The sequence below is a fragment of the Hypanus sabinus genome, chromosome 14, assembly GCF_030144855.1.
Source record: "Hypanus sabinus isolate sHypSab1 chromosome 14, sHypSab1.hap1, whole genome shotgun sequence".
In the NCBI taxonomy this organism is placed as follows: domain Eukaryota; kingdom Metazoa; phylum Chordata; class Chondrichthyes; order Myliobatiformes; family Dasyatidae; genus Hypanus; species Hypanus sabinus.
Window position 1 is genome coordinate 47605781 of NC_082719.1, and position 288358 is coordinate 47894138.

The 288358-nt window shown below is 40.3% G+C and overlaps 2 protein-coding genes across 2 annotated transcripts; both read right to left on the minus strand.

Moving 5' to 3' along the window:
- Nucleotides 1-21683: 21683 nt before the first annotated feature.
- LOC132404720 (BTB/POZ domain-containing protein KCTD8-like) lies at nt 21684-214257 on the minus strand. The gene is made up of 2 exons (XM_059989119.1): nt 212982-214257; nt 21684-23627 (listed from the first exon to the last, which is right to left on the minus strand). Exons 1-2 carry the CDS (start codon nt 213799-213801, stop codon nt 23170-23172), a joined length of 1278 nt encoding a protein of 425 aa, XP_059845102.1. The 5' UTR covers nt 213802-214257; the 3' UTR covers nt 21684-23169.
- A 35801-nt stretch (nt 214258-250058) lies between these two features.
- Nucleotides 250059-278769, minus strand: LOC132404403 (protein YIPF5-like). The gene is made up of 5 exons (XM_059988536.1): nt 278657-278769; nt 270203-270372; nt 264617-264762; nt 259947-260128; nt 250059-250221 (listed from the first exon to the last, which is right to left on the minus strand). The coding sequence occupies exons 1-5, from the start codon at nt 278767-278769 to the stop codon at nt 250059-250061; spliced, it is 774 nt and encodes a 257-aa protein (XP_059844519.1).
- Nucleotides 278770-288358: the final 9589 nt, after the last annotated feature.

Here is a 288358-nt window from a genome sequence, read left to right on the forward strand (position 1 = left end):
AGCTCGTATATTTCAAAACCATTCCAATGTCTGTAAAGCACTTTACAATCTCCAGGACTTGTGAAAGATGCCAGGCAACTTCAAGATGTCTATTCCTTTGTAAAGAAATTACAATGATTTTTAGGCTGCCAAGCTAGAAAAATATCAAGCTAAAAATAACCCATTTGATAATATTATATTGAGTTGTCCTTTCCTTGAGAGGCAGATCCTCCCTCTGCGATGTGAAGTGGCTGTTAAGTTCCTTACAGTTCCTTACAGTTCTTCATGGGCTGTGGACAGGCTAAATCAAAACTTGTTTGCTTCTGTTTAGTTCTGGCTGGAGTATTACATTTACATTTTTATCTACTGTACATCCAAAATATTAAATCTGTATTTAAAGTGATGCCCAAGATCTAAAAATATTTACATATTCTGGCACAAAATGCTGGAGGAACCCAGTGGGCCAGGCAGCATATATGGAAAAGAGTAAACAATTGACGTTTCAGGCCAAAACCCTTCAATAGTCCTGATGCTGCCTGGCCTGCTGAGCTCCTCCAACATTTTGTGTGTGTAGCTTGGATTTCCAGCATCGGTAGATTTTCTCGTGTTTGTGTTTACATATTCAGGTGCTGTTTCACTTTAAGAAGAACTGTTCCATTCAAAAGTAAATAATCTGGAATGTTAAAGAAGAATTAGTGAAGTAAATTGAACTCCTTTTAGCCTCCAAAAAAATATATGATGTTTCACTCAAATATCACTAAATAATTACAGTGCATCAACTGCAGCAAAAATAGTCCTGTTATTGTTACGGAGAATTTATTGGCACATCGTTTACTGTTGGGAAGTATGCTTGAAAATGATGAATAGATTGACAAGTTAAATTTATTAAATGCACTTTGACAACTCAATGTGTTCTGAGACTGGAAAAACAGGAAACACTTTGCACCGATCAATGCTCATCTTCCCTGTGGAGTCTGCAATGTTTCACTTCAGAGGGCACAAATCCTGATCTATACCAGACAGTGGCAGTGGCATTATGATATTAAGTAATTTTATATAATTATGAGATCAAAGTGAAATACTTAGATTTCAACATTGATTTTTACAAAGTTCTAATTTGTCTGCTCCCCAAATCCTTAATTTAATATCCATGTGAGCAAAACTATTTATGCCGGGTTACTTAATGAAACATTCTAGCAAGTACACAAGTCATGTTATGTCACCTTGATTCAAACTGAATTTAGTGCCTTTATGCAAATTAATTTAAAACTGGTTGAATATCTAATCTATTGGGTATTTTATAAAGGCACTGATAAACTTATTTTATTAAATGAACTTTCTAATTGCTCAAGCTTCCCATTTTACTGTGGCAAGTGATGGCAATGTTCATTTACTCAATTTCTAAGTGTCCCCTTAGTTTGGGATGAGAACATCCTAGATACACATTAGAGTATTTTCCTTGGAGATTTAGTTAAAGAACATTTTGTTTCTTTTCTCTTTGAAAAAGAAGTGAATTCAGCAGACAGATTATAATGTTGAGATTTCTGTTTGTTCTCTGATCCAACCTCCTTCATGAGGATCATTCAGGCCACGTAGAGAAATCACTGATTAGACTTAAGGTATGCCATATAAGGCTTAGAGACTGCTACAGATATTGAAACTTTGCAACTTTGCTAGTCTAATAACACTGCTAATTCAGCTCTCTCTCTTCATTACCATAGTTAAAATTAGTTTTAACTTCCAAGTTTGAAGTTCAGCAGATAGGGAGGTAGTTTGCTCCGCAAAGAAATGTGAAAAATACATAATTATTACAATGGCATATATATGACATTAAATTCTACATCACAGTCCATAATGAGCTAAAGGAAAAGTAAGAGAAATATTAAAGGAAAATAACTAAAATTAACTGTTGTACTGAATAACTCTTGATGGTGTCAAGTGATTTTTGCAATAGCTTGTATCCCTGTGACTTGGCAAGTTAAAATTTGGGAATTAAAGGTTACTTCCCCTCTATCTTTAGGAGTATTAACTTTTTGAAGAGCACTGTATGAAAAATCAAAGATCACGATTCTTAGTCAAAAATGTATTATATTAGACAATTACTTCAGTTGTATTAATTTATGATTTTTGAGAGAATAAGTGAAGAAAGAATCAAATTATATTGAATAGTACAATGTGAGTTTTAGAATAGCTATCATGAGTAATTTTGAAGACAATAGCAAATGGTTTGAATGTAATATTATTACAAGCTAAAATATGTTTAGCAAGTGAAGAAAATACCATTTTGCATGATAGGAATGAAAAACAGAATCTTAGAGCAGCATAAGAAATTTCGTGTTGCTTAAGTGTTTGAGTAAAATCTATTTTTCCCCTGTCTGGAACATCCCCACACAACTCATTTATTATTGCAATTTGTTAACTTGAAATAGCTCAGAAGATTTTGATTTGAGACAAAGTATTTTTACAATTAACACTGATGTTTCTTTTGTCATTATTCTTTTTGCATTCTTATGAACTTCTTTATGCCCATGTTACTTAAACATTTCACAATTATTCTTAACGGTATCTCTTCCATTTATCAAAACCTTTTCAAAGAAGAATAATTGTTATTGTTTCCTAATCAACTTTATGGGCCCTTATTGCAAATAGATCTGAGTGCAAGATTAATGAATGTTATGTTTGTTCTTGAGAAAAGACAAACTTTGCGTGGATTTAAATGCTAACACATTTATTAACAAGAACCTCCAGTGATGGGCTTCCAGCTCCACAATTTAGCATGTGTTCTCAACTCACCCATGTTCACTGCTGGTACCCGGTGAACCACCCACATTGCACACTGGGAACTGAAGTTCTTTATGTAAGTGCGCTTACAATATATATCACTTCAATGAGACCGCGTGTGGAATATTGTGACTATATCTTAACTGCTATTTAAGGAAAACAATATAGAAAAGGTTCAACAGCTTGTTTCCTGGGTTAAGAGGTTTTTCATTAGATATATTGTTGGCAGAGGTCAATAGAGGTTTAGATATTAAGGAGTCAAGGCATATGAGAAAATACTGCGAAGATAAATGTTCAGTTATGATTTATGGAACAGCATAAGACAATTAATGTCCTACTCCTACTCCGATTTCTTTTTTAATTTCTCTGGACAATTAGACATATGGAATTTAACTCTTCTTCTTACTTTATCCATTTTGCTCTTTTGTCTCACTTCCTTTTTCTTCCCTTTGTGTTGCTTCTCTTTCTGCTCTTGTTGTGACATTCAAGCCCACACTTCCACCCACACATCATTCTCCTTTATAGTCCAATCTTTTTTCAATTCTTCAGTCTTATTATTAAGGAGATACATTTATGATCTTCAAATAACAGGTGTGTTATTGCAAAATTTTCAACCACTGTCATCATCTTAGAAGTTTATATTTTTGAGTTATTCAAGAAGAAGACTAATCAGTAGGTAATCTGTAAAATGCCCTGCCGAGCATATCCTATCCTGTGTGATTACTCTGGTCGTAAGGTCAGGCATATGAACATACAAACTAGGAACTGAAGTTGGCCATTCAGCCTCTCTAACCTGCTCCATCGTTTAATAAGACCATAGCAGATCTGATTGTAGCCCTGACTCTGTATTCTTGACCAGAATCATCAGCCTTTAACTTCCTTGCACATCAAGATTTTTACCTATCTATCCATCTACCTACCTCATTCTTGAACATATTCAAAGATTCTGGTCCCACTGCCTTTGACAATGAATTTGACTTGAGTCATGACTCTCTACAGTGACCTTGAAACACTAGAAGACTCAACACACTCAGCCACTATTACACCACTATCAAAATCATCTTCCGTTCCATCCCCTGCCTGCATGTCGGTAAAGCCGACAGCCAGGCGATGCTTCTTCTGCCTGCGTGGACAAAAGCACGGGTGAAGAGTACTATGAAAAAAAGTATGGCAGAGACAGATGAACAAATTTGGAATTGGTTTGTGTTAGTGGTCAGGGTCGTATTCAACAATACATTAGCAGTCCTAAATGAACATATTACAATCATCACAGACTTCATAAGGCATGCATGGATGACTATGTACTCACAAAAACATTCCGAGCCCTCCCCAACCAGAACCACTGGATGACTCAGAAGATTCATAATCCATTGCAGGGTGGACTTGTGACACTTAGTGCTGGTGATCCAGAATCATATAAGAAGTCCCGATACAGTTTCCAGAAAGTCCTGGCAAGTAGAGAGGTAGTTCTGCACTAAATTTAAATAACAGACTGATGCTTGACAGCTGTGGCAGGGCTTGCACAGTATAACTTCCTACAATGTGAGTTTGAGTAGCATAATGGAAAATGCCTATCACTCTTGGATGAGCTCAATGCCTTTTATACATGCTTTGACTGGGAGACCAATGATACACCCTGAAGATCCTCCACATTTCCAAACCGCCCTCAACTTTCTGAGTCACTGAGGCTAACATCCAGGCTTCCTTTAAGAGGGTGAATCCATGAAAAGCTTCCAGTTGGGACAATGTATGTGTCCATGTAGAAAAGATCAATTCAGAACAATTGGCTGATGTGTTTACAGGCATACTTAAACTCTTGAACGTGGCCGCCATGTCTACAATACATCAACACTTACATCAACCATAATGAAAAGTACTTCAAGTGATTGGTTATGGCACAAATTAACTCCTGCCTCAGAGACTGGTTATGTCATGAATTAGTTCCTTGCTCCCTGGATCTACTCCCAATTTTTATTGCCACAACAGGTCAACAGCAGATTCAATTCCTCTGATTCATCATTATGTGCCTGTCATGTGCTGTAAGCAGGTTTTTCATTGCCCCTGTGCCTACCTGTACATATGCATATGACAATAAACTTAACTTTGAAAAGCTTTAACATCTTTTCTGTTATAAATGGAAGGCTCCTTAACTTTAATCAGTGACCATCTACTTCTAGATTCTCCTACAAGCATCCTCTCTGTATCCACATTGCCTAAATCCACAGACTCTTGGGCACTTAAGTACCTGTGCAAAGCCTATTGCTTTTAACTGATGTCTTAAATATGTATGTAATTTATTTATTATTTTATTTTAATGTTTACACTATATCCCACTGTAAGCACTTGGAATGACATTGTTGGCCCAAATAAATTGAAAAGCCAGAATGTCAGTTTGGTAACTTCTACTTTACAAAAAGACCACTCGACAACTTGATGGCCAAAAGAGCATTTTTATCTGGGACAGCAAATGATATTTACAATACAGAGGCTTCCATGTACCTCGTGCGGCATGGGTGGAGGAACTATATACAATGCATACTGGGAGTAAAAGAGTGTAAGTAAAGACCCCGCCAACCCCAAATCCCGCCTCTTGCTACCAACAGCTCCCCGATTCATATTAGGTTACTTTTAATAATACTCACATTACAACAGTCAGGATTGGAGTAGAAAATTGAGCTGATCCTTCTCGCCCTTCTGTGATGTTTACTCCTCTCTCTGTGGTGCTGAGGCTGTGAAACTGCTGCAGTTGCTCCAGGTTTTGTATCTCCAAACTTTGCAGCAACTTGCCCCGCGGTTAATGAGTTGAGACTGGGGCAATGGGCCTGCTTTGTCTGCTCCAGCTCCGGGCCTGTGGATTTAATTTCAGTCTAAATGCTGTTGCTTGCTTTTACTGTTTGCATGATTTGTGTTTTTTTTTCCTCTCTCTGCACATAAGGTGTTGGCCTATTATTATAAATTTGGCCCTTTCGGGTTTCTTGTTTTGTGGCTGCCTGTAAGCAGATGAATCTCAAGATTGTATAATTTATACATAAAAATGTAATGTGAGCTTTGAACTTTGTATGGAAAGTTCTTTCTAAATGTTATTATTATTATTAAATGCATCAATCAAATTTCCTCTCAGTTTTGAATTTCAGCTCATGTGTGGGGAGTAGGATGTTAAGAAGCTAGAAAGGGATGTTGTCAAGCGGAGTGAATAGGCAAGTACATGGCAGATGGAGTAAACTGTGGACCATGCAAAGTACTTCAATCTGGTGTACAAAACAGTAAAGCAGAGTATTTTTTATAGGGTATACATTGGGTAATGTTGATGTTAAGCGGGACCTGGGATACCTGATGCATTTCAGCTTTCTCTGCTGAGTGACACTATATTTTGTAACTGTAAATTGTATATTTACTGTATTTTTGGAATAAATAGTTAGCATGATTTTACCTTAGTTCAATATGAAATATTAAAAGCATAAACCTTATTCTTTTATCATAATTGAAATAGTCAATAATGTAGGGGCTACGGTTACACCAATATTTCAGGTTCAGATTGCTTTCATCAGTTACAGAAGGTGATTAGGATAGAAACAGGAATTTTCAGGCCTATACTGTATATAGTTGAGGAACTTTTCCTCAATGTTCTCTCTTGAAAACCTTTTCATTTGCTGGAGGGAATAGAACTTTGTTATTTGGGGGCTGAGAGTATGGTTGGTGCCAGTTTTTGGCAAACTACAGTTTTTTAAAGATAAATACAGGCAGTCAGCTGGCTGCTTTACCATAAGGTGCGTAAGTATTAAGAATACTACTCTGATTCCGGCACAAACTCATTCTCAACAAAGGACCCTTTGACTTTCCCTGCTATAGTATCCCAACACAATTCAGATCTGCACAGTCAAGGAAATGATCCTTTTTCTTCCAGGTCCAATTTAATTATAACCTTATAATCACTAACACATATATGGGGATGATTTGTGCATGTGTTTCCTTGTGCAACATGGGTGTTTACTAGAGAAAAATAAGATCTCCCAGACTGTTAGATCACCTCTCACCTTGTTTTCAGTTGATGTGGTAAATAGTAACCAACAAGCAGCTGCATTAATGCCCATTCAGTCAGACAATGTAACCGTGGGTGTCACTATCGCATTCAGCTCCCTGTTAGCAATGGTGAATTTTAAATAATCTTCCCCACAATGAGCTCACTGTCAAAACTTCATCCAAATTTCTCTGCACAAAGAAAGGACAAACTGAAGAATAGTAAATAAAAATGATTATTACATTTAAAAAATCTTGATTTAACAATCTCTAAAAAGTTGATTAAACTGATCACTTCTCCCAATGCAAAAATGGAAAAGGATTATTCTGCAACCTTGAAAAAAAAATATTTTTTTAAGTTTTATAATTTCTTATGACTAATTTTCAGTCCATGATTCTTTTGTGTCACCACACAGTACACTGAAAATCTAGCGGAGCATTACAGTCAGCATCCCGAGTTTATCTGTCGCTGAAGGAGAAGAAGAAATACATTCCTTCTGTGCCAAAACTTTGAACAAAGTGCTGCTGTGTGAAGCAGATAGCAGAAATTCTTCACTGGCCCTTCAACAGAGGGGTTAAAAGAATACAGAGCTAATCTGCACACCTGAATTTTAAGAGAAAATAGAAACTAGTGAATGATATTTGTAGAATGAATGGGAAGCTAACTGAAATTAATGTTATTTAAAATATAATCTTGGTTAATGGAACTGTAATCAAATAAACCCAAGGACCCGATGGCCTACATTGAAATCATGGCTGACAAGGGAGATTACGGACTGCATAAAAGTCAAGGAAAGGGCATATAAGGTAGTAAAAGCGAGTGGGAAGTGGATTGGTATGCTTTTAAATTCAAAAAACAGGCAACTAAAAAAGCTATAAGAAGGAAAACAATGCTAGCCAATAATATAAAACATGAAGCCAAAAGTTTTTTTTCAGTTCTCTAAAGAGTAAATGGAAGATGAGAGTTGACATTGGACCATTGGAAAATGATGTTGGTGAGGGAGTAATAGGGGACAATGGCAAAGCAAATGAACTTAATGAGTACTTTGCATCTGTCTTCACTGTGGAAGACACTAGCTGTGTGCCAGAGGTCCGTTAAGTGTCTGGGGGTAGGAGTGTGTGCCATTGCTGTTACAAAGGAAAAATTACTAGGCAGACTCAAAGGTCTTAAGGTGGATAAGTCACCTGGACCAGATGGATTTCATCCCAGAGTCCTGAGAGAGGGTGCTGAAGAGATAACTGAGATATTGCAGCCCAGTTTTTTTTTTATTTTCTGTTTAGTTTAGGGGATTTTTGTTTATTTTTTGTTTTTTTTTTCCTTCGGAACAAATCTTTTGAACTTTTTCCTGTTTCCGTTATGAAGAGATTGGGTGGACATGTCTGGATATGATATTTGGAACTTATATTTATGTGTTGTAGCTCTTATTGTAATCCTGTTCTCTTGATATTGTTATTATTGATATGTTCATTTAACTGATTATAATGCAATTAAAAGATTTGAAAAGATAAAAGAATACAGTGTTGAGAAATATATGATAATGCACTTTGGTAAAAGGAACAATAGTTTGGGCTATTATTTAAATGGGGAGAAGGTTCGAACATCAGAGGTGCAGAGGCACAATGGAGTCCTCATGCAAGACTCCCAGAAGACTAATTTACAGGTTAAGTCAGTTGTAAAGAAGGCAAATGCAGTATTGGCATTTATTTCAAAGGGAATATAATATAAAAGCAAGGAGATAATGCTGAGTCTTTATAAGACAATAGTCAGGCTGCACTTGGGGTATTGTCAACAGTTTGGGCCCTCCATCTCAGAAAAGATGTGTTGTCATTGGAGAGATTCCAGAGGAGGTTCATGAGGATGGTTCCAGGATTGAAGGGGTTAACATATGAGGAGCATTTGGCAGGTTTTAGCCTGTACTCATTGGAATTTAGAAGAATGCGTAGGAATCTCATTGAAACCTGCTGAATGTTGAAAGGACTAGATAGGGTAGATGTGAAATGACGTTTCCTATGGTGGGGGTATGCAGAAGTACAGGGCAGAGCCTCAAAATTGAGGGGTTCCCTTTTAGAACAGAGGTAGGGAGAAATTTTTCTACCAGAGAGTAGTAACCTGTGGAATGCTGCGCCACAAACTACAGTGGAGGCTAGGTTTGTGGGTATACTTAAGACAAAAGTGGATTATTTCCTGATTGGTCAGGACATCGAAGGATATGGTGAAAGGCAACTTATGGGTTTGAGTGGGATCTGGGATCAGCCATGATGGAATGGCAGAGTAGACACGATGGGCTAAATCGCCTAATTATGCTCTTGTGTCTTATGGTCTTATGTTCTTATGTTCTTATTTTCTTAAAAGAGGTGGCTGTGAAGATAGTCGATGTATGGATCAACTACCAATCTTCTCCCATCCTTCAACTTTTTTGGTTCTTGAACTAACTGGCACAGTCCTGATCTTTACAGTTTAGCAACATTATAACCAATTAGCACTCAGACTTTGTTTTTCTTTGTGTTCTAGTTGAGTTCTTCTTTGTAAAAACTGAGAAGAATTTATGGTTAATTTATGTCCTTCTTGTGAATGCTGCATATATGATGCTATGTATGCTGCCAAAAGTAACTCTTCCATTGCTCCTGTACATACATGTACATAGGTGTCTGACAATAAACTCAAATTTGACCTAATTTTGACTTTGAGAGGTCCTTCTGATTTATCCCTGGGTCCAGGAAATTCATTTTCAGACTATGTGATACATCAGTCCTTTTTACTTGTTCAATGGAACATGCAATGATGTAGCATGTTTAGTACTCTCGAGCTGGGGTGAGTTTCTTGGTAATGGTCTCCTCTGACTGAGAAATTGCAGATGGTTTCTGTATGACTTGTCCTATCCCATTGTTACTGATTAATTCTTGTATGAATGGTGAAATCCAGCCAGCTATGCATGCTTTGATCTTCTAGGGGTTGCCCGTGGAATTGAAATCTGCAATTGTCAGTCGTCAATACTTCTGGCCTTATGATGGAAAGGTGGTCACTGGAGAAAGAAACAGGTCTAATAACATTGGTATCCAGCAACCAACTCCACCTTTCTTCATGTGAGACACTGTATGACACCAATCATTGGTGTGTTTTCCCTTTGATGTCCATTGTGACACAAAGATCAAAAACACATTTTATTTCCTAAGCAGATCACCACAAATAAAACAGTAAAAACATGTAAAAGGATATTTTGAAGGAAAGGATCGGATTCTTGGAGTTATTTTTGTTACCTGATTGTCGTGGATGTTTTGGTATTTGGGACACGGTGCTCTGAGATCTCCATAACAATGACAACACAAGCTTGTTATCTTTGCTTGAAAATTAAGACTGGATGGGATGAAAAGATTTTGGAAAATTTGTGGAGTACACAATTTTATGAAATCCTTTAATGTTCTGGAATGAATTCTGCTTTATTTGTAGGAATCATTGAACAGATGAGACCAATGTACTTTGTATGCTGTTTTCATTAGCTTTTGATATCTTATACTTTTTAAAAGTTAGTTTAAATTTATTTAAGTCTAAAAAATACAATTAAACCTTAAGTAAAAAATAAGAAATAATCAAAGCCATGAGATAATGATATGAACAAATAACCAAAGTATAACAAAATTATTAAAAACATACAAGCCTAGAATTTGATGAACCCATCACTTTTAGGAACAAAATTGATACCAAATTTGTCAATATGGGAGATGGGAGCAAACAGAAGTTGAGGGTTGAGTTACACAATCAGCTATGCTGCCTCAATTTGCTCAAAGGATATTGGATTTAGACACCCAAGCCCATTTTCAAATGTGGCTGCTTTTGGAGGTAGACAAATTAGGAGGCCACTTGATCTGAAAGTTGTTGGTTGGTTCAAGGACTCATTATTTTCACATAGACACCAGTTTTTAAAATTCCTTTTCAAGTATGCATTCAATTCTGAAAGCTCTGAATGAACCTGCTTCACCATCCTTGCAGGCTGTGTGTTGCACACAATCATTTAAAGTTATCCAGAGCGTAAATCTACAGAAAATGTTAAAGGGTCCCCTGCATCTTCAGCACCTAAAGGGAACAAAATAACAGTCTGCGTGATAGCAGCTTCAAACTTAAAGGTCCAGTTTGCACATCTGTCATGTGTTCAGAAATGTTTCAGCTTGTTTGCAGTTCCTCTTTAAAAGTTGCTCACTGTCTGCAAGTGGTGTCAGATGTGCCCATTTTCAGGCCCTCGAAACAAGGTATTGTATAAATTTTATCATGTACAAGTCTGAACTGTTGTGACAACACCCTACTACAGATTCAACGTGCTACCTAGAACAATGTGAACAGGAAATTGTAATTCTCCATACACATCTGCTTTCAAGTGTATTAACTTTCTCAATCAAAATGCATGACATTCTGTGGGTGAAGTGAAAAAAAAGGAAACCAAGCAAGAAATATAATTGTCTAAAGGTTTATATTTCATTTTGTTCTCATTCCATAGCCATCCACACAATTCTCTGTTCCTCATTGCAGAATACCGTTCTTTGGGGATGGTTTTGAAATTCTGCTGGACTCACACTTATAATGATTAAGCCTCATCAGTACTGAAATAGCAGGTCACCTTCTGGCTCAATCAATAAAGCTCCTAGCCCCTGCAATACCATGTCTATTTCTACAGCCTTCTGATTTGCCCACTGCTTCCAAGACTTGTTCTGTTCTCCCTGTGTATGAAGTAGGAAGTACACAATTCAGCAGTAAACAAAACTCCACTTACTTGACCATGGTAGTCAGGACATAGCATCTAAGCTCCAGGTACTTTATTTGTGCAGGACACATACATATAACTGAGTAAGAATAAAAAGTCAATGATTTATGGTGCACAACCAAAGGACAGACAATGCAAAATTGTGTAATTTTGCTTCTGTCTGACTGAAAACCCCCACCAAACAAAATAGCTGCACTCCTCACATGCTCCAACTAGAATTTCAAGTCTAAAGGTGGCAGTGCCATTAGAATGAAAGTCGGCAGAGCAATCAGAATAAAATTCGTGAGGACTACATTTCATAATAAAAACCTGAATAAGTCTTATCCTTTTCTACATCACTGAGCCCCTACATTGTCTCCATGTTTTTTTCTCTTGTTTCTTTTAATTTACTGCTGAGGTGTCTTTTGGGATTGGAAACAACCTCATTAATTGGCATTTCCAAGGTGTTCCCTAAATTGCTTGATATAGGTACTACGTTGCTCTCAGCTGTCCACATGCATACAGATCAGTGGCAAAGACAAATTGTAGCAGTTCACCCCTCAGTTAACAAAAAAAAAAAAATCAGAGAAATTGTGTGGCAATTCATTGCAGACAATTAATTGATAGTTTGCTCTACCAGGATAGTTAGTAATATGGAGAAAGCACTTTAAGTTTGAATAATTATTGGGAAGGCTGGAAGTAAAAACTAAGTTTTTGATGTTGGCCAGGCTTGGTGTTTTAAATTCTGGTTTTATAAGCATGAAGCAACTGAGGAAGGAAACAAATGATAACTCACTGACAAAACAAATCGCAGCATTGGTGATGTACTTTGTTCAAGCTTAAGTCAATTATAATTATAGGTTTGTTATAATTCCACTCATGCATGGAATCATTCAATTAACGAGCATGGGTGAAATGCTCTTCTCTTTTCACAAGGCTGAAGGAAAGTTAACTTGTATAGTGCCTTCTGGAAATCACAGGATATACCATATAGCTTTACATCTAATCAAGTAGTTTAGTCGTGTGGTTACGCGTTTGGAAGGAAGAAAGCACACCAGTCAACTTGAGCCCAACAAGGTCTTGCAAATATTGAGGTAATGAACAAATAACCAGATTTTAAACGATGTTGAATATAGAACAAATTGTTGTGGAGCACAAGGAATGACTGACCATCTTTTCTTCAGTCCAATGTCATTGGATCTTTAATGCAAGAGCGTCCAATATTTTTGTCTCCTGAATAAAATGCTGGCATATTCAATACAAGCATTTCATAAATATACCTTTGTTGTGCTACTGATGGAGAGGCTCATACCTCAGCAAACTATGCAACGGTGCAGCTTATTCCACAGACAGTTCAAATGGGCTAGAAGTTTTATTGGCCCTTCAGGTAACAATTTATCTGATGGTTTGTTACAGTATCATGTTTATTTTCTATGTATGCTTGATATAGTTAGTTCAATGAAAATTAGTTGGGATCTACAACTAACATGTGATCTACTTTGCCAGGTTATCAGCTTAGTCATGCAGGCACAAATTTTATCCTAAAACTCAAAAAGCTCACCATCTAAGGTGTCACAGTTATCTGTATTTAGTGGTAATTTTTTAAATAAAATGTTCTTATTAACAATGAATTCAAGTCTTCACTGGACTGTAAAGGAATAAATTTGAGCAACAAGTTGAATGGCTGTGAGTTCCTCCTATCAACATGTCCAACTTTAATCTGTCAATGAAAATATTCAACTGAAACTGGATATTACCCTGAGAATGACATAAAATAATCACCATATTGCCATAAAACTCAGCAAAATACTTGCATTAAGTTCTAAAAGACAATTCTATTTGTTGATTAGAAAATCAGTTGGAATCTTACAGGCATCAAATGAAAAAAAAATGGTGTTCAAAAGGTATGAAACAGATTGAAGATGTGTTTTAATATAGTTGGCTCATCTGGTATATTTTTGAGAACATTTTTAAATCAACGCAGACAGTGCCAGATGGTAGGATTGAACCCAGGTAACCAAATCTGTACAATAGCAGCATTGATTGCTACACCACTGTGTCACCCATTTAGGGCCATTAAAAAGAAATTGCTATCAAAATCATTTCAGATAAGTTTAATGAATTCTATCCCACAACTTGCCTGACGAGCTAAATCATTAGTTCTGTTTTATTCAAATGCTCATGATGCTGAAGGAATTATATGTTTTTTGAAGGAGCTGTTAAACTTGACCTTTAAGAAGATTGCATTTCAAAGTGCTTTCAGACATAAGAACTGGACTTTGATGTTCCATATATTTATGATTTTATCTAACATCAACAGATCACACAAATATGAAATCCTATGGGTAAAACTTCTCTATAACCAGGAGTTATTGGATAGTTTCTCCTTTTATGGCAGGCTTTTCTTCATTGTTGCTTATGACTGTAGGAAATCTCTTCAACCGAACATAATTTGGCTATTTCATTATCAGAGCTATTATGCTATTTGAAGAGATTTCAGCAAACTGAATTATTATTGAATAATACACCTCCCACACTTTACTGACTCCTCCAATTCAACTAAAAGATGCTATAATTAACATTTATTTTTGTTTTGGAAGTTCAAAGATTAAAAAAACAAAAAAAAACATAAATGGTTTAAATACATTTTTAACTTCTAAAACTATATAATTCCATCTTAAGCAGAACACATCCAACTTCCTTTAAAATAAAATAACCATTTTCAAACTGTTGAGGTTAAAAATAGCATCAAACAGAGCCAAACATTAGGAACATTACAGACAACAAACACAGCAACAGAGATAATGGCTATATATTTTGCATCTTGACTGGTAAATTTGTCTTTATTGTAAATTACAATATTCTTATATTTTCACAAAAATCCATTGGAGACCAATCCTATTCTTTCTTGTAAAGTGACGGAGTCATAAATTGTGGCCCAGAATTTGACGACACTGATAGCCAGATTAAAATCATGTTTCATGTTTAGCTTTTCCAATTCATACTCAAAAATAATTCCCAGCTTGCCTCCAGAGTTCCTGCCAACTTCTGGATAAGTTCCATTTTCTATCTTGCATAATACTGAAGCATGAAATATCCTAGTGAATCACACCTGACTTCACACTGCTACTGTACAGTAAATAAACTATGTAATTGTAAATAATATCACTATCTGAGAATCATTAAGCTTGATTTAAAGATGATAATAATCTGTACAAGGAAGAAAGATTGGCATTTATGAACCTCTTTCATTATCTTAGGACATTCTAAAGAACTTTTCAGCCAATAAATGATTGAGTGTACTAACTGTTGCGGGAAAAGTCAGAGCCAGTAAAACACAGCAAACGTCCAAAAACAGCAATGTAAAAAAACTCAGTTGCTATGTTTTTTAGTGATGTTGGTTATTACACAGAGCCATAGGAATATTTGTTAACGATGCTAATTTTTGCCTATAAAGATTAAACTTGTAGCCATGTTTTTTCTGAAGCCAGTTTCCAAAAAGAACATCGGGGGCCAGAGTTTCCATGAGTGAACTCCAAATGTGAAAATGTAGCTTTAAAAGATGATAGATAATAGCACTGCCTAACTTGCTCGTTCCTGAAAGTTCTTGCTGAATTTCCACCAGGGCTGTAATGGGGGGGAGAATTAGAAAGCCTAGAAATTCTAACTGCATATTTTTCCACTATCAGTTTAACTATTATACACATAAATACAATTGCAGCTTGGAACAAGAAATAGGACATCAGCAGCATGCACCTGGATTCCAACCTGTATCTTTGTGCCATTGTTTTCCAAAGCTCTTTTTATGAGGGTAGAGGTCAAGAAGATATTATATCATTTTCCTTTAAATGACCTCAGGGAAACTGCAACACACAAAATGCTGGAGGAACTCAGCAGGCCAGGCAGTATCCATGGAGAAGAGTAAACAGTTGACGTTTCAGACTGAGACCTTTCGTCAGGACTGGAAAGGAATGGGGGGAAGTCAGAGTAAGAAGGTGCAGGGAGGGGAAGAAGAAGTACAGGGTAGCAGGTGATAGGTGAAACTGGGAGGGGGGTGAGGTAAAGAGCTAGGATATTGAGTGATGAAAGAGGTAAAGGGCTGGCAGAGGGGGTATCTGATAGAAGAGGATAGAAGACCATTAAAGAAAGAGAAGGTGGCAGAGCACCAGAAGGAGGTGATGAGCAGGTATGTACATAAGGTGAGAGAGGGAAACAGGAATGGGGAATGGTAAGGGGAGGGGTGCAATTACCAGAAGTTCGAGAAATCGATGTTCATGCCACCAGGTTGGAAGGTACCCAGATTGAATATAAGGTGTTGCTCCTTCAACCTGAGTGTGGCCTCATTGTAGCAGTAGAGGGGTGACTGTGGAGGAGTGGCAGTAGATGGACTGAGATGTCAGAATGGGAATGGGAAGTGGAATTGAAATGAGTGGTTACGGGGAGATCCCACGTTTTCTGGTGGACAAAACATAGTTGCTCAGCAAAACAGACTCCCAATCTATGTCAGGCCTCACCAATGCACAGGAGGCCTCACCGGGAGCATTGTAGGTAACCCCAACAGATTAAGCAAGTAAAGTATCACCTCACCAGGAAGAACTGTTTTGAGGCCCTGAATGGTAGAAGGTGTAGGTGCAGGTATGGTTCTTATTCTTCTTGCAGGGATAAGTATCAGGAGGAGATCAGTGAGGAGGGATGAGTGGACAAAGCGATCCCTGTAGAAAGTGGAAAGTGGGGGGAGGGAAAGGTGTGCTTTCCCTGTTGGAGATGGTGGAAGTAACAGAGAGTTATGTGCTTGGCATGGAGGCTGGTGGGGTGGTAGGTGAGGACAAGAGAAACCCTATCTCTGGTGTGGCAGCGGGAGGAAGTGGTGAGGGCAGGTGTGTATGAAATGGAAGAGTTGTGGGTGAGGACAGTGTTGATGGTGGAGGAAGGGAAGCCCTTTCTTTAAAGAAGGAGGACATCTCGTTAGTACTAGAATGAAAAGCCTCATCCTGAAAGCCGATGTGGTGGAGACAGAGGAACTGGGAGAAACGGATGGCATTTTTACAAGTGATAGTGTGGGAAGAGGTATAGTCCAGGTCGCTGTGAGAATCAGTGGGTTCATAAGAGATATCAATAGATGATATCCAGAGATGGAGACAGACTGATTGAGAAAGGGGAGGGAAGTGTCAGAAATGAACCAAGTAAATTTGGGGGTCGGGTGGAAGTTGGAAGCAAACCTCTCACTGCCTGAGAGCCAACAGGAGCAGCTATTTCTGATAAGCCTGAGCAAGCTGATACCAAGCAGGCTGCCACCAATCCCTTAGAGATCCCAGTCTTGCAACTTTAAAAGGGGCTCATAACCCTGGGCTTTGTACTGTCCTGTTTCCGTTGACAGTTCAGACTGTGATTTTAGCAAAAATATAATCTTAGAGCTTTGATTGTGCTGTGCCTTAATAGTACGAAAAAGTGAAGGGGCAGCTTTTTGAACTTGGGAAAAGAAAATATTAGCAATGGTTTTGCAGTTAAAAAAATGATTATGTTTCACATTTTTTTTGCTTTTGCTACATTCCTGAGGAAAGCAGACAGCTCATTGCCATCAGTGCAGTCCTGCATTGTCAATGGAAATATCACCTCTGTTTTTCTTCCCACAGATGCCGCCTGCCTGGCCTCTAGGAGATTATTTCCCAATTGAAACAAATTTGTCAACTCCTCATGAAGAACATAAAAGGAAATTACAAAAGTCAATGCTGGAAATACTCATCAGGTCAGGCAATATCTGTGGTGAAGGATACTGATGTAACATGTCAAGTTGATGGATGTAGAGTCTGCGTATTTCTTGATAATGTGCAAGCAAAGGCAGTTAGGCAGAGCTTTAAACAGAACAATCTTTATTGAATGTGGTAAGTCTCATCTAACAGCAGTGTCATGTACACTCAGTCCTTACACATATTCACAACACAGGTCTGCTTCCATGCCGTATGACTCTGATGCTATAATAAAGATCGCCATTTTTAAAAATCCATATAAACCATCAGTTTTTACACACATTAGGTTGTACAATAGGTTAAATATTTACACATGCACACAGTTATAGTTTCAACAATTATCTTCTTTTATATCTCTGGGATTACCTTAGCTGCAAAGACATGTATTATGGATGAGATGTATACACCAGGTGACTATAATTCAGGTGAGTTACTTCTATCGGTAAGCCATGTGTAATTCACTTTGCTCTCAGTCTTCTGTACCTCCTGACACATGCCCTGTCCAATGATGGCTGCCTCCTACAAACTAGCCAAGAATCCACACACACACACACACACACACACACACACACACACACACACACACACACACACACACACACACACACACACACACACACACACACACACACACACACACACACACACACACACACACACACATCTCCAAGAACATTTTGTTGTCCCTTTTCACTTCATGCCTCCTGGTATTTTCTACTGACACCTCCACCTCAAAATTCCTACATGGTCTGATGGTTGGTGCACATTTACGGTCTCTTCCATTTGAATCTCCCTCATAATGTTTGCTAACCCCACCTTCTCCTTTTTCTTTCCTCCACCTGTCCTTCCAATCAGACAACAATGAGCTCAGTTGGGTCCACAACCAGCAGTTCGGCTGGGGCTGACCTGTGGTGGAATCAGGAATAATCATGGAGATAAGAAACTACAATGACAGTCAATGACTGTAGGAACTCTTGTCCAGCAAGTTTTTTTCATTGTTTCCCCCACAACCTACTGACAAATTGTTAGCTTCCCCTAACCTAAAGCAAACCCCATTGAAGTAAAGAATTTACTAAACTGCATTGATACGAACTACGTACAATAGTCGAAAACACATGTAGATCCACATTAGGCCTGCATTATGGAGGAACTAACCACAGAGCTCTGAAGTGTGCTCTTTAGAGATGCATATCTCAATAGCAACACTTATCGTCAGTCGGGGGGGGGGGGTGGGTGGTGGTTTGAAATGTTCCATCCCCTAGTGAAACAAGTTGGTGTGCATTGAAGCCGCTTTATCAACCTGCATGTAGTTTTCTCATTCAGACTGAGAATCTGGGTCGCATAAGGAAACTGCAGTTCACCATCTGATTCCATCAGCAGCATACACAAAATACTGGAGGAATTCAGCAACCGGCAGTGACCATGGATGCTGTCCCTTTATCACTGAAATGAGGAGGAGTTTCTTTAGCCCAAGGGCGGTGAATCTATAGAATGTATTTCTATACCTATTGTGGCCAGGTAATTGGGTATATTTAAAACAGGTGCTGATAGGCTCTTGATTAGTAAAGGCATCAAAGGTTACAGGGAGAAGGCAAGAGAATAGACATCAAACACACTTCATTCATTAACCCTTTCCTTCCTGGGATCAACCATGATCCAATGGTCAAGCAGACTTGAAGGACCTAATTCTGCTCCAATGTCTCATGGTCTTATGGACTGCAGAATCTATTGTGTCTCCTAATTCCATTATGTGGCAAATAATGTCAGCGGCCACACACCAGGAGTGATCAGAAACAACCACCATGGCAGCAGCCAATTATCTTAACCAGGGCTCCAATGTGTGCAGTAAGGACAATCAGTGTCATAGCCAACTCCAGTAGAAATTTTTTGAGTCATACTGAAGTATTTGAGAAGCTTGGGAAGGTACATGGATGAGAGGGGCATGGAGGGCTGTGGTCCAGGTGCAGGTAGATGGAACTAGGCAGATGACCAGGTCAGCACAGACTAGATGGGCTGAAGGGTCTGTTTCTATGCTACAACTTTATGTCTCTACCCCAAGGAAGCTTAGCAACATTAGTCAGCTCCCTTTGAACTCAACATGACCACTATTTGCAAAAAGATATCTGCCTGTACTTGATAATTATGAACCTAGGTAGATGATTTTTTGATTATGTAAGTGCATTCCATCTGAACAGGACAATTGACCTTCTTGAGCACATTCAGGTCCTTGTAGTGTGGAGGATACCTTGCAACATTTTCTCTGTCACTAACTGTAATATTCCTGTGGTTGACATACAGTCACTTGTAAGCATAAAATCCTTGTGCACTTTAATCGTCAAGTAGCCCTGACACCCTGAGTCAATACCTAACTATGCTAAGGCATAATATTGATCGAGCTTGCCCAGGTATTGAGGGTGCAAAAAATACTGTGAATAAAACTAAAACTTGTGACCTGGCCATTGGACACTCCATCATCAAAGAGTTCTGCTTAATATTCCTTGCAGTCCCCATGTAAACTTTTCATTTTTGTCAGTTTGGGTGAATATCGCTGAAGCATTGCACCTTCCCTAATATCCAATTATTTTCTGACTCTAACAGTTCCTCCTCCAGCTGCAACATAAGGACAAAATGAATCAGTCATGGTAAAAAATTATTGGATCTCTCTTCCAGATAAATGTGAATGTGAACACTGCAGCTATACAAGCCTGTTTATACTGAGCTAATAACTTGTACAGACCCTTAGGTGCCATAGTGACACTATGAATTGTGACATTGGTGAAGTCCAGTGCCCTTTGCCATCCTTCTCCATTAGTATCAGTCATCTTGTACTAACATGATCATGATCACTGGCAGCTCTATCCAAGCCTTTGAACTTGACCACACATGACAGCTCCCTAGGAATCTGCAAGATTCTCTGAGATACGCCTATGTAACAGCTCAGCAGTTCTGTGATCCAGCTGAACTGAATTTTGCTCACATCTTCATGACCCATTAACAATGATCCACACAGCCGTAACAATTGCCTTCTTCAGTGACAAGCAGTAACCACCATGATACTTTAATCTCCAAATTGCTGTTAGCTCACAACCATGGCGTTGAATATATTCTTAATTCTTGGGGCCTTCTGGTGCTCTGATATTATTTGAACCCAAGGAACACCCCTCTACGATCGTTTTACACCATCTTGCCCACCAGTTCCTTGTGACACAGGAATTTCCGGTCAGTCATTTTTCAGACTATAAGACCATAAGGCATAGGAGTAGAATTAACCCATTCAGCCCATCGAATCTACTCCACCATTCAGTCATGGCTGATTTATTATCACTCTCAACCCCATTCTCCTGCCTGCTCCTCATAACCTTTGATACCCTTTTAAACGTGAACCTATCAAATCTGTGCTTTTAATATACCCAATGACTTGGCCTTACAACTATCTGTGTCAATGAATTCCACAGATTTACTACCCTCTGGCTGAAAATATCCCAGCTCACCTCTGTTCTAAAGGATTGTCCTTCTACTATTCTGAGGCTGTGGTCTCTGATCCTAGACTCTGCCACTAAAGGAAACATCCTCTCAATATCCACTCCACCTAGGCCTTTCAATATTTAATAGTTTTCAATGAGATCCCCAGTGAGTACAGGCCCAGAGCCATCCACACTCCTTACATGTTAACCCTTTCATTCTGAGGATCATCCTCATGAACCTCCACTGGACCCATTCCAATGCCAACATGTACTTTCTTAGATAATCGCTCACAATACTCCAGGTCTGGTGTGAGCAATACCTTATAAACCCTCAGCATTACATCCTTATTTTTTAGACTCCAGTCCTCTTGAAATGAACGTTAACATTGCATTTATCTTTTTTACCACTGACTCAACCTACAAGTTAACTTTTAGAGAATTAGAGACTCTCAAGTCCCCAATGCACCTCTGATTTCTCAATTTGCCCCCTGTTTAGAAAATAGTCTGTGCCTTTATTTCTTCTACCAGAGTGCATGACCATACTCTTCCCTACACTATATTCCACCTGCCACTTATTTTCCCATTCTCGTATGTGGTAAACCAGGAAGGGTAGTTGATAACACTGTCCTTTCTCTCTGAAGTAAATTGTATGTCTTATCACTCCTTTCTTCATCAGTAACCCTCTCCTCTGGGCCCCTACTGCATTTGTCAAATTTGTCACTTTTGACTGTGCTGGATTGAAATGTCCCTTAAAGGCTTTCGCCAGACCTTTGTGAGAGATCTCATTAGCAGATTATGGTACTACTGGACTCAAGACCATTTCTTGTGTCTCTGGCCTTGCCTTCCTCTTCTGACATTTCACCGTGTCTCCCTACGTCATCCTAGCATTTGAATAGTGGTGTTCACGCTCAGGAACATTGCATTCAATTCTTACATGACTGAATGGAAAATCTGTTTGTACCACTTGAGTTCCCTGATGTATCCACCAATCCAAATGCTGCTAATAACACTGTTCTATTTTAACCACACTGCTCTCCATTTTCCACACACTCAATCACTGTTCTGTTGCACTCTCATTCAAACATATCACAAAGTGCAGAGGTAGTGTCTGTGGACTGTGATATTTTTGTAGACATTAGTAATTAAGCGGTGGTGGAGTTACAAACAACATCCTTTATTAAAGACAGCACTAAACAGCAGCATCTGGCATGACAATGTATTAAAAGGTCATTCCACATGGTACAGTCAGTTCTCAAAGGCATACTTACACATACACAGTACAATGAATCTCCATCAGAACTGGGAAAAGTTTGAGATAAACAAGTTTCAAAATCCAGAGATAAGGGAGAGGGCAGGAATGAACAACAGGGATGGGATGTGTAACAATAGAAGGCAGGGAAGGTTAAAAGACATCAACATTAAACATTAACTGTTTCTATCTCCACATACACATCCAAGCCTGCTGAATATTAGGAGAATTTTCTTGCTTTAAACACGAGTTTCCATTATCTGCAGTACTTTGCTTTTGTAGGAATACAAGGAACCAGGGCTTGCACAGGTTGGAATGCATTTGTAAACAAACTTTCTGGATTGGGCTGCAATACACAGGAAGGCTCATGGGCTTTGTCGCAGATGATTTTGAAAATGACGATAATTTTTTTATATTTGAAGGGAATCCACTGCATGTGGAATCAGATTTGGTAATTTTTTTCCCCTAACATATCGGTGCTTACAACCAAGGCACCCAAATTCCAAAGTAAGCAATTTTTGAAATGTGTTACTTTTCACCGTGAACAACTAAGGAATTAAGTGTAGTTAAAAAGAACCACAAATATTAATTATTTTAACCTTGTTACTGCTAAAACTTAAAATAAATCTTGTGATTTCTTCAAATGTATTTTAAATCTAAAAGTTGGCATTTTGTCTATTGTTCTTCAAACTGCACAATCGATTACTAAAGTATTATTATTCAAAAAATTATGCAGCAAGTTGCGGATTTCAGCTTTAAAAAGGATTGGCAGCTCTAATTACTTGTTTTTTATGGGAAGTAGTTGACTGGCACTGGCTCATCTGATCCTAGAGGTGACACGGAACATAACCTTTGAGTTTCTCCAGAAATGAATCACATCCAATCATTAAGCCCATGAATAACCATTTCTGACACATCAATACACTAGTGGAGAATCCATTAGTTTTGCAACTGTTATTTATCAGACACTATTGTGCCGCAGAAAATTTATAAGTTAATCCATGTATTATTTTTATGCATAACCAGGTGTTATAAACTGTAATTCCTTACGATAAGCTCTTCCCAACATTTTCTTTGCAATCTTATTGCAGTTTATCGCAGTAAGACAGAAATTATTAGACAGATAGCAGATGAATAAAAATCACAAATCCTTAATTTCAAACATAACTCAAAGCTGCAGCAAGTCCTTCTTCTAAATTTTAAAGTCCATACTTCTGTAAAAGTTCAGACTGCCATGGGCGCTTGCGCTCGGGAAACTGCACGGGAATTTTGATATTCCTAAAATCTTGGATGCATTTCTTCATTTCATCCTCAACGCTCAACTTCTCATTAATTTTCTTTTTGCAGAGGCTCGATTCACGGGAATTGTTCATCAGTGTTTGAAAAAGTTCACTGTTTCTGCGTTTGTCAGGCTGTTGTAACCACTGAACGGGGGTTTTCTTGGAAGGCCGATCCAGCGTCAAGGTATTAGGCTGAGATGGTGTGGGCTGCGATGCAGCAGCACCATTCTCCTGTGGAGTGCTGGCTTCTGACTGGCTTTCACAACTGGAGGTGGAGAGCTCGTTGCAAGAAGTCCCACTTTCCATTCCTTTCTCGGCCTTGTCAGGTTTTCTGCTCTCACACTCAGACTTCGGCGAGGCTGGCCTTTGAAATCCTCCTGTCAAATTCAGAACAGGGCTGGTAAAACAAAATATTATTCACAGACATCCCCATTACTTTTGTTTCACTGCATCATGCACAGGTACAAGACAACATAACTATACCTTCCTTTTGGAGTCACTAAGGCAAGATGTGGAAGATCTGTGGCACGACACCCTAATAAATAGTTCACAACCACCTGAGAAAAAATGTGCATGAATTACAATCACTTTCAAAGCCTAACACCCAGTTACACAAGAAATTCTCAGACCTGGGTTTAGGAAAATGATGAGGAACTATTCAATCATGGCATGGCATTAAGTGCAGAAGTTCTCTCAGTGAAGAAATAGGACCTGAACTCTGTTCCTATCATCACCTGTAAAGTTGCTAATATATTAAATAAACTTTTGCACAACAATCCAGAGCCACTCCAAGTTACTTCGGGGTATCTTTAATGTAGTGTCTTTCTTTAAAACTACAATTACATGTTTATTTTCATGGTCTCTTTTGTTTAACATTGAAGTCATATCTTCTTTTGCTACAATTGTATCTTTCATAACACTAGAGTCATAGAGCCTTGCACTTACAGGGTCATAGAGTACTACAGCAAATAGGCCCTTTGGCCCATCCAGTCCAAGCTGACCCAATCTTCAGTCTAGTCCCAACTACATGTTCCCTGACCATATCCCTCCAAACCACTCTCATCCATGTACCTATCCAAACTTCTCTTGAATATTACAATTGAACCCGTACGTACCGCTTCTGCTGGCTGCTTATACCTTGAGTATTTCACCTTTCACTCTAAACTATGACCTGTAGTTCTAATCTCACCCAACCTGAGGAGAAGAAGTTTACATGCACTCAAACAACCTATACTTTTCATAATTTTGTATATCTCTATAAGATCTCCCATCAGGAAATAAGATCTTTCTAATACCAAGTTTGCCTCATTAAGACGAAAGGAAAGTGAAGAGAATATTGTGCCGAACCTCTGGGGTCAAATTGTTAGTGAGGCCAGCTTCTTGGCCTTACTTCCAGCATGGCTACATCTACATGAACACCTCTGAGACATTCTAATGTCAAGATCTCTAATTGAGTGAAACACTCACCGAAAACACTCAATAATTATAATCCTTTGAGGTCCTACATCTAGTTATTGAAGAATTTCTCAGGCCTGGGTTACGGAAAAGGGTGAGCAACTGATCAGCCATCCCTTGAGATATGATGCAGCCTGTCTCTTAACAAAGGAGGAAGACAAGGACCTTATCGTTTGTTCACACCAGCCCTGGAAAAATTGCTTGAAGATTTTTTTTTTAAATCCTGTGCGTAACCCCAATAAATCTGACATCATAGTATCAGTCCTGTCAATTTACCCCTCGAGTGATAATAACTATGAGTACGAATGGCCTTTGCTGTGTTGATGAAGGTCTGCTCAATAACATGGGGGTGGAAGATAATCTTTTATTAAATCTCTAATCCTTTCTGGATGAGAAAATGATAACTACCTAGCCTCATCTGTAATCGGACCATAAAATTCAAAGGTAAATTTTGTAAGTGGTCAAAGTCTGCGGACACACTGCAGTGTAAGTAAATTGTAAACTATTTGGTCAAGAGGCTTGTAACTAACAAGCTCCTGTCTAATGAGCAAACCACAGGCTATCAAACCAAAAGGAATACGTTCAAACATAATTGACACACAAAATGCTGGAGTAACTCAGCAGGTTAGACAGCATCTATGGAGGTGAATAAGCAGTTGATGTTTTGGGTCAAGACCCTTCATCAGGATTCATCACACTTCATCAGGGCCTGATGAAGGGTTTCAGCCCAAAGTGTTGATGTTTATTCCTTTAGCCTGACCTGCTGTGTTTCTCCAGAATTCTGTGTATGTTACTCTGGATTTCCAGCATCTGCGGAATCTCTTGAGTCAACCACAATTGGAACTGTTAAATCCAGGGCTTTAGAATTAGCAGCAACTATAAGCGAGTCAACAAGGGATAGATCAGTTGAAGAACTGCATGAGACACACCTGTCAGTCTAAGTGAATGCCAGGACAACGGCATTCCTTTGTATAGATGATAGGAGGGACTGCCTGCATGAAGTTCTGATTATTATCCTTTCAAGATGTGTGGTGTGTTTGACAATGTTTGCACCATTTTAAGGCAATGTCAAATAATTTATATTAAGTGTTCAACTATTATCTAAAACATAACACTGACCCTGTGACTTCAACAATAATTTCATTCTGTTTTTTGTATAATTATTACACACTTGAGTTTTGCTGTCACCCATGTTTTGTTTTTTTTTAGTACAGGAGTCTCTTAACACATTTTCTCTGCATCTCTAGTACCTCTTTAAACTCTTCTTGTGTGTGTAATGCTCTGTCCATTGTAACATCTTGCACTCCAGATATATTGGATCTATTTTACCTTTCGTTCTCATATTGAAGGCCAGCTCAGGGCCCAGCTCTCTGACATCCACCAGTTCTTGAAGTGTATCAATCCAGCAATGGCCAATTACAAATCACCCGCAGAAAAGCTGCACAACTTCAATTCAGCAAAGATCACACCAGCCAGCATCTAAGTCTATATTTCCTTGAGATGATATTCAACATCCACTGTTCAAACAATTTTTGTATCAAAAAGCTCAGAGATGGATTTGAACTGATTTTTATACATCATGTTCTCGGTAAGTTTGCAAGAAAAAAACTCTGCTTGTGCCACTTGCCAGCTTCATTGCAAGGAGGTGAGCATGATTGTGGGGAACAATGGATGTCAGACTGGTAGATCAAATCCTCAGGCAGTACTCAGTGTCTGAATCTTAGAATGAAGCGTGCAATGGATGATGGTGGATTGATGCTGGGGAAGAGCAAGGCAGAAGGGAAAAGACAGGGAGATGGAGTGGACCCACGAGAGAGCAGCTGGCTTTCAGCAGAGCTATGTAGCATTAATATAAAATGTTAATTTACAGATAATGGGTTTCAGAATCCTCAGAATAAACTGCACAAGATCAGAGAAGCATATTTCCTAATGGTGCTTCAAGATATTCTCCTTTCACAATAATGTCAGAAAATAGAAAAAAGTACAGAAAGAGTTCAGGAAGGGTAAGACAAAGGAACACATACCAATTCTCATAGAGGGATCAGAAGTGGAGAGAGTGAGCAGCTTCAAGTTCCTGGGTGTCAAGATCTTTGAGGATCTAACCTGGTCCCAACATATCGATATACCGGTAGTTATAAAGAAGGCAAGACAGTGGCTACACTTTATTAGGAGTTTGAAGATATTTGGAATGTCAACAAATACACTCAAAAACTTCTATAGTTGTACTGTGGAGAGCATTCTGACAGACTGAATCACTGTTTGGAATGGAGGGGCTACTGCACAGGACCGAAAGAAGCTGCAGAAGGTTGTAAATCTAGTCAGCTCCATCTTGGGCACTAGCCTACAATGTACCCAGGATATCCTTAGGGAGCGGTGTTTCAGAAAGGCAGTATCCATTATTAAAGACCTCCAGCATCCAGGGCATGCCCTTTTCTCACTGTTACCATCAGGTAGGAGGTACAAAAGCCTGAAGGCACACACTCAGTGATTCAGGAACAGTTTCTTCCCCTCTGCCATCCGATTCCTAAATTGACATCGAATCTTTGGATACAATGTCACTTCTTTTTTCATATACTTTAATTCTGTTTTTATATGTCTTTTAATCTATTCAATATACGTAATTGATTTACTTGTTTATTGATTATTATTATTACTTTTTTTCTCTGCTAGATTATGTATTGCATTGAACTGCTGCTGCTTAGTTAACAAATCTCACCTCACATGCTGGTGATAATAAACCTGATTCTCCCACAGATATTAACATTGTCAGGTACTGACTCATCAAATGCAATTGGCTCAATGTCCTTTCAGGTTTACAAGAAAGAACCAGGTCACAGAAGGAAGAGGTACTTCCTACAAGTAGCCATCTCCAGACTCGTAAACCACTCTGTGAGGAGCTATCAAAAGAAACACAATGTCAAAACACCTGCTGTATGTGTTAAATTCCCGAATGATGCTATTGTTGGGGAGTGGTAATAAGTTGCTCGGTAAAGGGTTGGGTGACGAGGAAGGCAGGTCAGAGAAGTGGATTGTGGTTATAGGAAAGGTAAGGGAGATTTCAGATGCTGGAACTTCAGGGCAATGTGCTGGAAGTCTACAGCAGGTCATGCAGCAACTTGGGTTGAACCCGAAAATGAATGGAGAGCAGCTGTGGTGCAAAGAGACTCTTGCCACAGTTCCCTTGAGACATTTGATTGCATATCAGCGGAAAGATGTCAAAAGAAGCAAGTGGGCAGTCAGAACATTCTTGAGGAATGTCAATCCAATGGTAATCCAGATTCCCTTGAAGATATTGGATCGCGCAAAGAATGAGTGGGAAAGCTAGCAAGATAGCGCGGTGAAACAGAGAGGCACATTGTGGGCAGCTTACAAAACTTCTAAATATACTTCTGAACAACTCTCACTGCAATCTGCAGCCTGTATTTTCACTTGAAGTGACCTACTTTTGAACCATCTTAATGAACTAGCAATTTCACAATATTCTGAAGGACTCCGCAGACTTAACGCTCAAGCATGCAGGTATAGCACCCTGTAAGTAGATAAAGCTACATCTTCATGGCCAAAAGAGAAGGAAGGGTGGACTCCAAGCCAGACAAAAATGAAGGGCTATGAAACTTCTTCTATCCAGTATTTTGTTAGCAAATGCACCATCAGTAGAGAAGAGGATTGATGAAATAAATGCAAGACTGCTGTATCAGAGGGAAATGAGGAATTGTTGTGTTTTATGCTTCACAGAAACGTGGCTCACTCTGGAAATGTCAGATACATCACTGAGACCAGAGGGTTTCTTATTGTGGTGCAATGGTCTTGTCATACTCTTGTTCCCTTCACCTGAAACATCTAATGATTAAGTCCAACCATTCTACTTACCAACAGAGTTCTCCTCCATGATCCTGACCACAGTTTACATACCAGCAAAGGCCATGTTAAGCAGGTACTCGAGGTACTGAGTGCTGCCATCAGCAAACAAGAAACAGCCCAGCACAATGCCTTTCAAATCATTGTCAGGGACTTCAATTGGGATCATTTGAAAAAAAATCACTGTGCAATTATCATCAACGTATAACCTGCAGAACCAAGGACCCCAACACACTCAACCACTGTCACATTACAATTAAGAATGCTTACTATGCCATGCCTAGAATGCATTTCAGGAAATCAAACTAAATGGCTGTCCTCCTCCCTGCATACAGGCAGGAAGCAGCATCCATCATCAAGGACCTCCACCATCCTGGCCACGCTCTCTTCTCAGTGGTGCCATCAGAAAGAAGGTACAGGAGCCTCAGGGTCCACAGCACCAAATACAGGAATAGTTACTACCCCTCAAACATTCAGTGGGAATAACTTCACTTACCCCAACATTGAAATATTCTCATAAATTCTGGATTCACTTTCAAAGACTTTTCATCTCATGTTCTCAATATTTATTACTTAGTTATTTATTATTATTATTATTATTATTATTTATTTTTTTCTTTCTTTTTGTATTTGCACAGTTTGTTGTCTTTTGCACTTTGACTTGTTTGTCTATCCTGTTAGGTGTGGTCTTTCACTGATTCTATTGTGTTTCTTGTATTTACTGTGAATGTCCACAAGAAACTGAATCTCAGGGTTGAATATGGTGACACATATTTACTTTGAGCTTTGAAACTTCGGATAGAAAGTTCAAAGGAAGCGAGGTGGGGGCAGTTGGGGTATTCTTCATGCCACGGTTCCTTTGGAGATGTTAGATTGTGCATAGTTAGGCACTTGACAAGAGCCAATAAAAGGAAGTAACAAAGGCAGGAAGACCGCCAGTATCCTTGATGACTACACCTACAGGAAGCGCATTTAAGTACAGCTTCTTTCAGACTGTGTTAAGGTACCGGAGCTGGAGCTGAACGAACTCCGAGTCATTCAACAGGCAATACGGTGAGCTAGTTAAACTCAAGGTGCAGGCCACAGGAAACTAGGTGATGGTTAGGAGGGGGAAAGGAGATAGGCAGCCAATGTAGAGTACCCCAGTGGCTATCCCCCACCCCCATTAGCACTTTGGATAGTGTCTGGGGGAGGACCTAGCAGAGCAAGCCACAGTGATCAAGTGACCTCTGGCATGGAGTCGAGCTGTCTGACTCAGAAGGGCAAGGGCTGGAATAAAAGGTTAGCTGTAGTGATAGGAAATTCATTGGTTAGGGGAACAGACAGGGAATTCTGTGGATGAGAGCAAGAATCCTGGGTGGTATGTGATCTGCTGGGTGCCAGGGCATCACGATTGATTAGCAGTCAGTGCAGTACAATTACAGCGCAATCCATTCCAGAGTTTGTAATTGAATCCCAGGGCCAATCTGTAACGAGTCTCTGGACCATTCTGTAAGGAGTCCCCGAGGAATGCATGGGTTTCCTTTGGGTCTTCCAGTTTCCTCCTACAATCCAACTATGTACTGGGCAGCTTAATATGGCATTGTAGATTGTCCTGTGATGAGGTTGGAGTTAATTGGGTTTGTCAGGGGTTGCTGGGGTAATGTGTCTCGAACGGCCGAAAAGGCCTATTCTACACTGTATCTCTAAATAAAAATAATTCTTTTTTAAATGAATATATCTCTGGGTGAGTCCACAGCATTCTTAAATGGGAGGGTGAGCAGCCAGAGATGATGCTCCATGCCGGTACCAGTGACACGGGTAAGAAAGGTAATGAGGTCCTACAAAGTGAGTTCAGTGGGTTAGGAACTAAGTTAAATGGCAGAACCTTCATGATTGTAATCTCTGCGCCATGTGCTAGTGAGGCCAAAATTGGGAAGACCATACAGTTTAGTACATGACTAAGCAGTTGGTGCAGAAGGGAGGGCTCTCTTCCAGGAAAGGTGGGACCTGTACAGAAGAGACAGCTTGCATTGGAACCTGATGGGGACTAATATACTTATGGGAAGTTTTGCCAAAACTGCACAGGGAAAAGGGGGTTGTTAAACTAGAGTTGCAGGGGAATGGGTACCAGAGTGCCAGAACAGGTAGTGGAGTTGTTGTGGGGAAAGACAGTGTTAAGCCTACATACCATGTCAGGAATAGAAAGATTGAACATGGTGAGACTGAAGTTCTAGGTTGTGTATATTTCAATGCAAGGAGTATTATAAGAAAGGCAGATGAGTTCAGGGCAGGGATCAGCACATGGAATTATGACATTGTAGCTATTGGTGAGACTTGGTTGCAGGAAGGGCAGGAATAGTAACTGTTGTTTTAGTTGTGATGGAGAGGATGGATTAAAAGAGGAGGTGCCGCATTACTAGTCAGCAAAAATGTCACGGTAGAGCTGAGACAAGACAGAGTGGAGATCTCACCTACTGAGGCCATATGGGATGGAACTGAGGAATAAGAAAGAAATGGCCATGTTAACAAGATCATCCAAGAGTTCATAGCATTTAGAGGAGCAAACTTGTAGAGAGTTCGCAGACTGTTGCAAGAAGCATAAGGTTATGATAACAGGTGCTCTTAATTTCCACATGTGAATGCAATTCCCATAATGTAAGAGTGCTGGATAGGATATAGTTTGTCAAATGTGTTCAAGAAAGTTACTTTAGTCAGTACATTAAGATACCAACTGGCAAGAGTGCGATACTAGACCTCTTATTAGGGAATGAGTTAGGGCAGGTGACAGAAGTTTGTGTAGGGGGACACTGCATCCAGTGATCATAATGTCATTATTTTCAATGTAGCTATGGAAAAGGATAGGTCTAGTTCTCTGGTTGAGATTCTAAAGTGGAGAAAGGCTGATTTTAATGGTATTTGATAGGAGCTAGTAATTGTGGATTGGGACAGGTTGTTTTCCAGCAAAGGTGTACTTGGTAAGTGTGAGGCCTTCAAAAGTGAAATTTCAGATTACGGAGCTTGTATGGTCCTGTCAGAATAAAAGGCAAGGATGACAGGTTCAGGGAACCTCGATTTTTGAGGGATATTGATGCCCTGGTTAAGAAAAAGAAGGAGGTACATACCATGTAGAGGCAGGAAGGAGCAAATAAGGTATTGAGGAGTCTAAAAAAATGCAAGAGGACATTTAAGAAGGAAATCAGGAGGGCTGAAAGAGACACAAATTTGCTCTAGCAGTCAAGGTGAAGGAGAATTCCAAGGCCTTCTACAAATATATTAAGAGCGAAAGGACAGTAAGGGACAAAACTGGTCCTCTGGTAGATCAGAGTGGCCTTCTCTGCATGGAGACAAAAGAAATGGGGGAGATCTGAAATGGAGTTTTTGCATCTGTATTTGCTCAGGAGATGGGTAGAGAGTCTACAGCATTCAGGCAAAACAGCAATGAGGTCATGGACCATACACAGATTACAGAGGAGGAGCTGTTTGCTGTTTTGAGGCAAATAAGGTGGACAAATCCCTAGGGCCTACTGAGGTGTTCCCTCAGACCCAGTGGGAGGCTAGTACAGAAATTGTAGGGGCCTTATCATAGATATTTAAAATGTCCATAGCCATGGGTGGGGTGCCGGAGGATTAGCAGATTGCTAATGTTGTTCCATTGTTTTGGAAGTGCCTTAAAATAAGCCAGGAAATTATAGGCTGGTGAGCCTGACATCAGTTGTGGAAAAGTCATTGGAATGTATTCTAAGCGTCTGGATATATAAGTATTAGATAGATAGCGACTATTAGGGATAATCACCAAGGTAGATCATGTCTAATCAAACTTATAGAGGTTTTAGAGGAAGTTACCAGGAAAGTTAATAAAAGTATGGCAGTAGATCTTATCTACATGGACCTTAGCAAGGTGTTTGACAAGGTCCCACAAGAAAGGTTGGTCAAGAAGGTTCAGTCACTTGGTATTCAAGATGAGGTAATAAATTTGATTAGACTTTGGCTTCATGGGCGAGGCCAGATAGTAGTAGTAAGTGATTGTCTCTCTGACTGGAGGCCTATGATCAGTAGTATGCCATAGTGATCAGTTGTTTGTCATCTATATCAACAATCTGGATGATAATGTGGTAAACTGCTTCAACATCTGCAAATGACACTGAGATTTGGGGTGTAGTAGACAGTGAGAAAGACGATCAAAGCTTGAAGCATAATCTGGACCAGATGGAAAAATGGGCTGAAAAATGGTATATGGAATTTAATGCAGACAAGGATGAGGTGTTGCACTTTGGGAGGACAAACCAGAGTAAGACTTACATGGTGAGGGAAAGGGCACTGAGGAGTGTGGTAAAACAGAGGGATCTGGGAATACAGATCAATAATTCATTGCAAGTGCCGCCACAGGTAGAGAGGGTCATAAAGAAAGATTTTAGCACATTGGCCGTAATGAATCAAAGCATTGAGTACAGGGATTGGGATGTTATGTTGAAGTTGTATAAGATGTTGGTGAAGCCTAATTTTGTGTATTGTGTACAGTTCTTCCCTCTACTACAGGAAAATATCAATAAGATTGAAAGAGTACAGAGAAAATTTACAAGGATTTTGCTAGGACTTAAGGACCTGAGTTACAAGGGATGGTTGAACAGATTAAGACTTTTTTCACTGGACTGTGGAAGACTGAGGGGAGATTTGATAGAGGTATAAAAAATTATGAGGGATAAAGATAGGGTAGGTGTAAGCAGACTTTTTTCACTGAGGTTGGGTGAGACTAGAACTAGGGGTCACAGGTTAAGGGAGAAAGTTGAAATGTTTAAGAGGAATATGAGGGGGAACATCTTCACTCAGAGGGTGGTGAGAGTGTGGAACGAGCGGCGAACAGAAGTGATGGATGTGTGTTCGCTTTCGACATTTATGAGAAATTTGTATTTGCAAGTGGATGAAAGGTGTATGGATGGCTATGGTCCAGGTGCAGGTCGATGGGATTAGGCAGATTAATAGTTTAACATGGACAAGATGGGTCGAAGGGCCTGTTTCTGGTCTGTCGTGTTCGATAACTCTATTACTCTAAGAGGCAGCCATAGCAATGTAGTAATACAAGTGTGACAAGGAATTGAAGGCTGTGAACAATAAGCAGGACTCACTGACAAAAGTAGATGTGTTGTGCTTCAGGACTAGTTTATCAGATTGAATCTGTGTACTGTAAATACGACAGGAAGCTCAGGGCACAATCAAAGATGCTGGAGATGGAGCGCTCTAGAAATATGTTCACACAAGTTGAAAATGATAGACACATGATCAAAAATGTAGTGCAGTGACTTCTCTGTTATTTTCATATATAGTACACTAAAATAATATAGCAATATTTATAAATGTAAAATTGAACTGGTTCGCTCTTCTTTGAACTGCTTCAAACTTTGAAATAGAACTGGTGGTGCCTGTGTTGATTCTGAACTTGCAGAGTGTGTTATTGCCGCAAACATTTTGGGGTTTCTGAGCTCTCTTTGGTGAAGTTCTAAGTCAACTGCTCTTTGATAATTCCAGAAAACATTCCTGCAAGCTAAACAATTTCTGTAGAATGGCTCAAATGGAAAATCTACATGTCCGTTGTACTTGGTGAAGTCAAATGGCTTTTTTTTCAAATCTCTGTGGCCAGGCAAGCAATACTGGAAATATATGAACCATTTTAAAAGATCATGAAATTTGGTCAGAATATCTTCAATGTATTTCACTCCAGTATCTGTTTGCAACTCTGATATATTGCATTTCAATTCAACAGTAGATTCAAAGCTCATTTAAAAAGCAGAAAACACAGTAAAAATGCTTGAGCAGTATATTGTTCCACCTATGTTCTATTAGTGTGAATCACAGAGGTGGCAAATAAACCGCCGGAAATACAAAGATAGATGGCCCTGGGAAAAAGAAGACCAGTTTTGTGCATAAAATATACTGAAAAATAGCCAATGGATTTAATACAGACAATAACGAGATGTTGCACTTTGGGAGGCCAAATCAGGGTATGATTTACACAGTATTGCACTGGGGAACATTGTAGAATAAAGGGATCAGAGAATACAGATCCATAATTCCTTCAAAGTGGTTCCCAGGTAGATAGGGTTGTAAAGAGAGCTTATGACACACTGGCCTTCATAAGTTGGAGTATCAAGCATAGAATTTGGGATGTTATGTTGGCATTGTATAAAACTTTGATGAGGCCAGATTTAGAGTATTGTGTGCAGTTCTGGTCACCTATCTACTAGAAAGATATCAATAAGATTAAAGGAGTTAGTACAGAGAAAATTTACAAGGATGTTGCTGGGCCTTGAGAACCTGAGTTACAGGGAATGCTTTAGTGGGTGAGGTTTTTTTATCCCTGGACTGCAGGAGAATGAGGTCATAGGCTAAGGGTGAAAGGTGAGATGGTTAAAGGGAAATTGAGGGGGACCTTCATTGTTTAGAGGGATGGGTGAGAGTGGAACGGGCTGTCAGCGGAACTGATGGATATGGGTTTGATTACAATATTTAAGAGAAGTTTAGTTAAGTATATGGATGGGTGATGTATAGAGGGGTTTGGTCTGGGGGTGGGTTGATGGAAGTATGGAGTTCATCTAGTCCAGTTTATCATGGACTAGATGCACCAAGGGGCCTGTTTCTGTGCTGCAGTGCTCCGTGACCGTATGATTCTATGGTTGGTTCACCTGAAAGGGGTAGGACCTGCTTTAAACTCAGATTTAGGTTTCAATTTCAATAGTTGCAATCAGTGAATGATATAATACTGCTTGTTGAGCAGTGTGTCCTCTTGATCCACCGAAGGTTGGAGTGCCAATCCTGCCTCCTGTTGGCTTCAGATAAAGATCATTGGAGCAGAAAATCACCTGTCCTTTAGATGGTCTACCAAGTCCCCCTGATGGATATCTGATCAAGAGCAGTTTTGTCAAATATGTCAGGGCAATCCCAAAACAGGCATTAACCTAATTTAGATGTGGTATCCAGGAACAAAGAACATCCTTTAACTCCCTTCACTAACTCATCACAGACTGAGGATGATGCTACAAACTTCTTGATTAGGGTCCATCCAATCAATAAAAGTCATAAAAGTTGAGTGGACAATTTGCATCAATTCAATCCATTACATTGATTTTTATTTCCTCAGTAAATTGGACAGAAATGAACTGAAACAATCCTTGCTGAGCACTGCAGTATCTGGAATGAAGAATTAAAAGTTCTAACTTGCGTTGGGAGACAAGATAGTCTCACCTCCTAGTCCTATTGATGGCTGATAACTTCACTTTCCAGCCTGACTTCCTTGAGTGGACACTGGTTTAAAACTCTACTGATACTGTATCTTTCTCATCAGTACAAGATGTGTGTATAATATGCCAGGTTTTATGCAGATGCACCATACATTTCACAATATAATAATAATTATACTGGTACAGACATGCAGGGATCAAGTCTGATAAATGCGTTTGGCCCTTGGTGTGAGCCTAGAATAGTTCTCAGTTGAAGGATTTCACTAATGAGCTTGCAGAGTCCAGGAACTTCCCTGCTAATTTAGCTTAGGTTTGCAGACTCACTGACCAATAGTTATCTTCAATATTGTTCTACAACCTTCACATATGCATTACAACCTTTAATACTTTCCTTGATGTGTTCCTGTATACAGTACTTGTTTCTTTTCAGTTCTGTTAGTGGGGACTTGAAATAAAGCTGTTTGGGATAAAGTACTGCATTATAAATAATTTATTACAAGCACTAATTTATTTATCGAGGTTAAATACTGCAGTTCTCTTGCTGCTTTGAAAATATTGCCATGCACAGACAAGCCATGCTTATTTTACTGCATAGATTATGCTTTTGGTTAACTGTGTGAGAATGGTGCAAGATTTGATCTATCACAAGTAGTTAATGGCCAAATTTCTTAACATGGAGTCAGTTAAGTCCAATGAACAATGTGTAAAATGGGCAGATGGTAAAAGAAATCAGTGAGCAATGATTGTCCAACTGTTGTCTAACATTAACAAAATGGAAACTTATAGCAATTTTTTGAAGTGGCATTAACCAAAAACTTAGTTAAACTTGTATGATCAATGTAAAGGTCACATATATCCAAAAAAAAAACTTCCCCAAGTATTGATTGTGAAGTGTGAATCTGAGAAAGTATTTGATAAATAGGCACTGTACATAATTAAATTGATAAATGGACTGTGCATCATAACAATTATCTGGTGAGCTCGAGGTTCCACTGCAACCAACATTGTAATTTCTTGTTTCATTTCATCTAAAACATCCTTAAGTGAATCTTCTCGGAAGTTGGGCAGACAGATAATAGGTAGAAGTTAATATAGGCAAAAAAATTGTCAACTAAAAGGAAGGAATGATGGGATCCTGAGAGACTCAGCAGTCATATCAGTGAACAAGAAGAATCAAATATTGAGACATATTAAATATTAAGCTGATAGATTAAAGTAATTGTAATTGTTTGAAACCTCATATTCTACTTAGCTGAGCTTCTGTTTCGTCCACATATCCTCTGCATAAAATACAACTACTCTTCTGTTTATATGGTATCCATCTCCGCCATTCTTAATGCCAGCCTCAGCTAATCCATTCCCACCTCCTCCAGTCTTCATCTTTTAACCTTGATGTACGTAATTTCTCTGTCACTCAATATCCTTTTACTTGCTCTCCTACATTAACATGCCGAAGCATCAGATATAGAGTAGGATTATCATTTTTGTGTTAAATATCTTCAAGGCATTGCCTCTGCACTTGTGAAAAATCTTGGGAAGTTCTGCTATATTTAAAGTTTTTGCTACTGTATATGAAAGCAAGTTGTTTGCTCACTATACATTCGGGGGAGAGACCAAGAGGGATTCTGAACATAATTTATGTGATTATTATTTGGAAGCATTTCAAAAATAGGACAATGCACAGCATGTTGTATTCACTCACAGCTAATAGATTCTGACTTCCACGGTAATTATTAGGGCCAATAGCGAGGCGGCAACATCCTCTCTGCAGCACTTCAGGACAGTTTTTGAACATTTTGTACCATGTTAGATTTAACTTAAATGGGAAGGGAATTAGAATGACAAGAAAAATTGTTGTTCAGTCATCACTGATGTAAGGATAATAGAGGTTGCTGATGAAAATGTAATTTAAGATTATACTGCTTGCCATTTTACTTCAGTGACAATGATGTCCAAATTTATGATTTTGAATTATGCAACTGGACAACATTGAAGGAACCTAATTCTGCCCATCAAGTCTATAGATTCTTAGAATTATACAGAATGGGAACAGGTCTTCTTGCTCAATGTATTCATGCTAACCAAGAAACCTGTCTAAGCTAATCCTATTTGTCTACCTTCATCCCTCTAAATGTTTCCTATCCATGCATCTGATATTTTCTAAACATTTTATACATACTTACCACTACTACCTCTTATGTCAGCTCACTCCATACACCCACCATCCTCTGCAGGAAAATCTTGTCCTTCTCATCCCCTTTAAATCTACTTCCTCTCACCTTAAACCTGTGTCTTCTGCTTTCTGACTCCCCGTCTCTGGGAAAAATTTGCAACTATCCACTCCTGTTATAGATATTCACTGTCCAGGGCTTGGGGTACCTTTTTCGCAGTGCTCCACTTTCTAACACGACAGCTGACACTTCCAGAGATCAAAGGGTTGTTTTTGAGTGAGTTAAATTCGTAATCAATATTCCTTGCTCAGCTTTCTTTGGGAAGCATGAGCCCGTCTTCAGTTCCTAATGTAAATAGCAAGCAATAACCAGCTTGAAGTTAAAAGGACAGCTTTGCAAACAAACAGCATGGGGCTGACTGGTCAAGAGATGCAGTTCTAAAACAATAGGGTGATTTTAATTTGACTTGCATCAAACCAGACAACACTGGCTAGGTTATTTAGTTCAAGGAAGCTTATGGACTAGACTGATACTATCACTTAGCACATCAAATAGCTGATCTGTTGGGAGGTTTGTGTACTCAGAGAGTCGGCCCTCATGCATCAGTTTTGGGTGTCTGGGATCTCTGCCCCCCAAGAACCTTTTAGACCATATGTGTAAATTCCTCAATAAAGGTATCTAGAAAAAAACTATCATGATTACAAAGTCACCAAGCAGTGAAAAATAAACAGTATAAATGTAAAAGAGCAGTCAAGCTTGTTAGGAATAGATGAGGAATGATGAGAGGAATAATAGAAAGACTAGAATCTAGAGAGATTAGAATCCATCCAACTGCCTTTGATTTCTGTGATGTTGATTTGTTTCTCTGAAACCAGTTGATATGACTATTTAGCTTACAGGAATTGTACCTGTGTTTTGGAAATCCTTAGTGTTTTAGAAATAGTTTGTAATTTGGAAATCCTCTGTGAGCTTTAAATGTGTTTTAGAACATAGAACATAGAATAGTCCAGCTCATTACAGACCCTTCGGCCCACAATGTTGTGCCGACCCTCAAACCCTGCCTCCCATATAACCCCCCCACCTTAAATTCCTCCATATACCTGTCTAGTAGTGTCCTAAACTTCACTAGTGTATCTGCCTCCATCATTGACTCAGGCAGTGTATTCCATACACCAACCACTCTGTGAGTAAAAAATCTTCCTCTAATATCCCCCTTGAACTTCCCACCCCTTACCTTAAAGTCATGTCCTCTTGTACTGAGCAGTGGTGCCCTGGGGAAGAGGTGCTGGCTGTCTACTCTGTCTATTCCTCTTAATATCTTGTACACCTCTATCATGTCTCATCTCATCCTCCTTCTCTCCAAAGAGTAAAGCCCTAGCTCCCTTAATCTCTGATCATAATCCATACTCTCTAAACCAGGCAGCATCCTAGTAAATCTCCTCTGTACCCTCTCCAATGCTTCCACATCCTTCCTATAGTGAGGCGACCAGAACTGGACACAGTACTCCAAGTGTGGCCTAACTAAAGTTTTATAGAGTGGCACAATTACAACACATCTCTTAAACTCTATCCCTCGACTTATGAAAGCTAACACCCCATAAGCTTTCTTAACTACCCTATCTACCTGTGAGGCAACTTTCATGTTTTATCTGAATTGAAATGTGTATCACTAAAAATAAATGAACTTTTAAACTACATTGCTTGCTGTAAATATCTCCTCCTTGGTAGGAAGTGGAAGGATAAACAGAAAAGTGATCTAGCCTTTGAAGAGTACGTGGCTACACTATAATCTCCTTTTAGTGAGGGTATCTAAAGCTATCTGTATCAAATAGGGCTTAAAATCTTTGAGTTCAAATCATTATGGATAGCAAATCGAATACCATCACATTATATTTATGCTTTCTAAACCTCTATAAGGTCACTTTCAACCTTCTTCACTCCTGAAAAAAACGGTCCCCGCTTATCCAATCTCGTTTAGCTCAAGCCCTCCAGTGCAGGCAACATGCTGATGAATCTTTTCTGTACACATTCTTCTTATAGCAAGGTGACCAGAAGTGCATACAATAGCAGTTGATCTTGCATGCAATTTATTTGCAATGTATTTTTTCCTTCATTTATTTATCTGATTCCATTTTAATTCAACTTGTTTCATCACTTCCTATGGCAGTCTATTCCAAATTCAAATCACAGTGCATAAAAGTAAGCACTTTCTAGTATTTTTACTCCCTGAGCTGGTCAGCTTCAAATTTGTGCCCCCTGCTTATTAACACTTCAAGTACTGTAAGAGTTTTCTCTTTGTCTTTTTATCTAACAGCTTACAATTTTAAATACTTATCAATTTTAATTTTAGCCTACCCTGCTTCATTTCTCCAGTGTATCAACATACCTATAATTTCAATTTATTGATTGGTATTATTCAACATCTACTGTATTTCCCCCAAGAAAATACTGCAATGCGATGGACAGAAATGGATACAAATATCCCAACATCTGATGCTCTTACTACTACTGAATGCAGTGTTACTCAGGATCCCTTGATTCCTTTCACCTTCTGTACATGATATTTTCATTAGACTAGGAACAAACTAAAGTCTTATACAGATATAGCATAAAGTTCTGTCTTTATCCTCTTTTGCTTCTAGTCATAAAGCCCAGGATACCAAATCACTATTAATTACTTTGTTAGCTATTTCTATCACCTTAAAAAATTATAGAAACATCCTCAAATTTTCTTGCACCTTGTTCAAAATTAGACTGTCCGACTTCTTTTACCCATTTTCAATTCCTTTCCATTGAAGTCAACCACCTCACATCCATCTGCATTGAATTTTGTTTGCCATAAATGTATGTATTTTGCCGGTTATTGTCTCCTTCGTGCATCATTACATTTCCCATCATTTATTAATTTGTGTCACATATAGCATGAAGAAATCACACCCCATTCTCATTACTACACATGGTCAAAAACAACCAGTCACCATAAACCTATTGTATCAACACTGTGATTCCTAGGGATTCATTTCCACTAAGTGGTCTATTATATGACACTTTATCAAATTCCTTTTGAAAATCAGTATTTATAATAATATCACTGCCCACTCCCTGACTGCTTTTAAAGATCTTAGTCAAAAATAACTTTCCTCAAGTAACACCAACATTTTAATGTAGTCTTGTTAAAGAGGTTGTCAATTTTCTTCTGAGTTAGTCTGTAAAGCTTTGTGCCACCTTCCAACTCACTGAACATTCTCGATGTTAATCTGGCAGGAATATAATTGCCCTTCTTTTAAGCAATGTATAACAGTTGAGTCTTTAGGCCCCAATTCAAGTTCAATTATTATTCAATCATACATGAATATGGCCAAACAAAACAGCGGTCCTCAAGCCAAGGTGCAAAACACTTTACCAACAGCATGCAACACATAGCACAAATAGCACACATGGTTATAACCATATCAGCATATAACAATTACAGCACGGAAACAGGCCATCTCAGCCCTTCTAGTCCGTGCCAATTGCTTACTGTCACCTAGTCCCACTGACCCGCACTCAGCCCATTCCTTTCCTGTCCATATACCTATCCAATTTTACTTCAAATGAGAAGACTGAACCTACCTCTACCACTTCTGCTGGAAGCTCGTTCCACACAGCTACCACTCTCTGAGTAAAGCAATTCCCCCTCATGTTACCCTTAAACTTTTGCCCCCTAACTCTCAACTCATGTCCTCTTGTTTGAATCTCAAAGGAAAAAGCCTATCAGTGTCAACTCTATCTATCCCCCTCGTAATTTTAAATACCCCTATCAAGTCCCCCCTCAACCTTTTATGCTCCAATGAATAAAGACCTAACTTGTTCAACCTTTCCCTGTAACTTAGGTGCTGAAACCCAGGTAATATTCTCGTAAATCTTCTCTGTACTCTCTCTATTTTGTTGACATCTTTCCTGTAATTTGGTGACCAGAACTGTACACAATATTCCAAATTCAGCCTTACCAATGCCTTGTACAATTTTAACATTACATCCCAACTACTATACTCAATGCTCTGATTTATAAAGGCCAGCATACCAAAAGCTTTCTTCACCACCCTATCCACATGAGATTCTACCTTCAGGGAACTATGCACCATTATTCCTAGATCACTCTGTTCTACTGCATTCTTCAATGCCCTACCAGTTACCATGTATGTCCTATTTGGATTATTCCTACCAAAATGTAGCACCTCACACATATTAGCATTAAACTCCATCTGCCATCATTCAGCCCACTCTTCAAACTGGCCTAAATCTCTCTGCAAAATTTGAAAACCTACTTCATTATCCACAACTCCACCTACCTTAGTATCATCTGCATACTTACTTATGATAACAGAAAAGCATACAATCACAAAGACTGTGCAATATAGCCCTAGTCCCTGAGTGACATGGCCAGGAGATTGATGGTCAGTTTTCCTGGTCCAGCTTGTTCTTCCATCAGTCTCTCCAATAAACCAGTGAAATAGACTTGCAGTATTCTTCATTACTGATGTCCATTTGGGTCTTGCCATCACAATAAAAATGTCCAAGGCAGTTAATCGCACTGTACACTGCCTCAGCACAACAGTGATACCCAACAATTCCAGACATCACAATAGTGGTATGCAATAAGTCCAGCTCCATCACCATAACTTGCTGATGGGATAATCCTGCAGTCCCTGGTGTTTTTATTATCCGGCAGTGCCTTGTGATCATTAAGGAGAAATAAAGGGAGATCAGTTACACCCTTGATTGGACCCAGAGTGGTTGTTACATCCAAGTGTACTGCCACCTTAATGGAAGCACCGTATCTGAGGCCACTGCGTCTGAGCACAATGTCATCTTACCAGAATATCCAAGGAGCCTCATATCCAAGAAGGTCTGTAATATTAGCACAGATCTTTTATTTAAAAAATGGCAGTTCTGCCAATTCCATGGTTGGACATATTATGAAATCTAATGGTGAAAGCACAAATGTCCAGACTTTTTTCTCAGCACTTAAAGCTGGGAGAATTTCCCACTGGATTTTTGCTAACTGAATTTGGCAGTAGTCCAGCACACACATTGATTTTAATGGAGAAATTCAGCGAGACAGAGAAAGCTAAGTGCAAGCTATTCAAAAAAAGTGTTGATTTAAATGTGTTTCTTTTTGTTTTAATTGCCTTCCAGAATTTCTATTTTTTAACTTAAATATTACTAATTTTCAACATTTTTTGCACATTTTTGAATGTTTGTGATTGATTTAATAACAATGGATGAACCCAAAAGTAACTCTTCTTTAAAGGCTGTATTTTGTTTTATTCCAGGTCTGTCTACTGATCTTTAATGCTGATTTACTGAAAACATTTTGCTCTTCAGTCCACCAAAATCTGCTTCTTCTCCTGCTAGGTAGTATTCTTTTAAACAGCTCTGTTACTTTATCACAATGGTTTGAGGCCAATGAATTATGTAACAACTTGGCACTTGTATCCTTGGCGGCTGTCTAGATAGAGTATGGTTTTGTAAGTTTTCAGTGCATTATGGATAGAGCCCAGTGTTAGGGAATATTCTGGAGCTATGTGAATAAAGCAGATAGTAATTCAAATGAGAACCGGTCTTTAGTTCTTGATGTAAATTGCAAATTACAAGCAATAATTTGAAGTTAAAAGCACTTTGTTGCAAATAAGCAACACAGTCAGTAGAGACAGGTGGCCCTCAGCATGAGGCTCAAGAGCTACAATGTAAGACAATGGGGTTGTGTTAATTGGCTTACATCAAACCAGGCAACACGGCTAAGTTATCTACACCATTGTAAACAAGTTCAAAGAAGCTTGCAGACAAGACTGATACTATCACTTAGCACATCAAATAGCTGAAATATCAATAGTTCTGGGTGTCTGAGATCTCTGTCCCCAGAAGTTTTTAGTCTATATGTGCGAATTACTTTGTTACAACAAAGGTCTTTGAACATTCAAAGGTATCTCCCATGGTATATATGTAAGTCAAAGGAAAGCATATGCAACCCACAGTACTGAAGTCAACGATGTCTTTGTAACTATTGAAATTGTATTGGATTATTCCATTGTTAAGGACCTCCAGCACCCAAGGCATGCAGTTTTCTCACTGTTACCATCAGGTGCAGAAGCCTGAAGGCAGAACTCAGTGATTCAGGACCAGCTTCTTCCCTTCTGCCATCTGATTTCTAAGTGGACATTGAACCCATGAACACTACCTCAGTCTTTTTTTACATATATTCTGTTTTATTTGCACAATTTTTAACCTATTCAATACATGTATACTGTAATTGATTGATTTATTTATTATTATTTTACATATTTTTCCTTCTTCTTCTAGATTATGTATTGTATTGAACTGCTGCTGCTAAATTAACAAATTTCACGGCACATGTTGGCGTTGATAATAAACCTGATTCTGAATTACCTACTATTACCTTTGATCTTAAGGGTATAAAAATGTGATGTACTTTGAGTTTGTGGGACTCTGTCTAGAGGTTCTCTAGAAGAATGCATCCTTATCATGATGAATAAAAACTTATATATCACCAGCTTCAGTGTTTCTCAGATTACTTTGATCACAGTCACAACAATCACCAATGTTGATCAGAAAGTAAATTCATTGTATGAGCCTTTGGCAATCATTTGAAAGGTAACTACTAGCAGAAGTTGAAGGTTTGAATGTTCCCAAGTCAGAGGGAGATCAGGGCTCCTCAACAATTTGAAATCTCATTTTACTCATCAATATAGAATGCTTCCCACACAGAGCCAGAGATTTATCCACTGTAATGCTGCCAGTTCTGATATATTCATTGTTTCCTAAACACCTTTTTTGATATAATCACTTTGATAATATGTCCTTCATTGGCAAACTCTGTTACAATTCACACCTAATAACTGTTGTGTTTTCTGCATCTACCAATATTTCTCCTTGGCATTAATCAGCTCCTTACCTGACAACGCTGTTGCTGTCAATATATTTGAAATGGACCTCAAATTCCATTTCAGGTTTGCTACCTTATTTGTTCTCAGTTTTCAGTCTTTGCCCCTCTCCTCTCTATGCTTTATTACTAACCTAGCTCTTGTTTCATTTTCTATGGTACATCTGTTATGCATAATAAAAAGAAACAGGTGTAAGAGTAGGCCACCTAGTCCCTCCAGCCTGCTCCATTGTTCATTTAAATCATGGTTGATTACTTCAATGCACTTTCCTGCCAAATCCCCAAATCCCTTGATTTCCTTGGAGTGCACAAATCCATCAGTCTCAACCTTGATTATGACAATTCACCCACAGACCTGTCGAGGTATTATTCTAAATGTCACTACCTTTAGAGACAAAATGCTTTCTCATCTCAATTGTAAGCAACTGAAAATGTTTCTTGAAACTATGCTTGAGCCTCTAACCAGGAATGTCACTGAGCATCTACTTTGTCAAGTCCTCTGAGAGGCATAAGTTTCAATAATATCTCCTCTTATTCACCTTTTACAAAGTCATCATGTTCCATTTGTGCCCCATGAGTCAATACTCTAATTCCTGTTATGAATCAACATCAAACCCATTATAGTTCCCTTTTAAAATCCATCTGCTCCAACATTCATTTCTAACATAATGCATGAGGCTCTGTTCTACAGATGCTGCCTGACACGTAGAGTTCCTCCAGCTGTTCCTCCAACTGCTTGATTTTTGCTTCTGACTCTAGCATCTGCAGTCACTTAAGTTTCCAAGTTTTGATCTCTTTTCTGGACAGGTGCTATGAATGAATATAAACTCATCCTTTAAGACCATTCATTGCTCTGTAATTTCTCTGCCTGTTCATATATAAATCAACTCCCCTCAGCCTTCAATCATCTCTAATGATAGCCCCTCGGCCTTCCCTAAAGGAAGCAGTCCTACCTGCCTAATTAATCTTGTAACTGTAGACCCCTTCTCCTAGGATTCATTCTCCTAAATCTCTTCTGCACCTCCTCTAATGCCTTGACATCCTTCTTATAACAGGGTGTCAAGAATTAAGTGCAATTCTCCTTTTAAGGATGGGCCAGAGTTTTATAAAGATTTGTTCTGAGGCACGAAGAATAACGTGTTATAGTCCATACCTCTATTGATAAAACCCAGAGTTTTGTACACCTTTTTACTATTTTCTCAACCTGTGCTGCTATTTTCAATCTGTGCACACCTGCACAAATCCCTCTGTTCCTGCACCCCTTTTAGAACAGTATTCTTTGTTCTGTATAGTCTTTCTTCTTCTTCTTGCCAAAGCTCATCACCTCAAATTTCTCTGCATTAAACTTCACCTGGCGTACGTCTGTCTGTTGCAGCAACCTTCCACCACTGCTACTCTGCTTTTGTCATTATTAAAACAAATCTGTACTGGCATTCCTTAATTAATCTGGGTTCCTCCATTTGACCACTAATTGTGTTTCTAAAGGCTGTCCCACCATCGCTTAGCTGATTACCCAGTAGCTAGTGAACATAACCTACAGCCTTTATGAACACAGAAGTAATATTCATTACTCTTCAGTCCCTCTAACTTCCTTACAAATTTCCTGCAACATCCTGGATATATGTCACCTAGCCTGGTTGACTGTTAAGTTCAGCCAACTTTTCTGACATCTCCATGCTGTGAAAAGTCAACATATCTAGTTTCTATTACTTTGTACGTATCTTCCTCCCTGAAGAAGAGAGATGCAAAGTACATTTAGCAACTTAAAAGAGGCCCTAGCATCCATGTGCAAGTTTCCCATTTTTATTCTTAAAGTGCCCCAGTCTTCAATGTACTGATCATTGACGATTTACATGCCCATGGATTCACATTTATGTGGGCATCAGATCTCTTCTTACATATTTGCTTTATCTTTCCTGATTATTTGCAATTACCCTCTGGTTCTTTCATGATTAGCATGGTTCTCACTGGTACTCATAATCTGATATATTGTCTATAGACTTTTCTTTTACTTTATCTTTCTCAATACCTCTTTTGCCATTCAAATGGTTCTGCAATTGCTTGTCTTTCCTTTGTCCATACTGAGATGATGCCTCATTGGTGCCTGAACAATCTCCTTGTTGAAGAAAATTGGTCTCTTGCAGCTATGCCTGCTAACTTTCACTTACACAATACTGTGCCTGACCAAAGGCTATCCCAGTTAATTATTTTACTGGAGACAGCTTCATTTTCTTTTCTGTATTTAAGCAACATTTTATGACATCATGATCTCCATACTACTGAAATTTGGTGCATTGGACCCACATGGTAGCATTGCACTGGCTTCATTAAATACAAGCAGCAAACATTCAGATCCTGCAAATCAGACCTTGTTGGCAGTTTAGACAAGAACATTTTGCAAAACTGCTTGGCTTATAGGCTGTAAATGCTATTTTACAGAATTGGTTTCATTTGACTTGAGAAAGTTGAAGAGTAATTTTCGGACTATAATGCCCATTCTTATGTACTGCTCCAAAAACTGCCATTCCCAAAGTAGCAAACACATTCCACTTGACATAAGATGAACAAGAAGCCTATGTAATTCTAACTGATGCAGCAGACAAATTGGAAATTGAGCTTGGAGGAATTGCATCCAGTAAACCCATAAAAAAGACTTGCTGGATGCAGTTCCTTCCAGTACCACAACATGCTTAAAACTGTTTTACAGCTAATAAAATAAATAGTTTAGCTTGCAAATTTTAAAGAAATTTTCTTTATCCAACATCCCAACTATCCCAAACTGCAGAAGGGCTCATATAATAGCTGTAACTTCAGGCTGCCAGTTTTGTTACATTAATATTTGAAAAGGTAAGACCACAAAGCAAACTTCTAACAAAACCCATACCGATCATGAAAGTTTCATTAATCAGAGAGTCGCCAAGACAGACATCCAAATCTCACAGTTTGTGTGATTCAACTTTGAAAGTCTCTTGCAAATGAAAAGCATTACACTGAGAATTATTAAAGATTTTTCCATCATTACAGGGAAACTAAGGTCATCTTGTAGATCAAGGGTAGTATAATGACTTTCTCTTGCCTGCTCTCTTCGTGCTGTCAGTCACATTTATCAATTCTTACACAGCACCAATTTGTCCACTCTTACACAAATAAAACAGATCAAACTGGTGGCTTGCAGCCAACATCCAATATTCTGCCTTTGTAGGAATTCACCAAGCATATTGTCAACTGTGCTCAAGAAGGATGTTCTACATTTCAACGGCTCATTTCCATGGATGCTGCCCGATCTGCTGAGTTCCTCCAGCTTGTTGTATGTGTTTCTATATTTCAACACCCCTTCATTGCAAAAATGAGGAAAACCTAGACAGATTGAGAGGATTGCACAAGTTAACGTACAGAGCAGGAAGCAAGTAGTTGCTGTCAAAGTTTCCTGTCTGTGGAAACAACAGGACTGCTGGACAAATCTAGAAATTGATTGTCTTCTCATGAAAGCTCTAGAATTTCTAACTGGACAGTGCTCTCAAATGTTGCATAATAGACCCAGTGTATGGATGCAAAAGCAATAGTGAAGTTATAACGTATATGGGTCAAGTTCATATATTTCTCCCAAGATTAATACACCTCCCCATCATTTTACCTCAACTAACTCATATACTGCATTCCAGCATATTTTAACACTGAAAATAATCCGATTCATATTTGAATTAATCAAACAGTCTACTTCCAAAGGTCCCAAAGGTTTGCATTTCCAAAGAGATCTGCTTCCACGGATCATCTTAATACATTCTCCTGATCACCACCACACAATTAAAATCAGTCACCTGAACCTCAACAGTCTTCATTTAAAAGGACTAGTGGTCCAATTTAATCATTAATGAACACACTTCTGACACTTTCAAGGTGAGAGAAGGGAAATCTAATGGATGTTTTCAGGACAAGTTCTTTTTTACCCCATATAGAGAGTGGGAAGTGTCTGGAACATGCGGTAATGGGAGGCTGTGCAAGGTATGTTTATGAAGCACTATGACGTGTAGTCAGACATGCAGTTCAGATTGGCATCATGGTCAGTGCACATATCATGGGATGAAGCCCCTTTGCCTGTGTTATATGGCCCTATGCAACAAACCAAACACAACAAAAGAGGAAATTGTACAAAAGTTTCCATGCTCTCATAATTTGCTAGTGGCTTTGGGGAGCAATCTCTAGAGTGCCTCTGTCTAGATGTATCCATCGACAAGTTGAAAAAACTTAGTTGAGGAAAATTTGTGGATGCTAAACATTTAAAAAGGATTTATGGTGGAGTCAGAACAGATGCCTTATCAGTGTCGATTAAATTTGATGGAAAAAAGGTTGCTAGATAGGATTAATTTAGATTATAAGAGTTAACTGGATTGATTCTGTGTGCTGTCCCCTCTAAAAAGTTTGGTCATGTAGCAGCTGTGTGTAAGGGTAAAAAGTGGTGTAGTAGAGAAAATGATTATGGCAATTGTGGAGAAGGCATTAGGCTAAACTGTAGCAACTGTGAAAGAGTACATAGTTCTGTTTATGTAGGGAGTCCTACATATAAGAAAGTATATCATATCCAGTGGCTCTGCAAAAAGTACAGAAGACAGTGTCAATGAGATCTATTAATTTTCTGAATACAGATAGTTTAAAGACTGTGTGAAGTACATAATTGGATGACAAAGGATTCTCTAATTGTTGATAAACTAAAGTTAAATGGCAGATGTGGAAAATTGTGCAACACAAACTAAATGTAGGACATAAAAAATTAAAATTATTTTAAAAGCTGTATAAAAACATCTAGAGATAGAAGGCTTGCAGTAAATCTAGAAGTTATTAATGTTGCCTGACAAGGAGGTGTAAATGTTCAGACTTCAAAGGAGAGTTGCTAATGATTTTTCTAAACTTACAATGGGATAATGCAAGCCTGTTAGCTGATGGTCAAGACTTCATTTATTAAGGATTTAACAAATAAACCTTATCTTATGTGTACAAGAAATCTGGTTGAAATCTTGCCTAAGTTTTAAGATACAAGGTTATGTTGATATAAGAGAGGACCATAAAGAGTGGCTACTTTATGGGATAGCAGACAGTTTGGGAGATTGCATTGAAACTTGGGAAAGGAATAGTAAAATACAGATAATAATTTTTTATGATCCTTGTGAAAGATTAACACCTGATATATTGGAAAATGTGGGTGAAACTAAGAAAAATTAGGTCATATGGTGTGGGAATTTTAACGCTCATAGTATTATACGGGGTTAATGACACAAATATGATGTTGTAGTGACACAAATGAGAATGTGATTGTAGTGAAAGACTTCCTCTAAGTTTAATGGGCTTGAATGATGGTAGGAATACAAGGATAAATCAACTTAACAACACTATTTGTGCTATAGACATTGTGCTAGTATCTGAAGATATAGCAAAAGTGTGTAACTAGGAAGTGTATAATGATACAACAGTGGGGATTGTCTGTGCAATGGGAATAGATGTCTTTCAGAGGAAAGGATCTCATTATCTCCAGTTGGAATTTTAAAAAGGCAAATTGGGATGTATTTGATGATTTATGTGTGAAGGTAGATTTCCTGATTATTTGGTTTTAGAGGATATTGAGCTGTGTAATAATAGCTTGCGCTCTGTACTCAACTCAATAGCTAAGGAATCAATTTCCAGATTGTTGGGAGATGATAAAAGGAAATCCGTTCCCTGGTGAATGCATGAATGGAAAAGAGCTGTGAAGTAGCAGAATAAAACTGTTCAGACAATTTAAGTGAAGAGGGGTCCTGTAGAGAAACAGTTTTGGCAAGCTACCTCAGATTGCTGAGAAAATAGAATGTTCCATTGCCTGCTTGGATGAAAAACTTACATTGCCTGAACTTAAAAGGTCTATTAATGGCACTGGTCAGACATCACCTGAGATAAATAATTGTTATAATATGCTTACACAGTTATTGGATTTGAAACGTGTTGGTTTTGAAATTCTTTAATAAAAGATGGGTTGAAGGACAACTTCATGCTTCCTGAAAATTAGCGGTTGTTATCCCTATTCTTAAACCTGGTAAGAATCTATCTGATCCTTCCAGTTATAGACCTGTCTGCAAGCTTTACATGTATGTAAGATATTGGAATGAATGGTTATAAGAAGGCACACTTATTTCATGGAAAGTAGTGGAAATAAACTGTATACCAATCTATACCTCGTAAAGAGAGAAGGACCAGGGACTTGGGGTTAAATTAAATTTGGAATCTGATATTCCTAAAGGCCAAGTTAATAAAGAAACAATAGCCACAGTTCTTCTTGAAGTGGAGAAAGCTGATGTTATGTCCACAAGGATTGCTGCTTAAACTGGAAAAGATGGGAATAGGCGATAGAATGTTCAACAGGATTCAAGATTTTTTATGTGAAAAGAAGATACAAATTGGGGTGGGAATAACATTGAGGTGGAGAATGAGACTCCACAGGGGGGATTATGAGTAGCCTACTCCTTTTTAATATGATTTATGAAATTTTCTTAAATGCTGGCTCACACAAGTCCAAATTGTAATTTGCTGATGCTGGGTAGCATGGAAGAGAGCAAAAATATAAGTTATGTAGTTCGGAAAATGCAGGCAGCTATTAATGAAGTAGAAAATAGGGATGTCAGTGGGGTTTTAAATATTTTGTGGCAAAGACATAAGTTGTTTGATTTTATTGAAGTTAAAGAACATTACCCCCACAATTGATCTTAAGTTGTATCATAAATCTCTGAACCAAGGTGCAGTGGTAGAGTTTCTAGGTATTTAGATGTACACAAGGCTAATAAAGAAGGTGCATGTGAATAAAATTCTAGAGAAGTGTAAAAAAGCACTTAATGTGCTCAAGTGCGTAGTTCGGTGTGATTGGCTGTGAGTAGGAGGTCACTTAAACAAATATATATTGCTTTAATCCAATCTGTTTGATCTGTCTTTGATAATGGATGTTATGAGTCAGTATCACTAGCATTCTTAAAGCCCCACGAAAAAGTTCAAGCTCAGGTGTTGAGATGATGTTGTGGTCCTATTAATACATCCTAAATTTTGGCATTACTGGTAGAAATGAGTGAAATACCTTTACATCTACGAATGTTATAATTAGTTTTGGCTTCTTGGATAATGTAAGCGGACATAAGGTTGGTCATTCAATATTGACAACATTAGTATAGTGTTGGGAGCACTGTATTCATAAGGTCTACAGATCTAAATGGATGGGAAATGACTGAGCACCAGATCTTGGGGTTGCTTAATGTGGATTATGGGGCCAGTCTACCCCATCTCACTCCTCCATGGTTTTTCCTTTACCCTGTAGTTGATTTGGCCTTCAGGAAAAGATCAAGGTGAGTGATTGTTTATGAATAGCACAGGAAGTTCAGCAATAAATGCAAGGCAGATATGGATTCTAGCATATCTACATAGATGGTTCAAAAGATCCAGCGACAGGTTGCCTAGTTGATTGTTCTAGAGTTTCAGGTGATTATTCGGAAATCATCATTGGAAAAGTATCACTTTTCATATCTGAAATGGTTGCTATTGTTTTGGCCTTGGAATAGGTCGAAGAAGTATTCCTTAGTTATGTGCTCGGACTCATTCTGTTTTGATGTCTATGAAAACATATTTTCCAAATTGTAGGCCTCACATTCTTCTTGGGATTGGATAACATCTGTTGAGGTTTCAGGGTCTAGGCTTGTGCATCCACTTCTTATAGGTCCCTGCCATAATGGGCTTGAAGGAATTGAGGTGGCAGTGTTACGCCTGCAGCCCCCTCCTTTGTGAGAATCGCAAGATCACTATTGATTTGGGTCAGGAGACCCAGGAAATGAGAGAGAGATGTGCGGAATGTTTCATTCCCCCAGCGATATAAAGCTACGGGACACGGCCATTGTCTCTTGAAGACGAACTTCTGTATTGCAACGCTGTGCTATGTGGAAGCCCTCAGGCAAAGTGGGCTGGTTGAGGGAGGGATTGCATCACCCCAACCTGATTGACATCTGAGACCCTGTGAATCAGGATAAAAGAGGGTCTGTGGGAACAGCCCCTCAGACGCACCAGAAGAAACACTAGCGATCCCGTGATAGCGGAAGCCGGTGGGAGGCCACGTGCGTTCGGTTCCATTTTGCCCTGGAAACCGGTGCCCTTACCACGGAAAAGCGGCTTTTAGCTAACAACGGGGAAACCAACTCCCAAAAGACTTGAAGGATTGACATCAAGCAAGAACTGGGCAAGTTTAACCCGTCTCCCTCTCAAACCCAAAAATGCTGCAGCCTGAACGAACTAACAGTGACTTTTATATTTCCATTGGACAATACATTATTCCCTAGACACCGATAGAGCTATTTCTTATTGATTATTATTATACCCGTGCTTTTAGATTTAATATTGATGACGTATATTATCTGTATGTTTGCAATGAGCTTATTTTGTGCCCCTTTATCAATAAATACTGTTAAAAATAGTACCATCAGACTTCAACGGACCTCTCTATCTTTGCTGGTAAGTGACTCGGTTACGGGGTTTGTAACAAAATTGGTGTTCTTGTCTCGAGATTTGACACCAAATTGGGAGGCCAGTGAATCGGGCTTGTAAGTCCAAAACTTGGATCTGGTTACGCGGGTAGCCAGACGGGAAACCGGCAAAGATGGACGTGGGTGAATTTATAGAAAACCCGACTCTGGAGGCACTAGAGGCGGCCACCAAATCAGACTTGATAAATTTGGCGAAGGGGTTAAACCTCACAGAGGTGAAGTTGTCAATGAAAAAGGGGGAGGTGCGAAGGGCAATAACTCAGTATTATATGGGGGAGAATGTGTTTGCAGCTGAGGTATTGGAAAACATCCCTGAAAAGCTACCAGCTAGTGGGACGGCTCAGTTAGAGTTGGAGAGATTAAAGTTGGAACATGCAATTATGTTAAAGCAGCTGGAGGCAGCTGAGAAGGAGAATGAAAGAGCCGAGAGAGAGAGGGAGAATGAAAGAGCCGAGAGAGGGAGCATGCACTCCAGCTAAAGGAGTTGGAGGTGAAACGGGAGCAGGAAAGAGCTGAGAAACAAAGAGAGCATGAACTTTTGTTAAAACAGCTGGAAGCAGCTGAGAAAGAGAAAGAGAGAGCTGAGAAGGAGAGGGAGGCAGAGAAACAGAGGAAACATGACTTGGAGATGGAGAAGTTACGGCAAGAGCCACGCGTTCAGGGGTCAGACCGAGAGGAGCGGTTTAATGTTAGTCGGGAGTTGAGGTTAGTACCTCCGTTCGAGGAGACGGATGTTGATAGTTATTTCTTGCTTTTTGAAAAGGTGGCAGTGAATCAGAAGTGGCCCAGAGATCAGTGGGTGGCATTGTTACAAAGTGTGTTAAAAGGGAAGGCACAGCGGGCATATATGGCATTGGCCATGGAGGAGGAATAGGAGGAGAGTTATGACAAAGTAAAGGCGGCCATTCTCCGGAGTTATGAGCTAGTACCTGAAGCGTATAGACAAAAATTCAGAACTTTAAAGAAAGGGTGGAATCAGACATATACCGAGTTTGCCTATGAGAAGGGTGTGTTCTTGGACCATTGGTGCACAGCAGAGATAGTGGGGGAGGATTATTGGCGTCTCAGGGAGTTAATTCTGATTGAGGAATTTAAAGGTTGTGTTTCGGAGGATATTCGGATGTATTTGAATGAGAAGCTGAATAAGTCGATCTCAGAATTTGTTAGGTTTGCAGATGAATATGCCCTAACCCACAAGACAAAGTTTTCCTTGAATAAAAGTTCCCAGAGAGACCGTGGGAACGATAGTGAAAGCCTGCCGGCTGAGGCAGAGGTCCCGACGGGAGCTAGTGGTAAGGTTGAGGGGGAAAGGCCAGACGGCCAGAGATTTCCAGGCTTGACCTGTTTTAATTGTGGAAGGGGGGGGGCATATTGCATCTAGGTGCTTTGCTCCGAGGAAAGAGACAGGAAAAGGGAAAGCAGCAGTCCTTATCGGATGTGCCGTGGTAATCAGTAAATCGACAAGAGAGCCCCGGGTAGACAGAGTACGAGAAGGGTCTGAGACTTGTCTGTCAAACAGAACCATGTCTGTGAGGGAGGGAGACACACCAGTTCCAGTACGGATCTGGAGAGACACGGGGGCTGAGCTGTTGTTGATCAGCAGTAAGGTACTCGAGTTTGGTCACAAGACGGGAATGGTAGCTGTGAAAGGAATAAGCAAAGGGACAGAAATGGTGCCCTTACATAAGGTCATTATGGATTGTGAGCTGGTGTCTTGACCAGTTGAAATAGGGGTGAGATCAGACTTCCCGAGAACTGATGTGGACGTCCTTCTCGGTAACGATTTAGCAGGTGGTAAGGTTTGGGCAGCAATGCCGATGACAAGCCGGCTGGTGAGTGTTGCGGCCCCGCCCCTAGATTCCAAGATCTATCCCACATGCGCAATCACTCGCAGCATGTCGAGAGAGGCAGCTGAGACAGAGAGCAGTTTAAATCCGGCCAGTTTCGATTTGGCCGAGACGTTTTTACCGACCTTGTACCATGAGGGTTTAGAGGGTGGTAAAATGAAGAGTAGTAAAGTGAAAGAGGGTAAGGGAGAGGAGATAGACCTGCCCTTAGCAAGGAGAAAAGTTTTAGAGGCAGAAGATAAAGATGAGAAACAGCTAGAGCTGTTAAAAGGTCCAGGGTTGGACCTGGATGATCTGTTTGGGTTGGCAGAACTGTTTGAAGAAGTTGAAAATACTAGAGGTGTTCCCGATAATGAAATGAGGGCAATCTTAGATGAAAAGGGTGCCCTTACCTCGAAGAAGTCTGCTGGGTTGTCAGATGAGGTTGTTTCAGCCTGCGGGGTTGAGTTTACTCCGGAAGGGAGTTGCCCAGAGAGTAGCTGGGAGAATCAGGGGAATTTAGAATTTGAACCGGATATGGGTATTGAAAGCCTGAAAGAGGCCAATGTCCCATTTGAGTGTGTCCAAGATGGGGATGCACATGGTACTGAACCTAGTAACGGAGCTCAGAAAAAGTCTGAGGTATTTGATTCAGTTGAACGGGACCCCTGTCCTTGTGGGTCAGATAGACTTGGTTCAGTGAAGAAAGGGTAATAGTGGGAAGTGAGAGTTCCCAGGTGTTTGTGCTCGATGGTGTGTTAAAAATTAATGCGGAAATCAAAAGTGGGAAGATAAATATTATTATTGAAGGAAACGGGAAATATGTAGTTCCCAAATTGAATGAAGAAAATTTAAACCTGCAGGTCGCTTACAGATTAAGTTGGAAGATGACGGGTGGGGGGGGGGGGCAATGCTATTGTTATTCCAGAGTGTGGTGTGAAAAGGCAGAATTTGAAATGCTGCTTGAACAAAGAGTTCGAACTGAAAGCTAATAGCCTGAAGGGTGCTGAAGAGAAAACTAGCAACCTGTGTAAAATTAAAGAATTGGGTGGAAATTCAGAAGATGGTCTAAGTTTGGGACATGGTGTTGGTAAAATAACTCCTATGAAAGAAGCGGGCGAGAGCTTATTTCGCCAGGGTACCCAAGCTCCCCACGTGGGAATTAACCGGAAAAGAGGCGACGGTTAGTGGAGACGCCATTTTTAAATAGCAAAAGCCGGTTGTACGGGATTTTGACAAAGCATGTGAATAATAAAGACAACCCCATGGAAGCCTGCCTGTTAAGTTTGAAAACAACAGAAAGATTAGTATTTGCATGAACTTTTGTAGATACACGTAAGCTAAGATCACAACTCCTTAGTTTTGTTTGCTGAAGGAAAGAAATAATAATAGGTGGTTATTAAATTGAAGTCTGATGCTACAAGACTTTAGTAAGGTACAAGATGTTAAGATATTAAAGGAAGTGACACTGTAATCGTTAACTGTTTAGATGCTGAATTGAATGTATAACTGTATTACTCTGTAGTGAAAAGGAAAAGCTTTTGTATTGTGTTAGATTCTACAATCCTGTAAGACTCTGTACTACTTCGTTTTAATCGCTGGTGAAAATGCGTTGAAGAAAGGGGGTGTTATGCCTGCAGCCCCCTCCTTTGTGAGTATCACAAGATCACTATTGATTTGGGTCAGGAGACCCAGGAAATGAGAGAGAGATGTGCAGAATGTCTCGTTCTCCCGGCGATATAAAGCTACGGGACACGGCCATTGTCTCTTGAAGACGAACTTGTGTATTACAACGCTGTGCTATGTGTAAGCCCTCAGGCAAAGTGGGCTGGTTGGTGGAGGGATTGCATCACCCCAACCTGATTGACATCTGCGACCCTGTGAGTCAGGATAAAAGAGGGTCTGTGGGAACAGCCCCTCAGACGCACCAGAAGAAACACTAGCGATCCCGTGATAGCGGAAGCCGGTGGGGAGGCCACGTGCGTTCGGTTCCATTTTGCCCTGGAAACCGGTGCCCTTATCATGGAAAAACGGCTTTTAGCTAACAACGGGGAAACCAACTCCCAAAAGACTTGAAGGATTGACATCATCCAAGAACTGGGCAAGTTTAACCCGTCTCCCTCTCAAACCCAAAAACGCTGCAGCCTGAACGAACTAACAGTGACTTTTATATTTCCATTGGACAATACATTATTCCCTAGACACCGATAGAGCTATTTCTTATTGATTATTATTATACCCGCGCTTTTAGATTTAATATTGACGATGTATATTATCTGTATGTTTGCATTGATCTTATTTTGTGCCCCTTTATCAATAAATACTGTTAAAAATAGTACCATCAGACTTCAACTGACCTCTCTATCTTTGCTGGTAAATGACCCAGTTATGGGGTTCGTAACAGCAGATATTCAGAATCAGGTTTATTATCACCAGCATGTGTCGTGAAATTTGTTAACGTAGCAGCAGCAGTTCAATGCAATACGTAATATAAAAGAAGGGAAAAAATGTAATAATAATAATAAATAAATAAATCAATCAATCAATTACGGTATACATATATTGAATAGATTAAAATCATGCAAAACAACAATAATATATATTTTAAAAATGTGGTAGTGTTCAAGGGTTCAATGTCCAAACCGATGGCAGAGGGGAAGAAGCTCTTCCTGAATCACTGAGTGTGTGCCTTCAGGCTTCTGTACCTCCTAACTGATGGTAACAGTGAGAAAAGGGCATGGCCTGGGTGATGGAGGTCCTTAATAATGGATGCTGCATTTCTGAGACATTGCTCCCTGTTGTGGTAATAGGCAAATTGCAGTGGGCCCAGGTCCTTGCTGAGACAGGAGTTCAGCCTAGTCATGACCAACGTCTCGAAGCATTTCATCACTGTAGATGTGAGTGCTAGTCATTAAGGCTAGTCATTAAGGCAGCCCACATTATTCTTCTTAGGCACTGGTTTAATTGTTGCCTTTTTGCAGAAAGTGGGAAATTCTGCCCATAGCAGTGAGAGGGTGAAACTGTCCATGAATACACCTGCCAGTTGGTTGGCACAGGTTTTCAGAGCCTTACCAGGTAGTCCATCAGGACTTTCCACCTTGCGAAGGTTCACTCTCTTTAAAGACAGACTAACATCAGCCTCTGAGACAGAGATCACAGAGTCATCGGGTGCAGCAGAGATCTTCACAGCTGTAGTTGTGTTCTCCCTTTCAAAGCGTGCATAGAAGGCGTTGAGTTCATCTGGTGGTGAAGCATCACCTCCATTCACGCTATTGGGTTTCGCTTTGTAGAATGTAATGTCTTACTAACCCAATCAGAGTTGTCATGCATCCGATGTTGCCTCCAACCTCATTCAAAACTGTCTCTTTGCCTTTGAAATAGCCCTCCGCAATCATACCCTGTTTTCTGGGTTGCCAGACTTGAATGCCACAGATCTAGCCTTCAGCAGATGATAAACCTCCTGGTTCATACATGGCTTTTGGTTTGGGAACGTCTTTGTGGGCACACACTGATCCATGCAGGTTTTAATGAAGTCAGTAACAACTGCAGTTTACTCATTCAAGTTTGATGGTGAGTCCCTGAATACAGTCCAGTCCACCGATACAAAGCAGCCCTGTAGGTGCTCCTGTGCTTCCCTTGTCCAAACCTTCTTGGTCCTCACTACTGTTGCTGCAGTCTTCAGTCTCTGCCTATACTCAGGGAGTAGAAGTACAGCCAGGTGATCAGACTTCCCAAAGTGAGGGCACGGTAGGCATTCTTGATGGTGATGTAGCAACGGTCCAGTGTGTCGTTTCTTCTGGTATTGCAAGTGATCTGTTGATGGTAATTGCTCAGTGATATTTTCAGACTGGCCTTGTTAAAATCTCCCAAAACAATGGCGAAGACATTAGTGTGTGCTGTTTCTTGCATGTTGATCCCATGCTCAGATCACCTAAAGCCCGATTGACATTTGTCTGAGGTGGAATGTATACCACTACCAAAACGATCCCAGAAATCTCCCGCAGTGGGTAAAAAGAACACCACTTAACTGCTAGATATTCCAGATCTGGTGAGCAGAATTGGGACAGCACTGATATAGTTGTACACAAGAAGAGTTGATCATGAGGTGGACTCCTCCACCTCTGCTTCTGAGGGACTCCATAGATCTATGCTGACATGTGTATAGTAAACCTGTCGATTTGAGTTGCTGCATCCAGTACGGAAGGGGTTAACCAGGATTCTGGGAAACAAAGGACATATGCAGTCCTAATATCCCCCTAATTCAACAACCTGGTTCTGAGATTGTTGATTTTATTCACCAGAGACTACCTGTTTGGTAGCAAGATAGTCAGTATTGGGAGCTTAAAACCCCATTTCCTTAAATGCACTTGTATCCCTGACCTGCAGCCACATTTCCTGCATGGAATCCTACGAGGACAAATCTGTGCCAAATCAGCATTGTTTCCGTCAGTTTTAAGCAATGATAGTTCATTTAAATGCATTAAGACATCTTTGTTGAATGTACTGACCTTGGAAGCAGTTGTAGTTTTTAGCCGTATCAGGCTGAAATGAAAATATTTAATCATATCTGTTGAAAGTTCTGCTGCTACACGAGTCTCCCCGAGGTGCTTTTTGCCAAGAAATCACAACATTAAGGATATAAATGTAGTGGTGCCTTTGCATAAGGAGAAGGTGAAAGCCATTAATAAAACATCTATTCCATCACTGTGGCAACAAATTTGGGATAAGGAAAGGATGGAGTTTATATAAAATTCAGAGAGAGGTGGGAGCTCAGCTGGGAGATGAGTGTAAAGAGAAAAGTGTTAAACTTGCATATTTATATATTGGACATTCTAGGTTGAGTAATTTCCTGTTCAGAATTAATTGGCATGATACTGGCAGTGCTAGGGAGCACACATGTCAAGAACTGGTGTTTAAATGCAGTTCCTATGAGGTGCAAAGAAAACATCTAATTGCTACAATGGGATCTTTGGGACAGACAGTTTAACATGGAAAGTTTATTAGGATATCACAGCCATTGTAATATATAAGTGTGTAGTTGACTTTCTGTAAAGCATTAGACATATTGAAATTATTTGAGGCTTTATCGGGAGAGAGAATTTAGTGGGTGACATTCCTGTCTCTTGGCTCCACATTTCAAATCAGTAGATGGTGGTAATGCATCTGATGATGGTCTGCCAACTGCTGATAAAAGTTACAAGAAGATGATATGAGGTGGTTGTTGTTCAGACCAAATGTCAAATGGGGTAAAAATGTGATCTAAGTGACTGACTGTGGAAGGATTTTTGGTGTCACATAGTGTGGTTTAAGTATCTCAGAGACTCCTGGTCTCCTCAGATTTTTAACCATAGAAGCCTCTAGAGTTTACAGAGAATGGTGCAAAATACAAAAACAAAAATTCCAATGAGCTGCACTTCTATGCGTGAAAACACCTTGTTAATGATAGAGGTCGGACAAGAATAGCCGTATTGGTCCTAGCTGACAGGAAGGCAACTTTTAACTCAAATAACCACGTGTTTCAACAGTGGTGTGCAGAAGAACACCACACCTTGAACCTTGATGTGGATGAGTTACAGCAGCAGCAGACCACACTGGGTCCCAAGGTGTACCAATAAAGTGCCACTGAGCGCACATTAATGCAACTACAATCTATCTCTGTTGTGTGATGCTCAATCATGGCTGGGATGATTTTGGATACAACTATAAACACTCAGCAGCTCAGGCAATATATTGATTCACACGTGGCAACAGTGAATGCATATGGCTGCAGAGTTATTTCAGCTTGTTATACAAATAATGGTTAAAAATGAAATAAAAACAGCAATATGCACCTACTCATGATGTGCCTATTTATTTATTTATTACCGCTACAGTCTCTAGACCTTCAGGGTCATTGCCCTGAGCTCAGTGCTTGTCCTCTTCTCATCTTCTCAGCTGTGGGCTCGTACATCTGCTATCTGACTATTGACTGGCAAAGGCAAAGTCAGGACTTAACCCGGCAAGAACTTCTTTACACAGTCTGATCAGTATATAAATGATATAGTGCTAGAAGCCAAAATTCTGTAAGAAAATTTGATCACAGCGTTCTATACAAACATTGAGCAGGACAGACAGAATAACTTCTTTTTTGAGTGTAATATGCAGAATGCAGGAAAGATAGATGAATGTACAGAGAAGCATACAAAGAAAAGCTTGTATGAAGACTTATTATTGAAGACTAACCTCCAGTTACAAAAATATGTAGGAGAAAAAAATAAGAGGAATAAAAGAAAATGAAGGCAGGATAAGCAGAGAGAAGTGTGCAAAAAGAATTGATGTAGAAGCATAGAACTTATTGTGCAAGAAAACTTCCCCTTTATTTTAGGACAGCAACACTGTGGGATATTAACAAGTATTTTATAAAAATTTATTCAATATTTCAAGGTATAGAATAATAAAATCAGCATATTCAGAGCCATTAATTATTACTCATATGTATGACTCAATAGACAAATAAAGGATGCAATGTAAACAATAATTAATTCACAATATAAAAAGTGAGAGGGCGAATGGAAGAGGTGAGAAATTCAATGAAGAACCTTGTTAAACAGGATACACAGATGAAGGAATGGCTGCAAACTGGTTGGATGACTAGAACTCAAACATAATGTAACATATATTCTGATATGACTGTATGAAAAGGAGATGACTTACGTACTGCACTGTGTTCAGAATTCATTTCTCTGCATACTCTCAACCTTTGAAGCTGTCTTATGAATAACTTTGGTAGAAGTCATCAGAGGGAAAAGAACTTTAAAAGAGGTGAAAGAGGAGAATGGATTGGTGAGTCATTCTTTATTACTGGCTGGGCATTTGCAACGCTGGTAGAAGATGTCTGACACTTGAATTCCACTTTCTCTCCCTTCTTGTGCTATGGGGAAAATGCTTAAGTAAGACCTTCTGTGTCTGTCGACCCAGCAAACCAAGGATCTGTTCATGGGAAAGAGATCGCTAGCTCTGAGGATACAGTCATATAAGGATTCTCACATCTTCATCTAGCTTCCCAAAACAATTACAGAACCTACTTCATTGACAGGTCTCTGGAGTCATGAAGCAAAATAGAATGGATTAGGCTCTTTGGCCTAAAGAGTCCATATATTCAGAATGCAAAGCAATTTCTTATCTAGCACTGAGTATATTGGAAAACATCAAAAGTTGGAAAATTAGTTGTATGCTGGGAAGATGACATTCAACTTAGAAAGCTGCACACAAAACAACTGGTGCACAGATGCCCTGAGGAATTTTCCACAGCTAATTGTATAGTGTTGGTAATAAGTTGGGATAGATTTTGATAGGACAGGAAGGGGAGGAATAAAATGATTAATCATATCCCTGAAGCCTATTTAAATGTGATGGGTAAGCCTCTGACAGGCCTTACATGAAATGGTAACTTTTTTGACAGAGAATGCAGGTACATATTTTCTTGAGAATTTTAAGAAGAGTTTTTGTTACATATAGCTGATGTTTAAAGCATTTGATGGCTCTGGGCCTGTATTCACTGGAATTCAGAAGAATGAGGGGTGAGCTCATACAAACCTATTGAATGCTGAAAGGCCTTGATAGTGGATGTGGAGAGGATGTTTTCCATGTTGAGAGGGTCTAAGACCGGAGGACAAATCCTCAGAATAGAGGGGTATCCTTTTTGAATGGAAATGAGGAAGAATTTCTTTTGCCAGAGAGTGGTGAAACTGTGGAATTCTTTGCCACAGGCAGCTGTGGAGGCCAAGGCCTTATGTATATTTAAGTCAGAGGTTGATAGAGTCTTGAATGGTCAGGGCATGAAGGGATATGGAGAGAAGGCAGGAGATCAGAGCTGAGAGGAAAATTGGATCAGCCATGAAGAAAAAGCAGAGCAGTCTCGTTGGGCCAAATGCCCTAATTCTGCTCCAATTATCTTATGGTCTTGTGGTCTAATCCAAGGTTCTTTTAGAAGTCATGAGCAAGGCATAAAACTTGTTGCTTCACAATCATTTTATAAAGAGCTAATAGAACAAGGGAAATTGAAGCAAACAATCAAAGTGTTTTACTACTTGGGGAAGAGAGAGAAACTGAAGAAGATTAAGATGGCACTGCTTTCTGCCTAGAAATTTCATAACGATAGAAATAAGGAAAATTCTATTCAAATCTATGGATAAAAATAAACTAATTAGAAAGCATTTACTCAGTACTATAGTACCACGTTAACCAATGAGAAAATGCTTATACATTGAATGCAAAACAAAGAAACTTCCAGAGCTTTCCAGAATTAAATTTTGTATAGCTGCTACAGCCATATTAAACTGTTATGTGCATAATACAGCCACTAGGAATCATAATAAGTATTAACCTATATAGGTAATTATATAAAATACAAGCAGATATCTAATCATTAAACAGTAAAGAAAATAAGAATTAAATGGCTTAAGATTAGAATTGAACAATCATATCCAACAAAATGCTAAGTTCATCATAAAACAGCGAGAACAAGCTGGGCATTATAGAATAGGACATCACTTTTCATCATCAGTAATCTTTATTGTCATTAAACCAATAGTTGACATTTCCTTGTAGTACCGCTTAATGGAAATGGAGAGGAATTTAGAAGAATGGTAATGATATTCTGCTAACTTTTAAAATTTGCCTAAGGTTAAGAGTTTAAATATTTGACAAAGAAAGGGATAACTGGGCATCCAAATGTTAAAGTATTTGTGTTTCCTTCAAGTTATTGTATAAAAATCCAGAATGAAAAGCAATGAATTATATCAAAAGGATTAATTTCAGAGATTTACCTAAAGCTGAAGTGTCATATTCCTTCTATGTTACTGGATCAGCTGTGAACTTGATTAAAATTCACAGTAAAATATAAACAGCTGATCATGGCTGTGTGGAAATCAATGAAGCTCGATTTCTGAAGACAGGACCAACATTTATAAAAGGCCCAAAGGTAGGGGTAGGGGAGAGGACACAGAAAAGGTACATATTGTTTTTATGATAATCACCTCATGAAAGTAAACTCAAGACATGTTTCAGTTCAATCTACGTCTCCTAATTTTGCACATGGGAATTTCAGGTAATTTTTAACAAGCATAAGTTAGGAATCAGCAGAATGTGGCTGTGATCTTGGCAAAAGTCATGGAAAGTGGCTGAGCTAAAGACCGATATTTATTTACTTTGGTTGTTAATTAGATATTCCCAACTCTGGCAGAGGACATCCTGCTCTCCAGTTCCACTTTCTGTCCTTCTGTGTAGCAACCTTCCTCCCCTTCTGTCAGATTCATTATCACTTAATATGATCACAAACCTTATGACATAAGATTTTTTGTTTTGCAAAGGCATAAAATTATCATACATTACAAAAATTAATAAATAGTTCAAAGAAAAAGGAATACCAGTAATGAGATAGTGTACATGAAGTTATGGACTATTCAGAAATCTGATGGCAGAGGGGAAGAAGCTATTCTTGAATCATTGAGTATGCGTCTTCAGGTTCTAATCATAATATGAGATTATGATTTAACAGTAAAATTTCAGAGGTAATTTATCTTTCCTTGAGAGAGAGAAAGGCTGTTGTTAAGGCTCACTAACTTTACACTGAGACTTCTATGAATTTCTCCAATTCTTTCAAACAGCAGAAGAGAATTGATCTCTTGGATTTATATCATAAACTGGTCAAAATATTTATTCAGATAAGATTGTGGAAATGCTGGACAATGTAAATGAATCTCCACATCTTTAGTGGTCAAATTCAGGTTTATTATCACTGACCTGCTGTTAACTTTGTTGTTTTGTGGCAGTAGTACATTACAATACATAAAAATATTGTAAGTTATAATAATTAATATAAAAAATAAGCACAATATGTAGTGCAAAGAGAGAACATGATTGTGAGGTAATGTTCATAGATTCATGGACTGTTCAGAAATCTGATGGCAGAGGGGAAGAAACTATTCCTAAAACTCTGAGTCGTGTGCCTTCAGTCTTCGGTACTTCCTCCTTTTGACGATGAATTTGATGGTGGTTAATGCCCATGATGGAGCTGGCTGAGTTTGCAGTCCTCTGCAGTTGGGTCAGTAATAGGTATTCAAGATGGAAAGAAGAAGAAAACGCCATTGTGACAGCATTTTTTTTTAGCAGGCTTTCTTGCTTTTACGAGGCTGAGTTTCTAGCTCAATGCTCAACCCAGCATGGATGGAAAGTGTGCAAGGGAGCTAGCTGGATTTGAACTCAGGAGCCTTTGCTCCAAAGTCCAGCGCTGATGCTACTACACCACCAGCTGGCTGTATTCAAGATGAGTGAGATGTTATCATTAGATTGGTAGCCCATATAAGTTTGGAAACATTAAAAATACAGTAGCTGCTCTATTTAAGTGAATCAACCACATTGCAGAAGAAATGAGATCTCATTTGGGGATTACACATTCACTCGTTTATTCTGTCTAATGTAGAACTTACACAATCTTGAGATACATTTGAAAATTCTGTCATTCTTACATTATTGACACACAATTAAAAACTGACTACGCAGAACAATTTTGCAGCTTGCGATGACAACACAACATTTCTGGAATTCCATTAGTCCACCATAAAATGATACATTATTTCAAAACATTTCTTACTTTAGAGTAATTTACATTAATAATATTTTTGCATTTATATTCTCTTTGTACCAATCTCTCAGATATTTTATCTTCCTTTTAGGGGTAAGATCTAGTCGCATATGCTGGAACAGATAAAAAAATTCGTAAGTTTAGCTATGGTCTAGAGCAGGGCTCTAGACAACTGAGCCCAACACAACTTTCACTTTTATCATACTCCAACCGTTGGAAATGCACAGAACTAAAGCACTGGCACATCTGAACAAGCGACAAAGACAACATAGATGAGGATGTACAATCCAAAGGCCTTCCTTCTATTCATTCATCCAAGCTGCTCCAGCAGGAAGAGACTCTAATGTCCGCCACAAAATCTGGTCAGCTAAAAGCATCTGAAGAAAGAATTTGGTATTGCATTGTGCAAAGCCACAATGTTGTCATCTGCAAAGGAAAACACTAGGGGAAGAGCTACCAACAGAATGTTCCGTATTGATGTAGTAAACTCCCAACTAATGGCGGTGTGAAGTGTAAGAGTATATCAAGAGTCAGACCACATGGTGCATTCAGTCTCAAAAGAGACTTGTCGGCACTATGTGCGTGTATATCATGCAGGTGACCGTTGTCTTTCCATGACCACGATTGTTCTTGGCAATTTTTTTCTACGGAACTGATTTGCCCTTGCCCTCTTCTGGGCAGTGTACATACAGGTGACCCCAGTCATTATCAATGCTCTTCAGAGATTATCTGCTGGGCGTCAATGGTCGCATAACCAGGACTGGTGATATGCACCACCTGCTCCCATGGCTTCACAGGACCCTGACCAGAGGTACTGCACCTTGCCCAAGGTGGAGCGAAGGAGTGCCTTACAGAGACATGTCTCCACCGCTCCACTAAAGAAACTATTTGGATAAATATTTTCCATTCGCTAGTGAAACTTCAGAGTCAGAATCAGGTTTAATATCACCGGCACAGGTTGTGAAATGTGTTAACTGTATGGCAGCAGTGCAATGAAATACATGATAAATAAATACATAGAGAAAAGATGAGTTATATTAAGCTCATATATGTCTATTAATTAGTTTAGTTAAAATAAGTAGTGCAAAGAAAGACAGAAATAAAAAGGTAGTGAGGAAGTGTTCATGAGTTCAAATCCATTTACAAATCAGATGGCAGAGAGGAAGAAGCTGTTCCTAAATCTCTGAGTATGTGCCTTTAGGCTACAGTCCCACCTTCCTGATGGTAACAATGAGAAGAGGGCATGTCCTGGGTGGTTTGGGGATCCTTAATGATGGATGCCACCCTCCTAAGCCATTGCTCCTTGAAGGCATCTTGGATACTATGGAGGCTGGTACCCATGATAGAGCTGACTAATTTTACAAATTTCTGCTGCTTACTTTGATCTTGTGCAGTAATCCGCAATACCAGACAGTGACATGGCCAGTCAGAAATGCTCTCCACAATACATTTTAAGAAGTTTTCAAGAGCTTTAGTTGACAAACCAAATCCCCTCAAACTCCCAATGAAATACAGCAGCTGTCTTGTCTTCTTTATAGCTGCATCAATATGTTGTGTCCAGGTTAGGTCCTCAGAGTTAATGACACCCAGAAACTTGAAATTGTTCACTCTTTCCACTTCTGATCTCTCTAAAAGGATTGGTTTCTGTTACCTTGTCTTACCCTTTCTGAAGTCCACAATCAACTCTGGTCTTGCTGATGTTGAGTGCAATTTTGTTGCTGCAACACCAGTCAACTAACTGATATAACTCACTCCCAAACACTCCTTGGCCACCATCTGACATTCTGCCAACAACAGATGCATCTATACTAATCCTACTATCTTCTGAGCATTACTCCTCAATCTAATCAATTTTCATCTCATTCATCATCACTTTTGCTTTTCGCAACCTAAACTTTTCTGTCTCCTGAGTATTATTCCCAAATTTGTTCTGGTTTTCCTGCAACCAGAGCAAAAGCACAAAAAGAGAAATGCCAGCAAATAATCTATAAAAGGACAAGCTGATCTCCTATACCCAATGTGAAAAGAAACTTTGGAAACCTGGAATAAAATTCATCTGAATGGATATTTCCCCCCTGAGGGAAGTGCCCGATTGTCATGAACAGCTCTTGTCATTTCCTAGTGTTTTATATTCTTAATATCCCTAATATTTGCTACAAAGTATAGAATACATAGAAACAGATAAGGGTACACAAAAAGTAAGGAAAAGAAATGTAAAATATACAAATCTTTGAGCTGATCTTATAAACCAAACTGAAATTAAAAAACAAATAACTGAAGCCTGTTTCAGTACATGTATGTATTTGTCTGGTGATCAATTTACAGGAATAGTCATAAAGCAAACATGGATTACCGATTTTCCACAATTTTGTACTTGATATGTAAAAAATCAGATCTTTAAAAAAACTATATGAATAAACTGCATCAGAACTGATGTTCCCAAAGATGTCAACTAAATATCAAAGTAATGGAATTTTTGAACTGCCAATATAACATGTTAAAATCTAAGATCTAACTTCTGGTTCTCTTCCCTTCATTGTTGGGTTTTGCTTCAGGTAAAACAAATGTCAGTAAATACCTGGATGAGAAAATCTGCAAATGCTAGAAATCCAAGCAACACACTGTTTACTCTTTTCCACAGTTGCTGCTTGTCCAGCTGAGTTCCTCCGGCATTTTGTACGTGTTAGTTGATACCTGGCTAGTTTGATAACAATATGGAATACTGACAATATTAATGAGTTTTGTCAATAACAATTGCAGCTTTTTACATGATAATATCCCATTCTTTACAAGGGTGTTGGACGTAATATTGATTTTACAGGTGTTGTAACTAAAGTCATGATATTAAAGTTTTGTACTGTTAAGTGAAAGTCAGAAGACAGAAAGGCAAAGCTAACATCTAATGAGAGGGATAAGTGAAGGCTGTGGTAAAGGACTGTCCTTTGTTCTTCACTGCCTTTTTTCGATAAATCACTTTTTGCTCTGAAATGAGCAAGGTAGACAAGCAACACTGAAGGTGATCTTCATTTAATACTGTAATGGAGTGGGTATAAAATAGGCTATTAATTTCCTGCCACTTTTTTCCCTCTGCCAAGACCAATTCCACCCACATTGTGTATGTTGCACATGGATACATGAAGAACAATTGGAATGCAATTGGATTAAAGTTGCTTTCTCAAGCAGTGTCTGAATGATAATTCTTTTGTCTGATTTCATATGTCAAAATATTATTTGCAATCTTGTTTTCAAAATCAAGGAATGACCAAGCTGAAACATCGGAAAAGAATCAGAATCGAGTTCATTATCACTGATGTATGTCATTAAGTTTATTATCTTGTGACAGCAGAACATTGCAATACATGAAATATACTATAAATTATATGAGAAATATATACTGTAAATATAAAAATAAATTAAATAAGCAGTGTAAAAAGAGCAAAATAATGTGGCAGTGGTCAATATTACACTTCATAGACTCCATCTTACATAAATAAAGCAGTTACCAGTTTGCATTTGCTCAGAATGATTTTTCTGGAAAGGAACAGAAAGACACTGTATGAGTGGCCAGAAGTTTTGGGGTAAGAAGTTGATTTCTAGAGTCCAGTGATGTATGAAAGGTTGGGAATCCTGCATAAATTGCAGAAACTTGCCAGCTCTATCATGGGTACCAGCCTCCATTGTATCCAAGACATCTTTAAAGAGTGGTGCTTTAGGAAGATGGTGTCCATTATTAAGGATACCCACTACCCAGGACATGACCTCTTCACACTGTTACCGTCGGGAAGGAGGTACAGAAGCCTGGAGGCACACACGCAATGATTCTGGAACAGCTTCTTCCCCTCTGCCATCAGATTTCTCAATTGACTGATGAACACTTCCCAACTACATTATTATTTATTTATTATCTATTTCATTGCACTGCTGACGTAAAGTTAACAAATTTCACGATTCATGCCGGTGATATTAAATCTTATTCTGATAGTCAAATGCAATGATGCACTGAAAATTTTATTTTATAAATCTTCACAACTTGTTTTTAACTACAATTAACCATTACAAACAAATAAAATGTGTGTTGGTTTTAAAACAGGAGCCCCAGTGTAATGTTAGACAGGGGGAGGTGGGGAGGCAGTCAGAAATAGCACCCGTGGCTTTGGTTATATCCGGTGGTGACAGAGAAAATGAGGTTCATCAAAGAAGATCGGAATTGTACTTGTGGGCGCATGTAGAGCAGTGGTGCTACATACACTGTCTCACAAGTCACCCGCTTTGTTAATGGGACCATGGAATAAAATCACTAAGGGGTCCTTGGAATTCTCTGCTATCGCTTGCAGAAGACTAAGTGCCATCCTCTCTATTTGGAGGTACTCACTGAAAAAGAGGCACCAGTAAATATCGTGCCTTCTGTCTTTGTCCTTCCTCTGTGTCTCGAAGCTCTGCACTCACTTATGGCATTTTTTCCCTGTAATTATAAAGAGCTTTTGAAAAGACCTTCAGGAGTCATTGCAGTGTTTTACAGATTAAATCATCCATCACCTCAAGGGGCCACCAAAAACAAAGCTTTTACGAATTTCTGTCTGTTTATAGTGGCAGAGGGAGTGAATCTTGAAAATGCAATATACTACATGTCAATCAGGATTCACTTTTGTTTTATTTGTCCCTGGGATGTAGGTGGCACAAGCTATGCTCCCTCTAAGCTGTGCGCGTGTGCACATGCACACACGTTTTTCAACCAGCGCACAAAGGAAATTAGTGTGCACACAAAAGGTTAGTTACCTAAAATAATGTAGTAATTAATAATTATACTTTTGTTAGTCTAGATAGAGTTTACAAAGAATGGGTAACTGCCAAAGACAGGAGAGAGAAAAAATAATTAGGTGACTTAATATGTATATTATTTTGTTGTTATTCTGTGCAGTTTTGTCAAATATTTTGTAAACCTACATAAACTGTGCCATGTGTGCATTCAGTGCGCACATACTTTTGTCACAGGAAAAAAATTTGCACAACGTAAGATTTTTGCGCACACTGACTACTAAAAATGAGAGGGAACATTGGCCACAAGCTATGCCAGTATGCGTTGGACTTCCCAAAATCTCTCTGGAAAGGACACTTCAGAGGTCAATTAAGAATCAAACACATTAGTGGGTCTGAAGTCACAAACAGATTTGATTAGGTGAGGACGGAGGGCCATCTTCCCCGAAGGTCAGAGTGAGTGAACCAGATGTCTTTTTATGACAATCCAGTAGCTTCACGTTACAACTACTCAGACTGGCTATTTGTTCCAGATTTGTTTAATTAAGCTAATTTAAATTCACCAGCTGGCTTGGTAGGACTCAGACTCGTGACTTGGACCATTAGTCCGAGCCTCTGGACACAAGTTCAGTAAGTTAACCACTGTGCTACAATGTAAGTTGCATATTGACTAGTTTTACTGCAAGCAGTAGTCAATGTCCTTGTGTTCAATTTCTGTCGATTGTATTAATGATTTGCAGATCTTTTGCACCATGTTTGAATTTATAATCTGCAGGAAGTGAGAACAGTTACCATTCCATTCCCATGTGCATTGAAAAAACCAATACAGTAGAATAAATTTTTAAAAATCCTGTGTGCTGACAATAGAGCAGTTCTAACATCTGATCCCTTTTTCAGATTTACAACTATTCTTTTTAAAGGTACAGAGGGAATGAGGGAGAGAGAGAGAGAGAAAGAAAATGAGAATGTGTATGAGTGAGCAGTCTATTATCCCCAAGAGTTTGATTTGGAATGAGGCACAATAAATCAGGTAGTCTATCTGGAATTCGTACAGCAGCTCTTCGTCTGAGAATGATCCTACCCTTGACTCCAAGACAAATAGCTTAATTATTTTAGTGTGAAACAGTTAAATTCAGGAATTCATGTGCCAGCTGGGAGAGTAGCATCATAAAATCTACCCTGCTATTTATTCATCCATGTAGGGCAAAATAACTAACCAATCTTAACAATTAACTATTGTTTCACTTCCTGCCAACACTCATTAGTCTTGTTAACAGAAAATTACAATAGGTTTCCATTAACACCTTGATTGCCAGTAAGTAAGGGCATCACAGTAGTGTAGCAGTTAGTGCAATGTGATTATAGATTGGGGTGTCCAAGTTTGGAGTACAATTCTGATGTCATCTGCTGGAGTCTGTACGTCCTCCTCATGGAATGTGTGGACTTCCTCCAGTTTCCACGCACAGTACAAACACATACCGGTTCGATGGTTAATCGGTTATTACAAATTGTTTCATGATTAGGCCTGGGGGTTTCAGATTGCAGCAGCTCGAAGGATGCTATTTCTCTAAATAAAAGTCTAAAGAAAAGATATCTCACTGAATTTGCAATTCTCTGTAGCATACTCTTTGGGTGAAACTCAAGCAGCATTACCATTATAATTTAGCTAACAAGAACAGCTGTAATAAAGCAACATTAACCCTGCTAGCAATATTTACCCCCCCCCCCCCCACAACTTTCTTGAATAACGTAACAACATTAGCTATCCTCCAGTCCTTTTGGTGCTTCAGCCATGGAAGAGGAATGGCTGGTTTCTTATTAATTACCTTTGCCCTCCTAAGCCTGAGTTTAAACTAACTTTGAGACCCAAGTTCTATTTTATACATTATACTTGAAACAACGCTGGAGGCCATTGAGCATGTCAACTTTATGCTAACTCTCCAGGGATAGTTATTTGCATTCCTCAACAGAGTTGACATTCCAGTTTGATGGCTTTTGATCAGTTTAAGGGTCATTGACCTGAAGTTCTATTGTAAGTTTGACTTGTAACACTCACTGTGTTTCTCTCTCCAAAGATGCCATCTGACCTGCTGCAATTTCCATGCTTATTTTAAATGTCCTGTATCTAACTTTTTTTGTTTTTAACCCCTTCATTTGTCCTTGGTCTCATCTTTCACATCTGTTTTGCTTTCACATCTCCTTCCTAACCCTTCCTGACTCTGAACTTGCATGATTTATTTAGCCAACGTCATCATGGAAGTTGTGTTTTTGGTCACAGAAACTTTATTCACAAAAACTATTTCCTAAAAGCCCTTGAACAAGAGTTTAACGGAAGCCGCCAAAACAAATCCCTTAATTTCAATAACTTTGCCTTGGTAGATGGTTTTCCAGTAAGTTCAAGACAAGTTCTAGCTGCTTTTCTCAGAATTTCTCAAATTGGAACCTTTTTTGGAAATGGTCTCTCATTTTAAACACCTCATTTTAAACATTTTAAACATAGTGGGAGTGGAGCTACAGACTAAAATAGAACAATTTTTATGTTACTATTCCTTAGCGTTATTTTGTAGCCCAAGCTTGTGGATAAACAAGTTAATAAAGACAGTAAACACGAGGAGATCTGCAGATGCTAGAAATTCAAACAACACACACAAAATGCTGGTGGAACACAGCAGGCCAGGCAGCATCTATAAGGAGAAGCACTGTCGATGTTTCAGGCTGAAACCCCTCATCAGGACTAACTGAAAGGAAAGATTCTAAGAGATTTGAAAGTAGTGGGAGGGAGGGGGAAATGCGAAATGATAGGAGAAGACCGGAGGGGGTGGGATGAAGGTAAGAGCTGGAAAGGTGATTGGCGAAAGTGATACAGAGCTGGAGATGGAAAGGATCATGGGACGGGAGGCCTCGGGAGAAAGAAGGGGGGAGGGGAGCACCAGAGGGAGATGGAGAACAGGCAGAGTGAAGGGCAGAGAGAGAGAAAAACACCAAACAACTAAATATGTCAGGGATGGGGTAAGAAGGGGAGGAGGGGCATGAACGGAAGTTAGAGAAGTCAATGTTCATGCCATCAGGTTGGAGGCTACGCAGCCGGTATATAAGGTGTTGTTCCTCCAACCTGAGTGTGGTTTCATCTTGACAGTAGAGGAGGCCATGGATAGACATGTCAGAATGGGAATGGGATGTGGAATTAAAATATGTGGCCACTGGGAGATCCTGCTTTCTCTGGCAGACAGAGCGTAGGTGTTCAGCGAAACAGTCTCCCAGTCTGCGTCGGGTCTCACTAATATATAAAAGGCCACACCGGGAGCACCGGACACAGTATACCATACCAGCTGACTCACAGGTGAAATGTCGCCTCACCTGGAAGGACTGTCTGGGGCCCTGAATGGTGGTGAGGGAGAAAGTGTAAGGGAAGGTGTAGCACTTGTTCCGCTTACAAGGATAAGTGCCAGGAGGGAGATCGGTGGGAAGGGATGGGGGGGATGAGTGGACAAGGGAGTCGCATAGGGAGCGATCCCGGCAGAAAGCAGAAGGGGGGGGAGGGAACAGTATAATATTTTATAGAACAAACATATTAGTTCATTCATGGAGACAGTAAAATTTAATGAAGTTTCTTTAAACAAATACCATTACAGGTACCTACCTAGTGTTTCCCAAAGCAGAACACATAACTGACTTTCATCAGCACAAAACTATCTTGAAGTCAATGGAAAGGCTAATTGAAGATAGAGTAAGTCAAACTAGCTTCATTCCAAACAACGTTAGTTTATTTATATCTTTAATACAAATTATTAATACTCAGGACCAATAACTGTTGCTTTAAGAAGATTAAAGCAAGCAGTTTCAAAGTTTTATATGATTTTGGCTTTCAAGTCTCTCGATAAATTGACCAGCAAGCTCTAATCATAAAATACGATTTTACAATAATGTAGCATACATTTCATTACTTCAAAAGGATCAAAAGTCCATCTGCCTCATGATTATTATAATAGGTGTAACAAAAATCATTCCATATTTGAGAAAACAGCAAAATGAGCTATATTATCTGGAGTTATAATTGTAGTGACTGCATGATCCTTAGTTTATTAATTATTGTGCTTTTGATCAAACTTTTTATTTCCCTAGGGCAGGAAGCATTGAGGCCAATGCTTTCCCATTGTTGAGCAAGGTCAGACTGACAAAGTCCAGATAATTCAGATAGTAAAACACTGTCATGGCCTGAGTAACTCAGCAGCAATTATTTGCATTGTCTAATAAGCCATGTGTTTATATACATTATGGCTGGAAATCTGTTTTAGAAATATTTCCAATGGATATTTTAGCCAAAGAGTTAATTTGATATCACAGTAAATCAGTTATTATTACTGCTTTTATTTTAAATTTAAAAAGGAAAATTGTAATAAAGCAGTTAAAACATCTATAAATGACTTCCCAGATTGGATGTTTAAATATTGCCAATCATGTTCAAACTCATATTGCTATTATTCACATGAAAAATATCTTATTACTGAATTGAAACCATGTTTCAGTCTAAAGTGAATATTCTATATTTGTGTCTTTCAGAATGTTACTATTTAATGAGCTCTGATAGTTTTGAAGCTGATTACCATAAGGATATCAAGCAATATATCTTGATGAAGTTCGCCTTAGTTAGCCTGCTGTCATAACCTGCATGTGATTATCTGATGTCACTAATAATGAGCACAGAATGAAAATGAGAGTTAAACACCTGATCCTCACTGGGCTGTGCTGTAGCATTTTCCACTTCAATCCTTCATTCTTCCATTGGCCACTGACCAGTTGCATATTGTGCACCATGTCTCTCTGCCAGCTCTTAAACCATCTGGCACTATACATCCTCTTTGAGATTCTTTCATTTTTTTTTACCATCTGCTAGCACCACCAATACCTGACACCAGAAATGCATATCGAGTAACTAAAATGATTTCCTTCCTGGTAATCTATTCATTAAAGCTGTTACATGACTGAAGGTTTTAAGTATGTTCATATCCCCATGTAATGATGATGGAAGGGTTTGAAAAATTGTAACAAGGAATGCTGCTGGTTGGTAAAACTCCTTTAAAATAATAGGTTACTATCAAGTAAACAAAGTGGTGTGAATACCTATGAACAGTTCACTCAATTTACTTTCCATAAATATTTTTTGTCCTTTTTAAAAGCAGCTGGAGTTAATTTTTGAGCATAACTGTGAATACAATTATAGATAAAGATTGTGAAAATCTGTTCTTATTCTATGTTATATTTTCACTGCCAAATTGGTATGTAAATAATTCAATTAGTGAGGACTATTGGTTACACAGTCCTTTGTGGATGTATACAATGGAGAGCGTAATTGATAAAGCTGCTAGTTATGCTTTGGTGGCAATGTTCTCAACCCTGCATCAAAATGTCATCATTCCACAGGCCCAACACAAGTTCTAGGTCAAAATATCAGGACACCTGAAAATGTATCAAGGAAGGTATTGATCTAGAAAGTGAACCGTGCCCAAAAATATGTTCTAATGTGCATTTATTGGGATAGATGTCAGTTTGGTGCAATGCACAGAACTTTTTGAGGGATAGTAAGGCCTTGCTTAAGCAAAAGGAGGTGCATCGCAGTTAAGGGCAGCAAGGAACAAATGATAAACACAAGAAAATCTGCAGATGCTAGAAATTGAAAGCAACACACATAAAATGCTGGTGGATTTCAGCAGGTCAGGCAGCCTCCATGGAGATGATAAACAGACAATGTTTTGGGCTGAGACCCTTCTTCAGCATTAGAAAGGAAGGGGAAGGATGCCAGAACCACGTTGAAACTAACAGAGGAGGAGGTGGCAAATTAGGATGGCTAAGTCCCCAGGGTCTGGTAAGTTGTCCCCTCAGACCTCATGGGAGGCTTGTGCAGAAGTTTCAGGGGGCTTGGCAAGGGTGTTTAAAATGTCCTTAACCATGGTTGAGATGCTGGAGGACTGAAGAGTAGCTAATGTTATTCCATTGGTCAGAAAAGGCTCTTAGGATAAGCCAGGAAATTATAGGCCTGTGATCCTGATGTCAGCAGTGGGTAAACTACTGGATGGCATTCTAGGGACAGGAATATAAGTATCTGGATAGACTGGGATGGATTTGGTATAGTCAGCATGGTTTTGTATGGAATAGATCACGTCTAAAGTATCTTACAGAGTTTGTTGAGGAGGTTTCCAGGGAAGATGATGAAGGAAAGGAAGTGGCCATTGCCTACAAGGAGTTTAGAAAGACTTTTGACAAAGTCACTGATGGGAGGCTGGTCCAAAAGGATGAGGTAGTGAAATGGATTCAACATTGGTATAGTAGGAGAAGGCATTCAGTGGTAGTAGATAAAAGCCTCTCTGACTGGAAGTCTCTGACTAGCAGTGCTGGGATCACGCTGGGTTCATTGTTGTTCGTCATCTATATCAGGTTGATAATGTGGTGATATAGATCAGCAAATTTGCATATGACACCAAGATCTGGGGTGTAGTGGATAGTGAGGAAGAATATTTAAGGATCTGGATCAGCTGGAAAAAGTATGCTGGAAAATGACAGATGGAATTTAATGCCGACAAGTGTAAGGTGATGCTCTGGAAAGAGAATCTGTGTAGGACTCGCATGGTGAGAGATTGGGTACCGAGGACTGTGGAGGAACAGAGGGATCTGAGAATACAGATCCATAATTCCTTGAAAGTGGCATCACAGGTAGAAATCTTTTGGCACATTGGCCTTCATGAGTCGAAGTATTGAGTACAGGAGATGGGATGTTACATTAAAGTTGTATAAGATATTCGTGAGGCCTAATTTGAAGTATTGTGTGCACTTTTGGTCACCTACCTACAAGAATGATGTCAATAAGATTGAAAAAGTGCAGAGAAAATTTACAAGGATGTAATTTGAGGACCTGAGTTATTGGGAAAGGTTTAATAAGTTAAGACTTTATTTCATGGAGCGTAGGAGAATAAGGGGAGATTTGATAGAGATATACAAAAGTATGACGATATAACTAGAGTAACTGCTGGCAAGTTTTTCCCCTGAAGTTGGTTGAGACTACAAGTGGAGGTCTCATAGCTTAAAGGTGACAGATGAAATACTTAAGGGTAGTCTGAGTGGGGACTTCCTCACTCAGAGGGTGATGCAACTGCAGAACAAGCTGCCAGCGGAAGTGGTGGATATTTATTCACCTGAAGCATTTAATAGAAGCTTGGATAGATCCATAGATGGGAGGAGTATGGCAGGCTATGGCCTAGCTGCAGATTGATGTAATTTGGCAGAATAATAGTACTGCTTGGACTAAAAGGCCTGTTTCTGTGCTATAATGTTCTATGACTCTGTGTCCTGCCAGTATAATTCCATCCTGCAGGAGGGCCAAGACTGTAAGCCTAAAGGCAAGTATTTACCTTTTACCTCAAGCTTCATCAATTTCAAAATCAGTTGGAGAGCAGATTGGGAGCTGACAAGAAGTGGGAAGACAGACAGATAGACAGACAAGGGAGAGCCAGTGGATGTAGTGTACCTGGACTTCCAGAAAGCTTTTGATCAAGTCCCACATAGGAGATTTGTGGGCAAAATTAGGGCACATGGTATTGGAGCAGAGTACTGACATGGATTGAAAATTGGCTGGCTGACAGGAAACAAAGAGTAACGATTAACGGGTTCCTTTCGGAATGGCAGGCTGTGACTAGTGGGGTACCGCAAGTTTCAGTGCTGGGACCGCAGCTGTTTACGATATACATTAATGATTTAGATGAAGGGATTAAAAGTAACATTAACAAATTTGCTGATGACACAAAGCTGGGTGGCAGTGTGAAATGTCAGGAGGATGTTATGAGAATGCAGGGTGACTTGGACAGGTTGGGTGAATGGGCAAATGTATGGCAGATGCAGTTTAATGTGGATTAATGTGAGGTTATCCACTGGTGGCAAGAACAGGAAGGCAGATTACTATCTAAATGGAGTCAAGTTAGGAAAAGGGGAAGTACAATGAGATCTAGGTGTTCTTGTACATCAGTCAATGAAAGCAAGCATGCAGGTACAGCAGGCAGTGAAGAAAGCTAATGACACGCTGGCTTTTATAACAAGAGGAATTGAGTATAGGAGTAAAGAGGTCCTTTTGCAGCTGTACAGGGCCTTGGTGAGACACCACCTGGAGTATTGTGTGCAGTTTTGGTCTCCAAATTTGAGGAAGGACATTCTTGCTATTGAGGGTGCAGCGTAGGTTCACAAGGTTAATTCTTGGAATGGCGGGACTGTCATATGCTGAAAGATTGGAGCGACTGGGCTTGTATACACTGGAATTTAGAAGGATGAGAGGGGATCTGATTGAAACATATAAGATTATTAAGGAATTGGACACACTGGAGACAGGAAGCATGTTCCCGCTGATGGGTGAGTCCAGAACTAGAGGGCACAGTTTAAGAATAAGGGGTAAGCCATTTAAAACAGAAATGCGGAAAAACTTTTTCACCCAGAGAGTGGTGGATATGTGGAATGCTCTGTCCCAGAAGGCAGTGGAGGCCAAGTCTCTGGATGCATTCAAGAGAGAGTTAGATAGAGCTCTTATAGATAGCGGGGTCAAGGGATATGGGGAGAGGGCAGGAACGGGGTACTGATTGTGTATGATCAGCCATGATCACAGTGAATGGTGGTGCTGGCTAGAAGGGCCAAATGGCCTACTCCTGCACCTACTGTCTATTGTCTATTGTCAGACGTAGTTTATTGATCCTGAGGGAAATTGAGTTTTGTTACAGTCGCATCAACCAAGAATAGTGTAGAAATATAGCAATATAAAACCATAAATAATTAAATAATAATAAGTAAATTATTCCAAGTGGAAATAAGTCCAGGACCAGCCTATTGGCTCAGGGTGCCTGACACTCCGAGGGAGGAGTTGTAAAGTTTGTTGGCCACAGGCAGGAATGACTTCCTATGATGCTCAGTGTTGCATCTCGGTGGAATGAGTCTCTGGCTGAATGTACTCCTGTGCCTAACCAGTACATTATGGAGTGGATAGGAGACATTGTCCAAGATGGCATGCAACACCACCGTCAGAGAGTCCAGTTCCACCCCCACAATATCACTGGCCTTACAAATGAGTTTGTTGATTCTGTTTGTTTCTGCTAACCTCAGCCTGCTGCCCCAGCATACAACAGCAAATATGATAGCACTGGCCACCACAGACTCGTAGAACATCCTCAGCATCGTCCGGCAGATGGTAAAGGACCTCAGTCTCCTCAGGAAGTAGAGACGGCTCTGACCCTTCTTGTAGACAGCCTCAGTGTTCTTTGACCAGTCCAGTTTATTGTCAATTCGTATCCCCAGGTACTTGTAATCCTCCACCATGTCCACACTGACCCCTTGGATGGAAACAGGGGTCACCAGTGCCTTAGCCCTCCTCAGGTCCACCACCAGCTCCTTAGTCTTTTTCACATTAAGCTGCAGATGATTCTGCTCACACCATGTGACAAAGTTTCTTACCGTAGCCCTGTACTCAGCCTCATCTCCCTTGCTGATGCATCCAACTATGGCAGAGTCATCAGAAAACTTCTGAAGATGGCAAGACTCTGTGCAGTAGTTGAAGCTGAGGTAGAAATTAGAGGATGTGGGAGATTATGGAGAGGACTGATGGAGCATACAGCATTTACTTGGTTGATGAGATTAGTTGATCACTTTAAATTGCCTCCTAGTGTATAAGTGAATCACAGAATCTTTCAGAAGTTGATGGGAGTGTGCAGAGAATATATGACAGAAATCATTTCAAGTCTATTTCCTTGTCAGGTTACTTGATCACTTCTTAACGGAACCTAGTGTGCAGGTGAGTGATACAATCTGGGGTAGTTAATAAGCACATAGGGAATTGAGCATAAAACATGGAATTATAGTAGGGATAGTTTAAATGGGTAGTTGATGGCTGATTTGGACTTAATTGACCCAAGGAGCCCATTTCTGTCTGTCTGTCTCTCTTTTACCAAGTTCTAACTCAGAAGTGTGCTAGGAAACTCAATGTAAATGTTAACACCCCATCTTGACAGGCTATAATCTTCACAAAAGGTTGTTCTTTGATGAGGCTGTGTGAGGTTTAAAAAGAGATCAGGGTGTTTCAGAACTATTTGGTGTGCTACAATCATAATGATCTTTCGGGCACTCGGCAGGGGTCAATAAAAAAGAAGGGCAATTGGTTTTCAAGCTGATGTATTGTGTGAGACTGTCAGGAAGGACAGGCAGACAGTGAGATGTCTCACTGTGAAGTGTAATATGGGGGCAAATTCAAAATGGGTGATGAATATAGGAGTGAAGGTATTATATTTGAATGCAAGCAGTATACAGAATAAGGTAGATGATCTTGTAGTGCAATTAAAAACTGGCAGGTATGACATTATGTTCTTCACTGAGTCATGGCTGAATGAAGATCATGATTGGGAGTTAACACTTAGTATCAAAAGGATAGGCAAATAGGTAGATGAGGTGGGTGGCTCTGTTGTTAAAAACTGAAAGCAAATCCTTAGACATATGATTGGAAGATGTAGAATCCTTGTGGGTAGAGTTATGAAACCGCATAAGTAAAAAGACCAACACACACACAGAGTACAAAGACCCTGATGGGAGTTATATACAGACTCCCAAACAGTAGCTAGAATGTAGGATATAAATTACAATGGGGGATAAAAACGGAATGTAATAAGGGCAATGTTACGATAGTCATGGGGGATTTCAATATGCAAGTAGATTGGAACAATCAGGCGATTGGAGGATCACAAAACAGTAGAATTTGCAGAACGCCTACAAGATGTTTTTTTAGAGCAGCTTGTGGTTGAGATCACCAGGAGAAAGGCAATTTTGGGTTGTAATGAATTAATTTGATTTGGGAGCTTAAGGTGAAAGAATCCTTATGAGGTAGTGATTGAATAATATAATTGAATTCACACTGCAGCTTGATACAGAGAAAATAAAGTTACATGTATCAGTGTTACAGTGTAGTAAAGGGAATTACAGATGCCTGAGAGAGGAACTGGCCAAAATTGATTGGGAGGGGACACACAGCAGGGATGACGGCAGAATAGCAAAGGCTGGAGTTTCAGAGGGCAATTTGGACGGCACAGGATAAATACATTCTAAAGATGAAGTAATTTAAAAGGAGGAATAGGCAACCATGGCCGACAAGGGAAGTCAAACACGGCATAAAAACAAGAGAGACTGCATATAACTTAGTAAGAGTTAATGGGAAGTCAGAGGATTGAAAAAAACCATCAGAAGGCAACTGACGAATCCATAAGGAGAGACAAGATGAAATATAAAGGTAAGCTAGCCAATAACATAAAAGATGATACCAAATGTTTTATTTCAGTAAATAAGTAGCAAGAGTGGATATTGGATCACTGGAGAATGACACTGGACAGGAAGTAATGGGGGATAAAGAAATGGCAGATAATCTTAATAAGTATTTTGTGTCAGTTTTCACTGTGGAAGACGCTAGCAGTGTGTCAGAATTTGAGTGTTTCAGGGGACCGAAGTGAGTATGGTTGCTATTACTAAGGATAAGGTGCTTGGGAAACTGAAAGGTCTGAAGGTAGATAAATCACCTCGACCAGATGGACTACACACAACTGGAAGAGGTAGCTAAAGAGATTATGGCGGCATTAGTAATTATTTTTCAAGAATCAATAGATTTTGGAATGGTTCCAGCGGACTAGAAAAGTGCAAATGTCACTCCACCCTTTAAGAAGGGAAGGAGGCAAAAGACAGTAAATTATAGCCCATTTAACTTGACTTCAGTGGTTGGAACAATGTTAGAGTCCATTATTAAGGATGAGAGTTTAGGGTACTTGGAGGCACATGATAAAGTAGGCCAAAGTCAGCATGGTTTCCTTAATGGGAAATCTTGCCCGACAAATCTGTTAGAATTCTTTGAGGAAATAACAGGAAGGATAGACAAAGGAGAATCAGTGGATGTTGGTTACTTGGATTTTCAGAAGGCTTTTGACAAGGTGCCACTCATGAAGCTGCTTAACAAGAGCCTGTGGTATCACACATCATACATCAATGATTTGGAATTGATGGCTTTATGGCCAAGTTTGAAGAAGATGCAAAGATACGTGGACAAACAGCTTGTATTGAGGATGCAGGGTGTCTTCGGAGGGCTTAGATAGATTGGGAGAAGGGGCAACGAATTGGCAGATGGAATATAGTGTAGGGAAGTGTACGGTAGAAGGAATAAATTGACAATTTTCTAAATGGGGAGATAATTCAAAAATCAGAGGTGCAAGGGGATTTGGAAGACCATGTGCAGGACGCCCTAAAGGATAACTTGCAGGTTGAGTTGTTGGTAAGAAAGGCAAATACAGTGTTAGAATTTATTTCAATGGGACTTGAGTATCCAAGCAATTAATGTTGAGGTTTTATAAGGCACTGGTGAGGCCTCACTTGAAGTATAGTGAGCAGTTTTGGGCACCTCGTCTATGAAAAGATGTGCTGGCATTGGAGAGGGTCCAGAGGAAGTTCACAAGAGTGATCCCAGGAATGAAAGGGTTTGTGTATGAGGAACATTTGGTGGCTCTGAGGCTGTACTCGCTGGCATTTAGAAGAATCAGAGGGAGGGGCTCTCATTGAAACCATAACACCATAAGACCATAGGACATAGGAGCAGAAAAAGGCCATTCAGCCCATTGAATCTGCTTCACAATTTCATTATGGCTGATCCCAGATCCCATTCAACTCCATACAACTGCCCTTTCAGCATATCCTTTGATGCCCCAACCAATCAGAAATCTATCAACTTCTGCTTTAAATATACTCACGGTCTTGACCTCAACCGCTGTCTGAGATGAGTACTCCACAGATTCACCACTCAATGGCTTAAAAAATTTCCTCCTTACTTCTGTTCTAAAAGGTCGTCTTTCAATTTTGAGGCTGTGCCCTCTAGTTCTGGATACCCCCACGAGATAGAACATCCTCTCCACGTCTATCTTATCTAGTCTTTTCAATATTTGGCAACTTTCAATGAAATCCCCCTACATTGTTCTAAATTCCAGTAAGGCCCAATGCTACCAAACGCTCCTCACGTGTTAATCATCCATTCCCAGAATCATCCTTGTGAACCTCTTCTGGACTCTCTCCAATGATAAAACATCCTTTCTGAGGTAAGGGACCCAAGACTGTTGACAATATTCCAAGTGCAGCCTGACTAGTGTCTTATAAAGTCTCAGCATTATCTCTTTGCTTTTATATTCTATTCCCCTTGAAATACATGCCAACATTGTATTTGCTTTCTTACCATGGATTCAACCTGTGAATTAACCTTCTAGGAGTCTTTCATGATGAATCCTATTCTGCTCCTCTGTCTTACAGTCTTTTCCTGACACACCGTCTCACCAATTCAGCCATTCGGCTCAGAGAAACTGTCACAGTATCATGTGTACTAGATCCTCGACTTCCTAACTGAGACACCGCAGTCAGTGCAAATCGGTAATAACGTCTCCTCCTTCTCTTAATAATTTTCCAGTGAAGCCAGTGTATTTAACCGGAGTACAGGAAATAGGGCCCAGGTTAGATGAAAGCCCTGTTTCCATGTTGTTTCTCTGTCTGACCTGACTCCATGGATACCCATTGGACCCTCAGCCATGGCTAACATATTTAAGCATCCCTATTTAATATGAATATTTCACTAGGGTTAGGTAACTTCATTAGTTAAATATTTTTATTTAATTTAAGTGTAATTAACATTAATATTTTAAAATTATTTCATAGATTCACTTATCAGTTCTTAAGTGTTTTTAATTTTGTTTTAATTTTGGTTTTTTTTCCTACTGTTTCTAAATGTCTTTGCGTATCAGAGATATGAGAAATAAATGAAAAAGGTTTCTGACAGATGGCCATCTGTCTGATCTATGGGCAGGGCCATAACTTCTATTACCCGTGGCCTAATTGCTGCTGGCAGCCCACTCTGCTTTGTGAAAGGTCCATGACAATATTACTGACAGCAGCAGAAGATAAATGAGGCAATGGGTCCAATGTGAAAGTATTACTAGAAAGAATACAAGGCACAAGTGCAATCTGGCAAGATCCTGTGTTGAATTGACCCACGTGTATGTAAATGATATTACGCTCAGAGTTTTTTACAAACTTATAATGATGAGTTTTATGCTCATTCTCTAGGTTACAAGTCCATACCTTATCATGGTGGTTACATAGAGAAAGTGAAACATTTCTACAATCATAATCCCCTCAGTACCAATCAATAAACTTCAAACCCCGGACCTCCAGAACTTCCTCTAAAACTAGATTCTTGACTTCCGGAGTCAGTCTGGATTGGAAATAATATCTTCTCCTCCCTGACATCCTGAGGGATGAGTGTCTGGCTATGCACATCTCAAATTGAGCAGGCCCTTCCAGTCCTTCGATTGCTGCCCCAGCAACTGCCAACAAACACCCTAACCTAATGACCAATTAATCTACCCAGTACATCTTTGGACTCTGAGAGAAAACCAGAGGACCTGGAGAAACCCCATACATTCTACAGGGAGGACATACAGAGTCTCCTTACAGAATGGCACTGGAATTGAACTTCAAACTCTGGAACGTCCCAAACCTGTAACAGTGTGGCACTAACTGCTACATTACTATGGCACCCAATGCCATCTATAACTTCATCATCTATAACTTTGTCGTTGATAGAATTTCAGATGGAGACGAGGGGACGTTTAGGAGCGAGATTGATTGGCTGGTTGAGTGGTGTCTCAACAACATCTTTGTACTGAATGGCTGTACATTCAAGTAGCTGATTGTTGACTTCAGGAAGGGGAAGTCTGGTGAACACACCAGAAAGTCCTCATTAAAGTGACTGTGGTGGAAAAGGTGAGCAACTTCTTGGGTGTCAGCATCTCAAGGGATCTGTCCTGGGCCCAATGCATTAATTGAATTACAAAGACACACAGCAGCTTTACTTTATTGGGAGTTTGAGGACATTTAATATATCACCAAAGACAGTATCAACTTTCTATGATGTACTGAGGAGAGCATTCTAACTGGATGCATCACCAAGCTAGTACTGAAGCTCCAATGTGCAGAATCAAATGAGGTTGCATAGGGTTGTTGACTCAGCCAGCACCATCACAGGCACAACTTTCCCCACTCTCAAGCTCATATTCAAAAGCTGGTGCCACAAGAAGGCAAAATTCATCATTAAGGACCTACACCACCTAAGACATGCGATCTTCTCATTACCACTATCAGAGAGGAGGTACAGAAATCTGAAGACACACACTCAAAAGTTATGAAACAGCTTCTACCCCTCCATCATCAGATTTCTGAATGGTCCATGAACACTACTTTTTATTTGCCTTTTGCACTATTTATTTATTGTAAATTATAGTAATTTTAATGTTTTACATCAACACATTTCATTAAATATGTCAGTGATAATAAACCTGATTCTGATTCTGAGGAATGATCTACTGTCAGACGTATATCAGGGGATGCCTAAGAGTTCCTTGTGATTAAGTGCTTCCTATTTCTCCAGATCAAATGAAAGATTAAGAATGAAAAAACACTTAGAATTTATTGTTCCGGTCCACTTTTGGAACTGCTTCAGTTCCAATGGGGGTCTAGAGCAGAGTTTCCTAACCTGTGGTCCACAGACCCCTCAGTAGGAGTCCATAATATAAAAAAGGTGGGAACCTCTATTCCAGAGGGAACTCATTACAACAGAATGTAAAGCCCTCCCCCCCCCCCACTTCTGATGCCAACTTTACAACCTAATGTTATGAATGTCCCACTGATTTGGGGGGAATATTCAGACAAGACCATTAGCTGAAAGATCACAGCTAATCAGCTCTGGTCTAGCTCATGAGTAAACCTGGTTGATATTACTTGTTTTCAATCTAAATTGCATCAGATGGAATGAAAATTGTGCCTGGGAATGAAACAACCCAGTTTAACAATGTTCATGTATTGTTGTAGTTATTTTAGCAGTCATTGTTGGGAAGGCAATATATGGATCATTTCTTTCTTTTTCAATATTTTTGATCATTTCTACATAGAAGAATACAGAGTACAAGAAGATATATATTATAAGTCAAAAAAGATAAAATAATACCAAATACATTATATTTGAGTCACACTTGTAATCTCATTACCCTATATTCATGTAAATTACATTAAATCGTAATATTGAAATCTGATAATTATACAAAAAAAATCTAAACCCACTACCAAGATTAAAGCTGTTTGGTAAAGAAAAAAAAGTGAAAAAAATCCTTATCATATAGTGAAATATGTTATTATTCAACATCTGTACTTTAACAGCAGATCAAAGGTTTTGAAGATAGTTCACAAATGGTCCCTACAATGTTTGAAAGTCTTGGCTAGATTCAGAAATTGAACAATGGATCTTCTCTAAATTTAAGCATGACATAACATCATGTAACCATTGAGTGTGAGTAGGCAGAACAACGACCTTCCATTTAAGCAAGAGCACCCTCCTAGCTAAAAGAGAAATAAAAGCTAAAATATGCAAATCAGATGTCTCCAAAATAATATCTTTTCCTCCAACAGTACTGAATGAGACATTTAAAGAGTTAAGCTTAAAATTTACTTTGAAAAGTACAGCAAAAGTTTGAAATACTTCCTTCCAGTATTTTTCAAGACTCAGACATGTCCAAAACATATGAATTAGTGAAGCAAAAACAAACACTCTCGACTAAATAAAGTTCAACTGCAAAAAGCTAAAAAGAATGGAGGTCTAGCTTTACCAGGTTTTATTACTGGGCAGTTAATATAAGAAATCTTACATTTTGCTCATATTATATTAACCGTGTGGACTGTCCGGTATGGGTTTCTTTAGAAGCTAACTCTGTTAATAAATTTTCTATCATTTCTTTTCTTGGATCCTCACTTCCTTTATCTTTAAGTAAATTAACTGACAATTTGGTAGTTAAACATACTTTGAGGATCTGGGTACAATTTAGAAAATACTTTGGTTTATTGAGATTTTCTCTTTCAAGTCCCATTTTTTCTAATTATTTTTTAACCTTCTATGTCTGATCTAGTTTTTAAAGAATAGGATAGATTGGGTATTAAATGCTTCCAGGATTTGTTTGTTGGAGGAAGTCTCTTTTTGTTTGAGCAATTTTCAGCTAAATATAGCTTTCCAAAAACCCACTTTTTTCGGTATTTACAAATTAGACACTTTCTGCAATCTCAATTATATACACTTCCTAAAAGTCCTGATAAGAACTTATTAGATGTAATTTATAATTTGAAACCTTTTTATAACGGTTCAGTATCTAATATTTATGGCATGTTGCTGGGAATGAGAAATGCTCCTTTAAACAAAATTAAAAATCTCTGGGAACAAGATTTACAGACTTCAATTTCTGAGGAAACTTGGAATGAAACTTTTAAACAGGTTAACACTTCATTGTTATGTGCTCGCCACTCCCTCCTACAAATTAAATTGGTCCATAGGGCCCACATAACTAAGGATAAGCTATCTCGTTTTTGTTCGGATATATCTCTCTATTGTGATAGATGTAACAATGGATCATTTCAATAAGATCTGAGCCAAATTTTGCCTGACGGCTCTGCACATTAGGTTGGGAAACTACGGTTTCTTAGTTGGGAAACAGTGGTAAATCAAGAGAGTATGACTCCAATTGAGTGATGCCTCAAGGCAGATGCACAAACGCATAAGAAAATCGAAAGAGTTGTGTAATCAAAAATATGTTAATAAAATACTGATGCAATTTGGATATAAGGCAGGATCAAGATCAATGCAAAGCAGCTCGAAGACAAATGCTACATTCAGAATCGGGTTTTGCCAATGTAAGCAGAAGGATTACCAAGACAGTTTAAGTATCTGGCAAGATGGATGCCATCTCAGAGCATCCTCAAATTATGCCAAGTTTTCATGAAAGAAGTCACGTTAGAATGGGAAAAAACCATTGTGCAGAATATACAACAAGGACCATAACGTAATAGCCAGAACTAAGCCAATTAAAAGTTAAATGAAATAAAGCTAGGTTTAATGCTCTGGCCCATAAAATTTCTTCAGACTAGGTCAAATTAACCTATCAAACTGAAAATGATGTACATTTGTTGGGAAGGTTATTTAAGTGAATCAAAGAAGTTGGATGGACTTCCATCAGCCATAATTTAACTAAATAACAGTATCAGCTCAAGGGGTTGAGTGTCTGAGCTCTTGTTAAATCTCCCAATGTCCAACAGCCATACTGCCTCAATCAACAAGGTTCCATCAGCTGTAGGTCCTGACATAAAGACTGGACAATTACTTTAAAGATCATTTTATTTACTCAACAAAGGAAATCACCTGTTGCAAAGATAATCCAGTTACTAACCAGTACAAGGCTAATGAGGCAATCAAATCAAATCAATCAAATTGAGGTTAATTATCATTCAACTTTATATGGATACAGCTGAATGTAACAGTGTTCCTCTGAGGCCAAGGTGCAAAACATACAAGCACATTGAAAATAATGATCAAAAACAGACATAGTCACACAAAAAAAAACATATATATATAGTCCAGTACCCTGAATGACATGACCCACAAATTGATGTTACAGTTCCCATAAAATCATCCTGTCATTCCACTGACTGAAAACTGGAGAGCAGCACCAAATGGGAAAGGCCAGCCCCCAACCAAGCAAGAATGACACGCTGCACCGCCTCCAGCATCTCCTCACCTGGACAGCAGCAGCAGGCAACCCCATGGCTTGAGGCCTAATCTTCCCTTCAACTGAGGCTAAACAGCTCCCACACTGCCTGCCTCACCATCAAACAAGGGAAATAGGCCTGCGGCAACTTACGTTGTCACAGTCCAACTGGGTCATGTGATCGTAAGAGAAGTGGTCAAGACAATCACCCACTGCTACATTGGATGCAGACTTTTTGCACCAACTATGATGCCTTTGAGTAGCAGGCAGCAACATGGTGTGCACCCAGGTCAGCTGCTCTAACTCCTGGGCCAGCTACTCTGGTCAATGAGCAGATCACTGGAATATTAGACCAGCTGTACCCGAAGTTTGTGGAGTCTAGTATAGTTCCGCAATCATAAAAAAACACATTTAATAACGAAAAAGAATCTTTGGTTTGTCCTCTGAGAGTTCGCTGTGTCTGAATGCACCACAACGGAAGGTGATCTGGGTTTTAAACCACTATCATACTCACCACAAACATTATTTAGTTTCATTTCTACGTCACTCAACAATGATGCTCTCTTTACTTCACTGACACTGTTAGCTATGCTTTTGATATCAAAATGAGAGAGAGAGAGAGAGAGAGAGAGAGAGAAACCCTGTAAAAGATTAGTGTTAGATAAAAACATCACTTTAATCAACCAGTTCTGAAAACAGATGACTGAAAAATACAAAGGAAAAAAAGATAGGATAGGTTCAATCTGTTGCAGGAGCTGATGGCTGAAGAAAAGAAAATAACGTCACTACGATTATTCTCTGCTCTGTTCTCTTGATTTGTCTGTGCATTTCAAAAAACTCTTCAACAGTACCTGAAGGAACACGGTAGTGATTAACTCTAAGCACAATATCTGGTAGCTAGCACCCATGCCACTAACAAAAGAGAATATCATTACATAGGGAATGACCTAAAAGTCTTTCTTTGATTGCAATCCTTTTTTGTAAAAATTGCATCCTTGTATGAACAACAGGGAATGTATTTACACAATCTTCTTTTATAGCAGAGTGTATAATCCGGTAGCAATAGAAATGTATACCCAGAACCTTAACACAGAAGGAGGCCAATCAGCTTTAGTTGAACTTATGTTCCTCCTGGGGGGTCATTTTGTACATTTTGCATTTACCTGCTTCTTTACCAATGTTCATTACTACTTCACACTAATTCCAATATAATCCTTTCTCCTTATTTATATCCTTATCTCTATGTATATACATTCTAAAGGAATTATGCATAACACCTTTTGTGAAAACTACAATCAATGGATTACTCCATAAAATGACTTCCTGCATATTAATTGTGCTCTTCATTAAAATATCCTGCTTCTAAACTTCCCTTCAAGTTGTGATTGTTTATATTCATTGGAGATGAGAAGCTGATCCTAGAGAATATTTCAAACAGGCCTTGTTAGGTTCAATGCTTTCCAGTGAGGGAATTTAGGACTCATGGGCACTATTTCAATTTAATAAGTTACCAGTTTATGATAGGTGAGGTTGTGAATCTTTGTGAGATCTTTTTGTAGAAGCTGATCAATGCAGACTTGATAGATTGTTGGATTAAAGGGGAGTCAAGGGTTATGGGGAGCAGAGAGTTAATGGGGATGAGGTTGAGGTTAGGTCAAACAAGATCTTAGTGAATGGGGGAGCATGCTTTAGGGGTCATATGGCCAACATTTTCTCCGATGTCATGTCTGTATTTCATTTTATTGTTGTCTGTCTTTTACCTACTACCGGAGAGATGCAGGATCATTTTCCCATTGGGCTCAAATGCAGATTATAAAAGTCAGATGAGGGAATGGGTTAAGGGAAATTACACCATTTCTCTTGTCATTCTGCCCAGTTCACACATTTCCAGCATGGTAAGCAAAAATAAAACGATGGTAACAATTCCTGGCTGAAATAACAAAAGCTTCCAGGAACTAAATTAACCAGTCCTTGAAAATGGATATTGTAATTGCAATGCAGGATTAACTCTCAACCATTACTTTTGATGCCAGGAACAGGCTGACTTCATGCTGGGTTCAGGTTTTCCTGATCATTGTGTGCAGCCAGCAATGATTGTGCTTCAGGGGGCTGCCTTCCTCAATGGGGAGATACGAAAGAGAGCAGCATATCACTTAAAGTAATCTGTGTTACATAATCTCAGCCTGAGACAAGACACAATATGGTTGCGCCCACTGTGAGATTATTTTGACCTTCAGAGGGTCTCGAGATTTTTTGATGCTTCATGGGAGATTTATGATGCTATTGTCAGCATGGCCAGTAGTTTGAAGAAAGAATGTAGATTTCAAAATGGGAAGGAGTAATTCCAAATGCAGAAGTTTTAACAGTTTAGGAAGTAGGCTCATTAGTGCTAATTTTTCACATGCAAGTCTCAGATGTAACCTACAAACCACATTTATGCCAATGAGCACTTCTAGGTTATATAACACCTGTCTGAAAACTAGAACACAGTTTATCTCAGTACGTCTGACCAATTTTTGCATCAATGGGTACTTTATAACATATCACATGCCATAAATCATATATTTTCTCCTTTACTGACACAAACTGGAGCTATTTGGTATAATCTTGACTGAACACTCCTAAAATTCACTAGGAGCATACTGTATTGGGAAGTCAATTAATGGGCCTCACTTCTGGTAACAATTTCATACACAATGGTTAGGGTATTTGAAACATCTTCCCTGATTTTCCTTGACTGCTTGCAGCCTGTGTGCATCTGAGGTACCTAGTGCAATGTCTGCTTCACTGATTACTCTGTACCTTACTGGAGTGTGGGCCAGTGATGGACAGTGAGCTGGGGGAAGTCACAGTTGAAAGTTATTGATTTAAACACAAATACATTAATTGTAAACTTGTTATTTGAGAGAGTTAAATGCCCGTGTGTGAACGAGGAGAGCAGTTGGAAGGGTGCTTCAAATTACAACCAATTGATCTTTGGATACTCTATTTAAAGTATTTGCTTAATAGGACACCTTTCAAGAAGCAACTATGTCATATCTTGAGATGAGAGAGTTGCTGCTGGAAACTGTCAACAGAGATGGTGTAGCAGCAGTAGGGGGCAATGTTCAGGAACCATATCTTTTCCATCAAAGGTTACATTTGGAAATTCCATTAAAAAACATGATAATTACAAATAACTAGTTCAGCATGAGGCACACACCAAAAGGGGATTCAGTGGCTCGAAAACAATGACTTTGATCCTGCTGATAATTAGCTTGGGGGAAAGAGTAAATCATCCAAAATGGGATGACAGCCATATAATGTCGTAACAAAAGGATAGTGAGAAATTCAAGAAGTGAGTGAACCTTGGAAATGAAAATCAAAGATTTTGCAATTGCACTGTACAGATAGTAATATTGAAAAGCATCCATCAATTTTCCAAGCTCCTTTAATGCTTCTCACTAAACACTGAATTGAAACAGCTACCCAGCAACTGAATCTGATTATCTGAGACCTCACTATGTTTATTTTTTGGAGAAGTTCAATTCTCCCCTTGATGATATCTATTTCTACATGTCTTTAAAAAAAATGTCCTTGCCATCAAAATAAGCCTTTGTAAGTCTTTTGTGACTGGGGCATTCTTCAGTACAAAATTTGTCATGTGGAAATATTATTTCCCATATGGCCAGCCCAGACTCTGCTATTCAAAGTATGACTGGGACTGCTGAGCACAACAAGCAGAGAAAGTCATGATTATCTTTTGCATCTGGCACATGCTTCCGCCGTATGGTCCCATTGCTCAATCTGTTTTGTATGCATATTGCAGCAAACATCATAAATTAAGGATGCCATTTCTGTCTTCTACACCAGACTTTACAGTTTTCCTCAGGGTGTAAACAGAAAACTTGGGTACAATTCACAAAATTGTGTCCAGCATGCATTGCAATATTAACCAATTCAATTCACCAGATATTTAAATACATAATTTTTACTAATCCACTGTCTTCAGTTGTTGCATCTTGATTACAATTAGTTTTATAACAGAGATAAACATTACAATATTTGCTTTTGCCAAATATTATCAAATCAAAGCGAGGTTGAGAATCTCAAACTGTAAACAAATCTGTACTATAAATCATAATACTGGTGATGTACACTACTCACCAATTATATCTGTGAAATAGGCTTAACATATAGGTAAAAATATGTATCTATTTAGTCTTTTTAATGCACCCTAACTTTAAACAGCATATTCATTACCTCCTATTTCTAAAAGAAGATATTGTGCTAAAACCACAAATGATAATCCACATTTGTATGAAATTCTTACAGCTTCATTCAAATCATGAAAAACATGCCAAAATTAAAAATTCAATGTTAAAATGAGCATCAGATTCAGATTTATTGTCACTGACATACTTCATAAAATTTGTTATTTTGCAGCAGCAGAAATGTGAAATACATTCAAATACATATATTATATAACAAATAAATAAATAGTGCAAAAAGAGAGAAAAATAGTGAGGTCATGTTCATGGACAATTCAAAATTATACTGGCGATGGGGAAGAAGCTGTTCCTAAAATGTTACTGTGCACCTTCAGACTCTTGTACCTTCTCCCTGACATTAATAATGAGAGGAAGGCATGTCCTGGATGGTGAAGGTGCTTCATGATGCATGCCACTGGTTTAAGGCAACGCCTTTCGAAGATGTCTTTGATTGTGGGAAGGTGAATGGCGATGATGGAGTTGGCTGAATCTACACCCTTTGAATCTCTTTCTGATCCTGTACATTGGTGCCTCCATACCAAACAGTGATGCAACCAGTCAGAATATTCTCCATGCTACATCTGTAGAAATTTTCTCGAGTCTTTTGTGACATATCAAGTTTCTTCAAGCTCCTTATGAGATATAACCACTTGCATGCCATCTTCGTAACTGCTTCAATATGCTGGGCCCAGGATAGATTTTATGAGATGTTGACATGCATGATCTTGAAGCTGCTCACCCTTACCATTGCTGACCCCCTCAATGAGAACTGCTGTGTGCTCTCACAATTTCTACTGCCTGAGATCCAAAATCGATCAGTTCCATAGTCTTACTGACATTGAGTGACAACACACAACCAGCTAATCTCTCTCACTTCTGCATACCTCCTCATCGTCATCTGAAATACTGATAGCTGTTGTGTCATCGGTAAACTTATAGATGGTGTTTGAGCTGCGCCTAGCCACATAGTCATGAGTGTAGAGAGAGAAGAGCAGTGGGCTATGCGTGAGTCCAGGTGATGTTATTCCCAATCCACACTGACTGTGCTCTCCTCATGACAAAGTCAAGTGTCTAGTTTTGGGGGGAGGTACAGCAGCCCACGTTTTGAAGCCTGTTGGTTAGCACTGAGAGAATGATGATTATAAAAATGCTTCATGTTCACTATGTTAAGCTATGCACTTATAACCTAAAGACTGAACTTAAACTCTATCATGATGGATTTGTGACAATATACATAAAATTTGTCCTTGTCATTCAGAAAATCAAATCAGTTTGTAAAACCACCCTCAGCATAATATGACTTAAGTGTAGCTCAATTCCACACAGGATCATGCTAGATTGTACTTTTGCCTAGTATTTTTTTCTAGTCATACCTTTCACACTGGACCCATTCCCTCATTTATCTTTCACTGCTGTCAATAATTTTGTCATGTCCTTTTCACAAATCGGAGTAGGCCACCAGCAGTTATTAGGCCACGGGTAATGGAAGTTAAGGCCTTGCCCATAGATCAGTCCAATGGCCATCTGTCAAAGGCCTTTTTTCGTTTTTTCTCACATCTCTGACATTCACAAACAGTAGAAAATACAAAATTTGATATTACAACAAAAGTAAAAATTTAAACATAATATCTTAAACTTGTTGATAAGTAAACCTATTAAATACTAATGAAACTAAATTAAAAACAAACCATTTAACTTAATTTACCATCATAGTGAAGTTAGGCAACCCCAGTGAAACATTCAAATTGAATAAGGCTGCTGTAACTGTGTCAGCTATGACATAAAGTTGAGGGTCCAATATGTATTCATGGAGTTGTAGTCATATAGAGAAACTAAATGGAAACAGGTCCTCCAACTAACCTGGGCCCTGTTTCCTGTAAATTCACTGTCTTCACTGGAAAATTAATTACACTACCATGAATTTAAGAGAATTAAATTTTAGGGTATTGGAATAACATCCAAAAGGCTGGAAAATCAATCTGTCTACTCCCCACCATATGGCATGACAAACCAAATACACTCGGTGGATCAGCAGACTTTTGCAGTACTCCAAGGGAATTCAGTATAGTAAAGTACTATTCAATGAGACACACACAACTAGAATGCAACAAATGAGGCTTAATCATAATGGAAATATTTTATAGATATAGCAGTCTAGATCTCTGATATTCATTTACAATAACAGCAGAATGTTTCATTGAAAAGTTAACATCTGATTGAATACTCACACCTACAGTCAGTATATATCAGCCTGAACTTCCTATCAACATCAGTTTCACATTGAAATCCTAGCTATTAGCTCTACCAATGGTGTGGGAGTGTGGGACACCTGACCAAGCCCCAAATCTCCACATAGCCTCTGCAGCTTTTCAGTACTCACTCTGAGAAATCTACCTAAAAAGAAGAATACCTCAGAGAAAAGTAAGAAAGGGTAAAAAAAAAAGGATCTTGGTTTTCCCAGCACTTATGATGAATAAACACTTCCCAGTCTTCCAGCCGGGTACTGGTGTCAACTACAATGAATGTTACAATGACAAACTCTGTCATCTTCATCAGGGATGATGTCTGGGCCTGTCTAGTGTGATGGTACTTATACCCCTGTCGTCTGTCCCTCCCAATTGATTAGTCCTTATCCAATCAGGTTTCCACTCTCCCTCCTTGTTTACTATCGAATTCCAGTTCTTACTTAGAGCAAGACCATCATCTTTGTTAAAATTCTTTTCCTCTAGTTTTATTTCAATGGCTTCCGTTACCAAGTGGTCTCAAAAGCCATTGGCGTGGCGCAGTCTTTTTGTGCTGTCAAAGTCAGTCCCTTGGCCATTGCAAATGCAGAAGGTAATTTATGCATTTTTTACTAATTTGAATTAATTTTAAATTAATTAGACTTTAAATGTTTGCTAGCTTTCTAAAAATAATAGATTTGTTACAATCCTTTGTTTTTTACTTATCTGATTATTTTTATATAATTTATTTTAAAGAAGTGATCAAGAGAAACTTTGACAAGGATCTGCTTAATAGTCTAGTCCAGAAGGTTAGATCACATGGGATCCTGGACGAGTTAAAAATATAGCTATTGATTGGCTTGCTATTTGCAGGTAAATGGTAGTAGTGGAGGATTGCTATTCCTATTAGAAATCTATGGTCACTAGTGTTGTTTGTCATATTTTGCATGAGAATGAGGGTGACATGAATGGAAAATTTGCAATTGACATCAGCATTGGCGGTTTAACCGACAGTGAAGAGTGTAGCAGATACCGTAACGAACCAGTGATCACTATTCGGCATTGAATTCCTGCTGCTCTCCGTAAGGAATTAACACATTCCCCCCTTGACCACGAGAGTTTTTTCCAGATGCTCCGGTTTCCTCCCACATGCCAAAGATGTACAAGTTAGAGTTAGTCAGTTGTGGGCATGCTACATTGGCATCAGAAGTATAGGCTGTCCAGTACAATGCTCCATGATTTGATTTGATGTAAATGACACATTTCACTGCATGCTTTGATTTTTTTTATGCGCATGTGACAAATTGAAGCCAAACTTTAGACTGTCTAAGGTTGCAGCAGGATGGAATTGGAATCTGACAAGAGCAAAGTGATGCATATTCAGAAGTTAATTCAGGGCAGGATATTCACAATGATTGTCAAAGCCCTGGGAATTGTTGTTGAACAGTCAATATTGGAGTATACATACATGGTTCTCTGAAAGGAGAACATGGGTAGACCAGGTGGCAAGGAAGGTACATGGCATGTTTGCCTTCATCAGCCAAGGTGCCAAGAACAAGATTTGGTTTGTCATGTTACAGCTGTACAAAACCTTATTTAGTTGCACTTGGAGTATTATGTGCAGATCTGGTCATTGCACAATAGGTTGAATGTAATTAAACCGGAGAGGGTATAAAAAGAATTCACAAACATATTTTTTGGATTGGACAGCTCAGCTTTAAGGAGAGGTTGGATAGACTGAATTATTTTCCATGGAGCAACATGATAGAGGTATATTAAATTTAATAGTAGATAGGGTAGAGAGCCAGATTCTGCTTCCCATGGCAAAGGTACCTAAAACTATAGGGTCATTGAATTGAAGAAATTAAAAGTCTGTGAAACAGCTAGCTGGAACAAGACTAGGGCAGTGGACAATGTCTTTGTTTTTGCTATGTAGTGGAAGAAGTGCTGGCTATCAATTGGTGAGATGATTCTTGAGAATTTTGTGATCCGGTATTCTGAACAAACTTTTCCTGGACTAAAGTAACAAGGCCCTACCAACAGACTTCTGAAAATGCGATCATTTCCGAATAATTTACTTATGAGATGCTCTTTGATTATGTAGCTGAATCAACACAGGCTTACAAGAATAGTAAGTGTCCATGAACTGAAATAACCTGAGTCCAGTATCTGACGTGAGGTAGCTGCAACTGGTTTGAAATGGCCGGATTCAGGGAAAAGATAAAAATGACATCACAGGCATCACTGAGTGGAAGTAATGCTAACTGTACTTCTGGGCTAGAGAAAATTGGACACAGGCTGGTCTGATTCGGCAGAACCAACAGAACTGAAGTACAATGGTTCAGAACTGATAAGAGAAGACAATAAAAGTGAAGGATTTTGGATGTGTAATGAGCAAGAGCTCTGAAGATTAACTTGCAAGGAAGACTTCCATTCTTGGTGCAGGGATAAGAGTCATTTGGCCAACAAGAGATCCCCTACTTCTTTGTTACAGGTTGGAGAAATTGCAGCAAGGGTCTGGGTGAGTATTGGTACATAAGTAACAATAGCATTCAGTACTGTGCAAAGGTCTTAGGCAGATACATATGTACAGTATGTAGCTAAGGTGCCTAATACTTTTGCACAGTACTGTAGTAATTTTATGTATTGCCCTGTACTGCTGTCACAAATAAAAACAAATCTCATGACATCTGTGAGTGATGATAAAACTGATTCTAAGATGATCAATAAACCAACTGCTTGGAACCAAATGACTTTGCCTGGTGTCTCAGGGCTGGGTGCCCACACCAAGTACCCCTCCCCCACCCCACCTCGGCCCCTGCTCCAGCATTCCTTCCCTGCCACCTGTCCCATATCTCCCATGGCACTCTACCCGTGCTATTCCCAACATTCTTTGCTCCTGTCAGATTTACAAACTCACTCTCCACCCCACATTGACAAATACAGTACTGTACAAAAGTCTTAGGCACCCTTGCTATATATACGTACCTAAGGCTTTTGCACAGTGCTATAAGTCATTAACCCAGGGAGAACATAACTTCTGTGGATATATGCTTTGACACAATAAAGCTGAAAGTATGAATTAACTAGGTTTTGTGTGGTGATTCACATGTTATGTTCGTAACATTAGAATGTTTTTTTACAGATTGCAGAAAGTCTCAAGCTCAACCACATTTTACTCAGGAACTTCAGCCTGCCAAAAGCATGTGTGAACCACTCACCAACGTCACGTCCAATTCAGGGTGGACCATGCATATTGCATACTGGGAACTGAAGTTCTTTATTATATTTCACACACTGAGTAAATCCTGTGAGTCTGGAAATTTGAGAGACTCACTAGTCAGAGACAAAATAGTTTCTGGAATCCCAGATAATGTTCTCAGAGAAAGATTGTTCTGTGAAAAGGATTTAATGCTAGAAAAGGCTGTGAGTATGTGTAGGGCAGCAGATACCACGTGAGCATAAGCTAAGGAGTTACACAGGGCAGAAACAACTGCCCATACTGTGAGAATGGGGGCAGAGCACTAGGTGTTTCACAAAGCAACTGCAAACCAAAGAGATAAGCTCAAACAGTAAATTCAACAAATGTGGAAGTAGGCATATTTTAACGATACGTCCTGCTTATGGAAAGTCCTGCAATAATTTTAGGAAGAAGATTAATTTTGCAAGGTGCTGCAAAGTTGAGACTACCAAGAGAAAGGTGCACATGGTTGCTGAGAAAATAGAGGAAGATTTTGTAGATTCTCCACAGACTGCTGGTGCTAGTAAGACAGAATAAATTATTCCAGTGACTGAATAAGACAATAATTCCATTCAAGTTTGACACCAGAGACCAGGCAAATCTGTTGTTTGTGGATAATTACAAAACTCAAAATAAAGAGCACGATTCTCCCAGTGAAGTAAAAAGTGATTAGCTACACTGAAAAAGCTATACTTTAAAGAAAACACACAATAGTTTGTCCTCATAAGCCTGCAAAAACAATAAAGCTTTCCAATAAAGACTTTCCAATATTAACTTCAATTGTAATGAGTAAATACAATCTGTCATACACTCAGCCACTCTCAATCTGTCTCCTTGGTGGCTTAATGATCCTTTTTTGACTGCTATTTGTTTCCACGGATGTCTTGTTTTCTTTTGCTGGGTTAATTGCAGTGTCCTTTTGAGAACTCAGATATTCATGTTCAAAGTTTTCACATCTTTCTGCCAGGATCCTATCTGTTTGTCTCTGTTCTTGTTCTTGCTGCGTGATCATAATTTGCTCCATATGCCTCATAATGCAGCCTGAAATACATCCATGTGCTCATAGAGTCTTTGCACAAGTTCCAACTGAGTGTGTCTCAGTTTGCAGAGCTCCATCTGTTGGTCGTTTATCATAGATAGCAACTCCCCCTGTTGGTTTGCTGTTGGTCTGACCTTGGGGATTGCATGGTCTCGTCATCTTCCTTTTAGTTTTTCCTCTTCAACTTTGGAGAGGATCCTGGAGATATTTTTGATTTCCGGTCTCTAATTGGAAGTTGATGAAAGACAGATTTTGAACCATAGCTGCATGATGTGGAAGCAAGAATGTGACTTCTTCATCATGATCACTCTGTTCTGCACTGGAACCCAGTCATGCCGGTGTAGCTGGTATGGATGTCAATGGAAGATGGAGTTCCTGCGCTTCTCTTGTATAACCTCTCTGGATCTCTCATGATGCTGATCTGAGTTTTTCAAGTTACATTGGGTAAGCATCCCAGCCCCTCAAAGACATCTGCATACTCTTTGTTGTGTGTTGCCTAGTCAACATGGGTCTGTGAAGCCACTACAAAAACTCTATCCGTCAGACAGAGCCTTTCACCTGCAGATGGACTTAATATTGGCTGTACTCATTTATCTGCAGTCAGTAGCTGTGCCCTTAGGTACTGTCCCTTATACTTCAAGGTCATTATACAGTCTCCTTTTACTGGAATGTTCTCTTCAGTATAGCTAATCACTTCTCTCTTCACTGGGAAAATCTTGCTCTTTATTTTGAGTCTTGTAATTATCCACAAATAACAGATTTGCCTGGGCCCTGGTGTCAAACTTGAATGGAATTATTGTCTTAGTAAGTCACTGGAATAATTTATTCTGTCTTACTAGCACCAGCAGTCTGTAGAGAATCTACAAAATCTTCCTCCATTTTCTCAGCAACCATGTGCACCTTTCTCTTGGTAGTCTCAACTTTGCAGCACCTTGCAAAATTAATCTTCTTCCTAACATTATTGCAGGACTTTCCATAAGCAGGACGTATCGTTAAAATATGCCTACTTCCACATTTGTTGAATTTACTGTTTGAGCTTATCTCTTTGGTTTGCAGTTGCTTTGTGAAACACCTAGTGCTCTGCCCCCATTCTCACAGTATGGGCAGTTGTTTCTGCCCTGTGTAACTCCTTAGCTTATGCTCATGTGGTATCTGCTGCCCTACACATACTCACAGCCTTTTCTAGCATTAAATCCTTTTCACAGAACAATCTTTCTCTGAGAACATTATCTGGGATTCCAGAAACTATTTTGTCTCTGACTAGTGAGTCTCTCAAATTTCCAGACTCACAGGATTTACTCAGTGTGTGAAGCTCAGTTAAGAATTGGTCAAAACTGACACTTTGTTTCTGATCACAGGAGAAGAACTTGTATCTCTCAAATGTGATGCTTTTACTTGGGACAAAATACTCCTCAAATTTTGTCATCCAATTTAAAGTCTGTCTCATCAATGTGAAAGCTGTTACTGATGTCCAAAAATTCTTTGCCAATTACATGTATGAAGATAGATGCTTCAAATTTTCATCTTGCCTCCCCTGGCTCTACTTGCCACTAAACAGATATTGAATCGCTGTTTGAAGCGTTTCCAGTATTCTGGTAAGTTGCATAGGTGCGGGAGGACTTAGCTTATACATGATTGGTCTTTTTGTGCTCTCTCTCTGGTATTCCCTTGGTGAATCCGATGAACTTTGGACAATGTGCTCTGTTACCTTGTTGGCCCTCACTGTGCTGCAACATTTTTTTCCCCTGTCGCAACTAGTGCCTCTTTCATTGTCACTCCCTGTATTCAGTTCTGCTTTGTACAGACCTCACGCTGACATCTGACACCATATATGTTTGTTCTTTAACAGAGACAAACATGCATGGGTAAAAGCACTCAAACTATTTCATTTAAACATTTACAGAATGGCTTCAGCTTGACCACCTTTTACTCAGGACATCCAGCCCACCAAGAGCATGTGTGACCCATTCATCAATGTCACTTGCTGTTCCAGGTGTATCATCTGCATTTCCCATTGGGAACTGAAGTTCTTTATTATGTACACACAAATCATAAAACCCACATAGATGTGACAGTAGCATCTGTTGTCCATGAATGCAGGAAAGTCCCGTTTGTACTTAGAAACAAAGTTAAACAAGAACTAGCATGCATAGAATGGATAAAGGTCATCCAAGAAATGGAAGAACCAACAGGCTGGATGAGCTCAATGGCTATTGTACAAGAGAAAATGGAGCATAGTAGTTATGTCTAGACCCAAGAGATCTTAATAAAGCCATCAAGAGAGAGCATTTTAAATTGCTACATGGGAGGAGATCATGACTTGGTTGGCAGGTGCCAAGCGATTTAGCAAACTCGAAGCATCGTCTGGGCTTTGGATGAGGTTTGGATGAGGTTGGGCTAAGTTTGATGAGGCAAGTTCTAGACTGTGCATTTCTAACACATCAGAGAGAAGATATTGCTTTCTTCAGTTAACATATAGGATCCTGTCCGCTTCAGAGGTCTACCATAAAACCATCCACATGATCTTTGAGGACACACCTGGTATCGAGACCATGATGGATGACATCATCATCGGGGGGGGGGGGGGGGGGTGTCACACATGCTTTTGGTGAGCTGGTCCTGAGTAAAATGTGATCAGGTTGGAGCCACTCTGTAAATCCATAAATAAAATAGCATTTTTACCCACACAAGCTTTGTTAAAGAACAAACATAACAGGATGGTAATAATTTCTGTGGATATTTGTGGATATACAATAAAGTTGATATGATAAAGTTGAAAGTTCGAATCAATGATTTGTGTGGTCATTAACCTGAATAAGTTGACATAGTAAGGATCAGCAGGCATAGATGTAAGGTGAGAAAGAGAGTTTAAAGAGGATTTGAAGGGTAAAATTTTCACACAGGAATTAATTGGATTTGGGATGAACTACCAGAGTTACTAGTGGAGTCAAGAACAGTTACAACATTTAAGAGGTATCTGGACAGATATTTGACTGAGCAGGGCCTAGAGAAATAAAGAATTAATGCAGGCAAATGAAAGCATTATGTATAGGCATGATATTGGCACAGACACAGTTGTCTGAAGGACCTGTGTTTATCCTGCTCATCTCCATGTCTCTAAAATGAAAAACACAATTATTTTGGATACTGGTGAGAATAAAAAAATCAACAGGAATTGTTAAAAATATTCTCAGTATGGAGGGGAGGCAGAGTTACCATCTCAATCAATTCTGACGTTTACATTCTGATAAAGGATCAATGACTCAGAACATTCACCCTGTTTTCTCCATGTACATGCTGTTTGACTGGCTGAGTGTTTCCAGCAGCTTTTGTTCTATTATTAATATGTTTTGAATGTTTTGTATATTTGTGGACATCAGAGAGATTCAAAGCCAGTTGGCAGCCAGCTCAGCCTGGGAGCTGAACTTAACAAGTGTTCAAAGCATTTCTGCTCCAGATAAGTGAATTTAATGAGATAACTGGTGGCTCAGGTTGCATGCTGCTAAGAAGAAATTTAGGGCACATATATTGAAGCAGAATGACTGTTCTACATATCCGTAAATGAGATTTCAGTTAAGTGGATGACTTTAATTCTCATCAGCTCCAGGGCTAGTAAAATGTACTGAACAAAGGAAAACAAAAAGCTGAAATGGATGACTTAAACAAAAATAGTTTACGTGTTCCCCCAAACACTGTACTTAACTAATGCTTTTTTTTTTGCCTTCATCTCAGAATCAGAGATTTGTGTGTATCTGGCCTCATTGAGTCATCTTGTGGTATGTCACATTAATTCTCTACCCACTTCCACTCTGACCTCCCCATTTTTGCTCTCTTCCACTTTTTCAAAAAAAAGTTTTAACCTCGAAGGACAGCGTCATATCTTTAAACTATGCATTTAACTCAGAATTCAATACCAATTCAATAATGTCATGTAACTAGCTTTTCAGGTTTGTTTCTGAAGAAAATACAGCCCGTAGCAAAAAGTCCATTTCCCTTTCTCTCTCAATCTATCTGTCTGTCTTAGGGTATCACAGATAACAGGGAGAAGGCAGGAGAATGGAGAGAAAATAAATCAGCAATGATCGAATGGTGGGCTGAATGGCCTCACCCTGCTTCTTTACAGTGCATTATGGTATATTTCTGACATTCTATTTCAGTGGGTGTCCGATATCCACTCCCAGGAGAAACACTTACAACCAATTTGGTTTGGTTCAAGGGAATAAGAAGATGGCTATAAAATTTATTCAAAGAAATGTGAAAAGAGGAATGCTACTGAACTTATTCAAGGAAATGAGAGGGACTATGAATGTGTTCTGGATATCTGTGGGTTTTCCTGTACTCCTGTAAGAGTGGACTATCAACCCACAGATAGTACTGATGTCTGCTGATGTGGTCCATGCAGAGCCACAGAGACAGTGAGAAAGGGCATTACTTATAATGTCCAGGCCAATGGAATGAGGAGTATCATCGCTGACCATTGATGCTAAACCACAGATATCCTGAAGAAGCAGTTTTCATAAGAGGTGATAGGATTATGGTAGTCCTATTACTAGGGGATATAACATGAAAGGTGTGTGTGTGTGTGTGTGTGTGTGTGTGTGTCTACAATAGAAGAAAAAAATAGTTGGAGAAGAACAATACAATATCACAAAAATGGAGATATATGAACTGCAGGTTACATATTGGATCCCAAATGCAATACAAGTAAACACAATAAAGTTATGACAAAATGGAAATCAATTAAACAGAAAAAGATAGTCCTGTATGCAGAACCTAATAAAATAGGTTAGCTGGAGAAAAATGGTTCAAAAATGCCTCTCCACTCATTTTTGTTCCAATATTACAAATCTCTCTCTCTCTCTCTCTCTCTTTCTCAAACACACTACTGTGCTTGTATTTACTTCTGGATTACTACAACCAAGTGAGGCAAGAGATAGATTAATGCCCAGTGCAAGGAAGGAAATTTTGCAACAAGAAATAAAACTACAAGGCCTGTATCAGAGGATAACATAATAACTGCTGGAATATTGCAAAAACAAATGATCAGATAACAGTGCAAAAATAAACAAGCAAACAATAGAAAGGATAGCTTAAAGAACTTCTAATGGACAATGCATTGTCTGTCAATCAGATCTGCTGAAACTGCCATGAAAGTAATTTGATGCAAAAATTCATGGAAATCAATACAAAGATTTCCATTAGGATTTTGATAAAGGTTAATGGGTAATATAACTGCAGGTTTGTTGGATATGGGTGGTATAAAAGAGATAAAAAAGATAATCTAATGAATTTCATTAAGACTAAGCATAAAACAATACTGGAAAATAATAGAACCAAAAACAAAAACTGGATTTTTTTCCTACATGGAGCTAAAATTTATTGTAAATATTCAAAAATGTTCACCCATCACAGAACAGTGATTTAAAATCTTATTAACCTGTCTGTAATCCTCCACAGGTCTACTATTACTGTCCACCATTATTGCATAAAATCTGGAAAATCATTACTTCAACCATGGATAATAAGAATGCATTTTGAAGAAATGTAGCAACTAATGCCTATAAAAGCAGGTTATTTAAAATGACACTTACTGAGAACAAATTGCAAAACAATTTAAAAGGGCATAATTTTCATAGGATTTTTATATCATTATGTATAAATGCATAAATTTTTTGATCTGTCAGTGTAGTTTTTGTAAAGGCCATTTTTAGTTTAGTCTTTTCTATACAAATCTTCAGGTCGTATGGTAACTGGAAGCTTTGTGAAATGATTCTGGTGAGCTGCCATTGTACCAGGTCACCCACCTTGAATTATCAGAAGCTGGTGCTCAGGGCACACATCAACTCCAAAGTCCCAGACAACCTTGATCCATTGCAATGTGCCTACCACCAGAACAGGTCTATGGCAAACACCATATCCTGGCCCTACACCCAACTTGGACCATCTGGACAGTAAAAGCACCTACATTAGATTATTATGTATTGACTACAGCTCTACTTCCAATATTATAATTTCAAACTCATTTCCAAACTCCTAGTCCTGGGATTCAATAATTCTCTTTGTAAGTGAATCCTTTACTGACCAACTGATAGTAAAGATAGGCAGCAACAGACTTTTGATTATATATTAATCAAAATATAATATTATTATATTATATGATTATCCTCAACACTGGTTCTCCACAAGTCTGTGTCCTCAGCCCCCTTATCTACTCACAGTACATTCATGACTACATCACTAGATTTTGCTCTAACTCTGTCTACAGGTTTGCAGATGATACCTTTGCCATGTGCTAAAAATCAAATAGTGATGAGCTAGAATGCAGGAGAGAGTTAGAGAGCACAGTGGTATGGTGTCGTGACAACTTTTCCCTCAATGACAGCGAAACAGAAATGCTGGTCATTGACCAGGGGGTGGGAGGAATGAATGCAAGGAGGCACAGCAGGCTGGCATTGTAACACAGCAGTAAGCAGCACCAGCAATCAGTATTCCAGGTTCAATGCTAGTCACTGAATGTTAGGAGCTTCTATGTTCTACAGTCTTGGATATCTACAGAATCTCTTACGTTTATGATAATGCTAACAACTCAACTGCTGTTTGAAGTGAAAATCTTCATAATTTCCAAGTGGACTATACTCTCGAGAGGGGATCTTATAGAAACATTCAAAATTTTGAAAGGCATAGGTAAGATAGAAGTAGGAAAGTTGTTTCCATTGGTAGGTGAGACTAGAACTCGGGGACATTGCCTCAAGATTCAGGAGAGAAGATTTAGGATGGAGATGAGGAAAAACTGTTTTTCCCAGAGAGTGGTGCATCTGTGGAATTCTCTGTCCAGGGAAGCAGTTGAGGCTTCCTCACTAAGTATATTTCAGAAACGGTTAGATAGGTTTTTACATAGTAAGGGAATTAAGGGTTATGGGGAAAAGGCAGGTAGATGGAGCTGAGTTTACGGACAGATCAGCCATGATCTTATTGAATGATGGGGCAGGCTCGATGGGCGGATGGCCTACTCATGCTCCTATTTCTTATGTTCTTATGTTCACCTTAATGACAACAAAAAGAACCAAATTTGTCTGCAGAGCTTTAGACTAAACCCATGACATCAACCATTTCAAAACAAGGATGAGGAGGTGCATTTAAATAGGGAACCCTTAAACTTTCTTTAATTCTGGAAGCCTGGGAACCATTATCCTTTGAAGAGGGCAAGCAATACCCATCTCTGACAATGTTTCAATAATACTTTTATAAACTGGAGCTCCATGAGGTCATGTTTAAAAGAAGTGAAATAATAGTATTTATTTACCACTCAATGTACATCACTTTGTTTCTGTTTGAACATGTTTCTTCTTCTTTCAAATGCCAAAAATCTGTGCAGTTCCAGCACTGTTGCTTTGTAAATATGTAACTATTTACATTCTGCATTTCCTTGCCATGGCATTTGCAGTCTAAAGTAGTCTATGATTAAATTTAAAATAAAAAAAACAATAAATTGTTGGAATACTCAAATGCCAGGTAGCATGTGTGGAGGAAAAATAAAGTCAATATTTCATGAGGTGAATGTTTCATGAAAGTGAAACATAAATTCTGTGTTTTCAGGTGGCATCTTACCAAAGTCCTATAAACACAGTAAGGCATCTTTACGCATGTACTCCAAAACTCTTGTAAACAAGGTTAAAAACAGTTTGTCTTCCTAATAGCTTGCTGTTCCTGCATGTTATCCTTTGGAGACCTGTATGCAAGGACACAAAATCCCTTTGAATATTAATATTGCACCATTTAAAATATATGCTGCTTTTCAGTTTTGTTAACCAAAGTAAATTGTCTCACATTATTCCACCATGTTCTTGCACCCTCACCCATGTTATCCATAACTGCTTTATCTCCTCTTCCCTACTTATAAATCCACCTGGTTTTGTATTATTAGCAAACTTTCATATGTGATATTTGTTCCCTTTAGCCAAAACAGTCATATAGGAAGGGGATAGTGGTACTAAGCACCAATCTGGAAGGCTAACGTGAACCTGAGAAAGATCTGTTCATTCCTACTCTTTGCTTTCTGTCTGATAACCAGTTCCCAAATCCTATTTACCACATTACTAACCTGGTTGACAGATTCCTTCCTGCACCTAATCAAAGCCTTTTGTAAATCCAAATACACTACATCCATTAGTTCCCCCACATCCTCAAACAACTCCATTAAATGTAAAACTGGCTCAGATTAAAAGTCAATTACAATCCTCTAAAAAGCAAAGTACATTTAAGAATACCACATCAAACTATCATCACATCCTATTTGCTGATAAAATGTCAAAGTCTCAAGAATGTATTACAGTCCACTGAAGAGATTCCGATGCAACTTCTCAGCAAATAATATATTATTAGCAGATACGCTAAAAGGAAATCATTTGACTTCTTCAGACATAAAGGGAATTTAAGCACTACAAAAAATGGACTTTCAGTTCCTGTAGGATATGCTGTATGCATCTCTAAAGCAGTAATATTTTTAATGAATCTTTGATTAACATGACCTGGTAAGGAGCCATACACTAATCCAGCTATTTTTAACATAATAGACTCCATATCCTCTTGGGTTTGCTAATGAACCACTACTAAAACTATACTACTGCAAAACTGTATTCCTTGTATTGAAGAGTGAGTTTGAGCTTAAATTGATTTCTGTTCTCCTCTGGGTTTGACGAAATTGAAGTAGCTGGTAATATTGCAAAAATATTGTTTCATTGTAACACAAACTACAAAATAGCTGTCTCTGAATGGTATTTCAGCAGAGAGTAATAGACATCTGGGACTCAATGCAAGAAACAATCTAAACAATCTAGGAGTTCACAAAGCACCAGGAGGCCCATTATCACTAAATTATCTGGTCATAGTTCACAACCACCATCCTAATTACTTGTTTGAAAATAATGTCATTTAATCATGTAGTAAATACCCAAAATGAGATCGTTCAACTGATCCAATAACTATAGAAACAATAAAGTCCTGATTCATCATGATGTGGTTGAACATACTGTGTGTAAACTGTCAGTTTTATTACTGAATAGTCCATCACAAACTAGTTAGTGCTAATCCAAGTATAATTCCATATTCTTTAGTAGTATAGCCATAAGCAAAGTCCAAAAGCACTGAGGTTATCACATCCTTTTCCTCCTATTAACTTGATAAATATCATGCAGCAGTCAAAATATAATAGTCAAAATGCACATGACAGGTGAACCATTAAAGCAGCAATTATAAGCTCAGGGTAAACTAGCCTCACAACTTAATCATCATCACTCAACAGGAACTATTTGTACTTTCATAATGAATATGTTTCATGTTTACATTTTTAATCTGATGGCTTCCTTGAATATGCTGGAATATCGCTGGTAGATGGTAGCATCTTCTTCACTATGTCAGATTGACACAGCTGAGGAAACGTCTGTGTGCTGATGACTGAGGGGTACGATGACTTAGCTGATAGGTATGACACATTAACTCGTGACCAACATCCAGGTGATCTACAATTCAGATAGTCTAGCCCAATGAAATCCTCATGTGTATTCTGTACAAGCACAGGATCATTCATGTTAATGTGGTGGGCAGAGTCATTAAGCTCTGGCCACATGCATTCTGACATGTCATTGATAAGGGGCAAGTCTGAGAAGGCTATGGCTAAATGTAAGAAATTGTGACATTGTGTGGGCACTATGGCTGGCTTAGACTTGTTGGGCTGAAGGCCTGTATCTGTGCTGTATTGCTCAGCGACTCTGAATCTATGTTCAGTATTGAGATTGAGATTGCTGTTGCTCAGCAAAAACAGGAGCAACTTAAGTCTTAAATTCACCCACATTCATCTTTGTCAGTTTGAGTTTCAAAGCATGAACCCCTTTACCTGCTGGGTTATCTGGAGCACAAATACAGGACTCCAGTCAATATGTTCAATATGTTTAGCTACTGAAGTTGATTCCACTCATTTACAAACTTTAGCTAAGATCATATTTCAAACCTGAAATCTTTCCTGGAGTTGTAGACATATCCTTGACAGCTATTCAACTGTCTTTGATCATGGACCTATTCTGATAAAGATCATTTTTCCAATTAATAAATTGTCAAAATCCCTGACTAAAGTTTGCTTGGTCAGCGCCATAAGTTGATGCCATTGGAGCTATTCCCCTGGATTCACCTAATGCACCTTGCAAATGATGGTTTACAAAGATCGGAAAGTTCTTGTCGTACTTTGTCACTAAGTTGTCTGGTACCAAAAGCTTCTTTGCCTGGTTGTCTCTTGATAAAAGTCAATGAGACACTCCTTTACATTCATCATATGATATATCTAAACTATACCAGTGCTGTAAGCAGATGCTTTGCAAAACAGCAGCAAAACTTCATAATTTTGTGAATTCAGTGATGAACACAGAACACAGTTTTTTTTCACTTAGTCCACTTCCACGTTGCCTTGCAACTCAGGGTCCAGTACGATGCTTAAATATGGAAGGAAAGATCCATAATAATTCAATAATCCTAAGCAGATCTTCAACTCTGTCATGTTGGTTCACATAAGGTGCATCTAACATTGCGTAAACTTTCTCTTTAATTTAATTTTAACAATTAAAATTTCTTCTATTTCCAGAGCAGCAAAGTCAGTCCCTATGCTACTTGGAATCAAAGTGTAGTTTCTTTTTTAATCAAACCATGGAATCTGTCAGCTCACTCACAAGCAGCTCTATTCCCTCAGTAATTATTCTCACACAGACCAATCAATTCCTCTAAAATTCGACCTGCACATACATACTGTGGATTGTCTCAAAGGTGCATTTAATGTCAGAGAAATGTATACAACAGACACCTTTTTCTTCACAATTATCCACGAAAACAGAGGAGTGCCCCAAAGAATGAATGAGTTAAATGTTAGAACCTCAAAGCCCCCCCAGCTCCCCCTCCCATGCGTAAGCAGCAGCAAAACAATGACCCCAACCCCCCCACCAGCAACAAAAGCAACATCACCCCCCACCAAGCACTCAAGCGTGCTGCAAAGCATCAATAAAAGACACAGACTTGCAGTACCCCAAAGACTACTCGTTCAACCTGTATTCAAAATACCACAGGCTCTCCCACTCTCCCTGATAAGGGAGAAAGAGATGTCCCCTGTTTCACAGAGAGATGAGAGACATAACAAACAACTTGCTGATCTACGATGTTAAAAGTCCATTGCATCATTTTTTTCTGAGCTCTGTGCCCAAAGAACTTGGGTGTCCGGGCACCCAGCCAACAGCCAGCTTGCTGCCTTTAATCTTCGGTCTCCCACGACACACTGAATCCCAGCAGAGGCACCGACCATGAGTCTGCCTGTCTCCGGAGCCATGAAATCCCAAAACTCCGAAGCTGAGCTAAACTTCTAGGCCGATTCCTTGGTTTATTGAATAACGGCCAGTTGTGAGACCCCCTGAGTGGGTCCCATTCCCGCAAAGAACCAAAGTCAGCTTGTAACTCCAGGTCAGGGTCACCATAATATACTTTAATGCACTAATCCCATAGATCATGAGACCCTTACTATCCAAATATTTGAATATACTCAGTAAGTGAGAATTTCAAAGATTTACAGTGAAGAAAGTTCTTCTCATTTCAGTCCTGAATGACAAACACCTAATTTTGAGGCACTTCCCTGAAGATCTGGATATCCTAGTCATGGGGTAAATATCATCTGCTGATTTACCTTGCCAAGCCTCAACAGTTTAGCAGGTTACATTACAATGGATTACCATGAGCTGCAACCAATTGAATAGGATCAATGTCCTAACACAAATCACTTTCACCACTCTTATTCTAACCCTCAAGTATCCATATCGTCATGTTGTTGTAATAAAAGGCAGATCACCCCTTGAGTGCCTGATCAGTATCACTTAAAATCCTGAGCTTACATCAATGATGCTGCAGTACCACTTCTAATCTCCTGTGCTGCTCCTTTCTTCTACGTGTTCATCCCATTCAATAGATTCTGAAATAGACTCCACTCTAAGCCGTGTAACAATCAATGGACAGACAAAAATCTTTAAGGATGCTCTCAAAGCCTCATTGAGTAAATGCCACAACCCACTGTTGTGTTAACTTAGACTGGGGTCTAATTTCAGGCTTTCAGACTGTTTCTATGCTTCAGAGCCTTGGGTTAGCTTCACTTATAATGGCAAGTAGGCCACAACCAGAATACTATCTGACATAGATTATATTTTAAATGGGGCACACATTCAGAAATTGCAGGTGCAAAGAGACTTGAGAATCTTAGTGTAGGATTCCCTAAAGGTTAACTTGCAGGTTTGGTCAGTAGTAAGGAAGGCATAGTTAGCATTCATTTTGCGAGGACTAGAATATATAAGCAAAGATGTAAGTTGTTGGTCAGACCGCATTTAGTGTATTGTGAGCTGTTTTGAACCCCATATCTAAGGAAGGATATGCTGGCACTAGAGAGGTTGTAAACCAAGCAGGTTTACAAGAATGATCATTGTAATGACAGGGTTAATCTATGAGGATCATTTGATAGCTCTGGGTCTGTACTCACTGGAGTTTAGAGAATGATCTCACTGAAACTTACCAGTTATTGAATGGCCTGGATAGAGTGGACGTGGAGAGGATGTTTCCTATATGGGGGGGGGGGGGGGGGGGGTGGGTCCTAGGACCCGAGAGCACAGCCCCAAAATACAAGTACTTTGAGAAGGTAATTATTTAAAGATTACTTTTTATCAGAAGGAAATTGGTATACAATAATTGAAAAAATTGCTGACAATATTACTTGTTAGAGTAGAGCAGGAAAATAGAAGAGGTCTGTTTATGTCAAGAATCATAGGAACCTAAACCTGTGCAATTAATATTGGCCAAATTTTGTACAGCAAGATCTTAAACTGTCATTTGTCATTCAGGACTGAAATGAGAAGAACTTACTTCACTGAGAAGGCTGTGAATCTTTGTTTATATCTTAACCTGAAAGATATAATGACCAGCATAATTAATTGCACCATTGAGTCAGATATCAGAATTCAGTTAACAGGAGTGTATGTAAATGATCTCAGAAGCAGCAAGCAAATGGGAGGAAAGCAGGTAAATTCAGATGAAGAGTGAATAGCGTCGGAATGTTCTGAAGTCAACTGTTGTAGGTGGATATTCCAGAATTCCCTGCTCACCTTCTTTGTTGAGAGAAAGAAGAAACTTCAACTTTGAATGGGCTTTAGTTCAATGTGACATCTTAGTCCTTGAAGCTTGCTTCCTCCATCTGTTCAGCTTCATGTTTTTATTTTGTTTATGGGACTTCTCATCTCGATCACAATCTTATTCAAGTGTTTAACACAATAAAACTTCAATCTAATCTCTCTTAATGTCCATGAATTTCATGAAGCATTTCCTAAAATACCTCAGAAAAGATTCCAAAAATCACGTCCGACCGTATGTTTGTATCTTCCAAAGTGTGTTAAAAATGCATCAGCAAATCTTATTATTCATCTTATTTCAAATGTTTTGCTGTCACTTATACAGACAGGATATTAACTCAGGTTATTAAATCAGAAATATTTAGGCTTCAGCACTTTACTGGGATTGATTCCCTTTCAGCACCAACACAGAGGAGACAATCATGCCAAGTATCACATTTTTCTTTTCAAAATCAACGGATTCATTAATGTACTTCTTTAACGATCAAATTGGAGAAGCAGAATTAGACTTCAGCTTACTTCTCTTTTGAAAACAACTTGTTTACCACATTTTGTTTCATAAGTTTCAGCAAAACAACCAAAATATATCTCTCATAATTCAGTATAATAATTCACTCATACTTGTCCACTTCAGTGCATCCAATATACTGGAATACACTTCAACATATTCCTGTAACTGCCTCTGAAATCCTTCCATCTTTCTACCTTTATACCTTAACACGCATCCCTTCAATAATGCTTCAGTCACTTCTCACAAACCATCTGTAAAGGCATTCTGTCCACTTCTCTGCACATCAGAGAAATGCTTTGGATTGCTTCCAGTATTCACGATATAACAAAAGCAATTTTTCACATTCACAATCACAGCAAGAAAAAATGCCTTCTGACAAGAGAAAATTGCCACTTATATCAATGCATGTCAATTTCGTTATTTGTGTTCATATCATAATGATTTCCAAAGCAATATCATATTTTAACAAAAACCACTGGACATATTCAACCCTACTGTCTCAATCTTTAATCAAAACAACATTAACAATATTCTTGATGTGCACAAATAACCACAGTGAATAGCTGAAACGTCTGGAGCATTTGTTCACTGGGATAGCTTGGTATTCTCTCAATCTCCTTTTCACTCAGTTATCTACTTAGGTTTTCAATTACAGAACCTGAAATACTTCCCCCCCCCCCCCCCAATCAAGCTGTTACAATAGTTCCAGCTTTGACAGAATTAAGTGCAAACATTTAGTTTGTAAATTAAAGTGAGAAATGTGGAAAAGCCATTTGTCAACAGGCACATTGGAGGAACCCTTAGTCCAACAATTTCTGATGATGATGCTATTATTTCCAAGCCCAGCATCTCTTGACACATCCTTATATTCTTAGGCAAAATGCTGGAGGAACTCAGCAGGCCAGGTAACATCTAGAAGGGTATAGTTGATGATCCAAGCTGAAACCCTTCAGCAGGACTGGGGAGAAAAGCTGAAGCGTAGATTTAAAAGGTGGGGGGAGGGGAAAGAGAAAAACAAGGTCTGAGGTGAAATCTGAAGGGGGAAGGATGAAGTAAAGAGATGGGAAGTTGTTTGGTGTAAGAGATGGAAGGCCATGGTAGAAGGAACGGGGGGAGGTGCATCAGAGGTGGCGATGGGTGGGCAAGGAGATAAGGTGAGAGAGGGAAAAGGGGATGGGGGATGGTGGGGGGGAAGGCATTACTGGAAGTTTGAGAAATTGATGTTCATGCTATCAGGTTGGAGGCTATGCAGACAGAATATAAGGTGTTCCATGATCATGTTTTATGGCCTTACACCATCATGCGTTTTATCACCTAATATATTCTGCATTCAGTTCTGTTATGAGTGCACAGGAGTACAAGAGGCTACAGAGAGTGGTGGACTCAGAAATTTTCTTCACTGGGACTGTGCACCTCACTATCAAAGAAAGCTACAAGAGGAAAGGTCCCAGAAAGGTGAAAATCATCATCAGGGATCCTCACCTTTCAGATTATTCCTTCTTCTCAATGCTGCCATCAGACAGGAAGTACCACATTTCAAAATTCAACAGCAGCTGGTTTCCCACTGCCATCAGGCTCTGGAGCCAACCTGAGCACCTTACCACCTTAGATCATATCCCTTTTTCATTGCCTTCATCTTTTACCAGTGCTGTTACATTTATTTTGTAGCTTATATTGCACATGTAAATTATGATTTATGCTAATTTAAGTTTATGCAAATTTGTAATGTTTGTAATGTACAATGCTTCTGAAAAGCTAATTTGCATGACATTTATATGCAGGGTATAAACCACTAACATAAATTTGAACTTGAACCATTCCCTTTGTTCCCACTTTCCCATCCCTACCTCTGCATCTTAGAGTTTGTTAGCTCTGAAATATTACAACTGAAATGATGATGAGGTGGACATTGCATCTCATACCTAGATACCTGCGGCACTTTTTATTTTTATTTCATTCATCCATGGTATGATGAATTTGCATCAGCCTGCAAAGCTGATGGTCAGCATTTTTATCCCTTTTGCCAGTTTATCAGGTTTTTTTTAAACCAGAAATCTTTTCTCGTTTTCACCACAAGAATTGGAGGCTATTAATTAGTTCAGTTAGAAGTGACAAATGACAATTGGCTGGACCGACCAGATTTATTGCAAGGGACTAACAGTGTTTTCCTCTCACTGAAGGTTATGCACAAGTTTGATATAGCAGAGTTTCTACTTACCTAGGTCCCAGCTGAAGGGAGGTCAGTATGCATTTGATGGGTAAAGGTTTTTGAGTGGTGTGGGCTGAATCACCTGCAGCTCAACATCACTAAGACAAAGGAGTTGGTGGTGGACTTCAGAAAGGTGAAAACACCCTATATTTCCATCTCCATCAATGGAATGGATTTGGCAGTCATCCAGAATGACAAATATCTGGAACTCACCTAGACAATAAACTTGATTGGACTAAAAGTATAAGGGTCCTGTACAAGAAGGGACAGAGCCGACTGTACGTCCTGAGGATGCTCTGGTCATTCAACATCTGCAGTACTATGCTGCAAATGTTCTATGACTCAGTGCTGGCCAGCACTCTAATCTGCGCTGTAGTCTGCTGGGGCAGCAAAGTGAGAGCAGCTGATGCCAAGAAGGTTGATAAGCTCATCAGGAAGGCTGGTTTTGTGCTGGGGGTGGAACTGGATTCTCTGGTGGTTGTGTCTGAGAGGAGGATGCTGCAGAAGCTACAGAGCATCATGGACAATCCCTCTCCATGTCACACTAGACAAACAGAGGCGCGACTTTAGTTACAGGCTGATTCCACTGATCACCGCAGGAGATCCTTCCTCCCTGTGGCTTGAGACTCTACAACTCCTCCTTCCGAAGTATCTAAGTACATGGTTTCATTGCACATCTGTATTTTGCACTATTACTTTTTAATGCATATTCTGTATTTTTTGTACCCTAATGTTTACATTTTGTATTTTTAGAGTATATATTTTTGACTGAGCAACCTTGCAACAATAATTTCCTTTTGGGATAAATAAAATTTTATCTCCACTTATCTTATTATATCTGTTGCTCCTGTTACCTGGATTTTAATCGTTCATCAACTACAAACCACTCATGGAAAACAGGGAGGGAAAATAGATCAATCATTATTGCCCTCCGGTTGTTCCCCTAATCTTAACATCGTTCTGTCATTATATGTAGTGATATGGTGTGATCGCTTCAGTCCAGTAACATGATCTCCTAAGGGGTTGCCTATCATTGGGACCTCAGATGGCTGTGCAGACTGATCCTGGATCCATATATTCTGGTGCAGTGTGGCCATGAGTAAGTGGTGGCTGGGTCTTTAGGTTGTTCATTCCTTCCTTTCACAGTTGCCATGTGTTCTCTGTGGCATAGCGCAGCTCCCTCTTGATCAGGTTTCTTCCAAATGCATTTGTTAAGTGTAATGTCATCCCAGTTTCGAGATGTTATATTGAATTTCCTCAGCCTGAATTTGATGCTATATTTGAAGCATTTTCTTTGCCCACCAGGGGCTCGCTGACCTTCCTTCAACTGGAAGTAAAGGATCTGTTTGGGAAGACATGAGGTAGTCATTTGAATGATGTGATCCATCCATCGGAGTTGGTGTTGCTTTATTGTGGTGGTGAATCTTTTAATGTTGACCTCTTCTAGTATGCTGGTGTTAGTGCACCTGTCCTTCCAGCTGACCCTCGGAATCTTTCGTAAGGCTCTTTGGTGATATTATTCCAGGGCTGTCAGGTGTCTTCAGTAGGTGATCCATGATCCTGCTCCATACAATAATGTTGGAAGGACAACCAAAGGTTATACTTGGATCTGGAGGTTGTGGTTTTCAAAGCCTCTTTTCCTTAATATTGCATAGGTTCCACTAGTACTACTCAGGTTGTGGTTGACGTCTGAGTCAATGTCTGCTTTTGAGGAGAGAATGCTGCCAACGTAGGGAAAGTGGTTTCTATTTTCAAGGACAATACTCTCGACTTTGATGGAGAGCTGGATAAGTAGTTGGCTGGATGGTGGCTGATCGCTGCCACTTTTATATTCATAAAAGACCTAGGGTCCTATGTGCCTTAGCAAAGGCATTTAAGGTACATTGGAAATCTTCCTCAGAGAATGATGCAATGGCATTGTCATCCATGTATTGAAGCTCCATGATAGTGGTGGTACTGACCTTCTTCTTGGCCTTTAACTAGTTGAGGATGAAAAGACTGTTGTTTATTCTATGGGAACCCCAACCAACCAGGACATACTCTCTTCTCACTGCTGCCATCAGGAAGAAGATACAGGAGCTTTAGGACTCACACCATAAGGTTCAGGAACAGTTATTACCCTCCAACCATCGGGCTCTTGAACCAAGGGGGATAACTTCACTCAACTTTACTTGGTCCATCACTGAAATGTTCCCACAACCTAAGGACTCACTTTCAAAGACTCTTCATCTCATGCTCTCAATACTTATTGCTTATTTATTTATTATTATTTTTGTCTTTTTGTATTTGCAGAGTTTGTTGTTCTTTGCACACTGGTTGAATGCCCAAGCTGATGCAGTTTTTCATTGATTCTATATGGATTTATTGAGCATGCCCAAAAGAAAATGAATCTCAGGGTTGTGTTTGGTGACCTGTGGCTGCTGTTGTCCAATGAGGTGAAGGATGATAACAAAAAAGATGGAAAATAGGGTGGGTGCAACGATATAGCCCTGCTTGACTCCTGTCTAGACAAAGAAGGGTTCTGATTCAACACCGATTTGCTTAGTACTGTGGCTGACATGCCATCATGCAGTAGCCTCAGTATTTGTAAGTACTTGTCAAGTAACCATGACTTGATAGTCGATCGAGCTCCTGAACCAGAATGGATAACTTCACTCAGCTTAACTCAACCCTAAACTGAACTGATTTCACTATCTAGGGACTCAATCTCAAGGAATGCTGCAACTCGTGTTCTCACTATTAATTGCTTATTTATTTATTATTAGTGAAACAAAAGAAGTCAGATTCAAGCCCAGGTTCCTGGAGCTGTGACAATGGCTCATTCTGCTGGCCTTCTGACAGTTTGCCTGACAGAAAACCTTTACACTACTGTATTTCTAAATATCTCATGATCATAGACATTTAAAAACTATTAAATCATTAAAAAGAATAAATATAATTAATTTGAAACCATACCCAATATGTACATTTATTTTTAATTCATATTAATGTTTTAATCAAGTTTGAAAGAAAACTTTATAGTCCAGGTCAGTAAACTATTCAAGTGAAAGTTGGAGTATTAGATGTGCTAATTAAGGCTGAGTAACTAGGGCCAGACATGAAGAGTATTCAGCCCCTCAGCACAGCACAGAGCCTGGAGGTCAGATGAAATACCTGACGGCCACTGTGTCCATTATCCCTTGCTGCAGTGTGTTGGCACAAAAGCCCATGAAATATAGATCCACGCACTATGCCAGCCAACAATTCTCTACAGCTCCACCAGCAAGACACTAGCATGATCCAGTCCAATATACCTGACTGGGTTCAGACAAGAGTACAGGAAGAAGTAAAGTTTGAAGGGCCTCTAAGTCCCTGAAATCTGCAGGTTTACCATCCACTTTGTGACTCTCAGCCAACATACGAACTTGAAGTTAAAACCTAGCTACAGTGTTGGATACATTGGTCCCCAACAATGCTGCATGTGAAAAATAATTTTCTAGACTGTAACCTAGTTCTTTTACCAGAGCAATTGTCTGAGTTAGTCCATACAAAAATTAGCTTTCTTCAAAATTAATTACAATTGGTCAGTGCAAAATGCTTCCTTTCATGAATGATGCACTGAATGTAAATGGACATTTTCAGCATGGAATTGGAGTTTGCATTTTAACAGCAGTTTAAAATAGCGATGATCTCAGTTTGATTATTAAAAAATCAAGTATCCCATATTTTTTTGAGTAATTAAATCTGTTTGTACAAGAGTCAGGGTGCCCAAACATGTTCTGTGAGTTTGTCACTTGCCATTTGTTCAAGGATGTGGAAGCCATAGAAACGGTGCAGAGGAGATTTACAAGGATGTTGCCTGGATTGGGGAGCATGCCTTATGAGAATAGGTTGAGTGAACTCGGCCTTTTCTCCTTGGAGTGACGGAGAATGAGAGGTGATCTGATAGAGGTGTATAAGATGATAAGAGACATTGATCGTGTGGATAGTCAGAGGCTTTTTCCCAGAGCTGAAATGGCTAGCACGAGAGGGCACAGTTTGAAGGTGCTTGGAAGTAGGTACAGAGGAGATGTCAGGGGTAAGTTTATTTTATGCAGAGAGTGATGGGCTGCCAGCGACGGTGGTGGAGGTGGATATGATAGGGTCTTTTAAGAGACTCCCGGGCAGGTACGGGAGCTCAGAAAAATAGAGGACTATGGGTAACCGTAGGTGATTTCTAATGTAAGGACATTTTTGGTCTCGCTTTGTGGGCCGAAGGGCCTGTATTTTGCTGTAGGTTTTCTATGTTTCTATGCCTATGTTTAATCCATATCCATCTATATCAAACACGTAATTGAGGGCCTTCTGTGTCTGTGAAGTGACAGGTGAGAAGAGCTGGAATATCAATCAGAACACAAAGGCAATTAGAGTACTGACATCAATAATCAATAAGAATTTAACAGTTTACATAACTTGGCTGGAGCAATCTGTCAGCTGCAACTGAAAAGACTACAGTCTACTCTCCATTCCTGCTCATGGAAACAACTATCTTCAGTATACTATTAAAAAGAAATGATTGCAGAATGTGATGCCTTTTAGAGAAGCAACTTTCCAATAGAAAGTTGCTTCTTCAAACTTGTCAAAAGCAATTTGACAAGTTGGAAGAATATTTAAAATAAATAACTGTTTGCAAAAAATGGTAAAAGACACATTAAAATGCCAGCATGATGTTCATTTCTCAGCTATTTCAATCAGAGGTCATTAATCCCTTTAGGTCAAATTTCAGCTACTTTTTTTGAATATATTATAGTATCACCAGATCTTCAAGGTGAAAGACAACCTATATAAGCTTTAAAATAGAAAACAAAATTCAATGTGAAAAATTTAAAGCTCCTCAGAGGCTATATACCACTTTATCTCCTCAGAAAATAAATCTCATACCATTCACATTCCCTTCAGTGCCAATATAATAACAATTTGTGTATATCTTCAGAATAAATTGTAATATTCTCTTCTCATTGGCTTTATCCTCCAGTGTTATCATACATCTTCATGTGTTATGAGAACGTTACCCATGGGCTTGTTAAGCATTCAACAGTAACTTTGTCAGCTCTATAAAACTGTTGACTAGCTTTTGCTAAATTACTTCCATTTTAAGTCAGTCTTCCAGAATTCTCAGTGAAACCTTTGGTCCGCCTTTTATCCATACTTCAGTCAAAGAAGATTGGTGAGCTAATTTATCATTCCCCTGTACAGAAACAGAAACTTCAACAGCATGAGAACAAGGCAGAATTTACTTTCCATTGGTGTTCAAAACAGTTACAATGCAAAAGATTACTGTTGTGATTCCAGTTCCATATCATAAAGTTTATTAATCTCCTGTATTACCCTGTATCCACTACAAAGCCACAAAGAGCAAGGTGGCCTTGCCATTGATGATTATTAAGATCGACAATCATACATCCATATTACAGCTGCCACACATTGTCAGAATCACAATCAGGTTTAATATCACTGGCATATGCCGTGAAATTTGTTAACTTTGCGGCAATGCTGGAGGGGTAAAAATAGGGACTAACAAAAAAGCAGATGAACTGAATAAGCATTTTGAAACAGTCTTCACTGTGGAAGACACTAGCAGTATGCTGGAAATTCCTGGTGTCAGGGGACATGAAGTATGTGAAGTTATCATTACTTAATAAAAGGTTCTTGGGGAAACTGAAAGGTCTGAAAGTAGGTAAGTCACTTAAACCAGATGGTGCGCAGCCAGAGTTCTGAAGTAAGTGGCTGAAGAGATTGTGCAGGCATTATTAATGATTTTTCAAGAATCACTAGATTCTGAAATGGTTCTGGAAGATTGGAAAATTGCAAATGTCACTCCACTCTTCAAGAAAGGAGAGAGGCAGAAGAAAGGAAACTATAGGCCAATTAGTTTGATCTCAGTGGTTGAGAAGATGTTGGAGTTCATTATTAAGGATAGGTCTCAGGGTATTTGGAGACACATGATAAAATAGGCTGTAGTCAGCATGGTTTCCTCAAGGGAAAATGTTGCCTGACAAATTTGTTGGAATTCTTTGAAGTAGTAGCAAACAGGATAGACAAAGGAGATTTGGTTGATGTGAAATACTTGGATTTTCAGAAGACCTTTGACAAGGTGCCACATGAGGTTGTTTAACAAGCTATGAACTCATGGTATTACAGAAAAGATTCTAGCATGGACGAAACCATGGCTGATTGCTGGATGCAAAGAGTGGGAATACAGGAAGCCTTTTCTGGCTGGCTGCCAGTGACCAGGGTTCTGTGTTGGGTCCAATTCTTTTTATGTTATATCTCAATGATAGAGTTGACGGCTTTGTTACAAGGTTTGCAGACAATATAAATATAGGGGGAGGGGCAGGTAATTTTCAGTAAGTGGGGAGGCTACAGAAGGATTTCGACAGATTAGGAGAATAGGCAAAGAAATGGTAGATGGAATACAGTGTCGGGAGGTGTATGGTCATGCACATTGGCAGAAAAAAATGGAAGTGTTGACTATTTGTAAAATTGAGAGAAAATAGAAAATACTGAGATGCAAAGGGACTTGGGAATCCTTGCGTAAGATTCCCTAAACGTTAATTTGCAGGTTGAGTCTTTGGTGAGGAAGGCAAATGCAATGTTAGCACTCATTTTAAGGGAACTAGAAAATAAAAGCAAAGATGTAATGTTGACATTTTATAAAGCACTGGTGAGGCCTCACTTGGAGAATTGTGAGTAGCTTTGGGTTCCTTATCTTAGAAAGGATGTGCTGAAACTGAAGAGGGTTCAAAGGAGGTTCATGAAAGTGATTCCAGGCTTGAATGGCTTGTCATATAAAGAGTGCATGATGGCTCTGGGTCTGTAATCACTAAAAATCAGAAGAATGAGGGTTGACCTCATTGAAACCAATTGAATGGTGAAAGGCTTTGAGAGAGTGGATGTGGAGAGATGTTTCCTTTGGTGGAAGAGATTAATATCAGATAATACAGTCTCAGAATAGAGGCGTGTCCTTTTGGAACAGAGGCAAGGAAGTATTTCTTCAGCCAGAGAGTGGCGAATCTGTAGAATTCATTGCCTGGGGAGCCAAGTTTTTATGTATTTTTAAAGCAGAGTTTGATAGATTCCTGATTGTTCAGGGCATGAAAGGATATGAGGTGAAGGCATTAGACTGGAGCTGAGAGAAAAACTGGATCAGGCATGATGAAATGGCAGAGCAAACTTGATTGGACAAATAGTCTAGTTCTGTGCCTATATCTTATGATAAACATATAAAAAAACTGAATTATAATGAGAAGAGGACATGATCTGGGTGTGAGGGTTCGTAATGATGGATGCTGCCTTCCTGAGGCATTGCTCCTTGAAGATGTTGAAGATTCTATGGACACTAGCACCCATGATGGAGCTGACTAATTTTATGACTTTCTGCAATTTATTCAATCCTGTGCAATAACCCCCACCTCCCCATACCTGACATTGATGCATCCATTCAGAATGCTCTCCATGGTACATCTGTAGATGTTTTTGAGTGTTTTAGGTGACAAACTAGTTCCTTAAATTCCTGATGAAATACAGCTGCTATCTTGCCTTCTTTATAGCTGCATCAATATGTTGCAAACAGTTTAGATCCTCAGAGATATTGACAGCCAGGAAGTTGAAATTGTTCACTCTCTCCACTTCCAATTTCTTTGTGAGAATTCATTTGTACTCCCTCATCTTACTCTTTCTGAAGTCCACAATCAGCGCTTTGGTCTTACTAATGTTGAGTGCAAGATTGTTGTTATGATACTACTCAACTAGCTGGTATACCTCATTCCTGTACGCCCTCTCATCACCATCTGAGATTCTGCCAACAATGGTTGTAATATCAACAAACTTGTAAATGGCATTTGATCTGTGCCGAGCCTCACAGTCATGCTTGTAGAGAGTAGAGCAGTGGGCTAAGCACACATCCCTGTGGTGTGTCGGCAAGGTGGAGATGTTATTTCTAATCTGCACAGATTGTGGTCTTCTGATTAGGAAGTCAAGGATCCAGTTAGCAGAGGGAGGTACAGAGGCCCAGGTTCTGTAGCTTTTCAGTCAGAGCTGTAGGGATGATGACATTAAACATTGAGCTATCGTCAATGGATAACATCCTGACAGTGGTATTTGTATTGTCCAGGTGATTCGAGGTCTCATGAAGAGCCAATGAGCTCATGTGTGATGTAGATCTATAGTGGTGGTAGTCAAATTGTGTAGGGTCAGGTCTTTACTTATTCAGGAGCTGATACTAGCCGTGACCAACCTCTCAAAGTATTTGATCACTGTAAATGTGTGTATTATAGAACAACATGTCAGTTAGTCAGTTCACACAGCTCTTCTTGGGCACTGCTATAATTGTTGCCCTTTTGAAGCAGGTGGGAATTTTTGACCATAACAATGAAAGATTGAAAATGTCTCTGAACTCACCTATCAGTTGGTTGGCACAAGTTTTCAAAGCCTAACTATTTATTCTATCAGACCCTGTTGTCTTGCAAGGGTTTACCTCCTGAAAGAACCTCATATCTGGCCAGGGTCACCTGATGCTGCAGGGACCCTCCTATCTGGACTTTTTTGATTATTTATATTTGGGAGGACAATTAAATTCAGCTTGTCATTCTACAATGTGAAACAATGCCTCCCTAAATACCTCTACTAACAAATATGCTGCTCAAATAAGTTTATTTGATCCATTTTTGTCTATGTAATCATATTTTGATTTTCATGTTATGATAGATCTATTTCATTAACTCAGTTTGAAATTCATAGGCTTACAGAAGATTATTTAACACAGGGATGTTCAGCAGTATTCAAAAAGAGGAATTAATAGAATAATTGAGGATTTAAGGTTCATTTCCTAAGTGTCATCCAATGGTTCATAACTGAAGCTTTTCTACTAAATTAAAATCCAATTTGTTCACTAAATCGTTGATAGCCAAGCTATATTTTGATTGCATTCCTGCATTTACCACTTCCTTGAAACTCTAAAACAATGCCTGATTTCTGAAACCACATTAGGTTTCAAAGTTCAAAGTCAATTTATTATCAAAGTACATATATGACACAATATACAACCCAAAGATTCATGTTCTTGTTGGCAGTCACAGTAAGAACAAGAAACTTAATAGAATCAATAAATTCATTCATTGAAACTGTTCTGTTTAAATTGACCAAGTGTTTTCCAAAACTAACTATATAGATAAATACATATTCTAAGATTCAAAAAAATTATAAGTGTTTGTATTCCAAAACCATGCATATTTCTGAATCAACTGTTTCTGGTACTTTTGAGTTATAGGCTTTTTCTATTAAAGCTATATTTATGTGAGGTTAATTGAATGAAATGTTTTGTTACAAAATACATTCTGATTTTTTTCAAACTATTTATTGTACAATTTCTTGGTGTTAAGTAAGGTGCTGCCACATACTATTATTTGCAGTTCCAGTCTAAACTACTAGTTATGTAACACTGCATTCAAATTGTCATTTTGAGATGCCGTGCTTTTGAAATCACTCAACACTTAAAATATGCACGAAATAGAAAAGTTGAAGAATATTACACTAGTATTAAAATGGAAGATAGAAACCTAAATATTATGAAAATAAAACTATAACACAATAGAAAGAATACAACTAGGTGTCAAAATAGATTAGGGTTTTTATGTGCTTATGATTTGCAGTGATAATTCAGAACATGAGTAACTGTAGACCATTTAGTTTCTTGACGCTGCTTCACCTCTCAATAAAATCATGATGGCCCACTGTAACTCCTAAACTTCTAGTCCTACACTCCGTCTATCCTGGCCTTGAACAGGGTTCAGCCTCCACAGCTCTCCAGAACTGAGATCTTCAACGATCTACATGCCCTGCGAACAAAAATTATTTACCACCTTATTCTGAAGTTCTGGATTCCTCAAAAGAGAAAATATTCTCTCGGTATCAGCCACATCATTACCCCTCAGTATCTTACAGGTTTCAGAATCGGATTATTTACCACTGACATATGCCATGAAATTTATTATTTTGTGTCACCAGCACAGTGCTACACATAAAAATTAGTATAAGTTACAAAATATAGAAATACTGCTCAAGATGAATAATGAAGTGGTGTTCATGGATTGTTCTGAAGTCCGATGGTGGAGGTGAAGAAGCTATCCCTAAAATGTTGAGCATCAGATTTCTTGTCTTTATTTTTTCCAAAATTTCAATCAGTATTGTATACAACAGCTATTTTTCTTCAGAAGACATTTCATCCCAGGAAGAAGCCTTGCAAACCTCCTCTGAGCTGCCTCCATTTCACAAACATTTCTTAAAAACAAAGCCAAAACTCTACATCCTATTTGAGGTATTGCACAGTTGCAGTACTTCCCCACTTTTCGACTCCCTTGTTATACAAAAATAGCCAATACTCCCTTTGTTTTAATTACTTCCTCCATTCTAAATTTTAGTTTAATGTCCTTCAGTTTCATTCTATGTAAACTGATTCTTCATCTGGGAGTATCCAATCTGGTTCATTAAAAAACTTGAATTAATTATTTGTAAATAACGGTGATATTTCAATATTAGCCAATTGACTGTTATATGTTATCAAAACCAGTGTTTACAAACCTTTTTTTAGCCCAACACCCCCCAAAGCATTTTCATACTTGCAATGCACCTCTTAGGCACAATATACTTCCCGGCACTCCTAAAGTGTAAAACCTGCCTACCATATACTAATATGAGAAAAGTGATTCTGCTTTACATTTTTAATTTTTCTTTAAACTCAGCTTACACAGTACCTGTGTGATGTACAGCAGCTTCAATATCAAAGTGATCCTTGAGCATGATTGTTTTTAGTAAGAGTTGAAATATCTGGTTCCAGTTGAGACAGCAAAAGCCTTAAGTACCCATGCGTTACAAGGGCCAAGTGGTTTCTGATTTTTCTGTGTGTGTGGTTCACTGCACTGAAGCCTCTTTCAACAAGGTAGAAGGAGGGAAATGCAATGGAGTGCAGTTTGGCTCTTCTCCCAAGACCAGAAAATTTCATATGACAGTGGAGCCACATAACGCAAAAGCTGTCATTTTTGAAAAGCATTTTTGCTTCTTCATCATTTTGAATTTCAATAATTTCCTCTTGAAAGCTTTCTTCCTGTTCTTCCACCTTGCAAAGAAATGGGTTAAATACCCAGTCTGGAATTTCCAGATTGTTCAAATCCTTGAATTGATTCTGAAAATCCTTCTTCAGTGACTGCAGGTGTAAGCAGTAAGCAAATCACCTTCCGTGAAAGAGGGCAATACTTTCCATTTAGGGAAACTGAGAACATGTTTCTCCCAATGTTTTGCTTATAACATGATTCTCTCTTAATATTTGTTTTTAAACTTTTTACAATTTTTTTTTTCCATTTTTGATAAACCATACATATGTATGCCATTAGCAATGCCTTGTTATCTTGCACAGTTGGCTCATCCAGCTGTATCCCAAATTCTGTGTTCATAGCTCTGTGCATAGTTGATACTCAATGTCTTCACTCATTTCATCAATAAGAGGAGCTACAGAGTTATTAGTCAGGGGAATTGGTTTTAAAATACTGGTATCTATTTTAAGAACAGTGGTGAGCACTTCTAATACAGTAGGCATTATTAATCTTTCACCTATTGAATGAAAATTTCCACATCTTGTTATCATTTGGAAATGTTAGAAGCAGCAATGAGACCACTATCAAGGTCATTTTTAGCTTTCTTGGCAAATGACCCAAGTGTGCAATACTCTTCAAATGCTTTTTTTTAATCTTCTGGAACTGAGTTAATACCTTAAGTAGCCTTTTCAGAGTGTCTTTTATGGAAGTGTTCCTCTAATCTGGATTGTTACGTGGCTTCATCAGACAGTACAGTATTACAAATAGACAGACACACATGGGGCATTGCTGATCTGACGGGAACAGAATAAAACCATACTTCAGGTATATAATATTGTATTGACGCACTTTCAATAGTCTCTGTTAATTAGCAAGATTAGAAATCAAGGCTTCACAGTGTTCAGACTGACAGAAATCGCACTGTATGCCGAGGAATCCTCAGGGTTGGCAGATTTACCTATTGGCTCTATTTCACCTTTTGGTTCTGGCCAGCGCTGTATTGTTGCGCGATCTTTAAAGAAAGTCAAGAGCAGTTGACTTACCAACTGTTACATAGCATGAACTGGTTCTGTTCCATGAGTCAAAGGGAACTTTTCGGCACCCAGGTTGCTAATGTATGCATCCCCAATAATGCCTGTTTGGTTGGTAAGGTCGGAGGAAACTGCCGAGTTTCAGATGCATTGTGATGATGAGTGCTCACCGCCTGCAGAGCTACAGTTCTTCCTGAGTTCCAGTGCCTCATCCTCTTTCTCAGAAGTGCCTGCTTTACTAAAAGTCAGTCAGGTCTTGTGGTTCAAGTTAGGATACTGCTTACCCTCCCACTCCCCAAGGATCTTGAACGCCCTCCAATGACTTCTATTTCGCCTATCACGCCCTTAGGACATGTAACTGTGGGTAGTACCACCCCTGTTAGGAATAACTTATCTAAAGAGTATTGACTTTCAGTCTCAGTGTCCTGGGGGCAATTAACCTTATTTGCAGGAATGAAAATAACTCAAGACTGAATAAGAAATGGTTTACATCCCTGAACTATTTCTGGATTTCATCTATACCAGATCTTCAAAAGAATATCTCAGACTTGTAGTCATTTGGTGAAGCAAAAGTTGTGCTTCTAAGTTATTTTATATACTAAGGCATGGATAAGCTCTTACTTTCTGTACAGAGAGAAAAAAAAATTACTGAACAGTTTATCCATAACTTCGACCCTTTATTCATTTATCATATTGCTGATTTACATCAATAGACTGGTGATAAATTGCTTCCCAACAGTATCTTGTTCCACCAGTAACTGGTGCAACCAGTGAGACAATGTATCAGCGATCTTCTGCAAAAATGAACGGGTGAACATCATGCAGATTTGAACCTCTGATACTCGGCTGCCATTATTTACAAACTAAATAGATATATATAATAAATTTCCACTGATCCTAAAATCCATCCACCAAGATGCATTCCAAAATAGGGGAGTTAATTTTAATTTCCACTGATATAAAATGTGTAAAAGCAGTAAGGCAAGAGTCAATGGGGAAGGCAAACATGTAAATGGGCACAGCAAGCATCCTCAATTATTACATCAATGGATCCGGCTTTCGGAATTAAAGTGAAGCATTTTCTGTTTTCTTTCCCCATCGATATCATTTTGCTCTTCCTTCAGATGATTTACATCTACATAGAGCCTTTCACAACACGTTAAATCCCAAAACATTTTAGTGGTATATTCTTGACTAAATGATTCAAAACTAACTTTTCTATCCTTGTTCATTATCTTTTTTCATTTTGAAAAATCAACTGCTCTATTAAACCTCAAGGCTGTCTGTACAAGAATGCAACCAGACTTTTAAGACTGAGAAGCATGGCAAGATATATCATCAGATCCATTGGAGGCTTTGACTCTGTTAAGACTTTGTTTGGAATCCCTATTATGGAGAATTTATTTTATTAAGACACTTGCAGGATTTTAGCATTTGTTTCCTTAATGAAATATCTTCCAGAAATTATAAATATATTGAAGCATCTGCTTAACAAGATATATTACCAAACATTTACATATGGTGCCTTGGCTTTCTTGTCAGTTCTTCAAAGTACCTGCATCAGCAAGGATGTGCAGATTCAATGTGGGAAGATAGCATTGTCCTATAGCTCCAGGACAAAGTCCTTTGATCTTTGCCTATAGGGGAAGGCTACCAGCAATGCAGCACCTCCATATCATCCTCTAGAAGCTGATCCTTTTCTTTTCCCCCGTAGCACAAGACAAACAGATTATTGGCTGGTAGAGCCCCAGCTCTCATCCTGCCTTATTGTTCTCTTAATTCAACCATCCAACTCAGATCTGACAGACAGACTCAGGACTGATGTCAACTGCTTCTCGTTTCACAAATACTGTCTGACTTACTGAATACTTCCAGCATTTCCTGCGCTTAAGCATCCAGCTGAATCGTTGGGCAATGCCCTTTTGTGCAGACTCTGTGCTGGCTGGCCTCTCCTTTGCATTTGGAGATGGCACCCCAGCCTTCCCCACACACTTATATCATCTCACAACCATCTTTCTCCTTCAAACCACACTTCTCTACAACCCACACTACAAGCAGCATTACCTTAATACAAACACTTTTTTCAACTGCCTCACTTATAAAGTTTAATGACAGTTGTGGACTAACATAAGATACAATGCCAGGACCTACTGAGTTGGAGTGGAGAGCAAAGAGACAGGAAGTATACCTACTAAATACCCCCCCCCCAATAAAAACCACAAATAATATCAAGAACCCTAATGCTTTTCAGAAAGTCAGATATGCACTTGTATATATTATGATGGCAGTGACAATCTAGCAAACTTTTCTTGTTAAATGGTGTCTGATTTTAATTTAGCAAGTAAATTGTTTCCTTTGCACCTAAGAACTGCATTCAAGCAATATATGCTGCACTGTTTCTTGACAAGTATACTTCCTACAAATGCCCTTATTATGCATATTAATTTTGAACAAGGAATTATTCATCCTAGTATGCCCAGTACATGAATGTACAAGTATAACTTCTTTCCTCCTTTTATACCCATCTCCCAGTTAAGTTCCCACTGTCCTTTGAATTTTATATAAATGTTGTACTTTCTTTTCCTTATCCAAATTTTGTTGCCTCAGTGATCAAATAGACTTATTAAATTGCAGCTTTTATCTCCCTTTTATGCAAAGTCACCACTACATTTACATCCTTAAATTTAAATGATTGCTTAGCTAGAATGTCTGTCACCTTATTTCCTTCAACTCCAACATGGGCAGGGGCCCATAAAAGCCTAGACCCTGAAACCTCAACAGATTTGTCCAATCTCGAGGAGAATGCAAGGCCTACAATTTAAAATACCTGTTTTAATAGGTGTCAAAGCAGAATGAATCAAAGCACAAGAGTGCATAATCAAGGCGCACTTTTTGATGCATTCCAAGGCTAAAATGACAGCAACTATCTCAGATATGAATACTGATATTTTGTCTGATGATCTTTTCTTAATGGTCACCTGAGATGTTGGAACAAACAGCTGAATTACCTGTCACTGGATCTATGAAATGTCTTAACAGATGGTTAAGAAGCCATAATACTTGCCTTGCATATATTGCTGAACTACCTGTGCCACTGATAAACAATCATTCTTCATCGTGATCTTTTCAAATCCAACACAGGCAAAGGAAAAAACCATGGAGGTGTGACAGAAAGAGGTACAATGGCACCATATTCCTCATTAAGCAACCCAAGATTTTGTGCCCATTCATTTGCCATTCACCCAGAACTGAAGTGCTTATGAATGCACTGCACCCGCCAATACAAATATTGCCAAAATTGGCTGATGAACTTTATATCCTCTTGCATTATCCCAATAAGCCACTTCTAACTGTAACCTGCACAGATGTAAAGGTGTTTCACCTATTTTTATGAGTAATATTGAAACTGGGGATGATTTAATAGCACCACAACGTAACGTTAATGACTGAGCTTGAACTTTAAGGGCCTGAAGTCATCTTTTAAGGCTCACCCATAAGCAGCACATCCGTAATCAAAGACAGATCTGATTAAAGCAATATGCATTTGTTTAAGTGACCTCTTACTTGCACCCCTATCATGCCCAACTGAGCACATTAAAGTCATTTTTGTACACATCTCTAAAATTTTATTCACAGGTTCCTTGCATGTTAGCCTTTTGTCCATTCACATACCTAGAAACTTTATTACTGAATCTCGTTTAAGAAATTTACAATACAACCTGAGATCAACTGAGGGTGTTACATTCCATTTAGTAAAGTAAATAATTCAGGCCTATGCTACAGAAACTTTAAACCCCCACATATGTTCCCATTCCTCTAATTCATTAATAGCTGCCTGCATGCTCCTAAATATATAAGTTATATTTCTGTCTTGTCCACACTGCACCTTCAGTATATTACAATTTTGAAATGTCTGAGCCAACATTTAAGAAAACCTTATTAATCACAATATTAAAAAGGAGTGGGCTACATACATTCGCCCTGTGGAGTCCCATTCTCCATCTCGTACTCCTCAGAGAATTCTGTTCCCACCCCAACTTTTATCTGTTCACCTATTCCCATTTTCTCAAGTTCAAGTAGCAACCCTTGTACCCATAACATATCATAAGCTTTCTCTACATCAGAGAAAAATGCGACCACTAATGCTTTATCATTTTGGGCCTTACAAATTTCAGATTTTAAACTTAATACTCAGTCCATTGTTATTATTCCTTTTACAAAATCCCGACAGATATACAACTAATTTTCTACCACTTTCCACAATACAAGAATGCCTTGCTATAACCACTCATTCCATTATCTTACATACATGTAAAGTTAGTGAAATAGGTCTATAAACAGAAGGGTCTGATTGATCCTTCCCAGGTCTGTGTATAGGGATAACAACAGTTTACTTCCAGGAAGCAGGAAGTCTTCCTTCTACCCATATTATATTAAAGAACTCCAAAACCAACACAAATTTTGAATCCAAAAACCAGGTAAGCATTATAACAAATATCATCTTTCCAAGATGAGGTCTGACCAGCACTATTAATAGCTCTTTCATGTTCAAACAAAATAAATTTATCACCTATGCAGGAACTGGAACATTTTTTCCTCAGTAGTCCGAGGATTGCTTACCAAACTGTTTCTCTACGAGACCCCACTTCTTTACTTAAATTAACCAAATTATGTACTGTATTCTGACATACGTTTTTGTTAATAATACTGGGTTTTTTAGAGTCAGTAACTAATCCTCATCCCATCATACAAAACCAGCAATACATCAAGATTTTTAACTTTCCCTATCATACCCCAAACTTCCCTACCTGATCGTCTTTCCCAGTGCTATCACAATACATTCTCTTTGCCCTTCTCACTGCTTCCCTATCTACAGCTTGAGCTCCTTGATATTGCATGGAAGTTGAATAGAAGTAACACTGCCTAACTTCCTTTAAAACTTTATTCCACTCCTTCACAGCTCTTTTACATTCATCCATCCACCAGGGAACAGATTTCCTTTTATTTTCTCCCAACAATCTGAGAATTGCTTTCTTAGTTATTGAGTACAGAGCATGAGGTATTAATACTCAACTTGATATCCTCCAAAACCATATGATCAGGAAATCTACTTTCACATAAATCAAATACATCCCAATCTGCCTTTTTAAAATTCCATCTGTAGGTATGAGAACCTTTTCTCTGACGCACATCTATTCCCATGGCACAGATAATAAGAAAATGATCACTTCCCACTGTTGTATCATTAAACACTCCCCAGTTACACACCCTTGCTCTCTCCTCAGATACCAGTGTAAGGTCTATAGCAAAAACAATGTTGTTAAATGGATTTATCCTTGTACCATCATTCATGTACACTAAACACTTCTGAAAGACTTTCTGAAAGACCTCCATCACAGTCCCATTCACATTTATGTCATAAACTGCACATAATACTATCAGCATAAAACACACACACCATATGACTTGATTTTTCCCATTGCCACCCACACTGTCCAATATATCAGGTGTTAACCTTTCACAAGTGTTCACTGCCTCACATCATCTTTTGGTCTTTATTGGTGGTTGGCAGACCAACTAAAATAAAGCTGTGTTACCGCCACCTGCTGAACTGGAGTGTGAGGAGGATTCAGGAGAGCAATCCCAACACATACCACCTCCACTAAGAAGAAAAAATTCTAATAAAAAGGATAATAATAAGTATAAATCTATAAACACCCAATACTATTAACTTAAATTACATTAAACAACCCACCAAGTTTCAAGAATTTAAATACTTGCTTATGCTTCTCTCGTCCTTCTTGCCCATACCCCACCAAACTATCCACAGTAAGATTATTGTTTCCCAGGGTCTGCTTTCTCTCCCATTCATATGCCCTAATTCCAGTAACACATGTGAAACTGTCTCTGGGAGTCGACACTGTCTACGTTCACCTGAAGTATGTTTACCAAGTCCAAACAATCTGGCAACTAAACTAGTGTGGCCAAGTCTAAGACAGGTAATTATAACTTCCTCCCTCTGGGCCCTCCTCTCCGCCAAAGTGAAGTAACCTTTTCCTGAATTCCATCCAAATGTCTCCCCCTCAACTGTGTGTCCTACAGTCCCTGTCAGATTGAGAGAACATGGTCCTTAAGTAAAAACTTTGCCTCCCTCTCAATTAGTGGAATACCTTCCTAGATTGCTTTGCCAGCCTATTGACTACCTTCCACCCTACACGAGCTGGGATCCACAAGAATCAAACATGCACTCCTAACTACTGCAGCCATTATAATGTCTGTCTAACTTCCAACAAAACATCTGGACTACTATTGAACACCCCCCCCCCCCCAAGACTACACAATACAGAGAAGGAATCAAACAGAGAACAACACAGTTAGCCCATACATTCTCTTTCCACGGCAATGCAAGAAAGATTGCCACCATTTCAATAATATAAACTGAATGCTTATTAGATAACTGTTTTCTAATTGACACCTGAAATTCTGGGACATAGACTGCTGCACCGATGTTATGAAACATCGGGTCTTTAGAGCCATCTGTAAGCACTGGATCCATTCCATAATATCGATGATGCATTAATAGCATCACCACTACCACTTCAGATACATACTAGGTATGTTCTCACAGCCTCTCCCAAAGAGTCAAATCTACCTTAGGTGAAGGAAATAACAAGGGAGGAATAATGGATAAAGCCACACTAGGAGCTTAGGTCATATTAGACATGTTCTCTGCCACATCATTTCCTTCTTACCCAAAACTGCAAATCTTGCAATCCTTATGAGCCCAACAATCTTTCAATATATTCTTAGTTGAATGATCATCCTCATGTCCACTGAGGTGTACCCAACTATTCATAGGAATCTGCAATCGTCACAAATACAAGAGCATATGACCCACCTCCAACTGCAGAGCAGAGACAGGAGAAGACTCAACATCATGACACAGACAAAGACAGGGCTTGAATAACATCCAGCAATTTCAGAAGTGAGGGGTCAGCAGACCCATATGTACTACAACAATAATCTAATCAATGCATAATACAAAGTAATCATAGATACCCTATTAGCCACCCCACCAAACACAAAAGCACATTTAGGACAGCCTTACATCTTGCAAGTACTTTATTGACATGATGCGTCCGTGTTAATTTCAAATCCATCCACATACCGAGGATCTCAATTACTGACATCTGTTCTAACACCTGTCCATACAGTCGAAGGCCAACAATTGGGCCTATCGATCCGTTTACCAAAACAGATATGCTGTCTTTGCCACTGAAAAATTTAACACCCACTGCTCATGACATTTCTCCACTTCCTGTACAGCAGGCTGAACCTTATTACAAAATTTACAAATTTCCTGCTGTTTTTCCATAGAGCCCCATCATCAGCATACAAGGACTTAGAACTACCAGGATCAATTTTAGAAAAGATAATTTATCATAATTATTGAACAGAGCAGGCAACAAATACTCCATTGTGGGGTACCATTATGCTCCCTACAACATATGTATGGTACTCTGAAACAAAAGATTTTTAATCCAATTATGCATTCATCCACCAAGCCCAAGACTTTCCAGTTATATCAACAACCCTTACTTCCAAAGCACATCATAAACCTCAATATCTTGTCTTTAGGGATTTTGCAGGTGTCAGCACACCCAAAGTGGAATGGGATAGCCTCACCCTGGCACCTCAGCCTTCTTGATCACCAATGGCCCCCTGCCACGGAAGTATAACTGCCTCACATCTTCCTCTTGTTCTGACTTCTGATGGTGGTTGGCAGCCCAACTTAAAGGTGCCTTACTGCCACCAACTGGACTGGAGTGTGGTGTAGAGATTTGGAAATAAACTCTTACTAGTTCTTTGTCAAATGAAAACTAAATTGCCCCAAAAAGTCCTATAGATTGTAAATAATGAAAGACAATATTGTGAATTAAATTAAAGTCACTTCCAATAATTAGTTAAGTTGTTAAACTAGAACTATCAGCCCCAAAGATAGTAGTGAAGCCTGCATGACTTATTTCAACTTTATATGCTTCACATTGTAATAGAATGTGTTCAACTGTGTCATAATGATGGCAAAACCTACAGACCGCAGAATGATGTTTTCCAACAAAATACAAGGAATAATTAAGTAAAGTATGCCCAGTTCTATGTCAAGTCAATATAATTCCTTCCCTTTGTGTTTTACCCCCTTCTCCCATCAATCCAACAGTTTTATGTATTTTGTAAAGGTGTCTCTCCTTATGCCCAATTTCAAACAAGTCTTGTCATAATCCCCTAATTCTTAGCCCTTCACTTCTGATTTATTAAATGTCAGGCCAATAACCTCAGAAGAGCTTTCAACAGCTGGTTCGGTCAAACAATCAACTTGCTCGTTCCCCTGAACACCGCAGTGCAGAGACCCATAAGAAGGGGATATGTAAACCAATAAAGTTTGAAGAGCTTCCAGCAGTAAGTATGTCCTACAGATGTATGTATGTATTTAAGTAAGTATGACCTGTTTTAACACTAGTCAAAGCTGAAAAAGAACATGAACAAATTAAAACATTGCAAGGACAAATTTCCTCCTCCCACTGTAGCCCAAAATGATGGCTGTATATACTGATAGATGATTAGCAAAATATTTCTTTATTGATACCTGTAATTCAGGCACAAAACAGACACACCAACATTAATAGTTAGATTATGATTTGATCCATCAGTAAAATGGTTAACATATCACAATGATTTTCTTTAACATATTGATGAACCAACGGACTCTCAGGCATATCAGGATCCTTGGACTTCATTAAATCACATAGCCTAAAATCATCTAAATTCATTGGAAAAAACAACATGGGGTTACTGAGAAAGCTACAGTGGAACATATTTTATAATCCAGCAAACCCATATTCCTAGCATTTAAGAACCCAGCCACCCAAAACTAAAAACACTCTTCTTGTGATGTTCCTAAGCCTTCCAACACACTTTTAACACAGTGATCATTCCTATGCCCCCTCAAATTAATCCACCGTGTTAGCAACAACTTCAACCTCTACAATTTTAAAGATAATTGTCCCATTTCAACCAGTAAAGCCAAAACTGGAGACGACCTTACTGCACCACAACACAATCTTAAAGCTTGTTCTTAAAGCATATCCAAACATTTTAAATTTGAAGATGAAGCTGATCTATAAACCACACAACTATAATCAAGTACAGATCTAAGTAAATAAATATAAATGTTCAATAAAGCTTTTCATGTAGCACCCCAAGGATACCCGCATAGATACCCAAGGATATCTGATGCCCCTTTACATTTACTAATTATTTTACTGATGTGGTGCTTCCATGCCAGCATATTCTCCATCTACATGCCAAGAAACTTACCACTGTCCCTTCAAGGGTTTGACCATATAATTTCAAATTGAGTGTAGGTCTATCGATCCTCGTTGTAAAACACACAACTTGTGTTTTAGCTACTGAAAGTGTAAAGCCCCATCTACCTGCCCACTGTTTAAACTTATTAATCGCTTATTGCATCCTATATAGAGTCAAACTGAAATTTCTACCTCTAATCAATAAAGCTCCATCATCTGCAAAAAGTGATTTACCCACATAATACAGAGAAAATATCAGAAGATTAAACAATAAAGGGCTTCAAAGACTAACTGTGGCGTCCCACCTTCTATCTCATAGAACTCCAAATATACCTTACCTATCTTTACCTGCACAGTTGTCCAAATAAAACACTCAGAATAAGTTATTTTACCTTCCTCTTATTCCTAATTTCCATAACTTAATCAAAAGTCCTTCACTCCATAACATATCATATGCTTTTTCCACATTACAAATACTGCTATTAAACTTCTTCATTTACCTGTGCTTTCCTAAATACCATCTTCCAAACATAAAACTGAATCCAATGTCATTCTGCCCTTTCAAAATCTGTGCTAATAAAACGCTCCATCACCTCTCTTTTCCAAAATGTAATTCAACCACTCCATTGCCATATGTTCCACAAGTTTACACAAATGGGACTTTAGTGATATTGGTCTATAACTAGACATATCCACCAGGGGTTTTCCAGGTTTTAGAATAGGCACTATTACTGCCATTTTCCACGAGGAGGGAAGATAGCCTAAACTCCAAGTATGATTCAAGAATTTTAATGTTATCTCAATATAGTTGTCAGCCATATGCTTAAACATACAATTACATATATCATCCTTTCCTGCAGCTGTCTGACCTTCTTAAATTCACACAAAGAAAACTCTACATCACTAATCCTATCATTGCTACAGCTGGCTTCCAACACGTCGGAGCTTAGAACCTTACCCCTACATCGTTCAGCTTCTTTACTTAAGTTATCTTGATATTGAATTGCAGCAAATGACCGAGCCAGTAACGTAACCTTCTCTATTTCAGTAACAAGCATCAATACTGGAATGTTCTTTAATCAATGCTGGAATTAAATCAATTCCAGTATTAATCAATACTGGAATGTTATTAACTCTATGAATCCATCCCTCCCCTATTTTCTTAGTCATTCCGCAAACACCTCCATGTTTAATATTCCTTCTAATATTATCACAATATGACCTGCACAAACCTTTTTCGCAACCTTCACCACTTTTCTCACCATGGCCTGTGCCTTTTATACTCACTCAGGGAGTGATACATCTCAATTTTCCTAAACACCTTGTTTCTCACCCTGAAGCCTTTGCACACTCCCCTGTCCTCCATGGTACTGCCTTCCTCCTATTAATGCCTTTTTTAATTGGAATCACTTCCACGCAGTTTGATGAATAACGTGACTTGACCTTTCATTGCAGAAATCCATATCATCCTCAACATTCAGCCCTGACAGATGTTCATCACATAAAGCCTTAAACTTCTCCCAATTTGCTTTACCAAAATTCCACCACCTAGAAGTGCCCTCCTGTCCCCTCTTTAACTCCAAACTCAAGCTTATAAATAAAGGAAAATGATCACTCCCCAGTGTTTTATCTCCCATGACATCCCACTCACTCACTCCAGCCTGAACGTTCAAAACTAAAGTTAAATCTATAGCAGTTTCGGAACTATTAGCAACATTAAGTCTAATACCTTTCCCATCATTAGGACGCACAGGATGGGAAATACCTAAAAATTCTTCTATAATCAAACCATTATCATCATTTAACAAACAACCCTACAGTGAACTATGTTAAAATCCCCATACCATACAGCCCTTAGTGAGCTAGAGCTACATATACTTTCTAACAAATCAATCAAAAGCTTTCCACAAGTGTTGTAAAAATTTACCACTTTAATACCCCTACCTGTTGAATCAAATACTTCTACAGGTGCCTCATATTCTTTAACTTTTGAGGGTAACTTCTGGGGTTCCACAAGGTTCAGTGCTTGGTCTATTGCTGTTCATTTTGTATATAAACGACATATGTATGGTCTCTCAGACATTAAAATGTATATTATTTGCTGATGATTTTGTAGTGGGGGAACATCTGAAACAACTTTTGGATACAGTGGAGAAAGACCTAAAAATTATAAAGAAATGGGGTTTGATACTAATAAATTATCACTGAATCTAAGTAAAACTAAGTTCATAATATTTGGAAACTGTATACCAAACACATACAGTAAACTTAGAATAAATTATGTTGAAATTGATAAGGTATCTGAAACAAAATTTTTAGGGGTGGTAATAGATAGTAAATTAAGCTGGAAACCACAAATAAATTATGCCAAAGCAAAAATGTCAAAATGTATTGCAAAACTGTACAAAGCACAAGATTTCTTAAATCAGGAATCTTTGTATACATTATACTGTTCACTTATAGTCCCACACGTGACTTACTGTGTAGAGGTATGGGGAAATACATACAAAACAAATACAAACTCGGTTTTTCTACTCCAAAAGAAAGCCATAGGAATTGTAAATAAGCAAAGTTATTATGTGCCAACCAACCCACTATTTATTCAACTAAACACTTTAAAATTCAGAGATTTTGTAGATTTTAAAATAATACAAATTATGTATAAAATAAAAAATGGACAGCTACCACAAAGTATCCAATGTTTAAAATCAGAGAAGGTCAACATGGTTTGAGAGGAACATGTATATTTCAAAAACAAAGGATAAGAACAAATGCAAAAAATCATTGTATTTCATTCAGAGGGGTGAATCTATGGAACAGATGTAGTGAGAATTTAAAAACACTTAACAAGTTAAAAAATTATTTAATGAACAAATATAAAATACATGATTTAAAATGAATGCGAGTAATGTAAATAAATGATGCTTGGAATTGGATTTTGTGTTAAAAGATTATGAATTTTTTTGTTTTTGATGTGACGATTGATGCCAAATACGTTGTTGTATAAGTAAGGGGGGTGGGCGTAATAAGCTGTAGCTTCAGCCTACACCCTTTCAGTCTGTTTATTTAAAGAAAATCTATGTTTTTTGTTGTAATTTGTCCTGTGAAATCATCATTGTAAATGAAGCTTTTTGTTATGTTTGTACTGACCAAAACAAATTAATTTCATTCATTCATATACTTCACCCACATGCACAACTCTATATCCTATTCCTTTCCTTATAAAGCTTGCAACACCACACCTTCTACCAACTAAGCTATCACACCTAATTACAATATAATCCTGCAATGAAAAACTTAAATGTGGTAACAACCAGGTTTCCTGAATACATATAGTATTAGGTGGATTTCATACATCAGAAATAAACTTCATAAACTTTTGACCTTTAGAAATCAGGCTTCTCACATTCCACTGCAATATTCTTATACCCAAAATACCTTCACAAGGAAACTGAAATATAGATACCCCACCCATCAGAGCTTCATTTATAGTAATGGTCGCCAACCCATCAATTGCGATTGACTGGTTGATCTTTGAGACTTTCCCAGTAGATCCCGAGAAAAAAAGAAAAATAAATACACAAATATTGTTGAGAGATTGTTTCTGGGTTGCGGGGTTTTCGTTCCGTTCTTTCTGCCCAGTGCGCATGCGTGTAGCTCCCCCGCACTACACAGTGTACTTCAGCGGTCCCCAACCACTGGGCCGCGAGGAAACGATATGAGTCAGCTGCAACTTTCCTCATTCCCTGTCATGGCCACTGTTGGACTTGAGGTCATCAGTCGCCTAAATGCAGTGATACCCCCGTGCCAGTGTTTGCCTCACGCGGCCGGCAAGAATTGCTGCTGCTACTGGCCCAGAGCATGACCAGCAAGAACCACCGCTGCTACCGTCCCAGAGCGCAGCCAACGGGAAGTACCGATGCTACTGGCCTGGAGCGTGGCCGGCGGGAAATGCCGTTTGCACTGGCCTGGAGCACAGACATATGGGCGCTGTCTCTGAACATGTTTAGCACACCAGATGTTCATGGGGAGCCCAGTACTAAAATATTCGCAGTCGACCTAATTTGGCCTCAAGGTTTCATAAGTATTAGAGCAGCTACCTTGCTGCGATCTGCTGAAACAAACTTTTGTCGGCCGATAGATCCTACAAGGGGGGCGGGCGCACTCCCTACCACACTCCTCCTCGCTCACTCTCTCCGGACTGTGACTGCTGCAGCCCCGACACGGGGACCTCCGGCCCTGTCCTTGTCCTCTCACCCCACCCACAACCAGCCGAACCTGGCCAGGGCATCTGGCGGCGGGCGGGCAGAGGCCAGAGTTTGGGCTGGGAGGCTGTCTAATGAAGCAATGAAACCCTCAAAACTGCTTCAGTACCTTGAGTCCAAACACGCTGCACTTAAAGATGAACCCGCTGAGATTTTTCAGAGGAAAAAACGTGAGCAGCACGTTACAGCAGTTAAGTGCTGAGAGCTGCAAAAACTAACTTGTGGAATAGACTGGACATAAGAAACCTGCTTTGAGTATCACTGTATTGCCATCATGTTTAACACCTCCCCCCCATCAGCCAGTCCGCAAGAATATTGTCAATATTAAACCAGTCCGCAGTGCAAAAAAGGGTGGCCCCCCTGGTGTTTATGCATTATTTCTTCTTCCGGGTTGTGGGGTTTTACTTCCGGTCTTTTCTGCCCCGGTGTGCATGCGTGTAACTAATCGATCTGCGGTCGATCTCCCCTTTCACTGAGGCCAAGGTAGGGGATCTTGGGCTTAAAAAGGTTGGTGACCACTAATTTATAGCTTCCCACGGTTATACCTAGGTACTTTTCAGCAGTGTTCACAGTAATTTTAACTTGCTCAATACGATTAGATCTCTGAGCAGTACAATTCACCACATCCATTATAAACATCAAAAACTTCATTTTATCAACTGGTAAAATATCTTTTGTAAGAGAACTATGACGCTGACATATAGCCACTGACTTTGCATACTGTTCTCTGACTGGCAATACTTTATCAACTTTCAGTTTAACTTTTTGCACGGCCTCTGCATAAGATGAACTTTAACCTGTTGAATATTAGCTGCCTTCTTAAGCACTTCATATTCTCTATATGCTGAACTATGTTCTCCACTGCAACTACAACAATTAAATCTTAAGCGTTCACAATCTTCTTACTTATGTTCCTCACCGCACTTACTACACCTTAGTTTCCCATGACATAGTATGTCCAAATTGCTGAAATTTCTAACATCTAAGCAGAGAAGGAATACAAGCTCATACATTATAACTAACATACCCCAAACCAACTTTATCAGGTAGCTTCACCTCATCAAAATTTGCCAATATAGATAAACAATCCACCCATTCCTCATTTCTAACTAATTACAATCTTTTTATCTCCTTAACCTTGCCTCCCAATAAATGAGATTTAACTTCTTCTAATACCTCTATTTTCATTAGGCAACATAGACACTATCTTTTTGCCAAATAAAGTCTTCAAACACAATACCTTCCTTACACAGTTTCTTATCCTTACAAACAATTAACACATTATCGGGATGGAGGCCGGTGACTAGTGGGGTGCCTCAGGGATCTGTTTTGGGCCCAATGTTGTTTGTAATATACATAAATGATCTGGATGATGGGGTGGTAAATTGGATTAGTAAGTATGCCGATGATACTAAGGTAGGAGGTGTTGTGGATAATGAGGTGGATTTTCAAAGCTTGCAGGGAGATTTATGCCGGTTAGAAGAATGGGCTGAACGTTGGCAGATGGAGTTTAATGCTGAGAAGTGTGAGGTTCTACATTTTGGCAGGAATAATCCAAATAGAACATACAGAGTAAATGGTAGGGCATTGAGGAATGCAGAGGAACAGAGAGATCTAGGAATAACTGTGCATAGTTCCCTGAAAGTGGAGTCTCATGTAGATAGGGTGGTGAAGAGGGCTTTTGGAACGCTGGCCTTTATAAATCAAAGCATTGAGTACAGAAGTTGGGATGTAATGCTAAAGTTGTACAAGGCATTGGTAAGGCCAAATTTGGAATATTGTGTGCAGTTCTGGTCACCGAATTATAGGAAAGATATCAATAAATTAGAGAGAGTGCAGAGACGATTTACTAGGATGTTACCTGGGTTTCAGCAATTAAGTTACAGAGAAAGGTTGAACAAGTTAGGTCTCTATTCATTGGAGCGTAGAAGGTTGAGGGGGGATTTGATCGAGGTATTTAAAATTTTGAGAGGGATAGATAGAGTTGACGTGAACAGGCTGTTTCCATTGAGAGTAGGGGAGATTCAAACTAGAGGACATGATTTGAGAGTTAGGGGCAGAAGTTTAAGGGAAACACGAGGGGGTATCTCTTTACTCAAAGAGTGATAGCTGTGTGGAATGAGCTTCCTGTAGAAGTAGTAGAGGCCAATTCAGTTGTGTCATTTAAGGTAAAATTGGATAGGTATATGGACAGGAAAGGAGTGGAGGGTTATGGGCTGAGTGCGGGTAGGTGGGACTAGGTGAGATTAAGGGTTCGGCACGGACTAGGAGGGCCAAGATGGCCTGTTTCCGTGCTGTGATTGTTATATGGTTATATATGGTTATTACCTCATCTTAAAGTACAAACACAATGTATATTCCCTATAGCTAGCCTTAACCCTGTAGTTAATTTAATGGGATTGATAGAAGGCTGTTCCAGGTGAAATTTAAACAACACCCTGAATTCTTTTCTTTTTTTCAAAATACTGTATCCCACTCTTTCTCTCAGCACTTGAAATCATTCCAATATTATGTTTCTTTTTCTATTTTTCAGATCTAGATTCAACTTCATTCCAACCTCCCAAACCCTCCATTTTCAGTTCCTTTTCCCCATACTCCGGCCTCCCTGAACCTACACTACTTCTCCAAAATTACCCTCCGCCTCCACTTCCACCCACGACAGCTGACACTCACAGACAAGACCCTCCCCAACGTCAGTCCAAATTTGTCAGTTCCTTCCACTGCCATTGCAATTTCCTTCCAAAATGGAAGACCTTAAAGGTGATACACCATTCCTCTGAATAGATGGGAGCATTAAAAGGGGAGAATATTAACTCAAATATACCCTCACTTTGACACAAGTGCATTCTGGCACAATAGATTATGAAATGATATTAAGTCTTCCTGTGAAATTATGAAAAGGTGGAATGGGATGGGTTATAGTTTCCATTGGTGTCCTTCAGAATGGAATATGGGCATATGGCCATAGGTACAGTGTGGTGAGGGCCTCCATCGATTGGAATTGACCATTGATATTGCACCTTAGCTGTCTCAATACGCAAGCCTGGCAGTACAATATGGAGAGCAAATCTTAGGGTTTTACATGATGGCATACATGTACTTTGATAATAAATTTACTTTGAACATTGTTTTATTGAGTGACATAAATGCTTATGGTTGAATGACAATAAACTTGATAGAAACCTAATGCAGTTTATGTGCAGGTTCGCTGACAACATAAAACGATTGGGACATACTGAAACCTCTATACTTTTCTCATCATTTATTAGTCACCCTAATATGAGCCATAATTAAACCAATGTACATACTGTATTCAGTCATTAATGAATACCATGAAACATTTTATTACTAATTTGAAAAATGCTTTAAAATGTATGGGAAAATTTACATAAAGTCAGATACTCGTAAGTCAGGTTATTTGTAACCTAAAGAGCCCCTGTACTTCTAGGAGGACAGTAGATTGCAATCTTGGATTTCAGTGCGAGGAACACTACCAACAAAGTCAACAATCACATTAATTTTAAGTATGCTTTTTTGGAGAGATTTGAATGAATATGTTAATTATGTGAAACAGTCAGATGATGCTGAACATACAGGAAATGAAAGCAAATGCTAAATTAGATCCCTGCATAGGTTCTGCTTTGAAAACCTCAGCATAACAATTATTTGCAAGAATCCATCAAGTTTGTTCTTTCTGGCTTTCCATAACATCCTTGAATTGCAGGCTGATTATTCAGCCCTTGCCCTTTACATTTGCTGAGCACTTCAAAGAATATGATGTATAAAAAAAAGGAGAGTGTTGTGTGAAATGAAATGCACACTGAGTTGAAAAGTTTATTTGGAAAAATATGTTTTTATAGTTAATAATAACCTACAGATACATGATACTCTGTATTGCTACAACTAATCTGCACTCCACTTTGATGAGTAATTTTCATTTTGATATCTGAAAATCGATGCTCACAATGAATAATAACCTTGGCCGTGTAATATGAATTATCAGTATTATTCCAGACAAATTAAACAAAATTCAAAACTGTACAAAAGATTTGGAAAAGACATTGTTGTATTCAAAGTTGCTTTTATCAAACTAGAATTTGATTTTAGAATTACATTCAGAGTATGTACCGCATGTGTCTATCTGACTTTGAAAATGCAAAGCTGACAACTCCTTTTCCAAACAACAATATTGCTCTGTTTATTTTTGTTTAATTAGAAAATTATAGTGAATGGAAGTGTTATTTCCTTTATTCATCTGTTAATGTTCCTAGTGTGAGAGGCAACACACACTTGCAAGGATTGAACAATGAAAACCTTTTGGGTTCCTCATGGAAGTTCATCCCAATTTCCAGTTTAATCAGAAAGAGCAGCAGAATTGTTAGTATCCTCAGAAAATGGTCTTATTTCTGAGGAAACAGCTGTGGTTACTGTCAGATGAAAAGCTGGAACTGCTTTCACATGCCTCTCCTCCCCACCACAGCGCAATCATGAGAAAGCATTATACATAAGTCAAATGTCTAATGGATTCAAAAACAGAAAATGCTGAAAATAGCAGGTCAGGCAGCATCTTATTTCATCTTGTTGACCCTTTGTTAAAAGGTAAGGTTGATGACCCTGTTCAGGCCTCCACAGTTTCTGCCTGACCTGCCAAGTCTTTCCAACATTTTCAATTCTTATTTCAGATTTTCAGAGTCTGCAGATTTTTTTTCTTTTCAATCTAATGACCCAAAAAAGCGGTTCTCACCTCTGTAATACTTTGCTTTATTATTTCTTTGACGATAATTCCAGAGGAATGATTCAGATGTGTAATGTCAGGTGTTTGCATTTAGTGCAAAAGGGATGCATTTCTAATGTAAATAACAACACACACAAAAAGCTGGTGGAGCACAGCAGGCCAGGCAGCGTCTATAGGGAGAAGCGCTGACGACATTTCAGGCCGAGACCCTTCGTCAGGAAGGAAGGGTCCTGTTGTTGTTTGAATTTCCAGCATCTGCAGATTTCCTCGTGTTTGCATTTCTAATGTGAAAGGATGGGTACAAAGGATTCCTACGTGAAACTAAAAGGTGTGTCATTCGAACATAATAATTGCAACCCAAGGCAATTACAGTTTCCATCTCATTTTCACCCAGCAGGCCCCACAGGCAACAATCAAACAGGGTACTACCTGTACTGAAATATGTGTAAATGAGTGATGCGCCATCAATAACTCACTCTGAGACGTAAAGGCGAGATATCGGCTTTTATTGACTGGAAGAAGGAACCAGCAGTGAGTGACCACCATACTACATCCTGGAGACTGAGCAGGGCTCAGGCCTCAATCGCCTTTATACAGGGGTCTGTGGGAGGAGCCACAGGAGCAGTCAGCAGGGGGCATGTCCAGACAGGCACACGTAGTTCATCACAATGAGTTTAAGATTTTGAACTTGAATGAAATAATATCAAAGCTATTTGCGTTATAGATTTTTCACTTTCTTATGTCATTTGATTTCTTTCCCTTTGCTCCATTGGGTTTTGTAGCATCAATGGACTTTCCAGAGTGTACTTCCTGATGTGGTTAAAGTTTGAGGCAAAACAGATAATATGAGAGGTGTTTTATATCCAAATCCCAGAAAATAATACCCATAACATCAGTCCAAAAGCTATCAAATCAAACACACCTTCTCTCCAGAAAACAGGACTGATCTAATCTGCCTGTTTATCACCCACACAATCTACTCTCAATTAACAGCAAAAGTGATGAAAGTTGCTGCTGAGAATATATTTCAGGTTGCTGACCTTCTGTCAGAACAGGAAGTTTATTGATCTGTTGACAGAGCAGTTATGTGGAATTTACCCTCCAATGTCCTCAACTGTGGTGAGTTCTGATTTTGCCAGAACCTTTCATCTCATGGGCACATTACAAGCTTGGCCTGAACATGGAAGAGAGCACTGATTTTTGAATGTAGGTGAAATGAAGGCAGCTTTAAGATGAGTGCTAAACAGGAGTTGATGAGAACGTGGGGAGAATGAGCTGCCAATCTGTGCAAGTTGTGAACAGTGTTTGTATCATTATTAAGTGTGTGAATCCTGTTTAATAGAACAAGTGATAGGGTTATAGTATACAGTATTGAGAAACATTTGAGGTGAACGGTGTGGTGAACTACATATACCTGTCTGGACACACCCCCTGCTGACTGCTCCTGTGGCTCCTCCTGTGTATAAAGGCGATTGGAGGCACTGCTCCTCCCTCAGTCTCCAGGATGTCGTATGATGGTCTCTTGCTGCTGACTGATCTCTTCCAGCGAATAACAGGCTATATCTCGCCTCACGTCTCCGAGAGTTATTGATGGTGCATCAATTTTATTCGCTGTAAGTTTTAAAACATGGAGAGCATTTTACGTCCGGAAAAATTGGACTTGGAGCCTCAGGTTCCAGAAGCAACTCTTGCCTTTGAACTCTGGTTTGCATGCTTCCAATCACACTTGGAAGAGATTCCCGTGACTGAGCTTGCCACAATGCACATAATCCTCCTCTCCAGAGTCAGTCTGCGGGTATTCTCCCTTATCAGGGACCTGCCGACCTACCAAGGGGCACTGGACACCCTCAAAAGACAGTACCTGCAGCGGGCGAACACCGTCTACGTAAGACATCGCTTAGCGACATGGCGGCAGCGGGTCGGAGAGTCGAGTGCTGAGTTTGTCCAGGCCCTACAGACACTTGTGCGGGCCTGCAACTGCAGGGGACTGACGGCGGAACAGCATACGGAGCTCCTGGTACGAGACGCCTTCGTTACGGGGATCAGGTCAGTGTACGTGCACCAGCAGCTGCTGGAAAACGCCGATCTTACCTTACGCTTGGTGATCGAGCTGGCCGACATGCTGGAGGCTGCTCTGCACAATGCTGACGGTGTCCAGCCACGCGAGCTCCCGCCAGTCCCACAGATGCTGCAGACCCCGCCACCCGCCGGCAAATCGACCATGACTGCTGCCACTCGCGAGTCCGTGAACTCCCCACAACCCTCCCCGCAATCGACCATGGCTGCTGCCAGTCGCAAGTCCGTGCAGTGTTACTTCTGCAGACTTGAAAAACACCCCCAAAAACGCTGCCCGGCCCGAGAAGCTACCTGCTCCAGCTGCGGAAGGAAGGGCCATTTTGCCAAGGTCTGTAAGTCTGAACCACGAGCGGGGTCAAGCAGCGCCGTGTGTGAGGCATGGGGGCCGCCATCTTGCCTGCTCGCCTCGTGCGAGGCATGGGGGAGGCCATCTTGGTCGCCGCCATCTTGCCTGCCCGCCTCGTGTGAGGCATGGGGCGGCCATCTTTGTCGGTGCCACCTCGCCCCGCCTCCGACCCATGGGTGCTTACCGGGCACCAAGACGGCGATTCAACTCTGGCCTCCGTGACCCTCGACCAAAGCGCCCCACATCAGCTTGCAAGGTCAATGATGGACATTCTGGTGGAGGGACACAGGACTAGCTGCCTGTTTGACACATACAGCACTGAGAGTTTTATTCGCCCGGACATAGTGCAACGCTGTGGACTCGTGACACAGCCGGTAAGCCAGAGGGTCAGCATGGCTTCTAGGTCACATTCCACAGACATCTGGGGGGTTTGTGTAGCGACATTGGTGGTGCAGGGCACAGAATATCGGGACTTTGCGCTACTGGTCATGCATCAACTGTGCACACCTGTGCTATTGGGGCTGGACTTCCAGAGCCACCTCGAAAGTGTGACTATGGCATATGACGGGCCCCTCCCACCACTCACTGTCAGGAATCCTCAGTTTTGTGGGACTTCATCATATTCCCCGCTACTGACCACACACACACACCGACCCACACATCCCACCCTGCACCATGCTGACAGCTGCGCTACTGACACCACATGCAGCCTCTCCACCCTCAAGATCCCTCCCCCACCGCTGTTCGCCAACCTGACCCCTGACTGTAAACCTGTGGCAACTAAAAGCAGGAGGTACAGTGCGGGAAACAGGGCCTTCATTAAGTCGGAGGTGCAGTGGCTGCTCAGGGAGGGGATCATCGAGCCAAGCACAAGTCCTTGGAGGGCCCAGGTGGTTGTTGTTTGGACCGGGCAGAAAAATAGGATGGTCGTGGACTATAGCCAGACCAGCAATAGGTTCACGCAGCTTGACACGTACCCCCTCCCCCAAATCACGGATATTGTCAACCAGATAGCTCAGTACAAGGTGTACTTGACCATAGATCTAAAATCCACTTACCACCAGCTCCCCATCCACCCGGAGGACCGCCTCTACACTGCCTTCGAGGCGGGCGGCAGGCTCTATTACTTCCTGCACGTCCCCTTCGGTGTCACAAATGGTGTCTCTGTCTTCCAGAGGGAAATGGACCGGATGGTGGACCAGTACCAACTGCAGGCCACATTTCCCTATCTGGATAACATCACCATCTGTGGTCACGACTGACCGGATCACGACGCCAACCTCCAACGATTTTTCCAAGTGGCCAAAGCCCTAAATCTTACTTATAACAGGGACAAGTGTGTGTTTGGAACCACCCGACTCGCTATCCTTGGGTATGTCGTGGAAAACGGGGTCATTGGCCCTGACCCCGACTGTATGTGCCCCCTGTTAGAACTCCCTCTTCCCACCACCCTCAAAGCCCTCAGACGGTGCCTGGGCTTCTTTTCCTATTACGCCCAATGGGTCCCTTATTATGCAGACAAGGCCAGCCCGTTGGTCAAGTCCACCACATTTCCCCTCTCAGTCGAGGCCCGCACGTCTTTCAGCCGCATTAAAGGGGACATTGCCAAAGCAACGATGCATGCGGTGGACGAGACCATTCCCTTCCAAGTAGAGAGTGACGCCTCCAACTTCGCGCTGGCTGCTACCCTCAATCAGGCAGGCAGGCCAGTAGCATTCTTCTCTTGTACCCTTCAAGGCTGTGAAATTCGGCACTCCGCAGTGGAGAAAGAAGCCCAGGCCATAGTGGAAGCTGTTAGGCACTGGAGGCACTATCTCGCTGGCAAAAGGTTCACCTTGCTGACTGACCAGCGCTCAGTTGCGTTCATGTTCAGCAACCAACAGCGGAGCAAAATCAAAAATGATAAAATTTTGCGGTGGAGAATAGAACTCTCCACCTACAACTATGATATCCTGTACCGGCCTGGAAGGCTCAATGAGCCCCCTGATGCCCTATCCCGGGGAGCGTGTGCCAGCGCACAGCTCGACCAGCTATACACCCTTCATGCAGATCTTTGCCACCCGGGGGTCACCCGATTTTACCATTTCGTGAAAGCCCGGAACCTGCCATACTCCCTTGAGGAAATCACGACAATGACCAGGGACTGCCAAGTCTGCGCTGAGTGCAAACCGTACTTCTACCGTCCTGACAAGGCGCAACTTATCAAGGCCACCCGCCCCTTTGAGCGACTGAGTGTCGACTTTAAGGGCCCCCTTCCCTCCACCGACCACAATGTCTACTTTCTCAACATTATCGACGAGTACTCGCGGTTCTCCTTTGCCATCCCCTGCCCTGACACCACTGCCACGTCCGTCATAAAAGCCCTGCGCCAGCTCTTCACTCTATTCGGATATCCCTGCTATATCCACAGTGATAGAGGTTCCTCCTTTATGAGTGATGAGCTGCGCCAGTACCTGCTGGCTAGGGGCATTACTACTAGTAGGATCATGAGCTATAATCCCTGGGGAAATGGACAAGTAGAGAGGGAAAATGCTACAGTGTGGAAGGCCACACTTTTAGCCCTTAAGTCAAAACGGTTGCCGGTCTCTCGATGGCAGGAGGTCCTCCCTGAGGCACTCCATTCTATCTGCTCTCTGTTATGTACGTCCACCAACGCCACCCCTCATGAGCGCCTATTTTCTTTTCCCAGGAAGTCTGCCTACGGGCTTGGCTGACGCCCCCAGGGCCAGTGCTGCTCTGGAAACATGCGAGGAGCAATAAATACTCCCCAATGGTCAAGAGGGTTCACCTTCTACATGCGAACCCCCAGTATGCCTACGTGGTCTTACCTGATGGGCAGGAGGACACAGTCTCCATCTGGCACCCACGGGAGCAGCAGACCACTACCCCGAACACTCCACAGTAACTACGAACCCTGTACCCGAGGTGACACCATGCACACCGAGCCCTACACTGACTTCTCACGACACTCCCATACCGGGCGCCTCACACACACGAGGGATCACTGACATCTAATGGGCCGACACCTCAAGTCGGGCCGGAACCAGCACAACCACCGTCTCCGGTGCAATTGCCACCGGCACCTGTGCAATCACAGCCGGGGCTACGTAGATCGCAGCGACAGACTTGACTGCCTGATTGACTTAACCTGTAAATATACTTGTAAGAAACTTCGCCCCACGGGGACTCTCTTTTAAAACAAAAGGGGGGGTGAATGTGGTGAACTACATTTACCTGTCTGGACACACCCCCTGCTGACTGCTCCTGTGGCTCCTCCCACAGACCCCTGTATAAAGGTGATTGGAGGCACTGCTCCTCCCTCAGTCTCCAGGATGTTGTATGGTGATCTCTTGCTGCTGACTGCTCTCTTCCAGCGAATGTAAGCCTATATTTCGTCTCACGTCTCCGAGAGTTACTGATGGTGCATCAAACGGCACGTTTGGTGAAATATGAAATTTAAGATTTAGGACTTTTTTCCTTGTAAAGTACTTGTAGAAGAATGACGGGAGATTTGATAGAGATACTGTATACAAATAATCTGGGGTTTAGATAAGGTTAATGGCAAGGGGTTGGGTGAAATTGGAACTGGAGGTCATAGGTTAAAAGTGAAAGGTCAAATATTTAATGGAAACCTGAGGTGGAACTTCTTCACTCAGAGGCTGGTACATGTGTGGAATGAGCTACCAGTGAGAAGTTATGGATGCAGGTACTATCGTTTAGAAGTTTGGATAAGTACGTGGATGGGAGGGGTATGGAGACTATGGTCTGGGTGTGGGTCAAATGGACCAGGCAGAAGAACAATTTGGCATGGACTAGATAGGCCAAAGAGTCTATAACTGAATAGTAAAATGGGATTAGGATAGGATTAGTGCAATGGGTATTTAATGGTAAGGACAGACTCAGTCAGCTCTGTTGTGATGATATAATAACTAAAGATAGTAATCCTGGAGAGAATGATTCACCTCTTAACTCCCCAAGCCTTTTGCACGAGTTACAAGACGCACTGAGATGCGGTGGAATACTTTCTGCATTTACATATGAGTGTAGCTCTAACAGCAACTTCATCCGCGACAAAGAAATGTATTTGCCTGGCACTCATTCCCCACCCTGAACATCGATTGCCCCCCCCTCCCCGCTGGAGCTTCAGTGTTTGCACCAACACAATGAAGATTCTTCAACAACTCTTCACTTCATCACTTTAAAGTTTAAGGACAGCAAGCGCATTGACCACAACTGACAAGCTCAATCTACACCACACACCATACTGGCCTGGACTATCATAGTTCTCCTGAGGTACAGTGTATCTTTATCACAACAATGATTTGGTTCTAGGCCTTTTGGGAATGAGCTTTAAAAATTCACCTTGCTATTGATGCTCAACTCTTGTAAGCTCTTGTAAAGAATGACCCCAGTCACAATAAATCATGATTAAAAGACTATGCAATATTGGATCAAAAGCAGTCCATCATCAGTCACTTCAGCTCCGTTCTTAACCATTTGGAGCTAATGGATTTTCACAAATCCATAACACAAGGAGCTCCATTCAAATCAACCTGTTAACGGGGGGCTCAGCTGTAGGCCTTAAGACCTTATGAAGTAGGAGCAGAATTAGGCCATTCAGCCCATTGAGTCTGCTCCACCTCCTGCTCCCTCATCATCATTTTCCCCTTATTTGCTTAAGGTTCAATCTTGTGTGATTAAGATGACCTTTCACCCTTCCATAGGCAGTGAGAAAGTTTTGCCTCAATCATACACTTCCTTTTAGTTACCTGTTTCTTCTCAGCTTGCACAGACAAACAATATCTTCGACTCTTATCATTGTATATGTTCTCTACACTGGCACAGTTATGAATAATGGTGCAAAGTAACTATATGGAAAACTTGATTATAAACGGACTCATGGACGTGAGGTTTCTACCATTTCTCAATCATTTAAACTTGTTAAACAGCATTATGTCAGAAGTTGTGCTCTTGACAATAAAATGGAATGTGACCTTTTGCATCTAAATATCAGGCCCTAGCGAAAGCTCATGCACATGGTGTGAAAAATATGATCTCCAAATGTTTTATCAGGGTTTGAAACATACATCCTCTGGAGAAATCAAAGTAACACCATTTCCCTTGCAAATTACATAATGGAAGCCAGTTTTGATTTCATAAATGTCAGTCAATTAACCTTACCAGATTCCACTCGTATTTCATATCCCACCACCAAACACATCTTTCCCTCTCCTCTCACTTACAGCTTTCTGCAGGGATCGCTCCCTATGCAACCCCTTTGTACATTTGTCCCTCTCCACTGAGCTCCCTCCTGGCACCTGTCCTTGCAAGCGGAAGAAGTGCTATGCCTGCCCCTAGACCTCCTCCCTCACTACCGTTCAGAGCCCCAAACAGTCCTTCCAGGTGAGGCAACACTTCACCTGTGTGTCTGCTGGTGTGATATACTGTGTTCAATGCCCCTGGTATGGCCTCTTGAATATCGGAGAGACCCAACATAGATTGGGAGACCGCTTCACCGAGCATCTACACTCCATCCGCCAGAACAAGTGGGATCTCGCAGTGGCCGCCCATTTCAATTCCACTTCCCATTCCCATTCCGATATGCCATTCATGGCCTCCTCCACTGTCGTGATAATGCCACACTTAGGTTGGAGGAACACCACCTTATATTCCATTTGGGTAGCCTCCTGATGGCATGAACATTGATTTCTCAAACCCAATAATGACCCCTGTTTCACCATTTCCATCCCCTTGTCCCTCTTTCATGTTATCTCCTTTCCTGCCCATCGCCTCCCTTGGGTGCTCCTACCCTCCCTCCTTTTTCTTTTTTCCATAGCCTCAGTTTCTTTCATCAATCAACTCCCTAGTATTTGCTTCATCCCTCCTCCTCCTAGTTTCACCTATCACCTGCCGTTTCTTTCTCCCCTTCCCCCACCTTTCAAAGCTACTCCTCAGCATTTTTCTCCAGGGTTTTGGCCTGCAACATTGACTGTGCTTTTTTCCATAGATGCTGCTTGGCCTGTTGAGATCCTCCAGCATTTTGTGTGTGTCGCTCATATTTCATATTCAGGATTGCATTATATGATCCTAGTCATGTTCATGTTAGTACATAGAACTTCAAAAATGGAATAATAGTGCAGAAATGGGTCCTTCAACCCACCGTGCCTGTGTCAATCATGATGTCAATTGAGTGAGTCACATCTGTGTGCACATGGTCTGTATCGCTCTGTCCCTTGCCTATCCATGAATGTGGTGAACTACATATACCTGTCTGGACACGCCCCTCTGCTGACTGTTCTTGTGGTTCCTCCCACAGACCCCTGTATAAAGGCGATTGGAGGCACTGCTCCTCAGTCCCCAGGATGTTGTATGGTGGTCTCTTGCTGCTGACTGCTCTCTTGCAGCGAATAAAAGCCTATATCTCGCCTCACGTCTCCGAGAGTTATTGATGGTACATCAATGTGTCTGTCTAAACATCCCTTAAATGTCACTATCATAGTTGTCTTTCTAAACTAAAGAGAGAAAATGTTCTCCATTTCAAGTGGGTCTCCCCTCAGCCTTTTGACAATCCAGAAAAAAACAATCCAAGTTATTCCAGTGTCTCTATGGCTAATACATGCTCCTCTGGGCACTTTCTCCTTCATGTCCTTCCTGTAAAGTGAAGACCAGAATTTCAAACGTGACCTGACCACAGTACTATGTTGTTGGTGTTGAGTGCAACCCTGTAGATAGTGTTGTTGTCCATAGGGTTTTGGTGGCAAGATACAGAAGTAGGTTGCTAGGCCTTTCTTCTGCACAGACACTAATGCTGCCCAGGTTGAGACCAGGCCAGAATCGAACTCAGGACCATTCACCTCAAAGTCCAGTGCTGATGCCACAACACCAGTGGCTGGCCCAAAGTTCTACACTACTGCAAAATGACTTCTCAACCTCTGTAGTCTACACTCTAACCAATTAAGACAAGTAAGCCACGCACCAATTTTACGACCCTACCTACTTGAATTGCAGCTTTCAGAAAGCTGTAGCTTTGCACCTAAGAATCCTCCATATGTCAATGCTCCCCAGGGTCCTGCCAGTTATTCTGCATCTTCCTATTGCATTTGAAATCCCAAAATTGTTTAAGCTCCATCTGCCATTTCTTTGACATTATTCCTAACTGATTTACATCCTGCTGCATCCTTGGCAACATTCCCCACTATCCACAACTCTGCCAGTGTTTGGATCATCAGCAAACTTGCCACTAAGCCCAGCTACATTTTCATTTCTATACGTCATGTACAACAGAGATGCCAACACTGATACTTGTGAAACACCACTGGTCACAGACCCCCAGACAGAATAATACCCTGCCACCACTTCCATCTGGTATCTCTGGCCAAGCCAATTTGAATTTAACTAAGTATCCTTGGACCCCTCAGTGATTTAATCTTCTGGATAGACCTACTGTAAGGGACCTTATCAAAAGCTTTGCTACAATGCATGTAAACAACATCTACTGCCCCATATTATCAATCATCACCATCAACTCCTCTAGAAACTCATCAAGTTTGTAAGACTTAATCTCCCACAAATAATGGCATGCTGACTATCTCTAATATATCTATGCACCTCCAAACCTGAGTAGGTCACATTTTTAAGAATCTTCCCCAGTTATTTCCTTGCCAACGATGATAGTGCCTTTCTTAAACAGATGGACAACTCTAGCTATTCTCAACTCTACTGGGATCTTGCCTATAACAAAAGAGGATAGAAAGTACAAAGTACAAAGTAAAACTTATTATCAGATTACATACATGTCACCACATACAACCCTGAGATTCTTTTTCTGCGGGCATACTTAGCAAATCTATAGAACAGTAACTGTAAGCTGAAGCATCAGGTACTGTTAACTAACTGTAGACAAACTGTGCAAATGCTGATATAAATAAATACCAATAAATAATGAGCATGAAAAAACAATATAACAGAGTCCTTAAATGAGTGTAGCTATCCCCTTCTGTTCAGGAGACCGATGGTTGAGGGGTAGTAACTGTTCTTCAACCTAGTTGTGCGAGTCCTGAGGCACTTGTATCTTTTACCTGATAGTAGCAGTGAGAAAGGAGCATGGCCTGGGTGGTGAGGATCTTTGATAATGGATGTTGCTTATCTACAGCAACATTTCAGGTAGATGTGCTCAGTGGTTTGGAGGGTTTTACCCATGTACTGGGATGAATCCACTACTTTTTGTAGGATTTTCCACTCAATTATGTTGGTGTTCCCATACCAGATCGTAATGCATCCAGTCAGCACACTTTCCACCACACGTCTATAGAAGTTTTCGATGACATACCAAACCTCTGCAGACTCCAGAGGAATTAGAGGCACTGTTGTGCTTTCTTTGCAATAATATTTATATGATGGGTCCAGGACGGGTCCTTTGAGATAGTGACACCCAGGACTTTAAAGTTACTGATGCTCTGCACCTCTGATCCTCTGATGAATAGGGGCTCATGGACCTCTAGTTTCCCTCTCCTGAAGTCTACAATCAGTTCCTTGGTCTATTGACACTGAGTGAGAGGTTGTTGCTATGACACCACTCAGCTACATTTTCAATCTCCCTCCTGTATGCTGATTCATTACCACCTTTGATTCACCACGCAACACTGGTATTGTCAGCAAACTTGTACAAGGTGTTGGAGCTGCACTTAGCCACTCAATCATAGGTGTAAAGTGAGTAGAGCAGGAGCAGTGGCATCCTGGTGCTGCTTCTATGCTGATGGAGATTGTTGAAGGGATTTTTTTTTTGCCAATCCGGACTGACTGGCGTCTACAAGTGAGGAAATCTAGGATCCAATTGCCCAAGTGATCTTGGAGTTTACTGATTAGCTTTGAGGTGCCGAGCTGTAATTGATAAAGAGCATCCTGATGTATGATTCTTAGATGTCCAGATGTTCCAGGGTTATGTTAAGAGCCAATGAGTTAGCATCTCTGTTGACCTGTTGCTTCAGTGGGCGAATTGGAGCAGATCCAAGTCATCATTCAAACAGGAGCTGATATGCTTCAACACAAACTTCAAGTGGCCAAGTGGTTAAGGCTTTGGGCTGGTGATCTGAAGGTCGTTAGTTCGAGCCTCAGCCGAGGCAGCTTGTGTGTCCTTGAGCAAGGCACTTAACCACACACTGCTCCTGCACGTTTACAGCCCAGTGGCGGTGGTTGGTGCAGTATGGACAAGACAAGACAAAACACTTCACTACTGTGGATGTCAGTGCCACTGAGTGAAAGTCATTTAGACAGGTTACCACGCTCCTTTTGGGCACCAGTATGATTGAAGCCTGCTTGAAGCAGTTGGATACCACACACTGCTAGACCGAGATGTTGAAGATATCCGTGAATGCACCAGCCAGTTGGTCAGCACAGATCTCCACTACTCAGTTAGTTACTCCATCCAGACCATGTGCTTTCCTTGGATTCACTCTCTTGAAGGCAGCCTGCAGATACTGAGACCAAAGGATCATCAAGAGACATGAAAGTTCCTCCCTGTTCTGGTGGTCAAAGTCAGCACAGAGGGCATTGACCTCATGGGGACGAGCAGCTCTGTAGTCACAAGATTTAGCTTTGTAGGAGGTTAGGGTATTGAATACCTGCCACAGCTGTTGAGCATCCCTTGTTGATTCCAGTCTAGTCTGGAATCTCCACTTCGCCTGACAGATTGCTTTCCGGAGACCATACCCGCACCTCTTGGAGCATTCTCGATCTCCAGACTTGAACGCCTCTCATCTGGCTCTCACCAGGTTTTGGATTTCATTGTTCATCAAGGCTTCTGATTCATAGTCCACTGTTAAGAAGAAAGTTACAAGCTGCAGATTGCAGCAAAAGTAGTTCAGAAGGAGTATGTTTAAGAGGAAAGCTGGTACAAATTCATGCAGCCCGCAGAAAGCTGCCATTTTAAAGATCTCTGTTCAGGACCTGGCAATCTTCTCTCTTGCTTCCTTTAATATCAAGTAATAGATACCTTCAAGCCCTGGGGACTTAATGTTCTTCAAGAATCCCAACACATATTTCTTCTTGATCTCAGCATGCCTTAGAATATCAATACATCTTACCCCCCCCCCCCAACCCTAATCACACTATCATCCATATCCTTCTCCTTGTTAAATATTAATGCATACCATTTTGCTACCTCACCTATGTCCCCTATCTCCAGTATAAGTCTCCTTTGCCCTTGAGTTCCCTACCCTCTCTCTCTCTCTCTCTCTCTCTCTGCCCTCTTATTTTTAATGTATCATGAAATGCTTTGTGATTCTCCTTAATCCTACTCACCAAGGACATTTCATGGCTTCCTCTTAGCCATTTTAATTGTTTAACTTCCTACTTCATTTATATTCCTCAAAGTCCTACCCACTTACAGCTTCCTTAACCTTGCACATGATTCCTTTTTCTTTGTGACTGATACTGCAGTATTTCAACATCCATGGTCTTGCCATCACCGTCTTTCTCCCTCACATAAAATTGTTAATTCTGAATTCTGACTGGCTGAACATTAAACACCTTCCAGATGCCATATGTGGACATACGCAAGAACAGCTTCTCCAAGTGTATTCTCCCAACTCCAGCCTAATACTGTTCTATTTCGTCTTTCCCCATTTAACACCTTTCCCAAGGTCCAGCCTTTACTCCTACCCATAATAAAAATTATGAAGTTATGATCACTGTTCCCAAACTGCTCTCCCACTGAAAATCCAATCATCTAACAAAGCTCATTTCCCAAAAAAATCTCATCTATCCCCCTCACTTTTTGAACAATTTACATATTGTTCACTCCTCTCACCTTCAGACTCCACCACTCCAGAGAAAACAACCTATTGAAGCCTCTGAATCTAAGTCACACACTACAACAACCCCATTACTTTGACTGGTTGGCTTGTGAAGGTTTGTAGTCAATCAGGAGAACAGGCAGCAAGAAAGTAAACAGACAAAATATATGCAAGTATGAAATGTAGGACAGAGCTATAGGAAAACCGCACCCAATCATGCAGGATCACTTAAGAGCGAAAAATTGGGCTAATGTTACGCAGTGGTAGAGTCATAAAGCTATACCAATTTTTTTCACACAGAGGTGGTGCAAATTTAGAGTTATGAAATTCGAAAGCACAGCCACAAGCTCTTTAGACCAACTCACTCACACTGCCTAAGATATCTATCCTGAGCTAGTCCCATTTTCCTACTTTTGACCCATATCCCTCCAAACCTTTTCTATCCATCTACTTATCAAAATGTCTTTCAAGTATTATAATTACACCCACTTCTACAACTTCCTCTGGAAGGTTGTTCCATATATCTACCACTCTGTGAAACGTAAGCCATCATGGTCCTTTTAAACCTTCCTTCTAGCACCTTCAATCAATATTCTCTACTTTTAGATTCCCTGACTTTGGGAAAAAGACCGTGGCAAAACATTAAATCTACAGCCCTAATAATTCTACGTGCCTCTTTATGGCCACCCCTCTGCCTTCTACGCTCCATGGAAAAAGATCCAAGCCTATCCAGCCTCTCCTTATAACTCAGGCTCTCCGGTCCCAGTAACATTCTTGTGAATCTGTTCTACATGCTTTCCAGCTAATACACATCCTCCCTATAGATGGGTGACCAGATCTGTGCACAATGCTCCAAATGCAGTTTTGCCAACATCTTGTACACTTGCAAAATGCTGTCCCAACTCCTGTACTCACTGCATTGACCAAGGACGGCAATTGTGCCAAATGCATTCTTCACCACCCTGTCTACCTTTGTTGCCACTTTCAGGGAACTATGCACCTGTACTTCTACATCTCTCTGTTCTACAACACTCTCCATGTTCTGCCATTTACTGTGTAATTTACAATAAAGCTAGTCAGTTCTAAAATAATCGGAGAAAATAAATTAACTGAAATTATGGTATGTGGGGTGGAGAGGAGGGGATAGGTTCTCTCCAGTGTTCTGGCCAGTATTAATCACTCAAATAAATAACTGAAGCAGATCTCTAGATTATAGCAATCTGTAGGAGCACATTGTTAGCAAATCAGCTGCTATGCTTCTTACATTCAGTAGCAATTGCTTGTCAGCAGTGTTTTCTGTAAAGTGCTTTAAGACCTTCTGAGGCTCTTACTTTCTTTAAAATTCTGACTTACTTTTATAAAAAACAGAATGTTCTCTGTGGCTTCTGATTGCCGCCTCAGCTTCCAGAAGAAATTGTTAATGGACAAAAATTATGCTGTTAGCATTTTCCTGAGTACACTTTGACCGCAACATTAATATCCTACTTATCTCACTGCTGATATAGCAGAATCTGGCAATTTATCAATTGATTAGCCATGGGCAGGGCAATGCTGGAGCTGTGCCAGAACAACAGTCAAGATTCAGTCAAAAGCCATTGCAGTCTAGTAAGAAGGCAATACTCAATAATGTGATTTTACATCATCTATTACAAAGGTGTCTCTTTGCATTGTACTTGTATGCAGTTGATGATAGATCAACAAGTATCAACGATCCGTGAAATCGAGAATCCCTAAACCAGGAGCCCCAGCAAGGTAAGGGCTGGCACTGACACTGAGTTTTAGAAGCAGCTGCTGAGAAACAATAGTTCCTGAGTTTCAGGAGGAGCTGTTGTCGGTCCATGGACTCCTCTACTGCCATGATGAAGACACTCTCAGGTTGCAGATTATTGCAAAGTCGGGGCATTAAGGGTTCTGGGGAAAAGGCAGGTAGGTGGTCAGATCGGCCATGACCTTATCGAATGTTGGAGCAGGCTCGACGGGCGAGATGACCTACCCCTGCTCCTATTTCTTATGTTCTTATTATTCTGTTTGAGTTATCACCTGTTACTTGTATAAAAATATAAATATTGCAAAGATCTGGCTCACAGCTTCTGGTCACACCCACTTCTTGAAAGTCACAGAGGCTATATAATCAACATCAAAAAACTTAGACAAAAAGTCTCTTGAGTAGGATATCCAAAGACCTTAAATGCTTTGCCATTAATTATTGAATTATGCTGGAGCTTTCATGCCTGACTGTACTCAATTATCAAAACCGTTCTACAACAGATGTAAACCAACAAATAAAAAACCGCTTATTTTCACCTCAGAAGATTATGAGGCATTGGAGAAATTGATAGACGCGGTTCAGCAAGCAGTAGACAAGAAACCTAACAAAATGTCTTGTTCTGCCAGTTCCTGTTTCTCCAGAATCGGCTGTAGCTATCTGCTATAATGAGGGAGAAGAAATATAAGCCCCCCCATACACTGGCTCATCTAATTTCACCCCAACAGAACAGAAACTTGCTGCCTTAGATGTCATACCATGGTATTCCATATATTTATTGCAGTTAGACCATTGCAAGGGGACAAGTCAATTATTATATAAGCAGAATTTACAGCTTAAAAAAATTAACAAATTATCAACAAAGGAACCAAGAACTACCATAATTGATTATGTGGAATAGCAAATACTTTCACAAAGCGAATATGTTCATGAGAACTATGACTTACCATCATTATCTTCCATGGATGATGCAAAACTATCTTCCCTATGACGCAAAAGAGCACAATATCTTTAGAGGACTATTCACAAGAATGGCACTGTGACAGATCAGTAATTACAATCCATAAAGATGGATCCACTCAATTATAATCTCTGCTCCTGATTATAAAAAGAAAGACATTATCAGAAACTGAATTTGAACCACATGAGTTGCAAGCACATCCTTTAGGAAATTATATAGCTTAATTTGCAGAGGCTAAAGCCCTAGAATTATGTCTAAGACAAGTAAATAAAACAGAACCAGTCTCGATATATACTGACTCTAATAATGTTAGGAATCAAAGGTTCAAAGGTTCATTTTATTATCAAAGTATGTATGCCAAATACCACACAGAGACTTGTCTTCTCCAGATAGCCAAAACATACAGAAAACCATGGAAGTAGATGACAGAAAGACATCAATCTCTCCTCGTCCTCTAGTTATTATCCTCCCCGAATGACAAGAAAAAGAAACAAATACTCACGAATCCCAAACTGCTCCCTCCCACAAAAACCAACAGATCACCTAAAACCCTAGCCCACCGATTGGCAACAAGAAAGACTGGGTGAGAACACAAGAAAAACATAGAACTAAAAGAGGCTGTTATCAACTACAGTCCAATCCATAAATCTCAGAATTTGATCACATCTCCGAGGGCATCAGGACCCAGTGGCCCCTCCAAGGGCAGCAACGCAAACCAGCAAGAACGCAGTAAAAAGGGATCTTCCTATGTGGTCAGCTACCGGATGGAGAACACGTAGAGGTAAAATGCTTCCATATTTGTCCATGTGGAAGAATATTTAGAACATGTATGACTAAACCATTAGTATAGGTGTTACACATCCTGGGACATACTGCAGGCCTCTTACACAGCTGTAGTAATAAACAAGCTAAATAAACTGTTGGGATGGACCTTATTACAGTAAAGGAGACCGGGGTTTCAGTAGTAACTAGGTAACAAATAAAATATAAGCTGGATGATGTTTTATGAATGCTCCTAGATACGAATGAACCCCATCTCGAAGAATTCCCAACATGGTACAAATATGGTGAAGGTAAGGTTTGGCTATGCGCCCTAAGAAAGATAAGAAGCAAATACCTTCTGCCCACAAGTGGAAATCACTGATTCAAGAAGCTCACCAAGGATCCAGATACAGTCATGGTGGTGGACAAGACACTCATGCAGAATTAGACATATGATACCGGTGGCCTTACATGTTGAGTGACTATAAACATTCAAATTGTAAAGAATGTCTGGCCCATAATAAAGGAGCAGTCACAACACTGCCTCTTAAAAGGAAAACAAAGCCAACTACGGCAATGCAGGTGAGGCAAATTGATTATACAGTCCTATTTCTGGCATCCCAAAGCAGCACACTTTTTCAGAAAGCTAATAAGTATACTCTTGTGATAACTGATGTTTGTACAAGATATACTCTATGACTTCTTGTAGTGAGACCACAACCATCACAGCACTCCATGTTCCCATTGCTGGCACCCCTGTCTGCACAGACATCAACCAAGGTTCTTCCTTCAGTGTCAAAGGCTTTCAAGCCATGTGTGAACAAAGAGGTGTACAAGTGGAGTCCATTCCAGCTGCATCCAAGTAGTATGGTGGAGTGAATGAATCAAGAGATTAAGGAGGCCTGACAAAACCGGTCAATTCTAGAGATGAATTAGGCTACACTTGTCCCTGAAGTGTAAACGTCTGTGAACAAAGTTCTTATTTTGAAATTAGGAATACACAGGAATGTTACACTATATTTCTGAATGTCAATGTCCACCTAAATGCACCCCGATCACTATCTTCGGCCAGCCATTGCCTACACTCAATATAACTCCTCTCAGCAGAGTTTATGGGAATTCAAGAGAAAGCAAAGAAACCTGACAAGGAAGTTTGGAGACCATAAAAGGGGGACTGGGTCTAAGAAAAGAAATTTCATAAAAATAATTCCAGCCATAGTTTCCATCCTAGGTGGAAATCTCCTTGTCTCACTACACAGGTTATCAATAATAGGGCTGTAGTCAATGGGGCTAGGAGGAGAAACAGTACTGTAAGTAAAATTGTCTCCATAGATAACAACAAAACCACCCCAAAAGGATTAATGCCTTCCCTCCCCCATAATGAGTGAAACCCTTATATTAAACCAATATATGGGTCCACCATGGAACTGTACATCCTGACGGGAAGTGGGGTGAAATGTAATGAACAGATAAAACACATATTTAGATCTGAAAAGTGAGAAAAAAATTCCTCTTCACTTGGCAAAGATCTCATTGGTCCATTCCCTAGTGAAAATACATAGAGTGTGTGTTGTTATTTTCAGAGTAAGACAGACTCAAATTCCAGGAAGAAATGTTGCTTTTACTGTATTTTGCTTTTATTATTTGTTTGTAATAACATTGTTCAGTGCTGCCTTACTCACCATTTGTTTTATCGCAGACGAAGTTGTATTTACTATAGAAATTGTCTCATCTGTCTTGCACCCACCCCCCCCCCCAAAATTTAATGGCCCTGATCTCTTCGTCACATGTGAAATAATATACTGGAACCCTTAATCCTTGCCTCTGGCAAAGTGATTGTTTCCGTCCACTTAAACATTCACTCCAACCACATTGCAGATGAAATAAACATAGTAAACTGGGAAGGCAAAGATCATTTGCAGAAATGATTAATAACATCGTAACAAAGCTGAAAGATTCCAGCCCAGATATTGAAGGTAAACTAATTGAGGAATCCCTTGATATAGATACTTCTACACTTGAAGAGAAGTGTAGACACTGTTATATCATTCAATGATTGCACTCATGGGAACAAGCTAATTCCCATGATATGAGTGTTATATTTAATGTTACTCAAACAATTTGTATACTTGGTTGATAAATTCCCATGGTCTGACAGAACAGACTGAGTAGACTTGCTCAGGTAAAACTTTCTGGAAAAACACAAAAGTTGGGATGATGTGCCAATTCTTCCCAGTTAGGCCCAACCCATAACAAAACATTGGGGGAAGGTCTAAACAATTATGTCCACAACACCAACATGGGGAGAAACTTATGCAGATGATATGGGTGGTGTCAGAATGTTACACCAATGGGAGTTCACCCATGGGAGGGACATAACCAACCCCTATGTTCTGACATCTTTTTTTCTTCTGGGAGCCTAGAATTGAAAGTATAGACAGAAACCACAACAGTAGAACTGTACTCTGTAGATGTTTCACCTTTTATGCATACTATTATATCGCAAAATCGTGATGGATATAATTTTCTATAACTAAAATGTGAGATGACCAATCCTTAGACAAAAGAAGAGAGAAATACACAATCAGTTCACAAGACTTGTTTTCAGTAAACCTGAGTAAAGTCATGCACCACGTCAAAAGCAATTCAAACACCCTGTGAAAGAAATGAACTATTCTCAGCTAAGTGAGACATTGCCAGCTGACCTAATGAGCTAATGGCAGGAGAGGCAGTGATTCAAACTTGCGTCAAGGTAATGGCAAGAATTATTTATGTGGAAAAAGATCTTGAAGATGAACGGATATGGAATTGATATGTTGTCACTTGTTTATAATGGTGAGATTTCTTTGAGATTTGGAAACATGTGCAACAGAGATTGGGGAGGTGAATACTCTAAAGAGAAAATCACACAGAAACCCCCATAGTGGGAAGTGCTCAATGAGTTCTTTGGGCATGGGAGGGAAGAGAGCCTTTTCTAGCACTGGTAATCTACTGAAACAGTTGGACGAGTGATAGTCTGTTCCCAAGAGGAGTCTTAATCTCAAAGCTGATATCTATAGGAAGAAACTGGGTTAGAAATCTTTGCTTAGCAACTGTATTCCGGGATGGATATTTGCTTCCTGGGCTGGGGGGGGGGGGGGGGGGGGGTGGGGAAGGCTCATGTTGTGCCAAGCTCAAACAGTTGAAAGTCAACTTTCAACTGAAGCAACACACACAAAATGCTGGAGAAACTTAGCAGGTCTGGCAGCATCTATGGAAATGAATAAACAGTCATCATTTCAGGGCAAAACCCTTCTTCAGGACTGAAAAGGAAGAGGGAAGTTGTCAGAATAAAAAGGTTTGGAGGAAGGGAAGGAAGCTAGTTGCAAGGTGATAGGTGAAGTCAGCTGGGTGGCAAAGGTCAAGGGCTGAAGAAGAAGGAATTTGATACGAGAAGAGAGTGGACCATTGGAAAAAGAGAAGGAGGAGACCCAGGGGAAGTGATAGGTAAGTGAGGAGATGTTAAAGTTCAGAATGGGGAATAGAGCAATGGGGGGTGGAGTTTTTATTACTATAAGGAGAAATCAATATTCATGCCATAAGGTTGGAGACTGCTCAATCAGAAAATAAGGTGGCCTCATCTTGGCATAGGACAAGGCCATGGGCTAACATGTCAGAATGGGAATGGGAATCAAAATTAAAACTTTTGACCATTGGGAAGTTCCGCTTGTTGTGGGTGGAGCAGAGGTGGTCGACAAAGTGGTCTCCCAATTTAAGTTGGGGCATGCCAATGTAGAGGAGGCCACATCAGGCAAACCAGACACAATCAATAGCCATAGCGGATTCACAGGTGAAGTGTTGCCTCACCTGGAACGGCTGTCTGGGGCCCTGGATGGAGGTGAGAGAGGAGGTACATGGGCAGATGTTGCTCTCAGGCTGCTTGTAAGGATAAGTGCCTGGAGGGAGATTAGTGGGGAGGATGAATGGACAAGGGAATCACAGAGGGAGTGACCCCTGTGGAAAGCGGAGAGTAAGGCAGAGAGAAAGATATGTTTAGTGGTACGATCCCTTTGGAGATGGTAGAGTTTACAGAGGATGGTAGAGTTTCAGCACCGAAGTTACAGAGAAAGATTGAACAAGTTAGGTCTTTATTCTTTGGAGCATAGAAGGCTGAGGGGGGACTTGATAGAGGCATTTAAAATTATGAGAAGGGTAGGTAGAGTTGACGTGGATAGGCTTTTTCCATTGACAGTAGGGGAGATTTAAACAAGAGGACATGAGTTGAGAGTTAAGGGGCAAAAGATTAGGGGTAACGCGAGGGAGAACTTCTTTACTCAGAGAGTGGTAGCTGCGTGGAACGAGCTTCCAGTAGAAGTGGTACAGGCAGGTTCGATTTTGTCATTTTAAAAATTAACTGGATAGGTACATGCTCAGGAAAGGAATGGAGGGTTAAGGGGTGAGTGCGGATAAGTGGGACTAGGTGAGAATAAGTGTTCGGCACTGACTAGAAGAGCTGAGATGGCCTTTTTCCATGCTGTGGTTGTTATATGGTTATATAGGATGATGTGTTGGATACAGAGATTGATGGGGTGGTAGGTAAGGACAAAAGGAACTCTACCACTATTAAGGTGGCAGAAAGATGGGATTAGCACAGAAATAGAGGAGATGCTGGTGAGGGACGTATCAATTGTGGAGGGAGGGTATCCCATTCTTTGAAGAAAGTGGACACCGCTGATGTCCTGGAATGGAAAGCTGCGTCCCGGGAACAGTTGCAGCAGAGGCGAAGGATCTGAGAAAAGGGAATAGCATTTTTACAGGAGATAGGGTGGGAAGAGTTATAGTCAAGATAATTGTGGGAATCAGTAAGTTTATTAAAGATGTTGTTTGATAATTTGTCTCCAGAGGTGGAGACAGAGAGATCGAGAAAGTGAAGGGAGGTGTCAGAGGTGGATCAAGTGAATTTGAGGGCAGGGTGGAAGTTAAAGGCAAAGGTGATGAAATTGATGAGTTCAGCAGGGGTGCATGAAGCAACACCAATGTACTTGTCAATGTAGTGGAGGAAGAGTTAGGGAGCATTACAGAGGAATGCTTCAGACAATGACTGTACTAAGTTGCCAACGAAGAGGCAGGTCCTAACTGGAGTGCATGTGGGTGCCCATGGCTACCCCTTGACTTCGGAGAAAGTGGGAAGAAAAAAATTTTTGAGGTTGAGGACCAGTTCTGCCAGATGGAATTTGGGTGAGGGAATTGTTTGGTTCTGGTGTCAAGAAAGAAGTGGAGAGCTTTGAGGCCTTCTTGATGGGGGATAGAGTGCATCGGCATTCAAGACCTTGTTATGATCCAGAATCCACCAGATTAAAGTTAATAGCTTTGACAGTTTCCACAGATAAGACATTTCCATTACATGTTTGCTTAACACCTGCCTAACAAATAATTATTGTACATATTGATTTGATTGAACTACATATTCACTTCATTATGGCAATATAATTGTAGAGCTCACAAAACCGTATTATAAAGAATCTTCTGTTCATTAATCAAGTCTGTTAATGAATGTCACAGTTGGAATGGTATATAAGTTAATTTAAAAATTCACATTTAATTGCTTTCATTAACTATTCAAATATTCTCAGCCGTGCTGATTCATTGTAGTTTTCCTGTACTATGTTTTCAATTGTAGCTTGAATCATGAGCAGGGAATTCCAGTATGAGTCTTCAGTGTACCACCGAGGAAATGCTGCAGTCAGTAGTAACATCTTGTAGATGAACTTGATCCTCTCTGCTCTCTCAAGACACAAAAGATTTCAAGATGCAATTTTAAAAAGTGCAGAAAAGTGATTCCAGGTGCTGTGGCCAACATTAATTCCTCGAACAAGCTCACTTATCTCCAATTATTATATGACATTGCTATCTGGTATAAAGTAATAACAATTTAGCTATATTTACATTCTGGTATTGTCTGAACTTACATGTCAATGATGTTGTTGTAATCAAACTTTCATGGTACATTTACCCGGTACTTGTGGATATGACAATAAACTCAATGAATGTGAAACTTGACTTGCTTGTTTGGTCACTGCTCATTTTAGCTTAGAACAAGTACTGCACCTTACAACTGCTTTTAAGACCATAAGGCAGACATTACTGTGCAAATGTCTTAAACACACATATATAGCTAGAGTTCCCAAGACCTTTGCACATGTTATGTATGTTATGTATTTCCAGATACCAAATAACACTACTAAGCTAAGACAAAGCTGAACACTCTTATTTCTGTTTCCCAGTTAGCTTTCTATTTTAACCAATACACAGTACTGTGCAAAAGTCTTAGGAGCAGAATTAGAATTCTCTGAAAGGAATATATAAGATTCTAAGTTAATGCAACCTTTTTTCCTTAAAAGAAGATAAAAAGAACACAAATGGGATGCATGGAACTCTGTGACAGCATTAAGCCACTCTTGCTTACCAGTAATTTTCTGACAACCTTTTGTGGATCTCTTCATGGTGACTTATTGAAGTAAAAACTGAATCTTGGCCAGAGCAAGTGTCACTCACAAACTCGTTACAAAACCTAGTGAGGAGCAAAGCAGCGCTCAAAAACTTTAATGGCTGTAATGTTTTGAAAACATTCAAAAAACTAGAAAATTAAGAAAGTAAGTGAAATAACGTTAGGTAACTAAAACACTTAAGCAAACACATTTTTAAATGTAACTTGTGCCACACCCCAGTCGAGTTATTGCTATTAAGTAAGAGTCATACAGCACAGATATAAAGCCTTTGATCCACAAAATCAATACTGACATCAAGTGTCCATTTACATTGATCCTATTCGTCCGTGACTTACTCTGCTTGGTAATTCAAGTGCTCATCTAGATACATCTTAAATGTTGTGGAAATACCTGTGTCAGCACCCACTCAGACAATTTCAACCACAGTCTGGTTAAAAAAAAATTCTTTGATTGATCCCTTTTGAAAGTCTTACCCCTATTCTTGACCAAAGTCCTTGAGTTTTAGACACCTGTACCATAGGGAAAACTTACCTATGATCAACCCTGAATAGTTTACTTTATGTCTTTCAGGTCACCCCTCAATGTCTGCTGCTCCAAGGAATTTCAATGAAAACTATGCAGTCTCCAAAGCAGTCTTTAAATACATGGCACCTTGTGGAACACCTCTGCTCACAGGTTTCCAGTTACAAAAACACCACCAGAGTATTGTAATATTCCATTGTACCGACAGGTAGACCGGCAGAGCAACAGCAATGTATCTGCAGCCTGCAAAATCACCCGACATTATTCGAGATCTGTACAAAATTGAGAGAAACAACATGGATCTTGTAATCATCTGAACCACTGGGGAATCCAAGGACATATCAACCATGAAACAGCAAAAGAGTCAACATCTGCAACTCACAGGGTTGCCTGTGAATCTGAAATTTAGATGACAAAATTCTTAAAAGATTATGTTAAGGGTCAACATATTAATCAGTGTGCAACATTTCAGAGGAATGGGGCATGAGGTGAGATGGGATTATCACACCATCCAAGCTGGTTTTAAGTTAAAGCTAAATCACATATACACCACCAGGAAAAAATAATGTTTGCTGGCTTTATTCAAAGGAATCAATTGTCCCCAAGTTTTAGCCATTGCTGATCCATAAACAGCTAACAATAGACGCTCTTTAATTTTATAACTACATTATGCGTGCAAAAAACTTAGTATGTTTTCTACATGGTATTAACCTGCTTCATTGGCTGCTGGACACTTGAGACATGAGGAGGTTATTACAGACACATATAAAGGCAAGTTCAATTTAATCCTCAAATGTGCAATTCGCTTCAATTGTATGTCCTTCTAATGATCCTAATTGAAACATTTAAATACAGATGATTAAAAAACAAAGCTTTATGTTGGACTTTTTACTAACTCAAAACTTACCAAAATATCTTATAGACAACAGAGCAGCCTTTTAAGTGTTGGCAAGTGGGGAATATGGAAGCTAATTTGTACAGAATAAACTACAATAAAAAACCATTATGATAATGATCAGATCATATGGTTTGAAATTTTCATGTAAGTTTATGTATTTTTGAGTACACTCAAATCAGCATGTGTTGATCAGTCTGATGGCCTGGTGGCAGAAGTTGTCCCGGTTGGCCTGTTGGTCCTGGCTTTTATGCTGTGGTACCGCTTCCCAGATGGTAGCAGCTGGAATAGGTTGTGGTTGGAATGACTTAGATCCCCAATGATCCTACGGCCTTTTTTACACACCTGTCCTTTAAATGCCCTGAATCATGGGTAGTTCACAAGTACAGATGTGCTGGGCTGTCCACACCACTCTCTGCAGAATTCTGCGATTAAGGGGAGGTACAGGTCCCATACCAGGCAGAGATGTAGCCAGTCAGGATGCTGCCTGGCCTGCTGAGTTCTTCCAGTACTTTGTGTGTGTTACTTGGATTTCCAGCATCTACAGGTTTTCCCCTGTTTGTGATTGGATTGCCTGACAAGTATGGATGCCTTGCAAAATTGCTCCTGATACTTTCTAGGAATACAGTTTTTCAAGGAAAATAATCTGCTATCCAAACAGTATATTGTATGCTCCAGTTACTATCTTTCAGGAAGCAATGGTTATGCATATTTGGGGTTTTTGCAGAGATTTGGGCTAGGCTTAGATAGTAATATCATATTAAAGAAGTTAGGGAGTGGCACCTGAAAATTGTCTGTGCATATTGTTTGTAGTTGTTTGAGGCTGGGTAAACTATCCAACAGAGGTGTTTGCCAGCCTTTCTCAGAACATGATTATGACATTTTCCTCTGGGCAAGCATAGGTGGGTCCACAATTCTGCAGGTGCTTGAAATCTAGAAAATGTAAGATTGGTCATTTCCTTCCAGACATGCCACTGGACCTGTTGTGTTCCTACAGCATTTTGTGGTGAGACAGTTGGCTCCTGCATTTTATGTGAAAATCCGTGTTGACTGACTGGTATAGTTTAAATTAGACGAATAATCATTTTAAAATAAAGTCAGATTATGAGTTCAGATAATTTTAATATTATAACTTACCTTTTTCTTTTGCACACCATTAAGAAGGACATTTGTTGTACATTCCTAAATGTTCTTTGAAGGAGGAAGTACCTTCTTGATTTACTACAGACCTGTGGTGAAGGTCCTCACCACACCTAAGGGAGAGCCATAATTTTAGTCCAATTATTATAGGTTTAAGGTGGGTCTGACTTAAAAGAAAGCAATTAGTTGGTGATATTTTTTTCTTTTTTGGTGATGAAATCTTTAGGTTGGAAGTCCTGTTGAAGAAACCTGTGGATGGTAAATATGGTAACGAGAAAGTATTGATGGTGGAGGAAGCAAAGTGATGGATGGGATATCATTCAAGTAAGTGACATCATCATTCAGTCTGTAGTGACATCATAGTCAAAGTCAAGCTTGGTGTCCTGGACCTGTATGCACAGATAAAATGAAAGACTAAACTGAAGTAACATCACAGGCACATTGCATCAGCTACGCAATATTCATAAGGAAAACATAAATTATACAAGTTATACAACACTAAAAATTAGAATAAACAAAAGAAGTCTACTGCAGTGCAAAGTGAACTAAGTCACTCTTGTGTTGCTGTACTGAGGTAGTGATGAGGGTTCTGTGGGTTGGTTCAATAAAGTGAATGTCTGAAGCAGAGTAGCTTTTTTTTAAACCTGGTACCTGGCTTCTGTACCTTCTGCCCAGCCTAGGACACAGCCCAGCATAATTCCAGAAGAGATATGCCGGAACTGGGATGCCAGCCTTCAACTACCACAGATGTCTTCCTTATGGTTTGGTATTATTGTAGTCAATCGAGAATTTTTCGTGTGATTCATATTTAGTTCAATGCTGGTGTTTTTGTTATTTACTTTTAGAGTTCTCATGTAGATGCAAGTCTTATCTCATTTTTTGTTTATATATAGATTAAGCTCAACAATCAAAGTGTCTAGATATTACTCCTTGGCTAGAAGTGCTAAATAGACAACACAGTACACACTACTCTCTGTCTCTGAAGAATGTAACAAAAGTGATTTCAAAAGGGCAGCCCAACATTCTGCTTCTGCCAGGGATGAATTTCCAAATCCTTCTTCGCTCTTGTTACTTCTATCTAATTAAAAAGCTGGTTTAAAAACCTGATAAATTCATTATGTCCATGAGATTATTTGTATGTACTATATTTTATCTAAAATTATCTATTGACTGAAGAACCATATTGACTATGTGTACAGTTTCATTCAGCTGTTCAATTTTCATTAGATATAGCCACTGTCATATTGTCTGTAAATCAATAAAAGGCACAAATAAACCATAGCACAGAGTCAGCAGGAAACAATTCTCAACGATTTAACACAGATGCAAGCTAAACATTGATGCAAATCTGACACTATATATTTGGGTCAGTGATGATCAAATTCTACAAAACTCAACAGTCGCTCAGCTGAGTTATCCTGTGGTTGTCTTTTATGGACAGTATCATGAACAGACTAGTTATCTGTTGGTTTTACTTTAGACTACTTACTGCTAATGACACACAGTTTCAGTACTTGTGAGATCCCATCTTGTTGCAAGAGCATATCATTCAATTCTACATGCCCATCCCATCAGGTTATCACTGAAAAGATTTTTGTTCACATTCTTCGATATCTTTATAAATCAATATTTTCTACCTTCATCTTAATGGCTTCTCCTAATCCAGCATTCATTGCCATTTAGTAGAAAGTTAAAATTTCTTCTGCAAGACAAACAAATCATTCCCAAATTCACTTCTTAATGACTTAGCTGATTCTAACATTATAACACTTTGTTCTTGGTTTTTGAATTTTTTTTCAGATTTTGGAATATATAATGTGATAGCTTGGGATCACCATAATTTCTGACTCTGAATTTATGTACTACTGATAAGCAATTTTTGTCTTACACGTGTTCATCTCAGGTATGTACATAACAGTATAAATTCTTACATGCCATTAATATCATGAAACTATGATGTGTGCAGAGTAACAAATGAGCTCATCAGCATCAGAGAAAACCTCAGTCAGCTGCTGAACAACAATAAACAATGTCAGGCTTTCAGTCTCCACCTACAATCTCATGTTTTTATTAAAAGGTTGTAGTACATTGTATTTGAATTTTACTTCTTTTTGGTTGAATGTAAGTTATAAAAAGAATCAGCATTGTAGACTTGTTCTGGTGTTAGCTTCTCATCAGCGACAATCTTGGCCAATTCCTGAATGAATTTCTCAGCTGTTTCATGATCAGCAGAGGCTTTAAAAATTTAATGTCGTGCTTTTTTCTTAAATTTCTACAACTAGCCTGCTGAATATTCACAATTATCTTCAATTTCCAGTTCGTCATGATAGATCTTTGCTTATTTCATGATCAGCACACCATTAAGCAGCATATGTTCACTCCAATGCAGATGAATCAACTCTTTCAATACATGAACGAGATCTTCACTTTTCGCTTTATGCAGTTTTTAAAAAAATTTTCATTAACTTTTTTTCATTACATATGTGAGAATACTTCTTAGGGGTATCTATGATGCACAGAAACCTGCATATCATTTAGGAACCTTGCCAGAACCATGTGGAATCTTCCAAATGTGACATCATGTGAACACTAAAAAATTATGGATTTTGGAATTTTGGATAAGGGGTACTCAACCTGTATAATATTGCCCCCAAAATCTCAAAGCCACAGAAGTATCTCTCACTTTCAGCATTCCCTCCCTGCTATACTATTAACAATTATGGTTCATTCTAACTCAGGTTTTCTCAATTTCTCTAATTTCTCTGTTGCTTTCTTTAGCCTTGTATTACAGTGACTCTTCCTTCAAATTAATATATAATTCAAAGACTAGCTAGTATATCACATGTTGTGTTTATACATCTTTAAGAAATATATGCACTATGTGGTATGAACCTGATGCAGTGTTGTATCAACCATGACAGCTAGTTGGATATTGTTCACCATTAATAAAAGACAAACTTGTTACTTGTCTTGCACAATAGCACTCATGAAGAACCTACAGCGTTACAAGGGTAGTGACTTCAGGATAATGCAGCTCAGGATGGAATAAGGGAGTAATTGTAATGTGTAGGAGAAGAGCCTGGAGTTGTCTAAGTAAAGAGATAACAATGGTGGTTGTGTGAGCTAATCCCCACCATGAACATAATGTTCAGCAATGGGAGAACAGAACCAGCTTCATCACAAGAACAATGCTCCCCACTATCAAGGACATCTTCAGAAGCTGGAGCCCTGAGAAGACAGCATCCATCACTAAAGACCCTCAGCATAGGAAACATGCTCGTCTCATCAGGGAGGAGGTACAGGAGCCTTATGTCCCATGCTCAATGATTCAGAAGCAGCTTCTTGCCCTTTTCCTTCAGTTTTCTGCTTGTCTGTGAACTCATGAACGCTGCTTCATTTTTCCTTTCTTAGGCACTATTTATTTACTTTGTAATTTATAGTAATTGTATGTCTTCATTCTATACTGAGCTGCAAAACTGCAGATTTCATGCCAGATGAGGTAGTGATAACAACCTTGTGAATGTGAATACTGGAAGTGAATTCTGATTCATGAGAAGTGTATGTCTGGAGTGTGGGTGTTCGCCGTGTGAAGGAGAGGAGTGACGACAGAACTGCCTTCTTTGTCCACAGTGCCTTTGGCATAAACTCCTGAGCCTGAAAGCCGGTAAAGACCGGCTGACAATAGTGAGAACAGGTGATGATAGCAGCGCTCCACAGATCGGGTGGCCACAAACACCACAGCGGACTCAAAGATTATTTTCAAACACGAGAAAATCTGCAGATACTGGAAATCCAAAGCGACATGCAAAAAAAATGCCAGAAGAACAGAGCAGGGCAGGCAGAGTCTATGGAAAAGAGTAAACAGTCGATGTTTCGGGCCGAGATCCTTCATCAGGACTGCATTTCCCATCTTTTTTCCAGTCCCGTTGAAGGGTCTCGGTCCAAAATGTCAACTGTTTACTTGTTTCCATGGAAGCTGCCTGGCATAATGAGTCCCTCCAGCATTTTATGTGTGTTGCCTCAAATAATATTTATATCTTTGTACCAGTGATGCAGGTCTGCCGCTCACTGTTAAGACCACTGGTCTTTCTCTGAGGATAGTGGCTGGTATGGCTATGGAATGCATATTGATGGATCACAGCACATGGAAGCATTTGATCAAGTGTGAAGCTACTGCATTGTACTCCAGGGAGGTGCAGAGAAACAGTCTTCCAGCTTATTGTTAAAAAATTTTGTAGTACATGTGGGCCAAGACTACACATTAAAAGATTTTCTTTTGTTCCCTTATCTCTACTGGAATGCACAATAGAAATTAGACAAGCCTGAATCCATATCATACGGGTGTGAGATGGGCAGAAGTGGAAAAGTGGAACAAACTTGCATTACTTACCAGTTGTATAGCAAATATAGCATCATATTTTCCACATTATAATTGTGGATAAATGCTAGAAGTATTGCTGCCAAAGACTGGGACAACACAGCAGTTGTGGTTTCAACACAAAGAATCAGGCAAAAAGTTATTGAGAAGAGGCTGGGACGAGTGTTAGCGAACTATTAGTGGTTCATTCATAGTGGCTTAGCACCTGCTGAGCCAGAAGGTCTCACAAGATTAGTATCAACATAAATAAATGCATTGTCCATTTGGCATGGACTCTCATCAGGTTAAAACACAGACGTGTTGCCTACCTTTAAGTCACATGTCACAAATGCATCAGTTAGTTCTACTGAACAATAACACATCAGAGGCACACAGGATCAGGAGAGAGAGCAACAAGCTTCATAGAGCTCACAGTAAGTCCAAAAATTTCCTTTCTGATTCTTGTTGTACAGAAATTAGAATACATATTGTACAAATATATTGTGTAAGGTAATTTAATTTCTGGGTCTCTATTTAATGACTTGAATAAATATTTTATTTAGAGATACAGCGTGGAATTGGCCCTTGCAGCCCTTTAAGCTGCACCAACAAACAACCCTTGATTTACCCCTGATTCAACCCTAGCCTAATCACGGGACAATTTACAATGACCAAAGAACAAATAATGGGCTAGAAGCAAGGAAATGGAATAAGAGTCAAAGAGCTCATATTATGGTTGGCTTTTGCAAAGGCACAACGAGCAGAAACAGGTTGAACTATTGTAGCTCTTCGAGGCGTCAAGAATGCACAAAGAACCAATGAAGCGCATACTTTGCATTGTACCCTTGTAACTTTTTCTGCTTTTTCTTTGAATCTTCCCAAAAGTACAAAGTTCTATCATGGTTATAATAAAAATAACAGGAATGAGTGATTCAGTCTCTTAGATCTTCTCCCATCATTCATTAAGGTAATCACTGATTCTTAACCCCTAAATCTATTTTCAGATTGTAATTAGAGATGTGAATATAACTTTTCCAGATACATGTTAGTTTTCTGGAGAAAATTCTACTTTGAACTTTGTTGGTGCTTAATAAATTCTGCTGGAACCATGCAGTAATCATCATACAATGGGTAAGGGTAAGAAAGCAAATATTAATACTCCATAACCTTGGAGATTGCAAGTGGAGGTTTCAATATCAGATAAAATATTCCCAGTGACAGCCCGATTCAAAACTAAAACTGAATTCAAGAATAAGTGGGCAGGCAAATCAAAGATATATTGTGCAGCTGTTAGTGTGAAATGCCTTGCAGGTTCAAGTGATAGATTCAAAAACTAAATGATTTTCTTTATTCTATTTCTCATCACTAGCAACATTAACCTTAATTTTTGATTGTTTAGTAATCACTAAAATTAAAAGTGATGGCTTTGCATCACTGGACTGTAAGATTAACTTTCTATGAACACAGAAATACCTTTTTGCTGTATCTTTGTAGTTCAAATCAAACTGAGAATCTTAATGCACAAATTTCAGAAGGTATTACTGAGTCTCCAGCATGTACTACTACCTAACAAAAGCAGCATCAAGAATTAGTCTTCATTCATTTTTTGTTTTTTATTGGCAGTCATCAGACCACTGCTGGGGAACAACATTTGCCATATAATGCACTTCATTTCAGACAGACAGCTAGCAACACAAATAACTGCTTTTCAATTCAACCAGCAGAATAGCAAGTAAATTCTTATCAATCAGCAAAAGTTGCGCACCACAGGGAGTCAGTGAATAGGACTTTCTTAGTGCACATAAGGAGCAGTATATCTAACACTGCAGAGCACTTTGAGAGGGTAGAAAGACTGCTATTCTATGATTACACACTGCAGAAACAATGTCAGAGCAGCATCAGTCATTGTTAAAAATATCTGGCTACCTATCCACTTCAATTCGTGTTCATCGGAAAACTGCAGCGAATGGCTGTCAACCTTTTATCTTTGAAACTGTTAAATAAGATAGCAGACTGAATATGGCACACTGTGTTTAGTGTTTATTACTAAAAAGGAAACTTAAAGGAACATACAATCCTTTCTGTGGAAAGCAATTTCAGCCGAAGAGAGAAGTTCAATATTGTTTTGCTTATCCTATCAATGGGTTTGGAAGATTTTCCAGTTATTACACAAGTGGTATCTCTTCATTGCTTTCAATGTATCTGCTCAAAGTGATTCATGATTCAAAAACATATAGGGCAGAAGGGATCACTAATACCCAGCAGATCCCCGAATTTTACCCTGGGATTGAGCTTGATCACATCATTTTTTTTCCTCAAGTGACAACACTGAAGGCAATAATGAATTACATCACCACTGTTGAGTTGTTGAGAGAGAGCTCTGATGATATGAAATGCAGTGTATGTTTTCTGAGGTCTTGTGGTGGACCCTTACAGTTGTTTATGCTGTTGTGCACTATGGGCAGTTTAACACTCAATTTGTGTTAAGTGTAAGCCCATCCTTTCACACACTTCAGCAACTAGTCAAGGATGACTTGGAGCTTGGCTTCCAAACGGGTACATGTTTGCATACGGCAGCTCAAATGAGCTGGGATGACTGATTCCGGAGTGGAGGTCACCGATGTTGAGCAGTTTCCTATTTGTTCTCTCGATTAGTTCTACTCTAGCAGGAAGCTTATGGGAAGCAAGGTGAAGTGAAAAAAATTGGGATATGTCTTGGAACAGTAAGATTGATTTACTTGATATACAGTAAGTGTGCATTGGCATTTTCAATCATCCATATATGCTATGGCATATCAATCGAACATTATTTTTCACTCTCCAACATACCATGTTCAGATTCCCCTCCTAGTCTGTCATCTTTTTTTACTTCCATGTTGGTAGCATCTATTTAATAAATGAGAAAAGATGAGGCTTTTGCAAAACTACAGCCTACATTTCCATCAAAGTCACACATTTCTGTTCCTCACCATTACCAGTATCTCAGTCAATATCTGACTTCCTACCAAATGGATCAAATATCCAGCTTTTCTTTCCTTTCTCTCTCTTTCTAAGGGCACATATTGTCTGCACTTTAAGGTCTAGCTCAACACTTAGGCTGCAATTCCTCAAGATTTATCCATATTCACAACTGTAGTTGCTGGGTTCCACAAAGTCATATATGCACAACAAAAAATGTAAAATTTACTGCTTAATACATTCACTTCATTGAATTTTTTTATTCATTTGATATTTCAATTGATTATAACTAAGCTAGTTTACCTTCTAGAAGCCCTAAGCTTTGGTGATATGACATCTGAAGCCAATTAATTTTACTTTTTAGCTAAAGCATAGCAATTATTTTAAATACACTACATCACGTAATTTCAGGAAATAATTTCCAGTAATAATTTTACTGCCAAGGCATCCTATAGTGGTGCATAGGCTTTTTATTGCTTGTTATTCAATATCTACGTTGTGTTCCAGTGTAATTTTTAAAAATCTATTGTATAATAAGGCAACTTACATCGATTATCAATTTTACAAACGGCTATAGTACATACAGTGATATTCACTTGAAGAATATGCAGGCACTCAGTTGCAATGCCATTCATGTAGCGTATCAGCGTCTACCTTCTAAATCAAGTTACAGTACTTCATTTTTGATGATTCTTCTAGTTTCTGCTCTTTATTTCAATCACTCAAAGAATTTACTGTCGTTAATTTCCCCACAATTTAACTCATTTGCAATTTAGTGCCTTTTCTCGGCCCTCTCTTTTTAGGATATAGGTTCCAGATCCTTAATAGTCAGTAATTGTGTGAATAACAGGAACTTGACAATTTAAGCACAGCTAACTTTCTTCAGAGTACAGATGATAATCAACTCAAAATGATGCAGTTGCTTTCTTTCTGTTCACAAGATGCTACACTACAAAAATCCTCCAATGAAACATCATTGACATGAAACATTCTTTTCTCTCTTACACCAGATGCTGCCTGACCTGCTGTGTTTTCCAAGTAGTTTTTGTTTTATTTAAGAGCTCTCTCATTGTTGCTCTTCCTAGAGTTGTTAGTTTTGGGAGGATAAGTTGGACAGCTGTCAGTAATGGACATGGACGATAAGTGATTGACCCGTATCCATTGCTTCTGATGCAGGCTGTATTCTGATTCCACTGTCTCTTTTCATTTACAGATCACAGGGCCAGCCCTGCTGTTCATTCCTTTACCAGGCAATCAGGACCACTGAAAACAAAGCTACATCACTTGACCCCACAAGGTATGCAAACATTGCACTTGTAGCCCCTGGCACACCTTGGGCTCGCTCAACTCGCTTCCGTCTAGGGGGAGCAGCCTTCGGTCCCGCCAAACTGGGCGATCAGCTTGTGTGGATGCTGTCTGATGTCCCCAACATGCCAAGTAACAGACAGTACACCATATGCAATTAAATGATTACACTTTATAGATCTTACTAGAACTAAGTGATTAATAATGATACAGTATATATGAAGGAAAAGAAAATAAAGAAAAGGTGCCAAAACTTATTAAAGTCCAAACTACTTTGTGCGCAACCGTTGGAGCTCAATTAATGAAGTCTTTTGGCCACCACTCCATCCCCTCAGACCTCCTCGACTCGCAGCTCAGGACCACCCAAAGTAATCAATCAAGCACTCCTGGCACGTCTGTCTTCGTCTCCTCTCCTCACCAAAAATTCTGGCCTCAGACCCCCGCTCGGGGTCCCTTCCGTCACCCAGCTTACAGCATTGTGTCCTCTCTCTCTCAGCCCCTCGTGCCGACTCTCCACAAGCCCGCCAACACTACTCGCTTAACAGACCCACCCGAAGAATAACCTCTATCCCAATTGGTTAATAAATGAATACAATTCTCGTTATCAGTAATTTTAACCCAAACAAGCTGGAGAGAAACCACTTATCATAACAAAGAAGCATTCCTACTTTTAACAAAGCAAAGAAGCCATTTTGATTAACACACGCAGTAACAAAAAAAAGAAGAAACCCCCTTACACACGTTACAGAAAACAACAAGATCTTCAGCCTAAGCGTCATTCTAGCAGTAATGAGGCAGCCCACAGAGGAGAGGTTGACATCCTGACACAGTGGTGCCAGGATAACAACCTCTCTCCCAAGGCCCAAAAAACAAAAGAGCTGATTGTGTGCTACAGGAAGAATGCAGATACGTTTGGCCCAACCAACATCAATGGGTCTGCAGTTGAGAGGGTGAGTAGTTTCAAGTCCTTTGGTACACACATCACCAATGATCTCACCTTGACTGTACATACTGGCTTTGTGCCAAAAAAAAAGCACAACAGCACCTCTCGCACCTCAGGTGATTGAAGAGGTTCAGCATGGGCCCCCAAATCCTCAAGACCTTCTACAGGGGCACCATTGAGAGCATGCTGACTGGCTGCATCACTGCCTGGTACAGGAACTGCACCAACATTGATCACGGGCACTGCAGAGAGTGGTACAGATAGCACAGTGCATCCGGTGTGAACTTCCCTCCATTGAGGGTATCTATAGCAGCAGGTTTGGAAGATTATCGGGGACACCAGTCACCCCAGCCATAAACTGCTTCAGCTGCTTCCGTCTGGCAAACGGTACCACAGCATTAAAGCCAGGACCAACAGGCTACGGGACAGCTTCTTTCTACAAGCCATTAGTCTTTTAAATTCACAAGTCTGTACACTGCAACAGAGTCATAATGCAAAGATTTTTACTCCCTTACGTTGCGGGATGCATGTAAGATTTTAAATGAATTCTAAATTCTAAACATACACTGCCTTAAAGGGCAACCAAGAGTCAGGGTCTGTATGTGATGCGTCACTGGTTTTGAGAGTCATGTTGCTAATCAGTGTAAAAGGACAGCACGGATGAAAATTCCCCATACAGTAAGGTCAGTCATGTTCAGCTGCAGATGATTCTAATTAGGGCATTGGCCTCCAAAGTGAAGGTATGGACAATAGGAAATTGTAAATCTGTATGCACTGTCACAAGGCAGTATCAATCTTGCACAGGCCATCATATACCTCTAGGAGCTCATCCTCTATGGCATAGAAATGGTAGCCGAAGTACAGCCGATGAGGAGAAATGGCCAAGATGCAGTTGACTCTGCCTTCACAGTCAATTGATGTCACACTGTTCTCACGTAAACTCACCAAGCTCCCGCAATGCCTCTATCAGTATTCTTAATGGCTTACAGAGTCCCACAGAAGTCCAACCATTTGTATTTTCCTATAAGTGTTTTAGAGAATGTTACTGACACATTTTTGAAAAAAGTAGCAAGTTGTATTAATGTGCAATGAATGATGCAACTTGGAGATTAGCATTTCAAAGCTTAGATTTTAGGAAGACTCTTGCACCACTGTGAACTATTATGTGGATGCTTGACATTGTCAGATGCCTATGATTGAATTTCTTGTAGTATTTTTGTATATATTATTGATACTTTAGCTTATTTACCAATTATAACTGTGACATCTTTGCACCATATTCAGTCTTATTACTTGCATGTGATTGCAATGGTATTATTAAAGTTAAGCAACACACACAAAATGTTGCCTAGCCTGCTGAGTTCCTCCAGCATTTTCTGTGTGTGTTACTCAGATTTCCAGCATCTTCAGATTTTCTCTTATTTGTTATTAAAATTAAATTGGTTTTAGACAGTAGATCACAAGGTAACTTGACTATCAGTTTTTCTTGCCATTGTCTTTGTGCATTCAATGTAGTTGTTCACTGCACCTTAACGTCTGGCTAAGAAAGGGGATAAATCAGCTTTGTAGGAGATAGCCTCCATGTCCTCTTTACTTGAAGCTGTCAACTAACTACAGCAGAAAAATAATGAAACGTGCCTGGAATTTTTGATGTAAGTTATTTGGATTCTCTTGGTAGGACATAGCAACATTGTCAACATAAGCCAAGCCCATGGGCTGCAGGGTTAATCTCTGTCAAATGTAATTTGTTCTTTGTGAATGAATGTAAGGTTACAGTTTCTCTTTGTGATATTGCTTTAGGGAAGGAGGAACATAATTGTCCTTTAGTTACATACAACACTTATCAAAGGGAGGCTGTTTAGGCCTGTGTGCCTCTTTTGATGTTTGGAAATTATACTTCCCTGCTCCTTTCCATGGTCCTATAAATGTATCCTTCCAAAATATATATTGATTTCCCTTTTGAAAATCACTGTTGAATCAGATTATGTGTCCTTTCAGGGAGAGCCAACTTCATTTAGAAAAAACTCAATTCTCTGATCAAAATCAAAATTGACCTGCTTACACAGATTCAGGATGACATCACCAGACAAGACTTCGGTTGGGGAGCAGGGAGGCTGGGATTGTTCACCTTCAAGGAGTTTTAAGAGATACTCAAAATGATGCAGCTTTTATAGGCCATTGGAAGAGGAAAGGACTTTTGGTTCTTTAGAAATTTACTTCAAACCTGATTACCTCTTCTCCTGCAGGAGGAAAGACACTAGCAATGGCACAGTAGCACAATGCCATTGTGGGTTTCCTTAAGATGCTCTGGTTTTCTCTCACATTCCAAAAACATATGGATTATTAGGTTAATTGAGTGTAATTTTGCAGCTTGGGCTCATTGGGCCAGAAGGCCTGTTACTGTGCTGTATTACTAAAATAAAAAATAAAATAAAATCTTTCAGAGTAGGTGCAGAACCTAGGCCTCTGTACCTCTCTCTGCAACTGGATCCTTGACTTCCTAAACAGAAGACCATAATCTGTGCTGATTGGTGATAACATCTCCGCCTCACTGACAATCAACACTGGCACAACCCAAGGACGTGTGCTTAGCCCACTATACTCTCTCTATACCCATGACTGCATCACTAAGCATAGCTTAAATGCCATCTATAAATTTTCTGATGATACAACCATTGTTGGCAGAATCTCAAATGGTGATGAGATGGTGTGAAGGAGTTAAATATATCAACTAGTTGAGCGGTGTTGCAGCAACAACCTTGCACTCAACATCAGCAAGTCCAAAGAGCCAATTGTGGATTTCAGAAAGGGGAAGATGAGGAAACACAAACCAATCCTCATACAAGGATCAGAAGTGGAGAGACTGAGCAATTACAAGTTCCTGGGTGGCAATACCTCTGAGGATCTCACCTGGCTCCAACATATTGAAGCAACTACAAAGTATGCAAGAAGCAGTTATATCTCATTCGGAGTTTGAAGAAATTTGGTTCATCACCAAAAGTCCTTGAAAACTTCTACAGATGTACTGTGGAGAGCATTCTGACTGGCTGCATCACCGTCTTCTATGAGAGGGCTTCTGCACAGGACCGAAGTAAATTGCAGAGAGTGGTGAAGTTAGTCAGCTCCATCAATGTTACCAGCTTCCATAGTATCCAAGTCATCTTCAAGGAGTGGTGCTCAGAAAGGCAGCGTCTGTCGGTAATGTCCCCCACCACCCAAGGCATGCCCTCTTCTCATTGTTACCATCAGGAAGGAGGTACACACCCAGAATTCAGAAACAGCTTGTACTCCTCTGCCGTCAGATTTCTGAATGGACATTGAACCCATGAACACTACCTCACTACTTTTTTTATTTCTACTTTTGTACTACTTATTTTAATTTAACTAATATATATATTATATTATATATATATATATATATATATACTTACAGTAATTGAGATTTTCTTCTACATCCATCATGCATTGCATTTAATGCTGTCATAAAGTTAGCAAACTTCACGATATATGCTGTTGATATCAAACGTGATTCTGATTCTGATTTACCAAGACTGACATGTTCCAGAGACCTGGATCAATCTGATTTGCAAGTTCCTACCTTATAGCATGCATCTCCGTTTTCAGTGACAATGGTTCATAGACTCACAAAGAACAGGTACATGCCATTTCAGCCCAGTTCATTCTTGCCATTAGTAATGCCTATCTACACCCAACCTACTTGCCTTCATTAGGCCAGGGCCCCTTTATATCTTTCCCAGTAAGTTTATGCACAAATGCCTTTTAATCACTGTAACTGTATCAGCCTCTGCCACCTCCTTAGCCAGACTCCATTAGCCTCTATAACAAGCAGGGCGATTCATCAAATCGCCTCCTGCCAGCTGGAACTTCATGTCTTCAACATCCAAGTAGCAGTCCTGTTCCAATAAGCTGTGCACTGTGAACAACTGATTACTTTGTCTCCAACACAAATCTACCTTTTTGCAATTAACTGCATCAGTTTTAGGCTCCTATTTTGTATTCTGCAAAGAGATACTACTTGGACCACATTTTCTTGTTAAAAATTAGAAGGAGAAATTTCCATCCAGATATCTAGTGTTGGAAACAAGGTAAAAATAAATGCTCACACTTGTTTGCATTTTTCCCCAAGTTTAGAATTCACTCAAGTATTTAAGTTTAGTATTGACTTAAATACTTGCAAGCTCAGTCCTAGAGATAGGATGAAGGACACTTCAAACCAATAGAACAGTAACAGTAACCAGTACCTTCATAAGAGTCCTTCTATCAAACAAAATAATTAAAAGTTTGTTCACTAGGAAAGCAAAATTTGACAAAGATAGAATTTCAACAGGATAAATGAAAATATAGTATTAGTTTCCCACACCAGATTTTAGTGACAACTTTGAGATGAGGGGTGAATCTTTCTTCTGTCTATCATGTAAATAAATATTGATTTTGTTAGTGGATAAGCATGAAGATGCTTTCCACAATGTACTTCCATCTGGTATCTATGCTGAAACAGCAGCTTGTTTGTTTCAAATGGGTTAACCCTTGTGCTAAAATTAGGCACTCATTCACCACATGAGTGTGCTTATGCAAACACTCTGAAATAAGGTTTCACGATCCCCATCCAGCTATAATGCAACAAAATAATAACCAATAGGGAATGCCTAAATCACACAAGTTCTTCGACAGCATAATGTACAAATAGTAGAATGTAGTGCAAACACCTTTCACGCTTCCAATCAGTGGATTCTACATTGAAGCCAACACTAGAGCATCAACCTCATCATCTGACAAGAAAAAGTACTTTGTTTTTCTCAGACATATCCCTTCTGGAAACTGGCTGGAACCTCACAGAGGGGACTAAACAGAGTACTGTGCCACACCACACTGGTCCTTGAACAGACTGTTACATAAAATCACTCTCAGCCCTGCAGCCTTCAATGCAAAGATCACAAATGTCCAGTGATGCTGCTAACTCACACCAAATGCCAGAGAACTCAGTGGGTCAGGCGGCATCTATGGATAGGATTAAATAGGCAACATGTTGGGCAGGGACCCTTCGTCATTTATTCCCCTTCGTCAATGCCGCCTAACCTGCTGAGTTGTTCCAGCATTTGCAAGTGTTGTTCTGGATTTCCAGCATCTGGAGAATCTCTTGTGTTAGTGGGAAGCCATCATCTAGATGGTGACAGGAACACTTCAGTCTACTCTAGCTGAGTATATCCTGGTGCTCACTCACTTTGTTCTGCCTGCAAGTCACAATGACTCCAATGTTCTCTACAAGATGGAAAACACAACGGGCAAAACCAATCTTCCCACCTTTAAATCTATACAAAAACATTTTAAATAATTTTGGAAAACTCCAACCAAAGAGTGTGCTTATGGATACAGCCATCAAAACTGTTGGAAAGAAATGTGGGATAGGTGCATTGCGGGGAATAAATACCTCATTACTGATCACACATCAGGAGTCCCCAACTTTGACTTACTCTGAAGACAATGCTCAGTTCTCAAAAGAGACCACACATGGCATGTGCTTCACAAATGGAAGATAGCAGATAACCTGAAGAGCAACCTCCATGATGAGTCAAACATCACATCCACCTGCACATTAAGTTCAACTGAAAGAGCGAACTCATTTATCTCAAGGCACCTTGGCTGGATTGACAGACTAGACATTAAAGGCTGAAGCTATCTATGCCATACAACAGATAGACAATCTCTGAATTTAACAGCTATCTCAAATCTAAAGGGCACTGGTGGAGCTTAACATAACATTTCAACATAGAGCACACAACAATAATAGGATGTTCTGTGGAAGCATTGACTTTTATATGAGAGCTAGCCATGTTTTCATGGGTGAGGTTACTGTTTCAAACACCCTCAGTGAACCCTTGGTTGCTTCATCACTAATCAGCACCACTCTCCAGGCCCAGCTCAGTCATCAAATTACCAAGTCTAACGTTTTTGCTATTGGCTATTGCTAGTGGTGCCCCAATGAAATCATCTTGACTCAGAAAGAATATATTTTATTTCCCCTCTTCCCCAGGAAGACTAGCCATTAATCTGCAGATAGGAAGCATCAGAACAAATGTATAAGTAACTTGAAAGCTTCATCCTGACAATGGGTTAAACACATATCTAGCTCCAATAACTGGTTGTTAGAGATGCAAGCTGCTAGGTTCCTGCCTCACTGTGACCTTAGATAAAGACAGAAGCTGAATCCTCTGCCTAGACTCTGAACAAGCCATTATCTCACTGAAAACATTTTCTTTTTAGCTGCCATAAATTCACTTCACAGCTTGGCCCTGGAATTTGTACATGAGCCAAAGAAAAGACCATGATATCCAAACTCTGCTCTGGCATTCTTTCCAGTGTTTCATGCCTCTATTCCATCTTCACTCTTGGATCAATACTCTAAAGGTGGAACATCCAGCATTCATTTGCACATCTTGCAATTGATTTCATATTATTGTTCAGCATCTACCTCTGGGGAGAGCCAAAGAACTTTTCAACTATAAAGGTACTATGTGAATGCAAATTGTTTCTGAGATTTAATACACCATGACTTGATCCTGAATTGGGACTTTCACATCACTAAAGGAAGACAGGAAAGGTCATGGCTGGCTCTGCACAAGCTCTGCAAGAAGTTCTAGAAGAGATTGCCCAAAGCTAAAATTAATACAGCTAGATCATTAGGAATTGAAACAGAGCACTTACTAATCTGATACCCTTATATTCTCCCAATAATAAGACTGAATGTCAAAGTCCATAATACTGTTTTTCCTACTTTCCAATCAGTATATCTCAGTACTTAGTCTACAGATTAAGAAGGTGACTCTTCTCATTACTACCATCAGGATGGAGGTTAAGGAGCCTGATGACCCACAATCCATACTTTAGGAACAGTTTCCCCCATTCAGCTATCAGATTTCTGAACAGTCCATGAACCCATAAACACTAACTCAATATTCTGCTTTGGCCATATTTATTTACTTTTTGTAACTTCTATTTTTTATATGTCTGTGGTGAACTACATATACCTGTCTGGACACGCCCCCATTGCTGACTGCTCCTGTGGCTCCTCCCACAGACCCTGGTATAAAGGCGATTGGGGCCTGAGCCCTGCCCTCAGTCTCCAGGATGTAGTATGGTGGTCAATTGCTGCTTGTTCTTTCTTCCAGCCAATAAAAGCCTATATCTTGCCTCACGTCTTGGAGAGTTATTGATGCTGCATCAATGTCTTGCACTATACCACTGCTAGAAAACTCCAAAGAAAGCACTCTTCAAAGAGTAGCAATTCTTTAAAATATTGCTTCCAATTTCAGCTTTGGGGCATTTCTTATAATCCTGTCTGATGTGGTATTGATCACGAGATGGTCAAGGATAGACACAGCTGAACAAAGCAAGTTAATTCTCCAAAAAAAGGATGATCTTTATATTGCAACATCCATCTGTTTCATAAATAATACCAGTAATTTTGTTTGGAGCCCATTCCATGCACTCATAATTATTTGTCAAGAAGAATTACATTATATTTAATTTGTCTTTTGTCCGTTTTGCTCAGTATATTTGGTCCAGTTGCAATTACACAAAACTTTAATGTGCATCACACATTAAGAAAGGCATAATGCTATTTGACAGAGACCTATACAAATTTATCTGGACTCCAAAGGTTAAGTTACAAGGTTAGGAGCATGTTTTTCAAATAAAGGTTGATAGGTGTCTGGAATGCACTGCCTGGGGTGGTGGAATAGAAGATTATGTACATTGTGTAGGCATAAGGGATTAGTTTAGTTGTCCATTTATTTACTAATACATTTGGTTTGGCACAACATTGTACAATGAAGGACATTGTACATCCTGTGCTGTACTGTTCTATGTTCTATTTCCTGAAAATTAGGTTTTCAAGGTTTTCACGAAATTAAACAGAAATGATAGAGCAGATGCAGAGGAACTACTTCTGCAGACTGGGGAGTTTAGGAAAGCAGGCATTGTCTGAATGTCAATCCCAACCTTTCAGGGGCAAAATCAGGGAACAATGGCATGTACAAAGTGTAGGACAGACCCTTCTCTAAGTGGTAGTTGATTCAACATCCGAAGTTAATTTTGGGATTAGTAGATTTGGTTAACCAGAGTCATCAGACAACATGGAACAATGAAGCAAAAATTGAGTTAGGTCATAGATCAACCATATTATCAGAGACCAGTTAAACAGATTCAAAGGTTTGAATAGCCAATTCTCATTCCTAGATTGTTCTATTTGTATGTTTCCATCTGAACTTGGATAAAATCTTGTCGCCCATTATGAACAAATACTGTATATATCTATGCCAATTCCAGTTGTCTCTAGTTTGAACAAAAAACATTTAGTATTTGTGCACTCCCTGATTGTTAGATTATTTCACTCCACAGCGTCTATGTTCAAGTGAATTACTGACCCATTACTAACACGCTTTGACTGTGCTGCTGATCAGTCACTTGTCCTGTAGAAAAGCAGCTGTATTATGCTGGACAACTTCTTCCTGACTTCCCTGTCAATCATTGTTATATGGAGGCCCGAAATAAACTGAAAGCCAAGTGTCAACTAATCTGACTGCCCACGCTGGTCTAGGATCAGGCACTGAATTGAGGATCAGTGCAGGAGGGAGCAGTGTGCAAGAAGGGCACTATTTCCTGAGCTGCACACCATGGCATCTGGTCTAGGATGTGTGATCACATTCAGTTATAAGGTCAGAGTCATACAACACAGAAATGGTCCATGTCAACTAGGATTCCCATCTAAGCTAGTCCATTCGCCCACGTATGGCACCTTTCCCATCCATGTATCTGTCCGAGAGCCTTTCAAATGGTGGTATTGTCCCCTCAACCACTTCCTCACACAGCTCATTCCATATACAGAACAACTTCCGGGTGAAAATGTCAACCCTCAAGTTCCTATCAAATCTTTCCCCTCTCACATTAAACCTATGGCCTCTAGTTTTTGATTCCCCAACCCTGGAGGAAAAAACCTGTGTTTCAGTGATGTTCCATGATCTCATTTAAATAAGATCATTGAACTTAACTGAAAATGTAAGTCAAAGTAAGCGGTGTGCTTTTTTCTGTTTTATTAATATTAGTATTTTAAACTATTTTTAGCATGGGAATATATTTTCATGCCTTTTGGTAAACTATGCATATCCTTCTCAACTACATTTGAACTTTTATTATCATTTAAAAGCAATTCAAAGGCCTCTTAGAGCAGTAAGCTTTCAATATGCTATCAGAGCAGTCTGGGTATAGGCCTTAAGATCAGCATCTGAGCCTAGCTCATGACCTCAAGGAACAGCTGTAACATGCAGCAGCAAGACCTCAAACTCAATTTGCAGTGGGGATGCAAAGATTAAGTGCAATGATTGAGAAACGTGCATTCACTGGGGGAGGTGGGGAACAGACAGCAGACTGGTTCAAGTACGATCCTTCCAACACTGGAAACTTTGACCAGTTGGAGCATAGCACCAAGAGACACTAAACAGAAGAAGCGGCAATAGACAACCTGTCATCATTTCGATTTTACAAGGCACAGGATCCAATAATGTGAAGAGCAGTTGCTAAGCTGAAGTGAGGGAGATGACTGCCATATCTGGGAGATGCCTTTTGCTCATTAGGAAGGAGATAAAACAGCTTCAAGGACCACACTCAGTGTTTTAAGAACAGCTTCTTCCCCTCCACCAGCAGATTTCTGAATGGCCCATGAACCCATAAACTCTACCTCACTATTCTGCTTCTGAACTATTTTTTTTATGTCTTGCACTACATCACTCCTAGAAAACAACAAATTTCATGGCATATTCCAGAGATAACAAACTTCATTCTGTTTTTGACTATTATCAGATTGACAGGGTTAAATTTTACCAATCAATCAGTGGATTCAGTGTCCCCTTGTTAAATTACACAAACTGCTTCAAATGCTCACTAACAGTTCAGAATGGATATGCCTGCAGCAATTCAGGAGCATTGCAGCACTCGGCTCAAATTGATGAGCCGATTTTTTTTAAATGGTGGCATTACACTTGCTTGTGGGCACTCCAAAATGCTCCGACATCCAACCTGAGTAAACTGTGCAAATGCTACATTGACATTGGAAATGAAGCAATACTTGCACGATCCTCGCTGATTTGATTTAACACAAACAATGCATTTCACTGTACATTGCAATGCACATGTAACAAATAAGTTAATATTAATCTAATATGTTTCTACTTTCTTCTCCAAATCAGAAGAGTGTTTATTTCTTCATTATCATGCTTCCTCTATTTTCCAACTACCTTCCCATTTTAAGTCCCAGTAAAAGGATTGTTATGCTACCGACACCCCAAATCCAACCCCTGCAACACAGCAGGGACAATATTATAAGTGCAGAGAGGAATGCATTATGTAATCCATTGAGGCTTTTATTTGAGAGTTAGATTACACACACTGAATAAAATCCAAGAGTTGGCCAGGTATTCTAACTATTTCCAGCATTAGGAAGCACTCATTTGGACATTAGATGGGATTTTAGAAAAACAATTGTCAGCGTTTTATCCTGAACATTATTATTATTAGCATCTATGAAAAAGCCACAAACTGAAATCCCTTAGATCAAAATATAGCCTGTGACTCTTTAACAAAAGCTAATTAAATACTGTGTTAGTATGACAAAATATCAGTAGTTTACCCTTTCCTAAGTACATCAAATTCAGAATTGTTATTATGAAAATTATGATAATAATGCTTCAAAATCATTTGTTTTATTAGCTATTTCCGTTCAGTTAAGTTTGAGCCATGATTTCGACTTATTGCACTAGAATTATTTCTGTAAGTAATATAACTATGAGAATAAAAAAGATTAATTATTGAAGTACATTTGCAATACATAAAGTAAAATTCCTGAGCTACATCCATGCAAACCTTGAGAATCTCATTTCAATTTCTTGATGCACTGCAGGAAAAGTTACTTCAGCTCTCTCATAACACCCTTCATCACAGCTGATGTAATTCCAATATTAAAAACAATTATTAACAATGTTAACGAAATATATTTCTCTTACTTAATGACTTAATTACGATCTTAAAGAGATATAGATTTAATACTTTAGGCTAAAGAACATGCATGTGTCTTTCTTCTGATAAGTAATGATTCTGTTTATTTTTGGTAAGTCTTTTGCAATATTAGAAATTGTTTTCTTTATTTTGGCACCATACATTTCCTCAGAATTTTTCCGAAGTGTTATGATCAATCCAGTGCATTATTTCGGGCAAAATGTTAATGAAATGATTGAGTTTTCATGATTCAAAATCAACCATTTTTAACAAAATAACAAACAAGAGAATATCTGCAGATGCTGGAAATCTAAGCAACACAGACAAAATGCTCTATTTAATCATGATTGTTATGTAAATAAAAAGTTATTTTAGATCCCATTCTAGTTTCCCCTCCTTTAATTTTAACAAAGTTCTCTTAAAATCTGAGTGTCCCGTGATCTTTGCTAAATCGTTTAGGCTCTGTGGTGCCACCTAAATACTTGTGTTTTGGTTTTTGAATTCTGGCTATTCTGATTCATAGCAGGTACAAGGCGGCAAAGCATCATAATGTGATCCTACAACAACGTGTGTTATCTCCTTATAAACAGCTGACACTGCAGCAAAGGTGGTCACAAATGTTAAATTGGCAGCCACTTTTTATGCAGTGGTTAGCAATACTATAACTTTCAGATGGGGTCTGAAGAAACAATAGTATCCATCCAGGAACCAGAAGAATATCTTAGTCCCTCATACCAAGATCTTATTCATGTAACAATAAAAGACGACTAAATAAATCTTTTAAGAGCCAGTTTACATGAAGAATTATAATAAATATCTTATCACAATCTAATAATGTTATCCAGTTAGAACTTTATCAAATGTAAGACTTGCAACTCTTTTTCTCATCAAATTATCTTATCCTGAAACAGTATCAGCTTTGCTGTTGGAAGTATTGGGCTAGTCTGCTTTACATTAGAAATAATTGTGCAAATCATTTGTCGCTGATTATTGTAAAACTTTCCTTTTTCATAATGTCAGTATCAAAACTGTTTTCCATTTTTCAATAATCACTACTTGGGTTTAAATTTCAGGATGAGCAGTTATATTAGATTTTCTGCTCACCATAAAAAGGGATTTCTTTCAGAAGTAAGCACTAATCCTAGAATATTTGGCTAATCTAGAACAAAGTATTTATCCACAGGTCAATATTCTTGTTCAAATAGATTCCATTTCCAAAATAACTGAATATAATAGCTGACTAGGGGGAATGCCATACTAGATCTAGTATTAGGTAACGAACCGGGTCAGGTCACAGATCTGTCAGTGGGTGAGCATCTGGGGGACAGTGATCACCACTCCCTGATCTTTAGCATTATCATGGAAAAGGATAGAACCAGAGAGGACAGGAAAATTTTTAATTGGGGAAGGGCAAATTATGAGGCTATAAGGCTAGAACTTGCGGGTGTGAATTGGGATGATGTTTTTGCTGGGAAATGTGCTATGGACACGTGGTCGATGTTTAGGGATCTCTTGCAGAATGTTAGAGATAAATTTGTCCCGGTGAGGAAGATAAAGAATGGTAGGGTGAAGGAACAATGGGTGACAAGTGAAGTGGAAAATCTAGTCAGGTGGAAGAAGGCAGCGTACATGAGGTTTAGGAAGCAAGGATCAGATGGGTCTATTGAGGAATATAGGGTAGCAAGAAAGGAGCTTAAGAAGGGGGCATGAGAAGGCCTTGGCGAGTAGGGTAAAGTAAAACCTCAAGGCATTCTTCAATTATGTGAAGAACAAACGGATAACAGGAGTGAAGGTAGGACCAATTAGAGATAAAAGTGGGAAGATGTGCCTGGAGGCTGTGGAAGTGAGCGAGGTCCTCAATGAATACTTCTCTTCGATATTCACCACTAAGAGGGAACTTGATGATGGTGAGGACAATATGAGTGAGGTTGATGTTCTGAAGCATGTTGATATTAAGGGAGAGGAGGTGTTGGAGTTGTTAAAATACGTTCGGATGGATAAGTCCCCGGGGCCTGACGGAATATTCCCCAGGCTGCTCCATGAGGCAAGGGAAGAGATTGCTGAGCCTCTGGCTAGGATCTTTATGTCCTCGTTGTCCACGGGAATGGTACCGGAGGATTGGAGGGAGGCGAATGTTGTCCCCTTGTTCAAAAAAGGTAGTAGGGATAGTTCAGGTAATCCTAGACCAGTGAGCCTTACATCTGTAGTGGGAAAGCTGTTTGAAAAGATTCTTAGAGATAGGATCTATGGGCATTTAGAGAATCATGGTCTGATCAGGGACAGTCAACATGGCTTTGTGAAGGGCAGATCGTGTCTAACAAGCCTGATAGAGTTCTTTGAGGAGGTGACCAGGCATATAGATGAGGGTAGTGCAGTGGATGTGATCTACATGGATTTTAGTAAGGCATTTGACAAGGTTCTACACATAGGCTTATTCAGAAAGTCAAAAGGCATGGGATCCAGGGAAGTTTGGCCAGGTAGATTCAGAATTGGCTTGCCTGCAGAAGTCAGAGGGTCATGGTGGAGGGAGTACATTCAGATTGGAGGGTTGTGACGAGTGGTGTCCCACAAGGATCTGTTCTGGGACCTCTACTTTTTGTGATTTTTATTAATGACCTGGATGTGGGGGTAGAAGGGTGGGTTGGCAAGTTTGCAAATGACACAAAGGTTGGTGGTATTGTGGATAGTGTTGAGGATTGTTGAAGATTACAGAGAGACATTGATAGGATGCAGAAGTGGGTTGACAAGTGGCAGATGGAATTCAACCCGGAGAGGTGTGAGGTGGTACACTTTGGAAGGACAAATTCCAAGGCAGAGTACAAAGTAAATGGCAGGATACTTGGTAGTGTGGAGGAGCAGAGGGATGTACTACTGCTCAGTACAAGAGGATGTGGCTTTAAGATAAGGGGAGGGAAGTTCAAGGGGGATATTAGAGGAAGGTTTTTCACTCAGAGAGTGGTTGGTGCGTGGAATGCACTGCCTGAGGCAGTGGTGGAGGCAGATACACTAGTGAAGTTTAAGAAACTACTAGACAGGTATATGGAGGAATTTAAGGTGGGGAGTTATATGAGAGGCAGGGTTTGAGGGTCGGCATAACATTGGGGCACATGTCCACAGATCCCTGAAAGTTGCCTCACAGGTAGATAGGGTAGTTAAGAAAGCTTATGGGGTGTTAGCTTTCATAAGTCGAGGAATAGAGTTTAAGAAACGCAATGTAGTGATGCAGCATTACATATACTGTGTCCGGTTCTGCTCGCCTCACTATAGGAAGGATGTGGGAGCATTGGAAAGGGTACAGAGGAGATTTACCAGGATGATGTCTGGTTTAAAGAGTATGGATTATGATCAGAGATTAAGGGAGCTAGGGCTTTACTCTTTGGAGAGAAGGAGGATGAGATGAGACATGATAGAGGTGTACAAGATATTAAGAGGAATAGACAGAGTGGACAGCCAGTGCCTCTTCCCCAGGGCACCACTGCTCAGTACAAGATGACATGGCTTTAATGTAAGGGGAGGGAAGTTCAAGGGGGATATTAGAGGAAGGTTTTTCACTCAGAGAGTGGTTGGTGCGTTGAATGCACTGCCTGAGGCAGTGGTGGAGGTAGATACACTAGTGAAGTTTAAAAAACTACTAGACAGGTACATGGAGGAATTTAAGGTGGGGGGTTATATAAGAGGCAGGATTTGAGGGTTGGCATAACATTGGGGGCTGAAGGGCCTGTAATGTGCTGTACTATTCTATGTTCTATGTTAATTAGTTACTTTAATGAAAAGGTGAATATATCTGAACAGATGATAAAATAGTAGGATGATTTTAATCCTTCTAACCAAACAGAAGCACAGTGAATGGCCAGATAATGACCTAGGTTACATACATTAGGAGTGACATCCTGCTAAGAGAAGTACAGCATTGAAATAGGCCCTTTGACCCATCTAGTCCATGTTGAAACCATGTAATCTGCCTACTCCCATTGAACTGCACCAAGACCTCCATACCCCGACCATCCATGTACCTATCCAAACTCCTCTTAAGTGTTGAAATCAAGCTAACATGCACCACTTCTTCTGGCAGTTCATTCTACGTTCTCACCACTCTCTGAATGAAGAGGTTGTCCCTCATGATCCCCTTAAACCTTTCACCTTTCTCCTTTAACCCATGACCTCTGGTTGTAGTCCCACCCAACCTCAGTGTAAAAAGCCTGCTTGCACATACCCTACCAATGCTCCTCTTAATTTTGTATACCTCTATCAACTCTTCACTCAATATTCTACATTCTAAAGAAGGCAGACCTAACCTGTTCAATCATTCCTTATTACTCGAGTTCTCCAGACCTGGCAGCCATCTTGTAGATTTTATCTGTACTCTTTCACCCTTATTTACATCTTTTCCATGGGTTGGTGACCAAAACTGTACACGATACTCCAAATTAGGCCTCACCAATGTCCTAAACAACTTCCATGTAACATCCCATGTGCTGTACTCAGTACTTTGATTTGTGAAGGCCAATGTGCCAAAAGCTTTCTTTACGACCTTATTTACCTGTGACACCACTTTCAGCGAATTATGTACCTGTATTCCCAGATCCCTTTGATCTACCACACTGCTCAGCGCCTGATCATTCACTGTGTAAGTCCTACCATGGTTGGTCCTACCGAAGTGTGACAAACTCGCACTTGTCGACATTAAATTCCATCTGCCATTTTTTGGCCCATTTTTCCAGCTGATGCAGATCCCTCTGCAAGCCTTAAAAGCCTTCTATAACGATCACCACACTTCAAATCTTGGTGTCACCCAAATTTGCTGATCTAGTTCACCACATTATCATCTAGATTATTTACATAGATTGCAAACAACAATGGACCCCCAGCACAGATCCCTACAGCTCTCTACTAGTCACAGGCCTCCTTTCAGAGAGGCAACCATCTACTGCCACTTCTGGCTTTTCCCACAAAGCCTATGTCCAATTCAATTTACTACCTTATCTTGAAAGCTGAGCTATTGAACCTTTTTGAACAACATCCCATGCGGGACCTTGTCAAATGCCTTGCTAAAGTCTATGTAGACAACATCCACTACCTTGCCTTCATCCACTTTCCTCATAAATTGTTTAAAAAAAGACTGCAAGATTGGTTAGACATGACCTACCATGCACAAAGCCATGTTGACTATCCTTAATCAGTCCATGTTGACCCAAATACTTACTATTTGGTCCCTTAGCATACCTTCCAATAATTTTCCCACAACTGATGTCAGACTCACAAGCCTATAATCTCCTGGTTCATGTTTAGAGGCATTTTAAACAGCAGAACAACATTGGCTATCCTCCAATCCTCTGATACCTCTTCTATCACTAAGAATGATTTAAATACCTCTGCTAGAGCCTCAGCAATTTCTGCACTTGCCTCCCTTAGAGCCCAAGAGAACATGTTGTCAGGCCCTGGGGACTTATCCACCCTGATTTGCCTCAGGGTAGCAAACACCATGAAGTTGACGCTGCTCTGCCTCACTTCTATAGACTCTGTGTCCAACTCCTGGTAAATATAGGTGCAAAAAAATTATTTAAGTTTTCCCGCATCAGTTTTGGCTTCACAGATGGATTACCATTCTGTCTTCCAGAGGACCAATTGCGTCTCTTGAAATCCTTTTGGTCTTAATATATCTGTAGAATCTCTTAGGATTCTCCTTGACCTTCTCCGCCAGAGCAACTTTATGCCTTCTTTTCGCTTTCCTGATTTCTTTAAATGTTCTCTTGCACTTCTTATACTCCATAAGCACCTCATTTGTTCCAACCTGCCTATACTTAGGCTCATCTCCAAAGAGAATATTGTACAAGAAATGGCATAATCATATCTTACACACCTGACACTGAATATGAATGAGTTCCACAAGATTGACTCTCAATGCTGAAGTGAATTTCCTGAGTAATGCAGAATTTCCCAAGTGAATTTCATTCCAGGTAGATATATTTTTAAGACAACGTGGTCAGCACGGGCTAGTTGAAAGGCCAATTCCTATGGTGTATATGACTCTATTTAAAAGGCACTGCCAGAGGAGTTGGTGAAGACAGATTCGAGAACAATGTTTAAAAGGTATTTTGATGGGCACTTCAAGGAAGGAAGACTGCTATCCTTAAAGTGTCTGGTCTACATATGCCTCCAGATCCATGTGAAGGATTCTGAGCTGCCAGCTGAAATGGTCCAGCAAGTCGGGCTAATTCAAGATGGGAAATAAATATCAATCTTGTCATTGATTGCTCATATCACATAAATAGATTTTTTTTTAAATCCTTCCTTCACAAATCATTCCAATCATTCTACACCTGCTAGAAATCCTCAAGGTTCAGGAGGTTCTTTCAGAATTTCCATCACATTGTAGACTACTCTCATCTTAGGCAGTACCTTGGAATGGAGGATCACTTGTTTCTATTAGAGTTAAGGGTGAAAATGCTTATTGTGATTTCTTCTAACATGGGGTGTTTATCACACATCGTACACTTGTAGTGGGGAAGCTCCTGGAGGAAGATATGGAAGCAGTAGAAATCACATTAAATATTGGGGATTAGCAAAGTGGGCATAATGCAATTGACAAAATATCATAATAGCTTAAGACAGCAAACACAAGCAAAGCAAACCAGCCCTACTAGCAGAGGACAGCATGCTGATGTGACAGGATACCAGATTGTGTGGTATAGGGTAGTAACTAGCCATAGGAAAGAGTTTATCTGGACTGAAATAGAAGATCACCAGCAGGAGACTGAAACGATGGAGAATAAATGAATATGTTGGGCAAAATTTACAGGAGGATGCTCAGCATACAAAATGGTAGCAACACTCTAAAATCCTGTCACATTTCCCCCAAAATATTTGAATTAAATTCTATAAATTAGGTATGAAGAAATATGAAAATGCACCATTAGAAAGTGAAAAGATGGTCTGGATATGCTATTTATAGATACTTTAATCATTTTTATTGGTTGTGATTTAGATGTGGCACCTCTGTTTCAATTGAACACCATTGAAATAACAGGTTATGAATCAATCCCACAGAGTTCAATAAGTATTTTTATATTTGTATTTATAGAGACATTCCTCACTGTATCTACACTATTGAGTGACCTTTACCTTTGTCCTTGTCTGGTCATTTATTTAACGGAATAAGATTCATAACCAGTATGGATGATAAGAGGATTATTTTATAAAAATCACATTATCACCTCCTAGCAGTGCTAGATTAGCTCATTTATTTTCTCTGAGGCCCAAACAAAGGGAGACGGGAGAGGTCGTTTCTCAGATGCACTGCTTCATAACTATATGAAGTAAAGGGCCTCAGAGAAATCACCTATAAAATCCCTTCAGTTTCAATTTTATGATATCACAAAAACATACATAATAAGCCCTGGAGAATCAGAAAATATGCTCCCATACAGTTTCAGAAATTAGCACAGAAGTGGTCGTTTGACTTCACTAAATCCAGCTCTGGTCACAGATTCCAACATGTCAGCTCTCTTACTGTGCAACAGCAATGCATGGAACAGTGAAAAGCTGTGAAAGAAAATCCATTTCTGTTCTCAGCTATACCGTGATGACTTACCGATACAAACACATCCAGGGGTACTTTAATTCATCTCTATAATAGAAGCAGAATACATTTCTTTCAACAAAGACTCAGTAGTATGAATAATGCTGCTAAGTTGAATGGTCTTTTAATGGTACCTGAATAGGAGAGTGGGAAGACTAATGCCAGTAAGGAAAAGAATATAATCAAATATTGAATTCTGAATACTCTGTACAAAGAAGAAAAAGATATATGACTTCTTTTGTACTTGCTTGTTCTTTACTCAACCTCATGATTTGACTTGCATACTATCCAACTATGAAGTAGAAAAATAAAGGCAGCAATTATAGCACTGTTAGAGTAAAGTGCAGTAGCACTCTCCTTTCCAGAAGATCTTGACTAATTAATATCCAGTAAACCCCATAGCACTGTTTATGGGAATAATGCTGTTATTATAACTAATATTCCTCCAGCTAAGTATTCCTTTTAGCAGATGGCTCACACCTGCAGGTAACTAATCTTGCATTTCATATACTTCAAATTCAGATTCAGGCTATTTATCTACCATACTGTGTAATTCTCACTCCCTTATAACGATACGACAATTCACTCAGATTGGGCCACTTACCCAGAGGTTGGTCACAAGTTAGTAATAGTCAAGTTTCCGACAGTATCCACCAGTGAATGTTGCTTGAGTTTAACAAAAGAGCAGAGGAACCAGGAACGGGAGGAGGGTATTTAGCCTTTCGATGAGATTTTACCCAATCTTTGACCTAAATTTTGCATATCGCATAATAAATATGATTATCAAAAACTGAACTGAAACATACAGTTAGGCAGCACAGACTACTGGGATTTTTTTTCTTTGCTCCATTGTGAATACACTACTTGAAAGTTTATCTATAACCTGCAGCAAAATGTGAACATTTCAAACTTCCCTATTGATAGAATCCCCCTCTGTGTTGAAGTAGTAATCAGCCTGATTAGTTACTGATCTGCAGCAGCCCAGGGCACTGCAGGCTCTCTGGATCAGTCATCAGATTACATAATCAGCTATTAGATCTGCACTTTCCATTTATTTGGATATGTTCATACCATCAAAAGTCAAACTAACCCAGTAAGGTTTTCTGTGTTATGACTATGAGACAGAAATTTGACCAGCAGGGATTAATTCCATGACAAGGTAGAAGACCAAACCAGAAAGGAGGGAATACAAAAAAATTAAATCAAGCTCTGGGGATAAATGAATGAAATCTTGAGTAAGAGATACAAAAATAATTAAATATAAACATTTAAATTTGTGTGGGGGAAGAGAAGTTATTGGGATATTGATTGAAAATTATAAGGTCATAAATACTAGTTGTATAGCCATTTCCAACTTCACCTTTGTAACCTGTACTTTCATTATGAGTAATGTTTTTTTCCACAAATCTATTTAACTATACCTATATAAAAAAATGAAGAACTTAATCTGAAGTTAACCTCAAAGAAGAAACTCAAAAGTAAACATCCCAGTTATAGAATTGCAGATATTTTTATATATAACAGTATTCTTCATATATTGCAAAAATCTGCTGTGTTATAAGTTAGAGAGATAAAGCCCCCTATACTGTCAATATTGCTCTGGAGCAGGATAAAGACATCAGTTAATGTAATGGTGGTGGTGCAATTACTCAAGTCAAGGAGTAAGATGTTCTACTAAGGAGTTAAGACCATAAGACCATAAGATATAGGAGCAGAATTAGGCCATCTGGCCCATCAAGTCTGTTCTGCCATTCAATCATAGGCTGATCCAATTCTTCCAGTCATCCCTACTTCCTTGCCTTCTCCCCATACCCTTTGATGCCCAGTCATTTTTATCCATTGGTGGGTCCTCAGGTGATTGTAGGGGCCGATCCGACATCCGTATATTCTGCTGCGGTGTGGGCCTTAGTAAGTGGTGGCTGTGTTTAATGGCTAGGTCTTCTTGTTGCTCATTCTCCCCTTTTGTTCTCTTTGGCACAGAGGTCACTTTCCTGTAGAACAGCTCCCTCGTTAACAGATTTCCTGCAGGTGCATCTGTTCAGTTCAATGACTTCCCACCTTTTAGTTGTAATATTAAATTTCTTCAGGCTGCTTTCGATGTTATTTTTGAAGCATTTCCTTTGCCCATCAGGGGCTTCTTTTAACTGGGAGTAAAGGATCTGTTTGGGGAGACGTGATGTAGGTATCCAAATGACACGAGCTATCCATCAGGGTTGGTGTTGCTTTATTATGGTGGAAATGCTGTTCACGCTGGTATTAGTGTGCCTGTCCTTCCAGCTGATCCTCAAAATCTTTCCTAAGGTTCTTTGGTGGAATTGTTCCAGGGCTTTCAGATGTCTGCAGTGGGTGATCCAAGATTCACCTCAATACAATAATGGAGGAAGGATGACTGCCCTATAGAGCAGTCCAGTTAATTGTCTAATGTATGGACCAGAAGTACAATAACAGAAACCAAAGCATCAGGGGGTTTCTAAATGAAACTGATGCAGAAATACTAATTTTTTAACAAACTACTTTGAATAACTAATTTATCTCTGTAATAACTAGAATAAATTGTTCTTTAATATTTTATACTAATAATAAGTGATCATAAGGTGAAAATTTTACTATGTACCACATCAGTTTTCTGTCTTTTTTTAAGCCATGAAGAAATTTGGATAACAATTAAGACCCAGAACATTCTGAAGTGATTATTTCCTACCTAAACGAGCTAGTTTTAGAGCAACATGCATAAAATGCTGGAGGAACTCTGCAGGTCAGGCGGCATGCTTGGCAATGAATAAACAGTCAATGTTTTGGGATGATGAACCAGGCTAACCCATCAACCTAGCCTAACTGAACTAGATTCATTGTTACTCTAGTTTTCATTGTGGATCATAACTGTTTTTATATTTTACTGCTTTTAAGTAATTAATAACATTCTGGAGATAGCAGCAGAGTATTACAAAGCAAGTCTGTTGCATGGCGCCAAGCACATATCACCGATAATCATATAATGCAAATAAGGAACATTGACAAAAATGATTTTGGCCTTTAACAGCAACGAGTGGCCATAATTATAACACAATCAAGGTCAGAAAGATAACAAACCTATGCTTTATATGACATGCAATGATTCTATCCCTACAATGTAGAGCTAGCGTTCTGCTTGGTTGTGATGAATCTCTAAAGGACATCATTGGCTAAGAGGATGTAAGACTGCTGTATCACAGGTCCTCCAGGTTAGACACTGCTCACAGCCTGTGTGCAGACCTTGTACTTATTCCTCAAACCTCCTAAAGCATAGTTGACCTAACTTTCCTGAAATTCCCACTTTTATGTCATCCCCACATAGCCATTGAATCCCACAGTGAATAAAAATCCACCTTTTCTCAACTTTTCTTCATAAGACAATCCCACTTATCCAAGATCATCCTGATGAACTTTCTCTAAACTTACTCCAATGAAAATATATCTTGCTTTAAAAAAATATATTTCTACCATACACAGTGGTCTGAATGCGTCTTCATTAGTGCTTTGTGCAGTAAGATTCTCCTGCATTCAGTTCCTTCCTCTAAATCATGAATATTTATTGTAGGCAAGTGTGGTCCCTGCACTAATCCCTGTGGTGCTCTATTGGTTGCAGTTATCAATCTGAAAGTGGAGCCCTCATCCGTACTTGCAGCTTCCTTCTAGTTGGCCAATTATCGATCCTGGTTAATATATTGTGGTGAACTACATATACCTGTCTGGACATGCCCCTCTGCTGACTGCTCCGGTGGCTCCTCCCACAGACCCCTGTATAAAGGCAATTGGAGGCACTGCTCCTCCCTCAGTCTCCAGGATGTTGTGTGGTAGTCTCTTGCTGCTGATCGTGGGCTCATGCAGCCAATAAAAGCCTATCATTCACCTCCCATCTCCGAGAGTTATTGATGATGCATCATATATTACCTCCCACACTACATGGTTTTATCCTGCAAAGTAACCTTTGTGTGGCACCTTACTGCATATCATCTGAATGTCCAAGTATTTCACAACTACTGATTAATCTGTCTCCTTCCTGGTAGCTCCTCAAACAACTCTACCAACTTTATGGAACATGGTATTCACTTTATGAAGCCATGCTGACCATGATTAATCAGATTCTAACATTCCAAATATTTCATTATTAATTCTTAATAATTGACTATTTTTCTGATTATAGCTAACGAGCCATAAATTACTTGAGTATGTCCTCCACCCTTTCCGAATCAAGCTATTGCATTGGCACTTTTCCAAAGATCCTTGTTTCTCTATAAGCTGAGGATCTTTGGAAGGGTAATCCACTTTTTCTAAAGTTGCTTGTTTGAGGATCCTAGGATGAAAACCATCAGGTCCTATAGATTTTCATTTATGTCCATATTTTCCCATTAATAACGTTAAAGATAATGATAGAAATTCCTCTTCCCTCAATTTTTTGGCATTATTTTCATATCTTTCACTGTGAAGTTGTTGTAGAGCATATGTACACATGAAATCCAGTGATCATGTAAAATGCTGAATACATACAATGTTTTCATCCATTCATGTTTAAGTACATGTAAGCTAGAATTTTTAATTTGTTTCCCCTCATTTACTAAATTTCTATAATTCTCATAATATGCTATGTGTATTGCTATTAGAATATTAGTTGAATAATTCTGGAAGTTTTCTTTACAGCGTGTAATAAATCATAATCAGATTTTGTACGTACAGATTTTGTTATGCAAGGGTCTCAGTGAAAGCCATCTTTTATTTATGGCACTTCTATGTTCTTGTGAGTAATGTTATGAATTTTGTGTGACTGGATATTGTTTCTGGAACCTTGCTGTGTACAGATTTGTTGCTGTGTTCCTTACATGATAGCAATAATGCACTTCAAAATGCGTCATTAGCCGCCTATATTCCAGTCTCTCTTATTTCAGTTCTTTACCATTTGTTTTTATATACAGGAAGCAAGAACATTGGCTAAAGGATTGTCCTTGGAGAGTTGGCTTGGTTCCATTCTTACTGTCAAACACAGAGGAAAAGTTTGTGGGAAGCCACATTGCATGGCAGCACAGAGCAACATTGCAATCTGTCATAATCATGCTGCTGAATGACATATTAATATGAGGATAGTATTTGGAATTATGTTAGAAATTTTACAGCATTACATTGACAAGCTGAGTGAAAGTGTGGCAAAGGTTCACTCATTTCTTGAAATGAAGGAACGAGTGGAATGAGCCTACATTCTCGGGAGTATAAAAGAATGAAAATGACCTCCTGGAAGCTTAGATGACTCTGCAATGACTTGACAGAGTAGGTGTGTGGTTAATGCTCTGTCTGTTGTTTAACCATTTCTGAGTGAAATGAGGGGTAACTTCTGCTGTAAATATTTGGAATGAATATTTCTAACAGAGTAATTTGTTATGCCTGCACTGTACTACTGCCAATACCTGTCCCTACATCTCTTCCCTCACTACCATTCAGGTCCCTAAACAGTCCTTCCAGGTGAGGCAACACTTCAGCTGTGAGTCTGTTGAGATCATCTACTGTAGCCAGCACTCCTGGTGTGACCTCCTGTACCTCGGTGAGACCCGATGTAGACTGGGAAACCGCTTCACTGAGCACCTGCCAGAAAAAGTGGGATCTCCTGGAGGCCACCCATTTCAATTGCACTTCCCATTCCAATTCCAACATGACAGTCCATGGCCTCCTCTACTGCTGTGATGAGACCACACTCAGGTTTGAGGAGCAACACCTTATATTCCATCTTGGTAGCCTCCAACCGGATGGCAGGAACATCAACTTCTCAAACTTCAGGTAATTGCCCCACCCACCAATTTCACCATTCCCCTATTCCTGTTTCCCTCTATCACCTTATCTCCTTAGCTGCCCATCACTTCCCTCTGGTGTTCCTCCCCCTTCACTTCCTACTATGGTTTTCTACCCTCTCCTATCAGACTTCCCTTTCTCCAGCCCTTTCACCTATCACTTCCCAGCTCTTTACTTCACCCCTCCCCCTCTCCCGCTTTCACCTATCACCTACTACCTTGTCCTTCTTCCTCCCCTCCCCCCACCTTCTTGTGCTAACTTCTCATCTTTTTTTCCAGTCCTGATGAAGGGTCTCAGCCCGAAATGTCAACTGTTTACTCTTTTCCGTTAATGCTGCCTGGTCTGCTGAGTTCCTCCAGCATCTTGTGTGTGTTGCTTGGATTTCCAGTATCTGCAGATTTTCTTGCCTTTAAACAACAAATTTCATGGCTTATATCAGTGGAAATATACCTGATTCTAATTCTGATTCTGAATTCTGAATTCTTTACTAGAGAAGTATGTGGATCTATTGTTGAATATTTTCAAGGCTGAAATAGATATGCTTTAGACTCCAAGGAAACCCAAGATTACAAGACCAGGACGAAAATGAAACTAATGCTAAAGATTAGATCAGCCATGATTGTATTGAATGGCAGAGGACTTAAGGGCCCTCTTGGCCAACTCTTGCTCTTATTTATTATGTTCCTCTTTGAATAATGTTGGATTTCAATCTATATAAATGATCAAAATGCTATTTAAAACACTGTTTCATTAAAAAGTTCCTGAAAATAGAACACATTTTCAATGAAATAGTGCTATTTTTGTCCACCAAACATGCTAATGAGTTTTACATGTAGTCATATGCTTCTTAAGAGTAGTTAAGAAGTCAAACAGAAAAGTGCTCATCAAAGTCTCGCAATAGGAAACAAGATAATGACCATATATGCTGGTTTTAGTGGTTGTTTAGGGGATAGATATTGCCCAGAACACAAGATAGAAAACAAACAAGTCCTACTGGAATGGAAAAATAATAAAACAAAAGGAAATTATCTTGAGGTTCCACTATTCCTATTTAGCCTCAGGAAATGTAAGCACACACCCGGATGAAAAGCTACAGTGGCATCCTACACATTTTCTCACCATTGCTGAGATTTTGCTGACAATGGAATTTCACACAAAACCCTACTAGACCTCTGTTAATTATCAAAATTAATTCCATTGTTACCTTAATACAATTTATCATTGTGGCTTGGCTGAAGTGATAGATGAGACAGTGAAGAAGTTTACATCACCAACACATTATCATGAGGAAATGGATACAAATGTAAACTATCATGGGACTTAGCAAGTTCTAATGTTTACTGAATCCTAAGCAGCTCTTCTGGAGACATCTCAATCCACAGAAAAGCTCTTCAATGGAAACAGTGCAGTGTGGTAAATTACAAGAAAAATGTATATTAATTAATGAAATTTTCTGTACAATGAATATTAGCTCACAGGACACTGAGAAGGAAACAGTTGGATTCATCAACAACATACTTCACATTGCTAAGCCTGAATTTGAAGAGTAGGTGAAAGAGCAGCCCTTTAATTGCCAAAACTTGTAAATTTAAATTAAGTATGAGGTATGATAAACATATTGCCAGGCCTATCAGATCTGCCCCAGTTTCACACTCCAACAGACATGGGAGAAGTGGTTTCCAAAGAGATACGATAGATGAATTTTTGGTAGATTATCAAAGGTACATATAAACAAAAACAGAGTTTTTAAGTTAAAGTTCTGGATCTAATTGAGTCTATTGATAGACAATATTGTTAACTAGGTTTGCAAATTTGACCAGAACAATAACTTTTATCATAATTAATTTGGAATGAATGTTTTAAATTTCAGGGTATTTTTCATAATTGAGGTTAACTGTGCAGTTTCTCATGAGTTAATGATTGTATAAATATGCAAACAAAGTACATTTTCTTAAAATATAATGTTCAGTGTAAAATTTTAGCATATTACTTTACAGGTTAAAAATTTTGTCGCTGGATTTTATTGGTTCCAACTAAATCCAAAAACAAGCATTCAGCAGTAAGATTTCTCATATAATTCCTTATTGTTTACAACAGTTTATGTTAATGAAGTTACACATTATATATGCAATTTACTTATTTTGATTATCTGTTGCATGATCCCAAAGAAAGTCTTGGCAGAAAGACAGTAAAGGAAGATGAATGAGTGATAATATGTTGTTTTAGTATTGAATTGTGTCCTGCTTTTCCCCATTCTCCTTCTCTGCCTCATGTTTGGAATTTCTACTGATACCGTCTCCACCTCTTGATTTACATTGCCTCTGATATGAAAAATTATGTACAATGTTTTGCATTTCTTTCAATTCAATCTAGTACTAGACTTGTTAGAATCACCATTTTTGATATTAGCATAAAGACATTTAAATCTATTACCCTTACTGCTATTTTAGAAGTGGATAAGGGAATGCCCTACCATTGCAGTAGGTTTTACATGAGCAATCATCTCTAGACTAGAGTTTCTTACCAGTTATAATTTACAATAATTATAATAGCAAAAAGGATATTGTTTGGAGTTCAGAAGAGGTTTTAACATGAAAGTCATGATCACAACAATTACAACCGGAATATGAATATCTAGAAGAGTAACTAGCCTGAATTACAGTGGGTAATAAACATTATCATTTGAAATGTTATATCATGATCTATTCTGAGATATAAATAAAAGAAGAGAGCTCATTGTTCCCTCGGGGAGTGCATGTCTAGGTAAGAGGCTTCCCGGAACAAAGTTCCAAATGAATATAAAGTTACTAACAAACCAGAATCATTTCCCCAAACTCACAACAGTTTCTTCCCTTAAAACCAAATTACTTTAAAACAACTAAAGATGAAAAGTAAAGCTGATTGTAAAAGACTTCTCCAAAGATCAAATAGCTGGATAAATAATAATAAAAATCCCCTCTTCCTGCTTTTCGCAGGGATCGCTCCCTACGTGACTCCCTTGTCCACTCGTCCCCCCCATCTCTTCCCACCGATCTCCCTCCTGGCACTTATCCTTGTAAATGGAACAAGTGCTACACCTGCCCTTACACTTCCTCCCTCACCACCATTCAGGGCCCCAGACAGTCCTTCCAGGTGAGGTGACACTTCACCTGTGAGTCAGCTGGTGGGGTATACTGTGTCCGGTGCTCCTGGTGTGGCCTTTTATATATTGGTGAGACCCGACGCAGACTGGGAGACCGTTTCGCTGAACACCTACGCTCGGTCCGCCAGAAAAAGCAGGATCTCCCAGTGGCCACACATTTTAATTCCACGTCCCATTCCCATTCTGATATGTTTATCCATGGCCTCCTCTATTGTCAAAATGAATCCAAACTCAGATTGGAGGAACAGCACCTTATATACCGGCTGGGTAGCCTCCAACCTGATGGCATGAACACTGACTTCTCTAACTTCCGTTAATGCCCCTCCTTCCCTTCTTATCCCATCCCTGACATATTTAGTTGTTTGTCTGTTCTCCATCCCCCTCTGGTGTTCCCCCCCCCCCACTTTCTTTCTCCTGAGGCCTCCCGTTCCATGATCCTTTCCCTTCTCCAGCTCTGTATCACTTTCACCAATCACCTTTCCAGCTCTTAGCTTCATCCCACCCCCTCCGGTCTTTTCCTATCATTTAGCATTTCCCCTCCCCAACTACTTTCAATTCTCTTACTATCTTTCCTTTTGGTTAGTCCTGACAAAGGGTCTCAGCCCGAAATGTCGACAGCGCTTCTCCCTGCAGATGCTGCCTAGCCTGCTGTGTTCTACTAGCATTTTGTGTGTGTTGATTTTTTTAAATCTAGGATCTAGGCAATAAAAAGAGACAACAACAAAAAGCTTAGAAATGTAGGACAACATCTTCACAAAGGTAACTGGAGGAGAGCACAAATGGAACACTGACTATATGATAAAATGGTAAAAAAATGAGGGTTGGTGATCAGATCGGTTGATAAACGTGGAATAGAGCTCCCTCTGTAACTGATGATTGAATTTACACCCGAAATTGTTAGTTTCAAACACCTTTCATTTCTGATACTGATTAACCTATTGAAGTCAAAGTCAAATTCACAATAAATTTATCATCAAAGTAACCATATAGAACCCTGAGAATTACTTTCTTGTGGACATTCACAGTAAATGCAAATAATCAATGAAAAACCACACACAAGACACTCAACTAATGTACAAAGGCAACGAACTGTGCAAATAAAAAAACAAAATTAGTAATAATAAGTAAGTAATAAATATGGAGAAGATGAGATTAAGAGGCCTTGAAAGTGAGTCCATAGGTTACTAGTACACTTCAGGGTTGGGTTGAGCGAAGGTGAGAGAAGTTATCCCCTTTGGTTCACGAGCCTGCTGTTGAGGGGTAATAACTGCTCCTGAACCTGGTGGTATTGGCCCTATGGCTCTTGTAACTCCTTCCTGATTTCTCTGATTTTATTTCCGATTTATTATCAACTGCATCATTGTTTGGTTATTATCATTACCTTAACATTTCCTACAGCTAATTTAAATACAAGTAGTGAGGCAAAGTCACGGTATCGCTTCATTTCAGATTTGCGATTTTCCACAATCCACATGGAGTCCTGCCCCTTGTTCTCTCATATATTGGGTATGATGGCTGTCCGTAGTATCTGAGCTGGGGAGTTTTTAAAGTGGAAATGTCACTGGGTCGTTCCACTCTCTCGACTTCGGAAGTTCAGGTCCAGTGTTTGTCAAAACTGGCGTCTTCCTTGAGTGCACTGCATGACCATGACTTCTTCCGTGGCTCGCTTTGCCCTTCGTTCTCCCCAGAGCGATGTAGAACCGCCTTCCTGGCCGTTGGATCTCATCCGCCCAATCAGCTGGAGCTGACTTCGCTTGCGAGAACAGCATGACCATATCCAACTTGGGTATGAGGCCCGTCAGCTACCCTTGTATGTCGGGTATACACATATGTACAGAACAAACAGGGAGTTTATCGGATTGCATGCTTGACTGATTTGTTTATTTGCAATTGCCTGCATGATTGTAATTAACTTGGCAACTGCTTATTGTCGGCAGTAAGGAATTCGACGCTATTAGAAGCGTATTCATCGTGCGCCCTGTGAGGACGGCGCGAATAAATCACCCGGTTTAAAAAAACTACACTTGAATTGAATAAAAACAAACAGAAAGGCAGTGACTGCTGCTACTCTGCAAAAACGGACTGGTAAGATAACCCGCATTAGGGTCTTCCGATTCTATAAATACACTAATCTATTCAAAGTGTTAGTTTTGTTCACTATTGGTCTCTGATTGGAATGAAATTTCCTGGCAAAGATTAGTGATTCATTCGCAAGACACTCCCTTAATGTTTGTACCGACGTCCCAGAGGTTGTGCTGTACCCTCTTGTCCAATCTAAGGCGGGAGATTCAGAGAAACATTTCTGTCCAAACTTATTTAACCTCTCTCTAAACCTGCCGGTAAATGTGTCTAAACTCCTGCGAAGATTTCGCACCCTCTAATCTGTATTAGTTGCACAGGCAAAATGCTGGAGGAACGCAGCATGTTGGGCAGCGCCTCATGAGGGACGCTTCAGTCCGAGGCCCTTCATCACCTCAAAATTCGATTTACAATGAAACTAATCAAATCAATGTCTGAAGTCCAGAATTATTGGTATCGATCGACTGCCGCCAGTTTCTGCAGAGGTAAGCTCCTAACTAGAGGTAACTAGGTTTCTGCATACAATAACAACGCGATTGAAGTTTAGAAATTTGACGAACTCTTCCCCAACTAATTAAAAGTACTAATGCTGGGGAACAGAGGAGAGATCCGCCCTTACTTCTGCCTATCAATGTGTGGCCCCTTTCTGTAACAACCGAGAGATTCGCCCATTTCCAAAGATTTTTGTTGCTTATCACGCCTCAGCCGAAGCTGAAGATCAGGAAGTTCTGTATAATTTTCTGAAGTGAACCCTTGCGGAGATTTTTGGCTGAATGAATGAATTGACTCAAAAGGCCAAGGAAGCGAGAACTGCTGCCTGTGATTTACTGTGGTCCGAACTGCACAAGCGTCGGAAATGAGTTTCAGGTGCAATAGGGGGAGGGGGTTGTGGAATAACTATCAATAACTGCGCTCCCGCTGATAATGTGGCTTGGTGAGAACATGTTCTATATTAGTACTGTACACGTCGTTAGTGAGGCTGCACTTGCAGCACTGTGTACAGTGTTAGAGAAGACATCAATAAGCTGGAAAGAGTGCAAATAAGATGTACGAGCCTGTAAGCAGGAATGGAGGGTCCGTTTATATAAGGCTGGGACTTTATTCTTTGAAACGTAGGAGACGATTATGGGGAGAGGGTTAAATAAGGTGAATGAACATAGCCTATTTCTCAGGGAAAAGAAACCAAAAACTGGAGCGCACGAGTTTAAGATGAGCGGGGATAGATTTAAAAGGAACCTTGGGCAGCAAGTTCATGCAAAGGATGAATGGAACACATTGCCAGAGAAGGAAGCTGAGATATTTGTATAAATACACGGATAGGAAAAGCATAGAGGGATATGGGGCAAACGGGAGCAAATGGGACTCGCTTATGTGGGCAACTTGGTCGGCATTGAGGAGACGGGGTGAAGGGTTCGTTCCGGTGCGGTATCACTCGGTGTTTCGACCTACGGGTGTTCAGTAAGATGCCGCGGTTAAATAAATGGAAAACCGCAACGCAAAGGTTGTAACTCACGGTAGAAAATGTACTCTGTGTAGCTGCTCCACATCTTGTCGTCCCTGTACTGATTGATGAAGGTGGCCGTGCCCGTGGAGTTACAAGCCACCATGTGGAAGCCCGTTTCCGACAGCCGGTCGAACGCTTGCTCCAGGTATGTAAACTTCAAGTAAAACCTGGACGTATACTTTTCAGGGGGACGGTCGGGGTCCCGGCTCTCGTTCAGGGTATCCCCGAACACCTCCTTGGCCAGGGCGATGCGCCCACACACCATGATCCTGGCCACCCTGCGGAACTTGGCGTCCGCCTGACTGTCCCGGACTAGGGTGTAGGAGCCGCGGTAGCCGAGGGTGATGAAGCCAGCCTTCTTATCCGCCCCGCCGGAGTACGGGACACCCTTGGCCACCAGCTCGCTCCCCTGCGAGTTCTCCTCGGCGTCGCTGTGTACTGCCTCGTCTGCCACCGAGCTCTGCTTGACCGTGACCTTGGGGGCCAGGACTCTGATCAGCTCGCCCAGCTGAAAGTGCTCAGCTTCCCTGAGCAACCTCTCCTTCTCCGGGAAGTGCTCGGGCAGCACCAGCTGTTTATCCCTCAGATAATCCAGGATGTACCTGAAGAGGAAACCGTCCCGGTCCAGGAAATACCGGCCCCTGTTGTCCCTGGGAAGGACCTTGACGTTGCTGCTGGAGAAGAGGTTGGCCAGGAGGGAGTCGGACACGCTGACCAGGGTGTTGTGCTTGGTCACATACACCTGTCCTCCCACGTTCAGCTCCACCACCTCGGGGAACGAGGTGCCCGGCATCTCGCTGATGGGGAGGATGCTGTCGCGGACAGCCATGGTCTGGGCAAAATCCTTTCCGTGCGAGACCCTTTTGGGTCTGGGAGTAGCACACTGGGCTCAGCCCTGAGGCACCGCTCTGCTCATCGCTCACTTGCAACGCGGCGCGGCGGCACCAGCCCAAGGCGACGGCAAGGCGGCGGAGAACGGGGGCATGTGTGTGGTGAGAGAGAGAACCTCGCAGAACGGCGTCGACCAACTCCCGGCAACACTATACCCGAGTCTAGGAAAGCTCCCTGACGTCACGTCAACTACAAGCAGCGCCCCTTTCCTCGAACGGACTCCCAGCCGAGACAGCTCCGCACTGACAGACCGGTAACCAGACAGGGCCTCTCCTGCCGACTTAAGTTTGCAGATATTTTAAAACAACTTTGCAAAGTTACGGTTTATCACCCCGGTTCTATTTCGAGACTGCGACGTGACTGCGCCCAATTTTAAAATACCTCGATCACTACAACTGTAGCCACAGAAGTATACGAAAGAGAGTCGATTCTCACTGCAGGTTGTAAAGCAGCGTTTTTAATGCAATAAATGTGTACAATTCTGCATTGAATATCATATTCTGTCATTCCCATTGAAATTTAATAGATAATTTTTCTATTGGTTTTTGAGGGGTTTTTTTAAGATTGAAGCCTTGAGGATTATTATAAGTTTAAATTGTGTGAATACTATTGTCTCACTAAATCAAATGAAGCGGGGAAATCTTCCTGGGAGAGCAAACTGTTTTAAGAAGTTTAATAGAAATCGCCAGAGTGTGAATGCAAAAATACTCGGTGGATGGAAATTGATAGTTCGGGATATAAATGTGTTGGGTTAAATATGCTATTTCTTGTTCATTTCCAGTAATGTAGACATGCCATTACATTGTCTGCGGTTTAAGACATTCCAAAACAGCAACATCGCAATTTGGATTCCAAATTTCAGCAGTATAGGTAACCTGTTTATATGTATGGATGCGCAAATTTGCCGATCCAACCGACATTGTTCAATACATTTTAAACACAAATATTTCACATTTGTCAACGTCCAAAATAAATGATTTGCTTACTATGCTAAATAATTTACAAGTATTGAGAAACAGTGAAATTGAAGACATCGGGGGGGGGGGGGAGTCAATCAGCATAATCCGTTGGAGTCATTGCAACCCAGAAGTAATCCACCACAGGAATCATATCTGCACCACGAGCAGGTTATCCTTTCAGTTAAGAGTTCTTGGTTGCACATGGTTTTAGTCACTCTTCTCTGTGGATAGACGTGCAGTCGATTCCAGAGCAGCGGGTAATTCTCGCGAAGCTGCGCTGGAGCGCCTCTTAGCGTCCGCGTTTAGAACAACACCAATCGGAACTAACTAACTGACAGGTTATGCGATTTGGAAAACCGAAGAGTGGGGATGAAAGAAATAATATATTTTCGTGGAGATGTTTCGAAACACAAATATGCACGCTAAAATTTATAAGACAGATTTTGTTTAATTATACTACACGGAAAACATCTGTCATTTTGATCTGTGGGTGACACAGGACTCGTGTTTAATCCTTGGTTTACTTTGCAGTATCACTTTTTTTCACCCTGATTATTTAAAACGGCGTTCTTTCGCTTCGATTTTACTGCTGTCGATATTACTTACGATGTTATAATTTAAGTAAATATTACAAATGGAAAAAATACTGAAACAAAATGCTGGACGAACTTCAACTTAGCGTCTGTGAGAGCAAAGTATTCGTCGACGTTTCGGGTCAGCACCGTGAGTGACAAGGCTTGTATAAAGAGAAGGGGCCGGCGAGACAAGAGTCAGATGTGGTTGGTGGACTGAGGACTCGTGTAAAATAACAGACAGGTTGCATAAAGTGGGGAAGTGGATTTGGGAGGCAGTGGCAGCTGAATGATAGATGACGGCAGACTGAGAGAAAAAAAAATGAGGGGCAATTGGAGCTAATTATGAGAAGACAGCTGCTGGAGTTTAGCAGGAAGACAAAAGGTTGAACGCCAAAGCCAGGATTTCCGGGCACCTACCCAATGCATGACGTTGTGGCATCACCGAATCGTGGCTGAAAGGCGATTATAGTTGAAAACTGAATGCCCGAGGATACACATTGTATCGAAAAGACAGGCAGGCAGGAAAACGAGGTGGGACGGCTCTGTTCGAAACAAGAAGAAATCAAAGCATAGAAGGAGGTGATGTAGGACCAGAAGGTGTAGGATCATTTTGGGTAGAGCCAAGAAACGGCAAGGGTAAAAAGACCCTGATGGGAGTAATTTACAGGCCTGTGAACAGAGGCAAAGATGTGGTCTACAAATTACAACGAGAGACGGAAAATGCAAGCCAAAAGGGCAATATTACAATAGTCGTGGGGGATTTCAATATGCAGGTAGATTTGGAAAATCAGGTTGCTGCTGAATTCTGGGGGGGGGGGAGGATATTTCTAGAATGCCTATGAGATGGCTTTGTAGAGCAGCTCGTGGTTGAGCCCACTAGAGGGTCGGCAATTCTGGACTGAGCGTTGTGCAATAAGCTGGAATTGATTAGAGAGCTTGAGGTAAAGGACTCCTTAGTAGGAGACGGTGAGCATAATATGGTAAAATTCACCCTGCAACTTGAGAAGATCAAAGTCAGTATTACAGTGGAGTAAAATGAATTACAGAGGCATGAGGAAGGAGTTGGCCACAAATGATTCGAAGGGAACATTAGCAAGGATGATGGCGGAGCAGTAATGGCTGGAGCTTTTGGGAGTAATTTCGAAAGCGCAAGATGGATGCATCCCAAATCAGAAGAAGTACTCTAAATGCAGGATGACACAACCATGCCTGACAAGCGAAGTCAAAGCCAACATAACAGGCAAAGAGAGGGCACATAACAGAGCATAAATTTGTGGAAAGTTAGAAATTGGGAAGCTTTTAAAAACAAACAGAAGACAATTTTTAAAAAGTCATAAGGAAAGAAAAGGTAGAATACAAATGTAAGCTAACCAGTAATATTGAAGAGGATACCAAAAGTTTCTTCAGATGTATAAAGTGTAAAAAAGAGGGGAGAGTAAACATCGGGGGGCTGGAAAATGACACTAGGAAAGTGGTAATGGGGAAGAAGGAAATGGCGGAAGAGCTAAATAAGTGTTTTGCATTAGCTTTCATTGTGAAAGACACTAGCAGTATGCCAGAATTTTGAGAGGGTCAGGGGGCAGAAGTGAGTAAAGTTGCCATTACTAGGGAGAAGGTTCTTGGAAAATTGAAAGGACTGAATGTAGATCAGTCATCTGGTGCAGATAGACTATGCTCCAGTGTTCTGAAAGAGATTGTGAAGATACTAGTAATAATCTGCCTGCAGCACCCATCCAAGTCATTTCTCACTGTTACCATCATGGGAGATACAGAAGCATGAAGGTACTCACTCCGCAATTCAGGAACAGCTTCTTCCCCTCTGCCATTCAATTCCTAAATGGATATTGAACCCAAGAACACTACCTCACTTTTTAAATATATATTATTTTGTCTTTCGCATGATTTTAATCTATTCAATATATGTATACTATAATTGATTTACTTATTTATTTATTATTTTTTCCCACTTCTTCTTTATCATGCATTGCATTTAACTGCTGCTGCTAAGTTAACAAATTTCACAACACATCCCAGTGATAATATACCTGACATGAGGAAATCTGCCGATGCCAGAAATTCAAGCAACGCACACAAAATGCCGGTGGAACGCAGCAGGCCAGGCATATTGATGCAATTATAAGAAGGCGATACTTCATTAGAAGTTTGTGGAGAATTGTTATGTCACCAAACATACACACAAATTTCTATATATATATATATATATATATATATATATAAAATGTAGTGCAATATATTGCTACTGCAAAACAAGAAGTTTCTCAACGTATGCCAATGATACTAAATCTGATTGTGATTTTAACACGGAATCCCTTCAGATTGAATGTAATTAACCTCCACTCTGCAGCTGACATCTGCCAGGAAATCCTCTGCTTCACTAGCAAAAATTGTGTTTGATTCAATTCTTTCTTTTGTTCCTGCTGAGCAGCCAAAGGTGTATGCTTGTAGTTACCTGTTCTCTTACTACTCTTTTAGTAAATAAAGAAGCAATAATAATTGATATTCCTATCTGAAGGCATAGTTTCTGAAACTAGAGTCTGGAAAATTCTGACTTAGTACATCTCAAATATCTATTTATTTAAATTTGTGGAATAAAAAACATCCTTGTCTGAAATGTATCTATTTCAGATATTATTTTCTCTATTACCTACTTTTAAAATCTACCTTTGACCCCATCCTAGGGATTTAATCAAATTTAGCAAACATGAAAAACATACTTATCATTATTAAGATTATCAAACACGAGGAAATCTGCAGATGCTGGAAATTCAAACAACAACACACACAAAATGCTGGTGGAACACAGCAGGCCAGGCAGCATCTATAGGGAGAAGTGCTGTCGACGTTTCAGGCCGAGACCCTTCGTCAGGACTAACTGAAAGGAAAGATAGTAAGAGATTTGAATGTAGTGCAGGGAGGGGGAAATGCAAAATGATAGGAGAAGACCGGAGGGGGTGGGATGAAGCTAAGAGCTGGAAAGGTGATTGGCGAAAGTGATACAGAGCTGGAGAAGGGAAAAGGATCATGGGACGGGAGGCCGAGGGAGAGAGAAAGAACCGGGGGGGGGGGGGGCACCAGAGGGAGATGGAGAACAGGCAGAGAGAGGAAAAAAAGGGGGGGGGGAAATATATAAATCATGGATGGGGTAAGAAGGGGAGGAGGGGCACTAACAGAAGTTAGAGAAGTCAATAAACCGGATTCTGATTCTAATCTCTTAATCTGTGTGTTCTGGCATGGATTTTGGAAAATTGCAAATGTCATTCCACTCTTCAAGAAGGCAGAGAGGAAGAAAGAAGGAAATTAGAGGCCATTTAGGCTTGACCTCTGGTTGGGAAGATAGTGGAGTTGATTGTTGAGGATGTGGTTTCAGGGTACTTGGAGGAAGATGATAAAATAGGCTGAAGTCAGCATGGGTTCCTTCAGGAAAAATCTTGCCTGACAAACCTGTTGGGATTATTGGATGAAAAAAAACAAGCAGGAGAGATAAAGGAGAATTGGTGGATGTTGTTTACTTGGAATTTCAGAAGGCCTTTGACAAGTTGCCACACATGAGGCAAGTTAAGAGCCCATGGTATTACAGGAAAGAACATAACATGGATTGAGCACTGGCTGATTGGCAGGAGGCAAGGAGTGGGACGAGAGGGAGCCTTTGCTGGTTGGCTGCCAGAGACTAGTAGTCTGGGGTCTGTGTTGGGACTGCTTTTTACATTATATGTCAATGATTTGGTTGACAGAATTGTGGCGAGGATTGTGGATGATACAAAGATAGGTGGAGAGGATGGTAGTGTTGAGGAAGCAGGAGGACTTAGATCGTTTTGGAGAATGGGCAAAGAAGTGGTAGATGGAATGCAGTATTGAGAAGTATATGGTTATATATTTTGATAGAAGAAATAAAAGCGTAGACTATTTTCTAAATGGAGAGAAAGTTCAAAAATCTGAGGTGCAAAGGGACTTGGGAGTCCTTGTGCAGAATTCTCTAAAGGTTAAATTGCAGGTTGAGACAATGGTTAGGAAGGTAAATGTGATTGTAGCATTCATTTTGAGAAAACTAGAATATACAGTAAAAGCCAGGATATGAAGTTAAAGTTTTATAAGGTGCTGGTGAGGCTTCACTTGGAGTATTGTAAGAAGTTTTGAGTCCCTTATTGAAGAAGGGATTTGCTGTCATTGTTGAGGGTTCAGAGGAGGTTCATGAAAATGACTCTGAGATTGAAAGGCTTATCATATGGGGAGCATTTGATGGCTCTGGGACTGCAGTGTCTGGAAGTCAGAAGAATGAGGAGGGATCTCATTGAAACCTATCGAATGTTAAAAGACCTTGATAGTGTGAATATGGCAAGGATGTTTCCTATGGTGGGGGAGTCTAAGACCAGAGTAGACAACAGAATGGAAAGACATCCATTTAGAACAGAGATGAGGAGGCACTTCTTTAATCAGAGAGTGACGAATTTATGAAATTCATTGCCACAAGCGGCTGTGGAGGCCAAGTCATTGAGTACATCTCAATAGGTTTCAAAGGTACATTTAATGTCAGAGTAACGTATACAATATACATCTTGAAATTATTTTTCTTTGCAAGCATCCACAAAAACAGAGTGTCCCAAAAAATGAATGCCAGTCCCCAAAGAATGAATGAATGACAGTTAAATGTTAGAACCCCAAAGCCCCCCCAGCTCCCCCTCCCACGCATTAGCAGCAGCAAGGTGATTACACCCCCTCCCCCACCAACAAAAAGGCATCGGCAGCCTCCACCGAGCACTCAAGCGTGCAGCAAAGCATCAATTAAGACTCCGTATCCCAAACACTACTCATTCACCTGGTAATTCAACATACCACAGGCTCTCTCTCTCTCTCTCTCTAATGAGGGGAAAAAGAGGTGTTCCCTTTTCATTAGTTTCCAGTAGAGGTTGGCAGATTCTTTATCGGTCAGGGCGTGAAGGGAAATGGAGAGGGTAGGAGACTGGGGATAAGAGTAAAATGGATCAGCCATAGTGAAATGGCAGAGCAGATTTGATGGGTAAAATGGCTTAATTCTGCTCCTATATATAATAATCTTTCTTCGGTTTGGTTTTCCTTCACTATTCTGACACGTCTGTTCGTGGCCTTCTGTACTGCAGTGATTAAGCCAAACAGGTAGGAGGAGTAACTCCTCATTGATCATCTGGGGAGCCTCTATGAACTGATTTCTTTATCTTTTACTAATTTCATTGCCTCCCACTTTCTCTCTTTTTTTCATTCTCCATTCATCTTGGTTACCTTTTCATCCCTTCTCCTCACCTGCCCATCGCCTCTCTGTGGTTCCTTTCCTCCTTCCCTTTGTGCCATAGTCCACTGAACTTTCCTATCAGATTCCTTCTCCTTTATCGCTTCCACCTATCTCATCCTAGCTTCTTGCTTCCCTATCACAACCTTTCTCCTCACCCACTTGCCTTCCTCCTCATCTGATCTCACCTATCATCTACCAGTTTATACTCCTTCCCCTCCCCACCTCATTCCACCTCCTTCCATTTCTGTCCTGGTTAAGGATCTTGGCTCGAAGTGTCCACCATTTACTCCACTCCATAAAGTCTGTTAAATTCCTCCAGAATTTTATTCAAGATATCCAACACCTGCGGAATATTTTCTGTTTAGACAAATGGCTATCAGTGCTGGAATCTGATAAGCAAGTGATTAGGTTGGTGGAAGCAGAGCCACATCGGGCGGGGAGAAGCCCCTGGTTGAACTGGGTGTTACAGGTGGATGGAACCTGGAGAGCAAACATTGGTAATGGCGTCCGGCAGAGGGAGGGACATCCTAGAGAAAGAGAAGCATTAATCATTTTTCTTTTCACAGTCTAACCTAAGACTTCCTGACATTTTGAAAGAAACTGTTTAAAATATTCAACTATTGAAACAGCCTCAGTAAAAAGAGAAATGGATATAACATTTTCAGTACTACTCAACCATTACTAAATTAAATGCCATTTTTAAATCAAAAATAATAGTTTTCCAATTTTATTTAAATGCACAAAAACTTTAGCAGACACCACAAACAAAATATAACTAATGATGGATAACAATAAGGTTTCACTAACTTTTGAGAAAGACTCGAAGTTTTCAAGATTCTTTGTCTATAATGATGAAGAATACTTTCATTCATCATTAAAATAAGATGAAAATAAGATATGCAATTCATTTTTTTACCTATGAATGCATACTTTGGCAATTGCCATGGATCCTAGTTACTTGACTGATAATAAAGGAAACTGATGAAGTTTCTCAGCACAAAATGATCAACTGTTTATTCCCTTCTGTAGATGGTGCCTGACTTACTGAGTTCCTCTGGCTGTTTCACTGAGTGTGTTTCTCTGGATTTCTAGCATCTGCACAATCTCTTGTGTTTGCGTAAACAATATTTAGAAAGATTCAGAGAGAGAAAAAATAATATTCCCTCTGTAACTATGGGTGCAAATCACAAAACAGAACAAGAATGTAAAATACCAAAACAAATTACAGGGGGCACATCATGCATTTCTTTATTACCTTAATATCTCTAAAATCAAGCTTACCAACAATATAATATAATGCGATGATTAAAAATTTCACTACTCTTTTCTCGTCCTCTCTTCTTCAAGCTTTAACTGTTTTGCAGGGATACTCCCTGACAGAGCCCAGTATTTCAATGCCAATAGTCTTCTTTGCCTGCATCAGAAAATACATCAGTAAATCAGCCAAGCTGCACACATGAACACATACAGCAGGACTGTTAGAATTGTTCTAGTATTGAGATAGATGCATTGATATAACAACTTCTACAATCTCAGGATGCACACTGTGTGAAAGCCAGTGGAGTATTTCTAGATGCCAGCTGCTTCAATGAGAATAGGTATCCTTGCTGATTTTTACCTCTTGAAATAGTGGGTCTGATTATATTGTTCCGACCACTCAAACAGGCTGGTTTTGGAGCTGTTGAGCTCTATGGCACAGTGAATTTATTCTGGGAGAATTTAGACAGTATTAGGTGCCTGTGTACAACAGGAAATTAACTATCAAAGAACCATGTGAATAACATTAAACTCATTTAGTTCTTTTAGTTTATATTCAAAGATGAATTTGAATATACTCCGATTTATCTTGTTCTTTTTGCCTTTGTTTCCTGGAGTCCTGGAATAGTGGTTTTATACAAAAGATAATTCACTGGATTGCTTTTGTTGTATTCAACAGAATCAGTGCATTTCATCTTCTGAGTATTTTGAAAATGGAGCAATAACTGAACAGCAATATGAACAGGATGCTTCAGGCTTGAAAATCCTTGTCTTTTCCTAAAGGATCTGAATTGTTCACATATTGAGAAATAAAACAGTAATATTAAAATTATATAATATGTTCATCCATTTTATTTTTTATAAATATGTATAAAATTATGTTAATTTAGATACTGCAGATGAGCAGTTTTCACTTCACCACACATTCAGAACGATTTTCCTACAAACATGGAAACTTTGAGCTTATCAATGCGTTCATTTGAGCACCATCAATGTACAATTAATATTCCATTTGCATTGCATATGCTACTTCCTTTCTGCATTAAGTTTCCAGCAGTTATGGATTTTCCATTAATTCAGTGAAAATCTATGTAGCTGCAAAAACATTTACATAAAGATAGTGAAATGATCTTCCCCTGTGTAGAATTTAAAATTGCCTGTGTAATTCTATTCTCCTTTGGTCAAATACATTACTATTACTTTGCAAATCACACAACAATAATTAATTCATTTTACGACAATACATATTTTGGAAATGCATTTGCCATGACATATATATCGGAATGATTTATGCTAATAGGCCCATCACATGATATATAGAGCAATCTCTTTGGTGCTGAGCGGAGCTTGCAGAGAGTTTCCCTGCTCTCTGCAATTTCATAGCCCATCTCAAGCTTACCAGCTTCTTCCTCAGACACTCCCATTATGGTAACTCTCGTCAAATTGCAAAAGTATCTTTGAAATTTAAAGAGAGTATTGCCCTATCAGGTATGCATGATCTTGCTCTCTCACAAGTTATAAAAAAATGCATCCAGCAAACTGAGGTTAATTGGCAACTTCTGATAAATGTACATTCTTGATTCTACCCCCTTCTTTTCCAGTCCTGATGAAGAATGTTGGCCTGAAACATTGACTTTTTCTTCCCCTCCATAGATGCTACCTCACTTGCTTTAGATCCTCCTACATTTTGTGTGTACTGCTCAATGTTTCCAGCATCTGCTTCTTGTGCTTATAAATCAGATTTTGCTTTCTTTAAAATCTATTAATGACAGAATCAGATTTATTATTACTGATATATCATATGAAATTTATCATTTTGTGGGAGTAGTTCAGTGCAAAGACATAAAATCTATAAATTACAAAATGAAAACATGGTACAAAATAATAGGAATAAAAGTGAGTGTTCATAGGTTCATGGACCATTCAGAAATCTGATGATGGAGGGAAACAAGCTATTCCTAAATCTTTGAGTATGAGTCTTCAGTCTCCTATACCTCTTCCCTGATGTGATATGAAAAAGAGAGCATGTTCTGGATGGTGAGGGTCCTTAATAATGGACGCCACCTCACAAAGATTCCCTCAATAATAGGGATTGTTTTGTCCATGATGGAGTTGGCTGTGTCTAGAATCCTCTGCGGCTTCTCACAATCCTGTGCATTGCAGGCTCCATTCCAGGCGATGATGCAGTCTGCCAGAATGCTCTCCACTGTAGGTCTGGAGAAATTTGCAAAAGATTTTGGTGATCAAATCCCCTGTAATGCCCTGGGAAAGATTTCACTGCTAATGTGATGGTTTCTCTGTAGCAGCAGTGCTTGGGTTATGACTAGAGATAATGCGGGCTTTGGAATGTGCAGCATCCAATAAGGGTTTTTTTTTCTTTCTGGTGTGTCCGAGAGTAAGGTATTCACAGGCTTTTGTTTGGCAGAAGATGGAGAGAGAAGATGCCAGAACAGAGAGGTCACAGACTGCAGGGCTGAGTGGATGCAGAATGGGGGTTGGGAGTCGACTACACTGAATGGACAGGAAAATCGTGAGCTCCAATGTGCACATTACACTCTTCCATTAAAATGAGCCCTTTACTTTCTGTTTTCTTTACTAAGCCTCTAGTCAAGTTAAGAATTATAAAGCTAAATCGTTTAATTGCATATGGTGTACAGTTTGTCATTTCATGGTACTGCTTTGGAACAGGGGAAAACATTATGCAGCATCCACGCAAATGAGATTTCACAAATTTGGCGGGCCAGATAGAGTCTTCCCCTAGACTAATGCCGCCAACCAAACCGGTGGGTTACAGTTGTGGGGATATGGTTCCAGGATTGATTTTGTTGGATGCTGTGTGATTGCCCTGAGCACTGAACCAGTAGGTTGTGTGTTTAAGTCTGTGCTGCCTGGGTGGAGTGGTGGTGTTCATCCATGGGGGTTACTGGTAACTAATGCGTGCGTGTTGAGTGGGGTAGATTTTCATAATTTGGACGAGTTGTTAAGTACTGTTACAGTTGCCAGCAAAGTTACGATTGTGGGGCGGAGATTTGATAAAATGGCAGGCACAGACCTCGTTTTACTGCAGACTAGCGCTGACATAACAGCAGTGGAGTGGGCTGAATCACAAGTCGAGTTTTGCGTAGCTGGGGGCGGAGAATTCGAAAACAGGGTTCTATCGTTTCTGAGGAGTGAGGGGGAGGAGTGGTTGGATTTGGAATGTCTAATGAGTCCCCATCCCCCAGGGAAGAATGAGAATCCTGAGCTGGTATTCACCTTGCCTCTCTGGTGAACAGATGGAAAAATGCCCAGGTCCAAAGTCCCTGCTATGGTAGGCACCATCTAATCTTGAGAATAACGCCCACCACTAAAGGGAAGAGGAGTATGAGACTTGGGCGGAGCAGACCTCTCAGTTGTTAGTTGAGTGGCAGAGCTCTGATGATGTAAAGCAACAGAGATTGGTTGAAAGTTTGAATGGGCGGGCTGCTGATGTGGGGAGAGCCAAAAGGCTCCGGTACCTCCAAGCTAAATCTGTCGATTACATGGGAGCACTGGAAGAGGCCTTTGTCACGACAGGAAGCCCAGTGGGGCTCAAGGCAGGGTTTCAGAACATGCAGCAGGGGAAGAAGCTTTCTGCCTACATATTTCAGCTGGAGAGGCAGTTAAATTGCCTGCGGCACAGAGGGGTCATTCAGGCTGCTGAGGTGGACCAGATAGCGAAGGCTGCCCAGTCCCAGGACCTGATCACTTGGGGTCTCCGACAGGCTCGTAAGACGCGACCCCTCCCTTGTTTGTTGAGCTGATCAGAGAAGTACGAGAGGAGGAAACTGCATAGAGGTACGGGAGGCCTCCCTCACCAGGGTACATTCCTCGGTAGTGGTCCCCTGTGGTGAGGTGACTACAGATAGCCAGTGGTAGGGGATATTGTGGCAGAATTGAGAACTGAGATGTCCCGGTTGTTATCAGCGGAAGTGACCACCACCCCCCCCCCCCCCCGCACCCATATGATGAACTGATAGGGAGCTGGATCTTCTCAGGGGATGGACTATGCGGAGGGCTGCTACCAGCCAGTATCACACGAGAAGGGGAGTGGCCGGTATCGTCTGTTATAACCGTGGTAAAGAGGGACACTTCAGGCGGGAGTGTGAACAATGGGAAACCCCTCAGAGAGTGAGCTCCCGGGTAACTGAGCAGAGAGAGTTGTGGGGAAAACTTAAAAGAGGCCCAGTGAGGGGATGGCCTGGCGTATCGGGGGTGGGGGGGGGGGGAACACATTCCCAGCAATATATCAAGCAACACTCTAAAGTAAAAGAACTATATTCCTGAAAGCTTAGTGAAGCCAAGCTCCAGTGTATCACTACAGATACTGGGTATTTATGCTAGAGCCATACTTGACACAGGGTTGCAGGTCACTTTGCTGTACCGTTCATTTTACAATCAGTATTTGACATATTTACCATCAATGCCATTCAGTGCCCTAGAGATCTGGGGTCTTAGTGCTGGTGATTATCCATGTGATGGTTACTTGTCAGTGAATCTAGAGTTTTTGGAGGCCGATGTGGAGTGGCTGAGGCCCTGGATACATTAGCGCTGGTTTCTCTGGACCCCATGGAGAAGGGCTGAGTTTGAATTCTTGTGGGGACCAGCACTCTTGTTGTGAGGAGGCTCAGGGGAGCCTGCAAGGAGAAAGCTGGAGAGACCCTCCTGAGAACACTGTCCGTTCACCCGGTACTTCAAACTGCTTTTGAGGAAGTGCATGGCTGCAGTGGGCTGGATAACGAGTGGTTCACCCAGTCCAAGCCAATCATGTTATGGCCCAGGGAAGTAGTGAGAGTAATGGGAAACCCCAAATTTTCCAGAACGCCTGAGGGTGAGGCCCTCGTGATGGATTCTGCGGAAGACCATTGTAAGGGGGTTTCTTTTTTTGTGTAAGGGGGTTCTTTTGTTACTGCGTATGTTAACCAAAATGGCTTCTTTGTTTTGTTAAAAGTAGGAATGCTTCTTTGTTATGATAACTGCTTTCTCTCGCAGCTTGTTTAGGTTTAGAATTTACTGATAATGAGTATTGTGTTCATTTGTTAACCAATTGGGATTAATGTTACTCTCTCTTTTCTGAGTCTGTAAACTATTGTTGGCGGGCTTTTGGGGAGTCGGTGTGAGGGGGTGAGAGAGAGAGGGCGCGATGCTGTAAACTGGGCGACGGAACGGACCCCAAATGGAGGTCCAAGGACAAGAGGTTCGGCGAGGAGAGGAGACAAAGACAGACGTGCCGGGGGTGCTTGGTTGATCACTTCGGGTGGTCCTGAACTGCGAGTCGAGGAGGTCTGAGGGGATCAAATGGTGCCCAGAAGACTTCGTTAATTGGCTCCAACGGTTGTGCACGGAGTGGTTTGGACTTTGATAAGTTTGCCGCCTTTTCTTTATTTTCTTTTCCTTCATATATATTGTGTCGTTATTAATCACAGTTTTAGTAATCTGTATAAAGTGTAATCATTTAATCACATATGGTGTACTGTCTGTTATTTGGCATGTTGGGGACATCAGACAGCATCCACACAAGCTGATCGCCCAGTATGGCGGGGCAGAAGGCTGCTCCCCCTAGACAGAAGCGAGCTGAGCGAGCCTGAGGATTACCGGGGGTTACCCTCTGAAGAGGAGTCGGGAGTGTCTGCTAGGGTACTGGTGACACCCAAACTGTTGAAGCCCTCGGTTGTGCAGGTGAGGAGGATGGCAGTGACTGTCAGGAACACTACAAAGAGGGAGGTCACCCTCAAGCTGCAGATGCCCCGGTGCATTGTTTCCTGGTGACGGTAATGTCTAGTGACCCTGGGGCAAGACGGGGAGAAAAGGGGGGAAGGTGACCGCTGAGTCATTCAACTTCGGGGACTCCCCGGTTCCTGCGGGGTTGGAAGAGCAGATGTTGAAGCTGGACGGGTTCTCTTCCACTGACAAGTTTGATGTGGGTTATTCCAAAAGCACTCATCACACTATCCACGTGACTGAGGAAACCCCATTCAGAGAGGGGTCACGGCGACTGGCCCCTGCAGAAGTGGAAGATGTTCCGCAGCATTTGTGTTAGTTGAAGGAAGCTGGGATCATCATCGAAACCCGAAGCCCCTATGCATCGTCAATAGTAGTGGCCAGAAAGAAGAAAGGGAAGGTATGGATATGTGTGAACTATAGGACTCTGAACAGGCGTACCTTCCCCGAACAGTATACAGTACCGAGGATCAAAGATGTGCTGGCCTGTCTGACCGGTTCGAAGTCGTTCAGTGTGCTGGATTTGAGGAGTGGATATTACCAGATCCCCATGAGCAAGGCTGACAAAGAGAAGACAGCATTTACATGTCCCCTGGGATTCTTCCAGTTCAAAAGGATGCCCCAGGGTATATCGGGATCCTCTGCAACCTTCCAGCGTGTCATGGAGAAAACGGTGGAGGATATGAACTTGCTTGAGGTATTGGTGTATCTGGATGACTTATAAGTGTTTGTCCACCTTGTAAGAGCATGAAGAAAGGCCACTGAAGGTGCTGGGCCGCCTGAAAGCTGAAGGCTTAAAACTTTCCCCGGACAACTGCCAGTTCTGCAAGACGTCTGTCAGCTATCTCATGGGACAGAGTAGCTGGATAGGGGTGATGACCACCTGGCCAAGGCCCCAGATTGGGAGCGTTTTGCGCTTGTTCCTTGGGTTCTGTACCATCTGAGGTTCGTGAGGGGCTATGCGAAAGTGAGTTTAAATCAGCTTCTGTGCAGTTACCCTCCCTTGGGGAAGAAAGGGAGGAGGACAAAGGGAAAGGAGGGTAAAGAGTATCTTAGCTCTTTGGATATGTGAAGAGACCTTTCAGTTACTGAAGGAGCCTGTGCTGGCTTTTGCAGACCCTGATTGCCATATGTACTGCATACAAATGCCAGCTGAGAGTTTAGGGGGCGTCCTGTATCAGGATCAGTGCACTGGGTTGAAACCTGTTGCATTTGTAAGCCGGAGTCTCTCACCCTCTGGGAAAAATTATCCCATGCACAAGGTGGAGTTTCTGGCATTGAAATGGGTGGTGGTGGATAAGCTGTGTGACTACCTCTGTGGTACCAAGTTTTAGGTGAGGACGAACAATGATCCCCCTAACTTATATCGTGACCTCAGTGAAATTGGATGCCACAGGCCATTGGTGGGCAGCGTTGTCTGCCTATGATTTCAGCCTGAACTACCGGCTGGAAAGCAGAAACATTGATGCTAATGCTTTGTCCCAATGGGCGCATGAGGGACTGGTCAGGGACGAGGAGTGGGAGAGCGTTCCTGCCCCGGGGGTAAAAGCCATGTCCCAGTTTGCCATTGTGGTGAAGGCAGCTTCTGAGGACACCATTCCACAAGTTCACTGTAACCTGACTGCTCTGAAGACAAACCAGTTACCGGAATTGAGTCCTGGGGAAGTGGCAGCTGCTCTGCGGGATGAACCGGACACTGGTACCATTTGGTCAGCGGTCAAAAAAGGAGACCCGGCAAACACGCTGCAATGCCTCCATAACTGAGAAAATGGCCCCGGTTGGAGTTGAGGAACCAGATCCTATACCGGGTCACGTCATCCCCAGACCGACCTCTGCATTCCCAGCTGGTTCAGCCTGAGAGGTATCGGAGGATGGTGTTGAAGTTACTTCATGATGATTCTGAACATTTCGGTTGAAAAGACCTATGGATTGATCAGAGATCAGTTTTACTGGTCCCGAATGAAGTCGGAGGTTGAGGCATACTGCAAGTCATGCATTCAATGCATATGGAGGGAGACGCTGCCTACGAGGGCAACTCCCTTGTCCCACTTGCAGAGTGCAGGGTCCCCGGAACTGATATGTATGAATTTCCTATCAATAGAGCCAGATGCCAGCAACATGGTGAATATCCTAGTCATCATGGATCACTACACCAGAAATGTGCAGGCTTTCCCTACCAAGGATCAGAGGGTGTCCACAGTGGCCAAAGCGTTATGGGAGAAGTATTTAATTCATTATGGCTTCCCCCATCGGATACACAGTGATCAGGGACAGGATTTCGAGAGCAGGCTCATCCATGAGTTACTGAGCATGCTCGGAGTCGAGAAGTCGTGGACCACTCCTTATCACTCGCAGAGTGATCTGCACCTGAGTGGTTTAATCGGACCTTGCTTGTCATGCTCGGAACCTTGGAGATCAGCAACAAGAGTAGGTGGAGTCAACATATTGGACATCTGGTCCATTGCTACAACTGTACACAAAATGAAGCCACCGGCTACTCACCCCTGAGTGGGATACTGATTCGAGGATGAGGACATGGAGGTGTGGTACATTGCCTTTTGCTAACTCCGCACTGACTGAGGAAGAGACTCCCAACCCTTCTCATGCCGAGTTAGGCAAAATCTGGGGGGCTATCTGAATCACGGTGAGACCCTGCAAGGGATGAAGCCAAGCTCCGCCAAGGGACAGAGGGGTCCAAGTTGCACACAAAGTACACTGCAGATGCTCTGATCAAAGCAACACGTACAACAAGCTGGATGAACTCAGCAGGTCGGGCAGCATCTGTGGAAACAAACAGTCAACGTTTTGGGCCGAGATCCTTCATCAGGACTGAAGAGAGGAGGGGGCAGGGGCCCTATAAAGAAAGTGGAAGGAGGGTGGGAAGGAGAAGGCTGGTAGGTGCCAGGTGAAAAACCAATATGAAGAAAAAAATCAAGGGGTGGGGGGAGGGGATGGGCAGGAAAAGTGAAGAAGGAATGTAAGGGGAAAGCACGATGTGTAGTAGAAGAAGGCAGAATCATGAGGGAGGTGATAAGCAGCTGGAGGAGGAGGCAGAGTGAAACTGGGATGGGGAAGGGAGAGGGAGGGAATTACTGGAAGTTGGAGAATTCAATGTTCATGCCAAAAATTCGAGTTGTAGGTGGGCACAAGTGATAGGCCGAGGGAGGCCTTTCCAGGTAGACCAGAAGTATCCCCAGTAGTGTTGGAACATGAAGAAGTAGAGGGGATGTGGAGGACTCATGGAATTAGGAGACCACCAGAAAGACTGGCCTATGTAGCACCGGGGGAACAGAGTGTGCCCCCTCCTGCTTTGGGGAGCTATGTCACTGCCTTTTACACCTGAGTTGGACTTTGTGCTTTGCAGGAAGGGTTGGCAAATTATCTCACCATCATGAGGACATGACTAAATTTGGTGGGGGGAGAGTGTAATGCCCTGGGAAAGGTTTCACTGCTTCTGTAATGGTTTCTCCGTAGCAGCAGTGTTTGAGTTATGGCTGGAGATAACGGGGGCTTTGGAATGTGCGCCATCTAATGAGGGGAGTTTTTTTCTTTCTCGTATGCCCGAGAGGAAGGTACTCGTGGGCTTTTGTTCAGCGGAACATGGAGAGAGAAGATGCCAGAACGGAGAGGCCCTAGACTGTTGTACTGAGTGGATGTGGAATGGGGTCGGGAGTCGACGATGCCCATGTGAAATCGATGGAGATGAACGGACTGGAAAATCGTGAGCTCCAACGTGCGATAGGGCATAAAAGCAGTGAGTTGGATGGGTTGAAATCTGTTTACTTTAATATGATAAGTATTAAGAATGAGGGTGAATAACGTAGAGCATAGATTAATACATGGAATTACAATGTTGTGGCCATTACAGAGATTTGGCTATCACAATGGCAAGATTGGCTGTCTGATGTTCTGAGGTTTAGCTGTTTCAAAAGGGACAGGGGGAGAGGTAAAATGATGGAGGTGGGGGGGGGGAAGTGTCATTGCTAATCATGGATAGTATCACAGCTGCCGAAAGGGAGGAAGTCCAAGAGGGACCATCAGTGTGGGTGGAAGTCAGAAACAGGAAAGGAACGACGATTCTATTGGGGATATTCTATTGGCCATCCCAATAGCCATCAGGTCAAATAAGTAGGCAGATCTTCCAAGGGTACAAAAATAACAAGCTTATTGTCATGGCTAAATTTCCATAATGTTGATTGGCACCTCCTTATTGCAAACAGCTTAGATGGGGCAGAATTTGTTCTGTGTGTCCAGCCTGTATGTGGGCAGGCTGACTAGAGGAGAGGCCATACCAGATCTGGGACGAACCTAGTCAGTAGGTGAGCAATTTGGAGATAGTGACCACTACTCCGTGGCTTTTGCCATTGCTGTGGACAGGGTTAGAAACAGATTATCTGGGAAAGCACTTAATTGGGAAGGGCTAAATCCAAACGTTTGTACTATGGTATTAGGAACATGGGAATGTGAATTGGGAACGGGTACAAGGTTAGTGCTAGAATTCTTAGCATTGAGGGTGAACAGAAGGATCTTGGGGTCCGAGTTCATAGATCACTCAAAGTTACTCACAAGCTGAGAGTGTGGTTAAGATGGGATGTGGTGTGCTGGCGTTCACTTGAGTTTAAGAGCCACAAGGTAGAGTTGTAGCTCTATAAACTCTGGTTAGACCAGACTTAGAAAACATAGAAACATAGAAAATGGGTGCAGGAGTAGGCCATTCGGCCCTTCGAGCCTGCTCCGCCATTCAGTATAATCATGGCTGATCATCCAACTCAGAACCTTGTACCTGCTTTCGCTCCATAACCCCGATCCCTTTAGCCACAAGGGCCATATCTAACTTCCTCTTAAATATAGCCAATGAACCGGTCTCAACTGTTCCCTGTGGCAGAGAATTCCACAGATTCACCACTCTCTGTGCGAAGAAGTTTTTCCTCATCTTGGTCCTAAAAGGCTTTCCCTTTATCCTTAAACTGTGACCCCTCGTTCTGGATGTAACCCCTCGTTCTAGAGTATACTGTTCATTTCTGATTGCCTCCTTATAAAATGGATGTGGAAGCATAAGGGAGGTGCAGAGGAGACTTACTAGGATGCGGCCTGGATTAGAGAGCATGTCCTGTAAGGAAAGGTTGAACAATCTAGGGCTTTTCTGATTGGAGCAGGAGAGGATGAGTGATTATTTGACAGAGATCTATAAGGTGATGAGATGCATAGACAGAGTGAACAGTCGGTTCCTTTTCCTTAAGGGTGGAAATACCCGATATCAGAGGACATCCATTTAAGACAAATGGAGGAAAGTTTAGGGGGAATGACAAAGGCAGCTTTTTTTACACAGAGTGGTGGGTATCTGGAATGCACTGCTAGGGGTAGTGGTAGAGGCGGAAACAAAAGGGTCATTAAAAATACTCAAACAGGCACAAGGATGTTGGAAAAAAGAGGAAGGTTATGGGCTGAATAGGAGGGAAGGGTTAGAATGATCACAGAGTAGGTCGATGCAACATCATGGACTAAAGGACTCATACTGCTGTACTGTTATGTTTTTCCCATTTCCATCTTTAATATACTTACTCTATGGCATGAAGAAAGATTTACTGATCTCATTTCTGAATAATCGATCCCTTATTTTGAGATGGTGTGAGACAGGGAAAGATCATTTTTGCATCTATCCTGCCAGGCTCCATAAGGATTTAGTATGTTACACTGAGATTACTCAATTAATCTCACTCATTCATGCTCACACCCTTTCCCAGGTGTTCCCCCCCACCCATCCACTTTCCTAAATCTCATGAGAATCCAGGACTTTTAATTAACTGGAGAGACTATATACAGAATATTTTATGGTAGATATGTATGTAGATATTGTGGACTGAGAGTGGAAAGGCAGCAGGGAGAGGAGAATCATTGAAGGGAAAAGAAGAGGGGAGGGAGTGGAAAGCACCAAAGAGACATTCTGTAATGATCAATAAGACAATTGTTTAGAATCAAGTGTCCTTGCCTGTGTCACATGACAAGGTAAACAGAACGAACAATTAATGATCAATGAGAAAGGACAACAGAGCAAGTGTAACAGAAACGTGCACGATTGGTTCAAATCCATTTGCGGGTAAACATCAGCTCGCAAGCAATATTTGTGAATTGAACTTGCAATTTGATACCATCCATTGCAACATGGTTCTAAGACAAAGTGCTGCATAAATGTGAAATGGTTCAAATTTAACTCGGATCAATATATCCAAATTGGAATCACTTACTAATGTAACAGGAAAATCTTCTTTCCTGCTCTATTTAAGTGGTCAATGTAAACCAGCAAGGCAACTGGTAGTGTAAAGACAACCGCAGTATTGACATGATAACGTGGAATGTGGTCGGATGAGGTGAGTTGATTATAACGCATCTGTCTGAGTGGGTATGGCAGCATTGACTTTGCTGCCTGCATCGTAATGGCACAACAAAGTGTATATAACGGTGCAACTAGATATTAAATATATTGAGTCAGATCAGAATAAATTCTAGGAGTTAACTTTGATCTTCAGCGCAAGCATAACATCTTCAATAACTTCAGAAGAAAGGAATAGTGAAATGTGTAAACAATCCAGACATGTCCATTAGCTTTGTGTCTCCTCTAAAGCTGACAAGTACTCAATAAGGAACAAATTAAAGTAAAAATACATGCAGTGCTTTGTGGTGCACTTTTCTGTTTGTCCTTCAATAATTCAGTTCAATTTCGTGTATTACTAAGTTTTCAATTGTTAAATTTTGCTCTTCTGGTGGGAAAGATTATCATAAGTAGTTGGATTGAAAAGTAAAGCTATCCTATTCTAATGATGAGTTCAAGATATTACATACAAGAAAAAAATGGATGAATTTATTTTGTAATTGGCCAAAATATCCATTTATAATTCAGTCCCCAGTAAACAGTAATCCTGCTTACACCTAATAATAAGGTTTCAGTAATAGGATAAAGCATGACCACAAAACATCAGGAACATTATTACAGGGAAGTTACTGGCATGGTTAGAGCATTGGCTTATTGATAGGAGGCAGTGAGTGAGAATAAAAGGATCCTTTTCTGTTTGGCTGCCAGTGTCCGGTGGTGTTCCACAGGGGTCGGTATTGGGGCTACATTTTTTATGCTGTATGTCAATGATTTAGGTGATGGAGCAGGTGGCTTTGTGGCCATATTTGCAGATGATACAAAGATTAGTGGAGGGGCAGGTAATGTTGAAGAAACACGTAGGCTGCAGCAGGACTTAGACAGGTTAGGAGAATAGGCGAGAAAGTGGTAAATGAAATACAATGTTGAAAATGCATGGTCATGCACTTTGGCAGTAGAAATAAATGTTCAGACTATTTTTTGAATGGGGGAAAAAAATCCAAAAATGCAAAAAGATTTGGGAGAGTTTGTGCTGAACACCCTGAAGGTTAACTTATAGGTTGAGTCAGTGGTGAGGAAGGCAAATGCAATGTTATCATTTATTTCAAGTGGTCTAGAATACAAGAGCAGGGAAGTTGAGGTGTTATTAGGCACTGGTGAGGCTTCATCTTGAGTATTGTGGACAGTTTTGAGCTTTTCATCCAAGAAAAAGTGTTCTGGCATTGGACAGGGTTCAGAGGAGGTTCAGAGGGACGATTCGGGGAATGAAAAGGTTATCACATGAGGAACGTTTGATAGCTCTGGGTCTGTATTCACTGGAATTCAGAAGGATGAGGGGGGATCTAATTGAAACCATTCAAATGTTGAAAGGCCTAGACAGAGTAGATGTAGAAAAGATGTTTCCCATGGTGGGGAGTCTAGAACAAGAGGGCACAGCCTCAGGATAGAGGGGTGTCCATTTAAAACAGAGATGTGAAGAAATTTCTTTAGCCAGATGGTGGTGAATTTGTGGAATTCATTATCAAAGGCAGCTGTGGAGGCCAGGTCATTGGGTGTATTTAAGGCAGAGGTTGATAGATTCTTGATTGGACATGGCATCAAAGGTCACGGGGAGAAGGCTGGGGAGTGGGGCTGAGGAGAGGGAAGAAAGGATTAGCCATGATTGAATGGCGGAGCAAACTCGATGGGCCAGATGGCCTAATTCTGCTCCTATCTCTTGTGGTCTTATGGTCTTATCTCACCTTGCACAATTCAACCATCTTCCACATTGAAGGCAAGGAACAGGCATCAAATGAAGCAATTTTATAGAAAAAATACACCACTGGCATGCGGTGTATAAGGTGGAAGGTTGTCACTTTCAGCATCAACTTTTTCAGGATGAGATATGACATAGTTTACCTGCTTAGCTTTCTAGACCAACTGTTTCTTCTTGGTATAGTATATAAAAGATGAAAGATCTAATACTAAATAACAGAATCAACCACATATATCATAGAATAATGGAAGATGTTAGTTGTAAGAATTTCCCTACTTCGGTTCTTTGAGGTACAGAATCTGCTGGTGACCTTTACCTTTATAAAGGCCTGTCCAGTCAAAAGACTTCAATAATTGTGCTTCTTTAGTGTCTCCTAACACCGCAGTTAATGAAACACAGGATGAAAAAATAAAGCTGAAAAGAAAAGCAGAAATAATTGAAGAATAATGCTTCGTTTAGGTTGTAATCAGAACATTTTGGGCAAGTAAGAATTTATTGATGGTTAGTGAAAACAATCACTTACAACAATAATGTTCTGGTCTGGATGATAGGGAGAATGCAGAATCTGAAGCTCAGTTCTGGGGCATTACCTTTTGTCTTGTTAAAATTGAGTAAGGAAGCAGAGCAAGGGATCAAGGAGGAGGCCCTCAAAATCTGGGAAAGTTGCTGGTTTCTCATCAAAACTGCGGCAAGAGACTGGAGAAACCCTCAAGTAGATCATCAAACAAATTGTTCCAGGTTTCAGCTATTTACTTAGTAAGATCCAACAGTTTATACCAGGCTTGCAAAAGGATATTTAGAGAACACAATGGAATTTCAGGCCAATATCAAGACCGTGGAATTTACTTTTATTACTGCAAACTAGAGAGTCAGTTTTCCTAATGCTCAGTAGAAACCTTGTCCATTCTGACGGCAAGGAAAGGGTCATGGAGAGGGAAATGGGAGGCTGGGTAAAATAGTGAACAGAAGACTGAAAGTAATTCCGAGGTGCAGGGTGTGTGGAAGAGAATGCGTATTCAAATACAAATAATGGCAGTCAGGGAATTAAAATTCAGGTTATTTGGAATTTGGAGAAGAACCAATATTGGTGCTAATAGATGTGACAAAAAACTGGTGGGAAATCACAAAAGTCCAGCTGAATCACAATCATGTATCATGGAAGAAATCTGATTGCTCTTTTCCATTTGGGCTTTATTTCACTCCATTGCTGTACTGAAGTTGTTTTTGAAGCATTATCCACCATTGAAAAATAAATCCACTCAATACTATCAAACCATTATTTGGTGGTTCAGAAAATAGCCCATTAAAACTTATTGGGACAACTAAGGTCAGATAAGAAGACTACCTGTGCCAACAACAAAGGATATTGATGAGATAACTGGGAGGGCAGAAACTGTTAAGATGTTACGGTAATTTGTTAAGATGTAGCAGTCTTTAAATTACAAACTCGTGCTGGTAAACAACTTTACTGATAACAGTGTGTGTAGGAGCCAAGAGCAACAAAAGCTGAAGAGGGAAAGGATCCAGGGAGCTGAAGGTGGAGAAGTAATTTCACATCCTCAGATGTAATGGTTATTTGAAATACACAATGATTTTAAATTATTTCTATTTATTGCCTGCATCAAATACGATCTCCCTACTTGCAGGTTAATTACTACTTGATCATTGATGGAAAACCTAACCAAATCAATTTGGCAAGTTTTAGCAATGGAATTTAGTTCCTAGTGCAGTTCAATTGTTTAACAGATTTTTGTAAAGAGCACAAAAAGAAACATGTTCCACAGTATAATATCAACAGAGGAAATTAAAGCCCTGCATTATTAAATAATGGAGAGGAGATTGGACTCTTAAGGCTGCCTTCATTTATTGTTTTGTACCGTAATGTTATTCATGCTCCCTTTATAGAATCTTTGAATGGTACAGCAGTGAAATAGCATGATCACCAGGGATATAATTTATAGAGCTAGGAGTTTCTGCCATAGAGCAGAGCATGATGCAATAAATATTCAAGCCCACATTTTGGTTTAAGGTCATTACCAGGCAAATTAGCCAAACTATACTATTGCAAGAGTATACTTCAGCATACTGCTATATTATTAACTTTCTTTTTAATGGAAAATGCATTAATTAATTAATATAGCATTATCCTGAAGAGCAAAAATGTAAGATATAATCTGTTCTCAGCTCATTGTAAATTATGAGTTATGAAAAGTGTATGAAAAAATGTCTAGCTGCTTAAAGCACAGAGCATGGAACAATACTGCAATGGGCAAACCACTTGGCCTGCAATTTTGTGTCAATGCTGATGGCAAATCATACTAAATAACTTCCTCCTGTGTATTATTCATGTCCTTTCATTCCCTTCACATACATGTGCTTTTCTAAAACCTTCTTAAGATCCACCAAACTGCTTGCTTACACAACTATCTTTACCTATTGCTCTCAGCGTAAAAACTTGCCTCTGATGTTACTTTCAAACTCTTCTCCTCCCACCCCACCACCAACACCAACCTTTTACGCCGTGGAAAAAGACTTTGATCAGAGCCTGTCGGGGTTTCCATGATATTGGGATTGCATGGTTTATTAAGCATTCGGCAAGAGCCAATAGTTCAATTTAATGTCAGAGAATGTATACAGTATACAACCTGACATCCTTGCTCTTTGCAGACATCCATGAAACAGAGTGGAAAAAAAAACATTGAATGACCGAAAAATGTTAGAACCCCAAAGACACTCTCCCACCTCCCCCTTCTCCTCCCCCACTTGTTACAGTACAAAGCAACAACTCCTCTCCACCACCCACCATGCAAGCAATAGCATGCCCCTTGAGTCCATCGTTCATGATCCATCAAAAACTATTGTCCATCCCACCATTTTGACATCTCAACAGGCCCTGTTTCTTACTAACAAGGGAGAGAGCGATATCATTCCTGCCACAGCGAGGACAAAGGCCAACAGCTCGCTGCTTCCATGTTACAGTCTGCAGCTTTGCTTCTTCAAATTCCCACAACTCGACAATCAGCAGACTCTCCCTCACCATCAAGAGAAAGAGAGAAAGAGATCCTCAAGAGCAGAAGCCTCTGACAGCTGTCTCAATGTTTCAATCTCCCACAACGCTTCAGTCGGCAACGTCAGTGAGGAATCGGTTCTTCCAAAGGACCACACCCCAAAGGTGCTCATCTTCCAACCCACTCCAGGGACACCAAAGTGCATGCTGCTCAGTGAGTTCCAAAGAGCAAGAAGCCACTGCCCTTAAAGAACGTAGTTTGAGTTCAGCTGTAGATCATGGACTCTGACAGGGCCACAGCCACCTTGAAAAGGAAAACAAAAAGACATGGAACAGAAGAGTTTAAACTGTTTTGTGGATGAACTTAGAGAAATCACCCAGGTCTACAAACACCTCTGATGCCATCCTTAGCTCCTCTCAATAAAAAGATGTTAGATTTAAGTGGTCAGCCATTGTTGGTATGAATATTGTATAGTAGGTCAGGGGTTAGAATGGGGAGCTGAGGCTTTGACTCAAAAGGCCTTGGTGGGAAGAGGCTAAGCGAAGTTTCTGGTAAGTTTATTCTTTCTTTCTTATTGAATGGCTGGAACAGTGGGAATAACAGTCCAGACAGTGGAATGCTCCTCCTGCATGATTTGGGAAGACAGCGAGTTCTCCAGTGTCCTTGATTACTACGCCTGTAAGAAGTGCATACAGCTGCTGCTTGTTACAAACCACTTTAGGAAACTGGAGCTGGATGAAGGGTTTATTGACAGTAGATCATAAATACAAGAGGATACTGGAAATCCAGAGCAACTCACACAAAATGCTGGGGGAGCTCAACATGTCGGGCAGCATCAATGAAAGTGAATAAACAGTTGACATTTTGGACAAAGCCTTTCATCAGGAAACATCGACTGTTCATTCATTTCCATCGATGCTACTTGACCTGCTGAGCTCCTCCAGCATTTTGTGTATGTTATTGAAAGTAGAAACAGGGAGTTAGTTATACCTGAGGTGCAGGACACAGATAACTGGATGATCATCATGAAAGAGAAAGGAGATGGACAGCCAGAGTAAGTTACCCCTGAGGCTATACTCCTCAATAACAAGCATGTTGTTTTGGATTCTATTGGGGGGACAACCAAGCTTAGGAAAGAAAAATTACACCCAATGGTCCACGGAATTTGGAGGATCAGATTTGAAGAGAGATAACTGAGTTGCAAGAAGAATAAGGTTGTGAGAGTATGTGATTTTAACTTTCCATGTTTTGTCTAGGACTCCCATAATGTAACAGGATTGTGTGAGATAGAGCTTGCCAAACGGGTTTAGAAAAGTTTTCTTAATTTCAATATTATAAATATATGGAGGTCCCAACTAGAAAGAGTGCAATACTGGACTTCTATTAGGGAACAAGACAGGGGAGTTGACAGAAATGTTTGTATGGGAACACTCTGGATCTAGAAATCATAATTTGATTGTTTTCAATACAATTATGGAGAAGGAGAGGATTGGTCTTGGGGCTGGGATTCCAAACTGGAGAAAGACTAAGTTTGATGGCATCAGAAAGGATCTGCCAGCTGTGGTTTGGGATGGGTTGTTTCTGACAAAGGCATGCTTAGTAAATGGGAGGCCATCAAACGTGAAATATTGAGAGTGCAGAGTTTATATATTCCTCTTCAAATAGAGGGCAAGACTATCAAGTTTAGGGAGCCTTGTTCCTCAGTGGATATCGAGGCCCTGGTGAAGAAGAAGGACATGTATAGCAGGGATAAGCAGTAAGGAACAAATGAAGTGTTTCAGGAATATAAGAAATGCAAGAGAACACTTACGAGGTAAACCAGGAGAGCTAAAATAAGGTATGAGGTTACTCTGGCAGACAAGGTGAAGGAGAATCCCAAGGGTTTTTACAAATGTGTTAAGAGCAAAAGGATAACAAGGGCTAAAACTGGTCCACTTGAGAATCAGTGCATGGAGCCAAAAGAGACGGCAGAATTTTAAATTGATTTTTTTGCATTTCCATTGACTCAGGAGATGGACAAAGAATGTATAGAACTGAGGCAAACTGTAGGGAGGTCAGAGACTATACCCAGATTACAGAAGAGGAAATGCTTGCTATGTTGAGGAAAATTAGGGAGGTTAAGTCACCATGGCCTATCAAGGTGCCCCTCGGACATTGAATAAGGCTAATGCGGAGATTACAAAGGCCTTGGCAAAGTTACATAAAATGTCCTTAAATAGGGGTGAGGTGCCAGAGGACTGGAGGATAGCTAATGGATGTGGGTTTAATTGCAACACTTAAAAGATGTTTGGATATGTAAATGGGAGGTGTATGGAGGGCTATGGTCCAGGTGTGGATTGGTGGAATTAGGCAGAATAACAGTTCAGCACTGACTAGATGGGCCAAAGGGCTTATTTCTGTAATGTAGTGCTTTAAGACCCTTTGACACTGTGACTTCCAGGGTCAGCTTGTGCTGCTCTTAATGTGCATTCCTAATTCTTCCTCAAACAGGGTTGGTCTCCTGATCTGATAGAAATGGCTACATGTGGGATATGCTGGGCAGGAGGTTACAGGTCTCGTGGCTGCAGCTTTTGAAGGCCCATTACTGAGTTGGTAGATGTGGATGAAGCAGGTCTTTTTCTCCAGAGTGAGAGTGTGGCAGTCACACAAAATAAAGCTCTTACAGAGATAGGCATCTGCAACAAGTTAGCAGGAGCTCTAAATCAAGTATGTATCCTTCTCCTGTCGCTTTGTTCACCTAATATTTCAAGTACTGTATACGTATCCTTAAATGCTTCATTGTTTCATTCACAAAGTGTTGAAGGATCTCAGCAGGTCAGGCTGCATCAATGGAGTTGATATTATGGGCCAAAATGTCTCATTTCATTCAGTGGTGATTGCTACTGATCCACAATTGATGATATCCACGAGGCGAGGGAAGAGATTGCTGAGCCTCTGGCTAGGATCTTTATGTCCTCCTTATCCACGGGAATGGTACTGGAGGATTGGAGGGAGGCGAATGTTATTCCCTTGTGTAGGGATAGTCCGGGTAATTATAGACCAGTGAGCCTTATGCCTGTTGTGGGAAATCTGTTGGAAAAGATTCTTAGAGTTAGGACCTACGGGCATTTAGAGAATCATGGTCTGATCAGGGACAGTCAGCATGGTTTTATGAAGGGCAGATCGTGCTTAACAAGCCTGATAGAGTTCTTTGAGGAGGTGACTAGGCATATAGATGAGGGTAGTACAGTGGATGTGATCTACATGAATTTTAGTAAGGTATTTGACAAGGTTCCACACGGTAGGCTTATTCAGAAAGTCAGAAGGCATGGGATCCAGGGAAGTTTAGCCAGGTGGATTCAGAATTGGCTTGCCTGCAGAAAGCAGAGGGTCGTGGTGGAGTGAGTATATTCAGATTGGAGGGTTGTGACTAGTGGTGTCCCAAAAGGATTTGTTCTGGGACCTCTACTTTTTGTGATTTTTATTAATGACCTGGATGTGGGGGTAGAAGGGTGGGTGGATTTGCAGACGACACAAAGGTTGGTGGTGTTGTAAATAATGTAGAGGATTGTTGAAGATTGCAGAGAGACATTGATAGGATACAGAAGTGGGCTGACAAGTGGCAGATGGAGTTCAACCCGGAGAAGTGTGAGGTGGTACACTTTGGAAGGACAAACTCCAAGGCAGAGTACAAAGTAAATGGCAGGATACTTGGTAGTGTGGAGGAGCCGAGGGATCTGGGGGTACATGTCCACAGATCCCTGAAAGTTGCCTCATCGGTAGATAGGGTAGTTAAGAAAGCTTATGGGGTGTTAGCTTTCATAAGTCGAGGGATAGAGTTTAAGAGATGCGATGTAATGATGCAGCTTTATAAAACTCTGGTTAGGCCACACTTGGAGTACTGTCTCCAGTTCTGGTCGCCTCACTATAGGAAAGATGTGGAAGCATTGGAAAGGGTACGGAGGAGATTTACCAGGATGCTGCCTGGTTTAGAGAGTATGGATTATGATCAGAGATTAAGGGAGCTAGGGCTTTACTCTTTGGAGAGGAGGAGGATGAGAGGAGACATTAAGATATTAATGTACAAGATATGTATATATGTACAAGATATGAAGAGGAATAGACAGAGTAGACAGCCAGTGCCTCTTCCCCAGGGCACCACTGCTCAGTACAAGAGGACATAGCTTTAAGGTAAGGGGAGGGAAGTTCAAGGGGGATATCAGAGGAAGGTTTTTCACTCAGAGAGTGTTTGGTGTGTGGAATGCACTGCCTGAGTCAGTGGTGGAGGCAGAGACACTAATGAAGTTTAAGAGACTACTAGACAGGTATATGGAGGAATTTAAGGTAGGGTGGGGGGGTATATGGGAGGCAGGGTTTGAGGGTCGGCACAACATTGTGGGCCAAAGGGCCTGTAATGTGCTGTACTATTCTATGCTCTATGATAGAAATAAATACTGTCAATGTTTCATCCAAGTAATCTACCGTGTAGAATTACTGGTATGTTAGCAAAGGATGGATAGTAGAAACTAATTGGTCCATCAAGCTGTGAGACTTCATGAGACTCAGATGCAATATTGACCACCCTCGGGTCCAGTCTGTCCTTAATGCGTGTCACCATTTTATTTAGCCTGACCTACTGCAGGATGCATTTTGGGTTCTGCTGGAGTTATTAGGGACATTAACTGTGGGGTTTGATTCTCTTAATACATCTTTATTAATTTGTTTATTTCATTTGCTTATGAGTCTGTTATTGCAATTCGGGCACAAGTTTAAATTTCCAATTTAAATATTTACGTCAGGGAGTGACAAACTATCTTTACAAGAACCAAATGTTTATTTCTGTTGCAGGGAGGTAGTAGTTTGCTTGTCTGCATAGATATAAAAGCTTTAAAACTAATGTGTTATTTTTGAAGAATAATTACTGTTATCATCTAAACAAGCATAGAGGCTCAATACAAGATCTCAGATATTGCACAAGTGACAAGAAAATCACACAGCATTATGGCCAAAGGAGGAATCCATGTCAGTATTCACTGTGAATCCTCTAGTAATTTTACTGTGGGCTTGCAAAATGACATTGGAGAAATATCTGATGATCCAAGAGTGGGTGGAGTGGCAGATGTGCATGCTATTATTGTGCACATGGATACTCGTTGCCTTTTGTAGATGATCTTGACAGGGCTGTGGAAGGAATACATTAAAAATAAGCAGAGGCTTTCAAGAATGATCTTTGAAAGACTTCAGAAATTGTAATCTACGCACAGAAAGAAAAATACTTATTATGTGGACTAAGAGATAGAAGAGAATAGAGTCATGCGAGTACAGTCCCAGGGACTGGAGAGACAGTAGCATAAGATCACATGATCAGTAATATTGATTCCTATACATTGTCAATGAGAATGCGAAAGTTTAAAATGCCAATATAAGAAACACATGCAACACTCATTGAGAATTTAGTCTGTTTCTAATAGGATGGCTAATGAGTATTCATGACATTGTTTCCACAAATAATATAGTGTCCAAATCACCTAATGTACAATGAAACAACGTGGAATGAAATGACATTGGTTTATTGTTGATTTTATGACCCATACCATCTGGCAAAGGGTTCAATCAATAGCCAAAGCATGAGGAAAGTCATGAAATTTCTTTTGAGTTTATTATTGGCATGCATTTTTATGGATTATTTTCTATTTTGATGTTACAGTAAAGCTCAATAATCCAGCTATCATGGAACTTTGGTGGCACCAGACTGGCAGACTGGTATTAATAATTTCATCTATTAATACAAAACACATGTTTATTTCCCCAATTTTCACCAGTCACACAGTAGTATAATAAAAGTTCTTCTGAATTTAAAGGGAGCTGGAAATATAGAAGCACTCTGGACCCCTGCTGTTGCAGCAAAACAACCCACATACCTTATGGCAGGTAATCCCAACCCTGGTTCTTGCAACCCACAGTCTGGCTCCCATCCCGAGCCATATCCACTCATCAGACTCCAGGCTAATGAATGAGACAGATTTTAGACAAAAATTGATACCAGATTATAGGAGTGTTATATAATATATTTCTCTGATATTAATCCTTCCTGATCATAGAAACACCTAATCTAATGTCATAGATTTCATCTCCTTATAGCAGCTGTTTGAAAGTGTTAGGTTATCAACCCAATTCCCTTAGATCTTACCTTCAGTCTTGCACTGTATTACTTTTCAGGCAGTTGTGTCATTTCTCCTTGATAGATACTCTGATTCCACACTCCTCTTAAATTTTAAAACACTCATCTTGCATGTTAATTTTGTTGATTAACTTATGCTGTAAGAAAACCATCACTTCTGAAATCTTTTGTTTGCTTGAAGGAAAATAACTCCAACTTTTCCTTGGCTACCTAACTGAGTTCCTATGAATGGTATCATAGAGTCATAGAGCAGTACAGCACAGAAATGGGCCCTTCAGCCCATCGGGTCCCTGCCGGCCTGTTTTTTTCTGCCTAGTTACATTTACCTGCACCTGGACCATAGCAACTCCATATCACACTCATCCAGGTACCTATCCAAACTTCTCTTAACTGCTCTAATCGAACCCACATACCCCACTTCCACTCTTAGTTTGTTCCACACTTGCGCCACCCTCTGAATGACCATGAGAGAAGAATTAGACTATTCAGCCCACCATTCTCTCATGGTTGATTTATTATCCCTCTCAACCCCATTCTCTTGCTTTCTCCATGACTAACCAAGAACCTATCAACCTCCACTTTAAGTATACACAGTCATTTAGCCTCCACAGTCATCTGTGGCAATGAATTTCACAGATTCACTACCTTCTGTCTAAAGAAATTCCTCCTCATCTCTGTTCTAAATGGATGCGCTTCTATTATGAGGCTGTTCCCTCTAGTCCTAGACTCACCCACTCCAGGAAACATACACTCCATATCCACTCAATTTTGATCTTCCAATATTCAAAAGGTTTCAAAGAAATCCCTTTTCATTCTTCTAAATTCCAGTGAGTACAGGCCCAGGGCCATCAAATGGTCCTCATGGGTGACTACTTTTATTCCCAGAATAATTCATGTGAACATTCTTTAGTCCCTTTCCAATGCCAGCTCATCTTTTCTTAGATAAGGAGCCCAAAATGCTTACAATACTCTAGCTGTGGTCTGACCAATGCCTTATGAAGCCTCAGCATTACATCCTTGCTTTTATATTCGAGCCCTCTAGAAATGAATGCTAACATTGCATTTGCCTTTCTTACCACAGACTCAACCTGCAAATTAATCTTTAGGGAACCCTGCACAAGGACTCCCAAGTCCCTTTGCACCTCCGATTTTTGAAATTTCTCTCTGGTCATAAAATAGTCTACTCCTTTACTCTTTCCATCAAAGGCAATGAGCATATGTTTCCCTACATCTGGCAGTGTCATTCTCCCAGTCTGTCTAAGTACTCCTGCAGACTTTGTTTCCTCAACACTACCTGCTCCTCCACCTATCTTCACATCATCCGCAAATATAGCCACAAAGCCATCAATTCCATTATCCAAATCATTGACATACAACGTAAAAAGAAACAATCAGAACACTGGCCCCTGTGGAACAGCAGCAGCCAATCAGAAAAGGCCTCCTTTCTTCCATCTCTTTACCTCCTGCCAATTCGCCTATACTCTATCCACGATAGTATTTTTCCTGTAATACCACAGATGCTTATCCTGTTAAGCAGCCTCGTGCAGCACCTGATGAAAGGCTTTCATAAAATTCAAGTATACAATATCCATTGACTCTCTTTTGCCTATCCTGCTTGTTATTTCATCAAAGATTACAACAGATTTGTCAGGCAAGATTTCCCCTTAATGAAATCATGCTGACTTTGACCTGTTTTATCATGTGTCTCCAAGTATCCTGAAACCTCATCCTTAACAATGGACTATAACATACCCAGGACATCTTCAGGGAGCGGTGTCTCAGAGAGGCAGCATCCATTACTAAGGACCCCAACACCCAGGTCATGCCCTTTTCTCACAGTTACCATCAGACAGGAGATACAGAAGCCTAAAGGCACACACTCAGCGATTCAGGAACAGCTTCTTCCCTCTGCCATCCAATTCCTAAATGGACATTGAACCTATGAACACCACCTCACTTTTTAAATATATTATTTCTGTTTTTGCACAATTTTTAATCTATTCAATATACATATACTGCAATTTATTTATTTTTATTTTATATTATGTATTGCATTGAACTGCTGCTGCTAAATTAACAAATTTCACGACTCATGACAGTGATAATAAACCTGACTCTGATACTGATTCTGACATCTTGCCAAGCATTGAGATTGGGCGAACTGGCCTTTAAGTTCCTTTCTTCTGCTTCCCTCCCTTCTTAAAAAGTGGAGTGACATTTGCAATTTGCCCGTCCTCCAGAACAATGCCTCCACAATCGCTTCAGGTACCTCTTTCAGAACCCTGGGGTGTAGTCCATCTGGTCCAGTTGTCTTCAGAACTTCCAGTTTCCCAAGCACCTTTTTCTTAGTAATAGCAACTACACTCACTTCTGCCCCCCAAACTCATGGACCAATAGCATACTGTTAGTGTCATTCACAGTAAAGACTGATGCAAATTACTTATTGCAATCATCCGGCATTTCTTTGACCTCTTTTACTACCTCACCAGTATCGTTTTCCAGAGGTTCAATATCATCTCTCACCTGCCTTTTACTCTTTATATAACTGAAAAACTTTTAGTATCCTGCTTTATATTACTGGCTAGTTTTCCCACTCACCAGTAATTTCATTTTTTATGAACAGAGCCACTCCATCTGCCTACCTGCCTGCCTTTTCAATACAATGTGTATCCTTGGATGTTAAGCTCCTAACTATGATCTTCTTTCAGCTACAACACAGTGATGCTGACAACATCATACCTGCCAGTCTTTAACTGCACTACAAGATCATCTACCTTATTCTGTATACTACATGCATGCAACCTCAGAGAAGGAGTAAGTTACAAATTAATATGGGTTTCTAATCATCAGATTTTGAGCTTTACCTTTCTGTTGTTAGCTTCTCTTCGTTCTGGAAATTTTCTCTTCTCCCAGCTTCCATTGGGTAAAAATGCAAAAGTCTGAAAGTACTAGCACCAGGATCAAGGACAGCTTCTACCCTTTGTTCTAAGACTATTAAGTGGCTCCCAAGTATGATAAAATGGACTCTTGACTTCACCGTGTACCTTGGTATGAACTTCACCCTAATGCTTACCTGCAATGCACTGTCCCCGTAGCTTTTACACTTTGTAATGCATTGTTTTTATTTCATCTTGCTCTGCCTCAATGCACTGTATAATGTTTTGATCTGTATGAACAGCATGCAAAAGAAGCTTTTCATTGCATTTTGGGACATATGTCAATAATAAACCAATCCAATTCCACATACTGCTTGCAACTCAGCCCCATGGTCCTTTTGTCCCTGTTACTCTTCAACCTGCACCTAGCATCCGTGTTCTGCTCTTTCTCCAGCACTAGCTCTTGTCTTGTATTGCCAGGTTGCTTACAATCCTGAAGTCCTGTCACCAGCTAGGTGTGTGAAGCTTGGTGTCCTAGACAGATGAAGGAATATGAACCTTACTTTCAGAAGACCACTGGTGTTCTTTGTGATGATTCTGATCCTGTTGTAGCTCCCGCGGCTATGATCAGTATCTGAGGCAGGGTTGCAAACTGGTGTCAGGAACCAGGGAAGTAAAAGAGAATTCTTGTCCACCAGGATCCATACCTCTGGGCAGTGCTAGTCCTGTAAATGTCTTGCAGCTCAGACTCCTAGAGCATGAACAAGATTCTTGCATGTACTCTTCCCAAGAACATAACCTTGATCATCAGACAACTGTTATGATAATCAGTAACCATCTGGACATAGAGGGACGTTGATGAGAAGTTGTAGATTATTAATAGGGGCAGATGAAAACAGCTTTTGGCTGCCTTTGCTTGTGGGAAGCCATCAATGCTGGCAAATCCCAGAGCTTGAGATGGGCATCTGATTGTCACTGAAATTAATGTGGATGAAATAACCTTTTTGTAAGTACATCTGAGAAGGGCAGAGCACATTACAGATGGGTGTAATTTAATCTGGAAATGATAGTGAGTGCAATCTCACCTCGGTTAAGGTGCTTTGCGCGTGATTTGTGTGTAAAATATTGACATTAATGAATCCAAAGCTCGGGGCAGATGTATGCTACTGAGCACCAATTTCCACTGAACCAAAATTTAACTCTTATGCTAAATGAACTTGGCTTTATCGTTTGAAAGTTTCAGATTTTAGAAATGATAAATTTTAATTTTTTTCTCTTGATTATTCTTTATTTTTATCAGACACTTTTTTTAAAAAAAGTTAATGTTTCTGTGAATGTCAGAAAGGTTCTTGCATACAATGTTCTTGTATGCGACAGTCATGACTCCTGGCTAAATCACAAACCAGGAGTTATGACTTAGCCAGTTGTTAAAGCTATGATTATTTTATTTTCGATAGAACTTTACTTAACCACAACTACTGCATATTCCCATTACTTTGTAGAGGCCCTGTTAAAGGGTAGGGTATTGCCATGCGAAATCCACGTCAGTTCAAGCAGCAACTCTACAGTGGGGGCAGGCACCAGGTTGGTTACTCCCTACAGGGTGGTCTGTAACAGGTGAATCTGCTCACCACTGACACCAAATTCTGGGCTAATTTGTTGATTGTCCTATTCACTGGATTCCCTTCCAGCAGTTGAGAAATCAACGATGTGAGGAACTGAAGAGTATTGAGACAATCTAATGAATGGCAGACACGTTGGTACAGCAAATCATGCCCCATTTGGAAAACATTATATGAGGAATAGCGCTATATTGGATGAACAAGTATCAGGAAGTGCCATTTGCTGGTAACTTTAACTAATTAGAATGCAATAGGCCACTACACTGATTTTATGAGAAAGCTTATGTCAAGCTATGCTTAAATTGTTTGGATTCAGGAGAGTGAAAAAAGATTTTTATTAATAGAAACTGCTCACTCCTTATCAGGCAAACAAGAACTCAACAACTGCAGATTTCTTAGTATTGTGGAGTGGAAGTCTTTGGTGATGGATGCCAGTTTATACAGTTAGTACAAAATAAAGCAGCATCTATAGCAGTTATGTACATGTGGCCATTCTTTTATTGTTTACTGAATCCCAAAATCACATCAAGAAAATTGTAAGGTCCAATTAAAATACATTTGAGGTACTCATTTTATGTTGAAAGAAAAACACTTAGAAAATAGTCAGAAGTGTAAAGATCCCATAGAGTAAGGCACAAGGATAGGCGACAAGAAGTTGTTGTCCTTCCATTGCTAAAGTAGAAGTGAACATCTTTGAAGCTGACAGACTGCACCATCCAATGACAACCAAAGTAAGCAGAACTCCAAGTACTCCCCTAGGGTTGAGAACATGAGAGTACATCATACTGCAAATTATTACCAGCAATGCAATGTCAAATATTTAATAAATCCTCCAAGATTACATGACTTTCTTGGAAATCTACCTCCAATTCATCTGAAGGAGACGAGTATACGTTTGTCTAATTTAGACTGGAGGGATGATAAAGATTTTGAGTTCTATTTTCAGTCTTTGGTCAATTGTGCACAAACCAAAATAAGTTCACTCAAAATAGGAGACTGTTCTATCAATAAAACTTGATTAGTAGTTCCCATGTTAAAACTGGAAAGACATTATTGTGTGAATATCTAACACAATGTATGGAGATTACAACATCCTTGTTTTAAATATCTTGCCACCTCCATCTAAATTTTGGGTACAACAGTCTGATATTAGCATTAAAGCAGCAAGGTGACCTTGGAGACCATTCTATTGTTCAAATCACTGATACCTTATTCATCATACAATTTTAATAACAATTTAACAACTGCTTTTAAAACCATCACTTCCCTGCTGTTATTAATTTCTAAAAAAAGAGCATGTTTCTCATTTTCATTCTGAATATTGCACTAAAGTGAAAAAAGCATAAAGGATTATTGGTATGTGAAGTCACCAGTAATTGTTTGCATCCATTTTGTGAAATGGAAGACAGAAGTGCCAAGGAGTGCCACCCTTCTGCTGATTTGTGTGAATTGTTGTATTCTTCAGCACTGGACCCACATTTTTCAAAAACTACACCTACTTATTTCAGTTGGAATCTTTTGAGCCAAGCAATGAATAGCCTTGAGTTTAAAGGAAAGCATACTGATCTGTATTAACCTGGCATTCCTAAATACAGCAGTTTCAAGATTACCTATCTCATATGCTATGTTAGTAAATTATATTGCTATCATCCAATTTCTTCCTTTACTGGTCACTAACCTTGCATAGAAAATTACCTCGAGTAATGATTAACAATTATCTATTTTGTGGATAATGTAACAGTGAATAAGAAAATATCTACAAATGATAATCCATCAACCAAAAAGGTGGACGGATTGAGCGATAGGTGAACTGGAAAGGGTCCAATGTTGCAGGAAGGTTTAATGTGGTCCATAACCAGCCGCTTAAAGCACTTCATTATTGTTGAGATCAGCAGCATTAAGACAGGTTACCTTTTCCCTCTTGGACACTGGGATGATGGTGACTTCCTTGAAGCCTACACAGACAGTGGACTGCACCAGAGAGATGTTGAAGATATCTGTTAAAGCCTCTGTTAACGGGGCGCCACACCCTCTCAGCAGCCAACCAGGTGTGCCATCCGGACCTGCAGCTTTACAGAGGCTGATCCCGGCAAGGGTCCCCCTCACGTCAGCTGCGGCCAAACAGAGTGCCTGCTCCTCAGGGAGGCTTTCCTTGCCAGACGACATCCTCCAGATAGTCCACAAAACTGATTCTTTCACTTCTTCTACATCTTTTTATTTCAAATGTGTTTCTGGTAGTGTTAGAGCCTGTGATCTACAGCTTGAAGATCGATTTAGCAAACTGGCACTGTAATGTCTCCTCGAAGATTCCACAGAGTAAGTGGTCACGAGCTTAGCGATGATGCACAGACATAATTGACTCCATTTCTCTCCATTTACGCTATTTTTTTTGGCATATGTGGGGGTGGAAGTTGATATTTCTCTTTGAACAACTTCCATGGTCTTCCTTGTTTCCAGAGAAGATGAATTGCAAAGCTGTATACTGATACATACCTTGATAATAAATGTACCTTGGGCCTTCAATCTTGAAAGACATTCTGCCTATCTGGAAGAAAGGCATCACTGTCATTGATGCACAAGGTGGAGTTACGTTCTGTTATGGTCTGAATGCACTGCTACATCAACCTCGTGCCTCTAGTGTCACGAAAATTACTGTAAATTCTCTGTGAATAATCCTAATTTGTCTTCCTGATGGCCCAGAGGAGCACAGCTCTTGTTGGTCTAAGAGCCATTTTATTCCCTGATCTGAAGGCAGCATCCCGATCTCTCAGCAGCCACTGCAAGTTCTCAGTGGACCTCTGCTGTCAATCATGGGGTCTGATTTTCCCTCTCAGAGAAGTATTTAATAATGGTGACACCCTCAAAGCAATTTTCTATAAAGCCAGTTACAGATTAATCATATTCATAGATGCTAATGTGATGGCCATATGTGGCCGCTTCCCTGAACAGCTCCAGTCCGTGTTTTCAAAGCAGTTCTGTAATGCTGAGGTCCTTCCTTTTCACCAGGTCGTTATCTCCCTTTGAACCAGTTTTTCTCATTTAATCAGTGGTCTGTATTCAGGAATTAGGATAGTAGATAGATGGTCAGATTGTGCAAGGTGGGGATGGGGAGCAGCTTTGTAAACACGGCAGATGTTGATATAAACCAGGTCTAACGTGTTCTCACCATTGGTAGCAAAGTCAACATGTTGATAGAATTTAGGCAAGCCTGTTTTTAAGTTAATATGGTTGAAATTGTCAGCAATGATAAAGAAATGATCAGGGTTTGTGGCTTGGAGGTCACTGATGGTGCTGCAGGCTCATGTTTGGAAGCAGAATGACAGGAGAGCCAGCATGCAGGGTTCCACCATTTAGTCTCAGACAACTTTGAGAAGTAGTTTCTCCATGCAGCGTTCATGAACAACTGGTCATAATCCAACTACAATATACATTTGAAATTGGAGATCTCCATTACCAAAATAAAGTGAGCACATTTTCTGCACTGCAAATACTTGATCACCTTCATGCTATCAACCAAGAACTTTCAGGTAAAGCCTAAATGGAGTTGTTCTGCTAAGATGTTACTTATCTTTGTTGGATTTATCTGATGTTAAGGAGATAAAATTCTGAGTACTGAATACATTGCACTTAATTGGAATGAGTGCAAGTATATAATTGCTTCAACTGTAAAGATTGTTTAGGAAGCTGGACAACAAAAAAGGGAGGAACTAACAAGACAGGTATAGTTGTCTTGGAGCCAGTGGAAGAGGAATGGGTATTGGTAGACATGGAAGAGGTAACTCAGCATCCAGGATGGAATGCTGAGGAATGCTGAAAGGGTAGGGAGAAGGGAGATGTATCTGGTTATGGTATCATATCAGAAATTAATTAGAAATGATCACAATATACATTGGAAAGCACAAAAAAGATCATCCTTCACTGAAATTAGGGCTTTCACCTAAATAGTAATGTTTGCTTTGAACCAAAATAGTTGTTTCAACTTTTCCAAATCAGGTTTTTGTCACTGATATAATTCATGATATTTGTTGCTTTGTAGCAGCAGTACAATGCAGGAATAACAAATTACTAGAAGTTAAAATATTTTTAAAAATTAATAAATAGTGCATACGAGGGATAGCAAGGTAGTGTTCATGAACCGTTCAGATGTCTGATAACAGAGGGGAAGAAACTGTTCCTGAAACATTGAGAGTGTGCCTTCAATCTCCTGCACCTCCTCCCTGATGTAATGAGAAGGCATGTCCCAGATGGTGAGGGTCCTTTATGATGAACATCAGTTTCTTGAGGTGTCCTCGATGGTTGGGAGGCTTGAGCTCATGCTGAAGCTGGCTGAGTCTACAACCCTCTTGTAGTCCTATGCATTGGTGTCTCCATAACAGATGGAGAAAAGAGTACTTTTGTCCTCTTCTTTGGCAGCCCGTTGAGACCAAAGTCAATTTTTTTCCACTTGGGAGAGGAAATTAAATGTGCAATATATCTTGAAGTGTGGGAGAAACTTTGCTAACAAAATTTTGGAAGAGGTAGGTTTTATTGAAGTGATGGAAAAAGTTGATATACATCCTTGGGGTATATAAACCTGCCAAAACTCCTCAGCAGTAACTATTACACCAGACATTTGAAAGTGGAAGTGAAATTTCTCATTGGAATCTGTTGTCTGAAGACTTTCAGACCAGAATACCAGTAATTTCACTGACATGTCCTATTAATTCTTTTAATACTACACTTTGTACTTCCTTTATAGAATTACAACAAATATTCAAGGCTCATCTCCAGCCTGGAAACTGAACTTCACTTACAGTCTTGTGCCACAAGTTGGCCAAATCAGGGGATAAGTTGGAAGGATTTCTCAGATTCATTCGTTTAGTCATGCTGAGCCTACATTTCAGGTGGCAGCAGCGTGTATTGACTGAGATGCATTAAAATTACCATGGAGAATTCTTCATATTTCAGCTAATGGGAAACAAGTATTGATGAGGATTAATTAGAATATATTTTGAGCTGAGTTATTGGAAGTGTGTGAATAGAATGCCATGTGGCTCCTCAAGGGTACTTGGCCACTCAGTAAGATGATGGCTGATCTTAGGCTTCAGTTCCACTTTCCTAACCACTCCCAAATCCTCCAATTCCCTTGGATGCCCCAAAACTTACTATTTTCCATCCTGAAAACATGCAGCAAGTAAGGATTCTCAGCCAGATGGGGGAGAGAATTCCAAAGGTTTCAATTCCACAAATTTAAAAAAAATTCTCTCGTAGAATCATATGAGTTTATGAAGGAGAAGGGGGCTCTTCAGTTCACATCTGGGTCAACAATGGATGGACTTTGTTAATTACATTTCCAAGCTCTGTGTCCTGCAGGTAATGGCTCTTAAAGGGTCCATCCAGCTTTCTTTACAATGTGGTAACAGTTTCTGGTTATATAATCCTTTCCTGCAGTGAGATCCAGAACTCCCACTACCTTTTAACAAGCTATCTTACTGTTCTACCAATTAACTTAATTTTATACAATTGTCATGGGGGAGGGGGTCTGCAATTGATGGAGCTTTGAGAAGTTGATATTCATGCCATCAGGTTGGAGGCTACCCAGACAGAATATAAGGTTTTGTTCAAATTGAGAAACTTGAATAACTTATTGTACAACATCTTATATTCTGTCTGGGCAAACTCCATCCTGATGGCACAAACATCAATTTCTCAAACTTCTGGTAATTGCCCCCCCCCCATTCACCATTTCCCATTTCCCCCTTTTCTCTCTCACCTTATCTCCTTACCTGTCCATCACTTCTCTCTGGTGCTCCTCCACCTTCCTTTTCTTACATGCCCTTCTGTCTTCTATCAGATCCCTTCTTCAGCCCTTGGTCTCTTTCACCAATCAACTTGCCAGCTGTTTACGTCACCCCTTCACGCCTCCCGGTTTCACCTATCACCTACTTCCTTGTACTCCTTCCTCCCCTCCCCCGCCTTCTGATTAAGACTTCCCATCTTTTTTTTCCCAGTCTTGATGAAAGGTCTCAGCCCAAATCATCGACTGCTTTCCCTTTTCCATAGATGCTGCCTGGCCTGCTGAGTTCCTCCAGCATTTTGTGTGCATTCCTTACACAATAGTCCTATTTCCTGAATCAGCTGATTTAAAAAAAAAATATATAAGGTACATTGATACCATTTCAAGTATTGTCTCAGTATCTCTCTCTCCTCTCTCCTAAGATACTGGAGGACAGCTAGCAATTTAACCTAACAAAGTTGTATTACATAAAGGAATTTACAGGAGATTTAGATTAACTATCTGCTAAATGCCTACCATGCATAGACAGGCAGACACCTCCTCCTACAGACTGACCGATTTTTCTGGAAACTTCTCTCTAAATGGTATTAGCAACGTTATACTCCAATACAAATTTTAAAAAAAACACATTCAACTATATCCTTATAGCTTGGAGTTTTTCACTAATTTGGAAGGATTTGGAATATATGAAGGTTAGCTACAACATTTCCAAAACATTCCCATTGGATAGAAGCTCCTTTTCTTCTGCAATTGCTATCCTGATATAGAACATGTAAAGATATTGGGAAGTGGTTCAATTTTCTTAAAATAACCTTTGTAAGAGAAAAGCTGATAAAACCTGCCAGGCCTTGCAAGTCCCTGGAACAATTGAACTTCCGGAAATCATCAAATTTGTTCCTTTTACTTCCCCCCCCCCCCAGAGAATGATGTAGATTCACAAGGATGATGTTCAAGGTGGGAATTGTAGCTAGAAAGAGAGGATTAATTTGAGAAGACAAGGCTGAAAGGGGATTTATTACTACTTTATCAAATAAAAGATGTTCAGAGTGTATCAGGATAAATACAATCTGGCAGGGACACAGAAATGAGAAGTCATCAATTTTAAATTGGTACTAGGAGAATGATCAGAAAGATTATGAGAAATGTCTCTCTGGCTAAGTGGTTGCTGGAATATGGAAAACTTTACCACAGGAATGACAATGCAGAGCAATTGCTAGCATGAAAGGGCATAGTTTTAAGGTACTTGGAAGTAGGGACAGAGGAGATGTCAGGGATAAGTTTTTTACACAGAGTGGTGAGTGTGTGGAATGGGCTGCCAGCGATGGTGGTGGAGGCGGATATGATGGGGTCTTTTAAGAGACTCCTGGATAGGTACAGGAGCTTAGAAAAATAGAGGGCAATGGGTAACCCTAGGAAATTTCTAAAGTAATTAGATGTTCAGCACAGCTTTGTGAGCTGAAAGGCCTGCATTGTGCTGTAGGTTTTCTATGGTTCTATGTTTCAGACACCATTTTATCTTCAAAGGGAAAATAAAATATATACATTAAACTGTGGAAAATACAAGTCTATGGGGAGAGAACAGGGCAGTAAGTTCGGCTTTGCTTTGCTCCAGCAAATAGCCAGTGTACACACTTTATGCCAAATGGTCTGTTCTATGCTGTACACTACTGAACCAAGCTGAAAAAACAGTAAATGTATGGGTACCGAGCAAAGATAGCTATTTTTCTTATTTTGTACATCACAGAAAGCTGTAAGAAGTGACCATTTAAGTGCAATTTCACTTTGAATTCATTAACAGCAAAAGACTGTTGCTTGTCTAAAGGAATGCACACAAAATGCTGGAGGAACTCAACAGGTCAGCCAGTGAATAGAAAGGCGATGAAATGTATTGACAGGCAATGTTTCAGGCTGAGACCCTCCATCAGGACTGAGAAGGAAGGGGAAGATTCCAGAATATAAAGGTGGGGGGAGGGAGGGGAAGGAGGCTAGCTGGAAGGTGATAGGTAAAGCCAAGTGGGTGGGAAAGGTCAGGGGCTGGAGAAGAAGGAATCTGATAGCAGAGGAGAGTGGAACGTAGGAGAAAGAAAAGGAGGATGGGACCCATGGGGAAGTAATAGGCAGGTGAGAAGAAGTAAAAGCTCAGATTTGGGAATAAAAGAAGCATGGGGGGAGGGGATGTGGAATTTGTTGACCGGAAGGAGAAATTGATATTCATGCCATCAGATTGGAAGGTACCTAGATGGAACATAAACTCTTGCTCCTTCACCCTGTAGGTAGCTTCATCTTGGCACAAGAGGAGGCCATGGAGCGACACATCAGAACGTGAATAGGAACTGGAATTAAAATTTTTCGCCTCTGAGAAGCTCCACTTGTAGCAGATGACGTGGAGGTGCTCAACGAAGCAGGCCCTCAATGTATGATGGGTCTCACCAATGAGGAGGAGGCCGCATTGGGAGCAACAGATACAATCGACTGGCACAGCAGATATAAAGTGTTGCCTCTCCTGAAAGAACTGTCTAGGGCCCTGAATGGAGGTGATGGAGGAGGTGTACGGGCATGTGTAGCCCTTAAGTTGAATGCAAAGTTAAATGCCTAGAGGGGGATCAGTGAGGAGGGATGAATGGATCCTGAAAATCACAGACGGAGCGATCCCGGCAGAAGATATCTATAATGGTAGGATCCCTTTGGAGATGGTGGAAGTTGCAGAGGATAATATATTGGATGTGGAGGCTGATGGGATGGTTAGTAAGGACAAGAGGAACTCTATCAGGTTTAAGGCAGCAGGAAGATGAGGTGAGTGCGGGTGTACAGGCAATGGAGGAGATGCAAATGAGGGTAACATCAATAGTAGAGGGAGGGAAATGCTGGTCTTTACAGAAGGATGACAGCTCTCCTGGAATGGAAAGCTCTATCTTGGGAACAGATACGGCAGAGGCAAAGAAACTGAGAAAAAGGATTGGCATTTTTACAGGAAATAGGGTGCGAAGAGATATAATCCAGATAACCTTGGGAACCTTGCTTACCTACATTTTATTCCTGTTAACCTGACTACAGGGATCTACATATTCAACATGACAATGTGCTAAAGACCACAAAATAGTTTTAAAGTAGATTAGCACCTACAGGAAGCAATGCTGATTTCATTTTCAAATGTGCAGCAACAAATCTCGTTAGTTTTTTCCTCCTATTTTCCCCTCAGTATTTTACATTGACTCACGGATTAATTGAGTGATCTTGAATTTTATTGGGACATATTTAGAGAAATAAATAATCACCTAATGACTTATTATTAATTCAATATGATTTAATACAGTGCAGTTACATGCATGAGAACAGCTTAATTTGTTAATACGAAAGAACTCTGACTAAGATTTTGGGAGAACGCTGTTTCACTATCTGCTATCTTGATGATAAATATTTCAAATATATGTATAAAATACCACAGAATGGATTCGGCAGTTCTCTTGACAACCAAGTATGCTGTGCAACACATTACACTGTAAGAAGCATTTTAAGATTCAGTACCAAAAATACAGAACAGGCTAACTCTACAGCAGAACAGGAAAATTCTTCACTTTCAATAGCATGGACTACACAGACTATATATGTAATGTATGTGGGAAGATGGACCGTTTGCTTCCTTGATCTGTGTCCTAATGAAAACACTAATGCATACCAGAAATTACGTCAAAAATTTGGAATGGTTTTAAATCTGAAGCAGCATTAGTTTTTAAAGGAAACTTCTCATGAGCTAATGAAAAATGGCCTCCAATGTTGCTACTTTCAAGAGATTGTTATGTTTATTTTGACATAAAAAACAGAATTTTGCAATTACAATGAGAACAGATCATTCAAATCCCCATGCTATCATAAGCAAATTATGTAAATTCCAAATGCCCACTTTGGTCCTGCAACTAATAATAGTTGTATCAAACAGAGAAAACATTTTCAGTCAATGCCCTCCTCAACAGATGTCTCTTAGTTTTGACCAAAATGTAGAGTCCCTACACGATAAATCTTTTCTGATAATTGTAGATTTTTCTTTTGATCAACAAGAGAGTAATGTAGGAAAGTGAATACTGTTTTATGTTCCATATGTTGTGCCTGCATTTTTGGGTGTTTTGCTCCTTCAGTTTACAAGATTGTGAATTGTGAATTATTTTAAAGCCATCCTGTCTAAGGTTTGTAGAAATACGCTGACAAACCTGCTATGCCTTGCAAAGTCATGGAATGACTGAACTCCACGAAGCCTTGAAAGCTTCATTTTAATGGGGTTCTTTACCTTTGTAGTTCAGACACTAGGAACAGAAATTCAACTTGATTCCATAACTAGAATTACATAATCTGCACTTTTATCTCCCACTACCCACTCCGCCCCAATGAATGATGTATGTAGATTCACAGAGATCATGTCCAGGATGGAAAATATCTACAAAGAGAGATTTAATATATTGCGACAGTCTCCATTTGAAAAGTCGGGGCTGAAAGAAGATTTATTGCTAACCTATGAAGTATATTTTTAGAATGGATCAGGATAAATGATACTTTCTTGCAGTTTACAAGACTGACAGAACAGTTAAAAGCACCATCTAGTGCCGCTGCAGGGAAGTTTTAGCACCTTGCATTTTGATCTCGACAACTAGTTTGACAGAGGTTTATAACAGCCTCTTATAAATATCTACAGTTACTAATTGGCACACTTACTGGAGTGAAAAGAGAACGGCAATGCCAGCAAGAATGATCATTGGAAGGAGACAGTATCCCAGGACACTAGCGACACAGCCATATGAGACTCCTGTGACACTCATCAAGTTCAGCAGTGTGTGAATTGCCAGACACCCAAAGACACTGATTCCATAAACATAGCCAAACTGTACTTTACCAGCCTGGAACAGAAATGATTAGAGACAAGTTATTCATCAGGCTAACCTGAGATCTACTTCAGTGAACCTGTTGACCTGCAAGATATTAAAATTGAATTGAATGGTGACTAACAGAAATATTTTAAAAATTGTATTAAGACATTGCACATTTCAGAGAGTTAGAAATTACTCTTTTCTATCCAGACTAAATTGATGGCATGAAACTCTCTATTTGTTCAGCAAACTAAGCAAATGAAATGAACAATCAGGGATGAGCTTCAGTGAGAATTTAAACATGCTACACATGCAAAGACTAAATTGGGTACATTTTGAACAGTCCCCAAATAATTAATGATTGAAGAGACTCCCTGGATTGATAACTACAATAATTTAAACACTTATCTCTAAGCAACAAAAGAGGATGCTGAGGATTTCATCTCTTTTGTACTGTTCCCAATTTTCTTTTCCTTTCATCTGCTTTTTGCCTAAGGAAGAAAGTTACAAATACCTAATAAGTTACAGAAGTATAGGGCACAGAAGGATGTCTTTGAACTCGAAGAGCCTGTTGTGCAAGAACTATTCAATTAATCCCGCTCCCCTGCTATTTCCTCATTACCCTGACATTGATTTTCTTTTTAACTTCATGTGCAATTGCTTTTTTAAAAAGTACCTGATGCTCCTGCTTCCAAATAATGTATTTCTCATCATGAAAAATTCACTTAAGAAACAGTGGACAGTAAATACTAATTGGCTTGAACAATGAACAATAAGGTACAGAAAATTATGCTCACATTGATGAAATCACATTTCTGGTATGTCTGATACAAGCACTGTCAGAATCACCTTATGCACAGAAACTCCTGTTCCTAGCGTCACCTTATGGACATACAATCAATCAATGTGTATAAACATAGAACATAAGAGATAGGAGCCGGAGTAGGCCAATCGGCCCCTCAAGCCTGCTCCGCCATTCAACAAGATCATGGCTGATCCAATCTTAACTCTAGTTATCACCGAATCCCACAAGGCAACAGTGCCAACCAACAGGGCACCATGCCGCCCATTTTATTTTATTATTCATCCTGCCCAAACCCATGTGATCACCCAGGGAAAAAAAAACGATTTGCGAATTGAGGAGAAAAAAATCTGGAAAATTCCTCTCCGACCCATCCAGGCTATCGAAAACTGGTCCAGGAGATCACATGGCTGATCTAAACCTAGCCTCATGTCCACTTACCTGCTCACTCACCGTATCCCCTAATGCCATTTTTATCCAGGAAAATGTCTATCTCCGTTCTGAATTTATTGAGTGTAGTAGCTTCCACAGCTCTCTGGGGCAGTAAATTCCACAGCCCCACTACCCTCTGAGTGAAGAAATTTCTCCTCATCTCAGTCCTGGAATGGCATCCCCTTATTTTAAGATTATGCCCCCTAGTCCTAGTTTCACCCATCATTGGGAACATTCTCCCCACATCCACCTGATCAAGCCCCTTCACAATCTTATATGTTTCAATAAGATCGCCTCTCATTCTTCGGAACTCCAATGAGTAGAGTCCCAATCTACTCAACCTCTCATCATACATCAACCCACCCATCCCTGGAATTAACCCAGTGAATCTTCTCTGCACTGCCTCGAGAGCCAGTATGTCCTTTCTTAAATATGGACACCAGAACTGCACGCAGTACTCCAGGTGTGGTCTCACCAATACCTAGTACAACTGCAGTAAGACCTCCCTGTTCTTATACTCCATCCCCCTAGCAATAAAAGCCAGCATTCCATTGGCCTTTTTGACCACCTGCTGCACTTGCATACTAACTTTTTGTGTTTCCTGCACCAGGACCCCCAGATCCCTTTGCACAGAAGCACTTTCCAGTTTCTCCCCATTTAGATAATAACTTGCTTATTATTTTTCCTGTCAAAGTGCAAGACCTCACACTTGTCAGTATTATATTTCATCTGCCAAATGTCTGCCCAATCACTCAGCCTATCTATGTCCCCCTGCAGGGTTTCAATGTCCTCCGCACTCATTACACTCCCTCCCATCTTTGTGTCATCAGCAAACTTCGATACATTGCACTTAGTCCCTTTTTCCAAATCATTAATATAGATTGTAAAGAGTTGGGGTCCCAACACCGACCCCTGCGGAACACCACTAGTCACCAACTGCCAGTCTGAGAATAAACCATTTATCCCAACTCTCTGTTTTCTGTTAGAAAGCCAATCCTCCGCCCATGCCAGAATATTATCCCCAATCCCATGATTTTTTACTTTAAGTAATAATCTTTGGTGTGGCACCTTGTCAAATGCCTTTTGGAAGTCCAAATACACCACATCCACTGGTTCCCCTTTATCTACCCTATATGTTATGTCCTCAAAGAACTCCAACAAATTTGTCAAACATGACTTCCCTTTTGTAAAGCCATGCTGACTTTGTCCTATTAAGCTATGTTTATCCAAATGCCCTGTTACTATTTCCTTAATTATCGATTCCAACATTTTGCCAACCACAGATGTTAGGCTAACTGGCCTATAATTCCCAGCCTTCTGTCTATTGCCCTTTTTAAATAAAGGAGTTACATTAGCATTTTTCCAATCTGCCGGGACCATTGCCGAGTCCAGCGAGTTTTGAAAAATTATCACTAATGCATCCACAATCCTGACAGCCACTTCCCTTAAGACCCTAGGATACAAGCCATCCGGTCCAGGAGATTTATCCACCTTCAGTCCCATTAATTTATCAAGTACCATTTCCTTGGTGATTTGAATCGTAGTTAGCTTCTCTCCCCCTAGAGTCCCCTGCTTATCCAGTGTTGGGATATTTTGAGTGTCCTCTACTGTAAAAACTGATACAAAATATTTGTTCAGCGTTTCCGCCATCTCCATGTCCCCTACCATTAATTTCCCGGTCTCATCTTCTAGGGGACCAACATTTACTTTAGCCACCCTTTTTCTTTTTATGTAACTATAAAAACTCTTACTATCTGCTTTTATGTTTCTCGCCAATTTACTTTCATAATCTACCTTGCCCTTCTTAATCAATCTTTTTGTTATTTGCTGCTGATCTTTAAAACCTTCTCGATCTTCAATCTTCCCACTAGATTTAGCTACCTTATATAACTTTCTTTTTAGTCATATACTTTGCTTTATTTCTTTACTTAGCCACGGATAAGTATTTTTTCTTTTACACCCTTTTTTCTTCAGTGAAGTATATTTTTCTTGATAGTTATAAAATAACTCCTTAAATATACACCACTGATCAAGTACCGATCTACCCTTTAATCTATTTTCCCAATCCATCTTAAGCAATTCCGCTCTCATACCATCATAGTCTCCTTTATTTATGCCAGTTTATGCATTTATATTTTTTTTTAATTATTGTATTCTTTATCTAATTGTGTGTTTTTGAACTCAGTCAGATCTGTAGTAAGAATTATTGTGTTCTCTTTTACACATGTTCACTGGAAATGATATTAAATGATCTTGAATCTAGAATCTTAACTATATTCTCTATGTACATAAAACAGTTGCATAACCTTAAGGATATCTATCGAGTCTTACCTTTTGTCACAGCCCTCCTCTACATCAACTATACCATATTTAATTTTTCCATCTGTAAACTTTGGAATTTTGAATCCAGATTGTTTATGTAAATGGTGACAACTGGGTTCTTCCAAAATGATCACACACACTGTTCTTATTTCCATATTTCATATTACTATATATATGAGTTTATGCCAGCTGTGAGTTACCAGTTCCAATCCCATTGCTGCTTCCCATTTTATAGCTGGTGCCCTCTCCGTTCTGATGCATGGTCCTTCACTCCATACAATCTCATTTTATTGGGGAATCAATACATGATATTTTACCAAAGGCCTTATGGAAATGTTGTCAAGAGCGAATCACCTTGTATTGGAATAACAGTGCGGAAGAAGGCCCATTCAGCCCTCTGAGTCTTTACTATCATTAAGCACCCATTCACACTAATCCTCCTCTAATACTTCCCACATTTTCATCAACTTCCTTCACATTCAATGACTCACCTACACACTCTGAGCAATTTATAGTGGCCAATTAACCCACCAACCCCACATCATTGGGAAATGGGAGGAACTGGGATACCCTAATAAAATACAAACTGTTTCTATATAATGGTGCATTGGAAAACTAACCGCCATTTTATTGAAATGCAGCTACCTTTTATTTGTCTTTCTCTCCTTTTAAAAAGAATTGAAAGTGAATCAGGCCAAAACTTGACATGCACAATTTTTTTAAAAATGTTTAGCCAGTCATTATGAATTACATGAGCCATCAAGTCAATAATCTTTCTGTGATAAGTTATCTTGGGCATACAGTGACATTCCTGGGAAAATAAAGAAAATTATTCTGGTGATTTTTATGGTGTGGCAAATTAAATTCATATTATATATGATAAAACTTAAAAGAGGAAGCAAATTCTAGAGGTAAATTAAATATTTTTTTCTGATGTCCTTTATATTCTCATTTTCACGCACCAGCAATAAGGTGGCTCCAAATGCCAAACAGAAGACGACTGGTCCTGCCAGATCAGTCTCATTCATAATGCTGCCATCTGCTGGTTTCATCGGATTCAAAACTGTTAACGTTTTTTGCCAGATGTGATCAAAATTGATCCCAATCTCTGTGGGGAAAAAGAGCGTGGTTTAGGATTCACAAAAAATAGATTAAATACACCAATTCTCTGCTTCCGTCGTCTCCCTTTGGATCGTGTAAACAGTAAGATCACATCATTGTTCTAAACTCAAAGGAAAATATGGATCTTTCTTTTGTGTTCTTAATAAGACAACGTTCTCAACCTAGGAATAAGATGAGTGGATCTCTTGTAGATTGCCTCCAATGTTACTGAATCCTTTCCTAAGTAATGGAATTTAAGTTGCATATAGTATTCCCAGCATGATCAACATGTCTACACTTGTAACAACTCTTCTCTTTCTAAACTCCAGCACCTTGCAATAAAGTGCAATATGCCATTTGTTTTCCAAACTGGTTTCTCTATTTGCATGCAAACATTTTCTGTTTCATGCACCCTTGAAAGTGTCCTGTCTGGCTGCATCATTGCGTGGGATAGAAGCTGCAAGGTATCCGGCCACAAGACACTACAGAGGACAGTAAAAACCGCCGAGAGGTTCACTAGGGGGTCACCTTTCCCCTTATTTGTGATATTTACCATTAACATTGTGTATAAAGTTGTGGTGAACTATGTGCCTGTCTGGACACGCCCCCTGCTGACTGCTCCTGTGGCTCCTCCCACAGGCCCCTGTATAAAGGAGATCTGAGGCCTGACGCTCGGCCTCAGTCTCCAGGACATAGTATGATGGACACTCACTCCTGGTTCCTTCTTCCAGTCAATAAAAGCCGATATCTCGCCTTACGTCTCAGAGTGAGTTATTGATGGTGCATCAATTTTATGGTACAGCGCGGAGGACAGGGCCTTCATTCAGTCGGAGGTGCAGCGGCTGCTCAGGGAGGGGATCATTGAGCCAAGCTCAAGCCCTTGGAGGGCCCAGGTGGTTGTTGTTCGGACTGGGCAGAAAAATAGGATGGTGGTAGACTATAGTCAAACCATCAATAGGTTTACGCAGCTTGACGTGTACCCCCTACCCCGCATCGCGGATATGGTCGACCAGATTGCTCAGTACAAGGTGTACTCGACAATAGATCTGAAATCCGCTTATCACCAGCTCCCCATCTGCCCAGAGGACCGCCCCTACACCGCCTTCGAGGTGGGCGGCAGGCTCTATCACTTCCTGCACATCCCTTTCGGTGTCACGAATGGTGTCTCTGTCTTCCAGAGGGAAATGGACCGGATGGTGGACCAGTACCAACTGCAGGCCACATTTCCCTATCTGGATAACATCACCATCTGTGGTCACAACAGGCCAGATCACGACGCCAACCTCCAACGATTTCTCCAAGTGGCCGCAGCTCTGAACCTTACTTATAACAGGGACAAGTGTGTGTTTGGAACCACCCGCCTTGCTATACTTGGGTATGTCATGGAAAACGGGGTTATTGGCCCTGATCCCGAACGTATGCGCCCCCTGTTAGAACTCCCTCTTCCCACCACTCTCAAGGCCCTCAGACGGTGCCTGGGTTTTTTTTCCTATTACGCCCAATGGGTCCCCCATTACGCAGACAAGGCACGCCCCCTGGTCAAGTCTACCTCGTTTCCCCTCTCTGCTGAGGCCCGTGCGGCCTTCAGCTGCATTAAAGAGGACATTGCCAAAGCTACGATGCATGCGGTGGACGAGACCGCTCCCTTCCAAGTGGAATGTGATGCCTCCGATTTCGCTCTGGCTGCTACCCTCAATCAGAAAGGCAGACCAGTAGCATTCTTTTCTCGCACCCTCCAAGGCTCCGAAATTCGGCACTCCGCGGTGGAGAAAGAAGCCCAGGCCATAGTGGAGGCTGTTAGGCACTGGAGGCACTATCTTGCTGGCAAAAGGTTCACCTTGCTGACCGACCAGCTCTCGGTTGCGTTCCTGTTCAGCAACCAACAGCGGGGCAAAATCAAAAATGATAAGATTTTGCGGTGGAGAATAGAACTCTCCACCTACACCTACGATATCCTGTACCGGCCTGGCAGACTCAATGAGCCCCCTGATGCCCTATCCCGGGGAACATGTGCTAGCACACAGCTCGACCAGCTGTACACCCTTCATGCACAACTTTGCCATCCGGGGGTCACCCGATTTTACCATTTTGTGAAAGCTCAGAACCTGCCATACTCTCTGGAGGACATCAGGACGATGACCAGGGACTGCCAAATTTGCGCTGAGTGCAAACCGCACTTCTACCGTCCTGACACGGCACAACTTGTCAAGGCCGCCTGCCCTTTTGAACGACTGAGTGTTGACTTTAAGGGCCCCCTTCCCTCCACTGACCGCAATGTCTATTTTCTCAGTGTTATCGACGAGTACTCACGGTTCCCCTTTGCCATCCCCTGCCCCGACACCACTGCCACGTCCGTCATAAAAGCCCTGCGCCAGCTTTTCATTCTGTTCGGGTATCCCTGCTATATCCACAGCGATGGAGGGTCCTCCTTTATGAATGAGGAGCTGCGCCAGTACTTGCTAGCTAGGGGCATTGCTACCAGTTAGACCACGAGTTATAATCCCCGTGGTAATGGCCAGGTGGAGCGGGAGAATGCCACAGTGTGGAAGACCACACTTTTAGCCCTCAAGTCAAAAGGGTTGCCGGTCTCTCGATGGCAGGAGGTCCTCCCTGAGGCACTGCACTCTATCCGCTCTCTGTTATGTACATCCACCAATGCCACTCCTCACGAACGCCTATTCTCTTTTCCCAGGAAGTCTGTCACTGGGACCACCCTACCAGTTTGGCTGACGTCCCCGGGGCCAGTGCTGCTCCGGAAACATGTGAGGAGCAATAAATACTCCCCGCTGGTAGAGAGGGTTCACCTTCTACATGCGAACCCCCAGTATGCTTACGTGGTCTTACCTGATGGGCGGGAGGACACGGTCTCCATCCGCGACCTGGCACCCGCAGGTGCAGCAGACCACTACCCTGAAGGCTCTCCGGTAACTATGAACCCTGCACCAGAGGTGACACCGTGCCCACCAGGCCCTACACAGACTCCTCACGACACTTGTATACCGGGCGTTTCGTACGCATTTATACCAGGCACCTCGCACATGCGTGAGGGATCACCGGCGCCTAGTGGGCAGGAACAAGCGCAACCTCCGTCCCCTGTGCAATCACCAATGTTGCCGGCATCCATGCGATCTCAGCCGGTGCTACGTAGATCGCAGCGACAGATTCGACCACCTGATAGACTTGACTTGTAAGAAACTTCGCCTCATGGGGACTCTTTCAAACAAAGGGGGGGTGAATGTGGTAAACTATGTGCCTGTCTGGACACGCCCCCTGCTGACTGCTCCTGTGGCTCCTCCCACAGGCCCCTGTATAAAGGCGATCTGAGGCCTGACGCTCGGCCTCAGTCTCCAGGACATAGTATGATGGACACTCACTCCTGGTTCCTTCTTCCAGTCAATAAAAGCCGATATCTCGCCTTACGTCTCAGAGTGAGTTATTGATGGTGCATCAAAAGTATTGTTGAGAATCCCTACCAGCAATCCCACAATGTCTTTGTCCCATCAGGAAAGAAGTACTAGAGCTTGGACTGTCAAACTGGGTAACAACTTCTAACCCCAGGCTGTGATACTAATGAATACCACCGACATCTTCTCACTAGGACAGTGAGCTGTTTACTGTTTAGTTCTGCTGTGCACTCCACATGTATTTTGAATCATATTTTATTAATTTAATTGAGGTCGTATTTTGTTTTATGTGTTGTGTGTGACATATGTATTTGAGTGCAGCGTTCCCCAGAGGAATGCTGTTTAATTTGGCTGTATAAACATACAGTCAGGTGACAATAAATTTGAACTTGAATAGTAAGGGTGTCAAAGGTTCCAGACAGAAGGCAGAAGGCGAGAGAATGCGGTTGAGAGGGAAAATAAATCAACCGTAATCAAAGCAAAATAAAATCAAAGTAAATCAGCGAGATCAGGGCTGGCTGGTGGCATAATGGCATCGGTGCCAGACTTCAGAGTGAAGGCTCCTGAGTTCGAATCCAGCCGGCTCTCCCTTGCACGCTTTCCATCCATGCTGGGTTGACCGTCGAGCTAGCAACTCAGCCTTGTAAAAACAAGAAAGCCTGCTAAAAAAATGTAATCATGACGGCATCCCAATGACTCCACTCGGAGTTAAAGGCTTTCTTCTTCTTCTTCTTCTTCTTCTTCTTCAAATCACCCAAATTCAGCCTGAATGTACTAAGTCTGCTTTTATGCTTCATGGTCTAATTGCTTCTGAGTTTTACTTCTCCGATATTCACGAAAAACTTAGAAAAGATATTTTCAAACCACTCAAGTCAAGTGTTGTCTGAAACTCCATATACTGGTCTGAACATAACTGTGTACAGGGCTTCAGACCCTTTGAGGAAAACTTTCAGTGAATAATTTTTGCCTTCACATTTTAATTTTATTCTGAATTAAAATAGAGCTGACAGCCTAGATTCTTCTGTTTGTTTCCATGCATGTTACAGTGGTAAGTGAAACTACAAGGCTCTCAATGTCAAAGTTTTCAAATATATATTCAGAGCACAGTGCACCCTCTGTCAGAGTTTAATAAAGTAAATCATAATGGAGCTACCACCCAAATAAATGCTTTATTGGAACCCCGAGTTTAAATTTATAACACAATTCCTTTCCTTGTGCTCTTACTGGATATCAGGGTTGTAATATAAGGAACATAGCAATGACAGAGCTGCCAGATCCATGATTTGATTTTAAATATATGTGAATGCTTCTTGCAGGATAAAGAGATCATTCACGAAAAGTTGTTTAGACCAAATATACTATTCATGAAAAGTGGTTTGAGCTATAATGCCCTTCCCTATAGCACTAAATTGGAAGATATATCATGAATATGATTTATATTAATAAATGACAGAATCTGGACATATAAAGGCAAAAATTATATCTGCAACTGCATGAATATAAATTATGTATGTGGGCCTTGTAAAGTAATTTGCTTGTGCCATCCATTGGAAATTAATCTGATGAAGGATTAGGTACACTTATATAGGTAATGGTGGAAACCAGATTTTTTTTTTTTGTCTACTCCTTCATAGCCTGATTCCAGTTCAAGCTCCTGTAGGTATAAAATATTTAGACTTTGAATGTTTGACCAACATCCTATGTGATTTACCCCATGAAAAATAGTTTTAATATCCCCATCAATGGGCAGTTTAGCTGGGTTTAGGTCAATGAAGAAGCCCAGACATCAAACTTGCGAAATTCTTTAAAGGAAACAATATCAGGAGTTCGCCACATCAACAATTCTGATTGCACAAACAACTACTAATTAAAGGTTACCTATGGTAACCTTTATCAGACGATCATCCTTCAGATAGTGGTTGAGATGGAGACAATGCCAAGTGTGAAATCAGTGACCGTGCCCGGGGAAATACACTAGGAACCCTTCATCACTTGTACAGATGCCATGATCCAATTCCAAATGACACATTTTCAAAAAATTACCCTCTAAAAGTGGTGGCTCATCATCAGTGCCTCCAAATATTGCAGAAGATTGGCCAAATTGACTGTAGGTTTCAGATGGCTGGAAGATCTGTCCTGCGTACAGTTGTGAAGTCTTTGACGTTGCTGAAGGAATAAATATTTTGGGCTGTGCATGACCATCCCCAAATTCACTGCAAGATAAAATAAGGGATAAGCATTTCATATTAGGATGAAATTTCAAACACCTTTAATAATTTATTCATAAAGTAAATAGCTTTAAAAGGATATACCAAAATAAATTTGGTTTATTGATGAAATATAACTTAAGGACAATACATTAGAAAATTGGACAGAAAATGTAAGACTCCTTTATGAGAAAATAAGTTTTTAGAGAAATGTTTTGATGTAATCTAAAACACTAGAATGGATAGATGGTTAGTAAACATCTCCTTAACCTGTTAAGTAAAATCCAAAATAAAACCAGAAATGCTGGAAGCATTTGCAGACTTCACATGTTTAAAAGGGAGGAAAACAGCTGAACAGCTGTTAAAATACGACCCTTAAGTCACACTGCACTGTCTAGTTTTTAAAAGGTAGCTAGTGAACTTTCTGGTGATGACAAATATTGTTAGAAACATTGAAACATAGAAAACAGGAGCAAGAATAATCTATTCAGCCCTTTGTCCTACTCCATCATTCAGTACAATCCTATTGATCATCCTAGTTAGTACCCAATTCATGCTTTCTCCGAATCTCTGATGATTTCTTTAGTATTTGGAAGAATATCTAACTCTTTTGTGAATAAATTTCAATGATTTGGCCTCAACTGCTTTTGTAGTAAAGTACTCCAGAGCTTCAAACTTTTTGAGTAAAGACATTTCTTCTAATCTCAGGTGTAATCTTTGTCTGTGACCCCATTTTACCCCATCACTGAAATAATCCTTCCTGTAATGTCTGTTCTGTCCCATCTTGTTTTTATAAACACAGTGAGGTCCCCTCCTATTCTCCTAAACCCCGCTGGTTACCAGTCCATTTGCTCCATTCTCTCTTCATAAACCAGTCCAATGATTCTTTGCTACACGTCCTCCAAAACAAAAAGATAAGGAGACTAACACTGCACGCAATGCTGAAGGTGTGCTCTCACTATCCCCTGTACTCAATTCATTTCCATATGAAGGTCAAAATACCACTCGCCTGTTGCAGCTGCATGATTAACTTTATTGAGTGGTATACCAACCCTTCCAAATCTCATTGCACCACCCCCTTCCTGATCAATTGCCATTTAGATAATGACCTGCCGTCCTGCTTTTGCCACCAAAGTCAGTGACCACACATTTCTCGGCATTGTTCTGCACCTGGCATGGAATTAATCACTCTGATAGTGAGAGAGCATAGGGCCAAAGAGCACAGCCTCAGAACAGAATAATATCACTTTAAAACTGGAATTACTTTCACCAGAGGATGGTGAATCAATGAAATTCATTACCATTGATGGCTATGGAGGCTAAGTCATTGGGGATATTTAAAGTAGAGTTGATAAGTTCTTGATTATTAAAGGCATGAAAGGTTAGGGAAAAAGGCAGGAAAATGGGTTTGACAGTCATGATGTAATGGCAGAGCAGACTTGATGGGCTGAATGGTCTAACTTTGCTCCTATGTTCTATGGTCTTATGATCCTTAACTAATTGGATTTTGAACCAACCTGCATAGCACCAATCAGTACCTCAGTATAGCCACCCCATGACAATTTGATTACTTTGCACTACAATGTACCCTGACTTTGACATGTCTGTCCATGGCCTCCTCTACTGCCGTGATGAGGCCACACTCAGGTTGAAGGAGCAACACCTTATATTCCATCTGGGTAGCCTCCAAGCTGATGGTGTGAACATTGATTCCTTGAACTTATGATAATTGCCCCCTCCCCATTCTCCTTCTCCTTTTCTCCTTGCCTGTCCACTACCTCTTTCTTCCCTTTCACCCAAGGCCTTCTGTCATTTCCTATCAGATTCCCACTTCCTTTCACCAATCAACTTCCCAACTCCTTACTTCACCCCTTCCCCCTCATGGTTTCACCTATAACCTATTACCTTGTACCTTGTAACGCCCCCCTCCCCCCGACTTTCTTACTCTGATCTAATTTATTTTCTCCAGTCCTGGCCTGAATCATCAACTGTTTACTCTTTTCTGTAGATGCTGCCTGACCTGCTGAGTTCCTCCAGCACTTTGCGTGTATTACTTTGATTTCCAGCACCTGCAGATTCTCTTGTTTTTGATTTTCTTTTGTCTTACTTGTGTTTTCTCTTGTAATAATTGTGTATAATACAGAGCTCTTTGAAGAGGTATTTCTCACAGGTTGGCGGCCATTATTTAAAACAAGTGCTTCATGAGCATTGGCCCATTGTATGGGGCCTATCAACAGAGCTCTATGAAGAAGTTCTTCTCACAGGTCAGTGGCATTTATCTAAAAAGAGTGCTTCACAAGCATTTGTCCTTTGTATGGGGCCTATCTGTGGCGTCAACAGAGCTCTACAAACTAAATAAAAGTACAGAAGGGATAAGCAGAGTGGCCATTGTTGGGAATAGGCCAGTGGTGAGAGTAGAAGAGACAGGCTTTGGCTCAAAGGAGGCTTCGGCCCAGAAGAGATGTTGGCTATGTGTAAAGCGTCTGTTAAGGTTTCCTTTTTTTTGTTTTTTTCCCTCTCTTACTGTACCTCTTAAATGACTGTGGTGTGCTCTTCATGCTGAATTTTGGAAAACTGGGAGACCCAGAGTCTCCCGGGGAAGTACATCTGCGTGAAGTGTATCCAGATGCAGTTCCTTGAAGATTGTGTTAGGGATCTGGAGCAGCAACTGGATGACCTTTGGTTTGTACAGGAGACTGAGGAGATGATTGATCGAAGTTACAGGGAAGTAGTCACCCCAAAGCTGCAGAGCCAAGTAGCTGGGTGATGGTCAGGAGAAATGGAAATAGGCAGTTAGAGCAGAGCACCTGTGGCCATTCTCCTCAGAAACAAGTATACCGTTTAAGATACTTTTGTGGGAGATGATATCCCGGGAGAATGCAAATGTGACCAGGCTAAAGGCACTGAGCATGGATCGGTGTTGCAGAAGGGAAAGAGAGAGAAGAAGGGAGCAGTAGGGGTAGGGAACTCGATAGTGAGGGGAACAGACAGGAGATTCTGCGGACAAGAATGGAACACCCAGAAGGTATATTGCCTCCCAGGTGCCAGGATCAGGGACGTTTCAGATTGTGTCCACAGCATTTTGGAGAGGGAGGGGGAGCAGCCAGATGTCTCGGTACATATTGGTAACAATGACATAGGAAGGAAAAGCGATGAGGTCCTGAAAAGAGAATTTACAGAGCTAGGTAAAAAGCAGGACTTCCAGGGTAGTAATATCTGGATTGCTGCCTGTGCCACGTGCCAGTGAGGGTAGAAACAGGATGATTTGGCAGTTAAGTGCGTGAGTGAGAAGCTGGTGCAGGGGGCAGAGCTTCATGTTCTTGATCATTGGGATCTCTTCTAGGGGAGGTATGACCTGTTCAAAAGTGATGGGTTGCACCTGAACCCAAGAAGGACCAATATTCTCGCAGACAGGTTTGCTAGAACTGTTGGGGAGAGTTCAAACTAATTTGGTGGGGGGGTGGATGGGAATCGGAGTGAAGGGATTCAGGATAGGACGGATGGTAAAAAAGTAAAAATAGCGTGCAGTCAGACTGTCAGGAAGGGCCGGCAGGTGATGGGATTTAGTTGCAGCCAACAGGCTGAGTATCAAATCATTAGGAATACAGAATCAGAAAGGATAGCAAATATAGTACTCAAGGTGTTGTATCTAAATGCACGTATTGTAAGAATTGTGCTGGGTGAATATACAGGCCTCCCAACAGTGGACCACGAGAAAATGAGGCAGGAGAAATAATAACAGGCTTCAAGGAGATAGCTGGTGAAATAAATTGAGTATTTTGCTTCAGTCTTCACCGTGGAAGACACTAGCAGTGTGCCTGATGTTGTAGTGTGTGAAGGAAGAGAAGTGGGTGCAGTTACTATTACAAGAGAGAAGGTGCTCAAGAAGCTGAAAGATCTAAAGGCATATAAGTCACCCAGACCAAATTAGCTGCACCCTAGGATTCTGAAAGAGGTAGTGTTAGAGATTGTAGTGTCATTAGCAATGATCTTTCACAAATCATTGGACTCTGGCATGTACCAGAGGACTGGAAAATTGCAATTGTCACTCCACTCTTTAAGAAAGGAAGAAGACTGCAGAAAGGAAATTATAGACCAGTTAGTCTGACCTCAGTGGTTGGGAAGATGTTAAAGTCAATTGTTAAGGATGAGGTGATGGAGTACTTGGTGATACAAGACAAGATAGTACAAAGTCAGCATGGTTTCCTTCGGGGAAAATCCTGCCTGAAGAAACTGTTGGAATTCTTTGAGCAGATTACAAGTAGGATAGATAAAGGGGGTGTAGTGGATGTTGTATATTTGGACTTTCAGAAGGCCTTTGACAAGGTGCCACACATGAGGCTGCTTACCAAGTTAAGAGCCCATGGTATTACAGGAAAGTTACTAACATGGTTAGAACATTAGCTGATTGGTAGGAGGCAGTGAGTGGGAATAAAAGGTTCCTTTTCTGGTTGGCTGTCAGAGACTAGTGGTGTTCCACAGGGATCGGCGTTGGGACCACTTCCTTTTATGCTGTATATAAATAATATAGATGGTGGAATAGACGGCTTTGTTGCCAAGTTTGCAGATGATGTGAACATTGGTGGAGGGGCAGGTAGTTTTGAGGAAACAGGTAGGATGCAGAAGGACTTTGACAGATTAGAAGAATGAGCAAGAAAGTGGCAAATGAAATACAATGTTGGAAAATGCATGGTCATGCACTTTGGTAGTAGATATAAATGTGCAGACAGTTTTCTAAACGGGGAGGAAATCCAGGAATCTGAGATGCAGAGGGACTTGGGAGTCCTTGTGCAGAACATCCTGAAGGTTAACTTGCAGGTAGAGTCGGTGGTGAGGAAGGTAAATGCCATGTTAGCATTCATTTCAAGAGGTCTAGAATACAAGAGCAAGGAAGAGATGCTGAGACTTTCTAAGGCACTGGTGAGGCCTCACTTTGAGTACTGTGAACAGTTTTGGGCCGCTCATATTTGAAAAGATGTGCTGGCATTGGAGTGGGTACAGAAGAGGTTCACAAGGATGATTCCAGGAATGAAAGGATTATCATATGAGGAACATTTGATGGCTCTAGGTCTGTACTCGATGGAATTCAGAAGGATGAGGAGGAGATCTCATTGAAACCTTTCGAATGTTGAAAGGCCTAGACTGAGTAGATGTGGAAAGAATGTTATTCATGGTGGGAGGGTCTAGGACCAGAGGGCACAGCCTCAGGATGGAGGGACACCTTTTCAAACCAGAGATGCGGAGAAATTTCTTTAGCCAAAGAGTGGTGAATTTGTGGAATTTTTTTGCCACATGCAATTGTGGAGGCCAGATCCTTGGGTGTACTTAAGGCAGAGATTGATCGGTTCTTAACTGGACATGGCAACAAAAGTTTCGGGGAGAAGACTGGAAACTGGGGTTGAGGAGGAGAGAAAAAAAGGATCAGCCTTGATTGAACAGCGGAGCAGACTCGATGGGCCAGATGGCCTAATTTTGTTCCTATGTCTTATGGTCTTAAGGTCTAATTCATGTCTAATTTATGATTTTCTTGTGAATGTTGCATATCTGATGTTATGTGCCTGTAGTATTGCCACAAGTAGGTTTACATAATACTTGCACATTCATTTACTTCTGCAAGATAATAAGCTTGACTTTGATACCTGTGGTCTGTAGTTCAAGCACTCTGTTGTACCCCACTAATCTCTGCCCTCTACTTGGAAAAGTTCCCCTTTATTCATACTGATCACTTCCTGTCTAAAATCAATTTGATATCCATGTCACTAAATTGTCACCAGTCTAAGGTCTAATATGAGATCTCATCAAAGGCTTCCTAAAAATCTAAATACACCACACCTAATGTTTTTTCTTCTCTAACAACCTACCTAATTATATCCTTCCTAGAAAATTCCTGAAAATTTGTCAAGCAGGATTTCCTTTATATAAATCCATATTTACTTTGATCTTGTCACTGTTTTCCATATTATATCTCTAATTATGAATTCTAACATTTTCCCCAATAATAATATCTTTTTTCTTTTTCCCTCTTATTTCTACAGAAAAAAAAATCCTGCTGTTACATTAGCTACAGTCCAATCCAGTGAAAGTTATCCAGGGTCTGTAGAATGTTCGAAATTGACCACCAATGCATGTACTATTTTTGGAGCCATTTCCTTTAATACTTCAGGATGCAAACTCAGGAAGTTTACTTGTGTCCTCTGTTGTGAAGGTAGGAACAAAGTATTTCTTCTATTTGCTGTTTCTTTATTATCCATTATGAATTCCTCTCTTTTTAACTCTTGGGGCCTACTTTGATCTTTATCTATTATTGTTCTCTTCATTTATGTATAGAAAATTTATCAGTCAGTTTTTATGTTCCCTGCAAGCTTACTCTCATATTCTATTTCCCCTCTTATATTAATTCATTTGTCCTCCTTTGGAATCATAAAATCTTCTCATGTTTGTTGATTTTCTAGCCAATAGATATATATATATATATATCCTTGGATTTAATTCTACCACTACTTCTGGTGTCTGCCATTGTTCATCTGCTTTCTTCCTGTTTTATTTTGGTGCTCTACATCAACACAGATCCTAATTGAATTCCAACTATAATTACTGCCATTTTTAAATTAGATGGTATTGCACCATATTAATGCATTCCTTTCTGCCACTTCTTAACCTATTGCTCAGTCCTACTTGTTCAGCCTAATTGCCAACTAAACCCATGAAGTAAGCATCCACTTTGCCTAACCTATGCAGAATCATAGTGTGAACATTATCTTTCTGTCTATTCAAATGCTACATTTTTCCTTTACTGTGTAGGTTAAAGCAAAATCATAATAGCATTGCAAGGTATTAATAAAGTTAACAGATCTGTGGGAGAAAAAAGAATTCCTCTGTGATGATGTGACTGTTTAAAAAAAAACAAATAAACAGGATTTAATATCCATGGGCAAATCAAACTGAAAACTCAGCTTAGAATTTATTGATAGTGAATTATTCAAAGATTGATTTTTACATGTTTCAAAGCAGACATTGACACAAATTTTATTGCTTAATATCAAAGAACATATTAGGTGTTTGCACAGAATCAGCAGTGTATTCATTTGTTGTGTCACACATTTGTTGTGTCGACAGTATCTCTGAAGCATATTTGGCACCCATCACTGAAATAACATTGGAGACCAGGATGGCAATTTTCTGCTGCATTGCAGCTTTCTAATCAAGGTGAGCAAAGTTCACTGGGCCATAAAAGCAATCAAGCCACTGCAGGGATTAAACTTAAAATGGTGAACTTATCTTAAGCTTTTGTATAACTTGTGTTATGCCATATGGGGTGCTTAAAATGATTACAGTCTTCGTGGGGGAGTAGAAAATAGAACCCTGAAGGTGATCTGATAGAGGTTCTTTTGGAAACATTATAAAAATTCCCTTAAGGTTTTAACAGAACTGATCTGCAAAACATGGAAAGGTGTTAAATGCATTTGCTAGACACATGATATAGTGATGTACCTGCGTCAAAACCTACACTAAAGTTTAATTCATTAACTTCACACACCATCACTTTTGGGATGAGCGCACTGTGGGCTGAGCCAGCATTTAAGTGCCCGTTCCCAAGATGTCCTTGAGAAGGTGGTAATGAACAGCCTTCTTAACTGCTGCAGTAATTGAGGTGTGGTTTTACCCACAACGTTGTTAGGGAGAAGATTCCAAGACTTTGATCCAACAACAGTGAAGGAACAACAATCTATTTCCAGATCAGGATGGTCTGTGACTTGGGTAACCTCCATGCAGTGGTGTTTTTATATTTATGTTGCCCCTTGAACTTCTGACTGGTAGAGGTCATGGATTTGGAAGATACTGTACAAGGAGTCTTGGTGAATTGTAGCAGTGCTTCCGGTCGATGCTGCTAACGGCTGTGACGGTATAGTACATCGATGGTGGAGTGAGTGAATGATTGTGGTTGGGATGCTTATCAAGTAGGCTGCTGTAAAATGTTGAGGTTCTTGAGTTTTGTTGAAGCTGCACTCATCCAGGCAGGTGAGAGTTTTCTATCATACTCCTGACTTGTTATTGAGTATGTGACTACTCCAGTTTCTGGTTAATGGTAGGCCCCAGGATATTGATAGTGCAAAATTCAGCGATGGTAATGCCACTGAATGTCAGGAGCTGGCAGCTGGGCTTGATGCTCAGTCTTGCAAACAAAGACAAATTGTTACCATTTTATTTTCACTTACACTTGTGTGGTAAATGCATTAACATCAAGCGTCAAACATCATTAATGTATGGTAGTCTGTATAAAATGGCTTACCCCCTTATTGCTTGACTATTGCTGCCTCCATAGTCATTAGATGTGTTTTCTTGGCCATTAATATCATAATTTGATTGATAAAACTCTGGATTCAATTGATCAAAAGCAGACATCCTGGAAAAATGCTACAAAACAATAATATAATTAATCTTGCATGGCAAATTCAAGAATCAACCGCAAGATCTCCAGATGAAGTAAAATATAGAATTTTTGGCAGATGCAGCATTCATGGTAATGGAGATGGGAACAGTTAATAAGATGCTAACACCAAACACATCTTTACCTTACTCCTCCCTCTCTGTTTTCCACAGAGGTTGCTCCCCCCATGATTTCCTTGTCAATTCATTCCTCCCCATTGATCTCCCTTCTGGCTCTTACCTCTGAAAGTGCCCATTCACCTCCTCCCTCACCTGTATTCAGGGCCCCAAACAGTCCTTCCGAGTGAGGCAACACTTCACCTGTGAATCTGCTGTGGTCATCTATTGTATCCAGTGCTTCCAATGCAGCCTCCTCTATGTTGATGAAATCCGCCGTAAATTGGGAGACCGCTTCATGGAGCACCTCTGCTCCATCCGCCAAAACCGGAACTTCCTGGTGACCCGACATTTTAATTCCAATTCCCACTCCATTCTGACATGTCGGTCTATGGCCTCCTCTTGTGCCACATTGAAGCCACTCTCAGGGTGGAAGGGCAATACTTCTTACTCTGTCTAGGTACCTCCAACCTGATGGCGTGAACATCGATTTCTTCTTCTGGCAATTTTTACCTCCCCTTCTCCCTTCTTCTATTTCCCACTCTGGCCTCTTACCTCTTCTCCTCACCTTCCTATCATGCCCCCCCACCATGCCCCTCATTCTTTCCTTTGGTCCATGGTTCATTCTCCTCACTTATCAGATACCTTCATCTCCAGTCTTTTACCTTTCCCAAATTCCTGGCTTCACATATCGCTTTCTAGCTTTCCTTCTTCCCCTCCCCCCACCATTTTATTCTGGCATCTTCCCCCTTCCTTTCCCGTCCTGAAGAAGGGTCTCGGCCCGAAATGTTGTTCATTTACATGGCTACTACCTGACCTGCTGAGTTCCTCCAGCACTGTGTGTGTGTGTGTGTGTTGCTTTGGATTTCCAGCCTCTGCAGAACTTTTTGTTACTAAAACTTGTTACTGTTTTGGATATTCTCCTAATTTTTAGGAAGTCAGCTTGCATTGGCATGACCCCACTGAGTTTGACTGGAGCAAGATTATACTCTAAAAGTACTGGATGGTCAACTACAGGAATAACAATCTACTTAACCCTTCACTTCCCCTTATGCCAATAAACCAGTCAGCATAAGTATTCTGGGTTGGCCACTACATGTCGTACCTGAAAGGTGTTAAAGCAGATCATGCTACAAAGGCTTGTCACCATTCCAATGGACAAACCATTAAGATGAGATATAATCCTACATCTAGAGTCCCAGAATATGGGAGTCTAGGGCTCAAGGGGAACTTGAATAAAATTATGCCTATCTTGTTCAATTTCACTTATGTCACAAAATATAATAAAGGGTAAAAAACAAAGCAAGCTTATGTCTGTAGGAAGAGGAAAACAATTAACTTTTCGGGTGACCCGGACCACCTGCCTAGATAACTGGCATTGGGTAAGGGGATGAGACTTTTACTGAATGGACAAGATAACAATAATTGGTTCTCTTATTGTTTTTGCCTTTAGGTTTCTTTTAATAGTCTATTTTTCTTGGGATGAGATGGGGTTAAGGTGGTATGGTAAGGGGGGGAAATAGCAGTCATTGCCAATGGTCCATTTGTGAGTCTGTGATAGCCAGGATGGAGATGGTGTAAACTATCTTACAATTCAAGTGGGTCTGACATGGCCACAGCAGCTTTTGGTGGGGGAAAGGTGACGGGTGGTGGGGGAGGAATGAGCTGTTTGTGTTTCCATAAATGCTGACTGACTGAGCAACCATTCCCTGTATTTTCTGTTGTTACTTTAAATCAACAGCATCCACAGTATCAACAATTTTCACCAATTGTCTCAAGGTCAAAAAATGGATTTACTTTGAAAGAACAAAAATATCCAATATGACATTTCTTTAGCCCTCTAGTTATAGACTCTCCAAACTGTGAAAATAGTACTCCACTATCTAACTGATCAATTTTCCTTACTATTTTGTAATCACTATTGAAGTCACCTGTAAACCTTCTAAATTCCTCTGAAGATAGACCTGTACAATATAAGCAATGATTATCCAATAAATCCTAGTTAATTTGTAAGAAATTGGTTGTAACATACTAACACAGCTGCAAATAAGATGAGCCTTTTATGATGTGGTCACATCCAGAGTGCAAGCTGCATATACCAGATGGGTAAGCACCAGGAGAAGCAAGGGAAGTCAGCTGTTAGTGGCCATTCCCTCAGCAACAAGTATCCCCCTTTGGTTACTGCTGGGGAAGGTGATGCATCAGGGCACAGGGACAGCAGCCAGGCCAGTGACACAGTTACCAGCTCCGAGCCTCAGCAGGGAACAGTAAAGTCAGGTAGAGTGACAGTGATAGGAGACTCAATAGTTAGGGAGATGGACAGGGGGTTATGTAGCTGCAAAAGAGACGCTGTCATGGTGTGTTGCCTCCCAGATGCTAGGGTCAAGGATTCCACAGAACAACAGCAGAATATTCTGAAGAGGGAGGGTGAACAGCAAGAAGTTGTGGTACACATTGGTGCCAAATGCTTAGGTAAAACAGAGGAAGGGGTCCTGCACAGTGAGATGAGGGAGATAGAAAAGAGACTGAAGAAGAGGACCTTCAATGTGGTAATCTCCAGATTACTCCCAGAGCTACATGCTAGTCAGGGCAGGATTGCAATGATAGTACAGACGTATGAGTGGCTGAGGAGCCAGTGCAGAGGGGCAGTGTTTCAGGTTTCTGGATAATTGGAACCTTTTCTGGGGCAGAGGTGACCTGAACTAAAGGGACAGATCACACTTAATCTGGAAGGAAACTAATATCCTGGCCAGGAGGTTCACTAGTGTGACTTGAGAGGGTTTAAACTAGTTTGGCAGGAGGATGGGAACAGAGCACCGACTCAGAAATTGGAGGCATGCAGAGGAACATAGATGTCAGGGCCAGTAAAAGCAGGTAGGAGTAAAGTAATAGATACAATAGGACAGATAGTTTGAAGGAGTATTATGGGTTAAGTTGATGAATGGTTCAGTACATGGAACTGCAGTGCTGTGGCCATCACAGAGACCTGGCTGAGAGAGGGACAGGAATGGGTGCTTAACATCCCAGAAAAGATAGAGAGGAATGTAAGAGGTGGGAGAGTTACTTTACTAATCAGGAACAATATCACAGCTGCATACAGAGGGGACATAATGGAGGGCTTATTCATTGAATCTATGTGGGTAGAATTTAAGAGGTTTGTATGGGGTAGAATTTGTTTGATGTATCAAGGAGGGTTTCTTAAATTAATGTGTAGGTAGTCTAACAAGAGGAGGGGCTGTACTGCACCTGGTGTTGGATAATGAGCCTGGACAGATGACTGATCTTTCAGTAGGTGAACAGTTAGGGAACAGTGACAACAATTGCTTAAGTTTTAAGATTGCTATAGATAAGGATAAGAATTGACCTTGCAGGAGAGTATTAAAGTGGAGAAGGGGAAAGTATGAGAGATTCGGCAGGAACAAGGGAGAATTGATTGGGAACAGCTGTTTTTGGCAAGTTCATGTGTGGAAGGTGTTTAAAGACCGACTGCACAGAGTCCAGGACAGGTATGCTTTAGTCAGAAAGAAGGACTAGGATGGCAAGGTAAGAGAACTTTGGTTGTTCTCCAATCTTGGCAAGTTACTTGGCACCATAGACAATAGACAACAGGTGCAGAAGTAGACCATTTGGCACTGCCATTCTGAGATCATGGCTGATCATTCACTATCAATACCCAGTCCCTGCCTTGTCCCCATATCCCTTGATTCCCCTATCCATCAGATATCTATCTAGCTCCTTCTTGAAAGCATCCAGAGAATTGGCCTCCACCGTCTTCCGAGGCAGTGCATTCCACACCTCCATAACTCTCTGGGAGAAGAAGCTCTTCCTCAACTCTGTTTTAAATAACTGACCTCTTATTCTCAATCCATGCCCTCTGGTACTGGACTCTCCCAACATCTGGAACATATTTCCTGCCTCAATCCTTTTAAATCCTTTAATTATCTAAAACATTTCAATCAGATCCCCTCTCAATCTCCTCAATTCCAGCGTGTACAAGCCCAATCTCTCTGCGTAAGACAGCCCTGCCTTCCCAGGAATCAACCTAGTGAATCTATGCTGCACTTCCTCAATTGCCAGAATGTCCTTCCTTAAACCTGGAGACCAAAACTGTACACAATATTCCAGGTGTGGTCTCACCAGGGCCCTGTACAAATGCAAAAGGACATCCTTGCTCTTGTACTCAATTCCCCTTGTAACAAAGGCCAACATTCCATTTGCCCTCTTCACTGCCTGTTGCACTTGCTCATTCACCTTCATTGACTGGTGAACTAGGACTCCTAGGTCTCTTTGCATTTCTCCCTTACCTAACTCTACACCGTTCAGACAATACTCTGCCCTCTTGTTCCTGCTTCCAAAGTGGATAACTTCACATTTATTCACATTGAATGACATCTGCCAAGTATCTGCCCACTCACCCAGCCTATCCAAGTCTCCCTGTATTCTCCTACCATCCTCTTCGCATGTCACACTGCCACCCAGTTTAGTATCGTCAGCAAACTTGCTGATATAGTTTTCAATGCCCTCATCTAAATCATTGACATAAATCGTAAAGAGCTGTGGTCCCAATACAGAGCCCTGTGGTACCCCACTAGTCACCTCCAGCCAGTCCGAGAAACGCCCATTCACTGCTACCCTTTGCTTTCTATCTGCCAACCAGTTTTCTATCCATGTTGAAACCCTGCCCCCAATGCCATGAGCTCTGATTTTACTCACCAATCTCCTATGTGGCACCTTATCGAATGCCTTCTGAAAATCTAGGTACACAACATCCACTGGCTTACCCTCGTCTAACATCCTTGTTACACCCTCAAAAAACTCCAGCAGATTAGTCAAGCATGATTTGCCCTTGGTAAATCCATGCTGGCTTGGCCTAATCCTATTTCTGCCATCAAGATGTGCCACTATTTTGTCCTTAATAATGGACTCAAGCATCTTCCCCACGACTGACGTTAGGCTAACAGGGCGATAGTTCTCCGTTTTCTCCTTCCCTCCCTTCTTGAAAAGTGGGATAACATTAGCCACTCTCCAATCTTCAGGAACTGATCCTGAATCTAAGGAACATTGGAAAGTGATTACCAATGCATCCTCAATTTCCTGAGCCACCTCTTTTAGAACCCTTGGATGCAGACCATCTGGACCCGGGGATTTATTAGCCTTCAGTCCTACCAGTCTACTCATCACAGTTTCTTTCCTAATGTCAATCTGTCTCAATTCCTCTGATATCTTATGACCCTGGCCCATCCATACATCTGGGTGATTGCTTGTGTCCTCCCTGGTGAAGACAGATTAAAGTATGCATTAAATTCTGTTGCCATTTCCCTGTTTCCCATAACAATTTCTCCCAATTCATTCTTCAAGGGGCCAACATTGTTCTTAACTATCTTCTTTCTCTTCACATAGCTAAAAAAGCTTTTGCTATCCCCTTTTATATTCCTGGCTAGACTGAGCTCATACCTGATTTTTTCTCATACAAGGAGACATCAACAGTGCACTGTTAATTGCAGTGCGTCCTCTGAAAGCATTCATCCATCACCTGAGCTACACATTTTCTGAATTATTTCTAAGAAAACTTTGGATGTCGAGGGAGGTGATGAATTTAGTCAAGAAGAGAAAGGAGAAGTATGTCACATTAAGGAAGCTAGAATCAAATAGACGCCTTGAGGATTATCAAGAGGGGAATTAATAAAACCAGGAGGGGACCAGAAAAGTTCTTGACAAGTAGGTTTAAAGAGAATCCCACGCTTTCCAGACATCCATCAAGAACAAGAAGATAACCAGGGAGAGGGCAGGGCCACTCAAGGATAAAGGGAGGAACATTTACTTCGATGCAGAGGATGTGGGTGAGGTCCATAGTGAGTACTTTACATCAGTATTTATCAAGGAGAAGGACATGGAGGACAGGGAGATCAGTATTGATATGCTAGGGTATTTTGAGGAAAAGGACGTCCTTTGTGTTGGGTCTCTAAAAAAGGAATTAAGGTGGGTAAGTCCCCAGGGCCTAATGGGATCTATCTATCTATCTATCTCATCTATTGACAGGGAAAAGAGAAGAGATCACTGGGCCATGGACCCAGACCCTTGTATCCACTCTAGTTGCAGGTGAGGTCCCAGAGGACTGGCAAGTAGCTAATGCTGTCCCATTGTTCAAAAAGGAAACAAGGGATAAGCATAGAAACTATAGACTGGTGAGTCTCACATCAGCAGGAAAATTACTGGAGAAAATTCCTGAGGATAGGATTTGTAAGCATTTGGAAAACCATGTCTGATTCAGGGAGACCTAGCATGGCTTTGTGTGGGCCAAGTCATTTCTTAATAACTTGATTGAGATTTTTGACAAGGAGGTGAGGGTGATTGATGTAGGCAGAGCTGTGGATGTTCAAGGTGGCATGTGACAAGGTCCCTCATGGGAGGCTCATCCAGAAGATTAAAATACATGGGATCCATAGTGATTTGGCCATTTAGGTTCAGAAGTAGCTTGTCCCCAGAAGTCAGAGGATAGTGGTCAAAGGGATTTATTGTACCTGGATATCTGTTATTACTGGTGTACTGGGACTTCTGCTCTTTGTGTTGTTTATACATAGATGACCTTGATGTAAATGTAGACCGGTGGGTTTGTAAGTTTGTAGATGATGCAAAGATCGGTGGTATTGTCGATAGCAAAAGAAAACTGGCAAAGAGCACAATGGGATATAGGTCAGTTGCAGATAGTGGCAGAGAAATGGCAGATGGAGTTTAACCTGGCTGAATGTGAAGTGTTGCACCTTGGTAGGTCAAATGCCAAGAGGTAGTGCACTGTTAAGGGCAAGATCTTAACAGTGTCTGCCTCAGAATTTTTTTCCACTCTCTTTTTGCACTAGTTATTAAATTTAACTTTTATATGTATTCATTGTAATTTATAGTTTTTTATTATCATTCTACAAAACAGCAAATTTCACAATATATGCCAGTGATATTAAACCTGATTCTGATTCTGAGCAGGGGGATTTTGGAGTCCATGTTCATACCTACACAGTTTGATAGGGTGGTTAAGAAGGCATATGGCTCGCTTGCCTTTATTAATCGAGGCATTGAGTTCAAAAGTCAGGAAGTTATGTTGCAGCTTTATAAAACTCTAATTAGACTGCATCTGGAGTATTGCATACATTTCTGATCACCCCATTAGAGGAGGGATGTCAAAGCTTTTGAGAGGGCGCAGAAGATGTTTACTAGGATGATGCCTGGATTACAGGGCACGTGCTATAATGGGAGGTTGGACAAACTTGGGTTGTTTTCTCCAGAGTGGAGGAGGCTGAAGGATGATATCATAGAGGTTTATAAGATTATGGGAGGGATAGAGAGAGGAGACAGACAGTATATTTTTCCTAGGATTAAAATGAGTAAAACCAGAGAACATGCATTTAAGGTGAGAGGTGGTCATTTCAAAGGAGATGGGAAGGGCAAGTGATTTGCACAGAGTGGGGAGTGCCTGAATGCACGGCCTATGGTGCTGGTAGAGGCAGAAACATTGGAGACTTTTAAGAGTCATATAGATAGGCACATGAATGTGAGAAAAATAGGATACGAACATTGTATAGGCAGAAGACATTAGTTTAGTTAGCCATTTGATTACTAATTTAATTGGTTTGGCACAACATTTTGAGCTGAAGGGCTGTTCCTTTGCTGCACTGTTCAATGTCCTATCTTCTAGGAGAGAAGTAGAGCCAATACACAAATGGAGCAGAGGGTCAATAGAGAGCCTTTTGATTATGCCTTGTTATTCACTGAGATTATATCTAAATCACAGAATGGTTACAGCACACAAGGTCACTCAACCTGTCCATTCCTTATCTTTTCTCTGCAAGATCAATCCAGCTAGTGCCCTTTTTCCTGCCCTCTCCCCACCATTCTGAAGATTCTTTCCATTGATATACTATATTTATCCAGGCCCCTTTTGAACACTGCAATTGAATCCATTTTCACAGGTACCCAGTAGACTGCAGCCCAACCATTATTATATCATCTGAATCTTTGTCACTGTATCTTTCCTTGTTCTTACCAAGTAGAATCATGTCCATCTCTATACTCTGCCAAGACTGCTCAGAATTTTAAATACCTCTATCAGGTTTCTTCCCAGCTTCTTATTTCCAGGTGGACAACACAGGTTTTCCAAACCAATTCTAATTATTGTCCCTCATCCTGGCTTTTTTTTGGTAAAACTTTTCTGTATCCATGAATTAATTGTCTGTCTTCTTTTGTGCTGTAGCCCTTAAAGTTATAAATCTGTTTTAAAATTAATGATTAACCTCTGTCAAAGACTTATGGCACTATTTCTGTGTAGGGATATATTTTGAAAGAGGATTGACTCCAACCTTTAGACTGTGCCCCCTAGTCTTGACTTGCAAAACTGTGCAATTTGCTGTCCATTATCTACCTTATCATTTCTCATTAATAAGTTAGATACCTTGATCATTTTACCTCTTAATCTTCTAAATTCAATCTTAGTTTGTGTAGTAGCTCCTTACAAATGAACTCTTTTATTCCAATTATCACCTTCTCCAAGGCTAACATATCTTTCCTAAAGTTGTGGTGCCCAGAACTGCTTTAAATACTGCAGTTCAAGGCTTGTATGGTTGCATAACTTGCACCCCTTTGTTTTGTAGCCCTTGCAGTTCTGCACCCTCTTGCATTAGAGGGCTGCATTCCATTGGCTTTTTAAATTACTTTTTATATTTGACCCCCATGTTAATGATCATGCTTCTTTGCTCTTGTACTATTTGTAGATTAACTCAACAAAACAAATCCCAGCAAAATCCCAACAACAGATGTTCTACAAATAAAGGGCTGAACTGAGTTGCTCACTAGTAATTAAACCATGGATCTCCACAGTACAGCCATATATCCAGAGTGTTCTACATGCCAGATGTGGGCACATTTGTCACTCTGTTCAGTCTTATGCTTACAACAATGGAAGTGGCTATCCAGTCCTTTCTGTCCATGACAGTTTCCAGAGGGTCAATCCTACTTGTCTCATTCCCCCTCTCAATTCTTGGTGCCCTCCAATTTACTCTCTCTCCCAATTCCCCACTGTTTCTTTTTCCCCATCAACCTGGATTGAGGAGTATCCTACAGAAACCAATTAGCCTACTAGACAACATTTGGGAAACCTTCAAAACCAGTGTGGTTATGGGGGAAAGTACAATCTCCATAGAGAAAACACCTGAGATCAGGCAAAAATCCAGGTCCATGCGTCTATCAGACAACAGCACTAATCCCTGTACCAGGGCGCTTTGCTCTGGTTGTTACAACAAAGCTCAATTGTGTTGGTGTTGCCCAGAAAATCATGGCACTAAGCTATGACTATTAATTTGAATGGACTTTTCCGGCCCTGTAGGTTTTTTTTTTAGGAAGGTAGTTGAAGAAAGTTCATTTTATTTGTATTTTATTTTGTTTCAAATCTTTTAATTTCTAA

Excerpts from the sequence above, each read along its gene's own strand:
- LOC132404720 (XM_059989119.1), bottom strand. The coding sequence starts at position 213,801 with ATGGCTGTCCGCGACAGCATCCTCCCCATCAGCGAGATGCCGGGCACC. Across the intron at positions 23,628-212,981 it reads CACAGAGTACATTTTCTACC|GAGGATTTCAAAGGCCAGCC; the intron begins GTGAGTTACAAC and ends TGAATTTGACAG.
- LOC132404403 (XM_059988536.1), bottom strand. The coding sequence starts at position 278,769 with ATGTCTGCTTTTGATCAATTGAATCCAGAGTTTTATCAATCAAATTAT. Across the intron at positions 270,373-278,656 it reads AATAGTCAAGCAATAAGGGG|TGAATTTGGGGATGGTCATG; the intron begins GTAAGCCATTTT and ends TTTATCTTGCAG. Across the intron at positions 260,129-264,616 it reads TTGGAGCCACCTTATTGCTG|GCTGGTAAAGTACAGTTTGG; the intron begins GTGCGTGAAAAT and ends TTTCTGTTCCAG.